Source organism: Candoia aspera, chromosome 1 (genome assembly GCF_035149785.1).
Source record: "Candoia aspera isolate rCanAsp1 chromosome 1, rCanAsp1.hap2, whole genome shotgun sequence".
Lineage (NCBI taxonomy): Eukaryota > Metazoa > Chordata > Lepidosauria > Squamata > Boidae > Candoia > Candoia aspera.
The window spans coordinates 63,669,031-63,888,838 of record NC_086153.1 but is presented as its reverse complement, the minus strand read 5'-3'; the positions used below and the strand labels follow the sequence as shown (position 1 = coordinate 63,888,838).

Genomic DNA, 219,808 nt, shown 5'->3' with positions numbered 1-219,808 from the left:
CATTTTCATTGTTTGGGGTTTAGAGTCCCTTCAGATGTTTGATATAGTTGTATACCAGCCTTCCCAACCTGAGTCTTTCTAAATATTTTGCTCTCTAATTTCCACATCAACCTCAGCTTCAGCCAGTTTGGAGGTTGTGTTTGAAATCCAAAACATCTGTGTTTCCAAGTCTGCTGTACACCATGCAAGGTATGAACAAATCCTAATTGGAAAATGCAGACACTGCTGCCTCCTACTGGTTTTCGTGGTCTTTGTATTTTATTTGAGAAAGAGATACACTGTATAATTGCATTCCTATAATGATGGTTATACAATAAATTTTTTACTGTTTGGCCAAGGTGAATTTGTACATAGAAGTAAGACCAATATATCAAAATTAGTAGAGATAGTGAGCTGCAATTATACCTCTTCTCTGTAATGTGTCAGAAGACCTTTTGCGATCTTTGCTATTACTGAAAAAGTGTGATGGTCTGTTGTAATGTTCTGAATTCATTGTTGATGCATTCCTAGGGAATGAAGATTTTTAGTTCTTCCTTCGTTGATACATTTGTGTGTGCTTTAATATAGCTGCTTTGGATTTTTTGAAAGAAACTGAATTGAATATTGAAAATTGAAATTTTTGAAAAATACTGAACGTATTGAAAAATATTGGTACATTGGACTTACCATACAATGGGACTGAGGAGTTTGCAGTGTGGTATCTTCTTCCCACTCACACCCTAGGCAGAGCTAGAAGATTCTGGCAGTGCGTCCTCTGGGAAGATACAACTTCACCCCCAGTTTCAGTATGACAGGCCAACAGGATTGCTTAAAGAAAACATGCTTGAGAAATATAGGGGGAAAAAGGGGGGGTGATTAAACTATGTAGAATTAATTGCTGAAATTGATATATATCTATCAATGCCTAGGTGGGTTGGATGCCTTGTCTCTGCTGTGGAAAAAAGAGATTCATATAAGTCAAATGTACTGATCTTCAGCAGAGTCAGGGCATTTTATAGAGTGACATAGCAGAGCTGTCTCTGAGAGTGGGATCTTACATCTGGACAGCTTCTAGTCCTTGCTAGAAACTACTTTTGGTAGTGTGCTTCTTTCAAAGGATGCTTTATCCAATCTGTGTAAAAGTTATGCTTATGGTGCTTTTTAGAGGAGGACACAGAGAACTGTGTGGCAGCTCTACAGATGTGTCCCAAGGCACCCACAGTGTTGAAGGAAGCTGAGAGTGCTGTACTAGTGAAGTGGCCCTTAATTCCTATTAGGACAAGCTTATTGTGAGTCTTGTGGGCTAGATCTCCACCTGGAGATCTTGGTTGGTGCAGCTATTGAAAGACTAATAGGAAACTGTTTGAGATTCTAAATTCTGTTCTTTTCACATAGATCTTGTTAGTCCATCAGACATACCGTTTGTGCCAGTCCTTTCTAATTGTATTTTGGGTTGGAGTAGAAAATAGGAAGGCCTGGTGGAAATCTGAATTGGTCTTTCACATAAACATTGGGTCTAAATGTACAACAATGGCCTCTGGCTGGATGATGCAGAATTCCTCGGCTGTATAGGAAGGCCAGGACCTAGGAATGGAGGTGGTTATCAGTGAAATTCCCTTCTTTTTGGCCCATCTGCAGAAGGCTCACCATGTGAACTTGTATATGTGAGTGGTTTGGTCTCTGGGATGGTACAATGCTCGGTATAGTTTTGCTGCTGTATCATAAGCTGGCAAGATGACCCCACTCAGTCTCCAGATATGTGGTTGTAACAGCTGAAGCCAGTAGGGTTAAATTCCTCTTGGCTCAGCAGTTTTCATGATAGCGGGAAGCTCCATGATCAGGATGGCCATATATTAACTAAGTCCAAGTATCAGGCCTCTTGGGCCAACAGGGAACTGTTGATATTAGCATTACTCTCTGCTCTTGTGCTAGTCTCAGGGGCCTGAGGATTAGCAGAAAAGGGGAGGGGGGGGTCTGCTTTGGCAGGGATATCAGGGCTTTTTTGGTATCCAGAATTGCATCCAGGCGCTGTAGGTTGTGTGCTGATTGACAGATGCTTTTTCTTCATTAAGAAGACCAGGTCCTCAAGGATCTGCATCATGATCCAGATACCTTTTACCTGTCCAGTTGACCTAAGGATTGGATTAACAGATTGTCTAGGTATGGGAAGTATGTGAAGTACGCTATGACCGTCACCATCAACTTCATAGATACTCTCTGGAAGTAGAGTAGGCCCAAAGGAAGCATTTTGACTGGTTGACTGGAAACCTCTTATAGACTTTCTGCATCAGGTAATACTTATTTATTCCTTTCATGCTATCGGTCTTCCAAAATACTCTCACATCTTTCATTTCTTCTTTAAAATCTTTTGCAAGTAATACAGCCATATAAGCAAACATTGTTGCTGACCTTGTAGCTACTAGTTTCTGACCCCGTTCTTCAAAAATCTCCTGAAATGTCTCAATTGTCATAGCATTGTCTGTCATTTTGTAGGTTCCACAAAAGACAGCAGAGTCCCTCCTTGGGAGGGCGGTGATAAAATTTGATAAATTAATATTTGTAATAGTCTTAAGCCCGTTACACACCTGGGACTGGGGGAAATACTTAATGCATAAGCTGGCTGTCTTGTGCATGGGAAGAGAAGGTAGTGATACATATCAAATAGGGACTTTTGTTCAGCCCCAATTTGGTATCTTGGAAGAGCCACCCAGATTGAGAGTCGGGTGGCATCCATTTTTTAAATTATTATATTATTTCCACAATCAATTATGTGATTGCTGTAGCTTTTAACTTTAATGTCCTATTGTCATTTTGTGAAATGGAAAGCATATATCAAAATGGATTTGAGAAAGGTTTCTTTACACAGCAAAGTACATGAGATTCAGTTCAGTGTAGCCCTTGGCTGAAAAAGTTCTTACAACATAACTCTGTAGAGGTTCTAGCTTTTCATAAGGCAATAAGATGCATGTAGTCCAGCAGCCAAAGTGTTTTACTAATGCCGTGCTCAGGTGAGCTGTTATTATTTTCAGTGCACATCTCATCCCTTCTCTTTCTTCCATATGTGGATCTTGCAACCGCAACTCTGCCATGTTTGTGAATTTTATAAAATTTTACCCAAGCATAAATACAAGCAATAAAAAGAGTATCTCTTGTACATAAATATATACATCTGAATAATGCAGTTTCTCCCAAAGATCAGTCAAGTATGGTGAAATATAAAAATACAGCAACTGAATCATCAAAAGCAAATGACAAGGACTGAGTAATCTGGGTATGGTTCCAGAGCAGGGGGAAAAAAGGTGACTTCAGTTAAACACAGTGTATGGATCTGCAGTCACACAGACTAGTACTTGCACGCGGGCATATCAGCTTTCCTATCTTTGCCTAGTGCGTACACTCACAAATTCAGAAGCACAGCAGACATTACACAAGATGTGTGAAAATACACATTTCTACCAATATGGTCTTTCCAAATACAGTACATGGGAATGTTTTTCTCATCAGACTTTCTGTTCACATCTCTGTTTCTGCTAATAGACTTTCTCCAAGGCCTGATGTTACCAAGACCATCTGGGAACTGGAATCTGAAATAGAAAAAAGTTTCTTTAGCATTGGAACTGGCAACTTTTTATCTTCTTTTAGGATCTGTAGATAGTACTGCTAAAATCCAAAGGCAAAATGGTTAATTTTCAGCTTGTGATTTTCTCTTTTAACTTCCTCTCAAAATTGCAACAGCAAAAAGCCAGCCATCTCTATCTGGTGATATCACCTGACACACCTATGCTATCTTTGGTAACCAAAATTATAATTAAAAATGTAGCTCCCAACTGAAATCAGTTGCCTACTTCAGTTTCTTAGATGAACTGTATATGATGTGGGATATCCCTGTACACCTAAATATATCACAGGAAAATGCAGCTGTTAAACGCTATCTTTGTGGATCCTACAACTCTTTTTTTGAATCTGAATTGCCAAAAGTCAGTGGCATGATTTCCCCATTATTTCACCCAACCCACTGAATGTACAATGTGCCACTGTGAAAAAGTTACTGTGCCTTAAGTATCTACCAAATTTGTAATCTCTTCCAGGCTGATGGGCCTAAATGACTTTTTATGAAAATCTTCACAAACTTCTTTTGAAGTTATAATGTACCTCTAGAATCTGTGTACTGAGAACTTCACTGTGCTTAGGGGAGTCAAAGTCTGAGATTTATATAGGGCTGGGCTGACCCAAATCAGCCCTGTTTCCCACAATTAGTCCTGCTTATCCCTTTAACTGAACTGACTGAAGTAGGAGTGCTGATTACTTTTTTCATACTGGCTCACTGCATATCAGATTACTTTGTTTATAAAATAAATTAAACAAGAGGGACTTCCGAGTGAGGAAATGGTGAACTAGATGTCTCCAAAGGAGTGGAGATGTTGCCATGGCCAGGAATGACAGACTGGCAACAAGCCCAGACTAACAGAACCTCTCAGGATAAAGGAGAGGACAAGAGATCACCCACTTGTGCTCTAGGCGGCAGCTCCACATGAGGAAACTGTAGGACAGTGGTTTCCCAGAGGTTTGAGCGCCAGGAGACAAGGGAAACCATCAAGCTCTCAACTGTGGCGGAGCCTTGTAAGTACGCTAGGTCCACTAATACTCACTTTCTAAAAACCTTTGAAATGTAATCACTTTAAAGTTGAAAGAGATCTTCAAAGCACCAAGTTTGAAAAATCACCTGGTGAGTTAACCTTTGTTCCAATACAAAAGACAACTAACAGCCTAAGGAATTTAAAGAAATTGAAGTAAACAGCAAAACATTTAATAGGAACTTAATCTAAGATCATTACAAACAAGGGACTACACAGCTTTGGAAAATTAGGACTTTGAGAAGTAATTAAGACTTTTCATGGGAATATAAATTGTTTAGTGTATTAGAAAATAAGCAATAGAAATTTGAGATTTTGCCATTTTAGAAATGAAACACTAGAGGGGACTAAAGACTTCAGGCAGGAGAAAGAAGGAAGGGGAAAAAAGAGAAAAGCCTGTCTTTTGTGGAACCTACAAAATAACAGACAATATTACGACATTTGAGACATTTCAGGAGATTTTTGGAGAATGGGGTCAGAAACTAGTAGCTACAAGGTCAGCAACAATGTTTGCTTATATGGATATATTATTTGCAAAAGATTTTAAAGAAGAAATGAAAGATGTGAGAGTATTTTGGAAGACCAATAGGACGAAAGGGATAAACAAGTATTACCTGATGCAGAAATACTGGAAAATAAAGACATTCTGGACTATAAGATAGAGATGATAGTCAAAATGGAAATACAAATGATAAGCCAAGAGAATGACCTGGATAATGACTTTTTACTGGATTTACAAATGAGGGTTGTGAAAAACTTGAAGAAACCTTTGAGATTGGAGAAAGAAAAATTGAAGGGAGGTCAAATTCAGCATAAACATCTGAATGAATTAAGGACTAAGATTGTTAGAAGCAAAACAAAGGAATTCAAAGTTGATTTATTAAAATAAGACAGGGTTAAAATAAGACATATCTTTATAAAATGCTGGGAATACTTTTCGGACTTTCTGCTGATACCCAGACATAAACACTGATGATTCATGTATTTGCAAATGAATAAGGAATGGGTTATAGGAAGAAGTGATCCATGTATGTAACCTTTTAGAGGGTGGACAAATATTTTCAGTAGAAGAGAATAACTGTAGCTCAGGGTTGCACTGTGGAGTCCTTGGTGCTCTCTGAGCTGGTTGTTTGCATGCAGATGTTTCATTGCCTGACTAGGGGATGACTAGGTTGCCCTAGTCGGGCAATAAAACATCTGCAAGCAAACAACCAAGCTCAGAAAACACCACAAATAGTAAGTTAGTTTGTACTTGTGTTGAAGATCGGAAGTCACTTCTTTATTGCTTTTTTTCCTTTTTCCCCTCTTTTCCTTTTTTTTTTTTTTTTGCACTTTTTTCTTCCTTTTTTCTATTCTTTTCTCTCTCTCTGATTTGTTTGTATTATCTTTTATTATTGTTAAATCCTTAATAAAAATTATTTTAAAAATATCAAGCACCAGAGCTTGGTATTACTCGTTTGCTCAGATTCTGTTTTTATATCACTAGGACCCATATGAAGCTCTTACAACTTTTAGTATCAGAGATATACCAAGATATGCAAACATTCAGAGTGTTTGAAAATGGGCACATACTTTTTCACAGAATTGTACTTTCCACTATTGATTGATTGATTGATTGATTGATTGGACAAGTATCCATAGCTCCAAATGATAAACTGAGCTGCATCCAGTTACCATTTTTATTTTCTAAGTATGTCTTTTGGGCCTATGTGGAAACTAGAGGTATTGTTTAAGTAAAGATGCAGCAAACTAGCCCTTTTTTTGTAAAATTAAAAACAGAAAAGATATCCATTGGTACTGCACTGTCTCCCCCAGAATAACAATATACTGTTAAGTGCTAATTTTACAAATATTTTGAAGCTGCAAGCCTATCTAACTTCTGATTTTTAGTTATGACACTGCTGTATATAAAAAAAATGAACGGGAAACCAGAGTGGTACATGTGTGCATTTGTAGGCAGGCTAGGTTATTCTATTAATTCTTACTGCCACACATCAATTTATATGAATGATTCAAGAAAATCACATTCAAAATATGAAAGCATTTATTTATTTAAAGTGTGTGTGCACATGCACCTTCAAATCTCCTGGTGACTGCCTGGACAAGTCCCTGCAGTTTTGTTATTTTTATTTTTTTTAAGGAATTCAAAACAAAAGCATTTTCCCATGGGAAGGACTCTTTATAATTAATTCCAAAATCTTATTTCAAATTTATCTGGACCCTTTAGTCTGTAACTTTCTAAAAATCAAAGTTTCAATAACTCTTTTGCTGTTTATTCCAGAAAAAAAATTAAGTCCTTCAACTTGTATTTAAAACTTCTTTCACTAAGGATTGAAGGAAACTCACCCAGGGCTGTAAAACCTGACGATCCAAAGGTTCTTAATAGGTGAAAACCAGTTAACAAGCAATTTCCAAAAGTGATTAGAAAAGGAAGTATGTGAACCCAGTGTCCTTTTGAGGCGCCGACCAGTTTGAGCAAGATGGCTATTCCCTTGTCTCCCAGAGCTCTAAACCCATCGGAGACCACTGTCTTGTGGTCTCCTCATGAGGAGCAACTGTCTGGAGCACTTGTGGGCAACCTCAAGTCCTCTTTGTCCAGAGAGGAATTACGAAGAGCCAGTCTACTCGCGGGCTCTTAATTCCACCAGAATTGTCAACTCTGTTTTTCACAGAGCCATCTTCTGTTCACCATTTCTTCCCTGGAAGTCATCCCTACAGTTTCCTTAGAAAGATTTTGGAAGTGGCTTGCCATTGCCTTCTTCCTAGGGCTGAGAGAGAGTGGCTGGGCCCAAGGTCACCCAGCTGGCTTTCATGCCTAAAGCAAGACTAGAACTCAGAGTCTCCTGGTTTTTAGCCTGGTGCCTTAACCACCACACCAAACGGGCCCTCCATGTAAGCATTAACTGTTGGGTTATATTCAAATTTAGTATCTATCAGCTTCTACTAAAGACCAGATTTCATCCTCCAAGAGGAATTTCACTTCTAGATAAACAGTGCCAACTATGCTAATGCAAAGAAATATTGGGATGAAAAGGCAGTATAATTTAGAGATGCAAGTACCAAAGCTCCAATATTACAAGAATGGGAAGATATCGATTCTCCATCAATTATATGGTGATCTGCAGAAGTCCTCTATATTTGAAAAACATTCCATCACTAGGAGTCTCAATTAGTGGACTATTTAGGTATCTGGTCTACTTAAACTGTTTTATATAGTTAATATTCTTTTTCCCCTTATAAAGTTAGATAAACTGACTGTAATATAAACAGAGTAGCTGTTCAGAAACATATACTGTATGTAAGACTAAATGAACACTATTCAAATAAATTATTTTCTCCCTTTTCCAAACAATGAAATCAAAACATAAAAAATGAAGTGCCCTAATTCCACATGTTTGTAAACCATCCATACAGTGTCACCTCCCATTCTCAAGAGGGACCCAATCTTACTGCTTTGACAGATCCAGGGATTTTTCTCTCTGGCCATGACTTCATGGGACACAGTCTCCTCCTCTTCCTCTCCCTCTGAAAGAAGGTCTGAGATCTGCTGCTGTAGTTCAGGACTAATGTTGTTCTCTGCCAGGATCAGTGTCCTCAGAGCTGTTGGATAGTTTTCCACCATATCCAGTAGGATCTGAATTGAGTCAGAACAGAACAGAGGCATCATGAGAAGCAGCTCACTGTAGATGCCAGGTGACCAAGGAAAGAGAAGGCAGTGGGTTCAGATTTTTCTAAGATCTAACTTGTATTTATTTTGACATGCGATTAACAAGGCTTGAATGGCCAATTAACCTGGAACCAATTTGTATTTCTTCTTGTTGCCAATAATGATAATATAATAATTACTCCAGTAATGATAAGTGGGTGCTGAGCCATAAAGTAAGTTCTGCATCCCTAAAGAGAGATGTTTTAGTACTTTTATCACCAATTCTTCCTATCTAATACTAGTGACTGTGTCCATCTCTGTTGCTTCAAAAAACCACCCCTTCGCACCAAACCAAAATCTAAGGTTAAGAAGGATGTCTTCCACATCATAAAGCTTTAAGTAATTGTAAATTCTCAGGTCCCTTGAGAAAAGGAAGAGTACATCTGGGGGCAAATTGTGTGCAAGCTTTGCAGTCAGTTATGCTGACTTCCTTGAGTGGTGAGAGAAATAAGGGCAACGAAGAGCCATATTCCCTTACCATAGCCGACTGGTTGGTAAGTCCTGTTCCTTCCAAATCTAAAACTTCTAAGGTGCGGCTGGATGCCACAGAAACAGCCAGCATTGCTGCTATCTGGTCACCTATGGAACAGAAAGCCAGGGGATGTGAGCAAAGCTTATTTCAGCTCTACCAGATGCCCCCACTTCAAGAGCAGCAGAATGTAAGGGACATGCAGCCATCTGAATGCCACAAGTTTCTCCACTTTTCCTCAGATTATGGCTTCTAACAGCTGAGTTCCCTGGTTCCTAAAGAAGATGCTGAGTTAATACTTTACCATTTGTTGACCGTGCAAGATGCTAGGGAATGGGGAAGGCAACTCCTTTTCCTCCTACTTTTCATCCTTTGAAAACTAGCTAAGAAAAAAAATCCTCCGACGTTGGGCCAATGTCTCAGTAGAGGTAGTCCTCACTTAATACCATTTGTTTAGTGACAGTTTGGACTTGCAACAGTGCTGAAAAAACTGACTTACAACTGTCCCTCACACTTAAACCGTTGCAGCATCCCCACAGTCATGTGATTACGATTTGGACACTTGGCAATCAATTCGCATTTATGGCCATCACAGTGTCACATGGTCATGTGATCACCATTTTCAACCTTCCCAGCCAACTTCTGGCAAGTAAAATCAATGGGGAACCACATGATTCACTTAATGACCATATGGTTCACTTGACCATGATTCACTTAACGACCACCACAAAAAAGGTTGTAAAAATCAGGTTTGGGTTTGCTTAATCACCCAACTTGGCAACTAAAATTCCAGTCCCAATTGTAGTCATTAATCAAGGACTACCTGTAATCTCTCTCCTTGTCTCTGAGTAACCCACTAATAGCTTATTATTGGTTAGCAGATGAAAGGACATGCACCACCCCTTAAAGAGTAAACCTTGCCAGCAAAGGTATGAGAAAAAAAAGTGCCTCATCCATCCTGAGAAGGCAGGGTGAGATAGGATGTGCACGCGTATAGCCAAGATGTTCACATCTGCCTCCTCCAGCAGGATGAGCAGAGCCGAGCAGAGCAGCCTGGCTCACCAGCTGCCAAATCAGCTCAGAAATGCAACTGGGGAGAGAGGACGTTTCCATGGCAACCTGCTGGAACTCCTCTTTGCCTTGCTATTTTTTGAAGCAGCAGCTGGGAAAGGGACAACTCACGACTACCAAGCCCAGTGATAAAAGCATACAGGATGTGGGATGGAATCCAGCCAATAACCCCAAGAATGAGGTACTGCCAGAGTCTGCAGGAGAAGCTCATAATCTTGGTTCCAGATGGTAGTGCTCGGCTGCCCTTCTCTGTGTAGAATGTGGTAGTCCTCCATCCCACTCTTTCAGAATAGGGCATGTGACGGCAGGTTGTGCTTTCAGTGCCCGGAGTGATTTCTTAAACCTCCTTTTATTGCTTTATTTTAAGCATGTGGGCGGAAGCATTATTCCTGACAAAGTGGGTCCTCACTTACAGACAAACTAATGGAAAAAGAACAGTACCTAGATTGGGGGAAGCCATGTCTGAAAATTTACCAAGTCCCTACCAGCCCCTGAAGACCAGGTGGGGAGGTACCATCCCAAACATCCAGAAGGCAATGGGCTGGAGAAGGTTGGGGTAGAAAACACTGGATGAGCTGGCACAATTCGGCTGACTTTGTAGAAAGCAGCATCACCAGCTGCCAAATTTGCCTTTTTCCTAAGCAGCCTACACAGAGGGTCATTAGGTCCTCCTGATTAGAGGACAAAGTAAACTGCCTTTACATTACTACTGGCATATGGCAATTTACTTTGTTCCCCAACCAAGAAGGCATAATGGCCTTCTAAGTAGGTCTGTTGGGTATTATCTGGATTTGCTTAAGGTTTAACCCTCAAATTTTATAACCTATATAAGCCCAGCAAGATCTCTGTTAGTCGAAACGACACACAAACACTGCCAAATATCCATAGTGCTCTCACCCAGGGGGTTGTAGTCCAAGTTCAACACTCGCACCTGGGAACTGTGAGCCACTGCAATAGCCAGACGTCCCCATCCCTTGGGTGTGATGCCAGAATTTGCACTGAGAGTCAGTTCCTTCAATCCTAGGCATAAAAGAGAAGCCAGGTGACCCTAAGGCAACTTCTACAAAGCCTCTTCCATTCAGGACTAACATCACATTTGCTGAATCATTAATGCAGATTAACTCATCCAACACTGATCAATTAACTTCAAAATATATTTTCTACACACTGTTGTTCAAACTAGTGCTACAATTATATGGTAACCTATGTTATATATGGAGACATTAGAAATGGAGCAGAACATTTTCAGGAGCAAAAGAAACCCAAGTTGTTTTGGTGGTTGACAGGCAACCCCAGTAGTGCTGTTTCCACCCCAACTGTCATAATAATGTAACAACAAGCTAAATATTTGACCATGTTTTACCTTTAATGCAACCTTCCCCAACCTGATGCTGTTCAGATGTGCTGAAATGAAAACTGACATCCTAGCCAGTATGGCCAAATATTGCAACTTGCAGCTCCACAACTTCTGGAGCACCAAGATTGGGGAAAGCTGTTTCGGGAAGACGTGAAGGCTTGCTCTCTGACCTTTCAGTCAGAGTAATGGCAATACTGAGGGTTGTCACTGATGGGCAGCTTAAACAGATAAATGTAAAAATGAAAGACTGGCCTGCATTAAACAAATTTTTCATTTCTAGTCTGCAAGCTCCAGACTCTATGAACAAAAAGATAATACTCTCTAAACAGAAAACTAAGCTTATTAAGCTATATTGTGAATATGTGCTTAAAACGTTGCCTATATTCATTACTCTATGACTGTAGGGGTACTTTTCCACAACTGCAGCTGACTGGCATTTTATACTTCATATGGATGCATACGTCTGACCAGCTGAACTGATAGTGTAGGCAAACATACTGTACTAAGTGTATACTATGTAATTAGACAATATGTTACAGTATACAACTAAATAAAGATACATAGTTATATGTAGTAGTGGAAGATTATTACAGTCATAGATCATCGATCATCACAAAATCAACAGAGATGACATTATTTAGTACTTAATTTTTATAATATACCAAAATATCTGGAAGTTTGTTTATATAGCTTTTGTCCATTTAAAATCAGCGTTTGATTGGATTCCAAGGGATGAATTCTTAAACAAATATAATTACTCCCCAGCAACCTGAAATGGTTGCTTCTTCTTCAAAAGCTTTAAGACTATCCTTATCTGAAGGTCAAAATCATGGTCACCAGTCTAGTTTAATTCCAACTTGGAGAAGAAAAAAGGAAAGCTGTATAGTGGCTCTGCTGTTTGATTTGTATATTAATTCTATGGCCAACAGTTTTACCAGGTTTTTTATCCTGCTATGGTAGCAGACATCTTTCTGTTCTTTTACATATGAATGATAAAGTAGTGGTACTTTCTTTGACATCAGTTGGTATGAAGACAGCTTTACAGGGTCTTGTCATCTACTGTGTATCAAGAAATTCTTAGCTATCAATGATCCTAAGGAAAAAAAGGGGGGGCAGGGGGTTGTAAAAAAAAAAACCTAGCCAAATACAGACAGCAGGTAAATTGGAACTAATCTGAGCAAGTCAGGTTTTATAGATATCAGTAGGTTGCTTTCCATGCAGTAGATTTCTATCAGCGAGAAGCTTAACATGCTGTTGAGAGTGCCCAAAACAGTCTTCCTTCCTTAGTTAACAGAAACCATTTGTTGCAAAAGTGGTGGCCCAGCTGTTGTGGGGTGCCCAGATCTGCGTCTATAATGTTTTGGCCTGCTGGAAATGTTCAGTCCAAATTCTTAAGAGCTTCATTTGTAGTTTCCCAGTGTGTATTGTACACACTGTTGCATCAAGAGTCTAGGTTGGTCATAACAGAAGCTAGAGTTCGCATTTATTTATTCAATGCTTAGTTTAAACCAATTTTTCCCCTGTTGGTTTGAGACTCCTAATCTAGCTTTAGAAACAATCTTGGAAATTAAAGAACAGTGTTATGAGTTTGTCCTGAGCTTAGCTCAGTTGAGCTTTTATAGAAAAAACAAAACAAACAAAACTTAGTCACTGCATAGGATTCAATGAACTCTAAAAGGTGGTGTTTTTCCTAATTACTGAGTCTTGGCAGCCCTGGCCAAAACTTCATGCATGGAAGTTATCACTCTAATTCGATTGTCCCAGGTCAGAGGGGAGCCTCTACACTGCTTCAGTTCGATGTTTTGTGGGACATGTTCTCCTGTGCTGCTTCTGCTGCATAGGTATCCATTTAACTTTCATCATTTCCTGACAAGCTTCATTCTCCTAAATAGAATCCTCCTCTGATGAGAGAGAACTTAAGCCACTCTATTGCTTGTACATCATGACAAAGGTTGCTCAAAACAATTCAGCTAGAATTCATTTTTTATGTCATTGCATTAATGGACTGTAGACGGGATCAAGATGAGAATATATACTGTACTATATATACACACACACACACACACAGAGAGATACATACATCTGGTTATATAACTATTAACTAGAAAATGAGGAAAGTATGTTTAATACATTAGAAACAGAACAGTTGGAATCTTTATTACAGAATTAATTGATACTATATTTAGAGAACTATGCTCTATTTACCTACACTGAATTTAAGTAACTGATCTTTCTTTTTACAACTGGCTGCCATGCCATTCCAACATTAGGGAAAGCAGGCTCTAAGAGGAGGTGTTGCAGTGAGGAGGGACGAACCATAAAAAGCAAGAAAAAATAATTATTTAATGTAGGCTGATTAGAAGCACAGATTTGTTTATTTTTGTATTAGACTATCTGCGGAACCATACTCAACCAAATATACATTCAGCATTTCCACTCTTAAATTCTTAGTACAATCTGGGTTAGAAATTAGTGAAACATGGGGGGGGGAATGAATTGTAAATTCAGAGAAAGCAAAGGAGTATTTTACTCAGTCTATCAATCTCTGATATTATTTCTGATAATTATCAGATTTGTTTGAAACTTGCTACATTTAGCTGTGTTTCTGAGAAAAATACATGACATTTACAGAAAAACTTTTATGTTACAGAAGAATGCTTCACATCTCTAGGGTACAAAGTTTAACTTGAAATACACACACACACATACTCTCTCATTCACTCACTCGGCTTGGTCATTAGTGATCCCTCTTCCAAACCTTCTGGCTTTAACCTGCCTGCTCTGTCTGGTTGAAATTGAACAGAGCCAGATGTGATACTGGAAGGATGGCCTCTGCTCTGGATCAATGGGGCTGGAAAGATTCTCCTTGTTGCGACTGTGGGGCCGATCTAACCATACTGTGCAAGACTGCCCATGACGTGCGTTCCCTGGCTCCTTAGAAGATCTGCACAAAGCAACACCAGAAGCGATTGCCTGGATAGCTGAACATCCAGTTATGAGGCTCCTGCTGTGTCCCTTCAGAAGTTTTGTATATAATTGTGTGGACTGTGTGTATATATTTGCCTTTTCTGTCATGTACTCATCATACTATACACACACAATTGTGTGTGTGTGTGTGTATTTTTCCATTCATGGGCCCTTTCTAATTCCACACTAAAGAAGTACACTCCTGTTCTCAATATCATCTCTGTGAGGAGTGGAAACTCATTTATTCTTAACTCCTCTAAGTTTTATCATCTACCAGAGGATGTTCACTAGAGTCCACTGCTCTAAAAAACCAAAGCCATAATTCCTTTAGGGCAGGGGACTCTTGGCACCCCCACTCTCCTAACGCACTGGTGTGAGCAAACGTCCAAAGAGACAGCTGCAGAAATGACATACCCCCTCTTCCTTACCTGACTTGGCCCCATCAGGAGGAAGAAGCCCACAAATCAAGTTGATACCTTCATCTCCCAGCATGCAGTCCCCCAAATCCAAGGCCACGAGTGAGGGATGGATGGATAGGGCTGGGTTGAGGATGGCCAGACCAGCATCTGTCAGGGGACTCCCATGAAGGCTGTATAAATAAAAAGGAGTCATTGTCTGTCTGTCCTTTGAGTTGCAAATGATAAACAGACAAATCCTAAGCACACTGACTGGGTATGCAAGTGTTTTTCAGAGAGCAGAATAAAACCAGGCACTGGCAGAAAAACACAGGAAGGTTACAATGGAGGACAAGGACAATGGAGTCTTCTGAAAGAGGCAGAGTAAGTGCTTGATTAAAAGCCTCCTTTGGAAGCCCACTAATACATATTTTTGCCTGAACTTTCATGTTTGGGAGCCCATTTCCTATGTTGGAAGTGATCTCATAGAGATCATAGTTTCCTTAGGCAAGTTCTGGTTCATGAAAGTTACTTGTTAGTTTAGGTATAAGACATCCTGCTGTTTTTGTTATAACCAATGCTCAAGGCCACCTTTCCAGAAGAGAGGGAGCCATTCCTCATCTTCCTAAGGGCACAACAGGTATCCGAAAGGGCTGTGCATTTTTTTCTGATAAAGATGCATTAAAGGAATACAAGAAGTGAGAACTGTCACTGCTTGAGAACCAACAGAGTAAGATTTAAGAAATAATGTACACTTTTTAAAACCTCAGATTCATAATTGGCACTCGCCATGCACATTATTGGATGTAAGGTTCAACCTATTCCAACTATCTGGATCTGGCAAGTTAAAATCATACAACTGCACTTATTGGGACTGAAGCACCTATTTCTGAATGATAGTAAATTTAAGAGGACGGTGCTTGACCTCCTCTGAAAGTGCAATGAGTACAAGCTTTGGAAGTTCATTTAATTGTTCCCACCAACATACATTACGTCCCTTTCTTCATGTGACAAAATGGCAAATTATGGATATGTTTTCATGCTTTCTTAACCAAAAGTGGGGAATTTGCAGCCCTAATAATATCTATTGGATTTTGACTCCTATCAGCTCCAGCCAAAATAGTGAAACATCTGGGACAATGTAAATTGCAGTATGACCTCTAGAAGGCCATAGACTTCTTTCCTTTCAATTTTAATTTGTGTCATTTATTAATGAATCAATACTACTCTGGAGGCTTAAAATGTGGTAATGATCAATACTTTGGATTGGATGACCACTGGTCCTTTAAAGTGCATTGTGTATCTCTGTATCCCACCCCACAACCAGGCAGGAAGATAAGGGTTTTTTTTGTAGGGGGGGGGACAACAGCCATATAAAAATATTGAAAGGGTAGCTGAACTATGCTAAGGAATTCTAGAAGTCCTCCCTCACGCCAGACCACATTCCACTTATGTCAATGAAACACAACTTTTAAAGAAACCAGCACAGCATTTGCCCTGGAGGATTTGCACCCCTGGAGCAGAGGCCAAGTCCTCTGCTTAGACCAAGCGGAGGGAGTACTCACAACAAAGATTGGACAGAGCGGTTCGTCTTCAGGGCTTCAGCCAACTGCTTGACCCGATTGATATTGGAAACAATTCCCAAGTTGAGATTAAGTTGAGCCAGCGAATGAGACTCTGCTACCCCCCTGCAGATACGACCGAAATCTCGATCAGAAAGTTGACAACCACGGAGTGAAAGCAGTTTGATGGAGTTCTCCCGTAGGCTCTCACAAATATCCCGAATCTCTGCACTGGATAAAGTCTCTCCAGAGATCTGAATAGATCCTGGCAACATCGTTCTGTAAACCAGCAAACCCCTTCAGCAAGTTGCAGCGTTAATCCAGATTGCTGTACTCAAACAATATGGGAAACGCAGATTAGAGTAGCAGGAACGCTCTGCAATCCGGTTAAAAAGAGAAAAGCAGCGCGTTACAGAACTGAGTGAACCGACGGTTTTATAATCCTGTGCCAAATTGGGGGGTTGGTGCAATTTTAAATACTGGGGTGCTTAGCAAATCATGGATCAAAATATGCAATTCGGAAAGGTCTTGATGGGCGTATTGCACAAACTGGAATTGCGGAGACGCATCAGTGTGCCCAGTAACACTGAGGTAAATTCCGCGCAAATCCGACTTAAAAGCTCAGAGGCTAATAGCGTCTGCTGTCTAGACGGAAAAAGGGAGCGCGCTCCATTTCTAAGTCTGGTTGGAAAAGTGAGCGGAGTGATGCGTGGTGCAGCAGTTTGAAATGCCAGGAACAAGAAATGCAAATCCAAATCAGAGCCAAAGTCTTTCCGAAATTTTATACGCGGGGAAAGCCGGGAGAACGTGCATTTCCCGGCTTCTGCGGAGGCACGGAACCAGGTGTCCGCCGGGGAGGGGGCCGCGGAGTATCTTCCGGGGTCGCGCCTGTTTCAGCAAAGCCCCTCTTGCCCCGGCGCGCTTCTTCCGATCCGCCGCGCTTCAGTCGCGATCCTCCGGGGCCGAACGTTGTCTTGCTGCTGTGTCACCGCCGCCCCACCTGCTCCGCCTGCTCCCCCCTGGCAGCAGTGAAGGCCCGGCTCCTCCAGCCCGGAGACTGCGGGCTGCCTCCCTTCTTCGGCGCCTCCTCCTCCTCCTGCTTGTACCGCACCAGCGGCGACCGCTGCGGCGCTTGTCGCAGCTTGTCCGATGCGCGGAGCGGATTCCGGGCCGGCCTGCCTCCTCCCTCCTCGTGCCCCGGGGGAAGGGTCCAGCTTGCTTTGGCGCTGTGCCGGTTTCTATGGCTACCCTCCTATACTGGAGCCGCCTCCGCCTGCCAAGACAACCACTCGGCGGCGCCTGCAGCCACCACTTTTCACACTAAATCCCTCCGCAGCCTGATTCCTGCGGGATCCGCAAAACATCGCTCTCCAGTTCCCCGCGTCTGATTCAGGTGGGGCTCGATGGGATAATTACACTTGGCTATTTTAAAAAACAGCAGCTGGACTAGATCCGGGGGGTGGGGGTGTATTAATTTTGGCAAAGCTGTTCCGTCTCATGGAAGCTTCTGCGCGGTAATTACCGGGGAGAGCATCAGACCCCAAGGCCCCGTCCTCCAAAGGGGGAAGGTCGTGCCACGGCAATCCGCAGTTTACTCGACGGATGCTCAGAGCCGCTGCTTTCTTCCTTGGCCAGATTCAGACCTTCCACCCCAGACGGAAGAGCTAAGCTGTAGGGGGAAAAGGCAGGGCAGGAGGACTAGATCCAGCCCTACTTCCAGCACACACTTCCAAAATCAGAGACTATCCTCCAGAATGTGAATCATAAGGTCTGTGGCTTAGTTGCCGGAAATCCTGTTAGGCAATTAGGACAGTGTTTTTCAAACCTGGCTATTTTAAGATGTGTGGACTTCAACTCCTAGAGTTCCCCAGCCAACAATAAATTGAATTGTAATTATGTTAGTACAAACTGAACATGAGCCAGCAATATATATATATATATATATATATATATATATATATATATATATATATATATATATGAATGAATGAATGAATGAATGAATGAATGAATGCATTTTACATTGTATCATCAGAAATAGAGTTTCCAAAGCATGGAAATAGGTCAATACTTTCTGCACTAATCAGACTTCACTTACAGTACAGTGTCCAGTTCTGCACACCACACTTAAAGATGGACTCAGACAAATTCAGATAGGTTCAGAGAGGATGTTCGAGAGTCTAGGAACTAAGTCCTATAAAGAGAGATTCAAGGGAACTGGAAATGTTTAGCCTTGGAAAGAGAATCTTAAGTCTTATACCAGTGTTCTTCAAGCAGGCTTGTTGGGAAAATCAGGCAACAACTGGTTCCGATCATCATTGGGTTTTTTTCATGCTAATTTACTAGTACTAGTGCAATCATGTTTGGTATACATATGCATGAGCAACTCTGCATTCTGGAAAGAGGTTTTGGTTAGCCCAATCCCTGGCCCCATATTTTGCTATCTTGTGCACCTTTAAGGCACAAGACTGCTTTTATTTGCCTGGTGCTCTGTTTACATGATATGCCATACTTTTGCATCTGGGAGAGAGATTATTAGATGCTGGTGGGCTTAAATGATGGCCCTCCCCCCCAATTCTCATTGCTGCCCTTGACTATGCTAAGTCACAGCTCACTTAGCAATCCACAATTGGCTGGGGTCATATGGCAGACTAAGTAATAGATCATAGTGTATGAACCTTAATGTTCATGCAGCACAATAAGTCAAAACCATTTCATAACTTAGCATGATGTATAAACCAGTGTGATATAAGCAGAACTCTTGGCCTATTTCTTGGTTGTAAATATCTGAGCCAGCACAGGCTGTAAATATCTTGGTTGTAAATATCTACAGCCTGCATATGGGGATCTCTTAAGGACATCAACACAGCTGTTGCATTATTAGCTCTGCCTTTTTTTGTCCCACACAAAGCACTCTCTTGATGTTCATGTGGATTCTGCAAAGCCATGCACACAGGGCTGAAAAAGACACAGCAGTCTACACCAGTGCAACCACTCATGAGAAAGATAGCTCCATCTTCCTCTTAATGGTATAAAACCATAGTACAATAATTAAAACTTACAATTAAAAACCATAGGCTTAATTAATAAAACATTTGTTTCATAAAGTACTTTACAAAGCAGAGTTCAAAAATGCAAAATAAAATAAACTATGACAAACATTAAAGCAGTAACTGAAAGGAAAAGAAGCAATAACAAAATAATAAATCACTGCTGCACTAACATGTTATTAAAAGGTATGGGAGAATAAAACTACCTTAGCCTGGCACCCAAAAGGCAATGATGGCGCCATGTGTATCTTGCTGGAAAAGACTATACAAACCTGGGGGATTTTATCTAAGCCTGTGTTTCAGAACAGTGTTTGATAGAAGAAGAAGAAAAATGGGAAGCAGCCAAAGGCACGGTTCCAATATAATCAAAGGAAAGCCTCCTGGAATAAAACTCCACCCCAGCATCCCCAGTTCATCAGTTTAGTTTTTCACTGAGTTACACTGTAAGTCCATCAGCTGAGTATTTTGTTTTGCACTGTCTGGTCTTGGATCTTCGGGATTTTAGGCAGGATTGCTTTTCATGTGGAGGTGCTGATAATTTTTCCAAACAAAACTAGGACACTGTAACTGAACTGGTGTTGATAAGGGGTGTAAATCTCAGTGGGAATTACTTTTTGGGAATAATCACATGGAACTCAGCTGAGCTATGCCATCTATAGTGAGTTCAGGCATAACAAGCTTCAGAGCATGGCTTAATGAATGCACTTTCACACACCACTAATCCATTCCCCTGATTCTCCAGAGCTTTTGATGGTGATCCATTACCACAATCTTCTACTAACCTTGCTGCACTGAGAAGCAAAGAGCCATCGCTCTGCCCTGAGCTGCTATAGGCCTTGCAGAATAAAAATCCTCTTGATCCCTATTCTGTGCAAAAGGGAAATAAGATAAATGCATGCCCTCCCTATCCAAGAAAAATCTTAGGGACTTATGTGGGAAAGGTGAAAAGCTGTTCTGACACCTTTCCCCTTGAAAAATCTTCAAGCACAGGCAGCCCACCGGGAGGCAGCAGTTTTTGCAAATGGGGAAATGGACTGCTCACCAGCTCTGCAGAGCTGCAGCGTTTTAAAGGAAAGGATTAGTTTTATTGCTGTTTCAGATATGCTGCTGATAAATCAGAAATGAATGGGATTAGCTCTCAGACACTGCTGATGCCAGGGGATCCTGGGCGATCTGGAACTGGTTTCAAGTTAAGTCCTCCTGTAGAACTGCTTTGAGCTGCTGCCCCTTCCGTCACCATAATACTCTAATCTTCTTTCTGATCTCATGACTCCCAGTATTTGAAATTATGTAGCTACTACTTACTTCCTTATGACCTTTGACATGCACATTCTTGGTATCGCATGAAAAAATTGCTACTAGAGGAAGTGAGACAGCAGAATCAGGAAAGCCAGAATGAGAACAGCAGTCCTGGCATCTAACTTTGGAGGTGAGATTGGCTCACCTGAGAAATCCTCCCTCTCCCCCCCCCCCCGCTCCCCCTTTAGAGGAGTTAAGGAATACAATCATATGTGGGCTGATCAGGCTGGATGGTGGACAACCGATTTACTAGTTCTCCACAGCAGCAGGATCTCCTCTCAGCAACTCTGCTCATCCTGGAAAGAGAAAGGTGTGCAATCTATTTTTGTCCATGCAATCTTGTCTGATTCTCGGAGACTGCCGGGACAAGTCCCTGCAATTTTCTTGGCAGGTTTTTCAGAAGTGGTTTGCCATTGCCTCCTTCCTAGGGCTGAGAGAGAGTGACTGGCCCAAGATCACCCAGCTGGCTTTTTGCCTAACATGGTACTAGAACTTGTGGTCTCCCGGTTTCTGGCCCAGTCTCTTAACCACTACACCAAGTCGGCTCTCACATACAATCTATTACCCAGTTTCATGTACAATGCTTGGTGCAAAGTAGATTGTTGCCTAAGGACATATCAGAACATGAGTGAGGACTTAAAGATCCTTTCCTCTGGCAGAACATTTAGAAAAAACTAGGGAGATTGATTGATTACATTTCTATAGCTGCCTATCTCACAAACTCTGACTGGGTGGCGTACAATAAAAACTCACTGGCCGTGGCCACCTGTGCAGTGAAACAGTCTACTCCCTGCAAAGTTTATGGTGTGAGCTGATCTGGCCCTGGCTTTGCTTTTCCACATCCTAGAAAGTAGCAGCTGGTATTAAAACAAACCTGGGAGGCACAGTTTTCACAAAGGAGTTTTGCTTACTCTAGCAATCAAACTGTGCAGTGCTTACTTGGTTGAAGCTTTATGTGGTTAATTAAATTTGAGGAATGCAGAGGAAAGGAGAATGAGTTCCTGCTGTTGCTTTTCTCTTCTTGCTCAGTGGATTACAGCAGGGTAGGCGGTCATGAAGAGTCAAGGAAAAATAAATGGCAACCTGAAGATAAAAACATACTCAGCCTTTAGTTAATAAAGGAAAAAAAATTCTCTACATGAATTATATTGGAACAGCAGGATAATCAACCATTACATCTCTACACAAAAGCAAAGTGCTAAAGCACTTTGATGATTGGAAGTGAGACGAGTTCAAGAATCTCATGTTGAAGGGGGAAAAAGACAGTGTAAGAGCTGGTCTGCCGCTTGGTTTAAAAAAAATGAGGATTGAATCAAGAGGTGGTGCCCCTTCAATGCAGATAGGCAAAGAAGAAGTTTAAGTAGTAACAGACTTCTTCCTAGGCTCAAAAGTTTGCAAGGATGGCGACTAACCATGAAATGTCTGCTATTCTGGAGAAAGATATATCTAGACAAAATATTAAGTGCAGAGACACTACATCAGTGTTTCTTAAACTTAGCAACTTTAAGATGTGTGGACTGCAACTTCCAGAATTCCCCCGTCAGCATGCGCTGGCTGGGGAATTCTGGGAGTTGAAATTCACACATCTTAAAGTTGCTGAGGATAAGAAACACTGTACTACACTGATAATGTGTGCGTACACACACATACCCCTCCAAGATAAGATGCTTAGATTCTTCTGGATCAGAGGTGACACCAGCATGAGCTTATCCAAACTCAAAGAAGCAGTTCCTGACAGGCAATCTGGTGATGTGATATTATGAGGGATCTTAGTTTTCCAAGGACTGGACACACCATACCATAGCAGATGACTGTACACAATGCTTTATTGTAGCACACACCTTCCTCAACAACAGGCTGTTACTCTGGGTTAACTCCACCCTCTAGGCCTTGCAAATTGATGTAGCCACCTGAATAAGTCTTCAATGCTCAGCCCTTAAAGCAAATAAAAGTTCAAAGTCTGTAAAGCAGCATTCAACCTTTGCCTTCCTCCAAAGGTTCTTGCATTTGATGGGATGAGGTGCTGCCTCAGTGTGGTTGCTCCTTTTCTGGTTGCTGCTGAGCTACAAGCTCTGCTCTTAAGCAGTATGTTGCTTCTGAGCTCTCCAGCTGGGCTCCCAAGCCAAGCTCCAGGCAGGAATCACACCAAGGTAAGCTGCTCACCTAGCTTGTGGGCCTGGCAGTTGACTGATAGTCCTCTTGCCCACCTGTAATAGTTGTAAATTCCCAGACATTGCCTCCCTCTTATCTCCTTTTCTCCTACACACCCAAACTTTTGTACGCTAACGGCTTGGGTGAGGTGAGGCTGCCTATGGATGTGGGCACGTTTCTAAAAACACCAGGGTGTGGCTCAATTAGCCAGACACCTGGAAGGCCAGCATGGATGCTTGTGAATAAACTGTGTGAGTTGGGGAAGGAATGAATGAATGAGCGAGCCCATCTCCTCTCAAGTTCCTGGGGCTGTAAACTTTTATGGCCCTTTGAGAGAAAGTATGAGCTTAGCCTTGGGGAAGTGGGGGTGGGAAGCATTTCTGCCTGGCTGCAGCTGTTTTTCCCAAATGCAGACAGCAAACAGAGTTCCATTCTCTCACAGATATCCTTTAGGTCATAAAGAACTGGAAATGGCTGAACAGCAACAGTGTTCAAAGCAGCCATTTAATTTTTTTTTTTATTGTACATCCCATGCAACTGGACAATTCTTGGCACCTTACATATTTCCCCAGTGATAGATAAACAGTGAATAAATTAATGTATTCTTGCTTCCTCCATTTAAAAGACAACCCTGAGAATCCTAGGAGAAGCTACCTCAGCTTTTCTTGGAGTAGGGGTACTAATTGGATCTGTTCAGTAACATCATGAATTTCAGCATGAGTTTATTAACTTGTACTTCAGCTCTATTGGCTGCCTACTTTGCTGATGTTCGTCTGCAGTGCTCCTGCAGATGGGTGGTTGCCAATTCATGGCTCAAAACCTATGCACTGCACTATTGTGAAGAGTTTGCCTGGAGGACATCTCCAAGCTGCAGAAGACTTGTTTAGCATGTAGAAGAAAAATTCATGGTAGTGCAGTGGAGGTCTTGGAAAACCACTCCAAGTACTTGCAATAGTGTCTTTGGGCTGTCTTTGGTATACAGCAGCTTCAAATGTTATTCTGCCTTATAATAATGTTTCTGTTAGCTTCATCTTATCTGCTCCCTGGGCTGTTCATCAGTGTTTGCATTTCAAACTTTTCATCTTGTTTGTAACACATTAAATGCTTTTGTCTTCAGCCAGGTCTTCAACTTCCCAAAATAGGTAAATATCTGTTTCCATATCAGAATAATGTTAAAATATTGTTTAAAGCCAGCAAAAGCAATTTGAAAAAACATAAAACATTTTTTTAAAAACTGAAAAATCCAGCAATTTACAGTGCAATCCTACATATTCTACTCAAAAAGTAAGCTCTGTTATCAGTGAGCTTGTCCCCATTGTTAATGTTAGAATTTTGGGGACAATAGTTCAATCAATCATGACCTGAAAGCAAGGATTCAATAACTGCATTCATGCCACACTCTGTGCTGTAGATTGTAGGGCTGGGCAAGCTTCAACAAGTGTTTGAAATAAATGCTTTTGACTTTGAATAAGCAGTCTCTGTCTGTTATTCATTAAAGCAGTCAGTTTTTTCTTCAGGCTTCTTCCGAATTATGTTTGAAAGGTATGTAGTCCTAATAATTTGTTTACCTATGGTTTGCTGAACATCTAAAAACAAGCCTCTTACGGCCAAATATGGCTTGTTTGGTCAATTCCTTTTGGGTACTCTTGCCCTGTATGTCTGTGAATTACTTAAGAGGCTTGGATATGGACAAAATAATAATTGGGAACAAAAAAAAGCATTCTTGTTCACACCTTGTGCTCAGCTACTTGCACAGTGAAATATGTTTTCTAACTGGTTTTCTACCCTAAAATAAATCACTGACCATATTTATTATTGGTAGATAGAACAAAACTGGGAAAGGGACTCTAGGGGTTTGGCCAGTGCCATTAAGAGGCCTTTATTATTTACTGAAAGTCTACCAAAAGATCTTTTAATCTTTTTTCCACTCCTGCTATCTAAGGGCTATTTAGCTCTGGGATGTATACCTCTTTGGGCTGTTAAAAAGTTTATCAACTCACTCTTGTTCTAGCAGTGGAAGAAGTGAACAAAAGCAAGAAAATAGTTGCTGCTGAAATAGAAATGGTTAGAAGTTAAAGACCACTGTGTAATTGGAAGCCACAAATAGATTTGCTTATTGTTTTCCAATTCCTGTTTCCATCTCTTCTCATCTCAAACTGGCTGGGGAACTCTGGGAGTTGAAGTCCACACATCTTAAAGTTGCCAAGGTTGAGAAACACTGATGTCGAGTGTAAGGAGCTGAACTGGAAGGGAAGGACAGGGACCAGAATTGTTGCTGTGAATCTATAAAACTTAGTGCAGAAAGGCAGTAAATGATCAGTGAGTGCCCTACACAGATACATGAGTAGGAAGCACGTACCTTTTGTATGATAAATTATAAGTGGTAGTTGATATTAGAAAACATTTTAACAGAGTTTGTAAATTTGCTTGTAGAGTAACCAACTGTGTTTCTACAAGGGGATGTACTTATCTCATTCACAGATATTTAAATCTTACGAAATAGACCTGATCTGCAAAAGCTTGTGATATAATGAAGGTGGCTAGTCTTAAATGCCAACTATCTTTTTGGTGGTAGTGTTTTTTTTCTTTTTGCCACAAAACACTAACACGTCTATTTCTCTGGAAAAGGGATGTGACTGTATATTACTTGCCTTCGGTGTAACAAAGTAGTCTTTTCAAGACAAATTAGCTAAGGGTAGAAACAAGACCAATACTAAATGGACACTCATTCAGCATCACAAGTTCTGCATACCTCCTGACACTTGCAGTTACCTGCACAGGTTTGCATTGCTCCACATGGTGATCGTGCAAACTACTGGCTGTTGGTGGGTAATATGGACCACACTTGACATGGGTATTCCCTGCCTCATATACTGCATTTGAGGTATTATTTTGGAGATCTACTTTCTCTTTAATTTCTTGAAATAGCTTGTTTTGCAGCAAAGTCACTACCTCATCACTATTTGTCAATAGGCTAGAAAGCACCCACTCCAGTATAGATCCTTGCAGAGGGAGGGAATTCACTTAAGCTTAATGGCAGCATTGCTCCCCCCCCCGTGGTTGGTACCACGTCCATCCGATCTAGACACGGTCAGTATGAAATGTTCTCTTCGCCAGGACTAGACCAGGCATTTATCTAATCTTTACCAATTCTGCCTGTTCTGAAGTTATGACAAAATATGGCAGTACCAAATCTCAGACTATGTTTTGTTATCTTTAGTTTCAATAAATAATTACTATATGCCTGCAAAATTATTAAAAATTTCAACTAATGCTCCTCTCTTATTGGCTAAATTTTTTTGTAGGACACAGTAGCTGCATCTTATGAACTGCAGTAATTCTTCCAAAAGATTGGAAAAACAGAAATGAAAACAAATAGCATAGTCAAGTGATAGGAGCTATATTTTGCATGTACTGTTACGAAAAAGCAGAACCCTGTACAGTATTGTACTTGTAAAGTAAAGTCAATGTCATTTTTCTAGTGCTCTTGATTAAATAGTAGACTAGGAATGCATGTTGCCTCCAGGGAAGAATCCAGCAGCAAAGTTGTGGAAATGTACATAATAGGGAGACATCTAATAGCAAAAATAATTGCTGACAATTAGCTAAAGCTTAAACTTGCTTTTAAAAGATATACCATACTTAAGAGGATGAGCTAAAACCTGCTATAAATACAAATGCACGACATTAATAAATTGCTCAAGAAAGAATGATTCACTCTTCTAAATGGGCCCTTCATTAAATGCTAGACTGCCACACACTGATAAATTATTCGGCTAACCAAAGACTACCAGTCTTGACATACAAGACTTCCTATGCAGGATGCAACTAACTGTTGGATTCAGAAGATGATTGTGGGCACTTAATAGTTATATTCTGTGAGCAACACTTGTGTAAGTAGGAAGAATGGATGGTGGTGTTTACCAGTATTAGCACTATCAATCAAAGCCAAATTATCTTACAGACAGGAAAAGAAGTGATGTACCTGCTCTCAATTTATGATGAGGGTCCAATGGAAAAGATTGCTGAGAACCAATATCCATTTAATTTAATTCTTCCCTTGACAAAGGAGGAGATACACATACCCTAAAAAGACAAGATCAAGCACAAAGAGTACACAGAGGAAAAGAATGACTTATGCAATCCCACTTAAATATACAGGGCCCATTAGGAAGGCTCTATCCAGTCCACTTTGGCCAACGTTGGACACAGGCAGCTCTTCTGAAATGTCCTTGGAGTCTTCTGACTTCACTTCCAAAAGCAAATCTGCAGATAAGCCAATTACTGCTGCTGTTGCTTTGTCCCTCTATTCTGGTAACAGCAGCAAAACGTATGACTGGGAGAGCATACCAGTCTGTAAGGCTATGTCTATGCAGCAACTGCTTTGGTTGTTATATTCATTATAGCAGAAGAAATGGCTGGAATGTCTCTGGCAACTCTCTGAAAGGGAGGAATGTTGGGTCTTTCCAAAGTGTCCAGGATTCCTGAAAGTCGCAAAATCAACAATATCAGTACTAAATACTAGGCTGTATTGTACCAACACTCATCATATTTAATTTCATATTACTCTGGAATTGCTGTTACTATTGGACATGGTCGTTGCTTAGTGACAGCAATTCTGGCAGTCACGGTTGCCGTCATTAAGTAAAGACTGTGTTGGTTGTTAAGCAAGGACCTCATGTGATTGCAACTTCTGACTTCCTGCTGGTTTCCCCATTGACTTGCCAGCAGGGAACATTGGAAATTGTGATCAAGTGACCATGGCTCGCTGTGACATCGTAATTATGAAAATTATGAAGATAGGTTTTACTCCTTTTGTAAGTATCAGCAGCATGAGAAGCTGACAGTTTAGGTACAATGAAAGACAAAGCAGGCTCCTCTCTAATCACCTTTTGCACTAATGCTGCTGCTTAGGTCAAAATCTGCCTCAAATGAATGAATGAATGAATGAATGAATGAATGAATGAATGAATACTATAGAAATAAGGGCTGCAGTATCAGAGAATGACTAAGTTGGAAGAGGCCATTTTGGTCATCCAGCCCCTTTTTCCATGGACTTCCTGGCAGACGGTTGTCTAGTCTTTGTTTGAGCCCACAACTTCTGTGAATAATTGGTTCTACTGTTGAACTGAACTGCTTTTACTGATATGAATTATTTCCTAAAATATACATTTGGAGTCATACTTGTGACAAAAATTTAGAGATGCATAAAGCTTATTGTTCTGGGAATGGAACATTCAGGAAAACTCTGGGGTGGTTGCTCTCTCTCATATATTGAACTGGTTTATTTCAGGGGGAGCCTATGATTTTCCAGAAGTGAACCCATCAAACTAGAAGCTGCTTATGATATTCCAGACATGGCTTTAGGCTCAGATGATGACCAGTTCTGAGAACAGCCAGATCTGCTGGTCCAGAGGAGATATGGGACATTAAAGAGATCTCTGGAAGGTTCAGTTTCTGGAACAATAGGTTTTGCACATACCTACCAACACATCTCTCTATATGAAAATTACAGATGTGAAAAAAGCCATTACATGTGAAATGCCCAAAGGAGGAATGGGGCCATCATACAAAATCAAATCACTAGGTTAAACATACGGAGAACTGCTGAAGATGTTCTCAAAGATCAGCCCTAAATTTGAAGGCTTAGTCCTACAAGGTCAGAAACGGTGGGCTGTTCTTCCAAAACCAAAATCCAATAGCTTTAATTTCTTCTCTTACCTTCCACAACCTTATGATAAGCAAAGTGCAGATAAAGAAGGAAAAGCATGTGCAGGGTAGCAAGTGCTCCACACAAAATGAGTCGCTGGGTATGTCCCACTGTGCGTGACACCAACACAGCAACCTAGGAAAGACAGAAATCAGAACTCATGGTTTACAATCTCCAGATACAAAATCTAAATAGCACAGGGACAAGAGAAATAACAATTTCTAAGATTTTTACTGAAAGAGAAGCTGCTTTAGGGTCCAAATAATTTCATTTGTCTCTTTCTATACCTTTTCTAGCCTTACAATATCCCTTTATAGATATGGTGACTGGAACTAAATACAGTATTCTAAACTTTACGCAGTATGCAGAATTACATACAGAACGTTAAAATAGAGCTTTAGTTTTAATACCTTAGCTTTTGAATTTGACTTTCTTTACAGCTGCTACATACAGGATTGATATTTTCATTAACTCGTGTACCTCAATTTCAAAATCCAAGTCTGTGTTACCTCAGACCCCATTTGTATATCACCAGAAAGGAGCCAAGATTTTTCATGACATATTATCTTAAGTTGTGATACAACTGCAGATCCTTGGTTTCAAAACTGCTTTCTTATTTCTAATAGCCTAAATAATTCTATATTTCAGGTTTAAATTTCTCACAGCTGGCCCTGCTGGTTGACAGTCTTGTGAACTATTGTCAGGGGCACAGGGAGTGGGTAGGTAAAGCAACCCAGTTTCCCCATTCCTGCAAAATACAGTTAACAAGACTTAAAATAAGATTCTTTTACCTAGACTGGTTGCATACAATCTCTTAAAAAACATCAGAAAATGGGCTGGAGGGAAAAATCCCCCAAACAACCAAATTCAGGTACTAATTTTCTCATTTACTTTTAGAATCACTTCTATGGCTTGCACAGAGCCTCCTGATGACTCCTATTACTCACCATTCGTAGTGTGGAGAGACCACCAATGCCCAGCCAGAAAATATAAAAAAGGGAATGAAAATGGATATTGTAGGTGACAAAGAGGGTGATACAGTGCCCAAAAAGTCCATAGCCCTAAAAGGAAGGAAGGAAAGCATAGCTAATCAGAGCAAGAAGGCAGGGGAAATTCTCAGGCAGAAATAACACCACTATACTCATACTGCTGTTCTTCCTGATACAGCAAAAAATCCAATAGCTACTTATCAGCAATCTACAGATTATCAAAATAACGTCTGGCTATTACAGCCAACTGAACAATAATCATGCAGACTAATGGAAATAAAGTTGTTTAGAATTTAATCAAAATTATTTAACTTTACCACCATCTGCCTCCATTTGTATGATCTACAGTGATGAAAGTTTGTGAACCCATTAGAACTATTTGTAATTCTGCAGTGGCTGAAAGGGCTACAGAGCTATTGCCAAAGACTTACCTCCATCAATCCAAGGCCAGGAGGATAGTGTACGAATGGAGGTACAGTACCACTGTTACTGTTCCCAGAAATGGTCATCCAACAAAAAAGAATCACTCCAATAGTCAGGAATTCACAAAGAATTCCAGAGTAACAGCAAAAAATGTGCAGGCTATTTCTGCATTGTCTTATATCAGTGTTCGTGAGTCCACCAGAAGGAGAACACTGAACAAGAATGGGACGATGCCAAGGAAAAAATCACTGATCTCAGAAAGCATATTGCTGCCTGTTTTGAACTTTGACAAGACTACCTGGATGATCCAGAAAGCAACTGGAAAAATGTTCTACTGACAGATGAGACAAAATGGATGTGTTGACATTAATAAGAAAACTATATTGGGAGAAAACAAAACAAGCATTCCTACAAAAGTGTGACAGTATTATGGTTTGGGGCTACCCTGAGGTCTCAAAGCTCAGATGGCTCATAATCATTGTGAGAACAATGGATTATAGATTGCATCTGCAAATTCTATAGGAGAGTGTCAGGGTTTCTTTCTGTGAGTTGAAGCTTGAAACAAATGAAGGTCACACAGCACAACAACGAAGCTAAACCCAGACATAGCTCTACAGCAGAATGGCTGAAGGAAAAGAAATCTGATGTTTTGGATTGTGAATTGTTCTAGGGGTTCACAAACTTTCTCTCACCACCGTAAAATATTAGTTTATTCTACATGTTTACAGACTGTCCTATTAAAAAGACTTTGGGCAGGATACAAAAGAGTAAAGTTATAAAAACAACAACAGTAATAAACCAACCCAAGATGGATACCAGGAACATTCCATTTGAATTGTAGGTGCTGTGGAATATAAAGACTGCATTATTGGCTCTATGATTGACAAAGTTGTTTATCTATACTTGGTGCAGATGCAAAACCATCAGCTGTCCCTAATTCAACATGTGCCAGATGTGATGGACTATCTTAACTATATTGCTTTGAGATGACTCTAGATTGGGAAAAGCTGCTCTAGACTCCGACAGGCCAGTCCCTAGTAGAAAGTTGACTTTTACTTACCAGCAGTGACAACATCTGGACCATGGTGATCTGAGCATTGCATAGGTATGCCAAGAAATATATGAAGGAGGAAACACCTATCCAGTAACCAAAGCAAGTGCCAATTGCTGTACCCATCAAGGTACCTTCCCTCTGCAGAAAGAGCAGGTGAATATCAGAAAGGCATCCTTGGAAAAATGAAAGTGGGGCTATCAAATGATACTTCCCATAGATATTCCATGTAGTGAGGTCTGCAGCAGGCATTAATTGCACTTCAAAACAAATCTTTCCCCATCAACAATGCGTACATGACTGCAACATCAAGGAAGTTCAAAAGATACACAGAACTGGCCACTAACCAGACAGGAAAACAATTTCCCCCTACTTACAATGATAGTATCTGATGTCTTCATTCCATGCAACAAGATAGCCACCAGCGTAAAGACTAGCATGAGAGGACCATAAAGCTCACCGGCTATCTTCTGTAAAATAATATATGGTACCCATTTATCAGTGTTCAAACGAAACCTATTGTGTCAGTCGGTTAAAAATATGTTCAAAATCTCATTCACATTTTGCTAAAAATTTGCAAAAGTTAACAGAACTATTACGGGAGAACAACTACACCATTTTTATAAGCAGCAAGTTATTCTGTGCCCCTTTCTGGCAAATGATTCTGACAGTGTTCAACTGACTTGATGTAGTATGAAAACTGATGATACACAATTCTAGATGAAGAGTTCAATTTCATATTTTTACTGAAATTCAATTTCTATGATCGATAATGATGCCCCAAGCACTTATCTATCAGGACTATTAAGTCTGAATGATCCAACAAATCTTGGTCCCACTGTACTGAAGGGCTGCTTGCTAAGTATAAACTAAGGAAGAGACATGACAATAGAAACAAGGAAGCAATATGAGCACTGGTCCACTACATTCTGAATATGGTCATCACTCCTTAACATTCACTGCTTACTCTCTTCTACTCAAGCAGTTCACCAACTAGAAAATAAGGGGGTAACTCACGATAGCTAGCACTCTATCACACTCATTTTATAGCTGAAGAAAAAAATGAAGCAGAATATAGCTTCATAGCATGATGATGATGATGATTTCATTTTGTATGGGTGCCCATCTCATCTAAGTGACTTTGGGTGGCTCACAACAGGTTAAGAAGTTCTACTTAAACACTTCCAGCTCTAAAACGAGCTCACCTGGGGGAAATTGATCATCCTCACAGGTATCATGGATTCCAGCAATCTGAAGCAAAACAGATTATACAGGAGAGTATTAATAGCTAGAAGGAAATGAATAAAGCATCTGAATTCTTAGACAGCCATCCCATTTAAATGCCATCTGTCTGTCTCCCTAGCAGATAAAGTACATAGATTATGAATGAAAAGAAGACAGAACTGATACAACAGAAGCAGAATCATGTCTCCATACGTATTCTTCGCATGGCCATCCCTGTGTCCCACTTGCGAGGCTTGAAAAAGACCTGCAATTGAAAACAAAACCAAAACCCGGGTGGTAGTTGTTCCTAAGCCTGAGCATTATGGAACTGAATGGCTTTTTTTCATTAGCAGAAAACAGTATCAGTGGTAGATAACTGCTTTCAATCACAAATGGCAGCTCTGCTATTAACATTATTAAAATGTTGCTATGATAAGGAGCACCTCCATGAATGGCACTGATAGACAAGGCAAACTGAAAGGAACAAGCTGTCAAGCTTGCTTACCTGTTCCGAACTTGGTTTGGCTCCACATCAAAATAGGGCCTGAGGATATCAATATTAGCGTAGAGATTGAAGGCTTTTGAAGCTTGTCTCTTTCCAGCCTGCCACATCTTAAAAAGGGAAGAGATTTATAAAACAAGCTCTCCTTTCTCGTTCTGCAGAATTAAGGGAACCTTTAAAAAAATTACTGCAGATCAAGAACGTTTCTAGTCCACCATATCAAAGCAAAATTACTTAGTATAGGATCATACATATAGAGAGACTATTGCTCTAGATATTTTTTTCCCTCTTACCTACATGAACAAGGAGGTTAACTTTACTTCTGGGATCATAAGGAAGTAAAACCAACCTGAGTAATGTTTTTGTCATAAACCCTATAGTAAGTATTGACCATGTAACTTGGCTAACACACTGTGCTAAACCATGATTTTGATTAAACATGATTTATTGCCTAAGCTGAATGGCTAGATTCAAATAACACACTAATTTATAAATCACAGTGGTATAGTTTGCACAGTATCACAACTATAGTATGATTTTTATCTAATGAACCAAGACTTTGAGTGGTGAAGAAGCTGCCCCATATATACTCTATATTAAACCACATACTGTACTGCCTATCTAAGAAAGATATAAAGATATAAAGGTATAAACAGAAGATCAGTACTGTACTATGGAAGAAGGGTCAGAACATTGTCCCTTTGAGGACTAGAATCAGAAGCATGCCGGAGTCTCCTAAGCTCAAACTTCATCAAATCAGAGGAGCGCCAGTAAACCAATATGATCTCCATTTACCTGATCAGCTACCTGCCGACTGAGCTGCCCCTTGAAGCCTTTCATTCCCAAGAACTCTCCATCTTCTTCATCAGCAGCAGCTGCTTCTGCATCCACTTCCTCCTCTTCCTTCATGCGTTGGTGCATTTCACCCATGTCTTCAAAGCTAGAGCCAGATGTGTCATCCATGTTTTCCATGTCAATTACAGCAGAGCTTCCACCCTGAGTAATGCAAACATATACAAGTATTTAAATGCAGGTGCACAATCATCCTCTCTTAACAAGAACTATGGATCAACACCAAAAAGAAGGCTCAAAGAAACAGGATTTTACTAGGTCATGTCCACTGAGAGAAAGCACAAAATGTTACAAAAATTAGAATAAGCATTACTCCCAGTTTGGGATTTCATATTTATTTATTTTTCAAATTTCAGCACTGCCCATCTCAAGAGATACTAATTTATGCAGCTACTTTTGTTTATTCGTTCAGTCGTTTCCGACTCTTCGTGATTTCATGGACCAGCCCACGCCAGAGCTTCCTGTCGGTCGTCAACACCCCCAGCTCCCCCAGGGACGAGTCTGTCACCTCTAGAATATCATCCATCCACCTTGCCCTTGGTCGGCCCCTCTTCCTTTTGCCTTCCACTCTCCCTAGCATCAACATCTTCTCCAGGCTGTCCTGTCTTCTCATTATGTGGCCAAAGTATTTCAGTTTTGCCTTGAATATCATTCCCTCAAGTGAGCAGTCTGGCTTTATTTCCTGGAGGATGGACTGGTTTGGTCTTCTTGCAGTCCAAGGCACTCTCAGAATTTTCTTCCAACACCACAGTTCAAAAGCATCGATCTTCCTTCTCTCAGCCTTCCTTATGGTCCAGCACTTGCAGCCATATGTTACTACAGGGAACACCATTGCTTTAACTATGTGGACCTTTGTTGTCAGTGTGATGTCTCTGCTCTTAACTATTTTATCGAGATTTGTCATTGCTCTTCTCCCAAGGATTAAGCGTCTTCTGATTTCCTGGCTGCAGTCAGCATCTGCAGTAATCTTTGCACCTAGAAATACAAAGTCTGTCACTGCCTCTACGTTTTCTTCCTCTAATGCAGCTACTTATCACTACTCAAAGAGTAGGAAAAACCTGATTTGTCTCTATTTGCTACATTCTGCCATATATACTGAGTAAACTTAATGTCTGGAAATAATTAGAGGCTACTACTGGAGTTTGTGAAGAAAAACTCCATTTATAGATGCAAGAGTATTAATAAAAGTGCTGTTTTCAGGAACACTAAGTAGTATTGGAAACCATTTCAATATAAAACTGTTACAGCCTGAAGAAAAGGCCAAGATAAGAGACAACATTGCTACACTTACCCAGCGCTGGAAACCTCTGAACTAGACCACAAAGTATAGTACAAGGGTCTGGCAGGTGGTGTAGAATACTACTTGGGATGGGATCCTAGGAATGTATCTTATCATTGCTGTGGAGTTTTATTAGGTCAGGTCAGGTCAGGTCTGGTCTGTTTCTGAGCTAAACTCAAAGTACTATGCTTATTTTTAAGTCTCTGTGATGGCCTGGTCATTAGATATTAAAGGAATTCTCAGTTCCACCTACCTGAAAAGTCAGCCACATACATTCTTATCTGGGTACCTTCACCAGGAACTAGAGAAAAGCCTTTTCCAAGCGTAACACATATTTGGGATCCTTTGCCTGGTCCCCATTTTTGACACTTTTTTCAGATTAAACAAGGTCTTTCTGTTTTCCTAGGCTTTAGGTCCTTCATTTTTTACTCCTTAAAAATATCCTTTATGTATTCAGTCCTTTCCTGTTTTTATGTTTGATTTAACTGAAATCACACACAACACTCTGGAAATATAATGTCCTGAGGAGTGAGATGTAAAATCACAAGACAAAAAATAGACCTGTGTCACTGAAAAGAAACAAACAGCCAGTTACCATATCTCGTTTGCAAAAATCCAGACAATTACTAGATGCCAACAAAAAGAGACAGAAAATGCTAACTGCTGCTATGTTGCAGCTGCCCAGATTTCTGCAGCCCAAATATAGTTACCTATATGCTGGACAGGAATCTTTAGACAGAGTATTTATCTTAAGCTGGAAGAAAACCTGCTAAATTGGTTTATGGATAATATGCTCCATTTGCAAAATCAACAATATAATGAAAAATGCTACTACTGTTCTACTCAGAAAGGTATTCATATCTTCCCTTTTAAAAGAATGCACTGCTTTTAGTTTGATAGTACAGTATAATGGCAGTATAGTTAACAGCAAACTGGAATCTAACAGTAACAGTTTATTATTAAAAACTCTATCATGTGATAAGGAAGTAAACATAAAACCCACAAGTTTTCTAAGCTGTACTTACATAGGAAGATATATTTGGATATGTACTTGTTTTTACTTAAGTTTAAAAATAGCAAGCACCAACAATGCTGCAGAACCAATTTCTATTTTTAAAATTGCACTGCAGTCCTAGCTTAATAACCCTAATTGGGACAGGAATTTCCATCACTAAGTGAAGCGGTCGTAAGTATCATGAGACTGCACTGCTTAGCGATGGCAGTTCCAGTTGCCATCATTAGGCAAGGACCTTATGATTCTCCTGCCCTGTGTGAACTGCTGGCTCCATCCTGCTGCCTCCTCCCCAGCCGGGCCTGGTGAGCTCCCTTTGGCAGACGAGGCTCCGCTGTCCTCCCACGCTCACCTCTACTTCAACTCCCCTCACCCACCTATCTCCTCATCTCTGCCCTTTTGGCTGCCCTCCATTCTGCTACCTCCACCTACCCCTGCCACCCCCAGCTGACCTTTGCTGTCTCCTTCCTCCCGCTGCTAATGAAATGTGCCCAGCCAAGGCAGCTGCTGGCTCTTTGCAATGCCTCTGCAAGACCTCGTGAGGCCTTGTGAAGGGCCAGCAGCTGCCTTGGCCAAGCACGTCTCATCAGCAGTGGGAGGAAGACGACAGAGAGGGTCAGCTGGGGAGGCGGGGTGCAGGGTGTGAGGCACTGCAAAGGCCAGGCATGCCTGGTCAGCAGCAGGAGGAAGAAGATGGCAAGGGACAGCTGGGGGTGGCAGGGGTTGTGGAGTGTAGGGTGGTGTGGCTGCAGGGCAGAATGCAGGGTGGCTGAGGCACAGAGTATAGGGCAGTCAAAATGGCAGAGATGGTGGGAGATAGGTGGGGGGGAAGCTGAAGCACAGGCTGCGGTTGTAAACGCAGGTGGGCTGCAAAGTGCCCAAATTTTGATCACGTGACTGCAGGGGTGGTGGTGGTAGTGCTACAATGGCCGTAAACAAACAAACAAACTTCAAGGACCAGCCATTCTTTCAGCACTAGCATAACTCTGAATGGTTGCTGAACGAATGGTTGTTAAGTGAGGACTACCTGTATTGTATTTATGTCATAAACTACCCTGACTTAAAGATACTGCTCTTCCCACTTGCCTATTCTCCAGGTCTCTGTCACAACACTGAGGCAGGTTACTACACTGTTATCAAAGAGTGCTAGGCACGATATTTTACTACTAAATTAAAATGGAACACAGAATAAACACTAATAACATTCACATGCTTTGGGGGAACCGTAATTAAAACTGCTGCTTTTTATAGTTGGGCAGATAGTCTGTTAAACAGATACATCAATATTTAACTGAACTGATAGATACCCACTGAATAGTAAATGCTTTCCATAGGATGCATGCTGTTGGAAACATAGAGCAACTGGATAAAGAAGACTGTAAATGAGCAAACTTATGTAAAATGCAGAAAGAGTAAGAAATAGTAACCAAAAATTTAAGGGGCAAGAAAAAAAAACTAAATTTAGTTTACATCAATGCCATTTACAGTCTTACCACTTCATACCTGTCTATCCTTGAAAACATTACTTGCTTCCACATGTCCATACCCAGCTATGTGGCACATTTTATTCTCTAATGCAGTGTTTTTTAAACTTTTTGCTCTCAGGACCCCTTCCCACCTTTAAAAATTATGGAGGACCCCAAAAGAGCTTTTCTCTGTATGGGTTATATTTATCAATATTTACATATTAAAATTAACACATTTGTAGAACATTTATTTATTGAATCATGTAAAAATAGCAATATTAAATTAATTAGATATTAACACAAATATTTTCATGAAAACCTACTTTTTTACCAAATAAAAAATAATAATGAGAAGGGTGACATTGCTTTAAATTTTTGGAAATACCTTTAAGATCTGGCAAATAATTTTGATTTTGCAGACTGCTCAAAGGGACTTGGGGGACCTGCAGTAGCCCTGGGACCACACTTTAAGAAACACTGCTCTACTATAGTGCATTCAGCATTATGGGTAAATTTTTGAGTCTTGTGCAACTATGATTATAGCAAAGGCAACAGAAATGTACGATAAGACTGCTTACAGAACTTGGGTGGGTTGGCAGAAAAGACGACAACAAGCAGGTTGGGCTATTCTCTCTGAAGGCTGCCAAACATTCAGTAAGTTTGGCAAACAAACTGCAGCCAAAGAACAGCAACAGAGGAATGTGGATCGCTGTCTTTTATTAGAGCAATACAATCTAATCCAAGTACAAGCTTAAACATAATGCTGGGAATAACTTTTCATCTGCATAGCTGTCCAATTCTACCTGGAAACCAGGAACTAAGCTTAGGCAAGGCGCTTGCAAAAGCTAAGCAGCAACTTGGAGGATCAGATATCCGTGTCTGGAATCCAGCCTCCTCCTCGCGCAAAACGCCTTTGGGACCTTTTCCTTGCAGACATTTATTTTACTGTGACACCGTCCACGACTTTTGCTCGTTCGCACAACATGCAGCGATTCTCTTTATGGACTCCCTCGCAACGCACTGACCGAGCTCCAAGGGACATGCTCGCAGTGTCAGCCACTTTTCCCCCAGCCCCGCAGAGAAAATAGGCTCATTTCCTGCCTTGTTGGTGTTCCCAAAGCAGTCTTAGGAACGGGGCGACGGCGGCTCCGCGGAAGGGGAGCGTAATTCGAATTCGACAGCTGGATCCCGAGAGCGGGGAGACGGGAAAGCACCTGCCCGACCCCCCGCTACCTGCATGTTGTCTTCGAAGGCTCCCCACTCCGCGGTCGCCGTCGCTGCCCCACTCCTCGCTCCCCCGGCGTCCGCGGCTGCCCCGGGGCCGGACATTTCCCCAGCAGCGCCTTCGGAGGCGCAAACGCTAACGGAAGAGCCGGGCGACCGGGGCCCGACCCAAGGCGAGGCGGAAAGAGCCCGGATGTAGCAATGCCAAGGGAATCCCACTCGGGGGTTACGGAGCCGCACGGGGGACGTGGAGGCTCAGACGTTCTCGCGAGGTTTCTCAGGAGCCGGCCTGACTGCGGTGCCATCTTGGTTGTTCCAGGCACACCAGACGAAGCAGAAGCGCATAACGGATAACGACGGACAAACAGAAAAGCAGGAAAAGTCCAAGACGTCTTATACACGCTCAAATGTAATCTTTATACGTAACTCTAAAGCACGCCGATACAAAAAGTGTAGCTTAGAAAGCGCCACACATAATATGGCGGCATACCGCAACCAACTTCCGTTCCTTAGGAAGAGACGCACAACCGGAACTTGAGTATCACGTGAGATGCGAAGCTTTCCTGCTCGACAGTAAAACATTGCGCCTGCGCGTTGGGCTGGTGGACTGGTTTCCTGTACTGTAGCACGTTTGCTGAACGATGGCAGCACCCGGGAGTGTGGAGGAGATGCGGAACCGCGTGGTTTTGGGCGAGTTCGGTGTTCGCAATGTAAGCGAAAGAAAGCGGCGGGAGGGATGAGGGGGTAGTGTTGTCTTGCCACGAAGTAGGTCTTGTTAATGATTTGAGTGGGAGTTCCCTGGAGAGGAAACGTGAGTTATATAAACAATATAAATCTGGTGCAACTGAACGAATGAAAAAGCGCTGCTTCAAACTTTGTCGTGGTGCAGATGAAGGGATTTGCAAATTTTGTCTCGAATATTTAGCTGTTATTTCACAGTTTCCCCACATACGTACAGTTGTTGGTTGAATATGCTCAGATGTATGCATGAACTCCAGTTGTCCAGATAATTCTGTAAAGCAAATTTTTACTAGTCATGTTTTTAAATTTGGGAAATTGCCGTATGCTGAATCAGGTCATTGGTTTATTGAACACACAGAGGTAGACACACACAACACAGATTGGCAGCTGTTCAGGATTTCAAATGGCTGTCTTTACAGCTCTATTCAGGGATTGAACCTGGCATAATCTGCATTTTCTGTCACAGAGTTACATGATGTGTCTTCCTCTCCAGGTCCACACAACAGATTTTCCTGGGAATTATTCAGGATACAATGATGCTTGGGATAAGCAAAGATTTGAAAAGGTGAGAAAAAAGTAATTTTCTGTTAGGCAGCTTGAAGTCAAAAGTTGCCTATTTCCTTGGACCTGTGGTGTTCCTAACTTTTCTTGATAATAACAAATTGGCATGAACAGCATTGTGTTCCTGGATCCTATTAGCTTGTCTGTAGTTTGGTTCAAGCTGTAGTGCATTTTTAAATGTAGATGCTGTTTGTATGATGGACAACTTGGTTCAGTTTGTTGCTGCTTATGAAAGATGTGCCCAAGCCATTTTCTGTGCTCATTTGATTGGAAAGACTGGGAAGGGTGTGAACTGAATAAATACATATTTATAAACTAAAATACCTGAATATTCAAATGGGTTTGATAATGGCATAAACATTTAATTTCATGGTAAGAAATCTTCAACCTGGTGACCTCCAGATGTGTTGGATCATACTTTATTAACTGCAGCTAGCAGAGCCAATGGTTGCAGTTCAGTGTACTTAACAGGGATCGATTTAGAGAGTAGTACTGTTTGAACTACTCTCTCATAACTCTGGTTATAAGAATTTTTGTTGCATCTTACTGTTTATCAGCAAAGGCTTTTTTAAAAACAAAAATAGGACACCTACAGATGCCTGTTTTGAAACTTTCTTTGTTTCCACAGAATTTCAGAGTAGATCCGATCCATATGAATGAAAGTACTTTGGAATTTGACATGGTGGGGATTGATGCAGCCATTGCTAATGCTTTCCGACGGATCTTGCTTGCTGAGGTATCAATTTCTTTTCCACAGAAATAAAGTAAGGCAAGCATAATAAAAATGGTATTATAATGCATTTGCATATGTCCTCAAAAGTATCACATTTGCATTGAGAAGGATTGTCAGACTCTGTTGTGAAAGAGAAATTGCAATACAAAGTCTACAGAACCATTTTTTAAAAATTGAGGTGGTTTTATTAAACAGTAAATGTTAGCAATTTAAAATACTTTCGTGTTATAGAAAAAGAACAGGTATTACTATAGATAAGGCATCATTGAAATTTAGAAAGCTGTTGTCCAAAATAGCTAGCTCACTGCTATACTATATTACATGTGCACAGTAGGTATATTGTTAAATTTGCCTGTTCATCCTGTTGGAGCTTGAACTAATTTTTCAGAAATAAGATGTAACTACTGGGTTGTGAAAAAGTAATGCAAGAACATTGGGGAGTCTACAAACCCTTTTTACAAAAATTATCTCTTGTTAAGACTGGATGGACTTGTTAAGATCAATAGTGTTTGATCATCAGAATTCAGAAATTCATAGAACAGAAACTGAGGACCAGTGCTTTGACAAATTGTCTGTTGCCTAGGTGCCTACCATGGCTGTAGAGAAAGTCTTTATATACAACAACACCTCCATCGTACAGGATGAAATCCTAGCTCACCGTTTGGGACTGATCCCTATTTGTGCAGATCCTCGTCTCTTTGAGTACAAGAGTGAAGGTATGATAACGTTGGAGGCATTTGTCAGGGACTGAAGCTGGCTGTTGTTGAGTAGAATTTAAAAGAATGTGTGTGCATCTCTGTTCTTCCTTGCTTTTTTCAGAAGATGAATGTGATGAAATTAACACACTGCAGTTCCGGTTGAAAATAAAATGTAGCAGGAATCCTCAGGCGGCTAGGGAATCATCTGATCCCAATGAGCTCTACATCAACCATAAAGGTAAAAATCTTGCTTTCAGTGAGCAGTGATTACTGTTCTGTGTTCCTAGTACAAGTATTATCTTGACACATCCCTATATTCAAGCCCTCTCAGTCCACCATATCTTCTTCCTTTTCTAACATTGGAATAAAGACCTGTGTTCTACTTTGCAAAATTAATTTTTTCATGGCTTTGCCTACCCCCCCTTCCCCGCTTTGAATATCATTTTTTGCTGTTCCTTGTTGACTGAGGAGATGCCCTGCTGGATTGGAGCAGCATAGAAGGCCCAGCAAATAATTGAATGAATAATGTCAGAGTTGATTATGTCTGTATAGTTGTAAGCACAACTTCTTAAAAATAGTCTTTTCTTCTCATAGTTTACACCAAACACATGGAGTGGGTACCACTAGGATCTCAAGCAGACAACATGAATGCAAATTTCCGACCTGTCCATGATGATATCCTCATTGCTCAGTTGCGTCCTGGCCAAGAGATTGATGTACTTATGCACTGTGTAAAGGGAATTGGTGAGACAGCTAGTGTTCTGAGATAAATTTGGCAATTTCATTTTATGGGGGAAGTGCTTGCTTTGTACACATGGCTGGTATTTTCTCAATAGATGTTAGATCTCAGTGATGGGGTCCTTTTTGAGAGGGTGGGGGGTTGTTGATTTGCCCCTTGGATTATTCTGGTTTATTTGATAAATTGCCTTTTTGTTTATGGGATAGAATTATAACTGGTCCACAGTCCTTTGTAATTCCTATCTGTATTGTAAAGGGTCTGTTTGAGCTTTGTGTTAGATAAGTCTGGCTAGGTTTTTTTTAAATAATATGTTGTCTGGGGTGAATCTGAAATAGTGGTCTGCTTGATAGTAGTAATATTTACTTTGTTAGCCAAGAAAAATATTCTGGGACTTAGGTTTTACTTTTTCTTTCCCACTATTCATTCAGAACTTAAATTGAAAGTTCATGTGCCTGCTAAATAATAAGCTTGTTTCCCCTATGTTAGGGGGTCATGTTTTACATCTTCCCACATCTTAATTAACTGTGACTAGCACCTGGATCACTTAATTAATATTTCAGTTCATTTTGCCATGGAGAGTGGACAGATAACTCAATGCTGATGGGTTGAGAAAAACAAACAGATAAGTACTTTCTAAACAGCATGTTCCTATATAAAAAAACAGGTGATCATGCAAGGGTTACTCAAAAGACTGTGTACTCATAGTTTGGCCACTCTGAAATAGGTTATATAAAACTTTGGGAAGGAGGTGATTGAAAGCTGTGTCTATCCGGTCTGATATTAGAAAAAGCAAAAATTGGTTTTAGCCAGATTTCAAAATATATATCTCTTCTGAATTCTAAGTACAGATAGTCCTTGTTTAATGACCATAATTGGGACCAGAATTTCAGTTCCTAAGCGAATCAGTTGTTAAATGAATCTGACCTGATTTTACTGCCTTTTTTGTGGCAGTTGTTAAACAAATCACCGTGGGTGTTAAGCGAACCATGTGGTTGTTAAGCGAATCATGCGGTTCCCCATTGATTTTGCTTGCCAGAAGCTGGCCAGGAAGGTAGAAAATGGTGACCATGTGACCATGTGACACTGCAACAGTCGTAAATGTGAACTGGTTGCCAAGCACCGAAATTGCAGTCATGTGACTGTGGGGACGCTGCAACAGTCATAAGTGTGAGGACTGGTCATAAGTTGTTTTTTCCAGCACTGTCATAAGTCCAAACTGCTACTAAACAAATGGTTGTTAAGTGAGGACTACCTGTAGCAGATTTTCCAATAAACTGTTACTCAGTTCCCATAAAGGGTATATAGATTTAAGTTGTATGCCAGGGTTTCTTAAACTTTCGGCAATCCTGGATCACTAAATAAATGTTTGGAAATTGTGCAATCTATCCAGTTAAGCTGACGTTCCCTCCCCTGTGTTTTCATCTTAAAGATGAGTTTACATTTTTTTGGCAAGTAAGATAGTTTATAGTTGCATTTGAATATGCCTTTACATCCCCATAATTTAAATTTTTTTTTTAATGAAATTGTGTTAAAATTTTATCCAACATTAAGTATTTGTGTACAATTTCAGTTATTTTATGTCTTGCATGCCGTGCCATAATAGCAACAGCACTTAGCACAAATGTGCTGTTCAAGAACGTTCTTTGATAAAAATCTCTTGAGTCCTAGGCCAGGGCTCCAGCCCAATGAAATCCCATTTTTCTTATAAACCTGTTAAATAAAAAATGAATGTTTACCATGTCCACCTTTTGAGTTGCTTGAGAGAGATCCCAGCTCTGTTTAGCACAGCACTTGTGGACTCATAATTGGTGTCTATACCTGAGACCCGTTCACTGTTGCCAATAATGTGAATTGTAGTACTCAGATTGCTACTTGTATTACCACTTGTGTGCTTCAGTGAATCATTTTCAGTCACTGATCCATTTTTGTGAAGCAGCAAGTGGAGGGTAAAGGTTGAGAGGCAAGGGCTGAGGTGAATACGATTCTGATAAGCTAATTGGCAATGAATTAGTGGGAAGGCTGTGAGGCACTTCTGTAGACTATGGGCTATCTGCAGACCGTAGTTTGAAAATCTCTTCCATTTGCATTTTGCCTTTGCTCAACTTCTTTGTTGTACCAGCATTACTGGCAAATGTTATGAAAGATTAATGGGCTATTTGGAAGAGTGCAGCTGGTTTTTATTACCTAGAGGGTTGGACAGGAGTGCAGAACAAACCCTATTTGCTTCCAGCTTTCTCTCTCGGCCTCCACTTCATCCCATTTATGTCTGATTGCGTTCATTTGCTTTTTAAAAGTCACTTCTTTTCTTTAGGTAAAGATCATGCCAAATTTTCTCCAGTAGCCACGGCCAGTTATCGTCTGTTGCCAGAAATCTCTTTATCACAACCTGTTGAAGGTGAAGCAGCTGAGCGGCTGAAAAAGTGTTTTTCTTCTGGAGTTATTGAGATTGAGGAAATCAAAGGTAAATTGTCTTTTCATTCTTTAAATTGTAGAAAATCACAAACTGTGTTTTATTGACAAAAAAAAAGCTTTATGACAGAAATTAATACTCTCGGTTTGGTTAAATATATGTTCTCCTTCCTCATGGTCTGATTTTTGATCTACAGTACCCTCCAATGAGCTCTTTGGGGGCCAAGTTACAAAAATGGCAAACTTGGATCTATGGCTGGACTCCTTCCACTTTTTTCTTTTTGCTATGCAGTGATTCAGGTTATTTCCTCCCTGGCTATCAAAAAAATCAAGTGAATGCCTGATGTTGGGTTCTGAAGAGTGAAGAAAAGCTCCATTGAGTTCTTGAGGGGTATCTGAAGAGGCCTGTGCAGGATCAGACTGCAGGTTTCTTTTGTCCAGGGTTGATCAGTTCCTTGGCTGGACAAAATGTTATTTGGAATCTATGTTTTGTATCTGGGTTGAAGCAGAGATGAGAAAACATAATCCAGCAGTATGTAGAAAAGGTTCAGTGAAGACATGTTAATATCTCTTTTGGAATTTAGGCATCGGTTCTTTTTTTTCTAGGGAAGAAAGTAGCAAGAGTAGCTAATGCTCGATTGGATACACTCAGCAGAGAAATTTTTCGTCACGATGACTTGAAAAACCTTGTACGTTTGGCTCGGGTACGAGATCATTACATCTGTGAGTAGTTTTCATGTTCTTCTGTTACTGATCTTTATAATCTTGGATTGTGTAAGAGGGATAGGCAGCTTTCCTTGGATCAGGAGCTGTAACTCCCTTACTTCCTGACGGGCTGGAGGTAATAATTAGCAGAAGGGTTTTGACATCGGAAGGGGCTGAATGTTTCACCCCTTTTTTTTTTTGGTGGGTAAAGGATTGATGTCAGGGGCCTCCGGGAAGCAAAGAGGTCTCATTTCCAACCTCTATAAAGGATGCCCACAAATTGTGCCACTACCAAATTTTGATGGTGTGATTTAGGACTGTTTTAGAGGCTATAAGGCTGGAAATGGGAATGGTGTGTGGCCCAGCCTTAATTTTTAGATTTTTTTTTAATTGTACCACTGAAAACCAGCCTTTTGATGCCAGTTTATAAAAGGACGGTCTGGGAGGATGCCTGTGCTGGAGTTTGTGCAGCACGTGCAGAGTGCTGGAAAGCGTTTGGCACGAGAGGTCAGAAAGAAGACACCAGGCATTTCAGCAAAAAGGTTGTATTCAGACAAAACATAGAACATAAACTGTTTCTCCTCTAGATCCCTAGAGGGGTTCAAAAGCTCCTTAAATACAAAAGAGCATATTTAAAAGTACACGCACACGCACAAGTGCGCTGAGCAGACGGATTGAAGAGAAGCTGCAAACAGGAGAAGCAAGGGGCTGGCTCTGGCAGAGCTGGCTTATTTAAATGCAAATCAAGCAAGGAAGTGGAGGACAGGTTTCAAGCTACAGTTTTCCCATATAAGGTCATTGGACACTTAAACCTTGTTGACCGAGTGAGGCCTGACCTTTTGACTCTGCCAAACACTTAAGAAATGATTTGTTACCATGGATACCTGTGACTTGCCCCTAGTAGCACAACAACGAAATAACAACAGCCTGCACTTGTGGGTTGTCTCACATTGCTGCATAGTAGCTAGCCAGAAGCTTGGAAATGTCATATGACAAAGCACCGTGTGTAATTTTCCTTGTCTTTTATTCTGTAGTTCTGTATTTTTATTTATTTATTTAATTTTTACCCCACCTTTATTATTTTTATAAGTAACTCAAGGTGGCGACCATACTTAATACTCCTTCCTCCTTCTATTTTCCCCACAACAACCACCCTGTGAAGTGAGTTGGGCTGAGAGAGAGTGACTGGCCCAGGGTCACCCAGCCGGCTTTCATGCCTAAGGGACTAGAACTCACAGCCTCCTGGTTTCTAGCCCAGCACCTTAACCACTAGACCAAACTGGCTCTTTTATTTATTTTATTTTATTTATTTTTATATATTTATATTTTGTATTTATTTTTACTTTATTATATTTTTATCTTATAGTATTAGTTTCTGCATCAAAATGATATGAAACCAAATAATCTCAGCAGTCATTTTAATGTCATTATATAATTCTGTCTTTTGACCATTTTGAGCCAATCCTTCATTCAGTGCTTAGAAATCTAAAAATCTTTATGCAAGTGAGGTCTTAATGTTTGTCTTGGGAACATGGCACATTTGAAAAGCACAGAAAGTAGATTCTGCAGAGAGAAAGTTCCCTCTGCTCTGCTGAAAGTCAACTTGTATTCATGTATCAGTGAACTGTGATTTATTGAACAAACCACAGTTGTCATGGTTGATTAAAAATAATAAGCTGACTTATATGCTTGACTATTGCCAAGGCTGCATGCTCCAAAGTGAATCTGTCCTATAAGATCTGGGAGAGGAGCCTTGCTTGGAGTCCTCTCACCAAAGTAACTTCATCTATAGCATGCTGGCTGGGGAATTCTGAGAGTTAAAGTCTGTGCATCTTATACTTGCCAAGATTGAGAAACACTGATCTACAGGAGAAGGGTCTTCTCAGTGATGGTGCCACTCCTGTGGAACAGCTTGCCTTTACAAATAAGAATTGCCTCATCCTTACTGAATTTCCAGAAAGAAGTGAAAAGTTGTGTCTGGAAGAGAGCATTTGGGGGATGTTAGGTTTTCTTTTATTATCTACCTCTCTGTGTTAATGCTGTTGTTATAATGCTACAGTTTTGATGTTTTCTCTTTTATTTCTGTCATATGCTACTCAGCCATTTTGGACTAGAGTGGCATAGAAATACCAGCAAATAAATAAGCATCATTTGCATGACTTAGCATAACGTGCAACCCAAATTATTATCAAGGGTATGTCATAACTAGAGGGACGCGGTGGCGCTGCGGGTTAAACCGCTGAGCTGCCGATCGGAAGGTCGGCGGTTCGAAACCGCGCGGCGGGGTGAGCTCCCGTTGCTAGTCCCAGCTCCTGCTCACCTAGCAGTTCGAAAACATGCAAATGTGAGTAGATCAATAGGTACCGCTTCGGCGGGAAGGTAACGGCGTTCCGTGTTGTCATGCTGGCCACATGACCCGGAAGTGTCTACAGACAACGCCGGCTCTAAGGCTTAGAAACGGAGATGAGCACCGCCCCCTAGAGTCGGACACGACTGGACTTTACGTCAAGGGAAACCTTTACCTTTACCCTATGTCATAACTACAGTGGTGCTTAGAAGTTTGTGAACCCTTTTGAATTTTCAATATAAATGCATAAATATGACCTAAAACGTGATATGTTTTCCATACAAGTCTTAAAACTAGTTGGTGAAAGGTGAAAAGGTCCCCTGTGCAAGCACCGAGTCATGTCTGACCCTTTGGGGGGACGCCACTTTCGCGGTGCTTTCTAGGCAGACTATAGTTGTCATGTTCCCCGTTACGATGAGTGCTTTACATCGTAACGTTTTACATGCCTTTCACTGACGCGGGGTTGGGGGGTGCAGTTAGGCATTGTTGTGCTGGACTGCTTATCTGCTTTCTAGGATTGGAATGTGTTTGGGCTACGCTTTGGTTTCAAGGTTTTCTTCCCAGGCGATTGGCACTGTCCGTTGCCAGCACCTGGGGATAAGGGAGTTTGAACCGGTTGGGTGAAGGGAGGGGTTTCATTCGCACGGAGGGTTTTTAGTTTGTAATTCGCACGCTTTTGTTCATTCTCAGCTTTCTCTGTATTTGCATACTAATCCTTCAATAAATCAGATTTCATAAAGTTATACTTGTGAGTCTGGTTCAATTAGGTTAGGCAATCATTACATAAAGCTGAGAATCATAAAACTTTACCGTTAACATCCTTCCAGAGTAATCTGTGAGGAAATAAAGTTAGCGATGACTGAGCCTACTCCTTACTCAGGAGAAAGTGAATATTCGAGTGTGGGGGAGCCGGATTCCACGGTAAAGAGAAGGGAAAAGGCCCCCACTCCGGAGTCGGAGGACCTACAGGAGACTTCGAGTTCCAGTCCAGCGAAAGGGAAAACTGTGAAATCTAAAGTGGTTAAGAAAGCAGAAGAATCGCCAGCTGAACAGGTGATGTGGGATGAGGAGCAGGGAACCCTACCAGAGACGTCGAAGATGTCTTGGAAGCAGAGGTACCCGCTGTCCCCGAATGTAGCCAGGACCGATAAGAGAGGGTCGGAGGATTCCGAGACCCCTGTGAGGTTACAAGGGTGGGAAGCCAGGATGCAGTCCCTAGAAGAAATGATGATGAAAATATCATTGGCTTTGTGGGGCCTGGACAGAGGGAGAAGGGAACATCATTCCAGACAGTCGTCCCCATCTCTCCCCCCACCCTCGGGTGTGAGGAAGAAGGATCGGAGAAGGCATCGGGCGGAATCACCATCTAGCAGTCCCAGACGTTTGTCCCCATCGCCCCCACGGCGTTCGGAAGACAGAGGAAGGAGGGAAAATAAGGATGAGAAGAGAAATCCCAAAGTCAGGATTTCGAATTCCCCCCCCCCCCGATTGGGAAGACCCCCTGTGTCCAAGAGAAGGGGTGGGCAGAAGGAGAGGAAGAGGAGCCCGCAGGGTGCGAGATACAAGGATTTCACTGTCAAGTTTGATGGGGATCCCACTAAGCTGTCATTTTTCCTGACCAATGCTAAAAGCTATATGGAGGAGTTTGGGAGGCTGTTTCCTTCTGAAAGGGCTAAGATAAATGCTGTTGCCACCAAACTGAAGGGGAGGGCAGCTGATTGGTTTGTCCAATTAACTGAGATGGATGCCCTGGAATTAGACGAGTTTGAAGAATTCCTGTGGGTGCTCAAATTGCATTTTGCTGACCCATTAGCTAAAGAGAAAGCCAAGGTGGCTCTGAGGGAACTGATTCAAGGATCAAGGTCCGTTGCAGACTATGCCCTAGAATTCCAAGCTTTAGCTGCAAAGGTGGACGATTGGTCGCAAACAACTTTAATAGAAATGTTTAAGGATGGTCTGAGGCCCGAGTTGCTGAGATGGTCGTTGGGAAGAGAAGATCCTATTACCCTATATGACTGGATCCAGCTGGCAGGGAACGTTGAGCAAGCCCACACTAAATTTGCACAAAGCAGGAAGGGTCCCAAGCAAATGGCCATGATAAGAGCTGCCAAGTCCACGGGCACCACGGGCAGAACGGGGCAAATGGTATGGCAGGAGGAGAAGGAGAGCCGCTTTGCAAAAGGTCAGTGCCTGCGGTGTGGAAAAGAAGGGCACAGAGCAGCTGCGTGCCCGAAACCCCGGCCAGAAGTTCGGCAGGGAAAGTCACCTGGAAAGTCGCCCACACTGCCCAGGAAGATGAGAGCAGCCCAGGGTAAGACCAAAGTCGAGGAGACTCCTTACTACGAGGGAGAGGAGGAACAAGACCCCAAAGAACTGGCGGGAAACGCCCGCCACCTGCTTTAAGAAGCACCTCTGGGCAGGTGGTGGATGATGGGCGTGAGGATGTGTTGGTGAGTGGCAATTGCCCCACTTTAAACGTAAAGTTGAAGTTAGGATCCAGCACGAAAACCGTAGAGGTGTGGGGGTTGATCGATTCAGGGTGCTCGAAGTGTTTAATGCACCCTGATCTAGTGGCTGCTTTGGAGTTGCCTACTTTTCCATTACAAAAGCCCATGATTTTCACCCAGCTGGATGGTTCTATGGTGGGAGGGAAACCGGTGACTCATTTCACAGGCATGGTGGCTCTGCAATTGGGCACCCACCAAGAGGAGTTGCAATTTGTGGTAGCCCCTGTGGGGACCCCCCTTGTCATTCTGGGGATTCCTTGGTTGGTCCGGCATAATCCCCATATCAATTGGGAGCATAAAACTCTGACTTTTCCAGATGGCTTTTACAAGGCTCCAGCTGCGGAACAGTTAACGTTGGCTGCAGTGGGGAGGGCTGGGGCAATGGCTCTACAGTTCAACGTGCCTCCATTGGAGGGCTTGCCAGACAGATACCGGGACTTTGCTGATGTCTTTGGGGAAAAGGAAGCGGATCAGCTCCCGCCCCATCGTAAAACTGATTGTGCCATAGAGCTGGTCCCCAACGCCACGTTACCCAAGCCAAAAATCTACGCCATGACCCAGAAGGAACTGGAGGTGCTACGAGACTTCGTGGATAAGAACTTGGCCAGGGGTTTCATCGAGCTGGCAAACTTGCCAGTTGGCGCCCCTGTCCTTTTCCGTGAGAAAAAAGATGGGACATTGAGATTATGCACAGATTATCGCGGATTAAATGCTGCTTCCATATCGAATAAATATCCAATCCCCTTAATAAAGGATATGTTAGCACATCTGTCCAAGGGGAAGGTCTTTTCTAAATTGGATTTACATGAAGCCTATTTTCGCATACGCATCCGGGAGGGGGATGAATGGAAAACTGCTTTTAACTGTCCATTGGGTTCATTTCAGTACAAGGTTTTGCCGTTTGGGTTGGCAGGGGCACCAGGTGTTTTTATGCAATTGATCAATGAAGTGTTACATGAACATTTGTTTAAGGGGGTACTGGTCTACTTAGATGATGTTTTGATTTACACTGAAACTGAACAGGAGCATGAGTCTTTAGTGAAAAAGGTTCTAAGCAAACTCAGAGATGCAGAATTGTTTGCCAAACTTTCCAAATGTGAATTTCATAAGTCGCAACTTGATTATTTAGGATACAGAATCTCAGCTAAAGGCATTGAGATGGACCCTGGCAAGATCCAGGCTATCATGGGGTGGGAGCGCCCACGCACCAGAAGGCAATTACAATCTTTTTTAGGATTTTCCAATTTTTACCGCCAATTTGTAAAGGGGTTCGCTGAGATAGCTCTACCCCTCACTGATCTCTTAAAAACCAAAGGGGTGGGTGACACCCGTAAGGTGAAAAACCCAGGCGCACTTCTGAATTGGACGCCCCAGTGCCAAGCAGCTTTTGACAAGCTTAAGAGCCTGTTCACTGCTGAACCAATTTTACAACATCCTGATCCCACTAGACCCTTTGTGGTTCAAGTAGATGCTTCTGATTTCTCCATTGGGGCGCTCTTGTTACAAAAGGATGCATCTGATCACCTAAAACCGTGTGCCTATTTGTCCCGCAAGTTTTCTGAAACTGAACGTAGATGGCATATTTGGGAAAAGGAGGCTTTTGCAGTAAAAGCTGCCTTGGAGGCTTGGCGCCACCTTTTAGAGGGGGCTACATGTCCTTTTGAGGTTTGGACGGACCATAAGAATCTGGAGGTGCTCAGCACTCCCCGCCGCCTCAGTCCTAAGCAAGTTCGCTGGGCTCAATTTTTCAGCCGATTTAATTTCCAGCTGAAGTTCATTCCAGGCAAAAAGAACTTCTTGGCTGAGGCTCTATCCCGCTTGCCCCAGGACGCTGGTCCTGCGCCGGCTATAGTAGGTACTGTTTGGACCGAGCCACAATTAGGATTTCAGGCTGTCACGCGCAGTCACACCAGAGCGCAGCAGCCTCCGGCTCAGCCTTCGTCGGGGGGGGGGGGGGAGGAGATTGCCAGTTTCCTCTCAATTGCAGCAGCAGTTCCTACAAGAGCTGTCAACAGATACTTGGTTGCAATGTAATAAAGACAATGTTTCTTTTACTGATGGTTTGGCTTGGAAACAAAATAGACTTTATGTTCCTGAAACGTTAAGGGCTGAAATCCTCACTCGTTCTCATGATGATAAGGTGGCTGGGCACTTTGGTTTTGTTAAAACTCTGCACCTGGTAAGGCGCCAATTTTGGTGGCCCACCTTAAGAGGGGATGTTAAGGATTATGTGGCTTCCTGCCCTGTTTGTGCAATGTCTAAACGGAAGGGGGGGAAGCCCCAAGGGCTCCTACAGCCAGTTGCGAGTCCCTCCCGCTCGTGGGAGGATATTTCCATGGATTTTATTGTAGACTTGCCTCCCAGTCAGAGGAAAACAGTGATTTGGGTTGTAAAAGACTATTTTTCTAAGCAGGCCCATTTCATTCCATGTACCTCCATTCCCTCAGCTCAACAGCTGGTGCGCCTCTTTTTGATCCACATCTACCGGTTGCACGGGACCCCCTCCCGTTTGGTGACTGACAGAGGCACACAATTTACTTCGCAATTCTGGAAGTCATTTTTAAAATTGATTGGCACGACCCAAGCTTTGTCCACGTCTTCGCATCCATCCACTGATGGCTCTACGGAGATTGTTAACTCAACCCTGGAACAGTTTTTGTGTTCCTTTGTTAATTACCAACAAGACAATTGGGTGGATTTGCTCCCTTTTGCTGAAGTTGCTTACAATAATGCTGTGCATCAGAGCACTGGGCACACCCCATTTCGCATTGTGTTCGGACGGGACTTTGTTCCCATCCCAGAGTTGCCTCAGCCTGCTCCGCAGACCTGCTCCCCCTCTGATTGGGCTGCGCAACTTGCTGATGCTTGGCCCATGATCAAAGAGGCTTTGGTTGATGCTCAAGCTACGTACAAGCTCTATGCAGACAGGCACAGATCTCTCCAACCTGATTTTAAAACTGGGGACAAAGTCTGTCTATCCATTAAGTTCATTAAGTCCCCTCAACCTTCCAAGAAGTTGGCTCCTAAATTCATTGGTCCCTTTCCTATTGTGGGGATTGTGAATCCTGTCACCTTCAAATTGGATTTGCCTCATAACCTCAAACGCTTACATCCTGACTTTCACTGTTCATTGCTCAAACCTGTCACCAATTCTGACAAGTGGCATAACCAGCCTCCTCCCCCTGCTCCCATCATGATTGATGGCCAACAACACTTTGAGGTGAAGGAGGTCCTTGACTCCCGCAGAGCCCGGGGGACTCTTCAATACCTTGTCAAATGGAAGCATTTTCCCCACCCGGAGTGGGTGGCTGCTCATGATGTTTCTGCTCCAATTCTGGTAACCCGTTTTCACTCGGCTTATCCTTCAAAGCCGGCTCCTTAATTTTTTTGGGGGGGGGGCGGTATGTCATGTTCCCCGTTATGATGAGTGCTTTACATCGTAACGTTTCACATGCCTTTCACTGACGCGGGGTTGGGGGGTGCAGTTAGGCATTGTTGCGCTGGACTGCTTATCTGCTTTCTAGGATTGGAATGTGTTTGGGCTACGCTTTGGTTTCAAGGTTTTCTTCTCAGGTGATTGGCACTGTCCGTTGCCAGCACCTGGGGATAAGGGAGTTTGAACCGGTTGGGTGAAGGGAGGGGTTTCGTTCGCACAGAGGGTTTTTAGTTTGTAATTCTTTTGTTCATTCTCAGCTTTCTCTGTATTTGCATACTAATCCTTCAATAAATCAGATTTCATAAAGTTACACTTGTGAGTCTGGTTCAATTAGGTTAGGCAATCATTACAATAGTGGGGTGGTTTGCCATTGCCTTCCCCAGTCGCCACCTTCCCCAGCAAGCTGGGTACTCATTTTACCGACCTCGGAAGGATGGAAGGCTGAGTCGACCTGAGCCGGCTACCCGAGAATCCAGCTTCCGCTGGGATCAAACTTGGGTCGTGGGGAGAGTTTTGGTTGCAGTACTGCCGCCTGCCACTCTGTGCCACACGAGGCTGCAAAAACTGGATAGAGTAGATAGAGAACCCAATTAAAAAAAAGAGTTGAAAGTATACTTGTTCATTTCTTTATTGAGGAAAATGATCTAAAGCTACATACTTGTGTGTGCTGATGTGCAGGACTGATCCATAGTTATTGGAAACATTTGGTTACAGTTATTGCTGCCCACGGGTGGCATACTAGTTACTGAAAACAAAGGTTTGCATACTTTTGCCATTTTGGCTTTATTTTTGTAAAATAAATGATGACACGGTGTAGTATGTCATGTTGTTCATCTGAGGTTGTATATACCTAATTTTAAGACCTGCTAAGGACCAGATGATTTTTATTATGTCCTGATACATAAAACCATAGAACTCAAAGAGGGTGTACTTTTTCACACGACTGTATGTAGCTTTAGATTGTTTTCCTCAATAAATAAATGAACAAGTATGTTATTGACTCATTTAATTAGGTTCTCTTTATCTAGTTTTAGGACTTGTGTGGAGAACAGATCACCTTTTAGGTCATATTTATGCAGAAACATTGAAAATTCAAAAGGGTTCACAAACTTTTAAGCCCCACTATATTTTGGAGCCTAGTAATGAATCATACTGTTTAACAGTAAGGTATCTCTGCTTATTAACTGTTTAGTAAGATGTCTTGGGCTTATAGTTTGTGATAGTTCATACTGAGACCTGAAAGAAGCCTTTTTTTCCCTCCAGTCTCTGTAGAATCAACAGGCATCTTGCCTCCAGATGTGCTGGTGAGTGAAGCAATCAAGGTACTAATGGGAAAATGCCAGCGCTTCTTAGAAGAGCTAAAATGCATCCAGAAGAAATAAGCTTAGGAACACAAAGACTCTTGTGGGGAAATACCATTATCAAAATCTCTACGCCTGACTTGAAGAGGAATAATTTCAATCAAGATTGTATCAGCCTGGAAGAACACAACTACCTTTCCAAGAGATGTCAAAGAATAACAGAAGTTGCTGCATTGTCCTATTGTTAGGTATACATCTTAGACACAACTGAAATTCACGCGTATAATGCAGTGCCCTGTGTACTATTTGCAGTCTGATGGTGGTGGATAAATGTCATCCTTTGATAAGGTTGTGCAAGCATGGGCACATGGTGGCTGCTGGAATGAACTGCACAACTTCCTGTGTTACTCTTAGTTTCCATTAAAGACTACAGCAGTGGTGTGGAAGTCCTACCTCTGTGTAGTGGATCACCTGTTACATAGTACCTTTTCACTGATCTCGTACTGTGTACTACTGACTCAGTTTCAAGATCTAGCGCATAGTTGTTACTCTGATGCCCATAATTCCTTCCAGTCAGCAAAACACACCAGGTCAGTGTTTGTCTATGCCTGAACTGCTGCACCATTCTCTGCTTCAATATTCATGAAAATGCTCCTGGATTCCAGCAGGAACTTACATCCTGTTAACTAGCATTATTTAGTATCTTTATGCATATAGGGACGCGGTGGCGCTGCGGGTTAAACCGCTGCGCTGCTGAGCTTGCCGATCGGAAGGTCGGCGGTTCGAATCCGCGCGATGGGGTGAGCTCCCGTTGCTAGTCCCAGCTCCTGCTCACCTAGCAGTTCGAAAACATGCAAATGTGAGTAGATCAATAGGTACCGCTTTGGTGGGAAGGTAATGGCGTTCCGTGTCATGCCGGCCACATGACCACGGACGGGTCTACGGACGCCGGCTCTAATGGCTTAGAAACGGAGATGAGCACCGCCCCCTAGAGTCAGACACGACTGGACTTTACGTCAAGGGAAACCTTTACCTTTACTATGCATATATATGCTGGTTTAAAATATTTATGGATGTCCTTTCAGTATATTCATTTTAAAAGGTTACTTTTTAGTTACTGGGACACATTTCTCTTCGAAGTAGGGAAAGACATTCTGAATATTCCTCCTACCCTAAGTATTCTCTTGGGATTCCAACTGTTTTCAAAGTTCAGGAAGTAGGTTTCAGCCAGCTTCTGGCAAAACCTGAATATCCTTCCTCTGTTTAATCCATCATTTATTGAAAGAATTTCTAAATTGAAACAGGCAGGAGAGAAAATGCCTGTTGATAAAGTTGTCGAATAAGAAAAATTAAGCTGTAAGAAACAGAGGCATTTTCTCTTAACATGAATATTGTTACGTATAAGTGTTTCAACTATGTGAGCTACGCATATAGCCTCTTGTAGCATCTAGTATTATGGAAAAAGTAAAAGGCACAGGACACTGATTGCTTGGGTTCCTTGCAATATTTTGTCATCAGAAAATTTATTTTTAATCTTTTGAACAGCCCTATTAGCCAGCTTTTGAAAAACTCGAGTTGTCCAACTTTAAAAACAATGCATAATTTTTACCCCAAATTTAAAATGACGTATTTGACTATATTCAATAAGGCAAGGCAAAGCATTAATAGAAAAGTTGTTTCACACAGTGTTTGCACAAGCAAAGTACTTCTTGAAGCGTTGAAGCACCTGCAAATTTTGCAGTGCTGCTTTGGAGTCTTTGCCTACTTATGCATGTGTAAAGTTTGCTACCAGTCTCAGTGAAAATATTTGTACATGCACAATCAGGTACATCTTTTGAAGGAGTTGACTGAGGCTTCCAAAGGATGTAGCTGCTTTAATGCGTTGAAGAAGAGTGCTTCAGTCAGGGTAGCATACTTCAAATTAAATATACAGACTTAGGTGCAATTCTCATTTTGCAGTGTTTGACCCAGAGAGCCATTGTGGTTGTGGTGATGTTCAAAGAAGGCTTGGAAAGAATCAATGCAGAGACAGAACAGCAATATTTGTATAAAACAGACTTTTACTGACATTGATTTGGAGACATCTTCAGATACAACATCCCTACAAAAAATCCTGTTTTTTTAAATGCTTCTATTACGGGTACAGTAAGTTAAAATGTAATCAAGACACAATAAATACAGTTAGGCTAGATTCCAAAGCTATTTAGCAGGGGAATTTTGTTTAAATAAAAGTTACACTGAGATCAAGATTATAGGGGAAACAAGTCAGAGTGGAGTCTGACTACTAGTGAGGGTCTGAATACCAACATTAAGACCTGTTTTCTTGTCCATGTAACCAGATGTGTATACTACTAAGCCACTTAATTGAAAACAACGTTCTGTTGTACCTGTAGTCAAGCTATTAGCAGTCACTAAGGAAAGACCTTCTAGTTGATACTAATTCTTCAGACTGAAAATTAAAATCTGGCAAATTTACACCAGCATTCTATCGGTCGCTTGCTCACTCAAACGTTTTAAGACCTGGCCTGGAGACATTTTGTACCATCATACACTGAACAAAATTATCTAGAACTGTGCTGCTCTACATTCAAGGGCAGCAATTCAGCTTAAGTTATTTAAAGATATTTTAGACCAGTATAAAATAGTTCTGAATTCCTTTTGTTTAGAAAATTCTGGCTTTTGACAGCTGAGGACTGATTTGGAGCTAGAATACCTGTTTCAACAATGTTTCTAGGGCAAAGAAGGGGATGTTTAATTTGAGGCTTCCTGAGGCTTGGTTGAACTAAAAAAAAATGAAGTTTTCACTCCCAGTTTCTCAATAGTGCTTGGTCTGGTGGAACATATGGCCAAGTGTTACTTCTCAAAAAGAAATACAACTTCAAGTCAGTGAAGCTTAGTGATTCAGCAACACCCAATGTGCACACCTGCGTTACTTCACCCAAGCTGTTTCTTTCCAACGGGGAAGCAGGAGTCCTCCATTAGTGTCATGTTGAGGCAGCAACAATACAGGTGTCCTGAAGGAGAAGTGGCCGAGAGAGTGGGAGTCTCCCGAACTTTCTCCCTTCCTTGGCCAAGTACTGTATGCATGCATGAAGGTTTGTTTCTAAACAACTGGCCAAATGACAGTTGGGCTGGAGTGGATGAGCAAACTCTGTCCAACAGTAACAAGAAAAAGTTATTCAGTAAAGCTGCAAGTGGAGCTAGGAAATCCCATCTCCCCAAAAAACGGAGAATGAGGCCAGTGAGAATTATATCCGGGCTCAGGAAAAGAGTAAACAAAGGAAATATGGCTACTGTGAAACAACACAGAGTATAAAGAAGGAAGAGGGTGGTGGAACCGTCCTCAGCTTATGGCTCAAAGAGTGCAATGAGGATTTCCTCTTCATTGTTCTCAAAAACGTCTTGGTCCAGGGATGCTTTCACCTTCTTGAAAAGAGATGGGAGGTTTCTGATGTGGACTTCTTTCCTGAATTGCTCTCCCAAGGGCTTCTGTAAGGAAAAAAGGAACTAGAATAGGCAAGCCACACACAGAAGTACTCCAAGAGAACGGCCTCTGCTAAAATTGTAGAATTCTCCCCACCATGCTGTATGACCCCCTCACAATTGTGGGGCTGCACCTTGTTCCTGTACCCCAGGTTGTTCAGCATGTGCAAAAGCTGACTTAGATTACAGTCGAGTCAGTCAAAGCCAGAAACGAAGTATCAAATGCTATTTTCTGTAGCAATTAAGCAGGGAGCAGGCAATTAGCCACTGATGGCCTAGGAAAGATAAAACGTGCTAAGCTCAGGGGAACACATGGAATCATAGAACTGTAAGGGCTACATGTTTAGATCTCTGGAAGCACAAAATGTTTCTACCATCACAATTTAAGATTTGTGTAACATGGGTCATTACTAATGGGCTGAAAAGGTAAGCTCTGACATTGACTTAAATCAGCAGAGGGGAAGGAAAAAAACTTTTATCCTTCTGGGCGACTAGACTTTTTCTCTGTTGCTTGATGCCGTGTCTTACCCCTATGCAGCCTGCAATTAGGCGTTTGAAATGGTCCTTCCGGCGTTTGTCTGCCACCTTCTGAAGCGTTAGGTTGAGTAGTTTGGAATCAAACTGCTCCAGGGAATCTTTCTGGATTTCTGGGACTTGTTCCATCACTGTTTTCAACTCAGCATAGCGTGGACGCTTCAAATAAAGAGAAGAATCAGCAGGGATCTTTGGCAGAAGAGAAATGGCTATTTCCAAAAAGGGAATTAAGAACTACTGACACACCCAGAACTTTGCCTCCCACAGAAATGGGCTTTGGATTTGGAGTGGCACTAATTCACAAAGATGGCAGCAAACTTGGGAATGGATCTTCTCTCTCACTCCTTACCAAGGCTTCGTAGATCTGGAAAGCCAAGTGGACAAGTGCTGCCATACAGCCATCATGCTGCCCATGAACCTGTAACCCTTTCAGTACACTTGTGAAAAACCAGATCACTGCTTCAGGGATCATCAAATTCTTTGTGAGCACCTAAGACAGAGAGATTCAAATGAAAAGATGGGCGGAAGAGACTACTTTCCAAAACTCCAATATTTACCCCTATCTTGCTGTATCAAAGGACTATTCACTTTTATCATACTCAAATTCATCACTTTTTACCCTGCTAAACTCAGTATGGGGGTACCTGTTTGAGCAATGGCCAGCAAAGTTGTGTGGTAGTTCTTTGACAGGACAAGGTATCCTTCCAGGAAAGGGATGTGAAGGCTGTAATTAGCAGAGCAGTACAGACATTCTTGGGGAAAAATAAAAAGAAAAGGCCAGTTAAGAGATTCTTACAGGATTTTTGTCTTAAGGGTCAACATACTCTTTGTTATGGGGCACAATTAAATGGTACATAAGAACTCTGGATTGTTCATGTCTTAGAAGCACAGCAAATATATTTGCTTATCAAAGATTAATCAAGTAGGAAAAGCTGGATCACCCTATTTCCCCACAGAACTAGCAGTTGGCCACAATATTTCCATATCCTTGTAAAAAGACATTATTCTTGATAAATTACATGTTTTTCACAAAAAAACAATAGCTTTTAAGACTGTATTTGTTTAAAAAGCAGATCTGTACTGAATATTCTGTGTGTAATTTCTAAGTTTGTGGACATTTTTTTTTTCAACAGGGACACACCTCCCCAGTCTCTCTAGGGCTGCTGGAGTGTATCTGGTAATGTAATGAGGTCATGGGAGAAAGAACATTAAGTTTTTCTTTTCTTCAGGGACTGGGTACAGGTAAAATATTAAAGAAAGGCCTTGCTGAATCAGGAAAAGAGCCTACAGTATTTAGTCTATAGTTCTATATCCTACATTGATCAAACAGATGCATTAGCAAAGTCTGTACGCATAGATGGGAGGAGTGATAGCTCTCTTCCACTGTCACTTCCCAACAGCTTGTACGTACAACAGTTACACTCATGTGAATGTTGTAATGTGTAGCACTGATTGGTCTGTCTTCCACAAATTTATCCAGATTTCAAAAACCATTTAAATCGGTGGCCATCACTACAGCTGATGGCAGCAAATTCCAGTTTACTATATGTAGTGTAAAGAAGTGTGCTTTCTTCACGTTTTCTTTCCACAAATGACTTTAACGTTGTGAAAGGGGGACAAAATTTTTTGTCTACGTTTTGCATACCATGTATGATTTTAAATATTCCCCTTATCTGAGAAGTTCCAGTTCCAACAGTACATCATCACAGAGAAGATTCTCTGGCTCTAATAATTTTGATTGCTCTTTTCAGCATTTTGTTAGCTGTGCAAGATCCTTTTGGAGCTGCTGTGACCAGAATTGTACACAGTACTCCAAATACAGTTTTCACATGGATTTATATAAAGCGCATTGCTATACTGACAGTTTTATTTTCAGTTCTCTAATAATTCCTAGCCTGGAGTTTGCTTGTTTTTAAACAGCTGCCTCGTGTTAGGTGAACATTTTCACTGGGCTCTTCTACCACTCTCCAGCCACAGCTGTTTTAAGAGCCGAAATGCACACCTTTGCATTTGCTCCTGTTGAATTACACTTGCTGTTTCAAACCTATTCATATCGAGTTTGAAGAATTTGTTCAACAATCAGGTATCAGTATGACCTTGACTAGTTCATGGTCCGCTCCTAATTCCAGTGATTTGAAAAGTAATTGTTCATTTTGAGTTCAGCTTGGCTCTTGGTGATTTCAAGGATGTGTCCATGCAGTTTTCTTGGTAAGAATATGGGGGGAGGGGACTACTTCGACGCCACTGCCTTCTTGAATATTTTTCCACTTCCCAGCCCAGCATACAGCCCTGAGATTTCTTGGTTGTGCCCCAAGTACTAACCAGGCCCAACCCTGCTAGTTTTGTACCCCAGACAAAACCTACAAGGTGTTAAAAAGTACCAGTTTCAACACCAATGACTGGAGGGCGGTAGTTCTGCACATCTCTCCAATGTGAATATTGTCTATTTATTCCCACTGTTTTCTATTTTTTTAACCAGGCATCAATTTCTGAGAGCACCTGTTCTCTTACACTATGCCTGCTGAGTTTGCTCAGGAACCTTTCGTGAGGGACTTTGTCAAACATCTTTTGAAAATCCAATGTGCCTTTGGGCCCAATGGACTGTGGGCACCCATCACTTTTGGCTGTATTAGATACTTTAATTGTTTTGTAATTTACTTTTCTAGGTTTTTGTCATTTGTTGTTCATTGCCGAGAGTCCAATAAGATTGGGGCAGGCTACAAATATTGATATATACATACATTTCCTGATTTCCAGTATCCCTGAATGGTTCCTTTTTAAAAACTCGTTACACTGGCAATTTCTGATACTCGTGAGAGAATATCAGCTATTAACACAGCTATTTTGAAACATTTTTTGTGGCAAAAAATGGAAAACGGTACTGCTGTAAATTGACCATTATACCCCAAAATTAGGTGGTACAAAATTGGGATAATGGTGTGGGAACCATCCATGAGCTGTGGGATGTCTTTCTTGCCTCTATGATAGAAGTGTGGTGAAATCTTAACGTATTTTGAACAGAGATTTTCAGAATTGCTCACCTGAAATTATTCTAAAAGAAGGGAGGGGGGGAATGACAAAAAAGCAGCAAAGTGAGGAGAATGAGGAAGAAGTTACTATCAGACTTAGATTTTTAAGAATTTAAATTGAATCTTCCAATTCTCACAAATAATATAAAGACAATATTGAAGCAGTTTCCTTACCTCTTGTTTCATTAAGCATTTGCCCAATTCAGTGAGCTCAGAGCTGGATGACGGAGTCACCTCTGTGGACATCATCTCCTCATCTATCAGGTAAAACAGTGTGAACACATGCTTCATGGCAAATCAATCTAATCACTAACCATATCTCAGTCAGAATGTCTGTTCCTTGAACAAGGCAGAGATGCATCAGTAATGCTGGCTGGACACACAGATGAGTGTATTTCTTCACTACAGTTCCATTTATCCTGAAGTCAAAGTGCCAGAAGGTATTAAGAGAAGGCATTGATTTGATTTATAGAACAACAAAGCACAGTGTATATCTTTTGCGATAATCAGTCTGATAAAAGACTGCAGTGAAGAAATACTGTTCTTGGAGCCATGGTTCATTAAGATTCCTACATCCATTTCTGGGCTGGAATATTGTGTCACAGATTCCTGAACTTCTTACCAACAACTAAACCACTGAAGTGGAGGCCCAGGAATTCCAAAGGTATTTATAGAACAAGAATAACCACCTTATTTTTGAAAGTAAGACAGCTGCAAGAATTTTACATATGTAGGAACAATTCACTTCAAATCTCAAACACAGCAGAATGAACAAGACAGTTACCTACCATCTCCATCTGCAGCAACTGTATTATTCTGCTCAGCACCTTTTTTTGAGACACAGCAAACAGCTACAAATGCATCAAAGGAAGATGAAGAAGAGAGTCAATGAGACATGACACCTTCCTTTCAAGAATTCCCTTCAATATCACTTTATTCTCCTTTGCAAAGCTTTGAAATATATCTTACATTGGAAAATCTCAGTGCCCTAAAAGAAAGGAGTGCAATCCTTTTTTATATTAAATTAAAAATTTAATTCAGATACAGTATTATTCCTTCTAAGCCTCTTCTGACATCATCATGGCAGGAAATTTTGCAGTGTTATTGAAGCACTAAGAATTCCTACAGCAAGGAATTTCAAGTGTTCAAGAGACTTGAACATACTAGCTAAATGATAAAGGCCAGGAATGAGGGTGTAAGGCCAGACTCCACATGGATGTGTCTGCTGAGAAATTCCTTATTATACTATCACACATTGCTGGACATACTCTCACACTGTTCTTGCTCCACCATCTGGCAATTGAGAGTATGCTGTAGAAAAAGGTTGATGTTCCTTTCTTGCTGCTTATTTGTCATTATCCATCTTTTCACCTTGGAGATCAAGATCTAAGAACAATGCTTGAAAATAATTAGGCCTATCTTATTAACCTAACACTGATAAAGGAACGTTCTGGTAAGACAAGTACATTTTTGAAAAACAAATTTGAGAACACTAGGTGATCAAGTAGCTGTTGAGTACTGTAATATCTAAATCCCTATACTAATAGCATTCCTTCTGCTTAGGGAGGCATGTTCATATATTACTCGTTTTACCCACCAATTAGATCCATAACTTCTCGGGTGAGCAGCCTAACCAGCTGTTCCTCCAACATTTCTTGAGATTCTGGGTTTTCATCTACTGTGTCTTCATCACTATTGAATAATAAAGAAACAGATTTTAGGATGCCAGCAGAAATCTGAGGAGCACAACAGATGCTGAACACAATCATATTACCAAATACAAAATATTAATGAAAGATGGTTCATCTGATCCATAGTGACGTTCAGCCTGTTCTGAATGAGATTGCACAAGGATCAAGTTCACAGCTTAGGGATGTTATCATACGGGCAGTATCTGTGGCATAAAATATTTTCACCAATTTATATTGGCACTCAGCTGCAAACCCTCTGGGACAGAGACAGCCTGCTCATTGTTACTGGTGTTCTCACAGCACCCCAAATAAATTATTAATGTATTATATGCACAGGTATATTGAAGTCTTTCTTGGGAAACTTTTACTGGTCCAAATTTAACTGATGGGCTGATAGGCTTCTGCTAGGAATGATCAAGTGAAACAAACCTCTCCATTTTAAAAAAATAGTGTCACTGCTGGTCTGTTTTTAAGTCAATTCAGAGAGCTGGTTCAAACCTTTAAAAGCTCTGGATGGTTTGGGAATAAGATAACCAAGATAGCATATTGATGCTCTTCTTTAGGGGCTCCACAATCAGAGGTTGGACGGAACATAACTGGGGAAAGCCTTTTGCACTCTGTATGTCATTTTGTTTTGGAGTACTTCACCCAAGGACATTTACCCAGTGCCAACAAGTACACAGATTTTTAATTTGTTATCTCCTTTACTCTGACATTGTTTTTGTTTTAGAAAACCTTACTGCTATATGGTCATGGCTGTCCCTTTCAGAAAAGGCTACTTCAGGCATAAAATGCAAAGGCAAAGAGCAAATCAAAAGTTTCGAAGAGCAGTCCTCTCCCCTTGTTTAAGCCTCAGACTTACCAAAGCAGATTCCGCTGATTGATAACCTGCCATTTCTGAGACAGCCTCTGGCAAAGAAAAAAACAACACCCAACAATATGACATAAAAGATCTCAGTGATATATACTCTGGGCTTTGTATGTTCTCTATCAAAGCACCTCAAATTCTGTGTCAGTACAAACTGAATTCAGTCACCTATTTATACTATGCAACCCTACCTGATTTGTTCTTCTTTGGCTATTCTCTACTTTTTACAAGAGCTATGAATGGTACTGAAGCTTTGTTTGTAGAACTTCTTGCTCAGCTGCATTTCTCAGAGTCTGAAGTATTTGGGTTTTGTTTTATATAGCTATGAAGCTCACTGGGTACTTCAGTGGCCAACACTTCTCAATTTAATCTACTTTCTAGGGCATTAAGATCCTATCATACAACTCTGAACTCTCTGAAAAGAGGAAGGATGTGAATTTATTAAATGCAGCGGAGCCCCTAACAAGGTACCAAACCCCTTCGAGGAAAGATTCAGTCTGACATTTCCGGAAGAGAGGCCACAGTAGTCTGTTGTAGCAAAACAACAGAGTTTTGCAGTCCCTTAAAGATAATAACTGCATTAAAATGTAAATGTCTAAAATTGTACTTCTTAGGTTAAAAGTACAGAATTTGGCACATATACAAATTGACCTCATACTACACATTTTTATTCAATTCCTAGGAATTACTATTCCCTTCAGGGACAAATGTGGATTCTGACTTCTAGTCCAGAAGCCAAGAAAATAGTTGTACCATAGGCAAGAAATATTGCAGAACGTGTTTTCTGGCATCTCAAATGGAATATAGATGACCATCTGTACCAATTACATAGTTTTGTCTGTAATCACAGTTCACATAAATCTTATCCAAAAGTTTAAGGCCAGAGAGACAGAATACGTCACACTGTTACTGGTATCGCCAGTACAGTGCCTGTTCTCAGTGCCTGTTAGGAAACAAGGATACAACACTGTTTCCAATACAATATGTTTCTGGGTTACCAAAGACTCTCAAATACACTATCAGGGGGTAACAGCAGCTAAAATATCTATAAATCAATAAGGATCTGTGGTATGCATCCCAAATTAAATTTTGGATCATCTTAAATCCTCACCAAGATCTGCTTCTATAAAATGCCAAAGCTTTGACTTTGACCAAATGGTACTGCTATAGCAAGAGTAACCAGCATATTAACACGAGAGAAAGAAGTGGGGAGTATGCATTCTGTGATTGGGTTTGGCTCATTCCTAATCGTAGCCAAAATATCTCTAGGAATTGTGCCACATCACACCTAGCTCAATCCTTTGCTTAGGCGAACTATTTTGCTTCCAAGCATAGTAGTTCCATGACAAGAACAAAGAAGTTGAGGGCAGATATGGCAAACTAAGTTTTGGTCTTCCCAATACGTCCAGTATTTTCAAAATACCGCCACACAAAACGCACACGGTCTTTCACTCAGACACAGTATTACGTTTTTACCATCTGTAGGTAGGTGAAGAGTGGTCCAAGTATAGGACAGATCAAAGATTCGTAGTGTTCAGGTGGGCAGGAGAGAACCAAGGGTTTCACAAAAACACCTGCATGGGGCTGGTTAAAGAAGTGAAGCAACACAAATACTCATCTACATTTCCCCACTGAAAACAACTGGACTACTCCAGTCATGGCAAATGATGCTCCTTAACTGATAGGAAACCAGAAAAGCAATTTTGCCACCAAATATCTCAGTATAGGCAGCTGCACCCACCTCTAAATCTTCCATAAGCCTGATTTTTACCAACACCCCCACCCAAAAAGACATTTAATTAATTCTGTTCTCAAGAGAATGAGAGCCAGAAATCTAAATCAGGCTTTCACAATGCACTGATATACCCGTAGTCCACTAGATGCATCGTGCAACAAAATTTAGTAGATTATTCTAAGTGTGGGAGGAAACAGTACACAGCTGACAGACTGTGCTTGCCTTAGTGGACTACAAGTTCTGCAAATCTGATCTAAATGGCTCTTGCCTTTCCGATGAAGGTGAAAAAGAACTAGGACCGTTGTTCTGACATTGCTGAACATCTGCATCTGCTGAAAGCTGCACTGTAAATCTCCAGCTAGAATTGAGGAAATGTCCACCAGTATAGTTCATTCTGAGGTATCCAAGCTGCTTAAAAACCCTGGGAGGTATATGCCTTTGGTGTTCTATCCTGGTACTCTCTATGCTGTTTTTAGGCTTTTTTCTAATTCGAGTACAATCTACAAAGGATCTGGTCAGTTGCAGAAGAAAGGATCTTATTTACCAACAAGAGTCAAGCTGTGGATGCAGTATGGAAATCACAGACATTTTTGAAGAACCATAAGTAAATAACAGATAAAGGATACGAAGCATAGGGCGGAGTCTGTAGTCAGGGATATTGTCCAGATTGATGAAGGCTGAGTTGAGCAGCTCAGCTGCTAGGCCCTCAACAACATAGAAATCTTGCTGCATTGATGAACCAGCACTACCCAGAATGTGGAAACTGCAATTCAAAAGGCACAGTCCAGAACTGAATAAATGATACAATTGGCAGAAGGGCTAGAAGGTACTCTGCTTTTAAAAGTTTACTTGTACTTTTTTATCTGTGCAAAGTAAAACTGGCATTTTGGATCAGGCCAATTTCCATCTAGTCCATCTGGTTTCCTCTCTTTCTATAGCCATTAAAATAGTTTGTGACAATCAGTTACAAGAACGTAAGAATCCAAATGAGTCAAATCAAAGACCTATGTTCAGCATCCCATGTCCCATAGTGGAAAAGCAGTAGGAAGCCCATATGTGAAGCAACATAGCATTATGAAAGATCTATGAATCTCTTACCAGTTGTCATACAGTGTACAGAAAAATCCCTGCATTCTTTCCAGGACAGTTTTGTAAACAGGAGAGTCATAAAGTTCCAGCAAAGGCTGGGGGAGGCCTAACAAAAGAGGAATAGTATCAGTGAGGAGATTCATCCACTCAGGCAAAGTGACCTACCAAGAGCGTTTCTGGCTACCAAAAGCACAAATTTACTTGTGGATATCTGGAGTAGGTCAACTTGGAGCATGAATGCTTTTAGTTTAAAAGTTGAAAGAAAAGGCAGAAAAAAATAAGATGCTTTCTGAGAGCAGTTACAATCATAACAATATTGTTTCACAATTTTTACAAAATATCTAATTTTAATCATGCTCTGCATACGTCTACCTGCTTGAAAACTAATGTAATTCATGATGCACTGAAATCCAAATAAATTTAAAGCAGAAGTTTCCCCCAGACATAACATTTGTGCAGTCTAAATAAATCTTTCTAGGCTTATCCACATTATAAATTTTATATGATAGAAATCATTTGTAAAATAGAAGTAATTCCAGATCCTTATCCTATATACAATTAACTTATTTCTCAGAATGTGATAGATGTACACCAAGTTTCTAGAAGACCGATCAAGTCAAAGTATTTAGCAATTTCCACCTCATCGGATAAAACTGACGGGGAGCTGGGACAGAACAAACACACTCATAATTTAAAAAATCCTTTGCAGGAATAGGGATAAGCAAGTTGTAAACCAATTACATGCTGGGGCACATGTTGAGAGCTGTATGATGTTCCTTTCTTTGCTGCAGGCAGCTTATGTGACTCCGGTGCGGGTGGACTTTAGCAGTCCTCTCTGTACACTTATTTTGCTGGTAGGCAAGGGTAAACAAAACACTCCTGAGAAAACCAGGCAGAGCTGCAAGTATATGAGGAGAGCTCGCCTTTGGTATGAAAGGAAACAGCATCCCTCCAAAGTGCTTGGGTGGAGATCATTAAAGGCAAAAGGGAGGCAAACATGACTATTAGCTGTTCCTGTCTGCCAGTGTCCTAATTGCAAGCAGAAATTCTATAGAAAATGAGTAGGCATTGTTGCCTTGTAAAGATGAATCAAAGACTCATCGTTTTGCTAGACCAATTTCTTCAGTTTTGATGACCAATACAAATTCACTAAATCTCTTTCTGTATAAATCCACATATACCCCAAAAGGGCAAGCAAGAACATAAGTTCCTAGCAGCTTAAGAGAGGTCAACCTCATGTTGAATTTGAAAGGAAAACTCCGTATTTAAACTTGCGTTCTAAAAAATCTAAAAGTCTGTAAAGATTATGTAAGGTACAGCAAAATCTTGATTTAACAGAGCCTTGTTTAGTAGACTTGAGATGCAATGGACAACATTTCTGTCTGGACATCCCCATTGAAATAATAGATTCTGCTGAACACAATGTAGTCTGGATGAGGCACTTTTTGTTAAATTATATTTATGTCACTTGCATAAGTTTGTCATTTGTATACTAGAATCATCATGTAAGAGACATATATCATCCCAAATGATGTATTTCACACTAGTTGTATGTTAACATCACAAATGATGTACTTTCAGTTTTTATGGATGTCCCCTTTCCCCAAATGGCCCATTAAACTGAGGCATTACTGTATGCAGTAACTATCAGAGCACAGGTCACTGAAGACTTATGAACAGAAATAGACACTGATGTGCAAAATGTTCTGTGCAGTAGGTTCTGGCGGTCCATATCTAGATTAAATTGGCCATGTTGTGTCTGGACTGATATTTTTCATCCAGTCACTGCCCTGGAACATGCATGTTCTTGGCGCAGGTATTCTGGAGGGAAGGAAACAGTGGGGAAAAGTCAAAACTGGCATTTGTGCAGGGTGGCAGCAAAGAGAAAGTAAGGAGAAGGAAGGTGCTGGGATGATTGGGGGAAGGCATGTGTGGATTAGTGGGCTTATGTTGCATCTGAAAGCAAGGACAGTGGTGGTGGGCATGGTAGAGGGAAGAGAGAGGCAAGGTATCCTAGTTTTGTCATATTTGCCTTGCCAGACCATCTGAAATTTGTCTCATCCAAACCTCCAGAAGATCAGAGGTTCTGGGTTTTGGTTTGGCTGGACCATGACCTACTCAGATCTGGTCCAGACCAATACCAAGTCACATTTTCTGCTCTGGGCACACCTGTAAGGAATACTACTTACCCAGGATGGCATTCTTCTCCACTTCCAGCATGTCTAAGGCCTTTGCAAAGGTTTCTCCCAATTTAGCCACCATCTCTGGCATATACAAATTGTTGTGAGTCCTGGAAGAAAATGTGATATTTTACAATCACAAGTTGAATCTAACAGTTACCTGACAGTGGAAGACCGCCTTCAGCTTGTAAACAGCTCCTGTATCTGGTGAGGAGGAAGGTGAGACCAAGCACTTGTGCATGGGATCCCCCTTCCTTACCAAGAAAAACATTCCTGCCATGGGCATATGGAGAAGTCTCCACTTTGTGTAGAGAATTCAACTGCTCCACACAACATTTTGCTTCAATATGCCTCGTCTTGGCCCTCTAAGTGCTGGCTGCAAGGACCCATGACACACATTGCCTCCCTAAGGATGGGTCATGGTCCCTAGAATGGCAGGTGGCTCTGACAGAATGCAGCAGCTTATGAATATGCTCACATGCTATAAGCAACTTTGTGGCAGAAATATGCCCCCCTGAAAGGCAGGACAACTCTGCATTAACCACACCATGCTGCCAAGGAAGAACCTCCATTCAGCCCAGGGTGACTTCTTTCTTGCCATCCAGCTAAAGAGGGTCCCTCAGCAGCTGGATGGATCATCTGAGTGGGGAGGAAGGGTCTCTGTCTCACCTACCTCTCTCCTTTGAGACCTCAGACCTCCACTCAGGGCTTCGGTAACTGCACACAGCACAAATTCTGCAGCCAAATGGCCCAACAGCCTTCGCCAAAACTGCCTCTGTGACTGCTGCTAGAGGTGATCAAGGGTAACTCAGAATCTCCCCCTAGAGCAGCAGTTCCCCAAAGTATGAGGGTGCAGGGAAAGAAAGGACTAGGTCGTTGGGTGGCAGGGGCAGGCCTCTCAATTGCTCTCCAGAGTCTCAGCTGTCATTTTTAGAAGTCTCTAAAAGAAGTCTCTATACTGGTGAAGAAAACCTTCAAGAACGTGACCAAAGTGAAACCAATGCAGCGATGTCTGCCTGAGCTTGCAGAGGGCCTGGAACAATAGTTCTGAGGTGTGAACTGCCCATTCATTTCAAAGGGTGCTAACAGAGGCTGCAAGAAAGGAGAAGCATCATATTATGAAGAGAGAGTGACTATTTGTTTTGGTTAAGCCTTTAAGCACCAGATTAGGGGCTTCATGGATTAATCACTTACATCATCCTGAAGAGAAACCTAAGTTTGAAGAGAATGGGAAAATGTTGCCCTGTCTTGCATATCCCCATCCTCCAAACAGAAGCCTTTTCACAGGCCAAATGCAACACCCAACACGTTGTTTCTAGCTTTGAAAAGCTTTTCCTTGCAATTATCTAACTTGTTTGTTTCTGCTTTGAAATCATACTGCAATAGCTAAGATGGCTTTTAAGCCAGACTCCTTTAAGACAGAATAGGATTTCCAAACTCGTGAACTGGTCAACATTAGATTGGGCAGCATTGTACAGCATGCATAAAGTGCAAATACTACTGCCTGCATTTGCACAGAATGATACATCCTGCGCAAAGCTGTACTGGTAAAGCTATCCTCGCAGGATTGTTGGTCTAGGGAAAAATCAGAGGAGGGACAGCTGTGTAGGGAATGCTCCCCTCCTTAGATTTTTGGAAAGCCATTAACACCTTCCAGACTGGTGATAAGGGAGACTCTTCTGCTGTGGATTTGGATGTTGCGGCTGTTCTTCGGGTGGCTGTTGCTTTCTCTCTGTTAGGTTTGTGATGTTTTTTATTTTAATGGTATACAGTATTGCTTTTCGGCTGTACACTGCTTTGAGCCTCACTGGATTGAACAGCATATACCGTAGCAAATAAATATGTATATCACTTTAACTTCCTAGAGGACAGGAGGGATGTAAACCTGATTAATAAATCAGTGAGGCATAGGAGTTTGCCATAGGCTAAGTTAAATGTGTCAAGGTCAGTTGTGCTCACAGGAATCTCTATGGTACTTCTGCAGTTGGAGAATGCCTGGGAGCTGAAGACATATTGGCAACGTTCTGCCAACGCGACTGACCACAACTTAGTGCATCAGCATTTCCCAACATATATTGGAATCCAAATGGCATGAGAGAAGTCTGTATATATATCATACTCAAAAACTGATGCTGAAGAGGATTTGATATCTGGAAATAATAATGAAAGCTGATGCATTAGATCCAGGGGAAAACAAAACTCAAGAATAGTGAATGCCTTTCAGTGCTTTGCAGATTCTTTTTCTATACCATTTACCTGCTAGCACTCAATGGAATATCAATTGGATTTGTAGCCATGGCAGTGAAAATTTTGGCAATGCCATCAATACGGCATTTACTGGATGTGTTTACATGTCCCCAAATTATGTAGGAAATGACTACGGCTCTCAGGACCAATTTGGCTGTTTATCAAGATCACACATACAATGCCATTTTAAAATACATAATGAAATATTATTTTGCTTGGAAGGCATTTCCTTATTCTTTCCATAGTAGTCTGACCGAGCTCCACAACTGCGCAACCCTGCTGACCCTTTAAAATACCCTCTCCTGTTCCTCATCCAGTCTCCTTGGCTGCCCTCTTCCCTTTTGTTCCTGCATCTTCACAATATCAGAATGGTGGCTGCAGGAAGGAAAATCAGGGTAAAATAGTTAGATTGCCTCCGCAGGCTGCTTAATGAATACTCTGCATGGTGACCACAGAACAACTCTGCATCTGCATTCATGTTAGCTGATTTTCTGGCAGCCTATAAACATCAGGTCTAGGGGGAAATGGTCACCATACAGGTTTCTATGAACTCTGTGCAGCAGGTCCAAGTAACTGTTAATCTGGTCCAGAATGTTCTAATTAAAGGGTAGAGCACTCATATCTGAAGCAAGCAGATGTGCTCTGGATCTGCCACGAGTGTCTTTGCTATACAGGTAGTCTTTGCTTAATGACCACTCTTTCAGCGACTGGTCCTCAAAGTTGCAGCCATTGCAGTATCCCACGGTCATGGGTAATTGCCACTTGCAACGTTCACTGCTGGCTTCCAACAAGCAAAGTCAATGGGGAAACCTGCAGGAAGTCGCAAGTCGTGGTCACATGACATCACACTTAATGACCACGTGTGATTCGTTTAATGACTGCAACTGGAACTGCCATTTTAAGTTGGTGCAGTCATGTGCTTTTTGATCACGTTGCTTAGTGATGGAGTTGCTGCTCCCAACTGCGGTCACTAAGTGAGGACTACCTGTACCTCTTGATAGCTTCATAAAGGAGCTGCATCCCTTCCTAGGCTCACATATAGCCATGTAGGCTCACAAATACACTTGCTTGAGTTCAGGTGTTATGGAGACAGTGACAGGAATCAGCCATGTGTTGCTGCCTACTTAATTCAGATGTGCATTTTCCTGAGCCTCGGGGCTACCCCACAAGCCCAAGAAAAGGAATGGCCCTTTTATGAACCATTGACAGGTACAGTGAGGGACCCCACTCCATAATGGAAGCATCTCTGCTTGCTTCAGGTCCAAATACTGCATACCTCTAGTTCTAGCAAAATAAAGCATGCAACAAGACAACAACAAAACTACAAAGTGTATTAGAAATAATGAATTACTAATGGTACATATCCTTCAGACAACATATAAGGAAAAGAATCGAGATACACACAACAAGATGTAAATAAGCAGCCAACACAACGGTTCAACTAAAAGCAAAGTTTACTGTGTTGCAGTGGATTCCCTAAATGAAAAAGCCTTCACAGGTGTAGTTTTGTGACAAGTGTATACAGTTACATTATTCTCTACCCAATGACAAAGCCTTGAAAGCTTTATACACACAACTCTCCTTTGTGCAAATGGTTAGCTGTATTCACAGCTTCATTTGTCATACCAAACACAAATTTCCATGCGAGAAACCTAAAGAAGAGTCATTTACTCAACTTTCTCATTCAAGCTGGAATGATTTATTTGGCAATGAGTTGTGGCCGAACACAATTTACCTCCACCAAGGCCACTAAGACGCAGATACTGGGCATTTAAGTGAAAGAGGTTATATGTCTCTGTAGTTTAATTATATGCTCACAAGAAAACGTTAGCTGACACAGTGAAACTGTAACGCTTCTAAATAGGGATAGAAACAAATTCTGAAAGAATATTCTATGAAAGAAGAGGATGATTCTAGCTCAGACCTTCCCTTTCATATTAGTTTTGTACTTGTAGTCAGTTTCCTTATAAAGGAGCACATTATAAGGATACAAAATGATTCAAAATTTGTAGCATGAAATGGTGTAGTCTATTCTACTATCTTTGAAGTTTCCCACCTTGACACAACTAAGACACAAATTTTTACAAACATACAAACACATATATTGCCGTTTTCTGAAAACTGAAGCTATCATAAATACTGGATTTTGCTATTATTACTGTTATTTTGTACCCTATGTTTATACTCTGCATATAGGCCTAGTTACTGTGATGTAGGCAACAGTATGTTTACTAGCGAGATAAACCCTGGATTAGTCATTCTAGCTTGCATAGAAACGTGTAAATATGTTTGGGATAAAACTGGCTTTGACTGTTCTTGTGAAATACTGGCCAAAACGTGCCAAAACTGACCACTACTTCATCCTTACAGTTAACAGTGAATGCTGTCGGTGCCATGGGTCCTACTAAGGCTGATAATCTAATGTACTCTTGCTTTACCTTATAAGATGCATTACATTAGCGCTATGATGGATGGCAAAGCCTAATGTTCCTGCGCACATCTGTTGACAAATGATAGATGATTACAACTTGGAATGTACAAGACATTCATGCTAAGGGACATAAATTAATACATGATAAGGAAGAAAAATGTTAAGTCCCGTATTTGTGAACCAAGGCAAAGGTGAGGGAATGTAAATGATCAGAATGAAGGTTTAGGTATAATTATGAATAAAAGAATTAAGGTGTATGTCAAATAATTTGAACTGGTGTCATCTAGATTGGAAGCAATAACTGATTCCTGCAATGTACTCTACGTAAAGCTGCCCTTGAATACTACTCAGAAACTTCAGCTGGTCCAGAATACAGCAGCACAAGCCATTGTGGGCGTGCTATAATATGTCCATAAAACACCTCAACTGAGCAAGCTGCACAGGTTACCAATTGGTTTCTCGGCACAATTCGAAGTGCTGCTTGTCGTCTATAAAGCCCTTCATGGCAGACAGCCTTGTTGTTCCAGAAACCACCTGTCTCCTATGGTATCCTCCCGTGCTGTAAGATCTGACAGAATTGGTCCCCTCTATCAAGCAGTGTCATCTGATGGAACCCTGGAGGTGTCTAGGGTTCATAGGTTTCTACGTCACAGCATCGGCCTTCTGGAGCAGCATCTCCCAGAGACCCAAACCGCACTGACTCTGCTCTCTTTCAGAGGAGCCTTAAAGGCCTGTCTCTTTCCTCAGATACAGCGTGGGTTCACTGTGGGCTGGTCTTGTTGCTATTGTCAGTGTTGTCTCCTTGCTTGGCCATCTTTTCTTTTTTATGGTTTTGATTGTTGTTTGACTTTTTAGCTTTTAATCTATATGCTGCCTAGAGCCATTCTGTATGGGTGGCCTACAGATGTGATAAATAAACAACAAAAAAAAGTTTGGTAGTTGCTAGTATGTGAATGTAAGAGCTCTTGGCCTTATTTTTTACAGTATCATCTAAAGATTATATAAATATGCGAAGTGCAATTATAAATAAGAATTGTATACATATAAAAAAAAGACGCAAGCATTAAATCATTGTTTCTGCAGAAAGATCAAGTTCTGTAATTTCTGTAATTTGGCAAAGAACTCATCCAGGTTCTGTAACTTTTTAAAGTTATTAGCTTTAGCTTTATTTATTTAAACTGTTTAAATAAATAAAGCTTTATTTATTTAAACTATTTATATGCCACCCTTCAATATAAATATTGCCAAACATTTTTTTTAAAAACTCTGCAAGATAAATTACTATGGTCTAGTCCATAAGCAACAGCGGGCTGACTTTTACCTGGTGAGCTAGTTTAACTTCGTAAAGAGAGAGTAAAAAGTTTTAATGTTGCTACTTCACATTGTATACAACTCTAATAGCTCACTACCTCTCCATCCAGATTCCACCCTCCAATATTTTCTGATCTCCCCATTAGATATTTATGTATTTGTTTGTTTAATTTTTATGGCTTTATTATTTTTATAAATACCTCAAGGTGGGGAACATTGCTATTACTCCTTCCTCCTCCTATTTTTCCCACAACAACCACCCTGTGAAGTGGGTTGGGCTGAGAGAGAGTGACTGGCCCAAGGTCACCCAGCTGGCTTTCATGCCTAAGGCGGGACTAGAACTCACAGCCTCCTGGTTTCTAGCCTGTTACCTTAACCACTAGACCAAATTAATTCCTCATTTGATTATTTTGTCCTGTTGCTGCCTATTTGCATGTCCTTTGTTTTTATTTGCCTACCCATTATCTGTCAACAACTAAAATTAAACATCCATCCATCCATCCATCCATCCATCTATGTTCAATGGAAGGACTTTAGTATCTGACTAGAGCTATGTTGATCACAATATAGTTTTGTGGGGAAATGATTGTTTTTGCTAACTAAAGTAACCACCTGGTTGCAGTCAGTCTACTCACACAATTTACTTACATTAATAGCTCATCAAACGTATGGTAGGAAAAATCTCTCCTAATCTGACATCTTTTTTTGTAAAATCACATACTTTCCCTTTCAATCTTGTAAAGTATCTTAAATTGGACAGTGTAAATAAAAAAAGAAATTTTAAAACAACCCAATAGCAGAAAGAGATTAACAATTCAGCTTCAGTCACATCTCTTCAGATGCCATCATGATGAGCTCAATAAGGCTTCTTTCTAAGTAAGAGTATAGAGCAGGTTGAGAGCTTTGGTCCTTAAGCTGTGATAGGCAAGCATGCAAAACTGACTCCATCAGGAGCCACCATTCTCAGTTCCCAAAAATTCTATTTATCCTTCACTTTAAAATGACTGTGCCTGATGGTTCAGCTCCCCTTTCATTCCTACAATAGTGGCAAAGAAGGAAGTACACAGCCAAAACTATTAAGTGGAGGAACTCTGTTCTCTTTTGCATCTAGTCACTCTACCAAACTGCAGACAAATAACCATGTTCCTCTCAATTAGATTGGAACGATACCCTCCAGAGTATCTTCTTGAAGATAATCTATTTTATATGAGACTATACTATCAGATCAGCAGAGAAGTTTCATTTGATTATTCCTCCCTCCCTCAAGATAAACAAACACACAAAAACAGAGAGGCTGCTGAAATACAGAGAGCCACAGGATGTTTACCAATAGTGTCATTGGCATGTTCCCCACTCCCCCAAGATAAATTTCACAGGCTTAATATATAAAATCCTTCAACAACAATAGATACATGAGAAGCAAAGAAGTATTGTGTAAGTGTAAAGATGTGACTTGACTGACACGGTTCAAAGTATATCAAGAATACTAAGAGAAGCTGGTCTTAATTTTATGTTACAGGAAATTGGGAGACTCCATACACTCCAAGTGGGCAGGGCAAAGCTGAGAGTTCCTTCTTCTACTCTACTACTTTACAATGCTGTACGTGAGGTATTTCAACAGATGCTATCATTCACTTTAAGGGGAAGTATGGAGCATTTTGACTATGAAATGAGGATCATGCCATGTTGACTCACCTTATAAGAGCAAGCAAGTTGTCAAAAAGTTTCAGGATCTGCACTGAGCAGGGGTTACGGTAGATAGGATTGCCGTTAGGCATGTATCCCACCACAAATCCTCCAGCTTTTGCCTCTTCCAAGGAAGTGGGCCAACGAGCTCGTTTTATAACTCCCAGAATGGTATACACACAAAAGCTTATCTGCGTAGAAGAAAAAGACACAGAGGAGTTACTTCAAAAGTCAACCTCAAAAGGCTTAAAATGACTCAAGAAAACTTTTATATATGACTAGGTCCCTCAACTGCAAAAAGACACTCTTAACTATTCACACATAATCACATGTGATGAATGCATATGCATATTACTTCATATGTCTTTGAGATGAATGGAAGTGTGAATATGTGTTCTTAAATCTCTATAAAACTATTACTGTGCATAAATTATCCATAAGCTCACATTTTCCCTGTCTTATTCTAGAGCTTTCTCTAGTTATCTCATTTCTCCTATTTATTATTACATTCTAGGGTCTCCTATGTTCTTCTCAAAACATAGCAGCATATAATTCTGTTATTTAAAACCCAAATTAACTGAGAAGGCCTGAGCATATTTATTTAATACAAAAAGATAATTACTCTTAAGAAAAACTGAATGCCCTACAGTGAAACTCATACCTCATCTCTGAAAAGATCTTGTAGAACAACAAACTAACTGATGCAATTTAAATTTCTATGCCAAATAGTGTGACAGGAGGGAAGAGCAAAGCTAAGAGTTTCAGATTAACAAGATGAGGTCTATGATGACCCACCCTGGACAAAAGCCAGCTACCATATGCAGTAGGAAAGATTTTAGGACAATCCCCTTCCACCTAGCACCTAGTTAAGGTAAATAACTTTAAGCATACTTGGGCCCACTTAAAATTATGCAAACAGAAAGACAACAAAACCCCCTATTGTGATTTCTCCTTGCCCAAGAGGATGTGTCGATTTCAGCACACCTGTGTTCAGACCACACTTTATATGCTTAGTGCTATTTCCAAAGACCATCCACTACTCACCAAGGATAAATTTTCAGGGATATGGCCAAATCTCCTTTTCTGAATTCCACATTTTCAGACAACCTAATACTTACTCTGGAACGATTCAAACCACAGGGATCTTCCATGACGGGATCTACAATCCTATTATCAGCACCAACATACCGGATAAAATCTTCAGGATTCATCAGAACTCTGTGTGTGGTGCCAGAAAACAGAGCCACAAACATATTGTATTCCAAGAAATCAATTCAGTCTAAAGAGTTATGGAAGTTAGTGGTCATGAAACACTATTATCAAGTCAGATTCACGAATATTTTTGATGCTACTTAAATTTTTCTCTTTCTCTTTCTTTTCCTTCCTTCCTTCCTTCCTTTCTTATCCCCACTTGATTATTTTTACAAATAACTCAAGGGAGAGAATATACCTATTACTCCTTCCTCCTCCTACTTTCCCCACAACAACAACCCTGTGAGGTGAGTTGGGCTGAAAGAGAGTGACTGGCCCAAATTCACCCAGACAATTTTCATGCCTAAGGCGGGACTAGAACTCATGGTCTCCTGGTGTCTAGCCTGGAGCCTTAACAGGAGATTAGAGCAAACTAGGATAAAAAGATATCCAGGCTGAAATCTATACAAACACCTCATTAAACTCAACAGGATAGATTTCTGAATACAGGTAGTCCTTGCTTAACAACCACAATTGAGATCAGAATTTTGGTTGCTGCGTGAAGCGGTTATTAAGTGAATCCAACATGATTTTATGACCTTTTTTATGGTGGTCATTAAGCAAATCACTGCAGTCGTTAAGCAAACCACATAGTCATTAAGCAAATCATGTGTTCTCCATTGATTTTGCTTGCCAGAAGCTGGCCAGGAAGGTCAACAATGGTGATCACATGACCACAGGATGCTGCAATGGACATAAATGTGAACTAGTTGCCAAGTGCCCAAATCGTGATCCCAAGACCGCAGGGATGCTACAACAGTCATAAGTGTCAGCACTGGTTGTAAATAGTTTTTTCAGCAACATCATAAGTCTGAACCGCCACTAAACAAATGGTCATTAAGTGAGGACTATCGGTATACACACATAAGATAATGCTACCAGTCATTACAATGTTTTCTTGGGATCCGATTTCAATCTGGGTTATAAATGACTTTGCTACAATATCTCACCAATCAGTGGATCATTCCACATGCTTTTCTTGCAGTTTTCTACGAAGACGGCTTTAAAGTTTGAAAAGGTGATCCCTACTCCAATTTGCATAGGAGCTCGCACTCTCCCCATTTGCATGGCTCTAATTTTACCGTCTCACAGTTAAAGGTAAAAGACATCCACTTTTTTTCACAGTAGGTTAACCACATAGATCTTACCAGATTGCCAGAAGAAAACCCCCCACCCTCTACCACATTTTTATCAACCTCATCCATAAATATTATTAACCTATCCTTAAGCACACTTTCTCTTCTCACTTTTAACTTTCAAAGGTCTTTGATGCAGTTCACCCATGGAGCTCATATATTGGTGTGACTCTCCTGTAATTCTTACTCCTTTCCTACAATAATATTCCATGAGAGATATAAAATGACTGCCATGGAACTCTTCTGTTCTAAGCTCTCCTGAAAACTGAAAAGAAATGGTAATCAGAATAGCTTAAATGACTGCCTTCATTTTTACATGGGCTAATTAAGTCAACTGGCATGTACTTTGGGTGGGGGGGGGGAACCCTGCATGGTGAGTTTTCCAAGAATGATTCTGCCATGAAAGAGGAGCTGGAAGCTGTGAACTGAACGGGAGAAATAGCGGCTGGTGTCTATATGAATAGGAGCTTATACTGAAGACATGTATCTCTGTCCTCTCTTGTACTGAACTTTAAACTGGAGGCAACCTAAATATTTAGATTTGAATTTTTTTAAAAAAAATTAAAAGGACAAACATTTAGCAAATGCAGGCACCAGATGTGGTCTTTGTACCATTTTCCTGCACACTGGTGAACTCAAAACACAAAAAGCTTTAGTAAGTGCCTGCACAAAAAGCATTTCTTGTACATAACCACAGTGAATTAAAATAACTGCAATACATGCTTACTGCAAAGGGCAGCCCAGATCTGTAGTTTTTAGTATTGCATTCTATCAGGGGACAAATTTAAACTTTTCATACCTTTTCATCTCATCGGATAGCCAAAGTGTAGCAACAGGAGACATGAGTTCTTCTAGGAAAGCTTTTTGCCGCTGATAATCCTTAAATTGGTTGCTAATTAGGACCAGGGCTTCCATGAGAGCACATTTCTCCATCTGAGTCAGGAGCAGTTCATTGGATAGCAGCTGCTTCACATGGTTATACAGCATGTCGAAGTTGGGCTAGAATCAACAGATTCAGGCAAGTGTTAGTCTAGTGAAAACACTACACAAGATTAACTGCAAGGATATATTTTGTATTACAAGAAATAATATTTCGAGGTAAGAGCTGGCTCTGTTCAGTGGAAATCCACTGAGCTGAGAGTACCTAACATGCTGACACAGGACAGCTCAAATTGTTTGAACCACGGAAGGGGCCACTGAATCCAGCCCCTACTCAATGGAAGAATCCAAATTAAAACTTCCCAGACAGTGATGTCTAGTCTCCACCTAAATATATTCAGTGAAGGGGAACCCACTACTTCTGAGTAATCTGCTCCAGTACTGAACTGCTCTTAAAGTTAGGAAGTTTTTTCAAAAAATGTAAGAATCTATAATTTGAAGAGAAAGAGAGGACTTGTTGAGAGTCCTCTCCTTAAAGGGAATGCCACCCTTGGAGCAAGAGTCCCTACTGAAGGTCCCCTTTTACAGTACACAGTACACATTACAGTTATACACAGTACACAAAGCTGTTATTCCCCTCCCACCTTATTGGCTTCCAAAGGACAGTAAGACCTGGCTCTTCAGGAAGACTTTTGGGGATGTAGAAGTTTAGCTCATCCCCAAGGACAGCACTGCGATTACAGGGAGACTTCGCTTACCAACTGCCTCGTTCAGCAACCATTTGAAATTACAACAGAGCTGGAAAAAATCTTTAAGACCAATGCCCACATTTACAACCTTCTCAGTGTCCCTCAGTCATGTGATTGCCATTACAGTCAATATGCGTTGCCCTGTGCCTGACTTGTCGTTTTCCCCACCTTGCAAAGCAGAGATTGCAGAGGAAGAGATTACAAGGGAGTAAGCAGGTACACAATGGGGAGTACACATTGAAAGCAATGAGCTGGCCCCAGCAGTCCAGAGCATGCTACCCAAACCCATTGTGTGCCTGCTTACTCTTTTGTAATCCTTTCCTCTCCAATCTCTCCACTTTGTGGGGGGAGGGGGGAACAGGTCAGGCACAGGAGAGATTGCCTACTGAAACCGCTTGCTTCCCCCACCCCCAATAAACAAATCCATAAAACCTCATCATTTCAGTCCTGATGTCAGCAAAAGTCCATTAAGGGTTGCCAGAGATAATAACATATCTAAAGTAGGTCTTTGAGAACAATCCCCTGCTCAGTGCAGGGATCCAAATTAAAGTGTCCCTAACAGATGGCTGTCTAGCTTCTGCTTGAACAAATCCAGTGAAATGGAGCTTGCTATCTCTCTGGGTAACTGGTTCAACTGTTGATCTGTTCTTACTAAGAAATTTTTCCCTTAATTTTTTAAATCTATTTTTTAGGATCTGCCTTCTACAAACATTCGGTTTCTAACGTCTGGAAGAAAACAGGGTTTGACCTTCTTTGGTCTAGTAACCTTTCATATGTTTAAAGAATATTATCACATTGTTCATAGGGTAAAACATGTCCAGCAAATTCACTGTCTTCACAACAGCTAATTTCTAGTATCTAGTCATCCTCTCATTACCATCCTCACTGTCCTTCTCTAAACCAGTACTTCTCTCAATCTTTGCGTGGCTCTAGAACTGCAGTTTGCTTTTATAAAAGCTCCCGCCCTTTGGAACATCCTGCCACTGGAAGTCAGGCAGGCTCCATCCCTCCTGACCTTCTGAAAGTCCCTGAAGACCTGGCTCTGCCGCCGTGCCTGGGGTGGGGAGGGGCGTAGTCACTCCTGGGGATGGCTGGCACCTTAGAGTGTGCCCCTCATATTTACGATCTTCTATAGCCATCTGGATTTTTATTTTTATTTTTATATTGTATTGTATTATATTTTATGCTTTATTTATGATTACTATTTTTAATGCTTAATTGATTAACTTATTGTAAGCCACTCAGAGTCCCTCTTTGAGGGGAGATGTCTGATAGTAAAAATTTGAGAAATAAACAAACAAATAAAGCATCACCCACATTTTCATTGATACACTACACCTACACTGCAACCTAAGATCATTCGTAACTATGCATTTGCTATGGAAACAACCAAAGTATCCTTGGAAACAGCAAGCTGCTCTTTGTTCCTTACTGTAATCTTCCACAAGACCTCTGACATCAATGAAAGTCAAATGACTGAATATGATCTTTTTTACTACTAAAACACACAAAGATCCATTAATTAAACCTGCTTTGCTATAGACTACAAATAAAGGAAGTACATGTGTCACAGTGAGCTCTAAATCATAAAGACTAGGAATGTGCACTCCCACCCCCAAAGTAGCTTAAGTTAGAGAAACAGTTCCACGTCGAACAAAATGCAGTCGAATACCAGAACAAGCTGCGGGTAATCTCGACACATCTTGATGATGGAGGAGCAAGCATGTCTTCTCACATTCTTTACTGCACGGGTTCTTGGTGCCTGGGCAGGCAAATAAATAAAACTTAAAGATAGCATGGTATTCTACGTGCTTTAGCAAACAAAGCTTCTTTAATTATTTAATACATTTTTCAAGATATTAAATAGAATAATTAAAAAAACAGCTTTCAAACTAAGCAGTTCTGACCATTTTCTGAAAATTCTACAGAATTCTCCTGCTTGGAGAACTCAGCAAGCTTGGTTTCTATCCAAACCCCTAACGATGGCAGAACTTTTAATTTGATGCCCTACACTTAACTTCGATCATGACAGGAGAAGCTATTTGAGAATTTCTTCACAGCGTATTCTGCTTTTGCTCTTAGCAAGAAGGGATAGACAATTGCAAGGCTCTTAAAACTATTACCTGACAATTGGACTTTTCCCCCCAGCAACCGTGCTAGTGCCTGAGATTTCAAAACCACCTACACAGCTTCTTAGGCTTATTATCTTTACTTTTAAGAGAAAACTGATATTCCCAAGACACTTAATTCTATACTAATATAAAAATATCTGTTTTATAAAACTTGCTTAAAATTGTGGAAATTCTGTTGGTGACATTTGTTTCTAAGTTCAGTACCAATGCAAAAACTGCTACTCAAATTTTTGTTTTTACATTGTGCCTTTAGTTTGGAGTGCCTCAACCCCTATCTTCCTTGGCTGTAGGAGTCCATGCAGAGCCTGGCCATTAAAGTACCCTTCCCATTCCAGTCACAGCAGTGCCTGAGAGAGCTGATATAATCAAAGTGATCCTGCTCTGCAGTTACATAGGAAACTTCATCCTCACATTTATGAAATGAACTTACCTTACTTTCTTCTACAACTTCAAAGGTGACAGAGGCAAACAGCTAAGGGAACAAGAGCAAAAGTCAGCCATCTTTTTTTTTTTTTTTTTGCATATTTTCTCTATATATCAGTTACCTGTAAAATGCTGCTCCCAAGACTGCTTTACCAATTAAATTGTTCCTGTTTTTATTTCAGGATGAAATGGGGGCATTACAAAATCGTATACATGTTTGCTTTCTTTTTTTCCCCAAGCAAATTCATATAAACAATGAAAAATGTGCTTCAGTGAATCTTTCCTGGCATTGCTTCACAACTCCAAGGCTATACTGAAAAAGCTCTCTGCTTGAATAGGCAAGCTCGATCTCATTCCCTAATGAAACTGGCGGGCGGAGGAATCTCTGCAGATATTAATTGGTATAAGGACACAGGAACACACTGTAAAAATCAGTCATGTAAATTAAATGATATGAATGGCTCACAGTTTAAAAACCAGCACCTGGACTTGATCTCAGATAAACTAATCAGTCAATTACAACACTGGCTATAGGGCTTCTCTCCTCTTCAGTCGTCCAGTATGTGCAAAAACCTTCCTTTAGCAAACAAAGCTTCTTTAAATATTTAATAGTTTTTTCAAGATATTTCAAGAATAATCAAAAACAGCTTTAAAACTAAGCAGTTCTCACCATTTTCTGAAAATTCTGTATAACTCTAGCACAATTAACTGTCCTGCTTGGAGAACTAAGACAGCTGAGCATGCTGACAAAAAAGGAGGTGTAGCAGTGAGAAAGGTCAGGAATTGATGACCGGTGTTACCATGCTGAAAACTACAAATTACTGTTCAGGGTTCCTTGTTCATAAACCAAATGCATCTGAATAAAAGTCTAACATATACTAAGCAAACCAAAATGTAAAGTAAAAGGTAAAGGTTTCCCTTGACGTAAAGTCCAGTCATGTCCGACTCTAGGGGGCGGTGCTCATCTCCGTTTCTAAGCCATGGAGCCGGCGTTGTCATAGACACTTCCGGGTCATGTGGCCAGCACGACGACTCGGAACGCCGTTACCTTCCCGCCGAAGCGGTACCTATTGATCTACTCACATTTGCATGTTTTCGAACTGCTAGGTGAGCAGGAGCTGGGACTAGCAACGGGAGCTCACCCCGCCGCGCGGTTTCGAACCGCCGACCTTCCGATCGGCAGCTCAGCGGTTTAACCCGCAGCGCCACCGCGTCCCACCAAAATGTAGGGGTATTAAAAAAAGAAGGAACTAAAAGGAAGTAAAAAGATAACAGTCCATTTTTTTCAGAATAGACGTGGAAATTCTGCCAATCTGTTTTAGTCACTAACTAGAAAGCAGATTAACTAAAATAAGATGAAAATAATCATTATAGCCAGTTTGGTCTAGTGGTTAAGGTGCTGGCCTAGAAACCAGGAGACTGAGAGTTCTAGTCCTGCCTTAGGCATGAAAGCCGGCTGGGTGACCTTGGGCCAGTCACTCTCCCTCAGCCCAACTCACCTCACAGGATTGTTTTTGTGGGGAAAATAGGAGGAGGAAGGAGTATTAGGTATGTTCGCTGCCTTGAGTTATTTATAAAAATAATAAAAGCGGGACAATAAATAAATAAATAAATCTGCTATAAATTTTGCCTGTGGCAAACTGATGCATTGCAAAATTCCAGCCTAATTCTTTCAGAAGACAGTTAAGTAATATCATCACTACTGCCACCACATTTAGCAGATGGCTATCCAAACATAACAGTAATGCTATACTGCTATATTCTTGTATTTTTCCCTAAAGATTCAGACGTCTTACAAAAATATAGCCAGAAGCAGCTTAACAAAATTAAAAGTCTAAAGTTAATCATTTTAAAAAATGTTTTAATAAGATGATTAACTGATTAAATAACATTACATTTTTAAGCTGCTTCTGAATTATCTGCTGCATTTAATAAATTGTTGCAGCAATTGTCTTGTAACTTAAATAAATCAAAATACCACAGTAATACATTTACAAAATAATCAGCAACTCTTCTTCAAGATAAGATTTATGTAAAAAACAACAACAGTGGCTGAACCATAACAATGGAGCATGGTCTAATTTCAAAATTAAAATAGCCACTTCTTTATTGCCCAAGAAATTGTACATTTGAGGTACACACATGAGAGGAGTTGAGTCCCATATTACAAGTTACTGTTAGATACCGCCCCCTCCCCATGCAACTTGAGCCCTGGTTCCTTTAAATGCCTGTTTCCCCAGGTATTTGGGTCAGGGCATAGATGAGCTGTGTTGGGGGTTATATTTTGTGGGCTTGTTTTAATATTGTATCCTGTGACTGACTTGCATCTTTCAATTAACACCTGGAAGAGAGGCTGCTGCGAGCTGTGAGATAACAAACTTCCAGCTTTAACCCCAGTCAGATAATTACTTCCCTCTTTTGTCATGGCAGGTGCCCATTACCAGCTAGACACTTAATCCTCATTAATATCTAACTTCCCTTTGCTGATGCCTAAACTGAGCAACTCTGGGGGTGGAGGGGGAAAGAGAAGATAGCAGGGCTATAAAAAACATGCCCCAATGAAAGCAACCCCTTTGTGAGAATAATTCCTTGCAGAAGAAGGAGGGGCCCCTGGTGCTGTAAGTAATCGTTGTTGTTGTTCAGTTGTTAAGTCGTGTGACCCCATGGACCATAGCACGCCAGGCCTTCCTGATGCTATTTGTTTTGGTCTTGGCACCTCTTTGAATGTCCTCCTGGCTTTGGTATCTGTTCTGCAAATTCTAAATTAGACGGCAATACAAGAATTTCAGAAAACATCTTGTAAGCCACTCAGAGTCACTTCTGTGAGATGGGCGGCTATATAAATCATATAAATAAAATAAATTGTATTAGAAGTCATGATTTTACATCTGACTCCAGCTGGTAGAATCTGAGATTCTCATTACAGTGAAGTAGACTCCAGAAGCCTGATGTTTATTGACCGCAGCCTAATCTGCCAAGGAGACTGCGTTGAAAGCACTTACCTTGGAAATAACTTCTGGCAGGTATTCGGGTCTGTATGTAACAAACGGAAAAAGCGCTGAGACATTAGAAAGGATGCAGGAGAGAATCAGGGGATCTTTTGTTTCAAAGCTGAGGACGAGCTGCAACAGTTCTATGCCATGAGAAACTGGGATCTCCTGCAAGAGGAGGAGAATGGACAATGATCAAATGTCTTTCGGCTTCATACAATATCAATATTCATTTGTCAGGAAAAAAACAGGTCTGATTCTAACTGGACAATTTTAACAGAAAGTAAATGGGGTGCCTTACTTCAAAACACACAAAAGACGTTAATTTGTTGGCCATATCTATGTAATGAGGCTCTGGGGGCCACAAAAAGGATGCTGGCATGTCACACATGGTCTCTGAATTGCACTTTCGTTACTCCCATCTTACACCATCTGAAAATTATAGGAAATAATATTTTCCTGAAATTTTCCTGAAAACAGGAAAATAATTTTAGGAATACTAATATATATTCTTCTCTGTAAGCTGTACCCCATTTTTTCACCTACAGGTAGTCCTCGGTTAACGACAGTAATTGGGAATGGAATGTCTATTGTTAAGCAATGCAGTCATAAAGCGCAACATCATGTACCTACATTGCTTAGCAATGGCAATCCAAGCAGGCCCTGTTGCTATCGTTAAGTAAGGTTGGTGGGTCCTTAAGTGAGGACCTTCTCACAACTTCCTGCCGGCTTCCAACAACCACAATCAGTGGGGAAGCCAGCAGGAAGTTTGTAAGTCCCAGGCAGCTCGCAAGCAGACTGGCAGGCAGGCAAGTGGCTACTGCGAAGTGGGGGAGGAGGCACAAGGGTCTGGTGTGGCATGGCATGGGCGCAGAGGGGCTTGTGGTGGCTGCTGTGGGGAGGGCGTGCAAGGGCCTGTGTGGTGTGGCAGAAGGCTTGGGGTGGCTGCTGCAGGGCAGGGGAGGGTGTGTGAAGGTCTGGTGTGGAACGAGCACAGCAAGGCCTGGGGTGGCTGCTGCAGGGCGGAGGAGGGCACATAAGGGTCCAGTGCAGCATTTGTGCAGCAAGGCTTGGGGTGGCTGCTGCGGGGCATGGGAGCATGTGTGAGGGTCTGGTGCGGCATGAGGCTAGGGGTGGCTGCTGCAGGGCAGGGGAGGGCGTGCAAGGGTGCGTGAGGGTCCAGTGTGGTGTGAGTGCCAGGCTTAGGGTGGCTGCTGCGGGGCAGGGGAGGCCATGCAAGGTGATGGCTCTATGTGATGCCTCATCCATCAACAGACACACAGAGATAAGACACATCTACACACCATTCAAAAGAGATTTATTTATTTATATTTCAAATTTAGTTACCGCCCATCTCACTTAAAGAGCAACTCTGGGCAGTTTACAATAAGGCACATAATAGAAAAGCTAAGAAGGAAACAAAAAGACCAGAACATACCCCCTCCAGCAGCCCACACCCAGATCAGCAGGGATTAACACCAGACAAACAATCAAATAGAAAACAATCCCCTAATCAAGGAACTACCAAGGAGAAAACCACACCCTCCACCAACCAGGGCAAGCTACTGCATGTAAACAGGGAGCAAACCCCACACTCACTCGCACTGGTGATGGTACCTAGCAAGGTAATGAAACATCTGCAAGCAAACCAAGCTCAGACAGCACCAAGGAATCCACAATGTTATTAATAACAGCAAGCTTGAAACACTTTTTAAAGCTAAAATTTCCCAAGGAAAATATATTATAAATAATATAATCCAGAAACTGTACATGCAGGCTTGTCTTCCCCAAAATGCTTCTCAAGAGGCAATGTAGCCACATTATGTCAAGGGTAACTGAAACAAGACAGAACATTTGGGCCACGTACTTCCTTATCCAGGATCCGGAACATCGGGCTAATGATGCTTTCTAAGAAAAAGGTCATAGCATCCCAATGGACAAAGGAAGGAGAAAAGATGGAGCAGGGTCTTTCATTTGTTTTAGCTATCAAAGGAAGACAAAAGTTAAGAAAACTTTTAGAACGTTCACAGTATCAGACTTGCCTTTCAATAAGAATTTATTTTTCAAGACCGCTTACCAATGCCCTCAATAAAATCTCACAATCAAAATAGTTACAGTAAAAATACATTTTGCTGGAAAGCTGCTTTCACTAAAAATACAATAATTAGCACATTATGATTAATTGGAGAAATGTATGGATTTCTACCAAACTGAGTGATCATTATGTTTCAAATATCTCCATCTAAATGGAAAGCCTAGCTTGGAAAAATTAAGAGAAACTGCTTGAGCAAAGAAAAGAAACCTGTTGAATACTGATCATTTTTCCCTCCTGTTAAAGAAACTTACAATTCACAGTTCCAGTATCAAGAGGAAGGGACAATTGGTATTTCAGCCATTCCCCAGCCATCTGGAAGCCAGTGTGAGGGTCCAGCCGACATGCCATCCTTATCACATCTCCCTGTTGTGCGCGGAAAGCTGGCAAGGAAAAAAAATCTGGCTTGTAACTACTGTAACTAAGTGAGAATTGCTCATGCAAGCAACTTGAATGTAAAATCTGAAGTATGAAGTGTTCATCCTGCAAAAGTAAATCCTTTGGATAGCTTTATAGATTGCTCCAAGTTTCTTGTGAATTCCATGCTGCTGGCGAAGTCAAAAGTCTGTAGGTAATGCAAAGTTTGAATTGACTGGATGAACACCCATTCTTTCTTCAATACTTTTTTTCAGATATACTTGAAAATATCTACTTTCTATAGAACGATTTAAATGGAAGGCATAGCAGAACTTTCCAATTGCTTTCTGCTCTGAAATGGTCCATACTGACATTCTGTTAATGCTGTTCAAACCAAAGTATATTGAAAACCTTTTAGTTGGGTTTTGCTGGAACAGTAACTTACAATTGAAGAAGCAATTGAAATCTTCATCACTGTCAAAATCAAAACGAGAATATTCACAACTAGGACAGTCTGTCTTGGAAGGAAACCCCAACTATGAAGAGAGAAAGATAAGATGAGAGGTGAAAACATTATGCACACAGATTGTCAAATAAAGATTCTGGAGAATGATCTGAAAACAGATTAATGAACATGTAACATATTGCACTGATTGGAAAGTATTCTGCCTTCACCCAGTCACATCAGAGGTAGTGGTGAGAGGGGAGCTTGCTAGCAAAGAGGTTCACGAAATAGCTGACTCAGTTTGAAAACTGTTCTTTTTCCAAATACTTACATCTTCTTACACTCTCTTAACATCATACCTTCACTAGATTAGTCATAGATGCCCGCAGATAATTTGGGATAATAGCCAACAACAGAGGATCACGTGACAGAACTTCATGCCGAAAAAGAGCACCCCATGTGATCTGGGTAGAAGAACGTAAGAACTAGGAGAATAAAGAATTAATCTATTAGATAGAAATTACTACCATAAAACCAGAAACAGCTACATAATCTACATGGACCATTCAATAATATAATTTCTCTCATATTTGCCAAAACAAATTCCAAAACTATTATTTATCATAGTCACTTTCTATTGCAAGGTAGATACTAACAGTGCAGGGCAGCAGAGAAGTGCATACTGCAACATTTTCTAGAGCTTCAGAAAAGAAAGGGAAAATGCTCAATATATTATGAGTCGAATAAACAGATTAATGCAGCTGAATTTGAGTACGGCGGGTTTGGCTTAAGGATATCATGAACAAAGCCTTTCTTCAACTCAGAAAGGAATAATGAATCCTTTTTAAAATACTAGTAATACGATAAGGTATTACCACTATTTTAATAAGGTCATCACAAATACATACCTTATTTGGCTAATTTTTATATTTAAACATAGAGGAATATTTCACTTCAACAGTCTTATCTACCTACCTGACTGGGATGGGTTGTGAAAGCTAGAAATGACTCAAGGTATTTTCCCAAATTGACAGGTGTTTCCACATCAGAATCGGAGCCCTGTTATAAGAGGAGAGAAGTAAAGCAAACTTAGATTCTAACATGATTCAGGTGACCAGGAGAAGAGCAACAGAAGAGATTCCTTCCTGCATGAAGCTCCCTGTTGACAGGAGACTCCTGTCTGGAGTTTTCAACCATTCAATTAAGACCAGCATTTTCCTTTTCTGCTCACTTCCTTTGTATTTAAAGCAGAGAGAGTAATTCTCTAGTACAGGGGAAAACGCAAGACCAACTTTCTCCAACCTGATGCCTCCAGATGTGTTAGAATTGCAATTCCCAATGGTGCTGGGATTGTCACATACTTATGAGGCTGAGAATAGGCATTAAGTTTTTGGCAGTTGCCAAGTGGCTGCCAATCATCCACACCCATTCCCAAACGGGGCAAAAATAAGAATTACCTTTTGGAAACCAGTTTGATGGGTAAGAAGAAGAGAAAAGAGGTAAGCAATTATTTTTCTTATTATCACTCACCACTAATGCACAGAGCTGGCTGCCCAAAGAACATAACACTTGGCAGAGTCTCTTCAAGAAAACATACTGCTTCTCTACTAAACCTTCACCATCTGCAGTTCTGAAAAGTAAAGAAAAAAGCAAGAAATATGCAGGTTCTACCACATGACTAAGGCCCATTATACATGTGAGATAACACTGCTTATAAATTAAAATAATATCTAACATCCACAAAAGACGTTAACAGCTCATGTTCCTTGATAACAGCTCTTTGCTTTCATCACGTTTTCTTCTGGACAGCTCACAAAATCAGCCATCACAAAGACAGGATTCTTTTGATTGAATTATTTTATAGCACAATTAGAAGGCAACTACATGGTTCATGAGGTAAATTAGGGCCCCATCTACAAATTAATGTGAGCAAGTTATCACAACTGAATTTTCTGATTTTGCTTTTGCATTCATGAAAGTAAAAGAAAACACAGAAAAGCATATTTAAACAATAGGTTCTCCATCTTGCTCAAGAGAAACCTGAGAATTAGGTTGCATAATTCTTGTGAAACCTTTAAAATCCAATTAAAAGTAGGCTAAAATGACAAAGACTTGTTGGTAAGATCCATCAAGTTAACAGGAAGAAAAACCAGAACTCATTAGCAAGGAAGTATTTCCAGTTATGTCCTTGCAACTATGGAACTTCCTTCCTTTGGAGCGTGTTTGGTTTCTCTCACTGGCTGTTTTTATGTATAAACGTAAAGCTTCCTTCAAGATGACTCCTCATGATTTCATGGATACATTCATAAAATTTTCTTGGCAATACTGGTTTGCCATTACAGTCTTCCAAGATACGTTTTTTGACTTCCCCGTCTATCCTACAGCCCTGATATTCCCACCGAATACTAATCAGACCCAACCCTGCTTAGTTTCCATCCATCCACCCACCCATCTCTGGGTCCTGTTGACAAAATGGATTTTACTGGTGCATAATTTGATAGCTTTTTCCACCACTGATTGAAGAACTTATGGGTGTCACATCATAGCTATAATTTATGAGACCCAATGCAGTTTGGGGATATGAGCAGCTTCTTCCCATTAGGAAGATCTTATGCATCTACAACTGCTGGAAGACCTGAAAGACCAGGTTAGGGACAGATCGTCATGGAGAAAAATCTATCTATGCAGTCACTACAAGTCAACAACTACTTGATGGCGCATAATCAATCAATCATGCATTTACAACAGCAGAGACTAGTACTTACTGGGCGGCAGAGAGTATATAGTGCATGGCAACATCCCCAAACAAAACCATTAATGGCTTGCGGTCCTCCAGTTTTCCCTATTTTAAAAAATATATAAAATCTTCATCATGAAATACAGGAGCAATATTGTCCACTGGAAGTATATTAGCTAGCATTATTACATCGAAAGTTTCCTTCTCATGGTGATTGTTCAAAACAGAACATTTAATTCAACAATCCCCTTTTTCTTTATCTACAATGTTAATAACAGGTCATCAATTAAGTTGATGCAATACGACTCATCCAGTACTCCAAGGTTGGAAATGGTACATTGGCAATCATTTTGGCAATCATTCTTCTTGAATTACTAGATTCTACCCTAGCTGCCAAAGAGGGTTAGTCCAAAATACCAACTGGGAGGAAATCCGTAATAGGCAGGAAAGAATTTTACAGCCTTCCACTTCACAATCTCATCCTACATCTGTGAATGTAGTGTATGATAAATGGTGATAAAATTTAATAAATAAATAAATATGCACAAAACACCCTTATAAAAAGATAGAAAAGAGAAGCTCACTTTTCTGCTGACCACGATTAAGAGGCATTCTGCTGCTCCTATTTGAAGCTCTGGCTCATTCAAAAGCAAGCAGAGCATCTCCAGTAGCTTGCAGTTATCTGCTGTGATATGGCTCATAGCCACCCAGTCAATATAACCAGCCAGAGTATTGAGTGCTGCAATTCCTACTCGGCAATTTGCTTGTGCCTAGAGGAAAAAAAATAGCAATTGAGAGCTACAGAACCATGTATTAGTTGTCTATTAACAGTCTTAATCCTATTGCTAAAATACAGTGAAAGATTTAAATACATTTCCCTCCTGTCAACATTTAATGCTTTTGCTCCTGTGCAAGTATCTCAGCTTCCTGAAAATATTATTTCCTTTAGATGTTTGAAATCAGGGTGGGCAATCCATAGCCCTTGACCTTTTTTTCTGTTGCCTCTGGTACCTACCTCTGATTGCTGAGAAATGTTATTATGGTTTTCTGCCTTTCTGAAGTGGGAAACGCAGAAAAACATTACTCTAAATCCTAAAATAGGCAAATCACGATTGAAACAAGGAAAACCTCCAGAACTATCTTCCCAAACTTAGCCACATCCACATGTATGTTGCACCACTCTCTTTGCAACCTTTGGTATCTCTCCAAAATATTAATTGCGGCCCTTGGCTACCAAAAGTTACCCACTCTGATCTATATGGAGAAATATAGTTGGTGCAGTACCCAAGCAAAGTTATGAACTCTGGTGAATGTTGTCCCTTCTATTCTACCATACCTAATGGGAATTTATCAACAGGGGATGTAATCAACAAAACAAATGAAGAAACAATAGCATTAATGGCAATGGACATTTGGAAAAAGAATGACTATATCCTAAGCTTTTTGACCACCAGAAATATTTGTATATCTTAACACTGGTTTTACTTACTTTTGATTCTTGAGCTGCATCAATTTTCTGAAAAAGAAAAAAAGTGAATGATTTACTGAAATATAGTTTGGTTTCTCATTACTATAGTACTTCCTGCTTCCCTTCTTATAGAAGACAAAGTCATAGGATGTTTCACTAGCTTTATTTCCATTTTTAGGAATCAAGTACATATTTAAATGAGTTGGCAGAATGTCAACAACAAGATTATTTATCTTCAGTCCTGAGGTATAAACAGCAATTCTGTTGGAATCTGCAGTTCTATAAATGGATGTTAAGGATTACTTTGCACATTTTACATTAATAGTGCAGCAATATGTGATGGAAGCAAATCCATGATTGGTAAGATGAACATATTGTTATGAAAGAGTTCCACAAAGCCAACAACTGGTTAGGAGTGAGTAAATAATCAAATGATACATATTGTCCTTCTATAAAATGATAAATTGCTGTCAGAAACCCATGAACACTAAACAAATCAAAATATTCAACAAGATGAATCAGACTGTACTTATTCTTGTAGACATAGACTACAGGTAGTCCTCGCTTAATGACCATAATTGTGCCTGGAATTTTGGTTGCTAAGCAAAGTGGTCATTAAACAAATCTGACCCGAATTAATGACCTTTTTTGTGGCAGTTGTTAAGCGAATCACCGTGTTAAGCGAACCATGTGTTTGTTAAGCGAATCATGTGGTTCCCCATTGATTTGGCTTGCCAGAAGCCAGCTGGGAAGGTAGAAAATGGCAATCACATGACCACGGGATGCTGTCACAGTCATAAATGCGAACTGGTTGCCAAGCGCCCAAATTGTGATCATGTGACTGTGGGGATGCTGCAATGGTCGTAAGTGTGAGGATCGGTCATAAGTTGTTTTTTCCAACACCGTTGCAAGTCCAAACCATCACTAAACAAATGGTTGTTAAGTGAGGACTACTTGTATTGTTTCAGAATAACAACTGAATTGGATTAGGATATATTCCGAATATTGGACCATTACCCCCTCCCCTTTTACAATATATATGGCTAAGAAGACTTCACTATAAGAGAACCTATACAACTGCCAATCCATAATCTGAAGAAGCTCTTGTTACTGTTATAAGTAACTCAGGTTCAAACACTGTTAATGCAGTACCATTAACAACCAACCTCTTCTTATTCTCTAAGCTTGTTGGCATAGCAACTATCCAGTTCCAACTTGTTCTTCTCTTTAATAAATAATGAATAGGCTCCATCACAGATGGATAATTTGGAATAGTTTCATTTCAAGAAGTAAGACCCCCCACCAAAGAACTTAATATCTGAAAAACTCTACAAAGTGATGCCTCTAAAATTGCAGCCACATAATCAGGATGAATTCCAAACCTGTATTTAGACTGTAAATTCCATTTGCCTCCATCTACATTTTTCCAGATGAAGCCTTAGAACTGCTGTCTCAATACAGTCCAAAACTGACCTCAAATTATTTTCATTTTTCCTGTTCTTCCAAGCATTACTACATCAACTAAATAACACTGCACTCCTTTATTTTTAACAATAACAGACAAAATCCTTTGAAAAGCACTACATGCTGATATAATCTCACTATGGGTATATTTAAAAAGAAAGAGTTCATCATGTGTAATAAATGCTGTAAGAACTCTGTTGTTTTCACATACCACAACTTGATGGTATGCACTTTGCAAAATAAAGGTTGGAAACGTATTTGTCCTCTGCAAACACTTCATCTATGACAAAGTAGGTATTTAACAACCACAATAGCCTTATTTGGCTCTCTCAAATCCACACAAAGGGGAATATAAAGATGAACCTTTGTCTACAGTATTATAGGTGAAATTGTCCACACACAAAATAGTCAGATCTGCTGCTGTGACTACATGGCTAAATTAATTACTATGACATCTTTTAACAAAGTGTCCAGTCTTTTTACATTATTTACATTAAGACTATCCTAGCAGGGCATCATTTATAATTTGCCACTTGCTAAAATGACCTACAACAAAAACAATTCCTTTCCCCATTTTTGACTTTGCCTAACCAATTCATTCCTTCTTTCTTCACGACTTCTACACGATTTTAGCATATTGTCATGTATATAATCCATAGCTTGTGTATCATTCTCTTTATCTGGCCTCATACTTTTGGCTTCTGCCACAGCTGTCTCAATTTGTGCTGCAGATAGTATAGCCTATAGATAAAGTCTACCTCTAACAAAAAGTCTTGAACTCAAACATGAGACATGGATATTTGTTCAACCGACTGGTCACTAATCATTTCAGCCACCATTATTCCCAAATTACATGGTCCCATTAAATCTCTCAAAGCAGCAATACACTGTAGTATAGATTTTCTCCTTCCTGGTGGTGAAATTTATAATAATTAGCTACCACATTCACTTTTAGCTCAACAGCCAATACAGTCTCATATTTATTGTCCATGAGTAGAATGGTATAAAATATATGCTGTCTTTCTATCTCCAAGTAATAAAGGAATAGCACACATTTTGTGCTTCTGAAATCTTGTCATCATTAAATGGCCACTACACAGTTCTCACATCCAAATCCAAACAGAAAATGCAACTGGTGGCTCACACTGGCTCTGAAGAAAAGGAATTGGGGGACTCACTGAAAGATAAGCCATCCAACCTTTGTCACCAATGAATGTGTGTATGTATGTATGCAATTATTCAACCTTTGTCAACAATATGTTGTATCCAAAGAACAATAATGAAAGGTTCACAAATTCTATATTAGAAACAGCTTCCTCATTGCAAAGCACACACATTCAATTCAAACCTCCCACTTTATAGCTGCTTACTTCTGGGCAAATGTGGCTAGAATCAGACTAACAACACACACACACACTCCTCATTTTTGTCTAAAAGAATTATGAACATCCAAGAATCAAGGCTGGTCAGTCCCTTTTTGTAAGTAAGGTCCAATTTTCCAACACTATTTGACTTATTGCAGGACTTATACCCAAAGATTCTAAAAGACAAAATTTAAGCAATAAGCTACACGTGAAAACATGGTCTTTGTGGATTTGTTATTACAAAGTTCTTGAGCCTTTATAGATCAATTCTACTCTTCAAAGGCTAGGGGATGCTTTCTGCCACAGCGCAAGGAGCAAATTCTTTTGGTTCTACTTCACATCAGGAATTAACCTTATGAATGATGTTATCATATTTTTGCCATTCCTGAAACTTGAGATTATGTACCCCTTACTAACCAATAGTGGGCTCTTACCGCACATCTGTATTTGTTAACATTTTGCTGTAGTGTGTTTAGCAGGAAACTAAAAATTTTCTCCATATTTTGGGAAAGAGTTTGCTGGATATCCCGTCGTCGTTGGGCTGGCAATGTCTGGAAAGTAACCACATCCTCTGCCAGGCGCAGAAGTATGAACATCACTAACTCTGTCTGTGTTTCCTAGAGTGAAAAGCAAAACCAAACCAAAACTAAGGAAACATCTCTTATCACCATGGGAATAATATTTAGTTCCCAGAGTGTCACCAAGGATTATGCTGAAGGACTGTGCATATAAACCTGGTACAATAAACCTGAGTACAATTATGTCCTAGAGCAGAATTGGCCATTCATTCAGTGTTGGGGGCTCTATGGCACTCACAGCACTCGTACCTTACATCATTGACCATCATTAATAAAGGATAATAAAAATTAATATTAGAAATGGCACATAGATTTTATAAGATCTCTGTCCTCACACGAGATCTGTCCATATTTTCCAATATATTTTAGCTTTTAAAAATGTATTGTTTGACAACATGACCTCACCCAAAATCATACAGTTGTGCTCATGCCCTGTAAGTGTGGCCAGCCCCTGTCCTAAAGAAACAAGTCCAAAAAAGATACAGCAATAGCACTGTACAATGTCCTACCCCTTCTTCAGACAGAGTGTCCAGCTCCTTTAGCATATCAGGCCAGTGTTGTGGCCATTCACGTTTGATCATCTCTACCACAATGCGAGAGAGAACATCCTTAATGTGACTTTCTTCTTCTAAAATATTCTGGGTGCCCTGTTAATGAAAAATGGAAAGATTACAAGATGGAAGATAGGACTTCTCTATCATTCAATATTCAGAGACCTAGCTGCAAAAACACACTATAAGTTTTCTTTTAAAAACCCCTTTAAATTAAATCAAGTAAACATATCATCCTAGTTTATTAGAGTTTGGGATACTTTATAAACCAGGACAACTATTTAATAAAAACAAATTTTTGATCATTTATATATTGAGTGGGACAATTTATATCTAGACAGATGTAAAAGCCCAATCTCAAACTGTATTTTCTATAAAACAGACTGCTATACAGTACTACAGAACTGAACAATAACCTAGAGATAAGCTTTATTCCTTGCTTTTGGGTATCACAATGCAAACAACCTTCAGTTCCTTTTGTAACTGATTAGTTCAGGGTCTCTCTTCACCACAACAGATATAAAATACAATAGCATTTTCATCCAGAAAATAAACTGTAGTGTCTATAACTAAACAAAGATATAATTTAAGCAATAACATCTTAATTTTTGTGAAAAATACTGTACAGCTTAAGTTCAAAAAGTAGCCAAACTTACATTGGATATTAGTGCCATGACATTGTTCTTCAAATAGACTTTCTCAAGTCGACCCATAGTATTCCAACGGAACCTACTCCCAAAAACACAGACATCAAATCTATGTTATGCTGGTTAACAATAATACATAAACTTTCATAACATGGTAAGGCAAGAGAGATGTTCTGTTCTCATGCTGACATCAAGTATAGCTCCACTGAAAACTTTCCAATACAAAAGCAAAAGCAGTATGGCCTGAAAAGAATTAACAACACTAAAATACTACAGGTAGTCCTTGCTTAACGACATAATTGGGACTGGAATTTCCATCACTAAGCAATACAGTCGTAAAGCGCAACATCAAATGGCCACATGTGATTAGTGCTGGCAATCCCGGCAGTCCCCAGTGCCATTGTTAAGCGAAAATTGCGAGTCGTTAAGTGAGGACCTCACGTGACTGCAACTTGTGACTTCTGTCTGGCTTCCCACAAGCAAAGTCAATGGGGAAGCCAGCTGGAAGTTTCAAACCCTGGCTGGCTTGCAAGCAGGCCGGAGGGTGGGCGAGTACTACAGAGTAAGGAGGGTGTGTGTGCTATGGTGAGTGCATGTGGGCTGGGGAGGGAGTACTGCAGCACTACAAGAGTGCGGGCTGGGGAGGGGGTGCTGTGGCGTGAGTGCACTATGGAGTACGAGATCCCTGGGATCTCGTACTCTGTAGGGGGCTCCTTGGGAGAAAAAGCAGTGGGGAGCGGCTTGTAACCTTCCCTGCTGGCTTCCCCACTGACTTTGTTTGTGGGAAGTCAGCAGGGAAGATCACAAATGGAGACCACATGACTGTGGGATGCTGCAACCATCTTAAATGTGAGCCAGATGCCAAGCCCCCAGAACGCAATCACGTAACTGTGGGGGTGGTGCAATGGCCAGAACTTCCAAGGACTGGTCCTAAGTATCACTCATTCAGCCCCGTCGCAACTTCAAACTGTCACTGAACTAGTGGTTGTTAACTAAGCACTACCTGTATATCATCTATATCTATATCTATACCTATATCTCTAATCTATATCTATCTATGTACTTGGAATGTAAGAACAAAAAGTTGAGGAAAGTTTATAAAGCTTATCATTATAAAGGCAAATGAGAAGAGAGAAAGTATTTTCTCCTTTCTTTTAAGACCAGGCTGTGAGCTAACCTGATAAAACTGACAGCAGAGCCAAATCATTTTTTCCTTCACAATAAAGTATACTTCTTCAACACAACAGGTAATCAATTTATGGCAGGGATCGGCAAACCTTGAGTGGCTGTGGCAAGCACTCAGCTTTCCAACTTGTGCAAGGCTGCAGAAGACCATCTGACAACAAGGAACGTCATGGAAGGAGCACAATAAATTTATTTTGGCTCAACTTTTTGAGCTGCTGGGGAAGGAGTTAAAGGAGGGAATAGGAGCACCTTATCCCATCCCAAATGGCCTGAAACCACATCACTGAAATTTGTTTTGTATCCAAATTTCAGCAGGATAATTATACAGTGCTTGGAGGCCCACATGTGGCCCATGACTTACCCATTCCTGATGTATGGGACTCATTGCCACAAACTGCAGAGTTAGCAATAATATATGACTTTGAAAGAGGATTAGAAAAATTCATAGAGGACCATGATGTCTAAACTGAATCTCCTGGTTCACAGATTATCACATAAAAATGATTAGCGAAAGAGCTCCCAAAACTAACTGCCTTGCTTGGGGAAAACAAAATGCTATGCTAGATGAGTATGTAGCTGAATTTATATTCTTTACCAATATCTGGTCAAGTTGGGGCAATATCTGGCCAACAGAGCAATTAAAACTAGCAGCATAAACAGGATTCAGGAAAGAAGGGTCTGAGTTTGTTGATAGAGAAGAATTGGGATGTTCAAGTAGTACAACAAAGAGAGTGTTTCATTAACACCAAAATACTGAGTATCAATTCCTTCTCTGAGTTGTCACTAGGATTCTTTTGCTATAAACTATGCATGTACTAATACTATTATAATGATATTACAATTACGTCTATTGCTTTAATAGTATAATGATTGAGGCAAGTCTAATTTCAAGCTAAAAAACTTCTGGGAAGTTGCAATATTACACCACTTGGTTAAACTGAAATTTCTTACTTCACCACATGCTCCAAGATCTGAAGACCAAAATGCCTGACAATAGCAGTCTGGGATTTTTCTGCTAATTTCAATCCACAAGGAACACACACTGGACTTTTTTCTTTAAACTCTTCACAAAACTGAAAAGGAATAAGGATTTATTTTTAAGTGCACAAGTATATAATTTGTCCACCAAGTTAATTATGAAAAGGCCAACCAAATTCATTTCTACTATAGTTGTTTTGAAAACACAGGAAACAGCCTATTTATGCAGTTTAGCATATCGTACTGGACAGCATGCCAGCTAGAAGTGATATATAGTGTATCATGCTCCTGAACACAACCATCAGGATACTACCAGTAAGACTGTTGTGTCTTTCAATTTTGTGAACTAAATGGATTCCTGTCCCCTCTTAATTATTGGACTACTTCCCTGATGATTTCTAGGTTACACAGGTACTATTCACCATCAATTATACTATTATATTAGCTCATTGCAGACTTTTTCTCCTATTTTTTCCTTGTGTCAATTTACAGTGTTTATAATACTTTCAAATAAAATTAATTTACTATTGCTAAAGCACAACTTCTTTCTATATATAGTCATGTTTGATTTCTTCTATCAAGCTCAAGTTTCTATATCATTCATTTAGAAGGTTCTACACTGTCACTCATTTCTTAATTTTCAATTTCCTTCCCTGCTTTCTTCATCCTGTGTATGATTATGTGCTACTGGGTCTGTACCATCCATATCTTTTCTCCCCTGGTTTAATACTCGCCTCAGAAGCTGTTTCTACAATGCCTTCCTAGAACTATTAACTAAGAGTCACATACATTTAAACCTTCTCCATTATCCAGAGTTGTGTTTTTTTTTTCCTGCCAGGATTTGCTGTGCACAGGACAGAAAATATACAGGTGAAGGAAAATGTATTAAAACAGCTTTACCACTGATATAAAAGGATTTTCATTTTTATTATTTTGCTAGTGTGGCCAGAACTGGCAAAAAGGAGTGGAATCCAATACCAAAGGATCTGTGCATCATTCCAGAAAAGTTGGAAATGTTAAAAACTTTAAGAACTTGATTTTAAATGTTCAAAAATGGAAAGGCAGCAGTTATTTTTTTGTTTCTTCTGCCCAGCAAACTTTTCCAAAAACTCTTGGGAAAATCCCTGGTACAACTGTCACTCTGAATCTGAGAACATCCAATTTGCATATGAAGAACTTCAGTCCATCTAAAAATGTAACCCAACATGCTTTGATATCACCCATATTATTCCCTTCCCCTTGCCTTCCTGGATGTTTAATCAACGTGCTTGATGAAAAGTTCTTGCAAACACTAACGTGCAACTATTTCATCAATGTTCGGTTATCCGATTAAAAATATTGCTTCAATGTGGAATGTGGATTTTCCCTCTCATGACCAATAGAGCGTGCGTGCGTGCGTGCGTCTGTCTGTCTATCTTTCTTTTTTTAAAACTTCCATGTCTGCCACATTTTGTCTTGCATGGACGCTTTCCCAGCCACCAGATCAACCCGGAGCACTAAACTTGGGAGTCCCAGAAGAACGGATACAAAAAGTAGTGCTTTTATTCCTGGAACACACTTGCAAGCAGACAGTTATCTGGTCTGCTCAGCCTGCAGTCGCGATAAGCAGCCTCATGGAAAGGGCAAGAACAGGGGATCGTGGGGGTGGGATATAAATTCCCAAGAGGCGTCGAGGGCCCAATGGCATCAATAAAGCCGAAGAGGCGAGCGAGTTCTCACGTTCTCTACCCCGAACTGCTCCAAAGGACGGCCAGACGAGAAGTAGGAACAGCAGCGGGAAATGCTAATGCCGCCGCCTATGCGTTTGCCTCCCAGCCCCGCAAAGCGAGTTTACTTCGGGCCGTTGTGTGCATGCTCGGAAGGGGCGTTCCCGCCCGCAGCACTGCCGCCACGATACCTTGAGGGCCTCCAGACGGTAGCGCTGCGTGGAGGCCAGGTCCATCATCGCCGTGACCGCTTTCACCAGTTGCTCACAGAGCGTATTCACGGGGTCCCACGACATTGTGTCGGGAAGCAAGAATTAATGGGGAAGAGGGGGAACAGAAGGAAGAAAGGTGCCGTTGCCCACAGCAACCAAGCACGGGGAAAGCCGAGAGGCAATGCCGCGCCGGGTCCGCGGAGAGAAAAGTCACAGTGCGCAGGCGCTGTCGATCAGCTGGTCTTTTCAGAACGGCGGCCGGACATATCCTCTGAAAAGCTGTACAACTCTATGGTACGCATATAGAGTTAGGAATGTGGAATGACTCGTTTTCCTTTTTGGAGGCGGACCTTCGGCTCTTTCAGGTTTCCTCTCTCCGCCTCCAATGTTTGAGCGTTTCCTCAGAGGAAGTCATCCCACAAAGGACAACCTACAACAGGGAATATTCTGAAGTGTATTAATAGTTGTAAAGTAACTTTAGGCTTTAAAAAAATGGAACTAAGCTTGACACGGATGAGTCTTAGTTTTTGTTTCATGGTCGAATGGGGGCGGGATGGAGGAATAGATTCCCCATCCCAGTCCAGGAGCCATAAAGTTCAGATTTCTTAAACGTCTGTTACAGTAGGCTAGCGTGGCAAAAAATTCACCTTTTCCGACTAATCCACTTTATGAAACGGTATTAGCTTTTGGGCAGTGTTGGGCTTCAAGGTTTAATGACCCTAGTCTAGACAACAGATTTCCTGACATTTTGCCGGCAACTGTGACTGGCGTCTTCAGAGGCAAGGCGGTCTGTTATGCAGACCGCAGGCAACTGAGCAGGGACTGATTAGGCTCCTGTCTTTCTAGCCAGGTGTCCTGACTTGATTGGCATAAGCTTTCGGGAGCTGCAGGTCTCTTCATCAGACGCAAAGAGTGGTAGACTGATGTAGGATTTAAATTGGGGTGTGGCTGGGAGGGGAAAACAGGTGGTTATGCAGATGCAGGTTACATGCGAGACAGATTACAAGTACCTTATCAATTCACAATGGCAATGAATTAAAAACCCATTATCTCACATGTAATCAACCAACCTGTTTTCCCCTCCCTGCCTCACCCCAATTTAAATCCTATATCAGTCTACCACTCTGCGTCTGATGAAGAGACCTGCAGCTCCCGAAAGCTTATGCCATTTAATTAAATAGGTTAATCAAAAAAGGTGATACCAGGATCCTCCTAATTTTTTGCTGCCATAGACTAACACGGCTCTCTTCCTACATAGGCTAGCGTCGGAAATCGAATTAAAAGCGCCAAAGAATGCAAAGGCAAACTGCTTTTATACTCAGAAAAAGTATGGAAGCGTCCATAATAGCATCACGAGTCGAGATAGATTCGAAGGAAATTGCGTTTGTATTTCCTTTTAAACTACATTTCCCAATGTGCCTTGTGTTTTGGGAGGAAGTTAGAAAGCATGCTGGGAGTTGTTGTTTTTTAAATCATTACCGACGGCGGGAATGTAATTAAGACGGGGAGGTTTTACTGGATTCTTCCGCTTCCCCTTGCTTTTGGCCTTCCTGTGATCCCTGGTTGGTGGCTGTCGGCAGCTGGCGATGACTTGGGGGCAGGAGCGAGTGGTGGCGCTGGCGGATATGGACTGTTTCTTTGTACAGGTGGAGCAACGCCTGGATCCCGGTCTGCGTGGAAAGCCGTGTGTCGTGGTGCAGTATAAGACGTGGAAAGGTGGCGGGTAGGAAGCACCTCTTCTTGTAGAGGGAGCAGAATGGTGTATACTTGAGGTGAAGGAGTGACTCACTTCAGAAAACGGACGAACAGTGTCTCTTTCCGGCATTGTTAAAGGAGCAACGAACTGGAACTTTAGAGAGACACGTTTTAGTCTAGTCTACTTTTCTTTGAGAGAACCAGTTTGGGGTGGTGAAGGTACGAAGCCAGCTGGGTGACCCTGGGCCAGTCCCCCCCTCTCAGCCGTAGGAAGGTGGCATGGGCAAACTGCTTCTGAAATCTTGCCAAGAAAACTGCAGGGACTAGTCCAGGCAGTCACCAGGAGTCAAAAAGCTGACTCTTAAGGCACCCCCCAAAAAAGTCTTCTTTGTGTTAAAAACCATTTTACTTTCAGTATGAAAAAGCATAATCTACTCCAGTATTTTGCTTTGCTTATGTACTGTATATAGACTAAACTATATGCATTCAGAAGAGGTAGAGGGGGAAAATGGATCTTACATGTATATTTGCTTTTATTTCTGGACCTGCTTCTGTAATTTCCTCATTTCAAAGAACAGGTACCACACCAGGTCTCTCTCATTCTGGCTTCTCTAAGATTTCTCTGGTCCTTTTCTTTTGTGTGATATATAGAACTCTAGGATCCTTGAATAGAAGGATAATTTTTGCTTGGTCTTGGCCAAAAATATATTTTTAACCTGGAAAAAACAAAACAAAACCCTGTAGCACTGTGGTATCTGTGATCCCCAAGTGATTCAGCAACTGTCAATTCCCATAGGCACCCAGCCTCTCGATATCTTCTAAAAATCTTTAGGAATGAATGCTCCCTCAAAATGGCTAAAATATTCTATGGTTTAAAAAGAAAATCCTCAGTTGTATTCAATCTGTAGGTGGTATTTCTAACTGGTGAATGTTCTCTTATCTAATGCTGAACTGGAAAATCTTGCCTCCAGTCATTTTGTCCTTCATGTAATGGCAAATATTTTCCCTTCACGGAACTCAGGATAATTGCTGTGAGCTATGAAGCACGTGCTTTTGGAGTTAAACGGAACATGTGGGCTGCTGATGCCAAGAAGTTGTGCCCAGATCTCCAGTTGGCTAGAGTGCCAGTGGCTCGTGGCAAAGCAGATCTTGCCAGGTGAACCTGGGATTGACAATCCTTTACAATTTCTCTTGTTTTCTTTTTCTTGGGTGATTGTGAAACCATCTGAAAGAAAAAAGGACCCAGCATGGTTCTTAATCACTGCTGCTTTTTGGTGAATTTTCTGCTTTTGGAACTTATGCTTGTTTTCCAAACAGTTTAAAGAAGTATGTTATGCTGCCTTTTAAAAAAATTGGATGCAGTATGTTCAGTCTATACTTTTAAAAAATGCAATGAAATGGTAGCCATAAGCTGCAATATTCAGGGCAGTGATGTAATAATAGCACCAGGAAGTGAGCTGAGCGGATTTTCAACCCTTTTTGCATGTATTTGTGTGTGTGTGTGTGGGGAGATGGGACTGGATTTTACTTCATTTTTTTAAAGTATTGAAGCCTAACATACTTTACATACCTCATTTTCTATTCATTTTTCTACTTCCTGCTGAAAATCATAGGAACTAGGTTCACCATGAACAGTGTATGAAAAAAAATAACGCTACAGACTCATCACTGTGATGCCTGGATTTTTATTAGATTCCTCTGTTGGAAAGGGCAGGATAAACAGAAAAAAATTATTTGGTGTCTTTATGTAGATACCGAGAAGCCAGCATAGAGGTGATGGAAGTAATGTCACGTTTTGCTGTGATTGAACGTGCCAGCATTGATGAAGCTTACCTGGACTTAACTCAAGCTATACAGGAAAGGCTGCAGAAGATGAAGGGGCAACCTATTTCAGCAGAGCAGTTGGGAACTACGTACATTCAAGGATTCCCAAATAGCCTTGAAGCAGAAGAAAATGCAGACAACAAAGGTACTACATAACTATATATATGTCACTCCATTAATACTAATGTTCAGTTATGTTTTCTGGGGAATTGAATAGCATTTGCAAGCAGACTGTATTTTCTCTCCCAGCTGCATTCACTGGATCTTCTGGCTCCTGCAGCTCTTCTGCCCTGTGATTTTGCTATTAGGGATGTTAACTCTAAAGAGAAGTGAGTTGCGATTGTCACACTGAGGCTGAAGAGCATCTTCAGTGCTACTTATTCTTTTTAACCAGACTTAGAAAATCAAATGCTGGTTTCCAACATTTATTGTTTACTTTTGGAACTAAAAGCTTCACTCATTCAATATTCACATATCCACACACAACCTTCTAACTCAAAATTTAGCTTGCTGGGATAGGTTTGAGTTCCAGAAAAATCAAGACAGGATGCCAACACAAAATGTTCATTCTGGGTGCTGGCTCTCTAGGACTATAGTCCCTGTACATATGTATATGTTTCAGCAAGGCTTGTTGGTCTCACTGTGGGACTTTTTCACATTTTCTTTTTTAGGAACCATGCTCTGTTGTATGTTCTCTAAACTTTTATTCTGATTTTTTTTTACATGCTGCGTAAGCTGAAAGCTTCTTGAGCAAACCTTTATGCCTTTTGGTCTGCTTTGAGTGGGTCTCACATGCTCCAGTCACACAAATGCATTGTGTAAAGTTACATATTATCGCTATATTATGGCATTTTATAATGAGTGGCATTATATGCTAGAAGCAGTTTATTGGGATTACTGCATTGATACGTGGTTCATTAATGAATATGGTTATAAATGGTTAACGTAGTCTAGCAAGATGCTTGCTCTGAGGTGGTTTGTGTTCTTTTTTAGAGGAGCTGCGGCAACGTGGTGTGTGCCAGTGGCTCAGAGCATTGCCTTTTGGAGATCCCAGCAATCCAGAGCTGCAGCTGACAATGGGGGCAGTGATCATGGAAGAAATGAGGGCTGCTGTGGAGTCTGTCACTGGATTTCGGTGTTCTGTTGGAATTTCTCACAACAAGGTATGGCTGCTTGTTTTCTAATGTTGAACTCACTACTACTGAATGCGTATAACTCTTGATCGGTCTGTGCCAGAATCCGCATCCAATGAATGCAGGGAACATAAAAGAGAGAAAGAGGAAAGGAAGGCTTTGAAGCACTTGGGAAAGCTCTGCTGGATAACACTGAGGGGATGCTATGATGGGGGTGAAAAATGACTTTTTGGCTATTATCATGCCCTAAAATATGCTTATAGTGAGGTCTTACAGCATTTAGTCAGATTCCAGATGAGTTATCTTCTGACTTGCCTCACTGCCCTCAGCTGAGATATGTACCAGCTGGTCACTGTTCCCCCACCTCTGGGGAGAGAAATAGTTGCTGCAAGCCTGATCTCACAGAAAGTGGTTTGGCCATAACAAGGGAACAGATACAAAGTCCCACATTTTCAGACCATCATCCATCTGCCCAGGAGAAAAAGCAATTCCAGAGTGTGACTGGCATATACTTCATCAGTAATGACTTGTGACAGGCCTGTGGTTGCAGCAGTGGCCATAAATTCTTAGCCAAAACAGTCCTGGCTTGGATGTCGAAATCTCCCAGAACCAACACAGTCTACCACCTCAGGTAGGGAGGCTGATGGGCAGCAGGGTGGGCACACGCCCACAGATTCCCCAGTCTGTCCCAAGTACAGAAGCCTGAAAGCCTGGAGAGAGAGAGAATTCCTATTGACAAGAGGAGTGTACTGATCACCCTCTTCTCCCAGTATCTAACCCAGGTCCCAGTTATACTCCGGGTCAGCCTCCTCATCCGTAGTCAAACTGAGGGTAAGGGAAATCTTATTTATCAACTTGGCATTTAGCAACAGCACCTGCAGGCCAAAGGGTGAGCCATTATGGTTACCACAGTTTTCCTAGGTAACAAGAGGAAGGAATTGGCACAGGTTATCTCCCCTCTTTCTGTAACCTGAACTGTTATTTTCCCCAAAACACACTTCTCTCTGCCTACCTAACTGGAGCCACCTCCTTCCTCCCTCCCCTTATATAATTGCAGGACTCCCTAGGCTCTTATAACAGAAAGTAGTTCAGCTTATTCCACCCCTGAAATGGCTTCCTTCCTGAGGTGAACTCTGAGTCTGCTGCCTGCTCAGGCTTACCCCACTTACCCTTCAAAGGCTTTCAGGACGAACTGGAATGAACACCCGCGAGGTGGGGTTCTTCTATCCCAGACCAAGAAGCAAGCAGACTACTGGGAGGAGTAACACAAGTTGAAACACATGCATTATTCTCCAGAGTGCTACAGAATGTTCTGCTTGTGAATAGATCATTTGTCCCAAGTTTGTTTTAAAAGTTTTTCACAATTTTATAGATCCTGGTATCTGGAATGAATACATTTATACTGGGTGTTTTAGCCACAGGATGTACTGAATGCAAATAACAGCTAAGAATAACAGTGGGGGGAAAACAAATGAGGACTTACATTTTTGGATCAGACATAATTTCCTTTTGGTTAAGTAAGTTAAATGTGACATTGTGTCCTTGAAATTCCACAATACGGTGACTGTCCAGCTTTGTATAATTTTAAGTAGTTATATTTGCACTATGTCCTATATTCTGATTTTTTTCTTCTTCTAAAATTTGAATTCAGGAAGTTGAAAAGCTACTGCTGCTAAATTGGCTACTTGGTTCATTTCAGGTGTTAGCAAAACTGGCCTGTGGCCTCAACAAACCAAATCGACAGACTCTGGTATCACAGGGGGCTGTTCCTCAGCTCTTTAGCAAGATGCCAATCAGCAACATGTACGTAAAACTGAGGATGTATTCATGAATTTCAAAGTTATGCTTTTTTCCTGCATGTTACTGCTTGGGCATATTTGTGCTTGCTTCCTACTAGTGTAGGCAGAAGCTATTTGCTCATTATTTATTCTGTCAATATGCTTTAGCCATTTGTCAAATGGATCCAAATTCTACATTCCTTCCCTCTTCTTTTGGCAATTACCTGCATACTTTTGCTAACTGGTACACCTGATCTAGGATTTTCTTTCTCCATACAATTGGGTTTTTTTCTCCTGTAGTCGCAACCTTGGAGGGAAACTAGGTGCTTCTATTATTGAACTTCTGGGAGTGCAGTATATGGGACAGCTGATCCAGTTCAGTGAATCACAGCTTCAGACACATTTTGGAGAGAAGACCGGGCAAGTGACTTTTTAGAATTTTTGATTCTATGTGTGTTCTTTATGAGCTTATACTGTACAGGCTGCAGAGTATTGAACTTCGAACTGAGTGTACAGAAAGTGGGCTAGTTCTGCTGAGAATCTGAAGCAGTGTGTTCTTATGGGTTTTTTTTTGCTTGTTTGCTTATTCCGAGGGAAAATTAGATATTTTGGGAAACAGTAAAAAACAAGTATTGTATGAAATATGTTCTATTTTGAAATGAGGGCTTTTCAGTTAAAAAAAGCAGTGAAATATAACAACAAATAAATCATTAGGCCAGTTAATTCAATGGGGCTATTCTAACACCTTGGAGTGCTGCTTGGTTAGAAAAGTGGGTGAATGAATGAATGAATGCCTAATTAAAATCTTCCTTTAACAGCTTTTTAGCTAATACAGCAATATCTTGGATTATATCCTCAACTTCACTTCAGCCACAAATACTGATCTCTGAGGGTTGTCTTTTTGTGTTCTTTACATGATGTCAAATTTGGTCTTCTGTTTTCATTTTACTGAGCTCCAGCATAGAACTCATAGATGTCTAAGGTACAACAAATACAAATGGGGATATTCCATAGTAATGTAAAGGAGAGATGGGCAGAAGGTAGGTCTTTGGGTGGCCAGTGGTAGTTCAACAAGGGTTTATGATTCCCAGTGTTTCAACAATAGGAACAGTAACTCAGGAGAAAGGGTAGATTTGTGGCTGTAAGAATGTATGCATGTGCAATCTCCTACTTGGATACTAAAAACTAAGTCCTGTGATGAGTATAGATTCAGAGGTTCCTTGTTCCTTAATTCTGTATCCGCCTTTTTGAACCATTATTTTGCACTTAGCTTTAGTTGGTGAACTCTGGGATCCACTGAGCAAAATGTGGCTTTAATGGAAATCTGTAAATGGTACAACCTTCATGATAAGGACCTCTTCCTTAGACTATGCATTTTGGAATCTTTTATTATTTCCCATTCTAAACTGATGCAACTTCCAAATATTTTGGATAATTAAACAAATATCTACATAAACTGATGATCAGTCATAAACTTAGAAATGTTATTTACTTGGGGTTCCATGTATGATTTACAGATCCTGGTTATATGAACTGTGCAGAGGAATTGACTATGAGCCTGTGAAAGCTAGACAATTGCCAAAGTCCATTGGCTGCAGTAAGAATTTCCCTGGAAAAACAGCATTGGTTACTCAGAAGCAGGTAAAAAAAGGGCAGAGAGAATAGCACATGGTTTGGACTGGCAAGTGTTGAGCCAATTAGAATACATTGCAGCAAAATTTGTATAGGCTTATTGATTCAGAATTCCAAGATAACTGTCCCTTTAGTATACTTCTCAGTTCTAGCACAAACTACATAGAAATATTCATAGCCAACCAACTGCCTTCTAACTATCTGGGTCCTAACTGGGGCTACTAGGAGTATACCCTGTTGTCTTCCCATTTTAGGGAGGCTGCACCTCAGGTTAGTATTAAAGAGGTAGGCATAGAATGTCAACTCAGAATAGCAAATAGCTCTTCTACTACCATAGTGATTGGGTAAACATAATGTGCCGCTGGAGGAATGGGGCACAAGACCTTTGTCCTTGGATCACTGCACTGCAGAGCTGAGTTGGGCAAGCCACCCCTAATATCTAAACATAACTACAGTAAATCTTCTGTCGTGAAGTACATCTTGCACCCACCCTTGTATCCCCAAGCTGATCAGTCTATGCTGGAATCGTGTGAGAACTGTGATTCTCCAGCTCTCACACATACATCCCATGTATCGTTCACAATAGCAAGACTAAATTTATTATAGCATTTTTAACTTAAAAATTGTTCAATTACATTATACCCATTAAAAAAAAGATTTATAATCCTGAATTTTCTGCCTAATTCCTTTCTGAATTTTCTGCCTGATTCCTTCTAAAAATGATTAAAACAGCAATGTCTAAATGGGAATTTAACCTGCATTGTTGCAGGTGTAAGAAGAGTGGATGGCCAATTGCTCACTCTACCCAGAGAAATAAAGGTGTATGGGAAGATGATAGAGTTGAAAGAGGAGCTGAATTAATTACCTATCCTCCTGCCCCCTCGTCTTGGCAGAACAATGTGCTGGACTATGATCAACAGTTTTCAGTTAGTCCAAATCTGAACTTTATTACAACTTTACTCCTTTTTTGGGAGACATTGGGAGATTTTTTTTTCCTATTCTCAGTTTCTTTATCTTTATATACTGATTTTCTACAATACCTATGCCCATTGGACTGTTTGGCTACTGATCACTGCTGATAATTTCTCATGTCCTTCCAGCCATATTTTGCCCATCTTTGATATAGTAGTACTAGTCTGGAATGGAATGTCTTCCTGTTCATCTTGGAATTGCTTCTTTCGTTAGTCATGTTTGCAATGAATGGGTCATTCTGGTATGACTTTTTTTTTTATTAAGCTGATCATTAGTCATGTAATAAACTATCGTGGAGTGTATTTACAAAAGTTACTTTCTGCTCAAACATGGATGCTAGGTTTGGTCAAACACTATGTGTCCTTCCATATTTTGTGCCATGATAGTCCAGGTGCCATTCCAACATGGTGTAGTGCTAATCCTATTGTCTAGATCAAACATGCTACAGTATTTGTTAAAAACTTTGATCTGCAATGATTAGAAAAGAGGCTGTTGGAAAACTTCCTTGGAGAGTTCTATCAGTGGGAATACCCTATAGCTTTTGTAATACATTGAAGTAACTTGGATTATAAACTTCTTGGACCATAAGCAGAATGTTACTCTGCTTTGTATTTCAGTACTTTTCTAGCTACATAGATTCTGTTGTATCAGTTTTGTATTGTTGTTTTGAATCTATATATACTTAGATACTGTTTTTGATTTTGAAGATGTAGGAATTTGAAAGTTCAAGAAAGGAAGATTTTCTTTTGATTTGGTTTAAGCTAGCAGCATGCTAACCAGTCCTAAGATTGTAACTGTATTGTAATGCTGTCTGTAGGTGCAGTACTGGCTCTTGCAGTTGGCTTTGGAGCTGGAGGAGAGATTGAATAAGGACAGAGACCAGGTAGGCATAATGTTGTCTAAACAATATACAGTATATGGAGTATTTCGTATATGTGTGCACTATAATACAGTAATCCTACAAATGCTTTCCTAACTTCCTCTAAGGAAGGGTTGAATATTTATTTGTGATACACATTCTGACAATTGAGCAATCCAGATCTTTCTAGTGGTGAATCTGTGATTTTCCAGATGTTGGTCTCTAACTTCCTCTCTCTAACTTGGTCATGATAGTTGGGGCTCATGGGAATTGATGTCCAGCGTCTGAAAGGCCATATGTTCTCTATCCCTGCATTAGACTGTGTCTAGCCTTTAAAGTGCCAAATAACAGTGAATTTAGAATATGAGCAATCCCATCTCAGTGCATGTTATTCATGTTTCCTTGTAGGTCAAGGATGAGGTAGCAGCTTGAGTTTCTGAATTTTATTCAGTGTTGATAATTTCTTAAAGCCCCCTTACAAATTTAACTGTAAACCCCTAACCCTGATCAATAAAACCTCCCAATTCCCCATCTCCTGTGGCTGATGTCACTGCCACCAGACAAGCAGTCTTTCAAGTTAACACCTTAATAGGAACCTCTGTTATGGGTACAAAGAAAGCTTCCGTTAGATTCTAAGATAAACCCCATGAGAAATTTGTCCACCTCCTCTAAGAAAATGTTTACACTGAGACCATATGTCCTTGCTCATCCCAAAGTACTGACCCAAGAGCAACCATTTGTCTTCAGAATGTGGAGATGCCATGGTTCCTCAATGCACATTTAAACTAGAGTCAAGAACCAAGATCTCCTAGACAAGAAGGGTATGATCAGTACCACTTTCACAGTTAGCATTCTTACCTTGTGCATCACCTTTGCTAGAATGGAGACAAGTGGGAATGTTCACACCAGACCCCTTGGAGAAGGAACAACCAAAGATTTTGCCCTTTCCACCCTCACATTGTGGAATTGAGAGAATTTAGTCAATTTCTAATTCTGTCTTGCTCCAAAGAGGCTGACCAGAGGACTCCCCATTGATAACTAATTCTCTGAAACACCCCTGAATCCAGCATCCATTCTGCCTTGGACAAAGACTGTCTACCCATCTGCAGATGCATTCTCTGTCCAGTGATAGGGAGGAAAGATGTCTCTGTGCTTAGAGAAACAGATGAGATGCCTGTAATTGCAGGCCCCTTCGACCTTATCCCTCACTGATTTACACACACTTTTGTGGAGAAGTTATCTGCCCAAATCAAAATGTGATGCCCTTGTATTAGAGGCACAAAGGCTTCTAATACCAGCTGCGCTGTCCTGATCTTCAACTGCTAGAAGGGGAAGCACCACTCCTACCTGGATCACATTCCCTGAAATCAGTGTAGTGACCATCCCTGCCCCAAAGGTGCCATCCATGGTGATTTGCTCCTTGCAAGGTGTCCTGTTCAGACTATGCACCAGACAGTTTCTCAATTAATATTCTTTATTAAATAACTATTTACAACAATTAAGTCCTTGATAAACAAAAACCTGGTGAAAATAAGCCCAATTGGGCCACAGCAGGGCAGAGAACAGGATCTTTCACTGGGAAGGTTGACTGGATTCAACTGGAATGTAAGGCTGGAGGCAACAGTTCTCGAACTGGAACAGTACTAGTCGGTACTGGCACTGAACCACTGGCTCACTGGACCTGGAAGCAGAACTACGAGCAGCAGACAGGAATGAGCTGAAGGCTTGGAACAGGACTTGAACTCGGAACAAAGTTAGACCCAGCTGAGGGTTCTGGGCTAGGCTGGTTACTCTGAACTGAAGGCTTGGGGGCAAGGCTTGAAACTTGAACAAGGTTGGATTCGGCTGGAAGCCCCTGACTGGGCTGGGTTCTTGAGACTGGAGGCTTGGAACAAAGCTGGGAACTGGAAACTAGGCTGGACTTAGCTGGAAGCCCCGGACTAGGCTGGATTCTCTGGACAGGAGGCTCGAAGCAAGGCTTGGAACTTAGAACATGGCTGGACTCGGCTGAAAGCCTTGGACGAGACTGGATTCTCAAGACTGGAGACTTGGAACAAGACTTGGAACTGGGAACTAGACTCGGCATGGCTGAAAGCCCCGGACTAGGCGGAATTCTCCAGACGGGAGACTTGAAGCGAGGCTTGGAACTAGGTACAAGACTGGACTCGGCTGAAAGCCCCGAAGGAGCCCCGAACCCAGATCCTGAACAAGATAGTCGTGAAATTCCAAAACATGGTTGAGTCTGCGAAGCACGGTTGCACAGGACTGTGGATAAATGGCAGCGCGGGAATCTCTCGGCTTGGCTAAGCTGCTGAGATCGCGGAATTGCAAGGCTGGAGGCAAAGTGAAGGCTGCTGGGTGCGGCTGATGCTGATTCCTTGCTGGCGGCAGGTGCAGGATTCAATTCCCCCTCAAGGTGGAGTGAAGGTGCTGGTTCCTCTTCGGCCACAGACGCTGTCTCCGATACTGGTAAGGAATCTTCTTCTGAAGCTGCAGACTTGGAGGATCAGTTGTCTTCGGCAGCCTGCTCTCCACGCGACTACTTTTTATTCCATTCTTTGGTGCGCTTGGAGTCTCTTGTAGCCAATGGGGCTGCTTTCTCCTGCATGCGCTTTTCAGCTCGTTGTTGATCCGCGCAGATTGGAGGATTCAAATCCTCCCCCGAATCTTGGCCAATCAGCGCCATGGATTCTTCCTGTGCTGCTGATTCATCCTGGAGTTTTGTTTTCCTGATTTCAGCCCAGTAAGTTTCCAATTCCTCCTCTGACTTGGAAAGAGGTTCACTTTCCGAGTCAGAGGCAGGCTTGGTTCTGATACAGGATTCCCTCAAGAGCAACCCCTTTGAGAGGCTGGTTAGCATTAACCACTATTGCAGAGAGCTGATCACTCTGTTCAGGACTCTTAGAACTAAACGTGCTTTTAAGGCAATCTGCTCCTGAAGTGGATTCAGAAACCCCTGTGATTATATATGTAGTCATGTCCAAGATACCAAATCTTCCTCCTCAAATTGTTATGTCAAGGCCATGAGGATTTGCTTCCTGTAATATAGGGAGCTTCCTATATTACAACCTGGATTTTTACACTGTGTTACCGAGATAGAAATATGTTTTCTCATTGAGTTTTTATTGATCTCTAAATGCAACATTCATTTTGAGGGCAAGGGAGAACTCTTCTCCCAATTTACCATGTGCATGTAAGCACTGGAGAGTTGAGCTGTGCTCCTGTTTGCTTCTACCAGGGAGGAAGCTCTGATCAGCAAATTGCTCAGATAAGCATAAATAGGAATTCCTGGGATTCTCAAGTGTCTGATTAAAGCTGCCATTCTCTTTGTGAAGACCCTTGGTGCTAAGGCGAGGCCAAACAGGACAGCTCTCAGTGGCAATTTGTCCCTTCTGTAAGTGAACTTGAGAAATCTGTGCCTGCTCTGAAGAATAAAAATGGTGAAAAAATTCAGTGGGATGGGCAAGGACGGAACAAAAAGGTTGGAAAGGAGAAAGATGACCAACTCTTAAAAAGCCTGCTGAGGCCATTTCTTTCTACAAAATTAGTCTTTGTTCCCTTGTTTGCACTAGCTCATTGTCTTGTATTTCTTAATTCACCATATCTATTTCTTAGTTCACTTAACCCATTCATTTAATGGATGGATTCTACTGCCTCCTGGCCCAGACGGAAGAAAGGGAAGCAGAATTAAGGCTGAGTTGGGAGGGGCTATGGCCACAAACTATAGAGGTCTTAGCCCTGCTTTTCTACTGGGAGAGGTAAAGTTAACCCTTTCCTGTGGCTACATCTTCAGTGTCTGAGAAATTCAGGTTCTTCATATCTCAGGTCTCTCTTGTCATGATCCCTTGTATGTTTGTCTCCATCATTTATTTTTAATATTTATCTTTCCACAGAACAACCGGGTAGCTAAACAATTGCGTGTTGGGATCCATATGCAGGGTAGTAAACATGCCAGTGGTCTGTCACGCTGCTGTGCCTTATCCCAGTACGATGCTCAAAAAATGAGCAGAGATGCCTTTGCACTAATCCAGAACTGCAACACAGCAGCAGGCCAGCAGGCAACATGGTAAGAATTTTACTTCTTGAACTCAAGAATGGGCTACTGTGAAGGGAAAAAAATGCTCTTATCCTTGTTACCAAGTTTGTGTCATGTACAATAGAGTAGGAAATCGAAGAGAATATTTGTAGCTCAGGGTTGAACTGTGGAGTCCTTGGTGCTCTCTGAGCCTTGTTGTTTTCTTGCAGACGTTTCATTGCCAGATGAGGCAACATCTTCAGTGAAGATGAAGGGCACTGCAGATGTTGCCTAGTCTGGCAATGAAACGTCTGCAAGAAAACAACAAGGCTCAGAGAGCACCAAGGACTCCAGAGTAGGAAATGAAATATTATGGTTAGATGAGATAGGAACTTTTTTTCTGAGAAAATAAGGGTTACCAAGAATATACAGGCTCTTTGACCAAAACACATTAGAAGTTTCTGTGCAAGGTGTTGGCAAAGAAACTGGTGGTATAGTGTGAGAAGGAAACTTTGCATGAAAAATGGGACAGAGCAAAACTCAGAGTGTTAGCCATCAGTTAGAAGTCATCTTAGCTGTGTATCTTGCCTAGGTAGTTTTGAACTAACTTAAGAATAATCTTGAAAGGAAGCACTAGAAAAAAGAGTAAATGGAAAGAATAATCCTTGGAACAGATGCTTCCATGCTTAGTGAATTCAAATTACTGAAAAATTATAGTCCAATTTAGTTTTGAGAGTGTTTTACTTTTGAAATGTTTGATAATTTGTCTCTATTCTTAGGTCTCTTCCTGTTACAGTTCTCCAGCTCTCTGCAAGCAAGTTTTCTAAGGTTTCTACAGTATCGTCTGTGGACATTACTTCCTTCTTGACTAATCATAGCCAGCGTACTCAAAACACCACCACCACTACTGATGGCATGAATGCAAAGTTTCTTGGAAGTCCCAAAAAGGAGACCAGCAAGAAGGCAGTTAATGCTATTCAAATGCTCTTTCAAAGGGCAGCAAAAAGAAAACAGGCCCAGGCTATCACTGAGTCTTTTGTTCCTGGTGTAAGTGATATGGTAGCACCACCAGCTACTCAATCTATGAGTTGTCACATCAGCAGCCAAATTACAGAAACCCCCATGGAACCAAGCAACCCAAACCTGACGCAGAAGCAGCTGTTGATGGAACAATCTCTGCAGGAGGCTGCTTTGACTGGTGAAGGTTACGTATCATCTTCAGAAATTAAAATGTTTCCTGATTCGTTTAAAGAAGAGAAAGTGCAGCCTGCTCCTGGACTTTTGCAGGAGGGAGCTACGAGTTTGGTTGTTCCCTCCTCAGTGGATGACTGCTTGTTGTGTGAGAAATGCAACCAAAAAGTGGTAGTGTGGGAGTTCACTGAACACTTAGATTACCACTTTGCTGTGGAGCTGCAGAATTCTTTCTCAGGATCTAGTTCCTTCAGGTCAGCTGATTCTCTTGGCAGTCCAGTGAAGGACAAAAATAAATCAAAGGAACAGAGAACCACCAGTGCCAAACGGCCAAAGCAAGATGCAATTAGGACTTTAGATTTCTTTTTTAAACCACTGAAGCCATAGCTGCTAACTTGAGTAACTGGCGACTTAGTAAATGTACTTTTCCTAATAAACTAACCCTAATAAATTATTCCTAATAAATTAAACGTTATGGGAACTAAAGAGGTAGTGGGGAAAAGACTATAATCAAAGGTATGCTATTTGCAGATTAAGATGACAACAGAGAATGTGATGATGGGATTGTGTTCCGTTAGTAGTGCTGCAGTTGTCCCACAACTAGTTTTTAAACTGGAGCTCTGTAAGTGAGAAATCATTTACCGTCACTCTGTCATGTAAAGGATTTGCTTATTTCAGAAGTGTAGTATTTATGTAGTGGTTCTAAGAGCCAGATTGCACAATCAAGATTAAAATGAATGAAAATCATAATAAACCTCAATATTAGACAGCAGAGAACTCTTATATAATTTATGATTCTGGGACAAGAGAAAGAAATCTAGGCTGCCCAGATTGTGGACTTCAACTTCCATCATCCTTTCCTACTGGCTGTTAGCTGGATTGATAGCATTGGTTCAGTTTCCACCCTGTCTTGTGCTTTTTTATTTCTTAAGCAACTTTCCATATATTTGAATGTTTCCTCTTCTAAATTTGTGTAAAGAAATCCAATAATATAGTTTTCTATATTTATTTGATTCTAGGCCTTTTAGCAACAATCTTGTCTCTTCTGAGAGTAGGTTTATTAAGAGATTATATTTTTTTAGGATCAAGCATTCTTTTTAGTAAATGAAACTGTCTTATACTAAGTCATAGGCCTTGTGGTTCCATAATGCTAAACCATAATGTATATAGTCTTTTTTGGTGCAGCATGATGCACCCTCTGAAAAAATTTTTATTTATTTATTTATTTGAATTTATTAGCTGCCCAACTCCAATGGACTTTGTTTTTGCAACAAACCATTCTTCAAAGCCATACTTTGTTTGTAAATCCTGGCATTATACCTAAACCTAAAGTTCTGGCTTATTCCTGGTTTGTTTTTCTTGTCCATCCAGGGCCTAGAGTCTGGCAGAAGAAATAGAGGAAAAACAAACCAGGAAATGATTTATCTATAAGATTGACTCTGGCTTGTTCAACAACTCATGGTTAAAATAATCCCTGGTTTATCATTTTGCACAAATTTAGTTTATTCAGCCCTATGCTAACAAATCCTGCTTGAGGTATTGACAAATATGTTTTCCAGTTCTGCTTTATGCAACTAGAGAGCAGGATTGAAGTTTGACCCTTTCAGATACCAAGATTATGTTCCATCATTCAATTGCTTAAATCTCACTAGCAGATTGTGATTACTGCTTGTGATATAATCAGGTTTGCTCTGCCATAGGTACTTGAATGATCTAAAGCTGAATGAGCATGCATCACTCATGTTTCCAGAGTTAAAGAAATCACAGTTATTCCATTGGATTTTATGAATCCCAATGCAGTAGATTTGTTAGTACTAATATAGTTAGGAAACTTCAAAAATAAATTTCCTAAAATGAAATCCGTATCAGATAGTGAACCAATAGGACGTCAAGATACCTTAGAAGATATTCCTTACTTACAAGAACCTCTTAGTACTAGAAGATGAAGTTAGATCAGCCAGCACTCTGGTCATTACTGAGTTGGAAGGTTACAGGAACTGATAGGATACCCACTGAAATATGGCAAGCAACAGAAGAAGAATCAGTCAATGTTCTAGCCAAGCTGTGCCAGCAAACCTGGAGAACAACACAGTGGCCAACAGGTTGGAAGAGGTCAATCTATATTCCAATACCAAAAAAAGGAGACTTAACAGGGTGCAAACCATAGTACAATATCCTTAATTTCATATGCTAGCAATTTCATATGCTTAGGTTCATCCAATGCAGATTAGAGCCCTACATGGAAAAAGAAATGTCAGATGTTCAAACTGGCTTTAGAAAAGGCCAAGGAACATGAGATGTTGCTGATGCATGCTGGTTAATTGAGAAAGCCAAAGGATACCCAAAAGAACTCAGTATGTGGTTCACTGATTATATAAAGGCCTTTGATTGTATTGATCATGCCAAGCTCTTGAATGTGCTCAGAAAAATGGGAATCCCAGAATCTCTCTTTTGGGGGAGATGGGTGGTAGCAAAATTTGAAAAATAAATAAATAAATAAAATCTCATTGTCCTCATGAGAAATTTATATACAGGTGATGTCATGAGTACTGATGGCGAGCAGGAAGGGGCCTCTATCCGGGGGGAAAACGCATGCGTAGTACTGAGGAATTAAGCAGCCATTCAAAGAGACACAGATCAGACCCGCCTTAGCCTTTGGGATTTATCTGTCTGGGTTTTTCCCACGCTTATTCAGTTTGTTAGGATTCTGTCTTATGTAGCAGTAATAAACACTAGAGACCTACTCCTCATCTCAACGTGATTTCTGACTGTTAGGACAGGTGAGGAAGCCACAGTAAGGAGAGAACATGGCAAAACAGGCTGGCTCCAGTTGGTAAAGGAATAAAACAAGGCTGTATACTCTCCCCTTATTTATTCAGCCTATATGCCAAATATATATTAAGGGAAGCTGGATTGGAAGAAGTTGGGTGTGGTTTTAAAATAGGAGGAACATCAATAACTTGTGCTATGCTGATGACACTACCCCGATAGCTGAAAATGCAAGGGATCTGCAAGCCCTAGTACCAGTCAAAGAAACTACCCCTCAGTGAAAAAGGGGATGAAAATTAAATATAAAGACGACCAAAGTAATGGCAACAGGTAGAACCACCAGCTGTAGATTTGGCAATGTGGTGAATAGCTTCTGCCTTTTAGAATCAACCATCAACAGTAAAGGAACAAGCAGTCAAATACTACTACTACTAGCACTTGGTAGAACAGCCATGAAGGCCTTGGAAAAGATATTCACATACCGTGTTGTCTCTATACCTACAAAGCCCAGTATCGTGCAAACCATGGTATTCCCTGTGACACTTTATGGATACGAAAGTTGGCATCTGAAGAAGCAGGATAGGGAGAGTATTAGTATTGACACTTTTGAATGGTGTTGGAGAAGATTCCTGAGAAAACTAGACAGCCAAGAAAACTAACAAATGGATCATTAAACAAATCAACCCAGAGTTCTCACTCAAGGCAAAAATGACCAGGCTCAAATTATCCTATGTTGGACACATGCAAAGACCTAGCTCTCTGGAAAAGGTCCTAATGCTGGAAAAGGCGGAAGACGACAACCAGCAGCAAGGTGGATGGACTTATTATAGTGGCAATGAGTGCACTGTTAGAAGACTTGAGAGATGTCATGGAGAAAATCTATGTATGTGGTGGCTAGGAGTAAAAAATGACTCAATGGAACATAATAGAATCCTCAACCAGTACAATGGAAATAAACACAGTAACATAATAAATGGATGGTAAGTAGTTGTCTTCAGTACTTTTCACATACACAGGATGTAGGTCAAATTAGATTTTCAAAGCTGATTGTTGCAGAAAAAGTACCAGATGTGAGAAGGTTGTCTTAATACATATTGTTAGCTTGGGCAATCAGTATTTAGCATCCCTAACTTTATATAGTTGAACCAGACTTTCCAGAACATGTACATAATTTAAACTCTTATAAGCAAAGTCAGTGGACCATGTAATAGTTGGGGGATGTTTTGAATCAAAAGTTGGATTTTTTTTGGGCTGGAAGGGACTGGCCCAAGGTACCCAGCTGGCTTTGTGCCTAAGGTGAGACTAGAACTCCCAGTTTCTAACCTGATGCCTTAACCACTACACCAAACTGGCTTTCTTTGCAACTTAAGTATTTGTTATTTGGCTTATTTGGACCTGAATCTGTTACTGCTTTTGAAGACCCAGTTGTTAGAAGAGCTGGAGGAATTATCCGTGGCTCCTAAACCAGTAATCCTTCTTTATAAGGAGTTGTAGGAAATTGGTAAAATTGGCATTGTTTACATGACCTTTGGAATTTCATGCTTCAATGTCCTGTCCTTATAAACCAGTGGAGAGTTGCATTAAACATAGAATCAACTCCCTATGTCTTAAAATGAATTTAGTACATTTGAAAGTTGCTTTGTTTATACTGGATGCCTTAGATAAAATTTAGTAAGAACTAGACAACCTGTGACCTGTTGGGTCGTTTCAGAGATATTTCCTTACCAGATTCCTCAATACCTTCAACGATGGCAGAGCTTCTAATGTACTGCTCTCAGTGGAAAAGTTCTTAAAAATTCAGGGAGATACTCAGAGGTATCTGGCTTGAAAATAGCTCATGTCATTCATATTGAACGATATAACACTGTCAAACATCAGGAGTTGACCACAGGAAATGTTTTATGACATTTTGTATTGTGTCATAAAATGTTTCATAACATTTGCCCAATTTCAATTCCACGGGAGTCATGGGTCCCAGATTTTGGACGCATTCTGTAAGTTAGCCCATTTGAGGTACCTTGGTTCAAAAATTGTTGGCTTATGATGCACTGTTTTGCCCGGTTAAAGGTTACAAACAAAAAGACACAAGAGTTTTAGTAGTACAATATATAGATTGGTTACAATGATCCTGCAGGGGCTGGAGCATTCTCCCATATGGTTTGCTCTTGTCCTATTACTATTCCTGTTACAACTCTGGATTAATCATGGTATGTTAAATACACATAAATTCTTCTTTAGCATATTCCACTATTTGGAATCTAGCAAAAATTGTGAAAATTTTGGGCATGGGAGTTGGCTAAATGAATTACCTATATAATAAAGAAAAATCTATACCTGATATGCAAAACTGGATTGCTATATTTGAATTAGTATTTTTAAACAAAGGGGCAAGGAAAAATGTCAAGCAATATTACTGTCCTGACTAAGCAAGGACCACGCTGAGACGAGGAGAAAGTCTCTAGTGCTTTATTACTGCTACATTAGACAGAAAATCCTACCAAACTGAAGAAGCGTGGGAAAACCCAGACAGATAAACCCCAAAAGTCAAGGCAGGTCTGTTCTGGGTTTCTTTGAATGACAGCTCAAAGTCTCTAAACTACGCGTTTTCCCCCCTGGATAGGGGCCCTGCTCACCATCAGTACTCAGACAATTAACGTTATTGGAATTCTGTTTATAACATAATTTTCTGAACTTTTCATGCATTTCTCTTTATTACTGTGCTTATGAATGTTGATATTATATTGATCTTTTAATGACTGTGTATGCATTTGTATCTTTCTTTTGTTGATTAGTTTAGCAAAATAAACTACCAATAGCCAAAGATATAAGTAACATATTTTTGTGTGATTTCCAAGAAAAAACAACTGGAAGTCTATAGCACTGTTCATATGCATGTTGGAAAACAAAATTAAGGTATTACAATTTGGTGTAAATGTAGAAAATACACCGTTTTCAAGAGGCCATCCTTGTACCCAATGGTCTTCAACAACTATTGAAGTCTCCAACCTTCCGTGGTTGGTTTGTAACTGAAAAGAACCCTGGAAGAAACAGATTATCTATATCCATTTCAGTCTTTTTGCAGGCCGGGATTTAGTACTGAGCCTTGGTTGCACTTTTTGATGACTATGGTTGAACTGGGATGGAGGTGGTGCATCCATCCTTGTGCTCCTTGATCTCTTAGTGGCTTTCAGTACTGTACTGTCAACTTCTGAGCTGGCTCCATTGGCTCGAGATTGGGGGCACCGTTTTTTGGTGGTGGTCTTCCTCTGGGTCTGGTTTGTTGGTGTTGGTTGTGGGGGAAAGAGTGCTCCCTAGGCCCCTCCTGTGTGGAGTGCCTCAGTGTTCTACTCTCTCTCCCCTTCCTTTCACAATCTACATGAAACTGCTGGGTGAGGTCATCTGCCAGTTTGGAGTTCAGTATCATCAATATGCTGATAATACCCAATTATATCTTTTTACCCTGGCCAGTCAAGTGAGGCTGTTGAGGTTCTGTCCCAGGGCTGGAGGCCGTGCACCCCGAGATCCAGATGGCCCCATCCTGCTACTGTTTAAAAGGGCCTAGAAGCCCTGGCTCTTTGCCCAGGCCTTTGGCGAGAGAGAGAGAAGACGTTTTGTCTGTTTTGTTGTTCTCATTTATTTTTTACTGGTTATTATATTTTTCTTGTTTTAGTTGTTGAGAGCCACCCAGAGTTGTATGTATGTATATAAGCTTGAAGTATTTTAAAAGAAATTATAGGCTGCTTTGTAATACTGTTTCATTGTGTTGTAATTAAGAGTAGCAGGAAGCAATTTAGCTGATGCTACTCAACAGTCATAGGAACACCAACAAATAGGTTAAATAAAAATCCCTCTCACAATTAGAAGTCTGTTATTAGAATAAGGAAACAAAAATATGATTAATAAACAATATAATAGTCCAGCATTTATAAATGGGTCCTGAATATTATTAAATAATTTTTGCTTTCCTAAGTAACCTCAAGAATCACTAAATATAGCTTGCTATTTATTCAAGGCATTGATTCTATATCCCAAACTGCCATAGTTATAAAGTGCGTAGCACATATTTGGTAATGTTAGATAAGTGCACTACCAGCTAGCAAACGTGACTGTACAAACATCTGAAACTAAAAATGTTTAACAGCCAGGGCAGGGTAAGAACAATTTCCAGAGCTAAAGCTTTGGAGGGTCAGAGCAAATTACACGGTTCATTTTAGAGCAAACCACAGCTTTATTTTTTCAATAAAGCATCTTTATTTTGTGCATTATACAGAGAGATGAAAACATCCCTCTCCTTTTAAGAAATCCACAAACAGTGAATATGAAAGGCTTGGCACTGAGAACACACACACATAATGAAGGCAAGGGGGAAGGAGGAGACCAGGAAATGCCTGGACTTAAGGGTAGAAAAAGCACCTTGAATGCTTACATTTGCAATAGGTCAACAACCATCACTGTAAACTGCAGAGAAAGCATTTATTCCTACCACAGGACAAAATCTCTCAGAAGATACGTAGAAAGCCAGTTTTCCTCCTTGTATAGAGGCAATTCAAAATGCTTGCGTGTAACTCATATAATTAAGGGGAACTTCAAAAGAGAAACCACTTGTCAGCAAACAGCCATGGTACTTAGCAACCGTTCATTGGACTATTGAGAGGATTTTCTTTTATCCAGGGAGGTGAGTAAAGGCTTTGCTTAAAAGGCTATATAAAGGCTATATAAACCTTTCTGTATAACTATGCAGGCTTAATAGTAACGTGTTATATCCCAGGAGCAGTTGCTCTGAATAATCTAATCTCTCTACAACAGAGATGAAACAGCAAAATGGGGAGTTGTGTGAAAGGATAAAAAATCCTGTTTTTTTACTGGCCATGTTAGCTCGTTTATTTGAGCCCTTGATGCAACAGTGGCTAAAACATACAATAAACATCACAAACTTTAAAAATCTTAATAAAAAATGAAGGTATCTTTCAGTGCCTGAGACCATCCTATCTCATGGCCAATTCAGAAATTCAATTATACTTTCAATAAGACATAGATTTAATCTTACGAAAAAGGTGATTTTCTGCAAAAGATACCAGTAATACAAATTATAGCAGATGGTAAAGTTGAATAAGAGAATTAGAATTGCAGTAGCATTCCCAATATTGCAATAGCTAGAACAGCCTTTACTGGCATGACCACTGGAAATGAAAACTCTTGCCCCAAGAAACAGGTTGGACCTGGATGCCCATACCTCAGAAAAGTTAAGAATATTGAAAGATATAGCAATCAAAATTGCCAACCACAGTTTAGTTCAAGAAACAAGCAATGTAAGTATTTATAGGGGTCTGATAGTATAGTGGGGTACCTCTGCTCTAAGAAGCTGCTTAGGCAGGGCACCTGTTGAGGAACAAATGGCTAACAAAGCAAGAGAGAAGTATGACAGCATCGATAGCTGAGCTGGAGAGCTGTGGTTGTCATCATATCAGGGTTATTTTAGAACAGAGGATGGACAGCTTGCATCCCACATGCAGCTTTCCAGGGCACCCTTGGTTCATGCTGGTGAAATCTGGTAGCAGAACCATTGATTTTCAGTGGCACTTTTTTTTGTATTTTGTGGTTAGTATAGCTGCACAAGGCCTCAGAGAAATTGTATGTATCCACTTACATAAAAGCCCCACAAATTTAGGCAGAACATTTCAGCCTGCCCACCCTGGCACTGTCACTGCATCATCAGCCATGGACCCTACAGCTGTGGGAGTATCCCATTAAAAAAAAAATTGTGACCCTGGTCACAAAATGGTTACTTACCTCTGCTTTAGGGGGACTTTTCCTCCCATATTCCTCCCTCCTTTTTTAAGCTGGTAAGAATTTGCACACGAAGGTGGAGGGAGAAGAGAGACTATTCATTATTGGATTAATATGAAACCAACAATAATTTAAAATGGTAGAAACATCCTGAGCTGTACTGTGGGCAATACAGAATGTTAAGCTCTAGTTTCTAATAGTAACTCTTCATCTGTCATAGAAAGCCTGCAAAACCAGGCACCAGGACAACACCAATATACCCCTGTGAACAGAAACGAGTCCACCATTGTTGCCTCCCAGGCAGCAGAATCCCAAAGTTACAGTCCAACTCACTAAGGATCTTGCCCCTCTCTGGGAATAACTTCCCAACAAAGGTCAACAAAAGCAGGAGTTCCAACCTAGACAAAGATGCAGCTGTTTGCTTGTCTATTCCAGGAAAAGCAGGAAGATGGAAGTAGCAGTTAATGCACAAACAACATGCTTAACTTGCTCCAGGAATGGCACTCAATCCAGGAGGTAACTCTGGCTTCTGCAGTGCAGAAAAGATGCGCCTATGTAAACTGATTGGCCAACAATGGCTCTGCACAGCGACACGAGACCTTTCCCTTACTCGGAGCACTGAGCAATGCTGGTGTGTGTCAGAAGCTGACTGGATCAGGACCCAGGTTGTGTTCCAGGCCACTTTCTCCAGCAATGATAGCCTGGATGGATGTGACATGTCCAATACCCTTGGTAACTCCTTCCCGGAACAATAGTTTGGCTCCTATCTTCAAATATTCGGGATGTTTAATGAATCTGAAACGAACCACTGCTTTTTCTCCTGTTCGCAATTTGTCCTGAACAAAAGAGAAAGTATGTTAGAATCTTAAAAGTTCAACTACTTAGCTTAGGGATTTTAGAAAACCACGGAAAGCAGCTTAGCATACACTTGAGCTTCTGAAACTTGTAGTGGGTTTAGCTGTGAAACATCCCTTTTGATAACAACAGCAATCCACCTTTATTTTGTAAAACTCAAGCTCCCACCTTATATTTTCCCCAAAACAACCACCCTGTGAGGTGGGTTGGGTTGAGAGAGAGTGACTGGCCCAAAGTCACAGCCAGCTTTCATACCTAAGGAAGGATTAGACCTCAGAATTGCCTGGTTTCTAGTCCAGCAAGGGGCACCTCGAAGGCAAGGCTTAAAGGAATTGTGATACAACTGAGAAGGCAGTCAAGCAAATTCCCACTTAGCAGGAAAAGAGAAACTTACCTTCCCGTGGATCTTTTCCACAACTGCTGTTTGCCGCACATTTCCAACATGTGCTGTTACTTGGAATCCTTTCCGGAAAGTTGTGGCATGAAAGAGTAGAACAATTTCAGCTTCAAATACTGAACAAATAGTTGGGTTCATCTCTGGGCTGACCATCACCATGCCCTAAATGACAGCAAGATTGGGTTGTTGAATTTTCCTGACAATGGCACTCAACAATTCCAAATAGAAGCACAATAGATTACAATCTTTCCAAAAAGATCTATAATTCTCATTAACTGCTCAGAAAACCAAAGAATGAAGGGGGAGATAAGAATGTGTATGCAAGATGAAGAACAGGGCAGGGTGAAGTGGGAAAGATCTGACAGCTGACTAATGCTGTGTAGCTTTCAATCCAATTCTTCCGATGTTCTTCTGAATCTCAAGACAATCACCCTAATGTTATAGTTCCCAGTTTTCCCATCCCTTGAACCTGAATCAAATACTTAACACTAAGGCATAAACTGGAAGAGTTTATTGTCTATAGCATTTTGGAATGTCTTCAAAACCAGAAGTTCCAGAGGAAACTCAACCTGCTGTATTTCACAATATCCATAGGTCAGGACACTATTTTCAGAGAAGGTATGGAGGAGAAGGTTTTTACAATCTCAAACTCCAGAGAGGGATTAATGAAGAGCTTACTTTGCGCAGCAGTGAGCGATCAAAGAGTCCAAGTGCTAGAGTGGCAGCCTGCCCGGCTCGAAGAACACGGCATGCTGAACGATTTCGCTGGATACTGCACACTTTCAGTTGAAGGAACCTGCCATCATCTGTTGGACCAACAACCAAATTCTCTCCCTCTTTGCATATCCCACTGGCAAGGGCATAAAATGAAAACAACAACAACATGTTATTTAGCTCCCAGGAGGTGGAAAATACCTTTTTTGGTGCCTAATTGAGATAGATATCTTGATGCACTTTCTTTACACTTGAAGTATAAAAAATACCAAAGAGAAAATTTGGATCTGATATTCCGTAGAGTAAATATCTATGCTATGTGCTCAAAGAACACAGGACTCTTTTAGGGCATACTATTACTTTATTATTGGCGTGCAATTTTATCCTCCTTGACTCATTCAGCAAACTACTCAAGATGTAAACTTTTACCTACAATTACCTATAACAAGAAAAGGAGAATAAATGCTACTTCCTGATCCTCCCTTTGAATATAAGAAGTCTTTGACACCACCTCCCTACCCATCCTGGCTCTTTCTTGCAAAATCCATTACACACCAACCTTGACAGTGTTCCTCCAACAACTGTGCCTACATCTGGTACAGTGTAAATTTCATCCACCTGCAGCAGGAGAAGAACAGAAGTTTCAGATATGCTGTGCTGTTTGGACTGTAGGATTTCTAAGGCAGAATGAAACATTTGACCCTTTTATTCTCAGACATATCAATACTGGCTCTTGTATAGGAATTCTAAGCCTATCCTTTAACACTGTCTTCCTTACACCTGTTAAAGCCTCAAGCATCCAAGTTCTAACTGAACTAACTTCATTCTGCAAACATTTGCAGATTTACCCCCGTAAATTCCATCATGACCATCTTGGATTTTATATGTTATATGTTATATGTTACATTTTACATTTTCTATTTATTATATTATATTGTATAATGAATTTTTATTTTTTTATTTATTGTAAGCTGCCCAGAGTCGTCATTGAATGAGACTGGGCAGTGGATAAATTTAATAAATAAATAAATAAAATTTCCTAGGTGCGACTCATAAAAGAAATAACCTGGGAGTCAATGCAATGATTAGTGGGACATTAACAATGTGATTAGATGAAGAATGGTAAAGACAAATAAATAATAACATTAATTTGTCTTTGAATAAAAAAGTAATCATAATTGCATGGTCTTATCATCCTTCCAACTCTACATGCAAGGATCAGAGAGCACCCTGCCTTCATTCACCACCATTAGAGATTCTCAATGGAGAAGAGAATATTGTGTACCTGGAACTCAGTGAGCTGTTGCATCAGCTCTTCCTGTTCTTTGCTGTTTGTCAGAGGAGGAAGGATATTGAGAAAAACTCTCAGGAGATCCAGGTTCTCTCCAGAAACACTGGACAAGGTGAAGATAGGAGTGATACTGCAAACAAATGAGTGAAAGAAGCTGGTGATCCATAGTGTTGTGTATCATTATTACTACTGAATACTGTAGGAATGAGATTGGCTTCCACATAAATGTGTAAGTAATTAAGGAACAACTATTTCTGGAATCCTATAATTCAACAGAATCGAAACTTGATATGCCCATAACTGTCCCAATCCTAACTATGCAATGTGGCTGCAGATGATCAGAGGCATCCAAGGGATCCAATGTTTTCTCAAAATGATGAAACAAGTCTTGTGACAGCATGACAGAAGCTCCTTTTCTTTCATACATGTATGCAACATGTATATAGGGGGTGGAGTTTGCATCACAAGGACAGAACACTCATTTCATCATCTGCTCTCTTTCAGCCCCGTAAGTCACTTCTGCAGACAATTCATTTATTATGTGTAAGCTATCTTACAATATAAAAAATATCACAAACAGTAAATACTATGAAATCAAAACAGCCTATTGAAAGCAGAGAGTGAAGAAATAAAACCAAAGAATCAGATCAATTAAATTGCTTATTGCTCTTTGATATGAACCACTGCTGGTTCCACAAACCTGAGTTACTCACACCTATCTTGCTAAATCCAATATTTTGGAGTTATGTTAGTCACAACTGTACCCATACTGGTTAATCATTGTCCCTCCCATTTGAAGAGCAAGTAATTCATACTTCGGAGATTGTGCGAACTGCTGCGCTGCTGTAACAGCATCGTCATCGGAAGTTACTAGCAACGGAAGCTTGTTGCAGCCAGGCTGCTTCAGAATCCGCTCCAATTGTTTCACTGTTCGCTCTACAGTGGCTTTTGAGCACAGGTCCACTTTGCTAATGACAATGAAGAAAGGCACCTTAAGGGCCATAGCCAAGCCTAGATGCTCTCGTGTTGTACCAGCTGTAAGGAACAGAAGACAGAGAAAATCAAACAAAGAAGGTAGGACATCAGTGCAGCTAATATATATGACTCGATGCCATTTGCTTGAAACTATTTTCATAGCATTTCTATGCTACCATGGATGAATTTTGCTTTAAATTACTGTTACCCATTGATTAACTCTATGCATTATGTCACCCTTCTGAAACCTCAAGGAGAAATCCGACCATCCACTTACCAATTCCAGTATTGGCACTCACCACCAGCATTGCAAAATCTGGACAATAGCTTGTAAGCCCAAAAATGGTGGTTTTTAAGTATTTGTGATGGCCAGCTAAATCAATGAAGGTAATCATTTTGGAGGAGCTCTCACAGATTTCTTCAGCTGTCCGTGAATCACTATAGTTTACCACCTAAAAGGCAGAAAATACAAGTAACTGAGCTCTTATAAAAGGCTAAGGAAAAATTCATATCCGGAGGTATAAAATGATAAACTCATAGTACAAATACTCTTACCTCTCCCTTACTGTTGAAGCCAAGAATTTCAAAGCTAATGCTAGATGTTCTTCCTGACTGGATCTCATGCAAGTGCCGGAAAAGATTGAGTCGAGCTCGGCCTCGCCCATTATCCAGTTCTCCTTGTGTCAAGACACCTAATAAGGTTGACTTGCCTGAATCCACATTTCCAAGCACAGCCACACGCAGATCTAGAAACTTAAGGAACATGTGAAGATCTATTTTTAATTGTTTAAAAAGATAAACTGATAAGTGCAAGTTAGCTTTGACTGTTTTGCAGATTAATGCATCAGGATACCCAATTCACTAACAAAATTTGTATAATTCTGGGGTACTACAATAACATACTAATTCCTGGGCATTTGGAATTTACTAGTTTGTATTATAAAAAATGAACAAGGTAAGAAACTGGGTTTAAAAGTTTAACATTTTCTTTGTCTTAGCTATCAAGTAATTCCTATCAATTACAGATCTTCAAAGTCTAAATGAGTAAAGCAATCTAGAATGAAATATCTTCATGGGTCTAGCTTTTCTTTCATGATATTTAAATCAAGTTGATTTTTACCTGCTGGTTATCTGGGACCTTTCGGACAAGAACCTCTGTTATCTTCCTGGGAATATCGCTGTCATAATCCACTTCTCTTTCTCGAAGCACAGTGATGTCAGCTCCTACTCTGCAAAGGGCAAAACAGAAAACTGTTGGGGGTTAGTGAATCATCTGCAAAGCATTCCCCAGTAAGTCAAGAATCAGGTTGTCTTTTAATGCTGTTCAGAAAAGCATCTCAAGATTAATCAATACTGAGGGAAATGTGTCTGTTTCCCAATTGACCTGATTTTTATCCATAAGAATGTGCATCTTTGCCAATTTTTGGGGTGCCATTCCCCTGAAATATTTTTGCACAGATGTAAAACGAGTTTTCTTAAGATCTATAAGAATTCGGCTATATCTAGATCACCACATACAGCAAATCTTCCACTAATTACATGTTGCCCATATGAAGCCAATCACAGGGCAGAGACAGATAAAGCTCTCCCCAGATGAGGCTGAAGTTGGAAAAGAAAAAAGTGGGCTGCCATCGCAAGCCTACATAGTTCTCATTAGTAGTAAATCTAACTAAGGTGAATGCTAACTGTATTAGCACCAGAAACATGTCATAAATGGCTTTCTTTCCAACATGAGCGAGCACCCACTGCTAAAAGGATGCACAAAAAATTGCTAAACTTTCTTCCCAAACTCTGCTCTGCCTATATATCTAATGTGACACCATTCATTCACAGCTCCCCTCCCCTCCTCCTTCTTGCCCAAATATGACATATGGCCTTTGCCCATCAAAGTTGCCAGTCCTAGTTCAGTGTAATGGCATATGACTAAATATATACACACCCTCTCTTTACAACTGAAAAAATTAGTAGGTACTCGTATGGTGGTACTAAGAGAAAACTCTCTTGCTGAAGCCACCTCATCTGTTGGCTATTAGTTGAATTTCCTAGATTAAGTCTATCTAAGACAGCAAAATAATGTAGCACACCACTGGCTAACTCTGGCCAAGAAGCAGGACCGATGCACATACTTCTCGGCCATCCGCCGTAGCGTTTTGAGAGAGGCGTGCATTTCTTCTTCAGATAGTCCTACCAGCAGCCCGTTGTCCTCTACACCAATCTGGTACACAGCCTCACCACGGCCTTCTTGTAGTCGCCACTTCATTTGCGTTACTAGATGTTCAAAGCGGTACTGAGATGGATTAACTAGCTTCAGCTGCCCAAAGAAAGAAGTGAATATAATCAGCATCTAAGGAGGTCTGATGAGGTTGAACATTTTTTTTATTCAGTATTTTTTCCACAACATTCTGGCCATTTTTTACACAGACAATGGATTGTATTAATGGGAAGTTTAATTATGTTCATGTAAAAACCATTTGTTCCAAGTAGTTTTACTGAAGTTAAACATAACAGTTAGGCTCCATAAAATTAAACAAAGAAAATTCAGTGGGCAAGAAGACTAATAATTTTTCAAAGGCAGTCTACAATAATTGGAAAAAAAAGTTTGTTTCTGTATTTTTGAAGAATACCCAGGTTCAGTATTTAAGTGTGAAATAGCCAACACAGCTATAAATGCAGTTTTGGCAAAAATCAATTTTGTTTTACCTGATTTTTTTCAAAAACCATTTTTATTTTTCTGTGTGTGTATGTACATATTTCAATTCCTAGGTATGCAACTTATAGGATCATTTGGCTTAGAAACTTTTAGAGCTAAGGACTTACCCTTAAATGGCTTACACAAGAGACTCACCTTGTATTCTATGTTTCCATCTTCTGCCTAAATACAAGAGGAGGAGGTGTCAATTTAGTGGCTAATGTGGTGTTCAACATTTCATATACAAAACCAGACATCTCTTTTGATAACTAAATATAGCTGCCAGAGACCAATGACAGACTAGTTTTAAAAAAAGTAGTTAAATTAATAGTCACTGAACATTATAGTTCTTTCATCTTTATACAAGTGGCAGAACTGCACTGAAATTATTTAGTTTATACAAACATAATTAACAAGACAATCTTTAATCTTAAAAAGAAAATTTTAAAAATACAAAATAGAAACTAAAAATGCAAACTAAGAAAGAAAATGAAAAAAAGAAAAAAGCTACCCTATTATTTTATACTTATCCATAGCCACTGGTTTACTAATGAATTCACTGCTATAATACGAATAATGCAAAATATTATTGTAAGACATCACAAAATCTCTGCCATAGGGGCACATATTGTTGCATCCTTTGATTAGCAGAAAACATTGCCTTTTCCAGAACAGACAAATCACACATTTTCAACAGCCATTCCTTGATATCTGGAATAATATCACTTTTCCAATTTCTCAATATAACTCTTTTAGCCACCCCCATGCACCAAAATTATTATGTGTCATTTAGTACAGTTCAGACTATCATTTGTTTTATCTGCATCCAAAGCAATTGGTGGTCTAACTTGAATGCCACAAGGATTCAAAAAGGATCTTAGTAAAATGTCTCTATCAACTGTAATAGGTCAAATCATGCAGAAAGCTTCAGAAGTAATTGTCTCATAAATTATATACAAGTTTTAAATAGACCCTAAACTCTCACTCTGTCTTCATGAATCTCTTCCAAATACTCAGTTTTCAAATACCCTTTGGCTGCCTGTTCTGGCATCATTCACTAGACATTTTCTTTGGAAGTACAGTAAATACAGTAATTGGCATGCAGTAGAGCTTGTACAGTGGTTGTGCTGAATATTGGTTTTTATACCTTGGCTGTGGATTATATGTTTTTAATATTTTTAATGTGTTTTTATATGTTTTAATATTGAATTTTGTTTTTTGTATTGCTTTTAATTGTTGTAAGCCACCCAGAGTCATGCGTTTGAGATGGGCAGCTAAATAAATAAAACCAATTTGTTTCATGCTTTACCTCACATTAACAAGTGCACTAAAAATTCTGGATTGGTAATTGCATAAAAGTTTTATTAAATATTATAAACAGGGAAATTAGAGAACTGATGAGAGATGAACAATTCCAAATTTTGTTTATCAATAATCAAGTTTTGCACCTACATATTTTATTTGGCTCCTATCCCAAAGGTGTTCTGTTCTACAATGTCAAACAACTCTAGCAAATAACTACAGCGATGTTCCTCACGACCTGAGAGTAATGTTGAGTGAGAAAGTTATAATCAGCCCTAACTACGTCATGGCAGAGCTAAAGAACAATAGTTCATTTGATCTTCCCTTAACAAGCTATGCAGATATTTTTCCAGAAGATACTTCTACCTGATTTTAATAGTTTTTTTTTTTAATTGCATGGCACAGCAGTTCGGTGCTCATGCTGCTTTTTCTTGCTGGGAAATCCTTGTGAGGTCCAGCAGCCTCACAATTTAAATATTTTTATTTAATTTAATATTTTAATGTGCGCACTGAAGACTACTTATGCAACTCATTGTAAGAAAGACTAGAATCCTTTAAAAAGCAGTTATGTGACACTGATTCATATCCTGCTGATCTTGAATCAGGACAGGGAGCTTTTAAGACTTAGGAATTCAGAAGGAAGTATCATAAATCAGATCAACAACACCATAAAATTGATCTACTCAGGTTTAATTTCTTCCTGAAATAATTAACCCTTTTGGATCCAACATCATTCTCTCTCTAGCAAGCGTTCCTTCCCACATCTAGAGTTCTTTCCATGTATCTTACTGTTTTCAAGCTCAAATCCTGACTATGGCACAAAAGGACAGGTGACAGGGGAAATACTTTGCAAAGAATATCCTGCAATCAGAGACCTGTACTTTGGAGGTTAGAATATTATATGTAGGATCCTTGTTAATTTGTTTACACAGCGTATGTTTACTAATATGGCATCATTCTGCAATGTATATAAACACACACACACACACACCTAAATTCATGGCATGTTAAGAAATCATGCCTACAACACACATTTGCAGTTTTGAAGGAGCATAAATTATTCACTGGCTTGTTGTGGAAGTAAGGAAGGAAAAATAAGTTCGGGCATGCCCAGCAATACTTCATACTGTTAACTAAGGACAGAAAAATAGTACTTTAACACTGAAATCTCAGGGACAGCATAAAGAATAATTCTTATCTTGATACTTGGGAAAAGCTCAGTGTTGTAAAATATGAGCCAAAAGTGTCCTAACAGTCAGGAACCACGCTGAGATGAGGAATAGGTCTCTAGTGTTTTATTACTGCTACATTAGACAGAAAATGCTAACAAACTGAAGAAGTGTGGGAAAAACCCAGACAGATAAACCCCAAAAGTCAAGGCAGGTCTGTTCTGTGTCTCTTTGAATGGCTGCTCAACTCCTCCCTACTACGCATGCATTTTCCCCCTTGGATAGGGGCCCCCTCCTGCTCACCATCAGTGCTCATGACAAAAAGTTTGAATAAAAATTGCTATTTTCACATCTTACATTGTACAGGAAGTAAAACATTGGTTCAACTGCTAGCAAATCACCAGGAGAAACAGGAATAAAAAAAATGAAAACATCATTGCTATAAAAGAACTCACATTGCACATTCACATACATTTTATATAAATGAGAAAAAAAGGGTTTGGCGGGATGGGCCTGGGATTATATGTGGATTTGTGACTATATGGACTTTATTCATCCTTTAATTAAATTCCATTTGATTTTCTACTTTCATATACTAATGCCTAGTTTGTCAATTTGACTTTTTATGTAAACTAGCAAAGTCTGCCAAAAGATTACAGTAAAAGTATTAAAAAAAGAATTAAACTTAAAAAGCATAATCATTTAAGACCCTGTTCAAAATATGTGGGTTTAAAGATCTTCTAAAAGCTGTGAAAGAGGTCATCTGCTCAATTTGATAGACCTAATTTTCCACCAAGTGAGCCAAGGGCAACAATAGGTGAACCCTTGCAAATTATCTCAATGGCAGAAGTAATATCAGCACTTTTTATCTCACCTAGAAACAAATTTTGAGACTTTAAATTTGTCTTTAGATCATACAATCTCAGATTACGGGGAAACACAACACTGATTACTTCTTTTCCAGACATTCATAAGCACACATGCCAAAATCTTATATAAACAAATTTAGAAATCTTTTTTTCTGAAAATATCTTCTACATGCTGATTACTATAATTTATGATAATCTCTTAGAGATGTATATGCATTGTTTTCTGTATTGTTTTCTATTGAATCAGACTACTGGACCATCTAGTTTAATATCAGCTACACAAGCCTTTATCATTAACAAATATGGTCGGTTTTGAGGGAGAAGGGTTGCTAGAAAGTTAGGATAAGGAACTAGTCCTTGCTTTCCAAACAAAACAAAGAAACAAAAATACCTAGCACTGAGCTCACCATTCAGAGCCCAAGATTTATAAATATATATGCCAGAAACCTCAACTGAAATTACCGTAGAACTTAAGCTTCAATTTAGAAGCTTCTTATTCCTTCCACATTTGATGGTTGGCTACATATCAAGAAACAAGCATATATCTGGCAATTTAAATGCAATTTTAGTATCAGCATCAGAAAGGGAGAAAGAAGCTACTTGCAGTAAACAGAAACAGAATCACTTTTGCCTTCCCTGTTCAAAGTTATGATCTCAGAACTTATTATTCTCCCTTAAATCGAAGCCAAGCTTCAAAGTGGCTCTGATATTTATTAGAGAAAGGTTAGCGACAGAGCTGTCAGAGGGAAGAGTTCTAATACCACATCAGGCACTTCAATCAGAGGAACCAGAACTGGAATTGAAGGGTGTGTGTGAAAGGGAAGACAGGAAAATGAAACTCAGCAGTACAAAAATCACGACGTTAACTACAAAAGCATTTTCCTCCAAGAGGCTGCCCTGCAGTCTTGGGATATTTCGATTCTTCCTCTAAACACAATTAAGCTCTTGACTTTTCCAGCAACCCGCCGTAATCATGGTAGCTACAGCCCCATTGACTACAAACTATCAGCATCTTCGTCCTAGTCGGAGCTCTGGAGGACAGGCACGCCCCACCTTGTGTTCGAAAAAGCTCCTGCCGCCCTAACCCGACTCAGCAGAGTCTCTCGCTCACCTCCGGAGGCAGGTAGGGCGGGTTGTTGGCCTTGCCACCTCGGTATCTCCCGTTCTTCTTCCTTCCCTTGGAAGAACCGCTGCCGCCGCCGCGGCCTCGCAAGGCACCCCCATTCCCGCCCCCCACGGGCCGGCAGCAGCCCCCAAACAGCTCGGACACCCGCGAGTCCATCCTGGGCCAGCTGGAAGACCCGCGGCAGTCCCTCCTGCTGCGGATGCCTCCCAGCCCGGGACCGGGCTTCTGACGGCTATCCTCCACTCTGGCGCTTGGCGTCAGAAAGAACCGCAGGGTACCACGGGAAACAGGGCCCGAGCAGCAACACCATTGGACTACAAGTTCCAGCGTCCTCCTTTCCGTGGAGGGCAGCGCTTTTGGACAAATACAGAGGGGAATAAGACCGGCGTGAGAGCCCTCTCGGGAGAGTCGGTTTAGTCTGTGCTGGCAAAAAATGGGGAGCCCTGTAGTATTACAAATTGCATTAAAAGGTGTAAGCTTTCGTGCCACCGGATTCGTGATTTATTTTTTTGCTTCCAATTACTTCGGTTCTCTGAACAGAACGCAGGACTACAACATCCAGTAACCTCGGGGGCGATTAAATTAAGATTTTTGGTGGCGCTGCGCCTCGAATAGAAACATCCCAGTAAAATACTTTTGTCTGCTTCAGCTTTGTTTTTATGCTTCATGACAGGAGTAGCATCCTCCAATATCCTTCAGGCATGGAGTCTTAAGAAATGTGTGATTTATTACATTAATACTGCAATTTTCCAGACAGAATTAATTATGCCACAATTTAAATTAAAACTAATTTCATTTTATATCGTATCCTAAAAATGCAAGATAAAATGTTAAGGACGTAATTACTATTTGTGTTCTGCATCTGCATTCTAACACTGAACAAATTGTTTAAAAATACTAATTTTCATGAGAAAATAAGATATGAGAATAAAATGTTATCACATTTTAAATTGCAGGCATATACACACTCACCTGGGAGTATGTTCACAAGTTAGTTAAGTACATATGTTGAATTGTTAAAGAGTGTCAGTTATTACACATATTTCAAATGACTATAGTTTTATCTATCATTTTATTTGTATAACTGATTCTTATTAACATGTCTCTGATCATGACAAAAGCAGAGACTTTCAGAAGTGTAACTTCACAGAATTTAAATTCATAGAAAAAAAAAATCTTAATCTTTCCAGTACAATTTCCAGCAGAATGTTTTTCAATTGCCTTGATAGCTAGTAGTAATGCATTATAAACAGTATAACAGCATATTTACTTTTTTACATTTGTGTACTATCTGTTTATATTTGTGTAATATCTGTCATTTCAGTCACAAATAATATCCATAAAGTTCACCAACTTAATTCCAAAGTTAAAAAAACAGCCTAGGAGTGTTCTAGTTATTAAAGCAGCTGAACTATGGATTCCTTCATGCAGTCAGAACAGATGCTTCTCCCACTTCACTGTTAGTGGTCTGCTTTATTTACAAAAACAGTCACAGCCTCATATAACACCCTCAATATGAGATTGCTGTTAGGAAATGGCAATGTGTTGCATCAGTTGGAATGTATTGCCCAGTGTAGGAAAAACATTGCATCAGATTCAGCTGACTAGATACAGAACACTGCATGATTCATTTATTTATTATGAAAATGATGTAGAAATTGAATGCTTTACTGAAATAGATTGCCAGTGCAACTCAAGTTCAGTTGCCACCTGGGTTTTCAGTGGCAATCACACCATCACTTTAAAAATGCACAGTTCTTTATAAAATTTATCTTCTTTCTCAGAACTTGTTGAACTAAGTTTGTCATCATAATGAAGTGATGGGAAGGGTATCCCAAGATTCTCCTATCCCAATACCGTTATTCATTTTAAAATAATGAATAACGGTATGCCCCTCAAAATATTTATCATACTGAGTGGTCTGTCTCAGGAAGCTGTTAAGAATTAATCCAGGAGGTCCCGGGTATATCTACAATCATTAACTTTTATTTGGGCAAGACTATCCCATTTTATCTTTAAAATGGGAAGATTTCTTAAGTGGGGATACCCAACGGAGGCAAATTAGCTTTTTGTATTTTCCTGGAAGAAAGGGAAGTCAGGTCATCATAATTTCGGCAAGTAGAATATTTTAAGGTCTAAACTTAGCAATGAAGGAAAACTCGTTTCCTCGACTAAGTTCCGCTTTTGAGCACCGGCCAAAGGCAAAGTTTAAAAGTTTATTTGGGGGCGGGGACAATCAAGGCAGTTTTTCTAAGGATCATGCAAACAGCTATTCCTAACAGCAAGGTGACCCGTGTCGGGCTCCTCGCAGAGCATCTGTACTTTTAATCACACCGTAAAGCAGAAGACAGGGCCGACGAATTAGACTGGCCGGCTTGCCCATTTTAGAAAAAGCCGCGGGAACAAACAGGCTGCTCAGAGACGCGGCGGCGTTCAACTTACCCTAAACAAAGATGGCGCCAGGAGAATCGGCCCGCGCTCCAGTGACGCATGGGCGATATTCCCAAGATGCTCCGTGAGGGCGGCCATTCAAACCGGAATAAAGTTGAAGAACAGAAAATGGCCGCGCCGGGAGCGCCGCAACGAGAAGGTGAGGCTGCAGCGCCGCCCGGGTGCGATTTTTCCTTTCGGGGCGTCTTAGGGTCCCCTTGGGCTAGGCTTCCTTCCACTCCTCGGGCCTCTTCCCCTCCTTCGCGGTCAGATGACCAGCCGCACTATCTCTCCCTCCTCTTCGTCTCTCTTGCAGCCGGCCCGCCGAGGCCCGCCGAGACCGGCCTAGAGCTTCGTGAGGCCCCCAGCGTCGCTGTGACTGTGGAGCTGGCGGCCCCGCCCGTGGCTCCAGCTCCCGGGGGCGCCTTCTCGTTGTCTGTGGTCTTCCCCGGCTCGGTCACCCGGGAGGGCTGCTTCCGGTTCACCTGCGAGTTCTTAAAGCACGTCCTGTACCAGAGGCAGCAGCTGCCCTTGCCTTACGAGCAGCTCGCCTGCTTCTACCGGAGGCAGCTGCCGAGGCCTCCCGGCCAGGTGAGATACAGCGCGGTGGGGAAACGTTCGCCGCTCGCTCCCTTGTGTGAAGGAAAGGACCGGCTGCTTGTTCTCGCGGCTTTTGATTCGGGCCCTTTTGAGAGGCCAACGGAAACCGGCATCGGCCCCGGATGGTCGTTTGTAGGATGGGGGGTGGGGCTCTATTCTCTGCTGCTTTTCCCAACATGAAAAAAATTCATCGGACGCCAGCATAAACTGGTAGTAGAAATTTTGCATTGAAAAAATGGGAGAGTAGGAAAGGATGTCTTAGTTTACACCATATGGCCTGCAGCATCTAGCCAACATTGGTCTGATGAAAAATCATCTTAATGTCTTATAAAAGGCTCTCAAAGTTGGGCCCATCCAAATCTCAGGGAGTATGGTGTTGCATAGGACAGGTGCTGCAATAGGGAAGGCATGCTTGCAAGGTCTAGTAGATGGCACTTTTTAATAGAGGGGCCCTGGAGCTAGTGCAGTTCATCCTATAGAGATGTTACGTAGGTAAGCCAAGGCATGCCCGTAACTACCACACTGCTGCATTCTGGATCAGTTACAACTTCTGAATGGTCTTCAAGAGTAGCTCCATGTAGGTGCATTGCAGGAGTCCCAATGGGAGGCAACTAAAGTATGAATGACAGTGAGCAAGGCTTCCTACTCTAGGCAGGGATGCAACTGTTGCACATGGTAGAGCTGTGGAATGGCCCTCCTAGCTATGGTCACCACCTGGTGTTTGAGCAGGAGCCAAGAGTCTAGGAGGTCCCCCAGATTGTGTACCATCTTGGTCTGCTCAGAGTGCTACTCCATTCAAAGCCAAAGATGGCAAGTCCCCAGATCTAAGAGGTCCCAAACCTACAGCCACTCAGTTTTGCCAGGGTTGAGCCTGAACCTATTCCTTCCTATCCAGTCTTCAGACACTGAGAAAGCACCTTGACAGTATGATTTGGCTGGCTTGGCTTGAGATGTACTGATACCTAACCTTGTGTAGTGGCCTCATGTAGATAATAAATAGGAGCAGGATGACAACTGGATGATGCGCATATATCTTTCCATTTATCATAGCAGCAGATAGCTTTTCTCCTGTTATGGTATGCTGGGATGGAGTTTAACATAATATGTAAATATTTTGCTTTGAAATTAAGTATTAAAGTGTTGCCTTATTCTACTTGTGCTGCTAAATCATGCATCTCTTAAATCCCCTAATTTCATAGGAAGAAGACATGGCCAGGAAGGTCTATCCAAAAGATCAGGATAGCAAAAGGTGCCAGCAAGTGCTGAGTGATCTTGATAGTGTTTTCCGGCATTTGGAAATCATGTTCAATTTGACACTGGTCCCACGAGTACTTATTTTGCTTGGAGGTACAGCTGTCAGCCCCAAAGAACTCTATGAGATCAACTTACAAGGTATATCCGTGAGCGGCACTGAAGAAAGTTTGCAGACCTCAGCCTGTGTTCGCAAGCTGTTCCATTCTCTCTTCATGGCAGATGTGTTCAGTGAGCTTCAGGCTATTTCCACCATGGGTGTTGTTGTTATGGCTCAAGGGCATCGCAACTGTGGTATTGACTGGTTCAGACCCAAACTAAATTACAAAGTGCCAACTCGAGGGAGGAAGCTGACTGTCAACTTATCATGCAGTCACGGAAATAGTACAGTCCTTTCTGCCCGCCAAGAAATAAACTCTGCCTGGGATGATTATATATGGTTTCAAGCCCCAGTAATAGTCAAAGGCTTTAATTATTTTTCTTGATAAATCCTTAAGGAAAAATTCTTAACTAGCTACGCTAATGTTGCTTTGTCATTATATATCTGTTCCATTGCAAAGAAAAGTCGCCTTTGTTTGAATTTCTTCTCCTTTCAGAAATAATACTGAGCTCTGCAGTACAGAGCACATGCATCTGTGATGATAGAAAGTACCTCTGGAAAACTGATTCAATGTACTGCCAAAGCATTACACAACCTGTATTCTGTCCTGCACATTTTGTATAAAAGGATACTTGAAATACCTGCTCCAGTATAGGAGTACCTGACACAATGTTGAATTCCAGTTGACTGTATGCACCTGTGCAAATTTGATGAATTCCAGTAATTTTTCAGAAATATGGTGAAAGCCACATAAATTGCTTTTTTATATAGAGAAAATTGTCTAAGGCAGGGTTTCTCAACTGTGGCAACTTTAAGATGGGTGGATTTCAACTCCCAGAATTCCCTAGCCAGCATATGCTGGCTGGGGGATTCTGGGAGTTGAAGTCCACCCATCTTAAAGTTGCCAAGGTTGAGAAGCAGCGGCCTAAGGATTGGTTGTAGTTCAGAATATAGTTGCCCTCCTGTATGGAGGGATAATGGCTATTTAAAGTCAATACTCCCTACAGCAGAAGTATTATTGTGACACTTTTAGATACATTCCTATCTCAAGCTGCAATTCAGAGTGATGATCTCTAAATTGACAGCTGTGGTTAAAATTATTTAAATGCTTATAAGAATGTGTGAATTATCTGACCAGTTTTCTTCAACATATTCACTTCTGGAATGTTGACCTCCCTCTGATTTTGATTAATAGAGCTTAACATCCTAAAGTTACCCATTACAGTATGGAAATGGAAGTTGTGTATAATTGTTGTTATAAATTCATTTTAAGATTGCAAAATTTGGTTTTTATTTCCTGTTCAGTTCTGTTTTCCAACACTATCAGAAGTAATGAGGCAAGTGAAAAAAAGAAACCTTACTCCCCTATCATATTCAGGTTGTATGAAGACAGGGGACAGAATAATTTTGGGGAATCATTATGGGAAGGTACAATCTAATTCCAGACAACAAATATCTAATTTCATACTGAAAGGAGCCTGATGAAGGAAGACAGTTGGAAGAATACAGTAATCCTGAAAATGGATACATTTGTTAACCAGTTCTGAGGCACAGAAAGATGTACTGTAATGGTATCTGGAGATGGTAAATGGTGCTCCTTTCTATGATAGAGATTTTTGCAGCAGCCTTAAATGTTTTCACACTAGAGTACAGATCTGTGGGAGAGGAAGCAATGGCCAAACGCTCCCTGGGATTGTGGCATTTAAATAACAAGCACGCTGTTTAAGGTGCTTTATTGTATCTACACTATAAAGGATTGTCTTCCTTTATGCCATTGTGTACTGTACTGTAAATGGACCAATCTGAAGACATTATTATGTGTTCAAATACTTCCTTGCTTAGAGAGAAAAACAATATGCTGAAGAGAAAATAACCATATCTAGAAGCATTTTTAAAAAGTGAAATTCAACCTTTTTCCCAGGTATTAGTCAAAAGCATTAGTCAATTTGGAAACTGTATAAAATGATCCGTTTAATATCTGACTCTGAAAGTGCTGCTTCAATGAACAATAAAAAAGGAACTGTCCTATTTCAGTTTGTAAAATGAAGTAAATCAAAACAAGAACCACTACCTTGCTATAAACAATTGCTTTAATATGAATATTGTCTTTTTTTTACCTTATATGGCTGCAACAGTCAGTTTCTCACAGAAGAAAATCCAACTGTCTAGAACTTAATAAACAACATTTTGTTGTAAGTGATACAAGTTGGTCAGAAATTTACAATGTTTGGTTGATAAAGTGTTTTCTGAAAAAGGTTTGTTACATGGTTTAATTCAGATGTTCAACCTTCCTCACAAATTGCTTGATGTCTTGAGCCAAGAGCTCTGGTTCCTCAAAGGCAGCAAAATGCCCTCCCTGGGGCATGTAGGTGTAGGTGACAATGTTTTTAAATTTCTTCTTTGCCCAGGAGCGTGGGCAATGAACCAGCTCATTGGGGAATGCAGCAATGCCAGTTGGAACATAAACTCCAAGCCTGTTGTGGAAGAGCATGTATCTAGTCAAGAGTTCATTAATTATTATAGATGCTATTTTTTCTTAGTCACATTCTTGGTTTTAATATAGATCCAATATGTTTTACATATATAGTTGAATTATGAGTTTTTTACCCCAGTTTAAATTAACTGTGCTGAAGAGTAACCTTTGAATATCTTTTTAGAAAATGAGACTTAACATTCTCTAGAATATCCTAAAGTTTAAAACTTTCTAGGCATTCACCACAGGTTTCATGTGGGAAGAGGAATTTGATTATGGCTTTGACAAAAACAAATTTCAGATTAATATTTAACTTAATTTCAAAACTAAATCACTTGTTTTAAATATGGAATGTAAAATATCCTAACAATTTCAGGGGAGGGGAGACTTTCTTTGGAGATAAGAACTAATATAAAGTACCTTTACAATGGGAACAATTTTTTCTACTCCCTTCTTACCTGGTATCAGGAAGAGTATTTGGATCCTTGGAAAAATTCTCTTTATAAAAGCGCATTGAAGGCACAATGGAGGAAGTCACCCAGTAAATCATGACATTTGTCAGAAGTTCATCCAGAGAGTATTTCCTGAGAAGGGGCATCACATTTTTTATTATCAGAGCTTTAATGCATGTTCTTAGTCTAATTCACTGTTGTAGAGCAGGGAGTGAATGAATTACCAGCAACTATTGGCTGATGTTAAATAAGTTAGAATTAAAATATTCACTTGCAAGTCATCTGATATAACTTGCAGCTGTTCATATTTCAACAATATTCTCCAAACAATTTTAAGCCAGCAGTTATATATTTACAATAATTTCTCTCTCTCTTCTAATATATAGTTGTTATAAAGAATCTTACCTTTCCAAACCCCCATCTTCCATGCTGCGGAATGATATATCTGTCCAGGTGGAAAATTTCTCTAGGATGTATGCAGCAAGTCCTACAGGGGAGTCATTCGGTCCACACCCTAGGTTAGAAAAGTAGCACATTTACTTTCAGCTTACCTGCTTGCACTATTTAGAGCTAGAAGCTCTACCATGAAGGAGATTTGCGAGTGAGATTAGGGCTTTGGATTTTAGCCAACATTTAAGTTCTCTTGTCTTTGACGTCGGCATGGTGGCCTAATTCTTCTTGTAAGTATGTAACTAATTTGACTGAAAAAATACTATTAGATATTGAGCATTGGATTGCTGCTAAGTATGCTGACTCCAAAAGCATCTGCACATACTCACTTTTTTCTATGGAAGTACATATTTGGATAGCATATTGTGTAATTCAGTTATAGATCTGAAGTCGGTTTTTGATTTTCACTGTCTATGGAGGTGAAAACAGGAAAATACACATGCACAGGAATTAAGTGCAACCAGCAATATATTAACTACAGCTGAAATAATACAATTTCAGATTTGTACAGCTCAGCTGACTTCTTAATTAAATTTGAATAAGGGTAATCTAATAGTTCTGAAGAACCTTTCCCCAATATGCAAAAGCCTATTAAATGAGACAACCCGTGTATCTTGTTTGTCAACAGTGGCCAACTGAGAAAAAAAAAATGTTTAGATCAAGAGTATACAATCGTAAGTATAGTATTTGTTGCAGATCTCCGAATCCTTCCAATAGTCATCATCAATGTGTAATTTCTAATGTAACAGAAGAGTAAAATGTAAAGTTGTAATTTAAATTATATTTATTTGCTATATTCCAGCAATCAAAAAGGTGATTGCAGACTATTGGTTTAGATAATGCACATAGGATGGGGGAGGCATCACAATACTTATCTTCCTGGGTATGAGAGAAAATTGAAAATGCTTTAAGATTGTTGCACCTGCTCTTTGGAGGTTAATATTTAGTCTAGCCAATTATTCAGTGTATCCTTTTTGCTTATTTTTGGTTGCAGTTCTTTAAAATTCCACTAGAAATATAAAAATAACGGTCTGTTGATTTTTTGGCTTTTTGAAAAAAAATAAAAATTTCCAAAAGTTGTGGGTAGAACAATGTTACTCTGAAACTTGTTGATTCATTACTTCAATCAGTGCTACTTGCCTTCCTTAAAAATGTTTTGTACATTAAATTCAGATTTGTTTCAGTTTATGTGTGAGTTTTTGATCTTTCATAAAGAATTAAGTTCACAAACCTGCTGTGTCTGGTTTGGTGGCTTGGATGTGCATATAGCCAGTTTCACGCAATATATCATACAGTTTCTTAAAATAAGGGAACATGCGCCGTGAGTCTTCCCTAGTTAGGCCCACCAGCCATGGTACATATGCTCCCAGTAGTAAATCTACCAGGGCACTCCAACCAAGTTTGGATAGGAAGACCATGTTAAGGTGAAGTCCTTTTACATATCTGAAATCAAGGAAAAGAAGGTGATCTTAAATACGTTTACTGAAAAGTAAATGGGGCTCATTAGTATGCATAATGTGGTACACTTAAATAGGGAAGAATGTTAAGAGATGTGAGAAAACTGATATTGACAAAGGATGCAGAAGGCAATTATAATTATTGCTTAGTTGTAATACCTGACATTTTCAGTTGCTTCCTCTGTGTACAGTTTTCAATTGCTTCCTCTGTGTACAATTAAACAATCTAGAAATTCTTCATGAGGAAAAATTGATTCCCCATGGGGCTAGAATCCACAATCCACTTTTTAAAATTATTTGTTCCAATAATTTAACATAATATTTTTTACAATATATGTTATCTTTCTAGGAATAGATTATTTAAAGATTATAGCATGGAAAAACAATTAGTGTACCTATATGATAAGTGCAACTTTGATTTGCACAGCAGAGACTTCTTTGTAAATTAAGGCTCCTGTTTCTCAGTAGCCCAACTGAATTAGATGATGAAAAAATGATCGTGCATACTGTACATTATCTAATCTTGATAATATGGATATCCATAGATTCTAGTTCCTGTTGTGTGATATATGTAAAAACATCAGAGTCACAAAGAGATCCCAGCCACTCACTTTGGCAGCATCTGTGCCATGAGTGTGGTGATTCGGGAGCCCCAGTCCCCGCCTTGTAGGTAATATTCCTGGAAACCCAGTCTCTGCATCAGCTTGTGAAAAATCCGAGCTGCAGCCATTGCGTCAAAGCCTGTCAGTTGAGATAAATGTGATATTAAGAATGTGTTTAACATGATCAGGGTAAGGCAAACAGAATAAATGGATGCAGATCTAACATCGAAAATGTCAATATTCAAAAAGTGTTAGAGGAAGCATTTCAAATTCACAGGATTCTAGAGCACAGAAACTACTAAAATTGATTTTATTATGACACAGCTGAGCAGTGCACAGCTCCATTTAATCGATGGCATGAACACAGATGGGCCTTTTACCACTCCTAATGCTTGTCAGATCATACATAATGCAAGAATGCCAGTGTGTCCCAAGAGCTATTATATCTAGGCCAGGTGACCACTAGATGGCAGCAAGTAGACACTAACTCTGCTGCCATCTAGTCGTTGTGCAGCATGGATTTAGCAACCCCAGTCACAACCAGTAGTTATTTGCGAATGACCATTTGTGTTTTATTTCTTTCTTACCTCATGTTGATAATCTCTTTCCTTCCTACTGTATATCTGAAGAAGTAGATGTCGTCTATCAAAACCAAGGCCATAATAAATCCACTAACTCTTAAAATGCCATAAGGCTGTACTGACATACGGTTTGTTTAACCATAGGGTGCCCAACATGTTATGCCATAAGGAAAAAAAATCACACTATTATTTAATTATAATGAATTAAAACCTGTTACTAGGAAAATAACTTACCCTGCTGGTGGGGAGGCTCAGAAAAGCCATAGCCTGGGATGGATGGACAAATAATCTCAAACACTACATCTTCACTGTTTGAAAGATGACCAACTGGATCAGCAAGCAAGGGGATGATCTTATAAAATTCATAAAAGGAGCCAGGCCAGCCATGCACCATCAGCAAAGGTCTGATGGATTGGTCTTTTGAGATATGAGACGGCTTCACATGAATAAAATGAACTTCAATCCCTGTTGGAAATTCAACACAATCAACAGTGAGTTAACTACTGTATAGCAGAGAAAGTTTAATGTGAAATGCAAAAAGGGGCTGGACAAGAGGGCTTTGTTCCATTACAGGAGAGCTATATGTAAAGTTCAATGGAAAAGAATTCACCTTCAATGGTGGTTTTATAATGTGGGTACTGGTTAAGGATTTTAACTTGTTTCTGCCAGTCAAACTGATTTCTCCAGTAGGAGACCACTTTCTGCAAATAGTTAGAGTTGAAACCATAATTGAAGGCAGCTCCCTCTAGTGGTGGTGTATAGCGGGTCTGGTCGAGCCGCTGGTACAAATCCTAGAAAGAGAGAGGGAGAAAAAAAAAATCTTTGATGTGGATGATAGTATAGCAGATATTTTAAAAGCACGCTGCTATTAGAGAAGGCATCCTAAAAGGACAGTTGTTTGTCATTTTAACTCATGCAACACTGGGCAGAACTGGCATGCATACATTGTATGATCTACAGCAGTGTTTCTCGACCTTGGTAACTTGAAGATGCGTGGACTTCAGCTCCCAGAATTCCCCAGCCAGCATGGCTGGCTAGGGAATTCTGGGAGCTGAAGTCCACGCATCTTCAAGTTGCTAAGGTTGAGAAACACTGATCTACAGTAAACTTCTGATGTATATTTGATAGGCCAAATTTAACAGTTATTATACAATGTGAGATAAATGATGCACAATAATAAATAGGGGCAGACATGAGGGGATATCCATAGTCAAGAGGGAGTCTGCCACTTTGGGTTTGAAGCCCTGCCCTTTTTTCAGCACATAAAAGTGGGGCCCTTGATTGTGCAGTTGCAGCTACCATCTTGACTATTTTAACTGTTCATGTCTCTGGTAGTATAGTAATTCTCAAAGTCTCTGAGTTTGCTCATGTTCATTCATACCTGGATTTCCTTCTCAGAGGTTTTCACTTGGAATGGTCTAATTCCTTCATCTTCTTGATTTGTTGGTGGTTTTTCATCTGAGCTCCACCATCCATCTCCTATTTCTAGAGTCTTCATCCTGTGCCTTGTCAGGAGCCAGTAAATCAGGAAGCTTCCACCTCCTGCAATACAGGAAGCTGCGACCACATTTTTCTGGGATGTGTCGAAAGACCTACAAAACGATCAAAATGGTGTGAGGTAGAAGCTGAAAGGAACACTGATTAAAGAAGAATGATATTTGTAGCCCCCTCAGTTAATATGGTGAGTTTTTGAAAAAAGATTCCCAGGATTTAAAATATAAATGAGTTTTAAGGTAACAGATAATTGAGATAGTATGGATTATATCTGGACAAGGATGCCGGGGGCGGGAGGTTTCAAAGAAGTCAAGATGATAGCCACAACTACAAGATCAATGCTCTATACTTTTTATGTGTCTTGCGTTGGACACATGTTAAGAAAGGGGTGGGTTTCAATCTTGTGGCCACTTTTTTTTTGAAGCCCTCCCTAGAGACACTCCTGCATCTTCATGCATTTCTGCCATCCTTTCATGCTGATGCTTGTTGATAAACAGAAATAGTGAGCTCAGTCTCTATTGCTAAGTTGTGGCACCTGAAATAAATACTGGGGAGCAGAGAACATACCATGTGTGAAGTGTGTTTAGTCTTGTTTTTTCTCTTGGTTGATGTACACACAAGCAAGTTTCTCCCCACATCTATTTATCTACTCTCCTGATATAGCCAACTCATAAAACAACTGGTTGTTTGGGATCAGTTTGACTCTTCAGATTCAGAGACTGAAGAGATTGACCAGACTGAGTTTCAGCCTGAGCCACAGGTATTACCTAGAGCAGTGTTTCTCAACCTTGTCAACTTGAAGCTATGTGGACTCGACACATCTTCAAGTTGCCAAGATTGAGAAACACTGGTCTAGAGAGTATGCATCAGTGGCACTTGAAGAGACACAGGTACAAACTAATTAGTCTGAGTTAAGGAGGGTTGTGAGCCAGCACCACATTGCCAAAAAAAAGTCAAACGTCTACTTGAAAGGGAGAAACATGACTCAGTCAATCAGGCAAACTGGTAGTCAGGGCTATAGAGAAGACTTGGCTTTTGTGACTCGCTCTTTGTGGCCAAGAATGTTCTAATGCTATCTTTGACTTGGTCTGTACACTGTTGTTAGATTACCTGGAGCCTTGGACTGGAAACGGACTATTCTTGAACCTTTCTGAATTTGAGATTTGTTCTTCCAGATCTTTTTTTTTTTCAAAAGTAACCTTCTTTAAGGGGTTGAATAGAGCTGAAAAAATATTTGCTGATGAATTAATTTTATTTTTAAATCTTCAGAAGTATATTTCCCTTTTTTAAATACCTGAACCCATTGATTTCCCAAAATTAGGTATTCTAATTCTTTCACAGATCAAATATACAGCTAATGTTTACTTTCATTTCATTATTTAATACCTTATAAAACTGAATTGTTGGTTTCTTCTTTAAGAGATGCTAAAGCATCTGGGCCATACTATTTAATTAACATATGTTTCAATTGAATATGTTGCCAAGCAATATATTTAAGGCAGATTAAAATTAAAAGACAATCGTTAAAAATCTTTAACAGAAGCATTAAAAACAAACACACATTAAAATAAAATATAAAACTATAAAAACTAAAAATACAGAGTTTCAACAGAGACATCCAGAATATGAAACATAAACTACTAAAGAGGTTTGAGTGAATAAAATGGTCTTCCTGAGCACCAAAAAAATCCATAAAGATAGCACCAGGCAAACTCCTGTATGATGGCTTTTCTAAACACATCTTAGATTTGTGAAAGAGAAATCATGGCACATTTCCCACCTCAAGCATATATTCTCTAAAAGAAGAACTATTGATTACAATGCAGTTACTTTTATATTATGTTTAGGGTTGTAGCCAAGTGTATTAATTTATTAAAAACTATCCCACATTTTCATAGTAATAATCCCAAATGGAGCTGTATATAATTTGTATACTATATGAGGATTTGTTGTTCAGTTGTTCAGTCATTTCTGATTCTTCATAATCAGCTGGTCATCAGTTCACCCAGAATTGCTTCTCTGAGTTCTACTAAGTTGATGCTGGTATCATCAGCAATAGCATCTGGCCACCTTGTCTTCTATTGGTTTCCTTTTTTTAATTACTGTCCATTTTTCCAAGCATTAGGATCTTCTCTAAAGATTCTTACCTTCTCATATTTTGTCAGAACATTAAGCTTTAGCTTCAGTAATAGCACTTCCAGTGAGTAGTCTGGTTTTACCTTATTTACTAATGAATGATTTGTTCTTCTTGTGGTCCAAGGTATTTTCAACTATTTTCTCCAGCACCACAGTTCAGCGGTGTGATTTTTCTTTCATTTGGCCTTTCTGATGGTCCAGCTTGCACAGCAATATGTAACAAATGGGAAAACAGTGGCCTTGACAATATTTACCTTAGTTGCCAGTGTAATATCTCTGCCTTTTAATATTTCATCTAGTGTTTCTTTCATATTTTTTCTCCAAAATAGCAGATGTACAGTACTTCCCGTTACATAACCCCAGGATCCCGCAGCTGTAGGGAGGGAAATGTGGCCTGATGGCAAATGGAAGGTGAGGTGCTTGGAAGGGGGCATCTGCTTGCATCTCCTTGTCCTCCTCTCCCCACAACCTATCATGGAGCTGTCGGAAGGCCAGTCTTGGGCCCTCCAGAAGTATTGGAGCTCAACCCACATACAGTATTCAGATTATGCAACCAGGCAGAGTAATATCAAAAATACTCTTTATTAAATAACTATTTACAATAAGTAAGTCCTTGAAGTACAAAGAGTTGGGTTCAAACAAGCCCAACTGGGCCACAAGGAGACAGCAGAACAGGACTCCCCAGCGGAAACTGGGAGGCTGGAAGAGACTGGAACACAAGGTTCTGCTGAAGCTGCAGACATACATCTTGAACTGGAAACGAGACTGGACTCAACTAGAAACTCTGGACTAGGTTGGAGACTTGGAGCAAGGCTGGGAACTCAGAGCAAGGCTAGACTTGGCTGGAAGCCCTGGACTGGGCTGGATCCTCTGGAATGGAGACTGGGAGCAAGGCTGGGAACTTGGAGCAAGGCTACACTAGAATACAGGTTCACAACAAGATAGGTGTGAAACTCCTGAGCAAGGCTGAGCACCCGAAGCACAGTTGGACTGCACCAAAGGCATGCCACAGGACTGAGAATCAAAGGCACAAAGAAGCTGTGCAGAAGATCATAGAGTTTCAAGGCTGGATGGAAGGCTGAGATCGCTGGGCATGGTGGATCCAGAATCCTTGATGGCAGCAGAGGCAGGATTCAAGTCCTCTTCAGAGCGGAGCAAAGGCGCTCATTCCTCTTCGGCAACAGACGCTGTCACCAATGCAGATGGGGACTCTTCCGTTGAAGCTGCAGGCTTGGAGGATCGGTTGTCTCCAGCAGCTTGCTCCCTGCTTGTCTGCCTTTTATCCTGATCCTTTGCGCGCCTGGACGCTTCTGCAGCCAATCGGGCTGCCTTCTCTTTCACGTGCTTTTCTGCTGACAAAACCACATCTTTAGGGCCTTCCAGAAAAGGAGCAAGGATAGGACCAATCTAATCTCCGAGGGAAATGATGTTCCAAAGGGAGGGAGCCACCACGGAGAAGGCCCTTTTCCTCAGCCTCACTAGATATACATATACGTCATTGGAACACGCTGATTGGAGGATTCAAATCCTCCCCTGAATCCTGGCCAATCAGCACCTTGGACTCTTCCTGCACTGCTGGTTCATCCTGAAGTTTCGTTTTCCTAGTTTCAGCCCGGTTAGTTTCTATTTCCTCCTCTGACTCAGAAGGAATTTTCCTTTCTGACTCAGAGGCAGGCTTGACTCTGACAATAACTGCTATTTATTGTAAACCGCCCAGAGTCCCCCATTGGGGGAGATGGGCGGTGATATAAATTTAATAAATAGATAAATAAAATGAAATAAGGTTCAACCAACATAAACAACACTGGCTGTAGCTTTCACGTCCAAGGTGCTGGTTATCACCTTTAAAGTCCTTCATGGCTTGGGGCCAGGTTATTTGCAGGACCGCTTTTCCCCAGTCACATTTACCCAGTCCACCAGAGCGGGGAAGCAGGGTATGTTGTGGGTCCCTTCAGTTAGGGATGTATATCTAGTGAGGCTGAGGAAAAGGGCCTTCTCCGTGGTGGCTCCCTTCCTTTGGAACATCATTCCCCCGTAGATAAGATTGGTCCCATCCTTGCTCCTTTTCTGGAAGGCCCTAAAGATGTGGTTTTGTCAGCAGACCTGTGGGCCCCAGGTTGCTACAGAGCTGATCAAGTGCTTAATTTGAGTGTGTTTGTTGCTGCTGTGGGGTGTGTGTTTTATCGATTTTAATTCTGTAAGCCACCCAGACTCACCACGTGTGAGTTGGGCAGCCATATAAATGTGTTAAATAAATAAATAAATAAAATCTCGCACTTCAACCAGCAGGCTGGACTGGAATCAATTAAGCAGGTTCACAAGAATCTGATAAGTCATTTTTATTGAAGAAAAGTTAAGAGCTCATAATGAAAGAATTCCACTAACGGTTCTGTTTCAAGAGCCATCCTGTTTTATGGAATCCATATTCAAACCCTTTTGCACCTCTTTCTCTCACTGCCCTTTGCCGCAGACTGCCTGCCCCCTTCTTTGGGACAGGAGGCCTGGTTTCCATCTGTCCCTTGTTTTGGCAACAGTCATGTCTGCTATTGTATTGTTTTTCTGTTCATATGGGAGAACTAACAAGCTTCTGCCTATAAATCTGTCTATGCTTTGTGTCTAATTGCCTTCAGTTACCTGCAATCAGGATAAACACATTTGTATTTATATAATTCATTTATTATGAATGTAAAAATAATGCCAATATCTGCTTTTTACAGCTTTACGTAGATCCCAGCCTGTTTTTAATTATGATAAAAACTGAGAGAACTTGGCTAGTATTTCCAATTGTTTTATTTTGTTGGGCATGACTTCCTACTTAAGTAATACATCTCAACAACACTGTTTCTCAAATAATTTTTTTAAAAAAATCGTAGTAAGGTCAGCTTTGAAATCTTCTTTAAAATATTATATTTTATAAATAAAATATTAGGATTGGGAAGAAGGAATATTGTTTGCATCTGTGAAATTCTAGCTAATATTCAACAGATGCTAATCTGCATCTGTGTAGAACTTGAAATTGTAATGGGTGTGGAAGCTAGCTGAGTAAAGAAACTTGAAAACTTGTAGCAATTTTGTAATACTGTAGTTGGTTTATTAAAGGCATTGGCTTTAAAGCTTTGGATTTTTTTTCATATTTTCAGTAATAAAAGGTGATGACTTTCACAGTGGAAAAAAAATGCAAATTTCCAAAAACAAAACTACTATTCTTTATAGAGAATGAGTAATAGCTACATATGGGGGTGGGGGATGATTACCCTGAAAAAGAACCTTAACCAAATGATTGATCTATTAAAGCCAGACAGATAATGCACATTTCATTTGTAAAAATCTTACCCCAGTTTCTTCTGCAAGGTTTTTCAAACAACTATTAACTCGGCACATGATTTGGGATTATATATTTACTTTTTTGCAACAGAAAAAGCCTGCAACTGCCCTTTGCCCCAGGATCAGTGGCGTACAAGGAAAAAACAGATAAATTCTTTAAGTTTCCATCCAAGCAGAGAAATAATAATATCAAATCATCTCTCTAGTGTTCGGGGATTTTAAAATGTTTCTCTTTCTAATCTTTAACATTTAATTCTAAGGTAGTATTGTTATCCCCAAATTTAATTGAACAAATACAGGAAAGACAGTGACTTATTTAACATCATTTAGTGACTTATTTAATATCATTTAATGCATTTCTGGCACAGGGAAGGAACTTTCTATATTCTGCAGTCTGGAAATATTTGATTTAGAGCACTTCTGTAAGGCTACATTTCCCTAATCCCTCCAAACCATTTCAAAGCCAGCAGTGTGATTGTCTCCACTCCTATAGTGCTCCTTCAAAGTGACCAATAAGGGAGAGGAAAATTTTTCATTTGTTCCTCCCATTCCTAAACTATCATGAGTTCTGGGGTAAGAAAATAATTCTTTCCCCATTTGATGTCCAAATGAATATTTTTTTAATGTTATTGTCCTCTAGGATCTATCCAGATTGCTTGGCTAGGAAGCTGAGCTGAGTCAACAAAATACTACAGGTAGTTTTCAACTTACAACCATTCCTTTAGGGACCGTTTGAAGTTACGATGGTGCTGAAAAAAGTGACTTATGACCAGTCCTCACACTCATGACTGTTGCAACATCCCTGTGGTCATGTGATCAAAATTCAGGCACTTGGCAACTGGCATGTATTTACAATGGTTGCAGTGTCCCAGGATCACATGATCATCATTTGTGACCTTCCCAGCCAGCTTCTGAGAAGCAAAGTCAATGGGGGAAGCCAGTTTCGCTTGATGACCATGTGATTCATATAACAACCATGGCAAAAAAGGTCATAATATCAGATGTGACTCACTTAATGACTGCCTTAGTGATGGAAACTCCCATCCCAATTGTGATCGTAAGTTGAGGACTACCTGTACAGCAGCCTGACATTTGTGGCCCCCACTGCTGACCTCTATCCTGTCTCTGTTGCTTCTGTACCATCACATTAATAAATGGGGCTATCTTGATTATGCATGTGAGTGTGAGATGTAAAAAGTGATTGGTTGAATTCTCCAGCATTACTATCTTCCCTCTTTTGCACATCAACACCTGGCAGGAAAAGCATCACCCTCCCACTGTGGTGCAGGTGGACAGGAGTAGGTCTGACTGTAGAACTCTGTCATTGCTAGGCTCTTTCCTATATCCTAATCCTGCACCCCATTCGACTGCATAAGTTTCTAAAAAATCAGAGTCACTAATGGAGCTAAGTCATAAGTAGAACTTTTACTTATGATTCCTGCCCTCCCCCCACCCTCTTTTCTTCTTGTTATTATATGTAATAAAAGCTGACTTGAGGATTCCTCTGTGCTCCTTTCAGAAGACAACGGGTGTGGGGGAGGGGTCATCATTCCAGTTTTACATTATTTCACCCTTGCACTAAACTGATAAGGGCTACGGAGATAAAGTCCTTAGCTAACTGAGCAGTTTAGCATCATCGCACAACTGTGATAAACCTTAGGCGCAGCATTGCTCTATCTAGGTCTTTTGGAAGACAAAGGGCAAAATGGCAGGAGAAGAGGCTAACTAGAGACCAAAGGGGAGGCACCGTGTCTGAAAACCTGAAATTGCCAATATGCCCTGCTTTGATCTCACTCACTAGCGATTGCCTGACTTTGCCTCTGATGGCTCTTGTTGCCATGTTCCCATGATGTTGGTTCATCTTAACCCCAGCCTGTGAGTAAGACAGGCTTAAACCTCATGTGCCTCAATTTTAAAGTGCCAACAGCATTCAGTGACAAATGCAAGGTATGTAAAATCTGTTGTGCCTCCCCCCCCCCTTGGCATCCCATGTCCTCAGAGCTGAATAAAGTAAAACCAAAACCCTAGATCCAAAGATGAAAATTACAAAGACTGCCAAGTCACAAACAGTGTTGTCAGGTTAGACAACCATCTATTGAAGATGCTTCAATTTGAATTTCTACACAGAACCAAGGGTTGAACTTGATAGCCGCATCTAACTGTGATTCTATGAGTCCACCTTTCTGATGGATTTGCTTGTGAATCCCCAGGAAGCTGGAGGTATGGTAAGGCAGGAACAATCTCAGTAGAAAATCAGACTGAAACCAGAAAATCAGTAGAATAGAATAGACCCAACTTTGTTCTAGTTTTTTTAAAACTTGTCATGACATAAGAAAAACACAGTCTCTTTACTTCAAATGTACCAATATTATGTGGTTGGATAGGTGTAAATGTAGAACTGAAGTAATTCAAGGGTGCCATGTGGAGGAGCCCCATGTAAGCAGTTTTGATGCTGGGTACTTCTCCCAATACTGCTAACATGGTTGTAGGTGGTTGAGTTAGGGAGAGAAGGAGATAAATACATATTTCAATTTCCAGGAATAGGGAGGTAAGTCTCTATAATTGGGGGAATGGCAGAGTTAAGGCTCACTTGATTCCAAGAGTTGAAAGGTAAGTTGAGGCAGGATTTCCTGACAATAAGGAGGCAAACTGCCCCAAAACTCTGTTTAGCTGCATGTTGTGTGGAAAACACACCCACACCCACATGACCCTGGCTTGCTCTGGTTTCAGATAAACCAGACCAGAGCTAGCAAAAGCCTAGTTTGAGCCCTCCAAACAATCCAATATTTTATTTATTTTGTTAAATTTGGATGCTGCCTGACTCCAGTTGACTTTGCATGGCTCACAATAAGAAACATAAAAAACAAAATATCTGATAAACTTAACTGGCTTTAAATGGATTCAAGTTATCATGTGGAAGTGTTCTTAAGGAACAGGTCTTCCAGTTTATGTCTATCAAGGAAGAATGGATTTTAGACGTCCGAGACCCTAAATTTATCCCTTGATTTCCCCAAACTTGCTTAGAAATTTAATGGGTTAAACCCCCCATCTTTTCCAGACATCATGGATTGGGGAATGCTACTACATTGTGGATTATGTAAATGGTAGTAAAATCTCCAAAGAATTTAGCTGTTCAAAGTCCTTATCGTGGTTAATTCAGCACCAAGCAGCTTCAGGAATGTTAATTTGATTGGGGCAGACTGGGAGCTCACCTTCTCAATATTTTGCAAAGGGAAAACTACAGTATGGTTCTTCCATTATATCCTCAGTACAGAATGTATGCATCACTTTCCTTCATTCAATATATATATATGAATGCCTCATTATATCAAGTGGGTTTCTTCACCATTTTTTCTATGCATGTTTATATAAGAGGCAGGAATTAAAATATACTTTTATGGATTGAGGCTGCTAGCATTGCAGCTTCATTGCTCCATATTAAAAGCTTATAGCTTTTATAGCCCCCATTTCCATCCACAACAACCAGGACTTGCTGCCTTGGTACTGAGGACTTCTACTCCCCACAGCAGTAGTCAGATCAACCTTTCTTCACTGCCAGATTGGCTTCTTTGGGAGAATGCCGGGTAAACACCAACTGCATTCCATTCTAACACTTTCCCCAAAATTTGCTTGCCACCTCTTTACACTCACCGGACAGTCTGCAAGAACTGCTGCCACATGTCTGCAATTAAGAGGAGGCTGCAAGTAAATTCAGCTTAGCTGGTCCTGGACTGAAATAATTCTGGACACTTCCTGCTTCAGCTGACCTTTCTTTTGTGCCCTGAAGGATATAGACTGTGAAGCTAACGTAGTCTCTTAGTGCCACCTACTGTCTAAAACTTGTTTCCGTGGTTGCTTATGCAAAGCATATTTATTTATTTATTTATCAAATTTGTCACCCCCCATCTCCTCCGACCCGAGGGACTCTGGGCGGTTTACAACACAGAATAAATATACAATAAAAACTCAAATAAATATACAGTAAAATTCCAATAAAATCCCACTAAAAACCAAAACAATTTCTTAACTACCCCAGCTCATAAAATCCAGATGGCTATGATCTCTTCAACCATCATGTAGGAGGGGCACTTCAAGGCACCAGCCAACCCCAAGTATGTCGATTCTCCTCCCTGCCACAAGCTCAGTGGCAGAGCCAGGTCTTCAACTTCCTCCCGAAGGCTAAAAGCGATGGGGCTAATCTTACCTCCGGGGGCAAGATGTTCCAAAGGGCGGGCGCTACTGCCGAGAAGGCCCACCTCCTGGACCCTGCCAGATGGAATTCTCTTATTGATGGGGTCCGCAGCATGCCCTCTCTGCATGAGCGGGTGGGACGGGCTGATGATATGGGGAAGAGGCGGTCCCTCAGGTAACCCGGTCCCATGCCATGTAGGGCTTTAAAGGTAATAACCAACACCTTGAATTGGACTCAGAAGCAAACTGGTATCCAATGCAGCTCACGTAGCAAAGGTGTTATGTGTGCCCTTCTAGGGGCGCCAAAAATAGCCCGTGCAGCCGCATTCTGGACCAGCTGAAGCTTCTTGGATCCTATGACTACCCATTTGTTTTTCGAAGAATTTGGGATGTATTTCTCAAAGCCACTGTGGTGCAAAAACAGAAGTTGGATTAGGATCAAGGAGGGTCAGGTTCAAGTTCATCCTCAACTATGGAAAGCCATAGAATTGCTTTGGGCAAATCACCATCTCTCAACTTAACCTAACCAATATTTTGTTTTGGAAAAAATGGAGGAAGGAGTCCTGATGAATGTCATTGTGAGTTTCTGGAGTAAAGGCAATATATAAATCTAGCAAATAGAATATCTGCTTCCTCATTCTCGGCTTTTGATATGAGGTCACTGTGCAACCACTTCAAAAACACTTTCTGATCACTGTATATAAATGATTCTGTATATATGATTCAGCAGAACCAAAGCCCAGGACATCTTGGTTGTTCTGGGATTCATCTGAAACAAAATCCAGAAAGGTCTAATTAGGCAACTAGGGGAAGCCTGGTGTGCTTTGCCCTCTCTCCCCAATTTACCAGTTTTCCCAGTAATTTACCTTCTCTACCCACCCTTAGCTCCTAATGTCCTTGATTTCAAGCACAGCATATCCAACTGGCTTGAAACATCTCCCAACTTCCCCATCTTCCCAGTGCCTTCCTTTCCCTACTTCCTTTTAGTTGATGCATGCTGCTGACAATGTCTGTAGCGTTTTCCATTCTCACCCCAAAATATTTCTCCCTGGGATAGGTGTATTTCAGTCCATGCCAGGAACTACTTGAAACCAGCTGTTTCTTGCCCAGAAAATTCTGTGCCCAGAGCATGTTGTATATCCCTACAATCTGTAGTTAAGTTGTAGAATTTGCTGCTATCAGATATGGTGAGGGTGACCAGTGTAGATGGTTTTTAAAAAGAATCAGTCAAATTCATGGAAAATAAGGCCATCAGCACCTACCATTTTTGATGGCTGCATAGTGTCTCCTGAATCACAGGGACATGTCATAATACCATCTGCTAGAAAATTACAGTAGAAGAGAAACAATCCATTGGACCAAGCGTGTGAGCTTCCAACCATTTCATCTGATTTAATATTATTTAACTCAGTGTTGAACTAGAAAGTTGCTTGATCACTAAGAATCTTTTATGTCACATTATACTGGCTGTTCTTCATAATGAGTTTTATTCCTGTAATGGAGTAAGCAAACTGATGTACTCCAGATGTTTTGCAATTTAACTGCCATCAGCCCCAGTGTGGTTAATAATATGGGATGGTGTGAACTGTAGTCCATAACATCTGGAAGACATAAAATATTATCAACATACAACCTTCCTACTAGGGAAATCTTCTGCAGGACAGAGCATTTTAAAATCTCATACATTTTCCTTCTCCATTAACAAGATTCCTATCTACACAATAACCCTTTCCAAGAAATGAAAACTTGCCGAAGAGCTGCCCCATGCCACTCCCATTCTGTTTGCAAATAACTCCCAACAAATTGTAAACTAAATGTAATTCCTCTGCTTTGCCTTCACCATCTATAGATCAAAAATGCTTTTACCTGCTTTGTCTATATGCTTGCAAGTTCAGAGCTCACAGGGAACACTTTCAGCCAATTGTTGCTTAGCTGAAACTGGCCAATTGCTGAGCACAAAGAATATCACAAGAAATGTATATTCACCCTTCTTGCTTCAAAGTTGCCAACAGTTGGTGGTCTGCTCCAAAGTAGCCAATTCCCCTTACTTCACAAAATGATGAAGAAATAAATTTCTATTTATTCCTTCCCCCTGCCATCTACATATTTTGCAATGTGCATTTGTGTTCATTTATCTGTTGGTTTGAAAAATGTTGTTTCTGATAGGTTGCTAGAGGACAGTTACAAGAGAGGATTTAAAAAAAAAATCTTAGTAAATACACAGAGAACCCTAAAAAGCTTTCATTCCCCCCATGGTTCCAGAACAGTCTTGGAGATGAAGGCAGTTTTTCCTAGCAAACTTGTAGGCAAGAAAATTCTATCTGAGGACTTTTCCCCAAGCAGGCCCTGGTGAATGTAAACAGGGAGGTAAGGGTAAGGCTATTTCTTCCTAACTCTCTAATGGATATTTTCCTTGGAGAACTTCAGTTTCTAGTATTCTTCTCTGTCTGTTGCTGCCCATATATATGGTTGTATATGCCTCTCTCATATCTCATTTACTAATTTTCTAAATTATAGTGGGATATATGTTGCAACCTTTCTTCAAAAAGGAGTTGCCTCAGACCTCTCTCCATTTTGCTTACCCTTTCCCATACCTTTATCATTCTCAACAGGTAAGCTTCCTCCTGCTTGTGGCAAGGGTACTCACATTCAAAAGGCAAATTCTAATTTGTTTTGGAATGATCTAAAAGGGTAACTTGTAGAAGGTTTTCATCTGGCCAAGTTACTGGTATAGGCAAGTGTTCATCAGAGTCCTCTTCTTTATTTGTCGAACAGGAAAAGACAAACACAAATGAGCTAAGAGGTTAGTCTAGGCTGGCCTGCCTAAGCAAATAGAGCATCAGGAGGACAACAGCTGCAGTGGGCTTCTTCCCAGGAATGGGGTGGACATCCCTAGAAAACATCTGTGCCTGTTTAATCTTTTGTTCCTTTGTGTTTTGGATTAGAATTCTTCTACACATTCTGTAGCCCTCATTTGGCCCCTGCATGGCCCTGAAGTTCTGGAGCTTGGTGGGGAGATATTAACACTTTCTAGCACTCAGCACATTCGTGAAAGGCTGTTGAGGTCTCTATCATGATAGGACCATTATGGTCTTGCATTTCAACCATCCCTGCTGTATGTTCATACACAACTTCCAGTAGAAGGTGTTGACAGCCAACAGCTATGTAACAAAAAAAAAAAAAGAGGATGATTTAGAAAGAGAGAGCTCCATATGCTAAAGAGAAGATGAGAATTTGCAGCACTAAAAAGAAGAAGCCAAAAGTCTTTTTAATTAGCCAGTGAGAAGTGAGTATGCTCAGTAGCTGCAGAATGCCAAATAATTTGGGGGAGGGGGGCAAACTGGGTTGGAATGCCATAGTGCTAACAGTTGTTGCAGATCTCTCTTTTGTGATTAAATTTTCTACAACCCGAAGCCTCTAGAAATGCTGGATATCAATGCATCAGATGATAGATCCCTGGCCCCCATAGGGGGCACCAGGTTTGGGAAACGCTGCGCTTTTATACTGCATCTTGAGAATCAGATGCTGGTTGTTCATAAGTATTTTACTGACCTAAGCTCTGTCAGCCAATTTTTTTTTTTATTCACACTATAATCACTCAGTTGATGCTGTTCCACCTTGCACCTGGCTGCAGTAGTTTTGCCTGCAGGGCAGCAGTATGATAACATCCTGAGATCACTGTTTCATAGATCAGAGTAAAGAAAAGGAAATAGTCAATGTATAATTAATCCTAAAATCCATGAAAGGCCTTGGGGCTGGCCAGCTATTAGCTACTTCTGCCATTGGAAGCTCAGCTGGATTCCAGAAAAAAAGCCACTAAGAGAGGGCCTTTGCTGGAATAACAAGCAGTTTACAATATGTGTAAGGGCCTACCATATAATTAATCACTGGACAATTTATCCAAGTGCACCCAGGGCTCAGACTGTGATGCAAAAATTATTCCAGTGACACCTGCCCGCTGCAGGGGAAATGGAAACAAAACCATACAGGAAATGTGAGATAACATTATGATTTCCTGCTTGGAGGTTTGACTTGCCTCTTCTGAGATCCAGAAGGCAGTGGCCACAACATAGCTGTGGGAAAACTGGGAGAATATAGCTGAATGAAATTAATTAAGAGACCTTCTAAAGATTCCTTTCTCCCCTTCCTTGAAATGAAGTAAGAGAACCAAGAATGGCAAGTCTGGGGATAAAAGCAACAGGAATACTAGCAACAAGGGCATAGTGAGGAAGTTACAGCTTCATTGATAATTTGATCAGCCAAAGAAATTTCATACAAGTGGGTAGAAGGCATTCTTCAGTGGTTCTGAGAGGCTTTTCCACAGACCTCAATGGTTGTCCCTAGCTCTGCCTAGCTGAGAACTAGAGGGAAAACCAATTGCAAATGGAATGTAGCCAGTAAAAGAGATGGAAGTCTACATTTTTTAGCAGTTGACTGGAAAAAGCAGATATTTGTAGAGGGTTCTTTGCCTTTGTGAGAAAAGCAGAGATTTTCCTTGGATTATTCATCTGAAGCGTTTAAAGCATTGTCTAGGACAGGTCTGCACAACTTGTAAAGGGGAAAGGGCCACACTGATACCTTAAAAATAATTGTGGGCCTTAAAGATATAGCTGGCATGGCCATCAACTGTCTGGTGGCTAGTGGTGCAGCGGCAACCTGGAGCTGGCGGAGTTGGTGAGGCCTAGAGGCATTGAAGGCACTCGGCAGCATATCTTTTGGGGCAGAGGTGGCTGCGAACAACTAGGAGGAAGTGATGGTGACATCTGGTGGCAATGATTTCACTGTTTTCAAAAAACTGCTGGTGGGCTGCACAAGGCTGCTTGGTGGGCCACACATGCAGGCTGTGGCCCACCTGTTGTATAGGCCTGGTCTAGGGCAAGATCTCACAAATGACCTGTTTCATCTGTGAGGATGCCATGATGGCTCTCACTGTACTGGTGTTTCAAACGTCACCTATCTCTTTATTAATGTAACTTGTATATTAAAGCCACAACTGCCGCAAACACTTTGCTTTGCATTCAGATTTCCCATGTCCACCATTTTTTAGTCCTCACACCCACTCCTTTCTTATTGTCCCTTTCCCAATTTATTTCTTCCCTAATAACTTTTCTCTTTTCCCACCAAGAATATTCTTAATCAGACCAATGCAAAAAGTTTCCACTCACTACTTTATTTAAAGCCACTCCAAGGACTCCTACATGGTTATAACTTACTACTTGTAGCAGATGGAGGTCACAATCAGCAGAAAGGAGTGTGAAAAAAGGCCATTGCAATAGTATGTTGGGTTGGAAAGCACACTTTATGCTACATGAGTAAGCCAGACATCATAATGATGTGATAAAATATTTGTAAGATAACCCCCCTGTGTATACTTGCCTGGTCCCATATGTCTAGTTCCTATATTGATACATCAATGAGCACCATAGAGTTTTGGTATTCACAAGAAAAAGAAGTTCTGCTTACAGAAATATTTCTCAGCTCTGCTGGGGAATATGGTGCTATGAAACCCCACTAAATAGGAAAAGAAGTGTCATTATTCTATTATATCTATCCTACTGCTACTAAAAGGTTATTTGGTGCCAGTAAAAATGGAAAGGACAAGTTGATGAACTGTCACAAGGTCTGAAGAATTGCATAAATGTCTCTGGCTGTCCAACTAGAAAAACAAACTGGCAGGCTTCATGGTCTCAAGAGGCAAGAAGAAATATTAAAGTCTAAGACAAAAGAGCTGTTCCAGTCCACAAATGCTTCTTTTTGGTCTGAAAAAAAGAGTATCTGCACAGGATGATATCATGGAGTCCAGACACAGTTATTGCCAAACTATATTGCCAGAATAGAGGAATATTAAAATGTACTTTATACTAAATTGGATTTGGGGATCATCTAGTTCAATATTGTCTCTACCGGCCTTCCCTATTGTCCAGATGTATTGGGATCACAACTCCCAGAATCCCAGTGTTTTTTTTTTAAACTTTTAGCTAAGAACTGCACCTTCATAGTTAAGCAGCTAAGCAGCTGTGCTTAATGTCTGTAATGTCTACAAGGATAGTTCGGGGTAACTGAAGAATTTAATTTTTCTCTTTGCCCTCATCCCTTTCCTCCTTCAAAGTAAATCATATTTGGAATGTTTGTTCAAGCTTACCCAATTATCATTTTATATTTTCATTTTTCTGCCCCCAAAAAGTCTAGAAAGTAGATAATGCAATCTTATACAGGTCTATTAAGAAGGAACTCTCAGTCTTTCTAATGATGCTTATTCCTAGGTAAATCAATGTGAAGGCCATGAGTTATAAAAAGAGTCATGCTAGATCAGGCTCCAGGGGCCATTCAGATGCATTCAGAAGGATCAAGGAAGGAAAAGGTTTGCTTTGTGAGATGGCACTTTGGCTTCCTGGTAGCTGGACACTGGTTTTGCTGCTGGTGTGGATATGCATTGGATTATGCTTTTGGTGGATAGAGAAAGGGGAATAGCCAGAAGATTTGGGACGAAAGAAGAGATGGGAAATAACTCTCTACCTCAGTGTTTCTCAACCTTAGCAGCTTGAACAGGTGAGGACTTCAATTCCCAGAATTCCGAGTTGAAGTCCACACATCTTCAAGCTGTCAGGGTTGAGAAACACTGCTCTACATTTATAAGCAGAAGCAGTGCTTGCTGCCAGTCCTGACTTTGACAGGAAACGTATTGCAAAAGAAATTAAGGTACCTGAAAAGATAATAAAACAGCTCACAAAAGAAAAATGGGAGAGAGACTAGGGCTGGCTTGAGGTCAAACAATAAATAGTACCTATTAAATCAAGAGACATAGTACTCAAAGCCAGCAAGTTAGTGTGGTCCATGGAAGAGGGTACTCAAAATATGCTAACAACCAGCCAATTAAGTAATTATTACTTTGGGGTTTTTTTTTCTTTTTTTCCCCATGATGCCCACAAAATATGGCTACACTTCCTGTAATGGTGAAGCTGGCTTCGTGGAAAACAAGTATATAGCTGTCATGGTTGCCTATCCTAAAGTACTCTCAGACTCACAAGCAAGAGCTTGAATAAAATCTGGTTTATTTAAGAATAGTATGCAAGTACAAAGAAAGCTGAGAATGAGCAAAAGCGCGCCAAATACAAACTAAAAACCCTCGGTGCGAATGTGATCCCTCCCGCTTTGTTCAACTGTTTCAAATTCCCCATCCCAGGTGCTCCTAACGAGTTCTGCTAATCAACGGGCAAAAAGGACCTTGAACACAAACGATAACTCCATCCCAATGAATAGAGATAGAAAGCCTGGTACAAGGTCTCCCAGCAGCTCCCTCCCAACCGGAACGCGTGTCAGCACCATGGCATGCAAAACGTTACGATGTACGTTGAACATTGCAACGATGAACATGACAATAGCAGTATCTATGACATTGGCTCTTGCCCTTATATATGACCAATGGAAGAAACTGGGGTGAAATTTCACTCCCCCACCAATCCTGCAATAACACTGCGGCTAATCGTCTTAGGAATTCTTTTCTGAGAATTAGCCCATCTGGCTTTGCAAATACCTTCTCCTTCTCTCTTTTTTTTGCAACACTGTATGTTAATCCGTACAGCACAGAATGATGTTATAAAAACAAATTGCCTCTCTGCGAAGCTGCCTAGAAACCATTAAAACAAGGTCTTTAATATAGATCCTGCTCTGGTGAAAAAAGGTAGAAGAAGACTGCCCAGAAGGAGAGATGCATGAGAAATCCCCCCACTGTCCTTTTCACATGCCTGGTAAAGCAAAGCCTTTGTCTGATTCAGCTGACTGTAATCATACTATGATTAACTATGAGTTTAATTGCCAGGGACTGTGTGATCCTGGGAGGATATTATTTCACCAAGATGATCCCTCATCGTTAAGGGTTGCCTTGGCCAGGGGGCAATCTTCCTTATGGCTGTTGTAGAGTGAAACTTGAAACACAATTCTTTGGTGTGGGAGAGACATTGTTATAACCTATACAAAGCAAGTTGTGTTTTCTGTATTCTGATCCTGCGATTCCCATTTGCCATTTAGAATAGTGGAGATCAACTTGTGGACGTCCATTCACCTGACACTCGGAAGCTCCTGTTTGGAAGCAGCTGAGACTATCTGGTCCACCCATCAGTGGTTTTTGTACATATTGAATAGTGTTTGTTAATCTAGGGCACATCCTCCTCCTATCTCTAATATCAACAACTTCTACATTTAATTTTAAGAGGTCATTATAAACAGGACATGGTCAGTTCATGTGGAGACGTGTAATGACTTGTTCCAAGAAAACAGCCTACGGGCAAAGATCTTACGTAGTCTTGGAGCATTTGCTGAGCAAAAATAAACAACTGGCAAGCCACCACTCCCATTCTAGGACTGCACTGTAGCTATCACTTCTTGAATTTTTTACCTTGGTCAGGCAGGAGAGTAGTCAGAAGCATTCATTAAGTCAGTGTGGGGCCAAAACTGGTAGTGGGCTACCTGTTTCTTTTCACCCCCTTCTTCCTTTTTCTTACTCTTGGGGCAATCAATTTCATAATAGCTTGTGAAATGATACATTCTATTTTTTTCAGTCTGGAATGGCACCAGTTTCCATCTTATTTTCACTGGGATTAATTCCATGCCACTGTACAAAGGCAAGCTAGTAACTGTCCCTGAATGTTTCAAAATTATCTTCCTTGCTTTGTCCCCTTCTCTCCATTGATGTACCTCCACAGTGGGTTGTCCCAATGTGTATTAAAGAAATGGACAATATGCTAGAAAGTCATATATATTATGCATATTGTCTCTAGCACATTGGGAGACATTTTATATCACCACCATTAGATGCTCTTCTTAATAATAAGATTGATGCCTGGAGTAGAAAGAGAAACCATCACTGCTCAGTATACTGAGATGCCTGCAACTATTTAACATGCAGATTTGATATTGTTATTGCGCTGTCAGTCAGTGACTCTGCTTAAATGTTCTCCTTTGTTTGGTCAATGAGACAGACTGCCACTAAACTGATAGTGTCCATGATCTCCCATCATCTAAAGGACCTACAGTCCTTTTGGCTCAAAGGCAAACATAATTTTTTTTTAAATAAAGGTGCTTTCAAGAGTTCAATATTTGCAGGTTGACACTAGTGGGAGCCTGGCAACCTAGCTACTTTTGCAATTGTCACTTTCACGAAGTAGTATTAATTTTATTTATTCATTTATATATCAAATTTAGTCACTGCCTATCTTACTCAGAGAGCGACTCTGGGCTCTAATCCTGAAAGTGAACTAGTTTCTCTGATAAACGAAGACCAATATGCAAACTGAGAACATCACATACTGGGGTGAAGTGGGACATGTTGCTACTTCAGGTATCAGACACTCCATTTGCTTCACAGTACTGAACCTGTAGGGAAAATTCAAAGTGTAGATCAGCTTCAATCAACTTGGCATCCTTTGGGCATGTATACAGTATTATATTACAACCTCTATCATCCCCAGTGAGTGTAATTGTGGAGCATTTGGTTGTGGGAACCTGGAACAGATCAGTATAGTCTGCCAGCTTTCTCTTAGATCATTTTTGCATAGTACCCTCATGCTCTGGGATGTTAAATACATTAAATTTGACTTCTGCTCTGCTTCAGCTTGTGCAGTTCAGAGCTAGACCTCTATGATTTAAGGAGTCCAATATCAAATACAGGAACAGGGTATGATTTGTTTGCACAAATTAGTCAGAAGCTGAACAACTACCATGGCTATGTCAACAAATAATTATAACTAAATTTATAATTTAAATGTTTTCCTATGGATTATTTATTCTGTTCCCTCAGTTTTGTTAATGTTTTACTATTCATTGTCTTACTGTCATAGTATGAATGAGTAACGTTTCAATAACATTCCACAGTATTTCAATAAATGCAGATATTCATAGCTTTTGAATGAATATCCTGACCAATAGATGAGCACACTTAGCTAATCAATGCTTGTCTACCACCAAATAAGGAGTGCCTTGGCCCATCCCTCAGCTTTGTGCCAAAACAGACACCCTTTCCACCATCAAGGGAAATAAGAAAGAACAAAAGAAAGTACACTGCATGCTTCTTCTCTGCTTATCATGATGGCATATCCCCTCAATGATTATTGTCATTTGGACTTTTTTATGCAATTATGCCATCTCTGCCATGGCAGGACACCAGATGGCTAAGCACACCTTCCAGTGGCTGTGCAGACTACTCCTACGTTGTGAACTTTGCTTGCAGCAAGACTTGCCACTTGAAAACAGCGTTTGCCAAAAATCTTATGATTGCAGCAAGAAGAAACTGGGGCATAGAACAGTGGTAAATGCTCCGTGATGGCATCAACTTATCAGTGGGAGGCTGAATCTGACTTCATGTTGCAACTTCTCCTTTGTCTGGAAGAATTTTAAGGCCATTCTACACACCATGCAAAATGAAACAAGAACTATGTAAGTTCTATATAAGCAGGCCATATACAAAAATGTATGAATGTGTATTGTGTGTGGAAGAAGGTTAACTTATAACTCTCCCTTTACTGTACATGAACAATGTTTTATGCTTTGGAGCATCCAAAATAGACCTCTCCCACATATACATGCCAGGCTATGTCATGTTATAGTTCACAATTCTGCTGCCCAGAATTAATTGCATATATTTATCTGTCAAATTATGTTTGTATGGCAGCCTAGTAGCTGATAGGCTTTTGGTTTAGAAAAGATAATCCCCATGGAGGGATGGTTCTTCAGAATATTCTTTTCCAGCTGAGGTATATGTGATCAACAGCTATCAGGGAGAAGATTTCCTTGGCTGAAATATTAGTATATCTTGGAGGTGAACTGAAAAAATATTTCACAGGAGACAGAGTGTGGTAAAAAGAAAACACAAATCCTGTGGGAAGCAAGGTTTTTAAAAAACCTTAATGATTTCTTGACTGTGACTTTTGACCATTGAATTCTCTGAGCCAAGAAACATCTTATTCTTCTTAGTTAGACAATTCTCTCACCTTTCTTCAACCATTCAGCCAGTCTGGCATTTGAAGAGCTGTGACATTTCATCACTCTTTTTCAATTCACTTGGGATCTGTAGTTCTCAAAGGAATTATAAAATTCTGAATTTCATCCAAAAGTACAGTTCCTTAGATTCCTTGGGAAATCTTGACCCAGTTTTAAAAAACAACTCAATTGAACAGATATATCCAAAATGGTACAGGCTTTGTTAGTGTCACTCATTAATTCCAACTGATTCTTACACTGAATTTTTTAGAGAATACAGGTAGTCCTTGTTTAGTGACTGCCTTGTTCGCAGTTACGATGGTGATGAAAAAATAACTTTACGACCAATCCTCACATTATGACCTTCACGGGTCTGTAAAGCAAAGGAAAGTTGAAGTATGATCATAAGCACAGTCATGGTTTCACTTAGAGACTGCTTCACTTAATGACCAAGTTGCTGGTCCCAATTGTGGTCACTAAATGAGGACTACCTGTACTGTCCTTTGAAGCACTCTATAGATTCTATGCATCCCTTTCTTTACTTGTTAGTTTCAGCTGATATATAGATTAGCTTTCTTCAGTTTGATACTCTCCAGATGTGTTGGACTACACCTCCCAACCAAATGCTGTCTCTGTTAGATAAGGACAGTGGAACACATCTGGAGAGTGCCAGGCTAAGGAAGAGTGGTCTATCATGTTTGTACGCAATCTTTTGCATATTTACTTAGAAGCAAGCCTTTGTATCTTGAGACTCCCAGGTAATTGGATAGGCTGCATTCTATCTATCAGGCCTACTTCCAAATCTCCCTTAGCAATAGTTTAATTCTGTACTCAACAGTCTCTTTCCGGTGATCTCTTAGGGCTGCTACTCTTCTTTCCCAGTTCCTCAATCCTGCATGTTTTTTTTTCCCACTTAATTTCCCTCACCTGCCCCACTACATCACTTGAAAAAACCCAATTTTGTCTCATTTTCTTCCTGAATTAAAACAAACAAACACCTGTCAGGTCCAAATATCTGCTGATGTTCTACATCTTTAAGAATCAGTGGAAGCAAATGAGATTTGTTTGAGAAAATGGCATATTGAAATAGAATAGTTTCATTCTAGGAGATGAACGTGATATAATCCAGTACAACTTTGGGAGCAAGAGGGCAGTATTTCCTAAGGTTTTTTTTTCCTGCCAACTTTTTCCAAATGCATTTGGCCTGCTCTGAATTTCCAGAAGGCTGTTGTCTCAGTTGTCCTTTCTAAACCCTTTAACTTACCATATTTTCATTATCCCAATGAAACATTCAGTCCATATAAATTGCCTCCCTAATACTCTGCACATCTGTTCTCAGTACACAGGGAATTAGAAATGGCTCCTTCTGGCTATCCAGGTGTATTTTAAAAGGTCAATGACCTGAAGAAACAAGAAGCTAGGAAGATCAAGCCGTTAAAAAAAAATTCTTCAGACTTAAAAAGAGCAAATCACTCTCCCCACTCCCAGAACTCTGGATAAGTAAATCACTGTTTGGAACAATGGAAAACAAAAGAAATGTCTTTCCCACCATATTATCAATGAAGTCCTCGATAGGTTCCAAAAGAAAATGGTTTAAATTACAAGCTGAGGCCGTCTGTACACTGTTTTGCCCTACGAGCAGAGTCCTGCTTGCCATTCTCATAAGGATAAAGGATGTAAGTGCCTAGGAATGTTTAAAAGGAAGGATTTATAAGAGGACAGAGCCAGCTAGTCTTCCAGTAGGGTGAACTATCAGCTTAATGGATTTTAGTGTAGTTATACAATTGTAAAAGTATGACCAGAAATCTCTTCCTGTGCAATGTGGTCTTCCAGAAAGGAACGCTGTAGGAAGCAAAGTTTCTGATTCAAATCATTTAGAAGTATTTTGTGAAAGTACCATCCTTAAATTCTCTGTCAGATGTGCTGATTAAGGTACTTCTACCCCACTATCATTTTTGCCCCCCAATCATTTTGAAAACGATTCCTTGATTGCCCTTGCTGCAGCCATCTTAAGGTAAGGTGTGGGAAAGTCTGGATGAGATGACCATCATGCCCTGCCGCTGTCCTAGAGGAGGGCACTAAATCTGGCATCCAGTCAGCAGCCTATCCCCCACTCATCACCCTTGGTTTTGTCCTCTCAACAATTTCAGAAAAAACAAGACTGGTCACCATGAGGGTGAGAGGCAAAAGCACCTCCTGCTCAGTTGAAGACCAACTTGAGGATACCAGGTATGAGTTGGGGAGAAACAAAAAGCCAGGGGGCGGTGGAAAGCGGGTGTTTCTACCAAAGGGGAAATCTCTCACATTTCAACATTTTGGGGTTTTTTAGCCAGTTTTACTGAGCCTCAGCTGAGCTGAAAGTTAATCCCAATAAAGAAAATAGTAGAAAAACATACAGCATACAGAATTAGTCTGTAAAGAGGGGCCCACAACAGCCTTAGAATGGATCATGCCTATGCAGACTCACTCTGTTTGTGGATGCCGGAGAGCCCCCCAGTTCTCAGAGGATCTATGGGAGATGAAGGAGCAGAAGGGCACCTAGAATGCTGCTGGAAGGGAATGAAGAGCAAATCAGAGCATGGGTAAAACCTTTATTAAGGATTACTCTGTGACAATAAGAGGAGCAAAATGGAATTATTTTTCCACCCTTGTCACATCTGCAGATAGCTGGCTGGTGGTCCTGTTTAAGATGACCTGGTCCCTCCTGGGTAGGGAGAGTTCAGAGGAACATCTGCAGGCCTGTTGTGAATATTATTTGAGGTATCTGTTGGATAAAGTTGCTTGGATCCATTGTGAGTTGGACTCTGGCTGTGGAGGTTCTTCTGAGTTGACTGTGAGGCAGGCTCTGGCTTAGTTATCTGGGAAGAGTTCAAGACTGTTAGCCGCTTGGTGCTCTCTGAGCTTGGTTGTTTGCTTGCAGATAGTTAATTACCCAACTAGGAAACATCTGCAAGCAAACAACCAAACTCAGAGAGCACCAAGAACTCCACAGTAACCCTGAGCTATGTATATTTTCTTCTGTTGAGGTGGACAGAATCTTCAGAGCTGTAAGTGCAACTACCTGTGTATCAGATTTGTATCCCTTCTTCTGGCTAAAGCTCCCAGGACACTATGTATGGTTGGACCCAGGCAGTGATGAATGCATCCTTGAGGGAGGATGTGGCTCAGCTGGCTCTTAAAGAGATCTATCCCCTTCTCAAAAAATCATTGCTCAACCCAAAATGTTGGACAATGTTTTTTTTTTCCTGTCTCCAACCTTCTCTTCTTAGGGAAGGTTGTTGATAAGGTTGTTGAGTTTGTAGTTTCAGAGGGCTCTGGAAGAAATAGATTATCTGGACTCTTTTCAGTCGAGGTTTAGATCAGGCTATAATACTGGGATGGCAGTGAATGATCTCTGACAGGATTGTGCATCCCTCCTGCTCCTCCTTGATCTCTTAGGGTCTTAGATACCACTGATCATGATATCTTTCTGGCTTGACTTTGGGGGTTGGGAGTAGGGGACACAGGTTGCATAGTTCTCCTGCTTCATCTGGGACTGTTCCAGTTGGTATTGGCAGGAGGGTAATGCTCTAGCCCTACACACTCTCAGGTACTATTTAACATGTAAATGAAATTGCTGGGAAAGATCATCTATCAGCATGGGGTTAAGTATATCAATATACTGATGATATTCACTTATACATCTCTATTCTGACCAAACTCTTTCCAAGTTAGCTCTGACCAAGGTTGACCAAGTGATGATGTCAAGGTCCTTTCCCTGTGTCTACAGGCTGGGGTGGTGGTGGTCTGGATGGGGAAGAACAGCTTTGGCTTAACCCTAGCAAGTTGTGGGTGTTAGGGCACCCAGATGTGTGGACTTTCCATCTTTAATTTGGGTTGAGGTAGAACTAGTGCACAATTTAGGGTTCCTCTTGGACTCTTGGCTTCTGCTTGAAGAGCAGATGGCAGGAATGGCCAGGAACGTCTTTGTATAAATCCATCTTATGTACCAATCAAGCCTGTTCTTGGAGTGGGAAGCCTTACTCATAGTAATTCATGCCTTGGTTACCTCCCAATTGGACTATTGCAATGTGCTGTACACAGAACTTCCAGTGAAGATCATTTAGAAGCTGCAACTAGTCCACAATGCAGCAGCATGGAGAGTTAGGGGCATACCATGGTAATACCACTGTTCCACTGGCTCCCAGTAGGCTTCCAGGTGCAATTCATGTGCTGGTTACCACCTATAAAGCCCTGCACAGCACAGGGCAGGAATACTTGCAGGATTGCCTATTTCCAGCTGTCTCTATCCATCCTATGAGATCTGACAGGATGGGCATGCTCTAGGTCCCTTCTATAAGTGTCATCTAGTAAGACCAAAGGGACATTTTATTTATGTAATTTTTATTTATTTGTCATATTTTTATTATCACCTATCTCCCCCACTCGGGGGACTCTGGGCAGTTCACAATAAAACAGTATAAAATACAATAAAATCAGAATAATATCAATAAATATACATATAAAATATAATAAAATCCAAGTGATGGCAGATCTAATTCCACCCAAAGGGGACCGGAACTGGTCCCAGCAGGACTAGGGAACCAACTAGTCCCAATAGTGGCTCTTCCTCTCCCCACTCCAGGCATGGTGACAAAACCAGATCTTCAGCTGTTTCCTGAAGTTCAGAAGAGAGGACATGCCTTCTCTGTTATGGCACATTCTTTTTGGAACAGCATACTCCCTGATATTTGGATAGTCCTGACCCTAACCATAAGGCCCATAAGATATACCATAAGGCCTTGAAGACCTAGCTTTTCATATGGGCATTGGGCCAGGGTATTGGATAAGCTGACTGTAACAGTTGGAATATTTAATGATTGTGGGTTGGCCTTGGTTATGTGATGCTCTCTCTCTCTCTCTTGCTGGTTTATGTTTTTGGTTTTAATTCTATGCTAACTATCCAGAGTTGCAATTCATGACTTGGGTGACCATATAAATTGATTAAATAAATAATATAAACCTGGGAGCAGCATCAAAGCCCCATGGGGAAATGCCATTACCCTTGGTGGAAAGTGACTTCTGTGTAACCATGCTTAATTAAATTAAATTTTATGATTTTGAGGTTACCTGTCTTTACTATAACTCTGGGCAGCTTACAGAGAATTAAATTAAATTAATTAAAAAAGAATTAAAAAGAAACAACATATATCAAAGAAAGAAAATACAACCAATCAGAAGACTGACCCCAGAACACAAAAAGACCAAAAAATACCCCAAACCAAGGGACTCAACCACCATCCTAACACAAGGCCTGAGAGAACCACCAGATTTTTAACTATTTGTGAAAAATCAGTAAGGTAGGAGTGGTATGGCTCTCTAGGGGAATATCATTCCAGAGAGCTGGAGCCATCACTGAGAAGTCACGGTTCCTGGGTCTTGCAAGATGACATTGGTTAATTGACAGGACCTGGAATCTGCCCACTCTTAGCATAAATATTGTACCCATTCAGTTTCTAGTAATTTCTTCAAGCTTGTTTGTCATTGACAGAGGAAAGGCCTCATTCTTCTTCTGCTAAACGAGCATTGTTACTTTGAAGGAAATGGAATTATGACATTTTCTGCAGTCTACTCCTTTTACAACTCTGCTGCTGTTCTTGCCAGCCAGAGAGCAAAGGCCAATAAAATTATTTTTCCATAGTATCTTGTCAGTTGTGCAAAGATTCCCAAACTTTTGCTATTGTGAGACTGCCCAGGTTAACTGTTGACTACCTAGGCACCTGATGATTTTTTCCCTTATCTCAACAAAAAGCAAAAGTACTGAGGGATCAAGGATCACACTGAGACTCTGTGTTTGACAGTGTTGAGGGAAGACAGAAACTATAATTCTCACGAGTCCCTCACACATGCAACTGATGTAAGGATTGCCACATTAAGCCAATGGAATACATTTGGGGAAGGAGTCAATTTCCCCTTGGTACCTCTTTGTGCATAAAGTGGTCTGCATTCATGCACTCAAAATTATTGAGCCAAGGAATTGTCTCAGATGTTTGATCATCCTTGCCTAAAGTGGCACTCTCCAAATACATTGCAACACAAAATCCATATTTTCTAGTTAGTATAGCCATGCTGATTGGGAATTTTGGACATTGCAGTCCCTAAACATTTGAAGGGTGCCAAGTTGGAAAAGAGTGCATTTTACTTTTGAAGGCTCAACTCTTATCCTGGCATTCTTCTTGTAGAAAAGTCCTAGATCTTCATGTAACTCTTGCTCCATTTCCAGATGTTCTTGCAGACAGGATCTTAGACGTTTAGTTTTATGTGGTTTTAACATAACCTTTCACCAATTGGTTAAAAATCTGAAAAATGAAGCAAGAAGGGTTCGCCCACCTTTTGCTGTGCAAAAAGGTTTCTTACTTCAAAGATAAACCATCCTTTTCCAACAAAATATCAGATGTTAAACTGGCATAACTGCATTTGGCAAAAAAGTAAAAGGAGCCATTAATTGTTTCCACATTGTGAAAACAGTTATTCTGGTGTTTGCAAACACAAGTCGCGGAACACCCAGGTCAATCAGAGAAATGGCTCCAGATTTTTTCCTGGACTGTTTTGAAGGGTAAATAAATAACTTGTGTTATGCTGGTAGGTACCAAACACCCACCATCTTCTTAAAATAAAGTTTGTCGTCATCAGTGCACTTCCTTTGAGGTATTAGGATAGGTAAACTCTGTGGTTTTATAATTACATTTATATAGGTCTGTTCTACCGCAAGATTTCAGGGTAGGCGAACATGATTGTTCAGTGGAAAGCTGTTCCAAAGGAATCTTAACTACTTAATTGGCTGGACACATTCTGCTACCCTAATTCTGCTGCAGTACAACATAGGGTTTATATTTGCATGACATGCTACAGTATGTTAAAAAGATTAATTATCAAGCATGCATGTGCTTCTATTTTGTCTTCTGTTACTTGCTGCATTTTAATCACGGTTTGGGACTTACTGTATTCCCCAGCTGCTGGCTGGGGAATTCTGGGAGTTGAAGTCTACACATCTTAAAGTTGCTGAGGTTGAAAAGCACTGCTCTAGAAGGTGAGCATTTCAGGCACACTTCTTTTCATGCTCACCAGATTTCAGATTTCAAATAAAATGACAGGCAGGGTCATTTATTAAATTTCCCAATATATTTGATTAGCTGGTTCTGTATACCAAGTGGTTTACAAGGCTGTGCTTTCTGGGGGATTCTGGAAATTCAAGTCACATCCCAAAGGCTCCAGTTATGGAAGAGTGATTTATCATGTCAATAAATAGTAGCCAGAGCAATATGCACCAATCCCTATTGATTGAAGTATTTATAACAAACTTCTTGGGGTCCTTTTGGCCAGAAAAAAAAAAGGAAATGCTTTGTCAGCTCAGAAGGAGGCAAAAAGGACTAACTCTCAGCCTCTTGGAAAAGGCAGTGTCCTCTATGTCTGGTAACATACTTTGCTTTCAGCCTGATGGCTAAGGGAAAAAGAGGAAGGCAATATGCAAGTAAAAGCACTGTAGTTTCTGAATGGAATGACTTAAAAGCAGATACTTCACTGGCAGGCTTTAAAATCAAAACAGATGGGTGATCCTTCTTTTATTAACAGCAGCCTCTGGGCCAAGAGAAAAACAAAATCCTGCAGAGAGCAGTCATTAAAAAAGGACATTAGCAAAAATTATTTCTCAACACAATATAAAACACAACAGGGGAGCCTATTACTTCATCTATACCCGATTTCCCAAGATACATGAACTCTGTGTTCTGTTGTAGCTTAACAAAGATATAAATTCATTAGCTGTTTACAATCTTTTTCATACCTTAGAGATCTTGTGTGTTCAGCATTATAAATTAATTGACAGGGTTGCTAGTGTAATCTGAATTAAATGTATATGTCTCTAACCCCCTAACTCTTACCAAATTTGATGATACTTGTTGCTTAGATAAAACAGAAGATAAGTCAATGGTAGTAGTGACTTAGGCTTATGTAGTGAGAATGCCACATTTAGATCTCTGTTGAAGCATAGAAGTTTTAAGGAATTCTTACTTGGGTAAGATGCTTATTTTCAATCTAATGTACTTTTACCGATTTGTACTTTTCTCTCTGCTTCATAGCAAGAACAAGCTAAAGGTGCTCACTCAAGATAGAGTGGAAATGCAAATGGAGATCCTTTCTGTTCCAAACAAATGTTGGCTGCTGTAAATGGTGGAATGGACAGAAATGGTAAGGAAGGGTAAAGGGTTGAAAGAGATGGTAAGGTAAGGGGAGTTGTAATTTTCAGCTGCTCTAAAGATCTGGTGATTACATGTCCTAATGCTGGATTCCCTGGATGTTTAGCTCCTACAGGGATTTCTTTGAATCAGGTTGCATCCAGGCTTGGCTAAGTGCCATAGGATTTTAGGGGTTGTGAGGTAGATGGTTACAACCATTAACATGAATAAGGCAATCAATGCTACTCATGGAAAGAGAGATTAAAGGGGCTTGGAAGATATGCAGAATAACACACATTTGAACATTTTTGAAGTATTTATTACAAGAGAATATATCATTCAACATAAAGCAAATATCTTAGAGACAAAGTACATATATGTTTATACTGTTATTCAGTATAATTTTAATAAATTGGCCTCTGTGTTTATTTGTGTTTGTGCGCTGTTAGATATATCAACACTCAACTAATACATCTAGTGCTTTCCCCTATTTCTTGAAGCTGTGGTACCAAAATTGTTGTTTGAATTTCAGGTCTACAGCATGGTCAATGAGTGTGTTTACATGACACACTAGGCTTCTCAGACTGGCTGAAAGAAACATATGTCCTATCTAACTCACAGTAAGAATGTGGCTTTCTTATTACTAACCATAATCCTGAGCCACCCATAGTTCCATTTCCAGTTAGCACTAATCAGAATTTAAACAGTGCTAATAAATGATGGCACTCTGAGTTCAGACAAATGAAACCATAGGACTTTGCTTATAAGACCATGTGGTAGGCTAAATGTTCTTGTTAACTTCATGAATCTGGAAGCAAACAAAGTGAGCAAAACATGCCACTGAGCTTGGATTCAGCTCTATAGTACTCTTAAAGTTGACCTGAATGTCCCTTTTCACTTTTGCCATGGTTTTCTGGTAGTCTGTTCATTCAAATTCTTCTTCAGCTTGTTGAGAATCACCAGACTTCACAACTAAGTTTAAAAAGAGGGATAGAGAGGTAGATTGCAAAAGCAGCACAGCAGGGGTGGGGAATGAGATTGTGGGAAGAGAAGAGGTTTAAGGACTTTCTCCAAGGCTGGATTTCTTGAGCTGGTAAAGCATGACCTAGGAGGAATTGGCAAACTCACTGAAAAGTTTGAGTATTTAATGGTCACATTGGTAACCTCTGACCTCAGTGAATGACACCACTGCTGACCTTCAATATAACAGATAGTACCAGTCACTTTCTGATTTGTTATCAATGTTTAATAAATGCTGGTCAGAACAATCCTATCAGAGTACCCTCAACAGGAAAGCCATTATTATATCTAGAAACAATCAGGAGATTTCTTCTTTTTAAAAAATGGCCAAGATGGGTGGGAAACAAGGCTTATCAATTATGGAATAAATAGGCTTTCAATTCCAACATCTGCTTTGAATCCTGCGTGGACTTAATAATGGAAACTACATTACCACCTGAGATTGATTAGCGAACCTTGCTCATATAACCTGATGTCCCAGGGGAGTTCATTATGAATATATGTTCACGTAATTGAACTTACAGTTTTAGTTGTTTCAGATTGACCCTCTTGGAAATTGAGATACCAAAGATTTTATTGCAAGAGTGGGAGCATTGGGAGGAAGTGTCATGAGTACTGATGGCGAGCAGGAGGGGGCCTCTATCCAGGGGGGAAAACGCATGTGTAGTACTGAGGAATTAAGCAGCCATTCAAAGAGACACAGATCAGACCCGCCTTAACCTTTGGGGTTTATCTGTCTGGGTTTTTCCCATGCTTCTTCAGTTTGTTAGAATTCTGTTTAATGTAGCAGTAATAAACACTAGAGACCTACTCCTCGTCTCAGCGTGATTTCCGACTGTTAGGACAGGAAGCATGTGATGGCTGTGTCTGAAGAACTGTTTCTTCAGATCAATCAGTTGCCTGTGCTTAATCTTGAATCTGCTAGAGCCATGACTTTCAAATCCCTACCACCTCTATAATTCTGTGTTGTTGTTTATTCGTTCAGTCGCTTCCAACTCTTCGTGACTTCATGAACCAGCCCACACCAGAGCTTCCTGTCGGTCGTCAACACCCCCAGCTCCCCCAGGGATGAGTCCATCACCTCTAGAATATCATCCATCCACCTTGCCCTTGGTCGGCCCCTCTTCCTTTTGCCTTCCACTTTCCCTAGCATCAGCATCTTCTCCAGGGTGTCCTGTCTTCTCATTATGTGGCCAACGTATTTCAGTTTTGCCTTTAATATCATTCCCTCAAGTGAGCAGTCTGGCTTTATTTCCTGGAGGATGGACTGGTTTGATCTTGCAGTCCAAGGCACTCTCAGAATTTTCCTCCAACACCACAGTTCAAAAGCATTGATCTTCCTTCTCTCAGCCTTCCTTATGGTCCAGCTCTCGCAGCCATATGTTACTACGGGGAACACCATTGCTTTAACTATATGGACCTTTGTTGTCAGTGTGATGTCTCTGCTCTTAACTATTTTATCGAGATTTGTCATTGCTCTTCTCCCAAGGATTGAGCGTCTTCTGATTTCCTGGCTGCAGTCAGCATCTGCAGTAATCTTCGCACCTAGAAATACAAAGTCTTTCACTGCTTCTACATTTTCTCCCTCTATTTGCCAGTTATCAATCAAGCTGGTTGCCATAATCTTGGTTTTTTTGAGGTTTAGCTGCAAGCCAGCTTTTGCACTTTCTTCTTTCACCTTCATCATAAGGCTCCTCAGTTCCTCTTCGCTTTCAGCCATCAAAGTGGTGTCATCTGCATATCTGAGATCGTTAATGTTTCTTCCAGCGATTTTAACCCCAGCCTTGGATTCCTCAAGCCCAGCATGTCGCATGATGTGTTCTGTGTACAAGTTGAATAGGTAGGGTGAGAGTATACAGCCCTGTCATACTCCTTTCCCAATCTTAAACCAGTCTGTTGTACCGTGGTCTGTTCTTACTGTTGCTACTTGGTCATTATAAAGATTCTTCAGGAGGCATACAAGATGACTTGGTATCCCCATACTGCTAAGAACTTGCCACAATTTGTTATGGTCCACACAGTCAAAGGCTTTAGAATAGTCAATAAAACAGAAATAGATGTTTTTCTGAAACTCCCTGGCTTTTTCCATTATCCAGCGGATATTGGCAATTTGGTCCCTAGTTCCTCTGCCTTTTCTAAACCCAGCTTGTGCATCTGGCAATTCTTGCTCCATGAACTGCTGAAGTCTGCCTTGCAGGATCTTGAGCATTACCTTACTGGCATGTGAAATGAGTGCCACTGTTTGATAGTTTGAACATTCTTTGGTGTTTCCCTTTTTTGGTATGGGAATATAAGTTGATTTTTCCAATCTGATGGCCATTCCTGTGTTTTCCAAATTTGCTGTCATATAGCATGCATTACCTTGACAGCATCATCTTGCAAGATTTTGAACAGTTCAGCTGGGATGCCGTTGTCTCCTGCTGCCTTGTTATTAGCAATGCTTTTTAAGGCCCATTCAACCTCACTCTTCAGGATGTCTGGCTCTAGCTCACTGACCACACCGTCAAAGCTATCCCTGATATTGTTATCCTTCCTATACAGGTATAATTCTCTGTGCTTCATACAATTCTGCAGATCTGGGCTATTCTGAAATAAAATGACCCTTGCCTTAAATCAGTACAACTATAATACTAATAAATCATCTCTAAACAAGATAAATGACAAAGCCACATGGGCACATTTCTAGCACTTTTAGGACTCATAGAAAGACCCTTACAGAATTCTGCTCCAACTATCTGAATTGACTCACGCTGCAGGAAATCATATCCCTCTGTGTTCATATAATATAAAGGTATTCATTTCCCCAATTAGATAAAAAATAGTGCTATTACATACAGTACATTCCATAGAAGTAGACATTTTTTAAAACCGTGCAGAACTAAGTTGTGGAATTTGCTGCCAGCAACTGTGATAATAGCATCTCATGTGGATGGTTTTACACTTTAACACACACTTTAAAAATGAATCAGAAGCATGTTTTGAAATATACATAGGTGCAGAAGCCCCCCCCCATGGTGAGTGTTTTAATTAGTAGCAGAGAAGTACTGCATTCACAAGAGTTCCAAATCACTTCTTCCAAATTATTTTGAAGCATGCCCTGCCCTCCTGTTTAATACTTAATACCTAAATCATAGGCAGCATGCTTAAATAGTGGTTGGTGTGAAGTGACCAGTATTTTGTGAAGCCCTTTTGTCCAAGCTTTTGAGCTTTCCAAATGCATCCAGTTGGCCATTCTGTTTTACATTCATTTCTATGCTGTGTGAAGTTTCAGAAGTAGTCCTCCTAGAAGTAATACTGAGCACACTAAAAATGCATAGCATCTTTGTAATATTTCCTTTACTTGCAAATATGCAAACAGATAATGGCAAAACAGAATATGTAAAGCTTCAGCCACATGTATTTCCAAAAGCTTTGGGTGCAGATGTCAGAGTCCATCCCAAATTTGCCTCTAACTTGTAATTTTTATTGAAATTAAAGGGAAGAATCTAGTAAATTTAAACAAATATTGCTTGTGTCCTTGTTCCATTTGCTTTCTTGTCTGTGTCCCTGAAAGGCACTCAAAGACTAAGCCAGCCAAATTCATATTCGTGCTAAACAAACTGTCTTGACACAAAGTATGATGATGGCAATAGACTAATTTGTCATCTATGGTGGCACAGTTAGAAAACTCTACAAACATTCATGCAACATAGATGGCCATAAAATAGTACGTACAATCAAATTTAGCTTTTGTTTTTGGCAGCTGAGGCATAATCTATGGGAATCTGTAAGGCTACTGCAATATTATGCTGGGAAAAGTTAGCGAACTACAACCATACATTTTAAATAGAAGGAGAACTACATAGTCCACCAGTAAGGATAGGCACAACTCCTGCTACCTAGAAACTGAGCTGTAGTCATCATCTAGCAAGTTTATTCCAATATCACAATCCCATTACCTAGTTGGACTTATTATTTATTTATTTATCAATCCAATTTATATTATGGGCCAGGTCTTCCAAGCATTGCCTTTTGGCTAGGTTTTTTTTAACTTTTTCAATAATTTTCCACACTATTTCTAACTAGCATTGCTGGGGAGCACTGTGGGAATTAAAAGGGTAGCATAATTAAGATGTTTAGTGCAACTCTGGGTCCAAACTGAAGCAACTTATCTGAGGACAAATTTGCGCAAGTTCTTCTCTCAAGTTTGGAGATACACTTTAACTTAAAGCCAGATATAGTGTTCCCTCTCATTCTCCAGACCATCTTTCATCGTCAGGCTCTTTACTACGTAATGGACTGCCAAATACTGTAAAGTGGAATTTGTCAAAATCATGCCTGCTTTAGCTGGCTTGCAGCTAAACCTCAAAAAAACCAAGATTATGGCAACCAGCTTGATTGATAACTGGCAAATAGAGGGAGAAAATGTAGAAGCAGTGAAAGACTTTGTATTCCTAGGTGCAAAGATTACTGCAGATGCTGACTGCAGTCAGGAAATCAGAAGACGCTTAATCCTTGGGAGAAGAGCAATGACCAATCTCGATAAAATAGTTAAGAGCAGAGACATCACACTGACAACAAAGGTCCGCATTGTTAAAGCAATGGTGTTCCCCGTAGTAACATATGGCTGTGAGAGCTGGACCATAAGGAAGGCTGAGAGAAGGAAGATAGATGCTTTTGAACTGTGGTGTTGGAGGAAAATTCTGAGAGTGCCTTGGACTGCAAGAAGATCAAACCAGTCCATCCTCCAGACTGCTCACTTGAGGGAATGATATTAAAGGCAAAACTGAAATACTTTGGCCACATAATGAGAAGACAGGACAGCCTGGAGAAGATGCTAATGCTAGGGAGAGTGGAAGGCAAAAGGAAGAGGGGCCGACCAAGGGCAAGATGGATGGATGATATTCTAGAGGTGACGGACTCGTCCCTGGGGGAGCTGGGGGTGTTGACGACCGACAGGAAGCTCTGGCGTGGGCTGGTCCATGAAGTCACGAAGAGTCGGAAGCGACTAAACGAATAAACAACAACATGCCTGCTTTCCAAAGCTGAAAAGAGATTGCAATACAGTATATATAAATAAAGGATCAGATATTGTTCACTTGGAGGAATTTATTTATCTATCTATCAATCAATCAATCAATCAATCATATTTTCATGACTGCCCACAATATATGAAAAGAACAAGTCCATACAATTGTGAATGTGCCCTGCCCACCTAAATATTCTTAAAAACCCATTTCTAGTCATGAATATAGATAAAGAAGATTCTTATTTAGGTTACATTTCTACTTTTTAGGAGGCATTAGCAGGGAGTTTCTTCTGTGTAGCACTTCTCCACTATTAATAGCCAATAAAACCTGATTAAATCAGTGTGTGGACATTTTCACGTAAGTGTGCCTACGTCCAGGGTTTCTTCATACGGGTTATTCGGGAAGAAGCAGATTTCAAAGTTTGAGTGACGGTCTATCTACTGCATTAGAAAGGTTACATTTTTACCCTTTCCCAAAGAATTCAAGCCAGGAGCGTGATGATTTTCTCACTTAAAAGCTGTATAAGGTAAAATGTATTGAGAGCCCCAAACCACTCTCTTCCCTTTCCGGAATGTGAGGACAAAAAAAGTTGCATCAACGCCTGCAACAGATTACACACGAAGCCTCCTCTTGGCGGGAAATTCAAAGATCCGTGGAGGGCAGAAAAGGCTGCAATGCGTCCCGAAACAAAACGGGAATTTGCAGGGACTCAGATCTCGCGATAATCGGGAGAAACGCGGCGCCCGGGAGACCGTTGCTTGGCAACGAGACGCTAGTGGCTGGGCTTTTCGGCTTGTAGCCTCCAGCCCAGCGGCGATGGATGCTGAGACGCTGCCTTACGCGCTGGACCTCGTCGCCAGCAGCGGGGTGTGCTTGAGCCCAGAGAAGCGGGCCGCCTTGAGGAACTCCCTGCTGCTGGTGCGCAGGGACTACCGCTTCGAGCAGGTCCGCCTATGGGGCCGCATCCAAGGCATCCGAGGAGCGTACTATATCGCCGAGGGCCTGGGATCAGACAGGGCTGGGATCAGAAGCCGCCTCTACAGGTGGGCGGCCGCGGCTGGAAGGCCCAATATGCCTGTCTACCTCGAGGGTAATCTAGAGCAGCGCTTCTCAACCTTAGCAACTATAAGACGTGTGGCGGGGGAATTCTGGGAGTTGAGGTCCACATGCTTAAAGTTGCTAAGGTTGAGAAACACTGATCTAGAGCAGGGGATCCGGTGGAGAGAGTGGTCTGGCTCAAGACTCCCACACTTGAACAGCTTGCTGTTTTTTTGATAGGCTGATTCCCTGATAGGAGAAGCTGAACCTGTTGAATATCTTATGCTCTTGTTACCCTAACAGGTAGAGGAGCCTTGTTAGGTGGGGAGAATGTTGCCAACTAGCTGAAAGGAACAGTAGCAATCACTGTGCTTCTGGAGCTCCTGCTGTCCTAAAGGGCTAGAACTAGTGGACAAATGGAAAAACAACACAATCAAAAAGAACTATTTAGCTTTAAAATTTTAGCTTTTTTTTTTAATGATGCCTATTCAAGCACAGAACCCAATTTCTCTTCTGAGATTGGATTTTCATCTGCAGTTTTTATTACTGAGCCTTGAAGAATCAGGATGACTTTAAAAATAATCAAAATATTTAAAACTGTTAATATGGGCTCCGAAGAGCAACCTAATTCACTCTGCAATGAGGTATGACAATAGTAATTTCTCAACCCAGGAATTGGATTCTGCCAATTTCTTATAAAAGTGCAGAAATCCATAATCAGGCATGATTGGTTTAGTTATTGAGACCAGCCAAATATGTGACAATCATAATTTGTTATCTCTACATCTTTTAAGCAAGCAAGATATAAGGGCTGTGCAAATCCTTCCAGTGTGGGGCTTTGAGTTGTGACAATCATAATTTGTTATCTCTACATCTTTTAAGCAAGCAAGATATAAGGGCTGTGCAAATCCTTCCAGTGTGGGGCTTTGAGTTGTGACAATCATAATTTGTTATCTCTACATCTTTTAAGCAAGCAAGATATAAGGGCTGTGCAAATCCTTCCAGTGTGGGGCTTTGAGTGCACGGGAATGCATACAAAGAACCACTCTTTGGCCACATCTTTTTCCAGGGTTAAATGGCTGCTTTGTAAGCTGCTTTGGTAGTCTCCACGTGTGCATACTTGCATAACCATTTCATTTTATTTTTTTCAAAGAATTTATTCAGCTCTAAAAGATACTGTAAAAAAAGAGGAGGGGCAGGAGATGGGGAGAGACAGGCTTACATAATGTTGAAATCTTAAAGTCTGCATGGCCAATCTTGGAATAGAAGAAAAGGTACAGAACTATATGAATTAGGAAATGGCTGATTTTCTGTGATTTTCCCATTTTTAAACATTCAGTACTGTATTCCTGTGAAGGAACCTTTGTGGATTCCTTTATAAGAAGAGAACAAAAATAGCAATTTTGATTTTAGTAAAATAAGAGATTGCTTTTGGAAATGTCTTATATAAATAAAAGCAAACAGAAGCTTCATTGAATCATTAGAGAGACAGAAATACTTGAAGAATGTTTAACATAAAACTGTGTCAGTTAAAATTTTTAATGTCTTTTTCAGTGTTATGGTTTTGCCCTGAATTATTTGATATGATTATTGAACATGATTGGGAAACACATAAATCATGTTAATAAATAAAACAAATATTTACACTGGAGTTTCAAGTATTCAGAGCACATAACTTATACTAAGTAGTTGTAATCCCTACAGCTATCATAAGGTCTAATACAATATCACCATAATATACTGGACAGCCAGTTTGGTCTAGTGGTTAGGGCAACGGGCTAGAAATCAGGAGGCTGTGAGTTCTAATTCCACCTTAGGCATGAAAACCGGCTGGGTGACCTTGGGCCTGTCACTCTCTCTCAGCCTGACCCACCTCACAGGGTTGTTGTGGGGAAAATAGGAGGAGGAAGGAGTATTAGGTATGTTCCCCACCTTGAGTTATTTATAAAAAATAATAAAGGCGGGATAGAAAATAAATAAAAATAAATAAAGTACTCCATATGACAGATGAAGAGGCGGTTGGGACTGAGAGAGAAAATGGCTACCTAGTGAGTTCATGGCACTATTGGAATTCAATCTGTTAGCCATTCATGCTATTCCAAGTCTTTCCTGCTGTTCTGTCCTGTCTTATTCCTGACTGCAACTCTGCTTGTCAGCTATTCCTTTGACAATTTTTATGGGATTTTTGATAGACCCCATAAATGTCTGTAAAGAAAAGTTTCTGATTTTTTTTTCTTGCTCAGTAACAATAAACCTATTTGCTGTTTGTGGGATGGATAGCTTGAATTGTGTGGACTGGAGTCTTCTGCCACCCCCCTCAGTCGAAATGGTTGCAATGACTGTAGGCTTAAAGGGACGTTTCCAAGGGGACCCATCTTATGAATATGAACCTTTTGACAAGAAAGAAGAAGCTGAAAGGCCATATGAAGAAGAAGTTGGAGTAAGTAAATGAGTGATGTTTTGATCTTTGTATGTAATTGCTTATGAATACTATTTACTGTGGTTTTTATGTTTTTTAAAAAATATTTACTATTATTTTCTTTTAGTTATGCTTATTCACTTTTGGTACATTTCTATCTCAATCTTTGTCTAAACTGATCTGAGGACATGGGATTCCCACTAATCCTTCAGATATTTGTGAGACATTCTTTGCCTCAACAATGAACTACAGTACTTATGAATACAGTCTATGTTTTATATTTAGTTTGCTATAGGTAAAATGTTATTATTTTTGAACTTGGCTTCAGTGACACTGAGACAGGAAGCAACATCCTGTAAACTGAACAAGCACCATAGGCTTAGCCAACAGATTTAATTTTTCACCCATTTTTTTCTCTCACAGTGACCCTAAAGCAAGGGTACAGTGAAGTCCAAGGGCCACATTAAAGCCTGGGGTGACACCGGAGCTTCTTTTTTAAAAATGGGAGGAGAAAAAGTAAAAAAATAGGAGGACATAGGGAACTCCAGAGAAAGTACATGTAGCCTTCATAATCTTTTGCCTGTCTTCCTTCCCCATTTCCAATTTTTAAAAATAGTTTTAAAATTTAAAAATAGAAAGGAATTCTCTTGATCCATTCTTCAAATCCCAAAGGAAGAAATCCACTTTCAAATTAGAGGTTCTATCCTGCCTGCTAATTGCTTCCTTCCCTCCAGTCTCAAAAGCCAACACACATGCAAAGCAAAATTTAAAAACTGCAGATGTGGTAATTGGCTGTGGGAAGTTCAAGGTACATCTTCCATAACTGAATGCTGGCTGGCTCTAAAGGAATTGATTAGATGAAAATCTAGCTGAGTGTTTGAGAAGGTAGTTCTGTCTGCTGTTTCCTCTTCATTTTTCTCAGCTGATCATGCTTTAGCCAGTTACAGATGGAGTAAATAAAGAGCAGGCACTGTTAGGCACACACAGAATTTGGGTAGTCTAGACTCTCACCCACACATCTGCCAGCAGCAATCATGGAGATTAGTGTAACCAAAAAAATGACTGTATTCTAAATGATGTACTTTTTCTGGAGGAAGAAAAAGATTGTAGGCAGAACATGACCCCCTTGCCCAAAATGAGAAAATTCTTCTATTTGTACAATTTCTATAAATATTGCTAAAGATTTATTATAATGGTAGTTTGTTTATTATTACTGTTATTCAGATGGTTCATGTGTATTGTGAGCTTCACACTGATGAAACCACAAATAGTAGTCTGCTATTTTGGCTAATTATTTAGGATGAAATTGCACAAAAAGACAATTACTAAAATAATGGGAAGTACATTTGTCCTGTGTTCTTTTCCATTGCTAGCAATTTTATGTTGATGTTTACTCCAGAATGACTAAAACTAGGCAGTGGGTGTTGTCCACAAGACTTGATTCCTGATTGGATGAATAGCTATTCTTACAAATAGAAGGAATGGAGATCAAAATATGCAATTATTTTGTTCTAGGAGTGGGGAATTTCTGGCCCATGTTGGTTTTCTACCCAATTCACTACTGTAGTTCCTTCTTTCTCTCCAGGTATGAGTTTTTCATCTCTGATCAGCAGCTGATTGGAGATAATATTTTCTCCAGAGTACTCAGGAAAAGAAACTTTTTGAGTGCTGAGCAGGGAAAATGAGAGTCTTTTCTTTTTGCAGCAGCAGTAAAAGAATAATTCCTCATTGATTTTCTCTGCATAGGGAAAGGAGTCCCTGTAAAACAACCTATGAAAATGGGTTGGGGGATTACAAGAGGCTTTTAGCTCCAGCCTTCACCTCATTTGGCAGGGTAGAATTGGACATTCTTCCCTTCAGCTAGATTTCTTCCCCACCCCTGAGTTATTAATAAACATTAAGATATTAACCAGATATGAGAAAACATGTTGAAATAAGTGAGTGTGAATGGAAACTTGATACTTTCAATACAAACATGTTCGAGCTGATTTTTTGGTGCAGATTTTTTTTCTAAGGCTTAAAGCTTAGTGGTGAACTTAGGTGCTGGATGACTAAGTAAAAATTCTAAGATCCTTGTTCACTGAGCTTCCAGTTTACATAATATGGATGGAAAAGCACTGTAGAAAAATACAGAGTATGATTGAGGTACACGCTACACTAGCTTTAACAGTTAGTCTGAATATTAATTTCTCAGTACTTTTCCAAGATTCTCCTACACACAGCACATTACAGTCACCCAAACATGATATAATTAAGTTATACATCATTCAGGCCAAATCTACATTATATTTAATTGGGATAATGGAAAGAGGTATTTTCAATGGCTGTGTCTTGGCTCTAGAATTCCCTTTCAAATAAAGTTCCTTTCATCTTCCCCTGAAATACTCAGAAATGAATAAAGTTAGGAAAATATTTAGTCTGCAATCTTAATTTGCTGATCTGTCCTTTTAAAAATATTTTTTATATTTTGGTTAGTATTGCATTATTCTATATTTGTATTTTATGTAAATGGAAAATAATTTTTAAATGTAAAATGATCGAATTTTTATACTTGCCTTAGAACTCCAATGATAATGCAGGGTATAAATGTTTTACATTGATCAATAGTGAGCTAGCAGAAATTCCTGTGGCTCAGTGCATACTTATTTATTTACTTCATTTATGTCTACCTTTCTATTAAAACAGCACTAACAATAATTCAACACATACTAAACTTTATTTATTTATTTATTTATTCAATTTATATAGCTGCCCATCTCAAACTAGTGACTCTGGGTGGTGAACGATCATAAAAACAATAAAAACAGTTAAAACACAATACAAAAAAGAAATTGAATACAAATAGCAGTCAAGAGGTATTATAATCCATTGGTATCAATATAGCCAGGAAACAGGGCCCTTCACACACTTGGGACCCCAGGCCTGGGCACATAGCCAGGTCTTCAAGGCCTTCCAAAAGGCCAACAGGATCAGGGTCATCCTAATCTCAGGAGGGAGGATGTTCCAGAAGGCAGGTGCTAAGGCAGAAAAGGCACATCTCCTGGTCCCTTTTCTGGGACATTCCTTGAATCTTTAAGAAGTAAAGTAGAAAACCATAATTATAATTAAATCAAGTAGAATCAAAACATATTGAAAAATAAGTCACATCCATCTGATTAAACCAGGGTTTCTCAACTAGGGTTCTGTGGAGCCCTAGGGTTCCGCAAGAGGTCCCTAGAGGTTCTCTGAGAGTTCACAATTTATTTAAAAAATTATTTCAAATTCAGGCAACTTCACATTATAGAGGTAAGTTTCATTCTTTAGTTTAAGAACACTGTTAATGCATATATACAGGCCTACACATGAAACAAATACAATAATTTTGTAACTTCTGGCCTATATTTGAGCCTGAATCTGCAGGGGTTCCCTGAGGCCTGAAAAATATTTCAAGGGTTCCTCCAGGGTCAAAAGGTTGAGAAAGGCTGGATTAAACCAAATCATTTTAAGCCAAAATCCAACAGAGTTAACCAGGCCTTTGTTGAATGAGGATTTCAAAATGTGACAACAGCTACTGAGATATTCTTTCTCCTGTTCCTACCAAGTATGGTTCTGTTGGTCACTACTTTCTCTGTATCTTAAAAAAACCTAGTCAGGTTCATATAGGAAACTGATCTTTCAAATAGGCTGGTCCCAAGCTGTATAGGGATTTATTTATTATAATTAGCACATTGATTGTGTCTGAAAATGAATCAGTAGTCAGCAAAGCTTTTTTAATGAGGATATCACATGCTCCCTGTAAATGGCTCTAATCAACGATCCGTATGAAAGATGATGGACAAGTTGAAGTTTCTGCAGAGACACCCTTGTGTTGACCAGGCACAACATTATAGTACTCTGAAGAGTTTACTAGCTTTAGATCTGGATTCGAAATCTCAGTTTCACTCATGATTTTATTAGGTGACATTCAACATTCTCATTTCTCAGTTTTCTGCTTGCAGAATGGGATTTAAATTGGTCCTTGTCTCTTAGATACATGTAAGGATAAAAAAATAATGTAAAGCAGTCTGATAATTTATAGAGGTAGGCGCTAAGAGTGATAAATAAAAATGACTTGCATGTTTTTTTTATGGCAGTTGTAATTAATTTCTTTCGGGAGACGATTATGGGAATTTGTTTCTGCTCATAGACACAGTGAACATCAGATTTATTGCACAGATGGAACTATACTGGCAGACAGTATTTCAGCAAATAATAGCAAAAGAACTTTGCATAATACCAATAGTTTTCATTAATTTAAAATGAGGGCTATGGTGACATTAGAATGCCTCTTCATTACTGTTTGTAATGAAATACTGTTTCTAGTTGCATTGAATATTTGTACTGCAAAATTCCATGAGATTACAAAGTACCGTTTGTAATGTCATGGAATACTTTTCTCCATAATTGTATTTCTGTTTTCTTTTGTTTTTAATAGAAGCAAGATATTTAAGTAGGAACAAAGTTACTTCCTCTCCACCAATTTTCTGCAATGAAAACACATTAAATAGAAATTTGAATATATTGATTGCTAGGTTTATCAAGAGAGGAAATATACTAATTTTATAAAGGAATTAATATAATTGTTCTAGTTAATTTTTTCATTAGTAACATGAGAATAATAATAATAATAATAATAATAATTGACTAAATTTATATGCTGGCTGACTCCCAGCGACTCTAGGTGGTTTTCATACCTATTGGACTGAAGAAATTTTATTCTATCCCAAGTCTCATTCTTACAATATATAAGGAATATATTTTAATGTCTGCTTTTTCCTAAAGCCCTTGATCAAGGAGGAGATTCGTCTGGTAGCCACAGTATATCAGATAGATCAAGAAGTGGGCATTGTTCCACGGGGTGCATATGTAAAATCTCCACTTGGACCTGTGCATGTAAACAGGAGCTTTGAAGGTAAATGCGTGTGAGGTCATTTTGGCATCTGTGAACTCAAAAATTACTATGATCACATATATTGGGTTTTGTGAATTTTGTTCAGCAGTCAGTCACAACTCATAGATGACAGATATACCTGTGTGCATGGCAGATACACGAGTTATGTTGTTGTACACATAAGGAAGTAGGATGTGTGAAAAGCACCCATCAAAAACGTCCTGTTTTCAGGATAGGAGGGGATAAGTTATTGCTGCTACTTAATTTTTTATGTACATAGTGCAGTGTTTCTCAACCTTGGCAACTTGAAGATGTGTGGACTTCAACTCCCAGAATTCCCCAGCCAGAAATGTTAGCATTTAGAGTTTCTTCATATATTTCTTCACTTTTTAGTGCACCAGAGCAAAGTGTAAAGATATTAATATCAAGCCATGCAATTAGTTTCCAACTTCTGCTTCATGATTTATAAGTTCAGGTCTAACATAATGTTTATTGGTTTGAAATCTTGGTGGTTGTTGTTGTACAGAGCCCTCATGGGGAAAAAGCACCTTCTTTAAACTGCATTGATTACCCTTCTCATCTAACAGTTTGAAGGCATGCAGGGCTCCCTTTTTCTGTGTTTTTGCAAAACACACACACACACACACACACACACTCAGCCTTTTTCACCATCTCAGTTGCAGTGTCCATGTATTGTGCAAATAAACAAAAAAATGAAGAGCTCTGGATGGAAGCTCCTCTTTCACCCCAGTGTTGTAAGTGCTGCTGTGAGGAACAGAGGAGAAAAAGGGACATGCAGTCTGAGCTCCTAGTTCATTATCTGGCAATGGTAGCCATAAAATAAGGGGGAAAAGGCACCCTTTTCCAAGTTCACATTTTTGCTCAAGACATTCTAGCTATTCTAAGAAGTGCTGTTACCATGCTGACAAGGTTACAACAGTATACTGGGAAACTCTGAATTCTCTTGTATACAAGAACGTAAAGCAGGGGTATGTAGCCAGTGCTTTCTAGATATTTTGTGCTACATAGCTTCAGCTGATGAGAGCTATGGAATGTGTAGTCCAAAACATCTGGAGGGCAGTAAGTTCCCTTTCCCTGCAATAAATGGTCTTATATGTCATGAGTTATCCTATGCTTATGACTACTCTTTTCCATCTAGCAACAGACGGGCTTAGCTTTTCTCATGTCAAAGTGGTGGGAACCTGCCCATGATGAGTTTTCATAGCCAGAGGGACTCTGAGACTTAGACTTCCTTCTGAGTTTAGTGTCCTGGTACTGCAACACTTTTGGTTAATGTACTTTAGGCCTCTGTTGGACTTATCACCAGAAGATTTTCTTTGATCAACTTCTGGTTTCAAACTGTTTGTGTAAATGAAATTACTTAAAACTTCTCACTACCCATTTCTAATGTATTAGTCCACTAACATAAATAGTTCCATCAGTGCCCAGAGTTGCTGTAGAGAAAATAAGAGGCGGTAGCATTATGTATACCTTCTTAAGCTGTACAAGTAAAGGTGGGATATAAATCAATCAAACAAACAAATATTTCATAAGTCAATTAAGATAGTGAACTTTCAATAAACGAATTTTAAACTTTGTTTTTATTGTCAACTCCCAGAGTCTCTCCTTTGGGGGGGGGGAGATGGGCAGTGATAAAATTTGATAGATAGATAGATAGATAGATAAACAAACAAACAAATAAATAAATTTGAAGAATGGCAATGCATTATTAAAAGAGGCTACTGAGCAGTGCTGATTTCCTTTTTTTACTTTCAACAACAGGTTTGTCCCTGACAGAAGCAAAAAAGTTAAGCTCCTATTTCCATTTTACTGAGCCTGTAAAATTGAAGAATAAAACTCTGCTGGAAAAAGCTGACTTGGATCCAGCAATTGACTTCCTGGATTCTCTTGAACATGATATCCCTAAAGGTAGGAAGAAGTACTATCCCAAATGCAAAATGGAAGAGGCAATCGGTGCTTTGGGGCCCAGTTAAGAAGAGGCATTTGCCTTCTGTTGTATAAAAGTAACAATTATTAATTTCATGTGTTTCACTCAACATGTTTTAGCCCTATAGCTTTTGGATTAACCCTAAATTCTGTTACCCTCAAACTGCAAATTGGGGACGAAGGATAATGCAGGTGCATATAACTAAATTAATTTTTTGACTCAGGCTGAATTAAGTGGGAATTCTTGTATCATGTTCCCATTTTTTTAATCTATTCCCCTCTCTGAGTTTACAAACTTATTTTGAAGAGGTATAACTATCTTTCATTACAGCAATTCTCAAAATAGAAAACAAAATCAAATAATATCTTTTAGCCTATACAAAATCTTGTAAAGGAGCCAGCATGCTTTGTGAAAGGCCTTTCTTTGAATTGTTAAAACAGCTGGATGTAGCAGCATCAGAAGATTCGCTAGTTGTTTCAACATTCATCTGTATGCACAGACAATACTTCTACTGGACAAGTTTCTGAAATTGCTGAGCCTTTCACAGGACATGCCTGTTTTAACACTTTGAGGAGGGGTGCTATGTAGTACCAATATGTTTTGTGAAATACCCCTTTCAAATGCTTTCTACGATCCTAAGATATATGCATGCAACCATCCCCCCTGCATACATTTTTCCTATATAGAACACTTAAACAATAACCAATAATCAGATTGCACATGTGAAAGAATGTAACACATGCAAAAACTAAAATGCTGCACCAGTATTCATTAAGGACATAAAAAAATAATCACAAATGTCTTTTTGAATGAAAAGGCATGATTCGGTGAAATGAAAACCATCAGGCATGGGCATGTATTGTCAGTTTTGAAATATTTTGTAGCTCGGAAGCTGTGTCCAAAAAGTGTGTGTTATGGGTAGTTGTATGCAAAAATATACATGTTGAAAAATCACATATAAAATGTGTATATTAGGAAAATTACATACAGTACCAATTTTACAGACATCTGGACAGAACGTACTTGAAGATTGACTTTAAACTGAAGTGCACGTTCCTTTTTTATAAAATAACAAAATAAATGTTCAGTGCTGTGAGTTTTTAAACAAAAGCCATACAAAGGCTGTCATCTCCTTTCAGTGGGTAGTTTTGTCTGCTTCATGTGTCAGCACCCTGAGCTGTTTAAACTCTTAGGCTTCCTCCTAATTAGGAGGGGTTTGCAGCAGCCAGTGTCCTGCTGTGTGAGATAAGACGACCAGTGATAGAGGAGCTTTTATGAGCATTTTGCATGCCCCTTCCATCCAGTATTGCTTTCTCTTATCTAAATGTGGTCTTGTTAACTCGAACCTTCTATCTTGGAGAGGTTTGGTTCAAACTTTCCTTTGATAAATGATTGCACTTAGCTACATGGCCAGTAATCTGCAGCAGTCTGAGCAGTGGAGAAATCTGACCATACGCTTGTTAGGTATGCAAAAATTGTAGCTCCAAAGGGCAATGAAAATCCATGGCTATTTAACCAATGCCATTCTTTCTGCTTCCTTAACTACATTTGATAAGATGTTTAAGCAAGATGCTCACAGACTGGAACTATGAATGCCAGGTTCAGGCTAGGATCTGTTTGTAGCGAAGAATTTTCCTTGTTATCTGAATGTTTATTTCACTCTTTTTACTTGGCAACTGTATTAAATTTAGGAAACTTAATGTCATTTCCAAAGCACATTTGAAACCATTGTTTCTATTTCAGGTTATGTTTCTTTCTGAGCTGAAATGGGTAAATTAGAGTTAGGAACAGTTTTAAAATTTAAAATACTTTAAGGGATAGATTTTTGCCCCTAGATATTATTGCAAAAAAGCAGAAAGAGAAACAAAAGTTATTACATCAGTGAATCATTGTTTCTTTTTATTTAGACCTTCCACTGCCTTTCTCGACAGTAATGATTTCCACCCCAGCGTTCTTTCTATCATCACAAACCTGTCTGCCTTATATCACAAGGAGAGCGATTTGAAGCATTGCTTTTACAATACGATTATAATATGATCATCTAGGTGGGGAGGCTTCCCTCCAGTATAAAGCCTGGGAAGAGTACCCTTAGGTACCCATAGTGAACAGGTTTTCCAAAGAAACCTGCAGGAGTTTGTATATATGATATAGATTCCAAGAAATTTTGTATCAGAGCTAGCTCTATCCAGTAGGCTAAATTATGCTAAAGTAGGATTGGATAGCTTTTTCAGCCTGTTGTGTATTGTCTTAGCATGTTGTCTGAAACCAGCCCATCATATTAAACCATAATGTAGTTTATTTGTTTGTGCATACCATGTGACGTGATGGAGGAATTGTGTTTTACATGACCCAGTCATTGTTTACTTGGTGATGAACTGCACAGACTTTGGAAGTAGAATGCTGGAGTGAGAGAGGAAAATGTTTCCACAGCAATCTGTATGGCTGTAGGCAAGGCTGCAATCATTCATACTGTTCTGTACAGATGATATTATTAAATAGCTTGTGTTTTGTAAAATGGTATAAGGTGACTCACAGTCAACATTCATTCATGTTATTGTAAATGTATAACTAATGATATTTGCAGATTGATGGAGAAAGAACTGTATTTTTTGAAAAAAATGGGAAATTGTTTGAAAGCAGATTTTCCACCTCTATCTTTTCCTGAAAGAAAGCCACTGTAGGCAGATTCAGAAAAAAGGATTTGCAGAGAAATGATCATGGAATGATGACTCCTGTGTCTGGGAGAATGTAAACATCTCTCATTACAGAGCTGTGAAATTTGAAATATGAGAAGCAGATTCAGCAAAGGTAGGCTTCCTTTGGATGTTTCGTTTCTCAAATGTAGCAGTTGTGAGAACCACTTTATGAGGCTAAGCGTATGGTGTAATTTTGTCCTGTACAAATTGCTGACCTGGGTTTTGTCTACAATTAAGTTGGCATGCTTTTAGAGTTAGTCTCAGGATATAGATCTTGCTAAGATTCATGTGGCAGTAGTTCTGCATTATATTTTAGTGATAGTCACATTGAATTGTATGTGATTCATGCACTGGAGCCTTGCTTATGCCAGCTCTTTTCCAAACTAGTAAAAGATGATAGACATATTGTAGCTCATTAATTCTGGCTTCAGATTGGCATTAATCTTTTTTTTTTTCCAGCCCTCTGAGAATTAGCTAAATAGTATAATACTGAATTACTGGCAGGAGAGGCCAAGTCCCTTCTGTTAGGGAGTGCTATCTGGTGGGGCCCAGGAAGAGGGTCTTTTCTGTCATGGCACCCACCCTTTGGAACATCATTCCCCCAGAGATTAGATTGGCCCTGACCCTACTGGCCTTTCGTAAGGCCTTAAAGGCATGATTTTGTCCCTGGGCCTGGGGAACTGAATGTGTGGCAAAGCCTGTGCAGTAGTTGTGTTGGTTTGTCATGAGTTGTTTTGTTTTTTAACTTGGCTGCAGATTATCTGTGTGTTCTTGTTTCTATTGTTTTATGTTTTTTTTCATGCTGTTAGCTACCTGGAGTAATGAATTTGAGATAGGTGGCTATGTAAATTTAGAAAATAAAATAATAAATAAATAGATAAATTAATTTACATTCAGGTATATAGTAATGAATGGACCTTTTGGTGGATTTTGTCTAAATATTTACATACAAAGTCTTTTGCTACTGCTTTTCCGGATGTTGCAAAAGCCACAAGTGCTGGGAGGATTGAGGCTGAGAAGCATGAACCTGCTTTATCTCTGACCATTAGCACAGCTAATTAATTCCCCTTCAAAGCCCCCCTCCTAAAGTGATTAATCCCCTATCAAGTTCTGTCTCCAGCCATTCAAGAGGCCTAAGTCTGCCAAGGTATTTACGGCCCCCTGGCCAGCAAGCAGACGGCAAGGCAGCTTGTTATCGGGATAGGAGGGAAGTGGTTCCAAGACAAATGGCCGCCTGCCTCCCAAGTGGCCTTGCAAAACCCAACAAAGTGCTGTGCTGTGCTGGCCACCTACTTTCCCCATCCTCCTCTCTCTGCTAACGTTTCACAGATGTGACCTGAGCCTTCCCACTTCATAGTTTAACACTAAGCAGCACCTCCACAGTCCCGTGAAAGCTGTGAGCTAAAGTACTTTACTTCTAAGCCTGCCAAAAGCCACATGGGGACAAGACCCTTTCAAACTCTTTTATGAAACCAAAAGGCCTGTAATGGATGAGGGGGAAATAATGGTGTTGGGGAAATAATAGGGCTGGGAAGAGGATGAAGCTGGAAAGATGGAGTGGAGTGGGGTCAGAAGAAAAGTGAGTCTAGTGTATTTGTTAATGGAGAAGGGCAGCATTCAGAATTTGTGTTTTCAAAACTTGGAAATGGTGCAGCTCTCAACAAAAAAAGAAAAATCCAAGAAGCATTGCCAGGAATCCAAGGATATGAATTGCTGAAGTAGCACCTCATTTGACTGTTTGGAAGATAAATTATTCCCCAGACTGGAGGGATATAATGATCTGGCCACTGGCCAAGATAGCAGGTAAATGGACTTTGTCTTTCTCTTTCCTGTGGCTTTCTTACATTTTGTCTTTAAACTATTTAAATTTGGGCTGCTATACCAACCAACTCCAGTAGGGGACACTGTGGTGCCAGGTTTAGTAGCACTGCAGGAAGAAACCCTAAGGAAGTAATATGAGAAAGATTTGGACTCTTTAGTGAGGTGAGGACAGAGGAACCAGACTGTGTGTGGTATATACTGACCTCTTGAACTATGGATATGGAGAGGAGACTGTCAGCTCCACTGGAGCTCACACAATTTTCAAAAAGGCATATTGGCCTTTTCAGTAGATTTCTTAGTACCAGCATTTTATGTGTGTTCAAATCAGGATCTCCCATGATTTTTCTTATCAGAGGCCACACATTCAGCCTCTTCATGCCAAGAATCTGTGTCTGTACTGACATTTTGCTATCTCTACACTGATTTTAGGGTGTTCCCTGACAGTGATTTTTTTTTTTCTGGAATCAATCCTTATGGAACACAGTAATATAAACAGAACCAGTTAGAATGACTGCTTTTCGTTTTTCTAACCACCCATATTTTGCCTGCATTACTGAACATTTGAGGACACAGACACAGTGTTATTGTAGCATTTCAGGAATATATCTACAGGTAATTTTTCATATTTTAAATAAAGGGACTTAAACCCTCCCCTCCCCCCCATGTACTGTGATTCCTTTTTCATGTTTTCTTTTCTTTCAGTGATCAATTAAATACAGTTGATGTGCACCTTCAAACGTTAGGTAAATCTAACATTTTCTGAGGCAGCTTGATGTGGTAAGCAGAGGTAGGCAATGTCAGGCCTTCAGATGTGCTGAATTATGAGTCCATCATCGTTCAGCATCGGTCTTGCTAACGAGCTGATGGACAAAGTAATTCAGTAACATTTGGAGGGCACAGGTTGATCACCTCCCTATAAAGGAATCTTGAGTATCTTTGATGCTAGCATGACTATTTCAAAATATATCAAGTACATTTGTTAGCTGATTTCTGTGTTGTCTCTTGTATACTTTTTTGGGATAGGAAAGTAGTTTATTATTTACTGCTATACCACCTAATGGAGATAATAACTAACATTGAAAAATGGAGAGAGAGAAAACTATATGGAATGTAATGCAAAAAATAGCCTTAATGTGACTCAGTGGATAATCTTTACATGGAAGGCATTCCAAACCTAATTTGAGCCTTGGTTACATTCATACATCTTGCTGAGCTGTTTGCATTAATAGGATTTACACACTGCTCTAAACTAAAACTTTTAAAACTACCTGATGACCTAATGCCATGTGTGAACCTAGCTATTGAATGGTCTTGCTTTCAGGCTTGGTAGTATATTCACAAAATATCAAGAATAGTCATAGCAGGACTGCTGTGAAGATAAATGTTCTGGGAGTAAGTCATATCTGAAATCCATTTTTATAATTTATAATACATATTTATTATACATGCTGACATGATGTTAAAGAAATGAAAGAAGCCAATACCTTATGGCACAGATCTGGAGATTCTTTAAAGGAAAGGGGCAACCGCAATATTTGGTGGTAATAAAGGAGAGGTTAAGGTCAAGTTTATGTACATGATAATAAAGTAGATAGCTATAATGAAATTCACATTAAATGACCACCCTCTTTTTTCCAGGGCAAAAGTTCTCAGTGTATTTTTTTTTCTGTTGTTGTGTACTTGAGATTATTAATTAGTGGACTTGTATTTTGCTCCTTACAGCTGCTTTTTTTTTTGTGGCCAAATGATATATTTCTGCCCCAACATTCTTTGAATTTGGGTCTTTGCAATTTTTTGCATGTTTCTTGAACATGTAAGCTTATTTCTGTTAAAATTGCTGGTTTCAAAAGATTTTTATTTGTAAATTAGTTTAATTTCATCCACATCATGCCCACTAAATTTAATACTGGCCCAGTCAGGAGGAAAAAAACCAATAGTTTCCTAAAGTTTGAACTGCAGGATTCTTAGACACCCCCCCACCTTTCACTGGGTTCATACATTTCAATTTGTCTTTTTTTTTTGAACAATGGTTTCTTGAACAGGACATAGTAGCCTAGTTTATTTATAATACTAAACAATAAACTTTACAGATTACAATGTCTGGATACTGCATCCCTTAAGTCAAGCCAAAAACACCGTATTATAACTTAGGGCAAGTTGTAAATATGGATTCCTTAGCCATAGTGTGTTTCTGATACCTCTTCCCCCTCTCCCAAGCAACAGGCTGCCATAGAATGGACAGATATTTCTTACCAGAGCTTTGGTTTGATAATTTGCAGAGAGAGGGAAAGAGAGAGAGAGGGAGAGGGAGAGCGTGCGCGCGCATGCACATCATGCAATTCTAGTGCTTCTGGTAGTCTACACCTTATTTAAACAGACTAGTTCTCTGGTCTAGGTGACATGGGGAGCTGTGATTTGTTAAAATTGGAAGGAAAAATTTCTATTCACTTTCTTAGGGTTGAAGGTAATATAGCAGAAGCCTATTTGTTGCTGTACATTCATGTCTTGGGAGATGCTGGATAAAAGCAGACAAGGAAGGAAAATAACAAGAATTTCAGAAGCTTTAAATCAGGGGTCAGCAACTCATGGCCCACAGGCCGGATCTGGACTGCCACCCAAAATCATTTGGCTCATAGTTCCAAAAGAAATATCATATCCACCCGGCCATGGTGCTCTTAAAAAAGAATTCAGGTTTGTAATTCTATCTCAGGCCTGATGTAGAACCACGCTGTTTTAATAAATTGTAATGATTTGGATTGTGTTAAGAGCTTGTATGTACTGTAAGTATACGTGTGTGTTTATAGCATAGCTTTGGTTACTGAGGTCTCTTCCTCCTCCAGCCATAAGCATTTCTGTTCCCAACCACAATATCTGTTGCCCCAAGATATTGTGGAGCGTGTCCTCATTTTCCTCTTTGGCAGCACCTCCATTTTTCCCCTAAGAAGAAAACACATCTCTAGGGTTTGCCCCAAGGAGTCCTTCCAAGTGCCAATGTATTCATGAGAGAGAGCGAGAGCGAGCGAGCGCACAGCTTGCTATCTACTCACAGACATGGCCTCTGGTCCCTATGCAGAAGAAAGTTGCGACCCTTGCTTTATATAGATGAAGTTAGCAAGATTCCTAGGTACAGGTACAGTATTGTAGATTTATTGGAGTACAGTATAAGGCTGTCAGTAATGGAAAAGGGTGGGATAGCAGCCAGAAAGAAGGATAACGAAGTCTAACATTACGCAATTTATTCAACTTCTGGTTTTGACATGGCTTGGCACCTGGGCACCCTCAGATCATCTACTGCAAGAAAGTCTTACTTTTCCAGTGGCTGGGTCTCACCTAGGGATGCTTAGAAGTACTTCCACGCTTCAGATAAGTGAGAAAGTGAGAAACTTCTTTTGTCATCAGTGGATCTTATCCTACGAATTAACCAGAAGTCCGAAAGGCTCCATTACTACTGATCTTTAGAAAGGCCTCAAAAACAAACCTGTTCAGAAGGGCATTAATTTAAAACCTGCTATCGGTATATCTATTATTTCCTGCTTCAGTAATTTGTGAAGCGGTTTCTGTATTATTGCTGTATTACTGTTATATTTATTTTGGTTTACTGTATATTGAATCCATTTAGAAATTGATGGCATCACATTAAGTAAAGAATGTGAGGCTTAGATTCAAGCCAGTGGCAGAGAAGCTTAGACATCTTTAATTAGCTACAAGATTTTGCATATGAAAAAGCAGGGAAATGGAGAATGGAGCCAGGTTATATGCCGTGCTTTGTGGAATATTCCCTTTTTTTATGGGGACATAAGCAGATTATTTGATGGGACAGAGATTTGCCAGACTGATAGATTCTTACAGTCTTACTTTATTTTGGGATAGGCTGTTCAGAACAGTCTTTTAATCATAATGGAACTCCTAATTACTATTTTTCTTAAGTCAAAAACAGTAGCCAAATCAAGACATGAGGTGGCTATAACTTTTGTAAAAAGGTAAATATCTTAACTTGATTTGAAGAAATGCCAAAATTCCAAAAAACTCATTATTGTTGCTGTAATAGCAATTAATGTGAAAGCAAAGAATGTCTAAAAACCAGAAAAGACAGAAAGATTATAATGCTGAAACAAAGCGAGCCATTGTTTCTTGTGATTATTTGATGAGTCTTCTAGCTGTAGTGTTTAAAAGAAACCCAATTTTATTTGATATAATGAATGAGGCAAAAGACTATTTCCATTTTATTCTGCACAGTCAATAGGATTTGAAGAACCGTGAAGGTGATATATTAATCCAGGGGCTTTTCAGGTAGATGCTACGTGCTGCCTAGCATGTTCCAAAGACGTTTCTATAGCAACTGCCTTTGCTGTCTCTTTTAAAGTCCTGCAGAAGCATATAACCAAGAAGAAAGGTTCCATGTGATTTAAGGACCCTCAGAACTTATCACTGAAATCTTAGTGATTACTTGGAAAAAATTTTGTCCTGGATTCCTTGTAAAAATAATATACTTGGATGTGAACAGAAGAATTAATAGACTAGAACTTGTACTATTTTATTAGTACAGATTGCTCCAAGGCTGAAAATCTTACGTCTTATAATATTGTTACAATTTTTTAAAATTAGATAAACAGTCACAAAATTGTAACTCCCAGGGTTCATTTTTGTAGTATGTAAGTCGTGACACTTAAAAGGTTTGCAAAATACACACAGTTAGACTGTATTCATTATCTAAAAATTTACATGGGAGGATGAGATACACTGCTCAGAGCGAAGCTCCAAAGCTAATAAGCTTTAGCAAAAAATATTGGGAAATGAACTACCTTTGCCATTGTTACTGCTGCCATGTAAATGGGGGAAATATGGCATTTAATCAGCTGCCCATCTTGACAGTGAAAGCATGCTGGACTATGGGGCTTTTGTGGCTCCCTTCTCTTTTCTGACGTTTCAACGATGGAAGATGGAGAGGAATGTTCTGCTTAGCTGGGGAAGTGCTGTACCTGTCCATCAACTCCCTCCTCCAAAAGAACATGAAGCTGCTACATCTCAGGACTGCATTTCCAAGGGAAAAACAAAATAGCACTATGGTGAGTGCAAGGATAGGTACTAACTATGGTTTATCACTTGCCAAGGACAAGTACACTTGGTCCCAAGTGAATAGTTTGGAGACAAACTTCACAGTACATCTTCATAGCATAAAAAAAAAAGTTATTAGATTATATAATAAACTCGGTACTAGTTTATTCAGTGGTACGTAACGGTATGCATACTGAATATAAAATAGATTTAGGTAGCCTGCTTTTTACAAAGAATTATCATAGAGAATCTTCAGCAAAGGATTGTTACCTTGTTGTGGTGCTGGAGCTTGAGCACCTCAGTGATGCCATGAGCTAAACCGTGAAGGGCCACCCAAGATGGGAAGGTCATGACAGAGAGGTCAGACTAAATGCGATCCCTGGGGAAGGTAATGGCAACCCACCCCAGTATTCTTGCCGTGAAACCTAAATGGATCAGTACAACCAGAGATATGTCGGTATACCATCGGAAGATGAGACCCCCGGGTCGGAAGATGGTCAAAATGCTACTGGGGAGGAACAGAGGATGAGTTCAACTAGCCCCAGACGTGATGACGCAGCTAGCTCAAAGCCGAAAGAACGGCTAGTGGCCGACGGTGCTGGTGGTGAACGGCGAATCCGATGTTCTAAGGATCAACACGCCATTGGAACCTGGAATGTAAGATCTATGAGCCAGGGCAAGTTGGATGTGGTTATTGGTGAGATGTCAAGATTAAAGATAGACATTTTGGGCGTCAGTGAACTGAAATGGACTGGAATGGGCCACTTCACATCAAATGACCACCAGATCTACTACTGTGGACAAGAGGACCACAGAAGAAATGGAGTAGCCTTCATAATTAATCGTAAAGTGGCGAAAGCAGTGCTCGGATACAATCCAAAAAACGACAGAATGATCTCAATTCAAATTCAGGGCAAGCCATCTAACATCACAGTGATCCAAATATACGCCCCAACCACAAATGCTGAAGAAGTTGAAGTAGAGCAGTTCTATGAGGATCTGCAGCACCTACTGGACAACATGCCTAGAAGAGATGTTATATTCATCACAGGAGACTGGAATGCTAAGGTGGGCAGTCAAATGACACCTGGAATTACAGGTAAGTATGGCCTGGGAGAACAAAACGAAGCAGGACATAGGCTGATAGAATTTTGCCAAGACAATTCACTCTGCATAACAAACACTCTCTTCCAACAACCTAAGAGACGGCTTTATACATGGACTTCACCAGATGGACAACACCGAAATCAGATTGACTACATCCTTTGCAGCCAAAGGTGGCGGACATCTGTACAGTCGGTAAAAACAAGACCTGGAGCTGACTGTAGTTCTGATCACGAACTTCTTCTTGCACAATTTAGGATCAGACTAAAAGATTAGGAAAGACCCACAGATCAGCTAGATATGAGCTCACTAATATTCCTAAGGAATATGCAGTGAAGGTGAAGAATCGATTTAAGGGACTAGACTTAGTAGATAGGGTCCCGGAAGAACTATGGACAGAAGTTCGCAACGTTGTTCAGGAGGCGGCAACAAAATACATCCCAAAGAAAGAGAAAACCAAGAAGGCAAAATGGCTGTCTGCTGAGACACTAGAAGTAGCCCAAGAAAGAAGGAAAGCAAAAGGCAACAGTGATAGGGGGAGATATGCCCAATTAAATGCAAAATTCCAGAGGTTAGCCAGAAGAGATAAGGAATTATTTTTAAACAAGCAATGCGCGGAAGTGGAAGAAGACAATAGAATAGGAAGGACAAGAGACCTCTTCCAGAAAATTAGAAACATCGGAGGTAAATTCCAGGCCAAAATGGGTATGATCAAAAACAAAGATGGCAAGGACCTAACAGAAGAAGAAGAGATCAAGAAAAGGTGGCGAGAATATACAGAAGACCTGTATAGGAAGGATAACAATATCGGGGATAGCTTTGATGGTGTGGTCAGTGAGCTAGAGCCAGACATCCTGAAGAGTGAGGTTGAGTGGGCCTTAAGAAGCATTGCTAATAACAAGGCAGCAGGAGACGACGGCATCCCAGCTGAACTGTTCAAAATCTTGCAAGATGATGCTGTCAAGGTAATGCATGCTATATGCCAGCAAATTTGGAAAACACAAGAATGGCCATCAGACTGGAAAAAATCAACTTATATCCCCATACTAAAAAAGGGGAACACTAAAGAATGTTCAAACTATCGAACAGTGGCGCTCATTTCACATGCCAGTAAGGTAATGCTCAAGATCCTGCAAGGTAGACTTCAGCAGTTCATGGAGCGAGAATTGCCAGATGTACAAGCTGGGTTTAGAAAAGGCAGAGGAACTAGAGACCAAATTGCCAATATCCGCTGGATAATGGAAAAAGCCAGGGAGTTTCAGAAAAACATCTATTTCTGTTTTATTGACTATTCTAAAGCCTTTGACTGTGTGGACCATAACAGATTGTGGCAAGTTCTTAGTGGTATGGGGATACCAAGTCATCTTGTCTGCCTCCTGAAGAATCTGTATAACGACCAAGTAGCAACAGTAAGAACAGACCACGGAACAACGGACTGGTTTAAGATTGGGAAAGGAGTACGGCAGGGCTGTATACTCACCCTACCTATTCAACTTGTACGCAGAACACATCATGCAACATGCTGGGCTTGAGGAATCCAAGGCTGGAGTTAAAATTGCTGGAAGAAACATTAACAATGTCAGATATGCAGATGATACCACTTTGATGGCTGAAAGCGAAGAGGAACTAAGGAGCCTTATGATGAAGGTGAAAGAAGAAAGTGCAAAAGCTGGCTTGCAGCTGAACCTCAAAAAAACTAAGATTATGGCAACCAGCTTGATTGATAACTGGGAAATAGAGGGAGAACATGTAGCAGCAGTGAAAGACTTTGTATTTCTAGGTGCGAAGATTACTGCGGATGCTGACTGCAGCCAGGAAATCAGAAGACGCTTAATCTTTGGGAGAAGAGCAATGACAAATCTCGATAAAATAGTTAAGAGCAGAGACATCACACTGACAACAAAGGCCTGCATAGTTAAAGCAATGGTGTTCCCTGTAGTAACATATGGCTGCGAGAGCTGGACCATAAGGAAGGCTGAGAGAAGGAAGATCGATGCTTTTGAACTGTGGTGTTGGAGGAAAATTCTGAGAGTGCCTTGGACTGCAAGAAGATCAAACCAGTCCATACTGCAGGAAATAAAGCCAGACTGCTCACTTGAGGGAATGATATTAAAGGCAAAACTGAAATACGTTGGCCACATAATGAGAAGACAGGACACCCTGGAGTAGATGCTGATGCTAGGGAGAGTGGAAGGCAAAAGGAGGAGGGGCTGACCAAGAGCAAGATGGATAGATGATATTCTAGAGGTGATGGACTCATCCCTGGAGGAGCTGGGGGTGTTGACGACCGACAGGAAGCTCTGGCGTGGGCTGGTCCATGAAGTCACGAAGAGTCAGAAGTGACTAAACGAATAAACAACAACATCATAGAGAATGAGGCCTTTGCTATTATATGAACTGGCTTTTAAGCATTGGATTAGTAAATTAAGCTTTTCATTTCACCACTGAATATTCAATGTAAAAATAAATTCAGTTATGTTTTAAAAGGCAAACAAATTTAATTATATTATTTATCAGATTTATATGGCCACCCATCTCACAAACATGACTCTGGGTGGCATACAATAAAACAACCAGTTAAAACAAAAACAATTAAACACCATTAAACACAAATACAAATAAGACTGTGGGGGAATAGATCAGCATCCTACACATAGTATAATCATCTTGTGGGCTCCCCATTTCCCTGGGCTCTCCAAGCCTGCTGGAAGAACCATGTTTTCAGGGGTTTGCTGAATGCCAATAGGGTCGGGGCTAATCTCACTTGGGGTGGGGGAATGATGTTCCAAAGGGCACCATATTAAATATCATTAAATAGACAGTATAGATCGATGATGCCCTCCCAGAAAAAGCTGTGCAATGTTCATTAAGTCTTTGGGAAAACTAATATTTATTAGTATCAAAATATATAGGGAAAGATTCAAGTAGTATAAAATCTAAATAGAATTTCACATATGAGTGCTACAGAAATAAACTAGCATAGTTCTGTTGCAATTCTAACATCTGGAAAGTGATGAGCAATAAAAGGCATAAATGTCTATGAACTTAGCCTATTTTCTATGCATGAAATGGGTGCACTATAATTCTACTGTCTTAATTGTACTAACTGATACAGGTGTTCTTGTTTTTATTACCCTGATATGACCTTTTGGGACCGCCAGATTTTACTAAATGATGACTTAATTTGCTTTCCTGCCAGCCTCCACATCAAAACACAAACTTTGAAATACATCCAAAGCAGCAGTGTTATGGAAGAGTGCATTTGAAGTGGATCAGGTCTCTGTTGTTTCAAGAGCTTCTCAATTTACCATTAGTTGTTAAAGTAATCTTCATAACTAACTTATAGTAGATGTTTCAGGCCAAAGACCAGGCAGACATGAGGGTGAGATATGGATTTGGTGGCAGACTAGAGAAAAAGCAGAAGCTGATAGGGAGGTAGATGGTTTCTGACAGATGGGCCATCAAAAAGGCAGTGGTTGGTTGAGCAAAACAGCATTCCAAGCAATGTCTTGTTTGGAAAATTATAAGCACCTCCTTAGCATTCCCACCCATATTTGGCAGGGTGAAGACTGTAGCCTGCTCCAGAGAGGAAATGGGAAGTTCACAATCTTCATCCAAAGGATAATTTTTCCAGGCTCTTTCCTCCCACACTGAAACTCCCTCTTTTCCCTTTTGGAGCCCTGACAGGCCATTTTTAAAAAACTGAGACAACACTTGGTTTAGGTAGCTCTGCCAAGTGCAGCTTGAAAAGCAAATTTTCTTTATTATTTAAAAATATTTAAAAAGTAATTCTGCAAAACCCTTTTAATGAATATGTTATACACTTGATCTTCAACATAGCTGACATAATGCAACTGTGGTGTCCTGCTGGCTACTTGAAGATTTGTCTACTTACTACTGGCTCACCTCTGTCCACTGAAGATATAAACCTCAGTATGGACAGTTGAGGCAGGAAGTGCCCATTTACCATTAGAACCTACTTGTAATGGTTGCCTAATCCCAAATACTCAGTCTCACAAGCCAGGGCTTAAAGATAACTGATTTATTAAAGGAATAGTATGCAAATACAGAGAAAGCTGAGAATGAGCAAAAGCGCGCCAAATACAAACTTAAAAGCCTTGCATCCGAACCAGTCCCGCCCCCAATGCTCGTTAGCAACCCCCCCCCAGGTGCTAGCAACCGTTACATGCGCCTGGGAAACTAACCTTGAAAAGAGTACTAACCCAAACATACATTCCGAAATAGCAAGATAAAGAACACAGCAGAAATGGAAAATACCAGCAAAAGTGCAAGCATGTAATACACGGATTAGAGGTGTTTGAGGTTTGACATGAGAAACGTTACAATGTTAACAGAACATTGAAATGATGAACATGACACTACTGGACTTGCTCAATTAACTAAAACTTGTGTAGTTAAAAGAAGTTAGGAGACATTAACATTGGCCACAGTACAAGGAAAGCCAGTCTGGTGTAGTGGTTAAGGCATCAGGCTAGAAACTGGGAGACCATGAATTCTAGTCCCACCTTAGGCACGAAGCCAGCCATACTTTCTCAGCCCTGGGAAGGAGGCAGTGGCAAACCACTTCCAAAATCTTGCCAAGAAAACTGCAGGGACTTGTCCAGGCAGTCACCAGGAGTCAATGACTTGAAGGCACAAAAAAAAAAAAAAAGGGAAATTACAATTAAAGGGTTGGGGTTTTTTTGGCACATGTCGGTTGTAGTTATTTACTGGTTTCTGTGCAGTAGGCAGTTCAGTCCCACACATGCTTATATTTAATTAATCCCTACTGTGTTCATGGAACTTTACACCTGACCAAGCATGTTTAGGATACAATCCTAAATATACTTACCGGAAATAAACCTCACCGGACAAAATGAGACTTGTTTTCAAGAGAACATACATGTAGGATTGTGTTGTCAGTCAAATATGTTGATCAAAATCATTGGGTAAATTATGTAAGTAGACAAGATTTATTATGAAATACCAGTTAGCAACTATATTTGATTGATTATCTGTGTCAAGTCATTGTTGACTCTTAGTGACCACATTTTCTCCATGAACAACTCTATTTAGGACCTAGTAAATATGTTTGTTTTTCATAATTTTGATAAAATCACACAAAGTAATCATGCCCATAATTCAACATCTTTTAAAGTGTTTCCTCTCACTTCCTCTGAGAATTTCTGAGTATTGAAGAAACCTTAATATGAATAATATAATTCTTATTCTGCATCTCATATATAAATTTGGCATTTGGATGGCTTACATATCATATATTGAAACAAAACAGTTCGATTAAGTGAACAGCAACAAGTACAGCCCTTTAAACTAGAGTATTCTAAGTGGCAAAAAGCAGACTGGATTTGAGCAAGATGTATGAATTTATTTATTTATTTATTTATATAATTTTTATAGCCACCCATCTCACAAAACCAATGACTCTGGGCAGCATACAACAGAGCTAAAACAATTAATAAATACCTAAAACCATTATCATTATTAATTATTAAAAATGTTAAAAACATTTATCATTGTTGTGAAGAGTTTTTTTTTCTTTAACGCTTCTTGTCTGGTGCTTCCTGATCATAGTTAGATGTTGGCAACAGTTAGCCAGAAAGCACTATAGGAGCCATCTTTTAAAAAAAAAAAATCTAGGGAAATGGGACCTATTGCCTTTCTTTGTAGACACTTTGAGTTTAAATTGAATGACTGATCTTTTAAAGGAAATTTTAGAGAAACTGCATCTCCTTACTTGATAAAATACCTAACTAAAATTTCATTATATTCAGCCTTGAACTTAATTATGTGAATTACTAATGTTGATTGCAACAAAAAAGGTAAGGCACAAGAAGAATACTTTTCTTGGACTAGGGGAAGCTTTGAGTTTGCTGCTTGAAGTTTAACAAAGGAGATACAGTGGATCTGACATTTGTTTGGCAGGGAATGGGTAAAAGAGCTGTGCTTTGTTACGTAGTTTTCTTGTAAAGGAAGCAGCTGCTCTATTCACCAGCTGTAATTTCTGAATGGCCTTTAATGACAGTCCCAAAGAGGATGTCCCAAGGAGAGTATGTTGTGGACATTAATGGGGTGGGGGAAGAAACAGATCACTATTATAGGTTGAATTGGAGGGACAGGACAGCTCGGCCTTAAGAAAATAATAGTGTGTGTCACTGAAATACTCAAAACAGCATCATTGGGCAAATCATTACCTTAACACCAAAGTTACAGTATAGGGATTGGTATAATTTATGTATTCAGTATTGTGGTATATAATATAGGTTCTTAAACATTCATTTTGATATGGAATTCAGAAAGCATGAAGAATTTGCCACAAGAATAGTACTGTAGCCTCTCTGTATTAGTTATGATATCTATAATTATTTTTCTAGGAAATACTTGAACATTTCCATCTGTGTATATTTTTCTTTATTGTAATATTTGGTGCAATTATTCTCCTTTTTCAAATTTCTCTTTGATGAAACAAATCCATTGTAATGCTCCTTTTTTTTCCATTCCTGTATTTTTCAGGCTGTCAGTTCAGAACCCACTGAACAGTCTACATTCAAATTATGCTTTAACATTCTCAACATCACCAAAGCATAATTAACATTGAAACTAATCCCTTTACTACCTTAATGCCCCCTTTCCTCAAAGTTGGAGCCAAATAAGACTCCAGGAAAATTAATTCTTCTGTAAACTAATGGAAGCTCTGTAAGTCTCCCTGCCATTTCTTTTTCCTACTTTTGTCTTTTCAGGAACTCTAAAGCACTAATTTTATTCTTAGAATAATAATCCCTCATCACAAGTCAAAACACAGAAGCATGATATTCAATACGTATGTATTCATGCTTTGGAGGGAAAAGACGACATTTCTCTTCCTTGCACCTTGCTACAAATTTGAGAAGAGGCTTTATTAAAAAAGGAGAATATATTCCTTTTGCATAATGAAACAAATGTAAAAAATCCACAGAGAGACCATCATTATTGCTGGGGTAGAGGACAATACGCCAAAAAGAGATGTTATTTTCATTACAGGAGACTGGAATGCTAAGGTGGGTAGTCAAATGACACCTGGAATTACAGGTAAGCATGGCCTGGGAGAACAAGATGAAGCAGGACATAGAATTTTGCCAAGACAGCTCACTCTGCATAACAAACACTCTCTTCCAACAACCTAAGAGATGGCTTTATACATGGACTTCACCAGAGGGACAACACCGAAATCAGATTGACTACATCCTTTGCAGCCAAAGGTGGCAGATATCTATACAGTTGTTAAAAACAAGACTTGGAGCTGACTGTAGTTGAGATCATGAACTTCTTATTGCACAATTTAGGATCAGACTAAAGAGATTAGGGAAGACCCACAGATCAGCTAGATATGAGCTCACTAATATTCCTAAGGAATATGCAGTGGAGGTGAAGAATCGATTTAAGGGACTGGACTTAGTAGATAGGGTCCCGGAAGAACTATGGACAGAAGTTCGCAACATTGTTCAGGAGGCGGCAACAAAATACATCCCAAAGAAAGAGAAAACCAAGAAGGCAAAATGGCTGTCTGCTGAGACACAAGAAGTAGCCCAAGAAAGAAGGAAAGCAAAAGGCAACAGTGATAGGGGGAGATATGCCCAATTAAATGCAAAATTCCAGAGGTTAGCCAGAAGAGATAAGGAATTATTTTTAAACAAGCAATGCGCGGAAGTGGAAGAAGACAATAGAATAGGAAGGACAAGAGACCTCTTCCAGAAAATTAGAAACATCGGAGGTAAATTCCAGGCCAAAATGGGTATGATCAAAAACAAAGATGGCAAGGACCTAACAGAAGAAGAAGAGATCAAGAAAAGGTGGCGAGAATATACAGAAGACCTGTATAGGAAGGATAACAATATCGGGGATAGCTTTGATGGTGTGGTCAGTGAGCTAGAGCCAGACATCCTGAAGAGTGAGGTTGAGTGGGCCTTAAGAAGCATTGCTAATAACAAGGCAGCAGGAGACGACGGCATCCCAGCTGAACTGTTCAAAATCTTGCAAGATGATGCTGTCAAGGTAATGCATGCTATATGCCAGCAAATTTGGAAAACACAAGAATGGCCATCCGATTGGAAAAAATCAACTTATATCCCCATACCAAAAAAGGGGAACACTAAAGAATGTTCAAACTATCGAACAGTGGCGCTCATTTCACATGCCAGTAAGGTAATGCTCAAGATCCTGCAAGGTAGACTTCAGCAGTTCATGGAGCGAGAATTGCCAGATGTACAAGCTGGGTTTAGAAAAGGCAGAGGAACTAGAGACCAAATTGCCAATATCCTCTGGATAATGGAAAAAGCCAGGGAGTTTCAGAAAAACATCTACTTCTGTTTTATTGACTATTCTGAAGCCTTTGACTGTGTGGACCATAACAAATTGTGGCAAATTCTTAGTGGTATGGGGATACCAAGTCATCTTGTCTGCCTCCTGAAGAATCTGTATAATGACCAAGTGGCAACGGTAAGAACAAACCACATAACAGACTGGTTTAACATTGGGAAAGGAGTGCGGCACGGTTGTATACTCTCACCCTACCTATTCAACTTGTACGCAGAACACATCATGCGACGTGCTGGGCTGGATGAATCCAAGGCTGGGGGTAAGATTGCTGGAAGAAACATTAACAATCTCAGATATGCAGATGACACCACTTTGATGGCTGAAAGCGAGGAGGAACTGAGGAGCCTCAAGATGAAGGTGAAAGAAGAAAGTGCAAAAGCTGGCTTGCAGCTAAACCTCAAAAAAACCAAGATTATGGCAACCAGCTTGATTGATAACTGGGAAATAGAGGGAGAAAACGTAGAGTCAGTGAAAGACTTTGTAGTCCTAGGCTCAAAGATTACTGCAGATGCTGACTGCAGCCAGGAAATCAGAAGACGCTTAATCTTTGGGAGAAGAGCAATGACAAATCTCGATAAAATAGTTAAGAGCAGAGACATCACACTGACAACAAAGGTCCATATAGTTAAAGCAATGGTATTCCCTGTAGTAACATACGGCTGTGAGAGCTGGACCATAAGGGAGGCTGAGCGAAGGAAGATCGATGCTTTTGAACTGTGGTGTTGGAGGAAAATTCTGAGAGTGCCTTGGACTGCAAGAAGATCAAACCAGTCCATACTGCAGGAAATAAAGCCAGACTGCTCACTTGGGGGAATGATATTAAAGGCAAAACTGAAGTACTTTGGCCACATAATGAGAAGACAGGACACCCTGGAGAAGATGCTGATGCTAGGGAGAGTGGAGGGCAAAAGGAAGAGGGGCCGACCAAGGGCAAGGTGGATGGATGATATTCTAGAGGTGATGGACTCATCCCTGGGGGAGCTGGGGGTGTTGACGACCGACAGGAAGCTCTGGCGTGGGCTGGTCCATGAAGTCACGAAGAGTCAGAAGCGACTGACCGAAGAAACAATAACTAAGGGGAAATCTTACTAGATTCTTTAGAAGCTAGATGAACACTATTGTTCATAATATAGTCTGTGTATACATAATACATACTGTTTTTAAAACCTTAAATCTGCAGATGGACAGGGAAAACTGCATGAGGATTACGATGAAGTGCAGGAATATTGTATTTTTCATTTCTAATGTGGGCATAACACATTAGAATGATGATGAGGAGGTGTTGCATTTTCTGTAGGAAAGGTTACTGCAGTTTCAAAAGAAAATACTGTACATAGATTGTGCGGAACAAAACATATGCGTTTGCTGCTCCTAATTCATCTATTGCTGTTTTTCTGTTAAAGTATCCATGATCTCATTGTATATGGGGATATTTGTGAACTGTTAGTCACAAAGATAATTTTATATTGAAGCATATAGACATTAAGAAACTGGATAATTGAATAATTTGTCTCAAAATTCTTGATAGTCTGTGTATTGGGATGATAATCAGTTATCCTGAACCAATAAGAGGCGTATTTATTATGATACTAATATAACATTTCTTCACAAAGTACCAAGATGGTATTCTTAAAAATTAAAACATTAATATAGCCTTAAAACTACGACTTACAATTTTAAAAGGCTAAATGAAAAAGATGTGTCACTCTCTTTTCCAACCAGACTGAGAATGAACTTTCCTCATCATGGTCTCTGGGTATCACATATATCAGTTTTACACCTGCAATTGAAGCCTCGTTGGGAACTGTGCTATCACTCTCAGTTCCTATTTGCTGCAGCAGCCACATTTGTATTTTCAATGAGAACAGCAGGTATTTTCAGCTGTCTGTTGTTTTGTTTCTTATTTTCAGGTGATCTTTTTAAATGACAATACCTATGGAATGACATTTTGCTAATGTTTGGCTTCATGTCTTACTGCCCTGCCCAAGGCCTCTGGCTTTTAAAGGGCCATTCCTTAAGTATACAGGATAAATACTACTTACTGATTGTCATTGTTTGGGCAAAGATCATAATGGTGAATTGTGGATTTGTTGAAGAGGTGTTGAAACTGGCTGTGTAGGAACAGAGCTTCACAGTCATAGATGTTTTGGTGGAAGAAAGCATTAATGGTGTTTGGATATTTGGAGTCTTCTACAAGTGCCCTAATGTTAGTGTGAATATGTTCTAGACTGCTGCAGGACTGTTTTGGCAGATCCTTTTGCCTTGTATAGAAAATAATTGCCCACCCATTTTCGTGTCTCTCCCTCCACAAGATGGAGAAATTCATCTTCTGCTTCCCAACCCACAGATGAGAGGTAACAAACATCTACTGTGATGTTTGGCCCAAAGACTTGCTATACTGTACTCCTTCCCGTGTTTTACTAATCTTCACTCTCTACTAGTATGACAGTAGAGCTGATAGACCCAAAGTGGTCAACTTTGCATTCATGGAACCTCCTAGTGTCATACATTCTGTTGATCCAAGGAGTATTCAGCCATCCAGATCTCTGTTGGTTATGACTACTTGCGTGGGGTTTGTATAGAACCAGCCTCTCAGATGGGCCTCATTTCCAGAGTACAATGATGCTCTGTCTGCAGACAGGTGTCAGCCCTCTCTTCAGTTGTTATATTAGGGAACTGAGCTTCTCTTGATTAATCCTAACATCAAGAGGTTCCTAAGGGGGATCTCTCCCCTGAGACCATATGCTATTCCCTGGTATGTGAGACAAGCTAGTGTTTCAAAGTTCTAAAAACCCATTGGAGCCCATGTGTGAATCATATACAGAATGCATAACAGGGAAAGAGGCATTCTTAATAATAATAACTTCAGCTTAGCATGAGTCAGAAGTAGGAGTGCTCTTGGTCAAGAAGTTTTGCATCATTTAACCAGGCAGTATCATCTGTGCCTAGATCCAGCCTTCATGCCCAAGGTGAATTGGCTTTACAGCTGGGACCAGGAAGTGATCCTTCTTTCTGCCTCAAACTCCAAACTTAAGTAGAGATAGATTGGCAGAAACAATCAGCCTTGGCACCAGCCAGGACCCCAGGGTAGGGGCAGTGGGGTGGTGGTGGTCATCCGAGACACTTGGGAGGCATTCAGGGGCGCTGCTTCTCAGATTGCCGGGTGCAAGACCCAGTTTGTTAAGTTGGGCTCTAGGGATCAGTTGGGACTGTTGCTATTGTACCAGCCTCAAAGAGCAGGTGGCAGCCGTGGCTAGGAGGGCCTTTGCACACCTTCAGGTTGTGCGCCAGTTGTGTCCATTCCTGGACCAGGAGGCTCTACTTACTGTCACTCATGCCCTCGTGACCTCCCATCTGGATTACTGCAACGCGCTCTACATGGGGCTGCCTTTGAAGAGCATTCGGAAGCTTCAGCTGGTGCAGAATGCAGCTGCACGGGTAGTAAGTGGAGTTGGATATTCAACACATGTAACACCGCTGCTACAGGAGCTTCATTGGTTGCTGGTGTGCTTCCGGGTGCAATTCAAGGTGCCGGTTGTCACCTTTAAAGCCCTTCTTGGCTTGGGACCGGGTTACCTAAGGGACCGCTTTCTCCCAGTTGTTTCTACCCGTCCAATTCGATCTGGTAGGTTGGGCATGCTACAAATCCCGTCAGCCAAAGAATGTTGGTTGGTAGGGACTAGAAGGCGTGCCTTTTCAGCCGTAGCGCCTGCCCTCTGGAATATTCTCCCCTCAGAGATCAGGATATCCCCAGCCCTGTTTGCCTTCCATAAGGCCATGAAGACCTGGTTATGTGCCTGGGCCTGGGCCCCTGAGTGTGGTAATGGTCCCGTTTCTTGGTTGTATTTATATTTTACATTGTTTACTTGGCAGCCATGTATCTTTATTTTTTATTGTAATTGTTTTAATTGTAATTTTTTATCGTTTTATGGTTTTTATTGTTGTAAGCCACCCAGAGTCACTGGCTGAGATGGGCGGCTATAGAAATTGAATGAACGAATAAATAAATAAATAAACAAACAAAATGTCAGACATGCCATCAAGATCTCCCTGAGTAAAACAGAAGTCTTCATAGTCTTAGATGATCTCCTACTATCCTTCCAACAGCTCAGGCTGGACTGTGAAGCCTCAGTGACCATGGTCTCCAAGTGGATTAACGTTTGTGTCAGTGAACCTATGAGATACAAACCTTGCTCCACAGGAAACTCTGGCCCACTCCAATACAAATGCAGCCACTTTAGATGTCTTCTACATTAACCCCCAGGCCTGAAGACATCTGCACTGTTGCTACAGATACTCCATGCCCTCCTTTATTAAATACTATAGATTTAATAAATAAATACTATAGATCTATGCATTGCCAGAGCATCTTTTGGCAGGAGAATGGTGCAGAAACTGATAAAAGGTGGAAGAATATATTGAGGCTTTAACTTAAACAACAAATCATACTGTATATAGTTTCATACAGTTCTTTCTTCCTACCTTTCTCAAGTGTTTTTTTTTTTCTCTCAGCTGTCTTTCCAGCTTGTTCCAAAATGGGATGGAACTATCCCCTTAACAAGAATCAATGTTAGAACTTTCTAACTTGCTAGAATGTTCTTCACTTAAATAATTTTCTGCTTGTCTTCCAGGATTACTAAATTATTTGATCCCACTCGCTTCAACAACTTTTAATTGCTTCTGGTGAAATCTAACACCTTTATTTTTCTGTAGGGTCTTGGAGCATCCAAGTAGAGAGAGGAAGCAGGGTAGTAGTGCTACGAAGTCTACTTTGGCCTGGACTCACATTCTACCATGTTCCCAATACAAAACAGCATGGTTATATCTATTTTGGCAATGGAGAGAAGAACATAGACTTACCCTTCATGTTGTGAAGATCACATCAACACAGAAAATCAAGGAAGTTATGTGCTAATATTGTACTTGTTTTGTACTTAGAATGTCTATATTTTTAATAAATCAGCGTGAAATCAGTCTATTTCCTAGTGATCCATATTTTAAAAACATGTTCAGTGTAAGTTGTCTCTTGATTGTTGATTGCCCATTGAGTGATGGAGTGACTGCTGAATAAGCATAGTCTGTAGGAGGAATACAAGACAGTTTCCAGTGAGTGAGAAAATAGTGCTCATTGTTGGCTCATGTTAACTTATGGCCAAAAAGGACAATTGGATTCTTTTCACATGTATTGCTGTCAAGCCACATCTCTCCCATCTATATTTGTACCTGCCATTTCCCCACCTAGATGCTGAACTATGTTTCTCCCTGTTAATCCCATCCCATCATATTCATTTCAGCCCATTGCTCAAGCCTGTATAATCTTTTTGAGTGTTCTTTCTCCCTAGAGTTTTAGTCACCTCCTGCCTCAGGTTCGCGTCATCAGCAAACTTCATAAGCATCTCTTCAACTCACTCAATGAAGTCATTGATAAAAATGTTGACCAGCACAGGGTCCATTCTACTCTGCCCTGGTGGAAGACCATGTAGAACAGAGTCCCTTTTGGGAGATGGGCAGTGATAAATTTGACTGATAAATAAATAAATAATAAATAAATTGTGTCTAGTTCTGGGCACTACAGTTCAATGGGATATAAAGATGATGGACTGGAAAATCAAGCACTGTGAGGAATAGCTAAAGGATCTGCGTATCCTTAACTTACGGAAAAGAAAACTGAGGGGAGCTATGATAGCAGTCTTCAAATATCTGAAAGTCTGCTAAACATGGGCTGGACACATGACAAGGGTATAGCAAGAACAGTACTTGGCTACAATACAATCAATGGCTGAATAATATCAATTAGACTTTGTGGGCAATCCTTTAATATGTCTATTATGCAAGTTTACACTTCAACCACTAATGCAGAGGAAGATGATGAGTTTTATGATCAAGTTTAGTCTGAAATTGACAACATGCAAGCAAGTTGTGCTATTTGCATGGGGATGGAATTCAAAAGCTGGAAATAGTAAGGAGAAAAAGTTGGATTGTATGGCCTGGGAAATGGAGATGAAGCAGGAGAACAACTTATCAGTTTTTGCCAATCATTTCTTCATTGCTAACACAGTCTTCAAATAACCAAATGATACATGGACATTTCCAGATGGAGTACACAGATATCAAATTGATCATACTGATACAAGGAGGTGAAAGGCTCAGTTACAATAGTAAATTGTTGGCCAAGAGGCTGACTTAAATCAGAAGGCTACAGGAATTGATGAAATATCTGTGGAAATATGGCAAGCAACAGAAGAATCATCATTACAGATTCTAACCAAACTATGCCAACAAATTAAGAGAATGACACATTGGTCAATAGATTGGAAGAGGTCAGTCTACATATAAATAATAAAGAAAAGAGACTTAGCAGTGTGTAAACTATGGTACAATATTAATTTCACATGCTAGCTTGGGTTCATGCAATGTGGATTAGAGCCCTACACGGAAAGGAGATGCCAGATCTTGGTGGTTTTAGAAA

At 40.3% G+C, this 219,808-nt stretch overlaps 9 protein-coding genes across 12 annotated transcripts; 4 read left to right on the top strand and 5 right to left on the bottom strand.

The window, feature by feature from the left end:
* Positions 1-2,762: 2,762 nt before the first annotated feature.
* On the bottom strand, positions 2,763-17,222 carry LRRC73 (leucine rich repeat containing 73). Its single transcript, XM_063305248.1, has 6 exons — positions 16,144-17,222; positions 14,612-14,772; positions 10,757-10,879; positions 8,798-8,898; positions 8,064-8,247; positions 2,763-3,563 (listed from the first exon to the last, which is right to left on the bottom strand). The coding sequence occupies exons 1-6, from the start codon at positions 16,413-16,415 to the stop codon at positions 3,493-3,495; spliced, it is 912 nt and encodes a 303-aa protein (XP_063161318.1). The 5' UTR covers positions 16,416-17,222; the 3' UTR covers positions 2,763-3,492.
* A 9,448-nt stretch (positions 17,223-26,670) lies between these two features.
* Positions 26,671-38,610, bottom strand: YIPF3 (Yip1 domain family member 3). The gene is made up of 9 exons (XM_063305490.1): positions 38,382-38,610; positions 33,335-33,535; positions 32,543-32,649; positions 32,019-32,064; positions 31,191-31,283; positions 30,823-30,954; positions 29,298-29,411; positions 28,362-28,485; positions 26,671-27,124 (listed from the first exon to the last, which is right to left on the bottom strand). Exons 1-9 carry the CDS (start codon positions 38,475-38,477, stop codon positions 27,009-27,011), a joined length of 1,029 nt encoding a protein of 342 aa, XP_063161560.1. The 5' UTR covers positions 38,478-38,610; the 3' UTR covers positions 26,671-27,008.
* An 84-nt stretch (positions 38,611-38,694) lies between these two features.
* POLR1C (RNA polymerase I and III subunit C) lies at positions 38,695-57,035 on the top strand. Its single transcript, XM_063305478.1, has 9 exons — positions 38,695-39,082; positions 39,607-39,678; positions 40,303-40,410; positions 40,991-41,123; positions 41,227-41,343; positions 41,700-41,849; positions 44,156-44,305; positions 44,860-44,976; positions 54,512-57,035. The coding sequence occupies exons 1-9, from the start codon at positions 39,014-39,016 to the stop codon at positions 54,628-54,630; spliced, it is 1,035 nt and encodes a 344-aa protein (XP_063161548.1). The 5' UTR covers positions 38,695-39,013; the 3' UTR covers positions 54,631-57,035.
* XPO5 (exportin 5) lies at positions 56,592-102,397 on the bottom strand. Its single transcript, XM_063305402.1, has 32 exons — positions 102,157-102,397; positions 100,233-100,354; positions 98,106-98,178; positions 97,408-97,545; positions 96,755-96,937; positions 93,514-93,540; positions 92,609-92,794; positions 92,053-92,129; positions 90,818-90,917; positions 90,263-90,346; positions 89,647-89,772; positions 89,288-89,378; positions 88,740-88,868; positions 88,261-88,376; positions 86,406-86,561; positions 83,411-83,452; positions 82,521-82,610; positions 80,020-80,219; positions 77,952-78,051; positions 76,843-77,024; positions 69,168-69,268; positions 66,988-67,084; positions 66,516-66,652; positions 65,631-65,728; positions 64,149-64,195; positions 63,193-63,287; positions 62,384-62,446; positions 61,770-61,852; positions 59,211-59,318; positions 58,916-59,056; positions 58,561-58,725; positions 56,592-58,038 (listed from the first exon to the last, which is right to left on the bottom strand). The coding sequence occupies exons 1-32, from the start codon at positions 102,259-102,261 to the stop codon at positions 57,898-57,900; spliced, it is 3,603 nt and encodes a 1,200-aa protein (XP_063161472.1). The 5' UTR covers positions 102,262-102,397; the 3' UTR covers positions 56,592-57,897.
* Positions 102,398-103,726: 1,329 nt separating this feature from the next.
* Positions 103,727-119,135, top strand: POLH (DNA polymerase eta). Its single transcript, XM_063305236.1, has 10 exons — positions 103,727-103,900; positions 104,894-105,028; positions 105,624-105,841; positions 106,690-106,859; positions 108,529-108,632; positions 108,908-109,027; positions 110,125-110,248; positions 112,029-112,094; positions 115,964-116,136; positions 116,865-119,135. Exons 1-10 carry the CDS (start codon positions 103,764-103,766, stop codon positions 117,661-117,663), a joined length of 2,046 nt encoding a protein of 681 aa, XP_063161306.1. The 5' UTR covers positions 103,727-103,763; the 3' UTR covers positions 117,664-119,135.
* A 5,114-nt stretch (positions 119,136-124,249) lies between these two features.
* GTPBP2 (GTP binding protein 2) lies at positions 124,250-139,769 on the bottom strand. 3 transcript variants are annotated; one of them, XM_063305190.1, is made up of 12 exons: positions 139,662-139,769; positions 132,910-132,936; positions 132,191-132,375; positions 131,185-131,293; positions 130,620-130,817; positions 130,342-130,516; positions 129,905-130,124; positions 129,084-129,219; positions 128,358-128,416; positions 127,763-127,934; positions 127,082-127,246; positions 124,250-126,668 (listed from the first exon to the last, which is right to left on the bottom strand). In XM_063305190.1, exons 1-12 carry the CDS (start codon positions 139,746-139,748, stop codon positions 126,471-126,473), a joined length of 1,731 nt encoding a protein of 576 aa, XP_063161260.1. In that variant the 5' UTR covers positions 139,749-139,769; the 3' UTR covers positions 124,250-126,470. The 3 variants fall into 3 exon arrangements, with proteins under 3 accessions (XP_063161260.1, XP_063161243.1, XP_063161251.1); XM_063305173.1 differs by lacking the exon at positions 139,662-139,769 and adding an exon at positions 137,205-137,470; XM_063305181.1 differs by lacking the exons at positions 132,910-132,936; positions 139,662-139,769 and adding an exon at positions 137,205-137,470.
* MAD2L1BP (MAD2L1 binding protein) lies at positions 139,674-143,569 on the top strand. Of its 2 annotated transcripts, XM_063305224.1 has the most exons (3): positions 139,674-139,809; positions 139,966-140,240; positions 141,449-143,569. In XM_063305224.1, exons 1-3 carry the CDS (start codon positions 139,710-139,712, stop codon positions 141,983-141,985), a joined length of 912 nt encoding a protein of 303 aa, XP_063161294.1. In that variant the 5' UTR covers positions 139,674-139,709; the 3' UTR covers positions 141,986-143,569. The 2 variants fall into 2 exon arrangements, with proteins under 2 accessions (XP_063161294.1, XP_063161286.1); XM_063305216.1 differs by having other exon boundaries at positions 139,710-140,240.
* Positions 143,570-143,739: 170 nt separating this feature from the next.
* Positions 143,740-158,340, bottom strand: LOC134498860 (epoxide hydrolase 1-like). The gene is made up of 9 exons (XM_063305202.1): positions 158,221-158,340; positions 148,997-149,207; positions 148,226-148,406; positions 147,850-148,080; positions 147,044-147,173; positions 146,207-146,418; positions 144,931-145,039; positions 144,532-144,657; positions 143,740-144,074 (listed from the first exon to the last, which is right to left on the bottom strand). The coding sequence occupies exons 1-9, from the start codon at positions 158,247-158,249 to the stop codon at positions 143,870-143,872; spliced, it is 1,434 nt and encodes a 477-aa protein (XP_063161272.1). The 5' UTR covers positions 158,250-158,340; the 3' UTR covers positions 143,740-143,869.
* A 26,424-nt stretch (positions 158,341-184,764) lies between these two features.
* On the top strand, positions 184,765-218,329 carry RSPH9 (radial spoke head component 9). The gene is made up of 5 exons (XM_063290326.1): positions 184,765-185,019; positions 187,295-187,454; positions 192,234-192,363; positions 194,125-194,271; positions 218,053-218,329. The coding sequence occupies exons 1-5, from the start codon at positions 184,793-184,795 to the stop codon at positions 218,211-218,213; spliced, it is 825 nt and encodes a 274-aa protein (XP_063146396.1). The 5' UTR covers positions 184,765-184,792; the 3' UTR covers positions 218,214-218,329.
* The last annotated feature ends 1,479 nt before the right edge of the window (positions 218,330-219,808 follow it).

Excerpts from the sequence above, each read along its gene's own strand:
- LRRC73 (XM_063305248.1), bottom strand. The coding sequence starts at position 16,415 with ATGTTGCCAGGATCTATTCAGATCTCTGGAGAGACTTTATCCAGTGCA. Across the intron at positions 8,899-10,756 it reads CTTGGACTACAACCCCCTGG|GTGACCAGATAGCAGCAATG; the intron begins GTGAGAGCACTA and ends TCTGTTCCATAG. Across the intron at positions 8,248-8,797 it reads TTACCAACCAGTCGGCTATG|ATCCTACTGGATATGGTGGA; the intron begins GTAAGGGAATAT and ends GACTCAATTCAG.
- YIPF3 (XM_063305490.1), bottom strand. The coding sequence starts at position 38,477 with ATGTCCGGCCCCGGGGCAGCCGCGGACGCCGGGGGAGCGAGGAGTGGG. Across the intron at positions 32,650-33,334 it reads GTCGGCAGGTAGCTGATCAG|ATGTGGCAGGCTGGAAAGAG; the intron begins GTAAATGGAGAT and ends TCCCTTTTTAAG. Across the intron at positions 28,486-29,297 it reads GTCTCTCCACACTACGAATG|GTTGCTGTGTTGGTGTCACG; the intron begins GTGAGTAATAGG and ends TGTCTTTCCTAG.
- POLR1C (XM_063305478.1), top strand. The coding sequence starts at position 39,014 with ATGGCAGCACCCGGGAGTGTGGAGGAGATGCGGAACCGCGTGGTTTTG. Across the intron at positions 39,679-40,302 it reads ATAAGCAAAGATTTGAAAAG|AATTTCAGAGTAGATCCGAT; the intron begins GTGAGAAAAAAG and ends TTGTTTCCACAG. Across the intron at positions 44,306-44,859 it reads TGAGATTGAGGAAATCAAAG|GGAAGAAAGTAGCAAGAGTA; the intron begins GTAAATTGTCTT and ends TTTTTTTTCTAG.
- XPO5 (XM_063305402.1), bottom strand. The coding sequence starts at position 102,261 with ATGTCGTGGGACCCCGTGAATACGCTCTGTGAGCAACTGGTGAAAGCG. Across the intron at positions 92,795-93,513 it reads ATGCAGCTCAAGAATCAAAA|GCACAAGCAAATTGCCGAGT; the intron begins GTAAGTAAAACC and ends TTTTTCCTCTAG. Across the intron at positions 90,347-90,817 it reads GCCAGCTCTGTGCATTAGTG|GGCTCCGATTCTGATGTGGA; the intron begins GTGAGTGATAAT and ends CTCTTATAACAG.
- POLH (XM_063305236.1), top strand. The coding sequence starts at position 103,764 with ATGACTTGGGGGCAGGAGCGAGTGGTGGCGCTGGCGGATATGGACTGT. Across the intron at positions 103,901-104,893 it reads AAGACGTGGAAAGGTGGCGG|GATAATTGCTGTGAGCTATG; the intron begins GTAGGAAGCACC and ends CACGGAACTCAG. Across the intron at positions 110,249-112,028 it reads CATTGGTTACTCAGAAGCAG|GTGCAGTACTGGCTCTTGCA; the intron begins GTAAAAAAAGGG and ends TGCTGTCTGTAG.
- GTPBP2 (XM_063305173.1), bottom strand. The coding sequence starts at position 137,375 with ATGGACTCGCGGGTGTCCGAGCTGTTTGGGGGCTGCTGCCGGCCCGTG. Across the intron at positions 128,417-129,083 it reads AACAGCTCACTGAGTTCCAG|GTGGATGAAATTTACACTGT; the intron begins GTACACAATATT and ends CTCCTGCTGCAG. Across the intron at positions 127,935-128,357 it reads GTTGGAGGAACACTGTCAAG|TGGGATATGCAAAGAGGGAG; the intron begins GTTGGTGTGTAA and ends TGCCCTTGCCAG.
- MAD2L1BP (XM_063305216.1), top strand. The coding sequence starts at position 139,710 with ATGGGCGATATTCCCAAGATGCTCCGTGAGGGCGGCCATTCAAACCGG. Across the intron at positions 140,241-141,448 it reads TGCCGAGGCCTCCCGGCCAG|GAAGAAGACATGGCCAGGAA; the intron begins GTGAGATACAGC and ends CTAATTTCATAG.
- LOC134498860 (XM_063305202.1), bottom strand. The coding sequence starts at position 158,249 with ATGTGGCAGCAGTTCTTGCAGACTGTCCG. Across the intron at positions 147,174-147,849 it reads TGAGCCTCCCCACCAGCAGG|GCTTTGACGCAATGGCTGCA; the intron begins GTAAGTTATTTT and ends CTCAACTGACAG. Across the intron at positions 144,075-144,531 it reads AATACTCTTCCTGATACCAG|GCTTGGAGTTTATGTTCCAA; the intron begins GTAAGAAGGGAG and ends CTTCCACAACAG.
- RSPH9 (XM_063290326.1), top strand. The coding sequence starts at position 184,793 with ATGGATGCTGAGACGCTGCCTTACGCGCTGGACCTCGTCGCCAGCAGC. Across the intron at positions 187,455-192,233 it reads CATATGAAGAAGAAGTTGGA|CCCTTGATCAAGGAGGAGAT; the intron begins GTAAGTAAATGA and ends TTTTTCCTAAAG. Across the intron at positions 192,364-194,124 it reads TGTAAACAGGAGCTTTGAAG|GTTTGTCCCTGACAGAAGCA; the intron begins GTAAATGCGTGT and ends TTTCAACAACAG.